The following is a 261,795-nucleotide window of genomic DNA, read 5'->3' on the forward strand; positions in this document are numbered from 1 at the left end:
TGAAAACGTCTGGTCAATGGTGGCCGAGCAACTGGCTCGTCACAATATGCCAGTCACTACTCTTGATGAACTGTGGTATCGTGTTGAAGCTGCATGGGCAGCTGTACCTATACACGCCATCCAAGCTCTGTTTGACTCAGTGCCCAGGCGTATCGAGGCTGTTATTATGGCCAGAGGTGGTTGTTCTGGGTGCTGATTTCTCAGGATCTATGCACCCAAATTGCGTGAAAATGTAATCACATGTCAGTTCTAGTATAGTATATTTGTCCAATGAATACTCGTTTATCATCTGCACTTCTTCTTGGTGTAGCAATTTTAATGGCCAGTAGTGTATATAACGGCGGGTGGCCAGTGCGTAGGACACTTCATCTCCGAGGTCACGCAACCACTGCGTTCATACGTTGCACCGAATAATGAGTGCAGAAGGCTTTCTTCGATTGCAGGAAACTGCCGCACACGGCTGCTAGGGGGAGTGACTTGTTGACGACAGCGGTTGCAGTCGGATTATCGCATACTGTAACAGAGAACAGAAAGGCCACAGTCTAGCACACCAGCCGCCAACTCAATGTTGGACGACAACAACAGAACAGCAGGCACTCAGAAGTCAGAACTATCACAGTAGCGCACCTCTGCGCACAGCACAAAACAAAACTAGCCCTTGAACGGCTGACGGTTGCGTAGCCTGTTGCCTCAAGTTGACTTGCGCTATACGCTGGTATGCGCCCATAATACTACGGCGCGCCGGCCGAAGTGGCCGTGCGGTTAAAGGCGCTGCAGTCTGGAACCGCAAGACCGCTACGGTCGCAGGTTCGAATCCTGCCTCGGGCATGGATGTTTGTGATGTCCTTAGGTTAGTTAGGTTTAACTAGTTCTAAGTTCTAGGGGACTAATGACCTCAGAAGTTCAGTCCCATAGTGCTCAGAGCCATTTTTGAACACTACGGCGCCGTTCCTACTGAGGTGATATAGCATGCGATACAACACGTTACAACAAATTTCATGTGACTATAATAAATCAAGATCTTACGTAACTTTTCCAGATTCCGGAACTTAACGATACCATCTTATTTTCAGAGATAGTACATATAGATCTGGATGCAGATGTAGATTCTGCCTACTTACCAATATATAGTGTCTGATTCGTGTTTTTGGGTATTTACATAACGTTGTAGCAATCTAGCAATGTTCCACCGTGCATAAAGTTAGTCGAGTATATGTCCATATTTTTTACACGTTACCAGGCTGTACTACGAGAAGTAGACTTCCTAAAATTTCACAACAAAATATGAAAAACAACTTTATACTCAATTTTGTTTTATAGAATCAATATAACGTCACTTATGAAATCTGCCATATTTGTCTAATTTACCAATCTAGAAGTATATTACATTGAAGTCATGATCAAGAGCGCCCATACGATAGTTTGTAAGGGGAGGTGGGGAGGGGGGGGGGAGGGGGAACAAGGCAAGACCTGGGAGAACAGAGTACTCTTAATATTTTGGAAGACAAATGCCGACTTGTAAGTAGCCATAAAAACTTCCAGTTTCGGTCATGTTGAAAACCTGCGTAATGCCTACTTTTAAATCATTTTGCACAGAGCATAATTTAATCATCGCTGACACTTTATTTGAGAATTATCAAAGAAGGTTGTATACTTGGAAGAGACCTGGAGACACCGAAAGGTTTCAGATTGATTATGTAATGGTAAGACAGAGATTTCGGAACCAGACTTTAAATTGTAAGACATTTCCAGCAGTAGATGTGGACTCTGACAACAATTTCTTCGATATCGACTGTAGATTAAAACTGACGAAATTGTAAAAAGGTCAGAAACTAAAGAGACGTGACCTGGCTAAGTAGAAAGAGCCAGAGGTTATTGAGAGTTTCAGAGGGAGCATTACACAACGGTTGAGAAGATCAGGGGAAAGGAATACAGTAGAAGACGAATGGATAGCTTTGAGAGATGAAATAGTGAAGGCAGCAGAGGATCAACCAGATAAAAAGACAACGCCTAGTATAAAGCCTTGGATGTCACAGAGATACTCAATTTAACTGACGAAAGCAGAAAATTTAAAAATGAAGCTGACGAAAGGGAACACAAGCCTCTACAAAATTAGGTTGACAGGAAGTGCTAAGCAGTAATGTAAGGATTTAGAAGCGTGTTTCATTTGGGGAAAGGTAGATACCCCCTAGGGGAAGATTAAACAGGCCTTTGGAGAAAAGAGAAACAGTTGTATGAATATCGAGAGAACAGACGGAAAGCCATTCTTAAGCAGAGAAGTGGAAAGAGTATTTAGAGGATCTAATCAAGGGAGATGAACTTGAAGGCAATATCATACAAAGGGAAGTGGACGTAGATGAAGATGAGATGGGAGATATTATACTTGACTTTTGCAGAGGAACACATATTCCAAGCAGCCAGGACATATAATGACTTATAAAATTATGCTCTGTACGCCTGTAAATCTAAGTATTTGATGTGGGAATATGGATTCCAGTAGTTGCTCTGCACGTACAAAGTGGACTTCTACGTTGCTCAACTGGATGTTTATCTGTTCATCATAAACAAATTATAGGTCTAAATCAGAATGAGATGTGTATACATTACAGCAGTTTTAACAGAGCAATTGCTAAAGGTTGAATGGAGTGGATCACCGGCTATTCGTTCAATCCATTCGTCATCCACGTTACTGGAATCAGATACTTCCTATAGAACCATGACTGAGAGGCATGTTTTTGTTATTTGCAGTTGCTGTGTCTGGCAAAAGCGCCGCATTCATAGAGGTTCATGCTAGCGTTAAGATTATGAAAAAAAGTCTATATAGAGCCATTGTCTCTATGATCCTACAAACAAAGCAATAACGTTAATAGAGTTGAATATACGTATAATGGTTCAAATGGTTCAAATGGCTCTGAGCACTATGGGACTTAACTTCTGAGGTCATCAGTCCCCTAGAACTTAGAACTACTTAAACCTAACTAACCTAAGGACATCACACAGCCGTACCCGAGGCAGGATTCGAACCTACGACCGTAGCGGTGGCGCGGTTCCAGACTGTAGCGCCTAGAACCGCTCAGCCACTCCGGCCGGCTCCGTATAATCTAGGATACGATTGTTAACATATATGAGATGTGTATAATACATAAGTGTCATTTTTCAGCTGGTTGTGTATACTCTGTGGAAGACTGTAGATTTAAAGGAATATTCGGCAATGTCAGTATGCAGTACCATATATAGTACCTCTGCCTTAAGAATTGACAGTCATGACAGATAATGGGTGATAAAGATACGCACTGTATGTCTTTAGTTGTAATTAACGTTAATACACTCGGTATTCTGATGCACTGCTGTTCATCTAGGCTGGGTCCTTATTCTCCACGATGGTCTGTGTCTTTTGCCGAGCAGCTACTTCCCGCTGACCGCATTATCTACACTCCTGGAAATTGAAATAAGAACACCGTGAATTCATTGTCCCAGGAAGGGGAAACTTTATTGACACATTCCTGGGGTCAGATACATCACATGATCACACTGACAGAACCACAGGCACATAGACACAGGCAACAGAGCATGCACAATGTCGGCACTAGTACAGTGTATATCCACCTTTCGCAGCAATGCAGGCTGCTATTCTCCCATGGAGACGATCGTAGAGATGCTGGATGTAGTCCTGTGGAACGGCTTGCCATGCCATTTCCACCTGGCGCCTCAGTTGGACCAGCGTTCGTGCTGGACGTGCAGACCGCGTGAGACGACGCTTCATCCAGTCCCAAACATGCTCAATGGGGGACAGATCCGGAGATCTTGCTGGCCAGGGTAGTTGACTTACACCTTCTAGAGCACGTTGGGTGGCACGGGATACATGCGGACGTGCATTGTCCTGTTGGAACATCAAGTTCCCTTGCCGGTCTAGGAATGGTAGAACGATGGGTTCGATGACGGTTTGGATGTACCGTGCACTATTCAGTGTCCCCTCGACGATCACCAGTGGTGTACGGCCAGTGTAGGAGATCGCTCCCCACACCATGATGCCGGGTGTTGGCCCTGTGTGCCTCGGTCGTATGCAGTCCTGATTGTGGCGCTCACCTGCACGGCGCCAAACACGCATACGACCATCATTGGCACCAAGGCAGAAGCGACTCTCATCGCTGAAGACGACACGTCTCCATTCGTCCCTCCATTCACGCCTGTCGCGACACCACTGGAGGCGGGCTGCACGATGTTGGGGCGTGAGCGGAAGACGGCCTAACGGTGTGCGGGACCGTAGCCCAGCTTCATGGAGACGGTTGCGAATGGTCCTCGCCGATACCCCAGGAGCAACAGTGTCCCTAATTTGCTGGGAAGTGGCGGTGCGGTCCCCTACGGCACTGCGTAGGATCCTACGGTCTTGGCGTGCATCCGTGCGTCGCTGCGGTCCGGTCCCAGGTCGACGGGCACGTGCACCTTCCGCCGACCACTGGCGACAACATCGATGTACTGTGGAGACCTCACGCCCCACGTGTTGAGCAATTCGGCGGTACGTCCACCCGGCCTCCCGCATGCCCACTATACGCCCTCGCTCAAAGTCCGTCAACTGCACATACGGTTCACGTCCACGCTGTCGCGGCGTGCTACCAGTGTTAAAGACTGCGATGGAGCTCCGTATGCCACGGCAAACTGGCTGACACTGACGGCGGCGGTGCACAAATGCTGCGCAGCTAGCGCCATTCGACGACCAACACCGCGGTTCCTGGTGTGTCCGCTGTGCCGTGCGTGTGATCATTGCTTGTACAGCCCTCTCGCAGTGTCCGGAGCATGTATGGTGGGTCTGACACACCGGTGTCAATGTGTTCTTTTTTCCATTTCCAGGAGTGTACTTTATGTGGACGAGCAGGTTCAGCGCAGATATGCGGCGTCTAACTCGCACTCTCGTCGGAGCTCCGGGCAGCTGGTTCTCAGCAGCTAAGCTAGTCATAGGAGAGGTGTGCAGAGACAGTGGTACAAGTAACACGTATAGCATTACTGGTATGAAGACAGTTAAACACTTCCAGTGTTATAACGCAGTGGGTTATTAGGGGCAGATGTCGATCTTATCTCAAGATCATTTAAAAGGACTTCAGGTGTCAGACTACAGACTTGGGAAACTTATATCCATGGTCATAGCAACGCTCAGCGTCTGGTAGCTAACACGCTATGCATTGCTTTCGCACTATCAATAATATTAATAATAGTAATAGAATGTGGTGGAGAATGATTTCTTTACTCTGCCAGCGAGGGCTCACAAGAGCCTGGCACAATGTCCAGAGGCATCAGGCAGCCGCTATCCCACAAGGCCCACCTACAACGCTGTGGCCGGTATTTGGAGATAGAGGCACGTGGCTGTATCAAGACGCTACTAGCATCCGGCGTATGTTTTATAAATACGATAAAAAAACAAATGTTTTTATCAATAGCACTCTGTGCGGGGTGTTTATAAATTGTACTGTAGTACTTTACAGGACCATGAGTTTGCATAATCGATTTCCACGTTAAATAATTACAATTGTAGAATGATGGATAATATTTTATAATAACACCACTGGTCAAACACAGGTTAGTCGATATTTCTTATCAGTAGCGACAAAAATCTTAGTAAAGACTCAAGAAGACAGCACTTTAGGCCATACCCTCTAAGTCTGGATGTAATTACACAGTATTTTATGCGTGTGCTGTGATGTGGATACCCCATTACTTTTTTTTGCTGGGTGCATGGTGCTACGTAAAGCACATGCTAGTGATGGAAATTGCTTTTAAAGTCACCAAGGCCACTTTATAGTAAGAGTGTAAATGTTTGTTTAAATAACAATAATTTTTGAACTCCGCCATTGCCGGTCCCAAGCCCGGATGAGAAAGGAGGAGGGTTAGAGGATGGGCCAACCCCCCATCCTCTGTAAAAAAAGATTCTGGTTAAAGAAAAAGACAAAAGGAAAAACTGGACGGATCAAAATGGTGACGAAACTGGATACGTAAATGGATTTTCTGGATTTAGAATTGGAACATGGAATGTAAGGTCAATCATGACGGGGGGAATGAAACAACTTGGAGGAGAACTGAGTAAATATCAATGCATAGTGGCAGCAATTCAAGAAACAAGACTTCCTCAGGGTGTTATGAAGATTGGAGATACTCACACGCTCTTTAACAGCAATGAGCTAAGCCCAGCCTGGACTTCTGGAGTTGGTTTTGCTGTACACAATAAAATGATATCGGCTGTCAACAAATGGTCTCCTGTAAACGACCGAATCTGTTGGATGATTTTACACGCTAAACCATATAAGATCTGCCTAGTCAACTGTCATGCCCCATCAGAGGATGCCGATGAAGAAACAAAGAATAACTTCTATCTAGAACTAGAGAATGTAGTAGACAAACTCCCAAGACACTCAATTCAGTTGATAATGGGAGACTTCAATGCCCAAGTGGGAAGAGAAGTGCAGTATCGTCCAACGATAGGGCCTGATAGTATCCATGAAACAAGCAACGAGAATGGTATCAAATTAATTAACCTTGCCGATACAAGGAGAATGATCGTTAGAAGCACATACTTCCCCCGCAAAGCAGTGCATAAAGTAACCTGGATATCCCCAGATGGAAGTACGATGAACCAGATCGATCACGTTCTTGTTGACCGAAGACATCATTGTAGTGTCGAGCATGTAAGATCCTTTCGCGGGGCAGATATGAATTCAGACCATTTCTTAGTGGTAGTCAAACTACGTCTGAAACTTTCAACCATGTGGAGAAGAAATTCTGAAATGATGGTCCGCTTCGACAAGAATAAGTTGAAAGATGTAGAAGTGAGACAGCGCTATCAAGAAAAAATTGCAGAACATCTCACAATAACAGAGAACCCTACCAGTGTGGAGAACGCATGGATGCTGCTGAGGAATGCAGTGTTAGAAAGTGCAAATGAAGAACTAGTTTGCGATGCAAAACGAAGAAGTAAACCTTGGTTTCGATGAACAATGTCGAGAATCTGTTGAGATTAGATCAGCGAAGAGGATAAAATGGCTACAGCAACTCTCGGAAGAAGCAAGGGTAGCTTACTACGAAGCGAGGCGTAACACGGACCAACTCATGAGAAAGAAGAAACGGGACCACCACAAAAGTCTGTTGATTGCAGTCGAAGAAGCAAAGTCGTCACGCTCGTTTTTCCAGGCCTCAAGATTCGCCAGAGGCGCATACAGACAACGTACATTGGTCCTAACGAATGAGACGGGTGAAGTTGTACCGCCAGAAGAGCAAGCAACCCTATTTAAAAAACATTTTGAAAACCTATTGAATCCCGACAACCCACCAGTAGGGACAACACAGACGGATGCCCGTTTTGACAGAGTTGAAGTCCCTGAACCATCTGAGGAAGAAATCAGTGTTGCCCTAAAAGCACTCAAGAACAACAAGGCTCCAGGAGGTAGTGGTATCACAGCTGAGATGCTTCGCTTGGGAGGGGAAACACTGGTGGGTGCTTTGAAACGATTAATTTCTACCATCTGGGAAGCAGAAGTTATTCCTGAGGAATGGAAGGGAGCAATCATATGTCCCATATTCAAGAAGGGAGATGCTACTCATGTATCCAACTACCGAGGGATTTCGTTACTTGAAATTGGCTACAAAGTTTTTACAACACTGCTACTAAACCGCATGAAACCACTGGCTGAAGGAATTGTAGGGACCTATCAATGTGGGTTCGTTGCTGGACGATCGACAATTGATCACATATTTACTCTGAGGCAGTTGATAGAAAAATTCTACGAATTCAATAAGGATCTACACCTCATCTTCATCGATTTTCGACAAGCTTATGACAGCATTGACCGCGCCACGTTATGGGAAACGTTAGAGGAACTTGGCATCCCATCAAAATACATCCGCTTAATTGCTGCTTGCTACTCTCAGTCTACGGCCCAAGTGCGGTTTGGTAATCAACTATCACCATCATTCAGTATACAAAATGGATTGAGACAAGGAGATCCATTGGCGCCAATATTATTCAATTTGGCCCTGGAAAAAGTAAGCCGTGACACTTGTCGAACCAGAGAGATGGAGATGGTGGGAGCAGACACAATCTTGGCATTTGCTGATGATGTTGTGATCCTTGGCGACACTCTAGAGCAAGTACGCAGGGATACTTCCCGATTCCTCCACAATGCAGAGAAAATTGGGCTGGTGGTGAACGAGGAAAAACTAAATATCTTGTTGTATCACGCCGCCGAGATCTCCCTCCTTCCATTGATGTCGACAGGCATACCTTCGAACGAGTTGAAGAGTTCAAGTACCTGGGCTCCATACTAACAAATAGAAGTGAAGTAACGAAAGAAGTACAGCAACGTATAACAAATGCTAATCGCATGTTCTTTAGCCTGAACAATCTTTTCAGATCTCGGCTGATATCGCAGAAGAACAAGATCCACCTATACACGACACTGGTGAGACCAGTACTTTTATACGGCTGTGAAACTTGGGCAACATCAGCAACAGCAGAAGAAGCAATATGTGCATTTGAAAGGAAGGTACTTCGGAAGATATATGGACCCATCTACAATGCCATGGAAGGTAAATGGGAACGAAGAAAAAAAGAAGATTTATACCAGCGGTATGGAAAGCCACACATTGGACGAATATTGGCGCAGAAGAGACTCCAATGGTTTGGCCACATCCTACGGGCAGACGGATCCCTTCCAAACAGAGTCCTCCACTCTCAACCCACAGGAAAACGCCCTAGAGGACGCCCAAGAACTCGATGGAAGGATAGGATAACAACGATCCTGAAAGAAGTGGAACCAGCAGCCGTGGAGGAGGACGCCAACGACCGGATGAGATGGACTGCCATCTGCAACAGCTCCCTCCTCTCGTGTAATTGACAGACACTGCGTGTGTGTTTTTTTTTGTTTTTTTTGTTTCTGTAATGTATCCCTCTTGCCTTTTAAACCTTTGATTGAATGCCCTGTTTATTTTTTCGTTTTTCTTTAAGCTGTAATGTACATATGTAACTTTTACTACTGTATAGAGTACTTTTGTAAGTCTTTTTGTCTTTACTTTTCCTTTTTGTTCTTCTTGCTGTAGGCCTTAAAGGCCCGATAAGGCAATAAAAAAAAAAAAAAAAAAAAACAATAATTTTTGACAGTAAAATGTTAAACAGAGCGTGGCGACAGATGTTGCAGGCCAGCAGCCAGAGCTGCCGAGTCACCCCGGCGATTCAGGTTGGTTGGTTGGTTTGGGGAAGGAGACCAGACAGCGTGGTCAGCGGTGTCATCGGATTAGGGAAGGAAGTCGGCCGTGCCCTTTTAGAGGAACCATCCCGGCATTTGCCTGGAGTGATTTAGGGAAATCACGGAAAACCTAAATCAGGATGGCCGGACGCGGGATTGAACCGTCGTCCTCCCGAATGCGAGTCCAGTGTCTAACCACTGCGCCACCTCGCTCGGTGGCGATTCAGCTGTGAGAGGGACATAGCCCACCGCCCCATGACTACGTGATTGGACAGTATCTGTGATGGCCACATCTTCGACTGTCTCTATCTCTCTCCAACATATATTCATTCTGCTCCAACTCTAAAACACATCCACACACACGGATTTCTGTGGGGGTGGAGTGCTAATGTCAGTCTGTTGTAGCCGGCGGGTGTGGCCGAGCGGTTCTAGGCGCTTCAGTCTGGAACCGCGCGACCGCTACGGTCGCAGGTTCGAATCCTGCCTCGGGCGTGGATGTGTGTGATGTCCTTAGGTTAGTCAGGTTTAAGTAGTTCTAAGTTCTAGGGGACTGATGACCTCAGATGTTAAGTCACATAGTGCTCAGAGCCATTTGAACAATTTTTTAGGTCTATTGTAAAGCTCAGTCACACTATGTTCCGCTGAATAGGTCAGGCGTGCACTACACGCAGGAGGCGTCTACACGGGTAGCGGGGCTGTGTGGTGTGGACTGGGCGGTATTTTAGGTTAGAGGGTCTCCGGAAAACGCAAGAAGGGGGCTTCAGTCACAAAGGGTGCAGTCCGAACACAGGAAGAACGTAGATACAGGAATCATCGGTACAACAATTGTGTAAGTTGTCGTAGCTGTATTGGGAAGGTACCAGTCCTCCAGGCGCTAATAGAAAGCAGAGCTGCTCAAATCATTATAGGAGATAAGTTCAGCCGAAACGTTTGCGAAGGATCTAACGGTGTTCAGAAAGGATAGGCTACACACAGTGGCTGTAGCGTGTTCGTTGCTGTTAGAAGTAGTTTATCTTGTAGCTAAACTGAAGTAGATAGTTCCTGTGAGTTAGTATGGGTAGAGGTCATTCTTGGCAACAGGATTAAAATAATAATTGGAACCTTTTACCGACCTCCCAATTCAGATGATACAATTGCTGAAAGGTCCAAAGAAAACTTGAGTGTAATTTCAAAAAAGTTCCCGTCTATTACAGTTATCGCTGGTAGTGACTTCAATTTACCGACGATATGTTGGCGAAAATACATGTTTCAATACCGAGGTACTCATAAAACATCATCCGAAATTGTGCTAGACGCATTCTCTGAAAATTATTTCGAGCAATTGGTTCATGAGCCCACTCGAGCAGTAACCGGTTGTGAAAACGCCCTTGACCTCGTAGCAACAAATAATCCTGAGCCAATAACGAGCACCAAAACGGATACAGTGTTGCCATAGCGAGACCGTATAGCGTAAGTCCCATATCCTCCAAAAATATAGGAAAAATCTACATATTCAAAAACGCAGATAAAATTTCACTTGATGCCCCCCTGAGAGACAATCTCCACTTCTTCCTAATTAACAATGAAACTGTAGATCAGATGTGGCTCGAATTCAGAGAAATAATATCGGCAGCAATGAGAGAGTTATACCAAATAAATTAACAAACGACGGAACTGATCCTCCATAATACGCAAAACGGGTCAGAACAATGTTACAGCAACAACGAGAAAAGCGTGCCAAATTTAAACGAACTCAAAATCTCCAAGACTGACGATCTTTTACAGAACCACGACATTTAGCGCGGACTTCAATGAGAGATGCTTAAAGTAGTTTCCACAATGAAACCTTGCAGAAAATCCAAAGAGATTCTGGTCGTACGTGAATTCTGCTAGCGGCAAGACACGCTCAATCCCTTATCCACGCTATAGCAATTTAAATACTGCCGATGACAGTGCTGCTAAAGCAGAGTTACTAAACACAGCCTTCTGAAATTCCTTTACCAAAGGAGACGGAGTAAATATCCCAGAATTCGAATCAAGAACAGCTGTCAACATGCGCAGCTTACAAGGGAACCTCCCCATCGCACCCCCCTCAGATTTAGTTATAAGTTGGCACAGTGGATAGGCCTTGAAAAACTGAACACAGATCGATCGAGAAAACAGGAAGAAGTTGTGTGGAACTAAGAAAAAATAAGCAAAATATACAAACTGAGTAGTCCATGCGCAACATATGCAATATCAAGGAGTATGCGATCTCAGGAGCGCCGTGGTCTCGTGGTTAGCGTGATCAGCTGCGGACCGAGAAGTCCTTGGTTCAAGTCCTCCCTCAAGTGAAAAGTTTAACTTTTTATTTTCAGTTTATGTGACAAACTTATGTTTTCATCACTTTTTTGGGAGTGATTATCACATCCACAAGAAAACGTAAATCGGGCAAGGTAGAAGAATCTTTTTACCCATTCGCCAAGTGTACTAGTTAGGTGGGCCGACAACATATTCCTGTCATGTGACGCACATGCTGTCACCAGTGTCGTATAGAATATATCAGACGTGTTTTCCTGTGGAGGAATCGGTTGACCTATGACCTTCGATCAAATGTTTTCGGTTCCCATTGGAGAGTGACGTCCTTTCGTCAACTAATCGCACGGTTTTGCGGTGCGGTCGCAAAACACAGACTCTAAACTTAATACAGTGAACAGATACGTCAATGAACGAACGGACAGATCATAACTTTGCGAAAATAAAGAAAGTAAAAATTTTCAGTCGAGGGAAGATTTGAACCAACGACCTCTCGTTTCGCAACTGCTCACGCTAACCACGGGACCACGGCGCTCCTGAACTCTCATTGTCCTTAATATTGCCTATGTTGCCCATGGACTACTCAGTTTGTATATTTTGCTTATTTTTTTATAGTTCCACACAACTTCTTCCTGTTTTCTCGATTGATCTGTGTTCAGTTTTTCAAGGCCTATCAACTGTGCCAACTTATAACTAAATCTGAGGGGGGTGCGATGGGGATGTTCCCTTGTTAGAAGTAGATAACCTCGAAGTAGTGCACCAACTTAAATCACTTAATAAAAGCAAGTCTTCAGGTCCAGACTGTACACCATTTACGTTCCTTTCAGAGTGTCCTGATCCAACAGCCCCATACTTAACAGTCCTATACAACCGCTCGTTCCGTACCCAAAGACTGGGAAGTTGCACAGGTCACACCAATATTCAAGAAAGGCTATAGCAGCGAACCATTAAACTACAGGCCCATATCACTAACGTCGATATACAGCAGGATTATGGAACATATATTGTATTCGAATGGTCTGTTGATACGAAGTCAATACGGATTTAGAAAACATAGTTCTTGTGAAACACAACTAGTTCTTTACTCACACGAAGTGCTGAGTGCTATTGACAAGGTATTTCAAATTGATTCCGAATTTTAGATTTTCAGAAGGCTGCTGACACTGTGCTTCACAGGCGGCTTGTAATCGGCGTGTTTTTGGAATATCCTCTCAGTTAAGCGACTGGATTCGTGATATCCCGTCAGAGAGGTCACAGTTCGCAGTAACTGACGGAAAGTCATCGAGTAAAACAGAAGTGATTTCTGGCGTTCCCTAACGTAGTGTTTAGGCCCATTGCTGATCCTTATGTATATAAACGATTTGGGAGACAATCTGAGCAGCTGTCTTAGGTTGTTTGCACATGATGCTGTCGTTTATCGTTTACTGAAGTAATGGAAGATCAAAACAAATTGTAAAGCGATTTAGAAAAGATATCTGTATGGTGCGAAAACTGGCAATTGACCCTAAATAATGAAAGTGTGAGGTCATCTACCTGAGAGCTAAAAGGGGTCCGTTATAGTTTGGTTACACGATAAATCAATCATATCTAAAGGCCGTACATTCAGCTAAACACCTAGGAATTTCAGTTACGAACACTTAAACTGTAAAGAACATATTTAAAATGTTGCGGAGTAGGCGAAACAATGACTGCAATTTATTGGCAGAACGCTTAGAAGATGCAACAGATCTACTAAAGAAACTGCCTACACAACGTTTGTCCGTCCTCTTTTGGAGTACTGTTGCGCGGTGCGGATTCCTTAGCAGATAGGATTAACGGAGTACATCGAGAAAGTTCAAAGAAGAGTAACACGTTTTGTATAATCGAGAAATAGGGAGAGAATGTGTCACGGACATGATATAGAATTGGTATCTTCACGAAACCAACACAGCATACACAGAAACTAAATGACGTGTAAAACAGGTATGAATTCAAAACGATGATGTAGCGTACATTTGGCATGCAGAAGTGAACCTGAGATTCACCACGTTCAACGGCTAGAATAACAGGTCAAAACCATGTCTCTTTCGATGATTGTGTGTATTCCACGACATAGTTCACATTTTACTTCATAGAATTCAGCGCAGCATTCCCTTGTGTAGTTAGTTCACTTTCGCATATAACCATAGACTCACATAATTGCATTTCACAACAGACTATTTTCAACCAAGTTTACGTAGTTTTAAGTGTAAAAAGAACTTTCACTACTTGATTGACCTGGCTGAGAATGGCACGTATTCCTCACTGGAACTAAACTCAAAGTTAACATCGCTGTCATTTGACTCATGTGAACCTTCATCTACGAGATGGTCCATCATGTTGTCATTGGGCTTAGTTCACCTTCGCAACATAGAAAGACGTAAATCGGAGATATGTCAGAAGTGACAATATGAAAAATATCCCTCACTGTCAACTCATAGACTTGATTCGTTATGGCACGTGAATATTTGCCACAGCAAACTCAAAATGTCCAAATGTGTAGTTGGTTCACTCTGGCATAGAAACTTCCAACTATGAAGCAGTTTTTCATTCCTTGGCAGGTCGGACCTGGTGGGCTGTTGGTAAAGCGCGTGTCTTGAACTCAAAAAGTTGCGAGATAGAATTCCCGTCTTGCTGTCCGTCTTTAACCTAGTCTTCACCTCTCAATGATATGATGATTCGTCAGAAACGACATGCGGTTCGCATTCCTCGTTAAACTGTAGATATCCAGTGCCGGTCGGAGTGCCTGGTATAAGTCACCGATGTGCCATCTAATTGAAAGACTTGCACTGGGGCCTAGGCCTTTGAGCCACAAGGAATTGATCCATTTCCTTAGCATAGCGCACGGAACACGCAATGAACTTTTAATTAGCTTTTGCATTATGAGAGAGGTCTGAAAGTAGCTTAGGGAGTAAGGATGGGGAAACCAGCGAATATGGCTGTTGTAGAAATGGTATATATGTGTACGTGTATTTGGGACTGTGATTTCCGAGGAAAAGATGGAGCATGGATGGTGTGAGGTAATTACGCATTCGGACACTGTGTAAGGGCTAGACTTCTCTGTTGGTTGGGAGACTGTGATTACAGAAAGACGTGTCGTTAATTGCCACAGCAAGGAAATTAGGACGAGCTCAACACGCCAGAACTCGTCGCTGTTCGGACCTTACTGTACAACGTCACAGTAGTCGAAGATGCCTTAGTTCAGGTCTTAAACCATTTTCCTTTTCATGAATCTAGAGGAACCTCCTACGTTTATTCAAGATGCGAAGTGAATTTTACCTTCCGACATGAGAAAACTGTGTGTTCGGTCATACTAACGGTTTTTCCAGCTAAACCAACATTTATAACAAACAAATTGAAAGATATTTCTGTATTAGTTAGAATAGTATGTATAAAAGCAAAGCTAGCTTTGGTAAGCCGTGAGAATTATTTGAAAGTTGACATTACTTAGAAAGTTAACACTATAATTTGCATAGTACATAAGCTGCATATAATAATAGTACTCATAAGTATGGCTATTACAGTAAGGTCAGTCTTATTTCATTGCGTTCAGTATTTCTTTTTTTCATAATGTTCCAGTGGAGATGGAATGCCATACTAACAGACATGCTTGGCACCTGCAGAGAAGAGATCAGATATTGAGAAGAAGTTGCATCAATGCTGAATTCATTTTTTTCAGAATTTCCAAGACTGCCTGGCACCAAAACAACAAAAAATACAATAATAAAACATATTCATCCTTGTTCATCCTCCTGTATAAGTTACATTCTCCTAGTCATGTTACTACTCAGGCATCATATAACTCATCCACTCTTTAATTACGCAGTAAATATTTCACTCCCTTAGTCATGTAACAACTATGCAAAGCTGTGACTCATTCACTCTTTAATTACGTAGTAATTTTTTTTTTTTTTTTGGGGGGGGGGGGGGAGAAGCAGACCAGACAGCGAGGTCATCGGTCTCATCGGATTAGGGAAGGATGGGGAAGGAAGTCGGCCGTGCCCTTTCAGAGGAACCATCCCGGCATTTGCCTGGAGTGATTTAGGGAAATAACGGAAATCCTAAATCAGGATGGCCGGACGCGGGATTGAACCGTCGTCCTCCCGAATGCGAGTCCAGTGTACGTAGTAAATATTTCACTCTTGTTTATACACTACTGGCCATTAAAATTGCTACACCAAGAATAAACGCAGATGGTAAAAGGGTATTCATTGGACAAATATACTATACTAGAACTGATATGTGATTACATTTTCACGCAATTTGGGTGCATAGATCCTGTGAAATCAATACCCATAACAACCACCTCTGGACGTAATAACGGCCTTGATACGCCTGGGCATTGAGTCAAACAAAGCTTGGATGGCGTGAACAGGTACAGCTGCCCATGCACCTTCAACACGATACCACAGTTCATCAAGAGTAGTGACTGGCGTATTGTGAAGAGCCAGTTGCTCGGCCACCATTGAACAGACGTTTTCAATTGGTGGGAGATCTGGAGAATGTGCTGGCCAGGGCAGCAGTCGAACATTTTCTGTATCCAGAAAGACCCGTACAGGACCTGCAACATGCGTTCGTGCATTATCCTGCTGAAATGTAGGGTTTCGCAGGGATCGAATGAAGGGTAGAGCCACGGTTCGTAACACATCTGAAATGTAACGTCCACTGTTCAAAGTGCCGTCAGTGCGAACAAGAGGTGACCGAGACGTGTAACCAATGGCACCCCATAACATCACGCCAGGTGATACGCCAGTATCGCGATGACGAATACACGCTTCGAGTGTGCGTTCACCGCTATGTCTCCAAACACTGATTCGACCATCATGATGTTGTAAACAGAACCTGGATTCATCCGAAAAAATGACGTTTTGCCATTCGTGCACCCAGGTTCGTCTTTGAGTACACCATCGCAACCGCTCCTGTCTGTGATGCAGCGTCGAGGGTAACCTTAGCCATGGTGTCCGAGCTGATAGTCCATGATGGTGCAGACGTCGTCGAACTATTCTTGCAGACGTCCCCATCTGCTGACTCAGGGATCGAGACGTGTCTGCACGATCCGTTACAGCCGTGCGGATATGATGCCTGTCATCTCGACTGCTAGTGATACGAGGCCGTTTGGATCCAGCACGGCGTTCCGTATTACCCTCCTGAACCCACCGATTCCATATTCTGCTATCAGTCATTGGATCTCGACCAACGCGAGCAGCAATGTCGCGATACGATAAAGCGCAATCGCGATAAGCTACAATCCGACTTTTACCAAAGTCGGAAACGTGATGGTACGCATTTCTCCTCCTTACACGAGGCATCGCAACAACGTTTCACCAGGCAACGCCGGTCAGCTGCTGTTTGTGTATGAGAAATCGGTTGGAAACTTTCCTCATGTCAGCACGTTGTAGGTGTCGCCACCGTCGCCAACCTTGTGTGAATGCTCTGAAAAGCTAATGATTTGCATATCACAGCATCTTCTTCCTGGCGCTTAAATTTCGCGTCTCTTAAATTTCGCGTCTGTAGCACGTCATCTTCGTGGTGTAGCAATTTTAATCGCCAGTAGTGTATTCTTCGTAGTCCAGGTAATGCGTAGAATCCCACACTTAAAACACAGAACTAAAAGATCGCACCTTACTCTCTTACTTTACTCCTACTACTGCCTAGGAGTAAATTTAGGCCTTATTTTGTCCTGAAGTTTGTAACGTAGTAGTGTACTCTTCAATGTTGCCCTCCACCAGTAATGGAGTAAATAAATTTATTTGGGAAGTATATGAAAAATTTATTCCTTCTCTCTTAGTAACTTACTACTTTAGTTTGATTTCCTTCGCTCTTAGTAACTTACTACTTTAGTTTCACTTAGGCCGGCACTACACTATCAAATTTCTTTGTCAAAGATTTGATCAAAGATGTGATCAAATATTCCGTGAAATATATTTGACAAAGATCTTTGACGTAGCGCTAGAAGGGGTATTACACTGTCATCAAATTTTTCGTCAAACTTCAAGATGGCTGTCAACAATTTGTTATTAACCGCAGCAGTTGCATGTACCGCAATTGCATTGTGTGCACATGCGGAAAAGAAGTGGAGGAAAAAAAGGAACCATACATATGAGGTTGACAGTCTTAAATTCCTGGGATTACAACTTGATAATAAATTCAGTTGGGAGGAGCACACCACAGAACTGCAGAAACGCCTTAACAAATCTGTAGTTGTAATTCGAGTGTTAGCTGACATAGGCAACATAAAAATGAAAAAGCTTGCATACTTTGCCTACTGTCATTCCATAATGTCATATGGTATAGTATTTCGGGGTAATTCTTCAAGTCAAACAAAAGTTTTCAGAGTCCAAAAGCATGTAATACGTATTATTTGTGGAGTAAATACACGGACGCCGTGCAGAAACCTTTTCAAAGAACTGGGTATACTAACTACTGCCTCTCAGTATATTTACTCATTAATGAAATTTGTCCTAAATAATATTCTCTTTTTCCAACAAACAACTCAGTTCATACATACAATACCAGAAACATAAATGATCTGCACAAGGACTTAAAAGCACTTACTTTAGTTCAAAAAAGGGTCCATTACTCAGGAACACTCATCTTCAATAGTTTGCCAGCAAACATAAAAAATTTAGTTACAAATAAAGATCAGTTTAAAAGGAGCCTGAAAGACTTACTAGTGGCCAACTCCTGCTCCATTGATGAAATTTTTAATAGAAACAAATGATGTATTGTATTTATTCATACTATTAGTATTGTTGTTTCAGCTTTAAAAAAATTGACATGTTCCACATCCAGGAGGATCTCCTCAGGACGGATCTATGGAACGAAAAACTAATCTAATCTGGGGGGAAGCCGTGGGTTTTACGACGACACGATAAAAGCATTCAACAAAACTTGTTACGTGAGCTTACAGTGGAAGACGTCAAGTCGTACGTCAATTACTTAAGAATGGATGAGCATACATTTCTGTATGTGCTCAGTGAAGTGTATCCTTATATCACAAAGCACAATATTCACTTAAGAACTACTACATCTTCAGAAGACAGGCTCCCTGTAACACTCCGATTCCTTGCTACAGGAGAGAGGTTAAGTTAGGTCAGGTCAGGTCAGGTCAGGTCCCCAATCTCCTTAATCTATTTTTGTATTCAGAGTGCCTAACTTTGTAAAGCGCCTCATCAGCTTCATACATCTCTATTAATTTTGTAGTTGTCGGCACACACCAATTGTATTTACCGGCAATGTTTATAAAAACGCTACAGACGACAGAACGCTGCAGCGATGCTAGCGCTCCATGTGGTAGCATGTCACATTGCAGTGAATAGAAGACAAGCGATTTCTTTGATCAAATCTATAGCGAGGCCCTAGATTTGATCAAATATTGGACGACATTTGTCAAAGTTCCTATTACACCATCAAATACCTTTGACAAAGAAATTTGATAGTGTAATACCGGCCTTATTCCTGATTGGTGCTCGCACCCTAAATCTCACTCATCTTTGATAATGTTAGAAATAAAGGTGTTCCAAGGAAAGTCCATTCTGCAGTTTAGTTAGGTGCAAAAGTTGATGATAATGTGGGAGAGAGGGAAGAGCAACAGGCGGCAAGGGGGTGAGGGGGAGCGGGTGGGTGGATACTAGCTAACGCCTGATTCCACTCAGGTGTAATGGTCTAAGAAAGTTTGGGAACCTGTAGGAGCAGGAGTCTAGTGGGGATGTGGGCGACGGAGTCTCGGCACGGCTGGGCTGAACGGCTGGCCCCGCAGGTGGCTCTAGCGGCGGCGTCCTGTGAGGAGCCGCGGCGCGCTTTGTCCTCCCCCTTCCTCACCCCACAGCCCCCCCCCCCCCCCCCCCGGCCCCTCCTGCTGCCCCGCCGCTGCCGGCGGCGCGCACTCGACGCTGGGGCCGGAGCCAGAGCTGGCCGGGCATTCCGTCATGCGAGACGGTGTGGTGCGGGCGCCGAGCGGCGGCGGAGCGCGCGGCGGAGGGTGCTTGTGTCTGGCGCTGCTGCTGCTGACGGCGGGCGGCGCGCGCGCGCTGCGCTGCGAGCGCATCAACATCCCCGCGTGCCAGGGGCTCGGCTACAACCTCACCACGATGCCCAACGTGCTGGGCCACGAGGACCAGATACAGGCCGAGAGAGCGGTGAGTACCAACACTGGCAGCGGCGGCGGAGCGTCGTGTGTCGCCCGTGAGCGGCAAGCACACGGGCAGCGCAGTTCAGTGACTATAAGATTGTGCTCATCACGTGCTAAGTGTAGTGTCAACATCACGATTCGGATTATAACATTAATGCGCGCAAGAACTAAAAAAGTACCGTCACTATCGTCCCCGAGTGGAGACACGGATAGAAGTACATCGTTTCTTCTGTCAAATTCCATTCCGTACATATTTGTTATGAAAAAAATGGCGCAGACTACTGGCTGTGCTCTTAATTCTCTTCCAGCCTGGTGACTAGGTAACTGGCTGAAGTATTCCGCTTAGGATCTTGAATGACTTAATTTACTATTAAAAACGACGGCTGGTAAATTTAAGGATCAACGGAAAGATATCCACGTCACATACGTCTGATGCTAATTTATACAGAAATGTATGTAGCTGTATAATAGTTTTATTTCAAAACCGCAGATAGTTCACGTCTGTGTTGAAAAACATGTAAAGTCCCCAGTGTCCTTACGCACCCTTAGTGGACTATGTTACAGGCGCAAGGGCCTGTGTTGAGAAGTGGTAGGGCCTTGATCCTCGCGTCTTTATTGATTGTACATTAGCACTGCCAGTTAGTTGGAACAGGCGCAATCGAAAAGCTGCCTGGGGTCTGATGACTACAGTGAGTCTGTCGAGCGACGTGAGTACAGTAGGAAGAGATGAAGCGTAGTTTTTTTACTGATATTTCGGCAAGGAAAAAACACTACTCCGGCTATGGCAACAGCTACGAACGTGTCAGCCATTTCATTCGTAGAAAAGGCGTACCTCAACTGTGAGACCTTACTATTTAGTACCAATGGATGATGGTCAATCGCAATGCATACAGCCCTATTGCCACAGAGCAGTTCAGTTAGTAACTCGCAGATACCGCGCGTTGGCAATAACATCTGTCACGTATAATTTTCTGTTGAACAACTGTCCTGTTTCTGCCACCAGTATAGGAACCACAATGATCAGAGCATTTAATATAAAATTAAAAGGTACAACATGCTGCTGTAGTAAGACACAGTAATGTGTAAGGTAAGTGACTGACGTTCGTCGGGATTGACTCCGGGAGCCCGTCTGTCTCACAAGAGCTCACTAAACGCTTCCCGCTCTGTGATTGAGAAGCCGAAACTTGGTTGAGCGCGGAGACCTGCAGACCACTTCTGCACCTGTGCCTTGTCCGTTAACAGAATGACAGGAGACCAATACTGCAATGGTACCGGACGTCCTGGACCGTTCCCGTTACACAGGCAGCAGCTCACGGGACATTATAACGCCTGTAAAAAGGACTGCTTGTATGCAGTGCGGTCAGTAGCCAAGTGTGTGAAACCAGAATGGCGAACGCTACAGCGATCTGCAGTATCAAATGTTTTTTATTCCAGTCTTTGATCACAATATCAATCCTTTTGACGATGACGGGTTTCAGGCCGTGATGACCATCTCAGATCTATAATATACAAATAAATACACCTTAGTGAGCAGTGTGTCTTTCAACATAATACAGCAATACGTGTCACAATATACTATCATACAACCAGGGAAATGTACAGATAAAATACAGTAAAACGTACCTTTTCTACACCATGTCCTAAAGTGGTAAGGCCATAATGGCATCGTCCAAAGATATAAATATAGTCAACACAGCATAAGGTGTAGAATAGGCCACATCGCCCACACAGTCATTATTGCTACTGGCAACTGAAGTATAGTAGCTACCAGAAATCTTTTTGCCTACATCCTACCTAGATGTCGCTACTGTGGGCTTAGACGTACTCATCATTTACGCAAAAAACATAATCTGATAAAAACACATTAGGTAAAATACACGTAGCAGACTTTTAAATATTGATAACTATGATAGGTGTATATATTTGTATATTGTAGATCTGAGGATGGTCATCACGGACTGAAACCCGTCATCGTCAAAAGAATTGATATTGTGATAAAATACAGGAATAAAAAGCATTTGACAGCATTGTATCACTGTTCGTATACGCGACTATGTCGCAGCTCGTGAGATCTGCAGTGTGTTGGGCGACTCCCATTGACAGGACACCTGTTGCGTGAGAACCATGTCGTGTGTTCAGCGCAGGCGATATGTCTCCCAAAGAGGATCACGGCAGCAAATTCATTCCGTCCTGACGTCCGTGTTCCCCGAGGTGTCACGACTGCCTCCGTAAAGCTGAGGTTGTGGGTTCGAATTCCGCATCTGAAGTGACTACACCGAGCGAAGTGACGCGAAGGCTAATGCACTGTACTCGCTTTGGGGAAGAACGGGATCCAAACGCTCGCCCGGCAGTTCGGAGCTAGAGTTTGCTTCACTTTCCTAAATCAATTAATCCCATTAACGGGATGGTTCCTCGAGGGCGACACAGCCGGTTTCATCATCGTCCTTGTCATATCCTACCTTATACTTCGCTTCTAATCTCGTCGTATAACAGAAAAATTATCACTTTTATCTGCAAGTTAGATCATTGTCTCCGGACTCTTCAGCTAGGTAAATATCAGTATGTTAAATGGAAAGAAAATTGTGGTATGGCGTCCTGTGAACGAATGTCATAAGGGACGGAATGGGAAAGAATGAAGGAGATTCTTTATAAAGCAATCATCCAGGTATTCACGTGAAGTGATTTAGAGAAATTACAGAAAATCATAATTTGGAAGGCTGGACAAAGATTCCGAATGTGAGCTCATCGACTAATCCACCAACTTGGTTCGAGGGCGATAGTTTTGCCCCTCCCCCGCGCCAGATGTTGGTTGTTGTGTCAAGACTGATCTGTTAGCGTTGTCTGAGGTCTCGGTTAGCTTGGAACGTGACAGTCTGCTTGTGAACTACCGAAGTCTGTTAATGTGAATACGAACAGATTGCAGTATAGCGTAACGCACTTTGCGTACTGAGAACTTATGCTTCATGGTAAATGACAAAAGGTGTATTACGAAACAAAAATCTCCGACGATTATTTTGATTTTGGTGGAGATATCACATTGAATAGGAAAACTGAAAGGCGCAATAGGGAAAATGGGTATGTGCGTCGAAGCGCATAACTTTCCTTTCTTGGTCCGTAGGAATGTTGCGCGCTATTTGACTGCAACAACGAACAGCGTAGCGAGATCGCAATGTGAGCGGGTATTCTGTGAGTTTTGTTAAGTGCTTTTGCCGCGACAGCGAAAGGAAATGATTCTGAAAACCGAAAAGATGATCTCATAATTATTAAATGTGAGCAATCGGTCGAATAGGCTACAAAATATAAATTTAAGTTGATGAACACAAAAGAATTAATGAGTTATATCACGTGGAAATGCGTGGCAGTGACGATGAATTTCGTTGTTTGTTTGCGTGGAACCAGATGCCTACAAAAATAACGAATATTGCAATTGCAGAACAAATCCCAGTGGCCCATAAATTAAAAAATGGTGATTATTCTATAATTTTTATACGTCTAGAAGTGCGTCGTGAAACAATTTCATTGGACGGCAACTTTGATAAAATACAATCAAACATCGTGGTCACTAAGATTCACCCACGTGTATTTTTCACTTTCAGTAACAATCACAGAAATGTTAAGTTTTCAGTCACGGAATGAGGGTTCCAATTTGGATGTGAATAATTGGCTTGCGGATGGTGCGGCAACTTTGGTTCAAATGGCTCTGAATACTGTGGGACTAAACTTCTGAGGTCATCAGTCCCCTAGAACTTAGGACTACTTAAACCTAACTAACCTAAGGACATCACGCACATCCATGCCCGAGGGAGGATTCGAACCTGCGACCGTATCGGTCGCGCGGTTACAGACTGTAGCGCCTACAACCGCTCGGCCTCTCCGGCCGGCTGCGGCAACTTTGCCAACAATAATCTGTACCGAAATCGCGTTAAGCATGACAAAATCCTGCCTACAGATACATAAAAATTGTTTTCGAAGCTTTTCGTATCCCTCGATTGGTTAGTAATAAATACTTACGTTTAGCAAATTATAGGGTTCATTTCACCTTCTTCAAATTGGTTTAAAATTAACACCATTTCCTAAAGCATGTGTTACCCATTATTTGTTTACTGTGATGGCAAACGGAATGTCAGACAAAGAGAAATGCACGCGAAAGGTATACGTTCAGTGTTCGAATCCCAGGCTAGCACAGCTTTCAAGTACCAGGAAGCCTCAGAATATCAAAATCATTGTACCAGGAAGCCTCAGAATATCAAAATAATCCAACGACATTTGATAGGAACGGACTGAGTCAAAATGAGGACGCGGTAACGAAAATGGGTTTATTGCGTAAAATTACGTTCAACGTTCATCGCATCTGTTTGGTATGCTTATGAATCATGCGCTTTCGCCTACGTTAGCGCACGCGAGAGCTCCCTAGGAACGCAGTGTGTGGTGGCGTACACACACACACACACACACACACACACACACACACACACACACACACACACAGCGCGGCCTCCAACAGAAGCTCCGCGCCCCGAGTGCGCTACACGTCCACCTACACCTACAGGCTCGCGACATCCGCTTTGGCCGGAGGCGACGCCAGATGTGAGGCTGATGTCACGGCGATGCCCCCCGCAGGCGGTGTCCGACCGTGAGCAGCGCCCAACCTGCTGAGTGGTGGTCTGACAGTAGTCAGCGACCGACCGCCTGCCGCGCCTTGTCTTGTCGCCGCCCTGCGGCCACCCAAGCTACAACCTCACTCAGGCTGCGTAGCCGGTGTCTCTGTTGGAAGTCTGCATCTGGTGTCTATGCTCGCTGCCTCTTCGTGCGCAACTGTGACGGAAGTGCAGCTATATGTTTATGACCGCAACCACTCACAAAAAGAAAGTGAAGCACCCGGAAGTGGTAGAGGAAACGAAATGGAACTTCACGAGTTGAGCGGGTATGCGAGGTCAGTTTAAAAACTTCCGGACCTTTGTCCATAATATATATATATATATATATATATATATATACGCTTACCTTTTACTTATCGTGCATGGTCTTCTTCGAAATACTCTCCTCCGCAATTGATACACTGCTCCCAACGCCTTTGCCACTTCCGGAAGCAATCTTCGCACGCCTCTTGCTGGATCGCGCGCACCGCCGTCTGCGAATTTTCTTTTATCTCGTCTACGTTGCAGTCGTTTCAGCGGAGTGCAAGAGCCATGAATTGTCTCGCCACATTTCAGGCTCATTACGTCTCCCACTTTCTCGCAGGCGTCGTAGCAAGTCCCGGTAGTACAGTCGATTAAAAAAGTTTCTCCCTGTGGCAACGAATTCATGGTGAGCTAATCCTTCAAAGTCAGAGAAAACTATGAGCATGGCTTTTGATCTCAGCATCATAGCCGTAGACCCACATCTGGTCACCAGTCTCTTCAGGAACATCTCGTTCTCATTTGCGCGATCCAAAAGATTTTCACAAATTGCGAGACGAAGGTCTTCCTTGTCTCGACTCACCAGCCGTGGGACGAACTTGGCGATAACACGACGCCTTGGAAGACGCTGTGTCAGGATTTCATGAATGATCCAACTGAAATGTTACATTCTTCTGCAAACTCTCGGACAGTCAGTCTTCAATTGGTACTCACAATGTCGTTGACGTGTCTGACTTCAGCGTCGTCAGTAGATGTCGAAGGGCGTCCTGAACGAGGGTCATGTTTAGCTCGCGTCCGGCCATTTTAAAACCATGTGAACCATTCGTAACACCATTTGTAGCACTCATCACCGTGGGCTTCCTGCCTCAATTGGTATGTCTCTGCAAAGGTTTCCTTGAGTTTTACGCAAAATTTAACGCAGACTCGTTGCTCCTCTAACTCTGCCATCTCAAAACTCGCAAACTGTGCAGCACAACGTTCTACTCAATACAGCACTGAACTAATAAACACGTAACAGTGAAACTTCCGGCAGTTACACATTAAACTCAGGAATGTGCAGGGATGCCAACCGCATTCCACTCCAACAAACCATTGGCACGAAATTACGAATGTTGCGGAATTTTTTGAACAGATCTTGTATGATGTTATATCAATTCTTACAAAATCGAGCGAATTTACGAATAACTTGTCAATATGAGCCCACTGCACCCATCCGGCCTCGACGCGTGCGCAGATTCGATTGGGAAGGGCGTCACACAGCCGTTGTACCCTCCCCTGAAGCAATCTGGCCCGCAGCTGTTGTAACCGGTCCTCGATATGCTGGATACTGGCATGGGACAGGGTTGACGTCCGAGCTGGTCCCACACGTGTTCCAACGGGAACAGCTCTGGGGATCTTGCTGACAACGGGAATATTTCAACATCATGCAGGCAGTTCATAGAAACACGTGCCACGGGTGGACGAACATTGTCCTCTCCAAAAATGAAGGACGCACGACGCCCGCGACTTACTGTTGTGTCGGCAGACTTCCGTCAGTCACAACCAGCCGCGACCTGAAGACATACCTGACGGCTCCCCACACCATGAAGCCTAGAGTAACACCGTTGTGCCTCGCAAAAACATTGGAAGAATGGGACATCTCCCCAGGCAGCAGCCATACTTGCTGACGATGTTCAGTTCATCATTGAACACTATATTGACCCTGTTCATCAGCAGTCCATGCTCACTAGCCGCGGCACCACTCCAAACACAGCCGCTTGTATTAGTGTGTTAACAGCAGCCTACGCATGGGACTGTTTTCCCAAGTTCGTTTGCTGCTACTCTGACCAATGTTGCGGAATGACACAGAATGTTGTATAGAGTCCACGGCTGACAGGCGCAGATGTGAAAGGATTACGACGTCCTTGGTGCACCAAAAGGTGATCATCCCTCGTGGTGGTCAGACGTGATCGAACGGAACCTTCACGAGTGTGCCTGTCCAAACGTTAACATATACACTCCTGGAATTGGAAAAAAGAACACATTGACACCGGTGTGTCAGACCCACCATACTTGCTCCGGACACTGCGAGAGGGCTGTACAAGCAATGATCACACGCACGGCACAGCGGACACACCAGGAACCGCGGTGTTGGCCGTCGAATGGCGCTAGCTGCGCATCATTTGTGCACCGCCCCCGTCAGTGTCAGCCAGTTTGCCGTGGCATACGGAGCTCCATCGCAGTCTTTAACACTGGTAGCATGCCGCGACAGCGTGGACGTGAACCGTATGTGCAGTTGACGGACTTTGAGCGAGGGCGTATAGTGGGCATGCGGGAGGCCGGGTGGACGTACCGCCGAATTGCTCAACACGTGGGGCGTGAGGTCTCCACAGTACATCGATGTTGTCGCCAGTGGTCGGCGGAAGGTGCACGTGCCCGTCGACCTGGGACCGGACCGCAGCGACGCACGGATGCACGCCAAGACCGTAGGATCCTACGCAGTGCCGTAGGGGACCGCACCGCCACTTCCCAGCAAATTAGGGACACTGTTGCTCCTGGGGTATCGGCGAGGACCATTCGCAACCGTCTCCATGAAGCTGGGCTACGGTCCCGCACACCGTTAGGCCGTCTTCCGCTCACGCCCTAACATCGTGCAGCCCGCCTCCAGTGGTGTCGCGACAGGCGTGAATGGAGGGACGAATGGAGACGTGTCGTCTTCAGCGATGAGAGTCGCTTCTGCCTTGGAGCCAATGATGGTCGTATGCGTGTTTGGCGCCGTGCAGGTGAGCGCCACAATCAGGACTGCATACGACCGAGGCACACTGGGCCAACACCCGGCATCATGGTGTGGGGAGCGATCTCCTACACTGGCCGTACACCACTGGTGATCGTCGAGGGGGCACTGAATAGTACACGGTACATCCAAACCGTCATCGAACCCATCGTTCTACCATTCCTAGACCGGCAAGGGAACTTGCTGTTCCAACAGGACAATGCACGTCCGCATGTATCCCGTGCCACCCAACGTGCTCTAAAAGGTGTAAGTCAACTACCCTGGCCAGTAAGATCTCCGGATCTGTCCCCCATTGAGCATGTTTGGGACTGGATGAAGCGTCGTCTCACGCGGTCTGCACGTCCAGCACGAACGCTGGTCCAACTGAGGCGCCAGGTGGAAATGGCATGGCAAGCCGTTCCACAGGACTACATCCAGCATCTCTACGATCGTCTCCATGGGAGAATAGCAGCCTGCATTGCTGCGAAAGGTGGATATGCACTGTACTAGTGCCGACATTGTGCATGCTCTGTTGCCTGTGTCTATGTGCCTGTGGTTCTGTCAGTGTGATCATGTGATGTATCTGACCCCAGGAATGTGTCAATAAAGTTTCCCCTTCCTGGAACAATGAATTCACGGTGTTCTTATTTCAATTTCCAGGAGTGTAGTTGCCGGTCGAGGTGGCCGAGCGGTTCTAGGCACTACAGTCTGGAACCGCGCGACCGCTACGGTCGCAGGTTCGAATCCTGCCTCGGGCATGGATGTGTGTGATGGCCTTAGGTTAGTTAGGTTTAAGTAGCTCTAAGTTCTAGGGGACTGATGACCTCAGAAGTTAAGTCCCATAGTGCTCAGAGCCATTTGAACCATTTGCCATATAGTCCAACATCAGGTCACTGCCACAACTGAGTGCCCCTAGACATTGTACGATTCGACTATCCGGCCAAATAGAGACCCATAATGAATCCTCTTACGAACTCTGTGGGGTGCTGATAACGATGTCTCAAACGATTAAGCAGCATCTCCCTCTCCTTCACAGTGGTCATTCAACGTCTGACGCTAGTCACACCTCTTATATACTCTATCAGGCCTGGTAACAACAGTAAACCCGAACAAAACTAATGCACTCTGGTGCCCATCCTGTCACAGGGAATTGCTACGCTAATCATTTACGTGCCCGCCGATGGTGTGTGCTTGTATGAAGTTACATTGACATACAAATATGTCTTCTGGGTGCTTCACGTTTTTTTGTCTGGCAGCTTACTTGAAAAGGTAAAACTGTCGTTAACCGTAGGTTGATTTGAGCAGCAGCCTGCTCTACTAGACTTTGTCGTATTGGAAGTGGTATGGATTTTTTTTTAATTGGAAATTTGTTGTAAGTTCGCATGGGACCAAACTGCTGAGGTCATCGGTTTCTAGGCTTACACACTACTTAAACTAATCTAAACTAACTTACGCTAAGGACAACACACACACCCATGCCCGAGGGTGGACTCGAACGTCCGACGTGGGGACAAGTGGTATGACGTTGCCTTCCTTCGACCTTTGAATTGACTTCTCCAGCCAGTTATCGGGAGAGCCTACAGTTTAACGTGAATCCCAGTCAGGGTGCAACTCGTCATTTTTCGAGTTAAAGAAGACTGCTAGAGATGGAAGCAGTGAATGTGCTTAATTCGTATGCTTTATTCCCTGTATGAACGTGGCGCCACACGTTTAGGACTTTCGCCCAGCATCAGTGCTTCAATCAAACAGTAAAATTATCTACATGCTACACGATCAAATGAAATGTTCAAATGTGTGTGAATTCCTAAGGGACCAAACTGCTGAGGTCATCGGTCCCTAGACTTACACACTACTTAAACTAACTTACGCTAAGAACAACACACACACACACCCATGCCCCAGGAAGGACTCAAACCTCCGGCGGGAGGGGCCTCGCAATCCGTGAAATGGCGCCTCAAACCGCGCGTCATCAAATAAAACCTACGAGTATACTAACTCAACCTACTGTAGCAGTCTGTGTGGTGTGCTGGCGCCCGTTCTTTATTTAGTAGAAGCCGCGTAGATTCAACAGATACCGGAGGTTAACTGTAACGGCAATGAAGTCATATTTTACAGTGATGTCTGTAAACGCCGTCAGAAAAAGTGCGTTCACCACAGATCATGACGGAGCAGCGACTGATGGACGCATTGTTTCTCGCCTTACGGTATACATCGCTGGGAGGACTTCATGCATATCGTGCTCCATGCCTGCTGGATAATATGTAAACAATCTCATATACGTCCACGACAGCTGCCAATTTAAGTGTTTTTCAACTGCTGGTTACTATTACTTTATCAGAATGTGATCGGAAGCATAGATCGTTATAATATGCGACGCTACTCGTACCATTACTCTTAGGAGGGGCACGTCACTAAAATCTACATCCCTGTTGAAATGTTCAGTGTGGTCTATTAGAAACAAAGAAATTGTAAGATTAGAAGCTTTGAAGTGTGGCGTTACAGGAAGCTGTTGAAGATGAAATGAATCAACCGAGTAAGGACTCAGGATGTCGCGCAACGACTAAACGAGGAAAAAAATCCCTAATAAAGAACCAACGAATCATCCAGATGGAGTGATGCGCCACGCATTATGTCATTAACCGTTGCTGAAAATTACGATTGAAGGGGTGACCGAAGAAAAGAATCAGATCAGACCTGGAAACAAGTATATAAGGCACTTCGTCAATGATGCGAGACGCAGCAGTTATGGATAGCTGCCAAATGTCGCAACTGGAAAACTGCATCAAACTAGCATTAGGGTTGATGAATGAAACACACAGATTGTTCGCCTTTCGAAAAGTGCGGACTCGGCCGTCTTTCAAGTAAACCTCTCCAGACTTTTTTTTTTCAACGGACTAAAGGAAAACTCTCGTAGACGCCTGTGTCACGTACGTGCGTCTCGTTGCTAATCGAGCCTGTTTGGAAGCGAAGTTGCGCCTTTCCCGGTAGGAGGGAGGTAATACGTCCCGCCGCGTGTCAGGTCTAGGAGAGAGAGGTCGGCGGTTCGAGCCCCGCCGGGGCAGTGGCCGGCGCCGGCCGGCTGTGATCTCGCCGCCGACTTGCCGCACGGCTGCTTCTGCGCAGCTAACGAGGCCGCGACGCCGAGCTCTGCCTACAAATAGCGGCAGGCCGATACACCAGATGGAGGCTCTATCGAGCTCTGTACCAAATTTGCATACTGAGTTACCTGCAGCCTCAGTCGTAACTTACAGCAGACCCCTCGAGCAGAAAAGAGTAAGCAGAGAAACAGAACTCATCAACGTATATACTCCATAAGCCACACTACGCTGAAGGGCGAAGGGTATTTTATACAATTCCTAGTCATTCTCTTTCCATTTCAAAAGGAGCGAAGGGAATATGATTGCTTGTATACTGTTCAGGTTGTTGTTGCCTTGAGTCCGATGATTGGTTAGAGGCAGCTATTCAAGCTAGCCACATCTTATGCATCTCTGCATCTATTTTAAAATGATTACTGTATACAGTCTTCCCACATTATCCTCCACTGTTCGTATGTTAATAATAGCCATAATGTGTACTGACACAGTGAGCGGCCTACAGAAGTAGAAAATAGTGAGTGAGGAGCGCTGGATATTGGCGCAGACGGAAATCGATTCTTATTAGAGGCTTGTGCCGCCATGCTTTGCCGCCAGCTGTCTCTGCGAATGCGTGAACATCTGCACGGCAGGTGTTGTGACAAAAAAGCTGTAGCAACACGTTGGGAACTGTCGCTTTTACCGTGGCTATTCAGTTACTTTAGTACAAGGACTTCGTTCTTCTTTACAGACACGAGGGTAAGAGTTTTAAGCACTTGAACACGCATTTTAGTAGCTATTTTCATTGTTGAAACTTTTTCCTGTCAGTGTATGGCCACGTGCTTACGGAGATGATGGGTTAGATATTTTCAGTGAACACCAAGGTAAAGCGTGCAGATTCTGTGTTCTTATTGTTGGAGCTTGGAGTAGTTATTCGATTACAAAATTAGCAACACATACTTGGAATTGGTCAAGTCGATTAAATATTAAGGGTAGCATTAGAAAGGTGAGTAGTGAACATGTAAGGAGAGCTGTGGGCTATAGGGAGGCTTATTGTTAGATGTGAGAATTCGCGCGAAGTCTAGCACATATACAAAGGTCACATACACGTCATTCGTAAGATCTATTACTCACAAGTAAATCTACCCGAGGGGTACACTTCGAGGTTGATCGAATTTGAGTATGTTGTGTAGAGCACAAGTAGATACACATTTATACGTGCCCAAAAGACAGTTAAGGGGGTGAAACACCCACTCGAAAAAACTGAGATTAATATATTTGAGGTAATACCCTTGAAAGAGTAATAGATTAAAAAAAACTTCAAATAAAACTTCTATGGTTTTAATGTACGTTACAGGGTACACGTAGATTTGTGAAAAAGCCATTTTTTTTCAATATCCCCTCCCCCGCGCTATTTTGTTATTCATTTAAACATTTGACTAATAGCAAGACGTATAGCATCGTTAATGCCAAAATCAATCATATATGATGAAGTGGCATTCCAGAAACACATTTGTCAGAAATGAGCTAGAAATATTTCTGCAACATTGTACACGCACCCAATATGTGTCTACTTCAATGCCAGTTGTCGTGTTCGGTTGCTTAGTAAGGCTTTCCCAGATAAATATATTCTGAATGTATGTTCTACATATATTGTTCTACGTTTAGAAGTCCAAATAATGAATAAAGCAAGAACACCCAGTCATTTTTCAAACATAAAATGAAAATATAAAGCGGACATCACTCACATAAATAGATACATTTAGCGCATAAAACTTACCGACTGCGGCTATTCTGACTGTTATTGTGTAAACAAGCAAATACTCCAGTTGCAATATTTATAAAAATTTGCCAGTCGAGATGATCATTAGCCAAGTTTACCGCAATGTTTTAAAAATTGTAATAGAAGAATACAAAAATTGTAATACAAGTGGTGGAGAGGTTTACAAAAGCATTCCGAGAAGCAACGGAATATTAGAATAATAATTTAAGTAACATGAGGAGGAACGTGTTTCGAATATGACATGTAGCAGCGACGTCCAGTTATGATACAAGAATTGCGAAGGTGTGTTCAGCTTTTTTAATATGAATGTATACAGAACATAAACATTTAATTTCAATCGCTTTGTGAATTAGGCAGAAGTTTGTGCTTAAAGACACTACAAAAGCATTGCGGGTACCAAATTCTACTACTTTATATCCCGGTGTGTGGTTGTTTTATTTTCTGTGTTAGAAACTAATGCTTCGTTGTCTAGAAATTTGAAGGACAGCGAACTATTCTACGCATATGCAAGTGAGTATCGAAACACGCAGCACACAAATTTCTTCCTCCCGTATGACCATTTCTTTTGGCAGCTTAGTAAAAGTCTGCCTTACGTCATTCCAAATTACTTCGTGTGCAACGACCTCATAAACTGAAGCGTCTGCAAATTAAAATAACGCTATTACGTTGGGGAAACGACAACAGCCCTGCGTGGTAGTTCATTCCCGAATGTGACGATACGTCGTGTTTGTTTTGTGGGAAAATTTGAAGGTACCATCGACACCGTGAAAATATCTTTATGTAGCGTTTTTCTACAGCTGCCCCTCTCTATGCACACGCTTCAGGTCTTCTTTCAGTCAGCTTTGTTGGTAGTTCAGCAGCCACTGTGAAAACGTAGCGTGTACACTTCCACACACACATGCAGAGAGTGAGAGAGAGAGAAGGAAAGAGAGGAAAGGGGGCAGAGTGGAACTAAAGGTGCAAATGAAGCTGGCAGCAATGACACGTGTGATGCGGCTGGCCTCTGATTGGCGGCAGCCCGGGCTCACCTTCCGCCATTAAGGATGCAAATGTCTTCATAACAGCAAAGAAAGCAACGCACTTGAAACTCGCGTGCTCAGCGGGTGTCCCCTCTCCACGTTGTTTTTAATTGTCTCTTGGCTGTCAACACAACTTGTTTATTCCAAGGCTACAGTGCCGTGTTAACAGCACGTCCTAAATTTCACACAGCAATAACACTCGTAAGTGCGTCGCTAGGGACAAAGTGAACCGTAACTCTTGTCCCCGTCCACGATCACATACACATTTCATGTGCCTGCATTTGATGTGCCGGCAGAGGTTTGATGAATAACAGTTAAGAGGCCGTAAATCGAATGTAACGTTATATGTGAGGATTTAATTTTTTCTTCTTTTAGATTTAAAGAGTTAGACATTTGTCTGTGGCACCCCGCTTTTCCCGTTGGACTTACAGTTACGGATTTTGAGAACCAAACTGTGTGTATTCATTCATTCAGTTTTATTCTGTTTGGTGGATTTTTATTTCCAAGTGCAAAGATGTTCAGTTCGTTCCTATTTCAATGCATCCTTTCAGCGGTCTGAGAAATCTCAACACTGCTGCCCTGCCGGCCGGTGTGGCCGTGCGGTTCTAGGCGCTTCAGTCTGGAACCGCAAGACCGCTACGGTCGCAGGTTCGAATCCTGCCTCGGGCATGGATGTGTGTGATGTCCTTAGGTTAGTTAGGTTTAACTAGTTCTAAGTTCTAGGGGACTGATGACCTCAGCAGTTGAGTCCCATAGTGCTCAGAGCCATTTGAGCTGCTGCCCTAATTCTACGTTCGTGTTCATTACTCAAGTTGTTGTTGTTGTGGTCTTCAGTCCTGAGACTGGTTTGATGCAGCTCTCCATGCTACTCTATACTGTGCAAGCTTCTTCATCTCCCAGTACTTACTGCAACCTACATCCTTCTGAATCTGTTTAGTGTATTCATCTCTTGGTCTCCCTCTACTGTTTTTACCCTCCACGCTGCCCTCCAACACTAAATTGGTGATCCCTTGATGGCTCAGAACATGTCCTACCAGCCGATCCCTTCTTCTAGTCAAGTTGCACGACAAATTTCTCTTCTCACCGATTCTATTCAGTACCTCCTCATTAGTTATGTGATCTACCCATCTAATTTTCAGCATTCTTCTGTAGCACCACAATTCGAAAACTTCTATTCTCTTCTTGTCTAAACTATTTATCGTCCACGTTTCACTTAACGGACATCTGTGAGCTGTGGTCTTGTTGCTGCTGTCGTGGTCCGCAACCTCAGTTACGCGAGCGCTGGGACGCAGAAGAGCGCAGTGTGTGGGTGCCGGCGGACTGGCGGCTCATCTGGGACGTGTGCGCCGTACCCTGCGGTTAGCGTTGGCAGGGTCAGTCTGCTGAAGGCGAAAGCAGCGCCGGGCCCTGGACCAGCCGCCGTGTGACGCAACGCAGTCTGCTGGCCGCCGCCGTGCCGAGTGGCGGGCAAGACCCGCCAGGCCGGCTGTAACTGAAGACGAACGCCGTTTCGAAACTCTGCGGAACAACTGTATCTGCATACTATGTGAGATATTGGGGGAAACCTCAGGAAAACCTCTCAGAAATTACTATATGTTGTCAAGCAAACATTACCATCGTTCCGTAACATTCGTCTGGGTTGTGGACTACTGGCAGTAGAGACCGAAACGTTGGACTGTCATTTGACAATACAACGTCGTCTGTAACCGATAACAATTTTGTGGAAGGGGACTCCGACAGCGAAAACCTACGAACATATAAACTACTGGCCATAAAAATTGCTACACCGAGAAGAAATGCAGATGATAAACGGACAAATATATTATAGTAGAACTACCATATGATTACATTTTCATGCAATTTGGGTGCATAGATCCTAAGAAATCAGTACCCAGAACAACCACCTCTGCCCGCAATAATGGCCTTGATACGCCTGGGCATTGAGTCAAACAGAGCTTGGGTGGCGTGTACAGGTACAGCTGCCCATGCAGTTTCAACACGATACCACATTTCATCAAGAGTAGTGACTGGCGTATTGTGACGAGCCAGTTGCTCGGCCTCCACTGAACAGACGTTTTCAATTGGTGAGAGATCTCGAGAATGTGCTGGCCAGGGCAGCAGTCGGACATTTTCTGTATCCAGAAAGGCCCCTACAGTACCTGCAACAAGCGGTCGTGCATTATCCTGCTGAAATGTAGGGTTTCGCAGGGATCGAATGAAGGGTAGAGCCACGGGTCGCAACACATCTGAAATGTAACGTCCACTGTTCAAAGTGCCGTCAATGCGAACAAGACGTGACCGAGACGTGTTACCAACGGCACCCCATACCATCACGCCGGGAATACGCCAGTATGGCGATGACGAATACACGCTTCCAATATGCGTTCACCGTGATGTCGCTAAACACGGATGCGACCATCATAATGCTCTAAACAGAACCTGGATTCATCAGAAAAATGACGTTTCGTCGTTCGTGCACCCAGGTTCGTCGTTGAGTACACCATCGCAGGCGCTCCTGTCTGTGAAGCAGCGTCAAGGGTAACTGCACCCATGGTTCCGAGCTGCTGCAAACGTCGTCGAACAGTTCGTGCAGATGGTTGTTGTCTTACAAACGTCCCCATCTGTTGACTCAGGGATCGAGACGTGGCTGCACGATCCGTTACAGCCATGCGGATAAGATGCCTGTCATCTCCGCTGCTAGTGATAGGAGGCCGTTGGGATCCAGCACGGCGTCCCGTATTACCCTCCTGAACCCACCGATTCCATATTCTGCTTAAAGTCAATGGATCTCGACCAACGGGAGCTGCAATGTCGCGATACGATAAACCGCAATCGCGATAGGCTACAATCCGACCTTTATCAAAGTCGGAAACGTGATGGTACGCATTTCTCCTCCTTGCACGAGGCATCACAACAACGTTTCACCAGGCAACGCCGGTCAGCTGCTGTTTGTGTGTGAGAAATCGGTTGGAAACTTTCCTCATGTCAGCACGTTGTAGGTGTCGCCACCGGCGCCAACCTCGTGTGAATGCCCTGTAAATCTAATCATTTGCATATCACAGCATCTTCTTCCTGTCGGTTAAATTTCGCGTCTGTAGCACGTCATCTTCGTGGCGTAGCAATTTTAATGGGCAGTAGTCTACATAAAGTATACGAAAGAATTTGCCCTTCTTCTAGCAGCCGTGTACGTATTCCTGATTATCGGAAAGAAGAGCAAATAATTCCTGTTTTCAAGTTGGGTAGTCGAACAGGCGCACAAAACTACAGGCCTTTATGCCTGACGTCTCTCAGTTGTAGACTTTTGGAATGTGTTTTATGCACGCGTACTATGACAATTTCTGAGGCCGAAAATCGGCTCTGTACGAAACAACCCTGCTTCCGAAAAACAACGTTAATCTGAAACCTAGGTCGTCCTGTCCGTCCACGTGACCAGGAAATCAATAGATGCAGGCATCCAGGTAGTTGCCGTGTTCGTTGATTCCCGGAAGAGATACGAAGCAGTTCCCCACAGCCGCCTAATGAACATAATGCGAGCGTATGAAATAACAGCCCAACTTTCTGATCGGAATGAAGGGTTTCTAGCAAACAGATCGTAGCATGTCCATCAACAAAGGAAGTAGTTTACAAAACACTCGTTCGAAGAACACTTGAATATTGCGCGTCAGTACGGGATCCCGCTAGATAGGAGGAAACAGAGAAGATCCAAAGAAGAGCTGCACGTTTCATTAGACGTTCATTTAGTGAGCACGAAAGCTTCACATATGATCGACCAACTGCTGGCTGACGCTACGAGAGAGCTTTTCCGCATCGCGGTGCGTATTATTGTTAATCTTCCGACAGCATACGTTCCTTGATGAGGCGACAAATAATTGCCTCCTCCCACGTGTATCTCGTGAAAAGACCATGAAGGTAAAACTAGAGAGATTCGAGTCCACACGAAGGCTTACCATAAATTGTTCTTCCCGCAAACTATTTGCGACTGCTACGGGAAAGGGGGTTCAAATAGCTCTGAGCACTATGGGACAAACATCTCTGGTCATCAGTCCCCTAGAACTTAGAACTACTTAAACCTAACTAACCTAAGGACATCACACACATCCATGCCCGAGGCAGGATTCGAACCTGCGACCGTAGCAGTCGCGCGGTTCCGGACTGAGCGCCTGAACCGCTAGACCACCGCGGCCGGCGGGAAAAGGGGGCAAGTGGCAGTCGTTCACAAGGTACCGTGCGCCACATACCGTATGGTGGCTTGCGGAGTATAGTTGTGAAGCGGAATGACAGATTCATTGATCTGTGGTAGTTGCGAATAAGTTCACACAGATCTCAAGCCTCGTAAAACAGTCAGTACCTCACTTACATTACTTATTCAACTACTGAGCGAGATGCCTCAGTGTTGTAGTTCTGTACTCCTAATGGGACGAAACAGAGTTCAGATCCCCCGACCAGGCAAACGGATTTCGGTTTTTGCCGCACATCGCCCTAAGTATCACCTCAATTGAATGTCAGGACTGATTCTTAAGTAGGCCATATGGCTGTTTCATTTCTTCATCTTTGTGTAACTGAGCAAGTACACGTCGTCGGCTGGAGCCTAAAACTCTTAATCACCCTCCAATAGCCTACGACAGTACAAATAACAAATCTTCTTCGTGACTCTCTCACAGTCGCTTACGTTTGCGTTTATCTGCTTGCAGTGCCTACAGTTAATATGAAAATAATTATTCACGTCACAGAGCAGAGATAATTCAAAAACATCCTGTTTCACAGAATCATTGAGTCAGCTCCTCTTACCAGCGTCTCATATAACTTACTGTCGTGCTCGGTATTAATAGGAAAGTATTCTGTAGTTGTAGAAACTGAATGACTTCCGCGACTTTTCAGTTAGTGGATGACCCGTTAGTGTCTGCGCGCCCTTACGTCTTGCAGCGGCAGACAGTCAGATAGGGTGTGTAAGCCGTCTTAAGTGGCGGCGTTTCCAAAAGACCAGCCGCCCATTAGCGGACGCTTGTCAAAAGGGCCGCACTGTAGGACACGTCTGAGGGCGACAAGGTACGTCAGCGGGACGCGTGCTCGAAGTGAAGCGTAAATTGTGCTACAGTGGCCGTACTGTTTACTTCCACATCTCCGTATGTGTGTACGTACGTGGGTATCTGTAAATAAGGGACGTTAAGTAAGTGAGAAATTCTGTGCTTGTGTTTGTGTTGACTCAGTTTCAAAGCAGCGTTTATGTTTGCAGTATAATTACATACTTTCAAATGTAAGAATGCTACTCGGTAGACTTATCATATGTCCGGAATTATCTCGGGCACTCCTGATTTTTTAGTGCTGTCCGGGGTTTGTGAATTTTGTAACTGGCGAGGACCTATATTTTATTAAACATTTTCTAAGACCGTTATTACACTAGTATATTTCTTTTACAAAGAAATATGATCAAATATTCTTCAAATTTATTTGACAAAGCTGTTTGACGTGCACTAAAAAGGGATATTGTACTGTCACTATATTTTTCATCAAAGTTCAAGTTGAAGTACAACAACTTATTATACGCTGCAGTTGCTTTTATTTAATGTTGAACTGCAACAGGAATGCAAATTTTTGAAAATGAAAATATGTAATGACAGTAACAATGAACGTGTTTATTGCACACTGTGCCACTGGAGAATTTTTTGTTGCGCGTAAATGTAAGAGTGATAATTAAAGACTATGTGAAAAAGACGTAGGAGTTCTAATAATGCTACTGCTTCGCCAAAAGTAAGAATTTTTTTAAAACCAACGATGGATATAACAGTGATCTGGAGAGTGCTGCTAAAGAGGCTAAATTTTCATACAGCACTACAAGACACGAACACCATTTCTGAAAAGAAAGATTACGTCTGATGAACAATACAATTGAATAAATAAAGTTAATGTTTCAGCAAAATGTTTTAATGAATTTCGAAAAAAAAGTGCTAAGCCTGTTACTCGCATGTTTTAACCAGAGGATGTCGCTAAATTAGTGCGATCCTACAATTTTATTATTTTTTCAGTTACATTTTTGTCTTATGTAGTTTTTGTGGTATTCCTGTAACGTGCTTTATAGGATTGTAAAAAGTGAGCGGAAGACCGAAATCATACGGAATGCAGCCGAAGTCGTTGAAGATGGTTGGTCATTATGGAATGCTTAATCATTTTCACATAAACAGTATACCCCGTTCTTAATTCTTCGTTTGCGAACAGCATGCTCTTATTCTCAGGTTCGATCATGAACTCATTTCGTTATTGTATAATATGTTGTCATGGCTAACATGTTGCTTCAGGCGCGAAATGTTTGGTTCCTTGTTGCGGTAACCTATCACCAGCGAAAAATGCTCTTATCGGAGCACAGAAAATGCGAATATGTTCCTGTTTATTTAAAAGACTCTGACGCGTCAAAGTGGGGTACCTGCCTCATTCTACCCTCCTCAACACCTTTACAAGTTTTCCTACTACTTCAGTCTCCTCTTCGTGTCACTGTCTCCCTCTTCCCTCTCTTCCTGCTAGTATCCGTACCTCCCTTCCGTCTGCTGCTGTCTCTTCTCACTGTCGCTCTCTCTCTTCCTCGTTGTCATTGTCATAGGCACTGTCTCTCATGATCACTGGCTCTCACCCACTTCCACTTTCTCTTTATCCTTTCTCCTCCCCTGCTTCTTTCACTCTTTCCCTTGCAATATTCTTTTACTGTCCAATGTTCCACTGCCACCGTCTCCTTCGCCCTTCCTATTACACAACCTCTATCTAAAATCTTCCAGTATTTATTGCTTTTTCGTCTCCTCGCCACTGCCACTGTCTTCTTCCCTCTCAGCATAAAAAAGCGCGAATATGTTTGCATTTTTGGGAAATTTTTAGGGGTATTGAGGAAGGTAGAATAAGACAGGTAGCCCACTTCTCAGTCCGAGTCTTAAATAAACGCGAACGTATTCCCATTTTTTTGTGCTCCGATGGGAGTATTTTTCCGCTGATTCCCCACTTTTCCCTCCTTCAGCAGGGCATGTAACTCATATCAGAAGAAATATATTGGTTAGTATAATTTTGATACTTTACTTGCGTGAAATTAAAATAACGCAAAATTAATCTTACACCTCAGACCAGATTTTACGTGCAAAAGCATTTTGCATGTGCTTCAAGACTACAGCATAAAGCTCACAGATGATAACGAAGACACTTTACAGCATATTTCTGCGTGCTGCGTAACTTTATCAACAACTTTTTCGCCTACGTGCTTATTTTACATGTACGAGTTGGGTAATTTTGAACCTTTGTATTTCGGAAACGGATAAAGATAGGAGTAATTTTTTAAATGTTGCTCGAGATCGGGATCTTAGGAACACATCGCAAAAATTACAGCAATTTGCTGTACATAGTCGTCTCGGAATCCGCGACTGGGTTTTGATACCCAAAAAACGAGTTTTTGGGATGTTCGTCGATAATGGACAAAGATCGGTGAAAACGGGGAAATGGGTCCTCTAGATAAATGCCTAGAGAATATTCCCTTAAAATTTGAACAATTAGCTGCGGTTATTTATTATTTAGATTTCTCAATGTCCCGGGAGAAGTGTAGAAGTAGGGTAATTTTGAACCACTGTGTCTTGGAAACGGATAGATATCAAGAAAGTTTTCAAAGTGGTTCGAGATCGTGATCTTATGAATACATCGTAAATATTTCAGTTATTTGCTGTGGATAGCCATCTTGGAATCCTCGGCTGGGTTTTGGGCCGCTGGTGAAAATATGGTAAAAAAACCGTTTTTGTGGTATTTTCCGAGGAGCCGCCCAAGAACTAATGATGCTTCCGTAAGTTCCATCATACATACTACAGACCACACGAAATTCAGAAAGAATCAGCCGATTTGCTCCATTTGCCCAAGCAGAAGGAAGTGTATGATATTCCCTCTTTGTATTGTAGGATGGTGACAGTAAGACGATCCTTTTGTTCGTATACAAATGGTCCCTAGCTATCGAAAACGCTTGACCCAATAGAACCCGAGGTGTGATCGCCAGAAAATCCTGTTTTTATGCGCGGCGATTTCGTACATATTAGGGACGCATGCTGTCACATGCATACCAATAACTGGCCGAAGGAAACAAAACATAAGAATTAACAAATACGAGAGCAGTTATTGTTTGTTCCCGGAGTATCATGGCTCGAGCAAGCAAGCAAGCGAGCAGTCAAGCAATTTTGAAACTGGATTCGAAACCTTTATCACCATTCCATTTGCCCTGAGTACATGAATTCCACGCCTGCATATGCAGTGCAACACGAAGCAGTGCACATACGAAACATATTTTGACAGAAACCAAACTTGGTGACTGCTAACGTTTTATTTCCGTTAAAAATACGTCTTACTTACTTGTGTACGAGAAATAGTTTTCGAATATTTCTTTCACATTTACGGGACTTCTTCAGATGCACAGAGGAACCTGCAACCAAAGAGTTCCACTACATACATTTGTCTATGAAAAGTCAGGAAGCAATAAACGAGATGCGTATGAAAGGAAGGACTGATTTCTGCAAGCTTTACCCTAGTCATGTTAAGTAATGCTCAATATAACAACAGCAGAATAAGTCAGCGCTAGTAATGTGTGTGAATTGCTACGTACGTTTTTACTATTTTTAAAATTTGCATAGTTTTCATTTTTTTTTTTTTTTTGCTGAAGTCAGGGCGGACTGTATTGAGATCCGACCCGTTCAGCGAAATATCGGGCGAGGTGGTCAGCCCCAGTTGGGAATGTTTGGGAGGGGACCATTGGTTGCCGCATATGGCTTACAACCAAAGTAAATGTTAGTTGGGTATTGGAGTTATTTGTGGTTTGTTTGTGTGCCCCCCTCACCCCCCAAAAAAAGACAGTCTAATGTGTGTATTTATGCATGCTATAGGTTGACAATTATTGAACTATTTGAAATAAAATCGTCATAACTTCTGAACGGTTTGCGTTAGAACGTTCAAACTGCGTGGTTGACCGCGGGTCATGTTGAGAATTAGTACGCGCTGTATGGTTTGGTTTAGCGACGAAGGTCACTTTGATTTGGATGAATTCCTCAATAAGAAAAATTAGCGTGTTTGGGGGACTGAGAAACCGCATTTCGCGATCGAGAAGTCTCTTCACCCTCAACGGGTACCTGTGTTTTGTACAGTGCCCAATCACGGAATAATCGGTGCGATATTCCTTGATGGCACGGTGACTAACCGAACGCCGGCCGCAGTGGCCGTGCGGTTAAAGGCACTGCAGTCTGGAACCGCAAGACCACTACGGTCGCAGGTTCGAATCCTGCCTCGGGCATGGATGTTTGTGATGTCCTTAGGTTAGTTAGGTTTAACTAGTTCTAAGTTCTAGGGGACTAATGACCTCAGCAGTTGAGTCCCATAGTGCTCAGAGCCATTTGAACCATTTTTGACTACCGAACGATACGTGAAGGTTTTGGAAGATGATTTCATTCCCAATTATCCAAAGTGACCCCGATTTCGACAACATGTGGTTCATGCAAGACGGAGATCGACCCCATCGAAGCAGGAGAGTGTCTGACGTCCTGGAGGAGCACTTTGGGGACCGCATTCTGGCTCTGTGGTACCCAGAGGCCACTGGCATGGGCCTCGATTGGCCGCCATACTCTTCGGATCTGAACACATGCGACTCCCTTTAGTTGGGTTATATTAAAGACAAGGTGTACAGCAGTAACCCCAAAACCACTGCTGAGCTGGAAACAGGTATTCAGGAGGTCGTCGACAGCATCGATGTCGCGACACTTCAGCGGGTCATGCAGAATTTCGTTATTCGTCTGCGCCACATCATCGCCAATGATGGAAGGGATATCGAACATCTCATAACCTAAATCCGAACATCTGTAGTCTACATCTACATACATACTCCGCAATCCACCATACGTTGCGTGGCGGAGGGTACCTCGTATCACAACTAGCATCTTCTCTCCCTGTTCCACTCCCAAACAGAACGAGGGAAAAATGACTGCCTATATGCCTCTGTACGAGCCCTAATCTCTCTTATCTTATCTTTGTGGTCTTTCCGCGAAATGTAAGTTGGCGGCGGTAAAATTGTACTGCAGTCAGCCTCAAATGCTGGTTCTCTAAGTTTCCTCGGTAGCGATTCACGAAAAGAACGCATCCTTTCCTCTAGAGACTCCCACCCGAGTTCCTGAAGCATTTCCGTAACACTCGCGTGATGATCAAACCTACCAGTAACAAATCTAGCAGCCCGCCTCTGAATTGCTTCTATGTCCTCCCTCAATCCGACCTGATAGGGATCCCAAACGCTCGAGCAGTACTCAAGAATAGGTCCTATTAGTGTTTTATAAGCGGTCTCCTTCACGGATGAACCACATCTTCCCACAATTCTACCAATGAACCGAAGACGACTATCCGCCTTCCCCACAACTGCCATTACGGGCTTGTCCCACTTCATATCGCTTTGCAATGTTACGTCCAAATATTTAATCGACGTGACTGTGTCAAGCGCTACACTACTAATGGAGTATTCAAACGTTACAGGATTCTTTTTCCTATTCATCTGCATTAATTTACATTTATCTATATTTAGAGTTAGCTGCCATTCTTTACACCAATCACAAATCCTGTCCAAGTCATCTTGTATCCTCCTACAGTCACTCAACGACGACACCTTCCCGTACACCACAGCATCATCAGCAAGCAGCCGCACATTGCTATCCACCCTATCCAAAAGATCATTTATGTAGATAGAAAACAACAGCGGACCTACCACACTTCCCTGGGGCATTCCAGATGATACCCTCGCCTCCGATGAACACTCACCATCGAGAACAACGTACTGGGTTCTATTACTTCAGAAGTCTTTGATCCACTCACATACTTGGGAACCAATCCCATATGCTCGTACCTTAGTTAGGAGTCTGCACTGGAAGTCAAGGAATATGGCATCCGCCTGATACCCTTCATCCATGGTTCGCAAGATATCATGTGATAAGAGGGCGAGTTGCGTTTCGCAGGAACGATGCTTTCTAAAGCCGTGCTGATGCATGGACAGCAACTTCTCTGTCTCAAGGAAATTCATTATATTCGAACTGAGAATATGTTCGAGAATCCTGCAACGAACCGATGTTAAGGATATTGGTCTGTAATTTTGAGGATCCGTCCTTCTACCCTTCTTAGATACAGGCGTCACCTGCGCTTTTTTTCCAGTCGTTCGGACTTTACGTTGGGCAACAGATTCGCGATAAATGCAAGCTAAGTAAGGAGCCAATGCAGTAGAGTACTCTCTGTAAAGCCGGCCGGTGTCGCCGTGCGGTTAAAGGCGCGTCAGTCTGGAACCGCGTGACCGCTACGGTCGCAGGTTCGAATCCTGCCTCGGGCATGGATGTGTGTGGTGTCCTTAGGTTAGTTAGGTTTAATTAGTTCTAAGTTCTAGGCGACTGATGACCTCAGACGTTGAGTCGCATAGTGCTCAGAGCCAACTCTCTGTAAAACCGAATTGGAATCCCATCAGAACCTCACGATTTATTTATTTTCAACCCATTCAGCTGTAGTGACGTTTACATGTCGAAAAAAGTGTGTGCACGCCATAGTTTGTAACTAATTTGCGTTTTTTTCATATAGTTCGATAATTGCCACCCTGGAAGTCGGTAGTTGCTCGACATGAGCAGAGTAGCTGCGTGTGGCTTCCCGTGCCCTTGCCGCAGCCTGCCGCGCTGCAGACGCGAGCTGGGGCCGGCCTCCCGAGTCGGCTCGGCTCGGCTGCGCTGTGGCGGATCCGTCACGCTCTCACAGCGGCCGCCGCCCGATAAATGCGAGACGAATCGCCGCGCCGCGCCGCGCCGCGCCTCCACTGAGCTCGCAGCCATACAGCCCGTCTCACAAACGTAGCGCGCCGGCGGCCGCTTTGCTGTACGCGCCGTTCCGGGAACGTGGGCCTCTCTAGTCGGCGGGCTCAGCGGCTGCGAAGTCGTACGACTAAAGGCTGCGGTTATAGTGGCTCCGATGTCGGTGAATTCCGCTGACGACCGACATCGGCCGGAGACGGCCGATCTTATCAAATCAGTACGTCACTACGTGCGCGGTCATCTTCCGAAGGTACAGACTTCCAATGACGATCGGTGAAATTCAAATCAATTTGTCTTCTTCGGTCGATTGACGTTCTCGCACACGAGACATGGAGCGTGAGGAACCGACACATTTATTACGAGAAAGAGCGAGTTTGTGGCGTCCTGAGGTTGAAAATATCATAATCGGGATACAGTTCGGTATCTATTGACTGAAAACGCAGGTTTATTCGAAATCTCAAATATGCAAAGTCTTTATTGAAAATTTTAGGCACAGATTATAACCTCAAAAATTACTTTGTTCGACTGAAGACGGTGGCGTATCTTATATGCTTATAGCTCTACTGGATCTTTTTTGTGGCGGGTTGTCACTAGTTGTCTGCAAGTTATTAATACTGCTTACTGGCGTTTTATGCCAGAAGGATAGAGATACTGTTAATGTGAAGTGGTTTTCAAATGTGGTGTACGGTAAATATTTCCATCTTTAAGTGCTTTAGGTTTTCGGAGTACCTTACGCTACATTTTATTGTTGTTTATCTCCTGTGTACTAAATTACAGTCACTGAAGGTCAATTGATGAACGTCAGAATTTTAAATAAATACAGCGAAACAGTGTTTATTACTTCCTTTTCAAGGTCGTCACGAATTGTCTTGAGTATGTAACAGAACGTGTCTCCCGTCATCGCATATATTCCTAAAACGTGTGGTTATTCCGATAACTGAAGACAGAGTGTACAGTACTCGCCACGTTCTATACGAGACAGGAAAGCTCATTCTCATGCATTCGGCGTCTCTTTAATAGCAGAAGCGGCTATGCAGCACTCGTATCCAAATACACAGGCGTCGTAATATCCACCTCACCCTAAGAGCTTAAAAATCTAACCTTGATCCTGCCAAAAACTGACGCAGGAGACCGGACACGCTATGACCACGCTATCGGCCGATGTTATCGGGCTAACTCTGTCGACGGTGTCTGAGGACCATTGTCGGTGAGCCGGCCGTGGTGGCCGAGCGGTTCTAGGCGCTTCAGTCCGGCACCGCGCGTCTGTTACGGTCGTAGGTTCGAATCCTGCCTCGGACATGGATGTGTGTGATGTCCTTAGGTTAGTTAGGTTTAAGTAGTTGCCAGTTCTAGGGGACTGATGACCTATGATGTTAAGTCCCATAGTGCTCAGAGCCATTTGAACCATTGTCGGTGCCACTGTGAACGCAGCCTAAAACGTTGCACATGTGCACCAACTTAAGCTCAGACATATTCGCGTATTGGTCACGTTTTCGCATGTTTAGCAAAGAAATCGCATGTTTACGAAACACTTCCTTTTCTTAGGCGAAGGAGAAAGGAATGGGAGTATGTGTGGAACGATCGAAATAGTAACTGCCGTAGGGATTACATTTACTGTAGACGGACTCCGAGGACAGTTGACTGCATACATGCAGACACATGGAATACTGCTGTACTGGTGGTGCTGATAAGTCCTTGGCTTTATAAAGAAAAAATGCGTATTGCTCCTAGAACTCAACACAGTTCTGACATCTTTGTTCCAGCTTCTGTAGCTCATCTAAAAAAAATTTTAAAAATCGATTTTGCTCGAGACTATTCCTTCGCAGCCTTTCTGATTCCAGCAGCGCTCAGAAATATTCTCCCTTAGAGATGTTTCTTGAGGTTTGGGAATAAATAACAGTTTGAGGTGGCCAAGTTAAGCGAATAAGGTCGATGTTTGATAATTTGAAAGTGGAGACTGCCAATTTTTGCTGCGTGATGGCCGCCTTGTGCGGAGGCATACTACCTTGCAGTCACAAGATTCTTTTTCTGAGCTTCCCTCGACGTTTGGAAACCAGGTGTTCCTTTTCTTTGTCGAGAAGTTCAACAAAGTACATTGCGTGATTGTTTTACCATGTTGTAAGTACTTAATAATTAGGATTCCACCTTTACCCCAAAAAGACGGATGCGAGCAACTTGTCTGCTGATCTTTGTGTTTTGAACTTCTGTGGACGTGGAGAATCACCGTGTCTCCATTCAGTGGACGGTTGTTTTGTTTCTGGACCATAAATGTATGTCCACTCATCCATGGGGACGAGACGATCCAAAAATCCCACAGCATCCCAACGAAATTAGACCACAATGGTCTGTGAAGCGGCCACTCATTCACGCTTTTGGTCTGCGTGGAAACATTTGGGAACCCATTTGGCTAAGAGCTTCCTCACGTCTAAAATCTAATAAATTGTATGATGGACACGTTCTCGGGATATGCCCAGGGTCTCAGCAATCTTTTTAGTGTGGTTGTTTGATCAGCGTGATGGAACATATATGACATCTATATTAGGTACAAAATTTTTAAAAAAATGTTTGAAATTAGAGAGCGACTTGACACCGTGATGAATGGAAAAATATTTTTTTTTTTTGTAATATAATATAGAGAACTTTGGCAAATATATCAGTGTCATTTGCTCTTCCCTGTCCATGTTGGATGAGAAAACGCGTGCTCTTGTCGAACTTTGTTCTCGGCAGGTTGGACATTAAGAAGTAAGTGATTCTTTGTCTTCCCACTTACGTAAGAAGTACTGCAATCTCTTTCATTAAAACGTGCCTCTTGTCAGGACTCTGCTCTATAGGTTGCTTAATGCGGCTTCGTCCGGGCACTGTATCCCCGAGTGCCGTATTTAGCGATTTACGTGGCGCAACAGTGAGACTGCAGACCGTTCACCTCGGCCCAGTAGACACGGTCCGTGAGTCAGCCGCAGGCCACTCTGAGCCGGGTGGCGGACTTTCCCCACCAGGCTGGAAAGGCCACGGTTGTCCACGCCCCTCACCATCTCGTTGCTTTCCTGTGCACCAAACATCTGGAGTGTAGCCGAACCAGAACTGGTCAAGATATCGGTGAACCCACGCGTTTCCTGTTGGAATTAGAGACAGCTATCTAGAATTCATATCAGATTCTGTACTGAATTTCCTACTGAGCATAGTCCCTCTTCTGCCGTAGAGCTCCCGAAGAAAAAACCGTGCCCAGTAGCTGGAAGAAAGCACAGGCCACATCCGTTTACGGAAGGGAACTACCGTCCAATGTGCGCAAATCGATTTGTTGTAGAAACTTAGAAAATAGTTCGAGCTCAAACATAATGAAATATCTCGAACAGAAGGACGCTCTCCATGCCAGCCATAATTAATTCCGAAAGCATCGAGGCCATCGTGGACTCTGAAAACATCGAGCACGCAAAACCCAACTCACACTTCTCTCACGTGACATACTGAAAGCTTGGGATCAAAGCAGTCAGGTAGATGCAGTATTTCTCGATTTCCGACAAGTATTTGAGTCAGCACAATACCTACGCTTATTGTCAAAAGTATGGTGGGGTATCAAGTGCAGTTTGTGAGTGGATTGAGGACTTTTTGGTAGAGAGGACGCAGGATGTTATCATGGATGGAGAGTCATCTTCAAATGTAGAAGTAATCTTGGATGTCCCTCAGGGCAGTGTGTTGGAACCGTTGCTGTTCATGTTGCTTATTAATCATCTTACGATCACTATTACTAGTAATCTCAGACGTTATACTACTGTCTGTAAAAAATCTGCAAAAATACTCAGTGATGTACAGGTTGCGAATCTGCTTTAAAATTCATAAATGTAAAATTGTGCACTTCACAAAACGAAAAAAAAAGTAAAATCCTATGACCGTAATATGAATGAGTCATAGATGGAATCGGTTAACTCATACAAATACCTGGGTGTGACACGTCGTACGGATATGAATTAGAATGATTCCATAGGCTTAGTCGTGGGTAACGCAGTTGGTAGACTTCGGTTTATTGCTAGAATACTCTAGATATGCAATCAGTTTGCAAAGGGGATTGCTTACAAATCACTCGGGGGACCCATCCTAAAATATTGCTCGAGTGTGTGAGACCCGTACCAGATTAGACTAACAGTGGACATTGAACGTGAATACAGAGAAGTGCAGTTTGTTTGATCCGTGGGAGAGTGTCACAGAGATCGTGAAGAAACTGAAATGGAAGACTCTTGAATAAGACGTAAACGCCGGCCGGTGTGGCCGTGCGGTTAAAGGCGCTTCAGTCTGGAACCGCGTGGCCGCTACGGTCGCAGGTTCGAATCCTGCCTCGGGCATGGATGTGTGTGATGTCCTTAGGTTAGTTAGGTTTAATTAGTTCTAAGTTCTAGGCGACTGATGACCTCAGAAGTTAAGTCGCATAGTGCTCAGAGCCATTTGAACCATTTTTTAAGACGTAAACTATCCCTAGAAAGCTTACTTACAAAGCTTCAAGAACCGGCTTTAAATGATGACTAGGAATATACCAGAACCCCTTTCCCATTGTGATCATGAGGACAAGATTAGATTAATTACAGCATGCACAGATGCACTGAGTCATTGTTGACGCGTTCCATTTGTGAATGAAACGGGAAGAAATCTTAATAACCAGTACAATGAGACGTGCCCTCTGCTAAGCGCTTCACAGTGGTTTATAGAGTGCAGTTGTAGATGTAATATTGTGTAGTCCCACTTCGGCCCTGATGACGGCAAAGACGCGTCCTGATATGTACTCTACGAGGCACAATGAGCGTTGGACAACTCTTCTGATCCATAAACAATCGGCCACCATCCGCAATTCCAAAGATTCGTCATATTTAGGCTCCACGCTCGATAATAACATTGCTTTCGGTGACATAAGAGCCCACACAAGCATTTTCATCTCTGTGCGGTGTGTTCTTCAGACAACGCCGACACAGTTCGAGAACGATGAGTTGATTTCACAGCCTGTGGTGTCACCGCCAGACACCACACTTGCTAGGTGGTAGCTTAAATCGGCCGCGGTCCATTTAGTACATGTCGGACCCGCGTGTCGCCACTGTGTAATCGCAGACCTAGCGCCACCACCAAGGCAGGTCTCGTGATACGAGAGAGCACTCGCCCCAGTTGTACGAGGAGATTGCTAGCGACCATACGGACGAAGCCTTCCTCTCATTTGCCGAGAGCCAGTTAGAATAGCCTTCTGCTAAGTCCATGGCTACGACCTAGCAAGGCGCCATTAGCCTTACCTACTTTGAGAGTTATAGTATCAATGTCTCAAGAAGAATGCTGTAGTCATCAAATAATAAAGTTAAGTATAAAGCAGCTACATACTTTTCTTGCTACCATTCAATAGTTATCCTGTTCCAGAATTGACGCCCGTCGGCGTGAGTGTGTACGCGTGCCTTTCTATCGGCCACCCGTCACTGTGGACTGGCTGCCTTGTCAGTCCACTTCACAGCCTCTTGTTTAAATTTGACAATGAGATTGCAGCATTCGTATCACTTCAATTAAGTTTTCCAGAACTCGTTTAAAAGCATTGAGTGGGTGGATCTCCGCAGTACGTCTTGTTGTCTGGACGTCCGCACCGCAGTGGCACGCACCACTTTCTGACAAGGGAACTACCCATCACACCGCCCTCGGATTTACGGGTAAGATGGCCCGAAAACTGAACACAGATCAAGCATGATAACAGGAAGAAGATGTACTGAACTGTGAAAAAAGAAGCAAAATAGAAACAGTGAACGGTCCAAGCACAAGAAGAGCAGACCGAAATAGCAATGGCGTCGTGGTTAAGTGATCGTCGTACTGGACTGCCTAACGGGCGATCCGTGTTAAAACTTCCCTCTTGCCATTTTTTTTCCCACAACATTATGAGCTGACCGTCCGGTCCTTGACATGTTTGTTCTGTTTCTGTAGTCTTGGCAGTTGTTATACTATACATTGGTTATATAATATGGGTCATGTGGTAAGAATACGTTACCGTCGCAAGTAAATGTGATGAATAGTGAGAGTAGGCGAGATACCACACAGACGTCTCGCAGAAATGAAAACAACGAATAAACGGTGTGAACAATGTTACAACGAAGAAATTCGATAGTGAAGACTACCAAAACGAAACGCAACTTCAAAAACGTTGAAAACATACGTTTTGACAGAGCACAGAGGAACTGTGTGCTTGTAAAACTGTTGCGTTCATTTGTTGCAGCGCCGGCCGAAGTGGCCGTGCGGTTAAAGGCGCTGCAGTCTGGAACCGCAAGACCGCTACGGTCGCAGGTTCGAATCCTGCCTCGGGCATGGATGTTTGTGATGTCCTTAGGTTAGTTAGGTTTAACTAGTTCTAAGTTCTAGGGGACTAGTGACCTCAGCAGTTGAGTCCCATAGTGCTCAGAGCCATTTGAACCATTTGTTGCAGCTTATGTGACAAACTATTATTATGTTTTCATCATTTCCTTGGGACTGGTCATATTCACATTCATACAAACATCTATAGCGGGCAAGGAGGGATATCTCACTGACTTACACTATGTCATCAAAAGTATAGGACATCTGGCTGAAAACGACGTACAAGTTCGTGGCGCCCTCCATCGGTAATGCTGGGAATATGGCGTTGGCCGACCCTTAGCCTTGATGACAGCTTCCACTCTCGCAGGCATACCTTCAATCAGGCGCTGGAAGGTTTCTTGGGGAATGGCAGCCCATTCTCCACGGAGTGCTGCACTGAGGAGAGGTATCGATGTCTGTCGATGAGGCCTGGCACGAAGTCGGCGTTCCAAAACATCCCAAAGGGGTTCTGTAGGATTCAGGACAGGACTCTGTGGGGGCCAGTCCATTACAGAGATGTTATTGTCGTGCAACCACTTCGCCACAGGCCGTGCATTATGAACAGGTGCTCGATCGTGTTGAAAGATGCAATCAACCATCCCCAAATTGCTCTTCAACAGTGGGAAGCAAGAAGGTGCTTACAATATCAATGTAGGGATGTGCTGTGATAGTGCCACGCAAAACAACAAAGGCTGCAAGCCCCCTCCATGAAAAGCACGACCCCACCAGAACATCACCGCCTCCGAATTTTACTATTGGCGCTACACACTCTGGCAGACGAAGTTCACTGCGCCTTCGCCATACCCACACCCTGCCACCGGGTCGCCACATTGCGTACCGTGATTCGTCACTCCACACAACGTTTTTCCATTGTTCAGTAGTCCAATGTTTAAGCTCCTTACACCAAGCGAGGCGTTGTTTGGCATTTACCGGCTGAAGTGCGGCTTATGAGCAGCTGCTCGATCATGAAATCCAAGTTTTCTCACCTTACGCCTAATTGTCTTAGTACTTGCAGTGGATCCTGATGCAATTTGGAATTCCTGTGTGGTGGTCCGGATAGATTTCTGCCTGTCACACATTACGACCCACTTCAACTGTCGGCGGCCTCTGTCAGTCAACAGACGAGGTCGGCTAGTACGCTTTTGTGTTGTACGTGTCCCTTCGCGTTTCCGCTTCACAATCACATCGGTAACAGTGCACCTAGGAATGTTCAGGTGTGTGGAAATCTCGCGTACAGACGTATGACATAAGTGACACGCAATCACCTGACCACGTTCGAAGTCCGTGAGTTCCGCGGAGCGCCCCATCCTGCTCGCTCACGATGTCTAATGACTATGGAGGTCGCTGATATGGAGTATCTGGCAGTAGGTAGCAGCACAATGCACCTAATATTAAAAACGTATGTTTTTGGGGGTGTCCGGATACTTTTGATAACATAGTGTAGGTACGTCGATAGGAGGTACTTAATCATGACACACGTACTGTCACTAATGCCGTGTACGACACACCAGACGTGTTTTCCGGTGGAGGATTCGGTTGACTTGTCGTCTTGTCATCAAACGTTTGCGGTTCCCATTCGAAAGCCACTTCCTGCCCGTTACTAATAGAGTAGTTGTGCAGAATCAGCTGTTATTATAGCTCCCTCGAATTTGAATAAAGCGAACAGCGGAAGAAAAAAAATGACGTGAGGTATGTTTGAACACGGTTCGCCCGCTTTACAGTCCAGAACCACTTTATCGTGAGGCCATTGCTGTTCCCGATTGCTCTGTATTGCATTTCTTGGTCTTTGACCGTTCACTGTTTCGCTTTTTTTTTCCACAGTCCAGTGCACCTTCTTCCTGTTTTTATACTTGATCTGTGTTCAGTTTTTGACGGGCTGTACACTGGGCTCTCTTAGCACTAAATCTGAGGGGGTCAGTAACCTCAATGGGGCCGATGACTCAGCAGTTTGGTCTCTTAGGAATTCACACACACACATTTTGTAGTGACCTCACGATTTCAAGATGGGCACATTTTTCAACTCGTTCGAATCCGGTTGAATCTTGACCGTTCACGACGGGGTCAATCAAAACTTTCAAGATTCGTCATTGTGTTTTAAAGTAGGTGGTCACTGTGGGGTGGAAGTTTGTTCCAGCGTTTTTTCAATTCTAACACCGCAGACTTCCGTGATCAGAAGATCGTATCATGGGTGCTTGCTATGCTTCAGGCGGGTAGCTTGCAGATTATAAAAAGCGCTATTTGAAGAACGGAGTTCTCATGGAACTCCGTCTTCTTAACTCTACCTTACTAAACTCTCGTGGATTTAGGATTGCAATAGGGTATAAAACAGGACATTTGTATGACCTACCACTGTAGATCTAATAATGGTATTTAACCGATGGATAGCCTATACATTATGACTTCCTTTGAATAATAGGTGGTGTTGTAAACTTAACGATAGTTTAGTAGCAACGTAATATTTTCCTGCGTTTAGTGTTCTAGGGTTGAGAATTTGCAACGTTCGAGAGCTTCTCTATTGAGCTAAAAGCTCACGTCTCACGGGAGGGTTCGTAAGCCAACAAACGGAAGCATATGATCAGACAGTAGTTTTAACATCGTTCGCGGAGAGAAGACGGCCGGCGTATCGGGGGCATTTCCTCCCAAATCAACACCCTTCACCTTAGAATACCCCTGCCATCTGCCAGAATAGCGCCCTGTTGACAAGCAGAATGCACCGCTTTACTTTGAACGGAGAAGAATAAAACGTGTCTCTTAAGAACATTCTATCGATAATCGCGACAAATAGTGAATTATATTTAATATGTCGGAGACTCCAGAGTGGCTTGAAAAGATGAACATCCTTAAAATGTAGTCGAATCAAGTAAGGTGATGCTGGGAGAACTACATCAGGAAATCAGGCGCTGAAAGTAGTAGACGAGTTTAAGCTACAAAACGACTAAGGACAGCAAGCATCTCTTTTGCGAGTAGCCATAAATGAAATTGAGACGTGGACGAAAAATTGTGCGGACAAGAAGAAAATAGAAGCTTGTGGAATAGGGTGCTACGGAAGAATGCTGGAGGTAGGCTTGATAGAAATATGTGACTAAAAGAAGGGTACAGGCATCAAGGAATATTCAGTTTTGTAAATGGGAGGGGGGGATGAAACTTTTAGAGACGCCAAGACTTGTGTGTGTATGGTAAGCAGGTTCATATTCATGTAGCCTACAGCTCTACGCAGAGATGAATCGATTTGTACGGAATACATGTGGTATGAGCTGCGTCGAAACTGACTGAAGACTAGACGAGGGTGAAACGTACTATAGAAGTGAGTATTGCGTATATGCGTATGGACAAAAAAGATTTCATTATTTCTTTCGTCATAGTGGGGTTAGATTATGACGGATGTAATTGCGATATCTTGCAGCCGTGAGTCATTACTTAACGGTGAATGGCCCCGCCTGTCGCTGTCGCCTTGGCCTGGATTCGGTCCACGGTCTCCTGGAGCCGCGTCTGGCGCTACTGCCCAGCTGATGTAACGATTACAGCCACTTGCCCCGTCGGTTTCTATTTCCAGCTTTTAACTCCCCAGCAGTGTTCAGCAGAATCAGAGCAGGATTTCTGTATGGTAGGAGAGAGGACATGGATTTGTAACGTGACAGCTGCCTTTCGAAAACCAATTACTCCTCACCATGGTAGAAATCGATTAGCTTGTCATTTACCGAGTCGATAATGTTTCGAATATTGCTGTAAGACTGCAAGGTCGTTCAACGTGATGCATCTTGCTGTTGTTGAACGAACAGGCTTTTTCTGTACCATTGATAGTGCAGCGTCTGTTGAAAGGCAGGTATATTAATTTCTGATATTCAGCCAGTACACTTGGATTATATCTATGTTAGTTTTCACTGTGAAATCGACTATTTACTTAAACGGTCTAATTGAAGGGTTGAGGTCATTATTATTATAAATCCGCACTTACCTTTCGGGAAGACTCCAATCGAATTTGTTAGATTTTCCTGCTGCGATCATTTCCCGAAATATATGCGGGAAAGTGAGATACTGTATTCTATGTATTCTATGTGTCTCTTCTTGGAACGTCTGGTCTGAGGCTTTTTTAAATATCATTCACCATAAATGACGCTCTTTGAAAGCCTATAAGAATAAATGTCAGTAATAATTTTTATTATAATGTTATTGTACCAGTTACTTTTTATCCACATACAGCTCGACGCGTTTATGGAATTTATTCACATTTTCGACTGTTGTGGGAGTTCATGTCAGCTCTGAATGTGATGTCTGCGTGTGTCTTGTTCAGCCTCTCTGCCCCTACAGTCGTCCTTAATTTTCTCTTGAGAATAAATACCAGAAATACGTTATTAAACAAGAAAAAACGTAGCTGATGCAGTGCTTTTTAAATCACTGAGATTTTTCGCATAAACTTCTCCATGATTCACATAGCCTCTTATGTTGCGCCTGTCACTGGGGGTAGATGAGCATACTTCAGATGCCCTCGCGAATCTTTGGCGAAGTGTTGCCGCTCAACTTTGGATGTTGTCTGTCGCCTCTTTCCCACACGAAAGATCCAATGTGCTGATACGATCCAGCCTTAACTCAACTGTCTGCCTCACTAGATAGCACGCTGCGAGTTAAGTGGCAGAGGTTGTCAAGCAACAAGGCTTCCGTGGTCCGCAAATATTGTGTGTTTTAAACCAGTCGAATGGGTAAGTCATGGTTCTTCAGCCTTGAGCTCTGGATCAGCTCCTGGAAGCTGTGCAGACAGCATTCTTTCATACAAAGTGTTCCAAACTACGCCAACAAAATTGAGGATCTCCTTCAGCGACATTTCCTGTTTTGGTATAAGGGACCTGGGGTCTCCGGTGGCTTGTCGTGGAGTAATTGCATTTCCTTTCCTCTCTTACGCTGCAAACATCTACATAGCTGTTGAAGTGTGGATCATATGCGCTGTGTATCTTGTCGTAAACAAACGTCTTCCACTCACATGCAGCACTTGCTATTTAAAACAGCAATACTGCACTTCATCTTGCTCGTCAAACTTGCATACAGTACTGATCAGTTCTGTCTCGGGTTTGTCTTTCCGGCAGTGTTAAATGTACGTGAACTGCGATACAGGGCAGTACGGATAGTTGGTGTTCCGAGGAAGTAGCTCGTGTATGGGTTTGGTAAATGCAATGGAAGAGCGGCACAGCTACGTTTTTCTTCGGCCTTCCCGCACCGGCAGCAACCACGTCACAATATTTTCCATTTGTCTGAGAGTTATTGTATTAGTGCCGATTTATATGTTCCTTAAAGCGCACAATACAGCGTGCGCTCAAGAGAACGGGAGAGTGGCGGTTGGGTTGTGTGGGGGAAGAGACCAAACAGGAGGTCATCGGTTTAGGGAAGGACAGGGAAGGAAGTCGGCCGTGCCCTTTCAAAGGAACCATCCCGGCAGTTGCCTGGAGCGATTTAGGGAAACCAGGGAAAACTTAAAACAGGATGGCCGGAAGCGGGATTGAACCGTCGTCCTCCCGAATGCGAATCCATTGTGCTAACCACTGCGCCACCTCGCTCAGTGAATGGGACAGTGGTCACGTGTGGTTAGACGCGACACAATGCGCACGTAGCAGACCCTGCTGCTTGTACAGAGAGCAACGCTGCCATGGCATTCAGTGCTACAAGAAAATCAGCAAGTCTTAACTTTCTTTGCAGCCACTGCATTAAATACAGTGAAAAGAAAGAAACGGCTGTTATGGGTGAAAAACTGACTGAGCAGTTGGGGGAGTGGGGAAGCTTGACATTTCTCTTAAGATAACTGATTTTAGAGGTCGAATATTCGTTTCGAAGTTAACTGAGGATAATTACCGATTCTTAATGTAAATTGTGCAATAGAAATGAACGGAACAGTACACTGTGATGAGAAAAGCAATCGCTTCTTCGAGGAAGCTATCGGCTACTTTAAGATTCTGTACCACTGATGAAACGAAGTCTGTCAAACAACTAAACTTCTGATACGTAAACTTCCTCACTGCCAGCACCGCTACTTTTTTTGGCAGTACTGTGAACAGAGTACTTATTTTCTCCACTGACGTCTCCGCCCTTCAGTCTGTTAATGAACAGCGTAGTTCAAATGGCTCTGAGCACTATGGGACTCAACTGGTGTGGTCATAAGTCCCCTAGAACTTAGAACTACTTAACCCTAACTAACCTAAGGACAGCACACAACACCCAGCCATCACGAGGCAGAGAAAATCCCTGACCCCGCCGGGAATCGAACCCGGGAACCCGGGCGTGGGAAGCGAGAACGCTACCGCACGACCACGAGATGCGGGCCAGCGTAGTTCCTTCAGTACTGTATCATGTTTATTGCTGTTGTCGTGATCTTTACTTCACATCTCAAAAAGATACGGATGCAGTTCGTGTTGTCAATTAAAAACACTCAGGTGTTCTTTGCACCAAGTTCCCATATTTTTTCGTCTCGAAATCTGTTAGCGAGCCGCGGTAGCTGCAAAGTGGACACTGGCAGGCGTCTTTCCCATTTGGCAGCTCACCTTTGAGTTTGCGCTTCGGCTTCTATCGGCAGTATTCGTGTATCATCTGTTGTCTTTTTACATGCGGAAATAGACTTGCCTTCGTTTACGTACGACGTGCAGCAGCAACAACGGCAGTACCGTGGGGGAGTACTGAGTATAAACATTAAATCTTCTGTTGAGAAATGCGCAGGAGCGACCTGCTTTACTTGGTAAAAAAACTTTCTAGGCAAGATCGCATGAATATTTCTTTATTTTTCGCAACCAGTTTCACAGACTTTGCTGTCATCTTCAGGTCTTCAAAATCTTTGTTAGAAGACGTGTTCCTTGTGAGCTGGAACCTCACGCCAAGTTCTCGTGTTAGTGGATAAAATGTAGCATCTTACACAAAGGTTTGTCAATAATAAAACATTTACAACCGAAAAGCATCTTATGTACATGGCCATGAGCGTATACCCAGCGCTCATAGACGATTGTTACTTATAAATATCGGAATATACAATAAAACACACAGTAGCACAACTCTTTACGTTAGCTTGTCGTGATCATTAATTGCTGATGCACCTTAGACGGCGTGAATGGCAGGAAACGTAAACAAAATGATTCAAATGGCTCTGAGCACAATGGGACTTAACTGCTGAGGTCATGGCCGAGCGGTTCTAGGCGCTTCAGTCTGGCACCGCGCGACCGCTTCGGTCGCAGGTTCCGCTTCGGTCGCAGGTTCGAATCCTGCCTCGGGCATGGATGTGTGTGATGTCCTTAGGTTAGTTACGTTTAAGTAGTTCTAAGTTCTAGGGGACTGATGACCTCAGAAGTTAAGTCCCATAGTGCTCAGAGCCATTTGAACCATTTGTTGTACGTTTTGGTGATTGCATGTTACAGGCTCCTTCACTTTGGTACAGGTGCTTTCACAGAAAACAAACCTTAACTGGGGTAACGAACCGGATGAAATCATGAATATTCTGTAACGAGCCACCAAGGAGCCCTGTTTTATGCAGCAAAGTACTCAGAAAATTTCCCTTAAGAGCCTCCGTTGGAGTTTGCGTTCACCCTGTATATCGGTGGATGCCACCAGCGGTTGCGACAATGGCAGTCACCTAGTCTAGTGGTCATCTGTGCGTCAAACGGCAGCTAGCAGTGAGGACAGGTTTCACTCGCGAGAGCCAGGGAAACAGTGACGTGCGTAGAGTGTCCAACTGTCAGAATGCGCGGCAGTGTCTCAGTCTTTGTGCGGGACTCCCCAGCACCGCGTGCAGAGCGCGGCCGGCTCGGCTGCGCGGGCAGGCAGGCGGGCAGCGGCCAGGGCAGGTAGAGAAGCGAGGTGCGCTAATAACGGCTATTAATATGAGCGCCGGCTCCGTTCCGCCGTGAGCGGCCTTTAAAGTGTAAATTATCGGGACCAGAGCGGCCGGCCGCGCCGGGCCTCAAAAAATCGGACCCTGCCTGCCGCTGCCGCTCCTACACAGCATCACCTCCCCCCCCCCCCCCCCCCCACGCTCCTTTCTTGTACGGCGCGGCGGCGGCCGCGGCAGGCACTAAAAAACGACCAACAACATTGTTTCCCATTCGCTCCGGAGCGCGGGCCCCGCATACCTGGCTGGACCTCGCTCAGCTCTGCCCTGCCGGAGCGCCATGCCGCGCGTTGCGGACACATTAAAGCCTTTTCGCCGGCCGCTCCCAATTTTGTCCCCTTCTTTTTCCTTTTTTTTACTTCTCGCGTTAACGTTCCACCGTCCGGCCGCTGCGTCGCTCCAGGAATTCTTTCCGTTTCTTTTCGGATACTTTCGTCTCTCATTTGGAATGTCCTTCACGTCTCGTTCCTCCAGCCATCTGCGCAAGTTTCTCGAAATTGCCAGTATTTCTTCTCGACCGTCCACCCTTTAGCCGGTACACAAAGAATTACGTTCCATTTGGTGCCTGCAGAGTCCGCGTACTACCCCTATAAGAAGGCAAACACCACAGTGTTCTACTACCGGGACTGGACAAAAACACTGAAACACCGCGAGCAGTGCGTGCTTCATCGTAAATGCAGGTGTCAGCCAACCTTGCAGCTGTCCTCTTGTTCACTGGTGTCCAAAATCAAAGTAACAAACCACTATTTCCCCGTCCTGAATATAATTCGGAATACTGTCATACAACGGTTCTAGGATCTGGAATTTAACGAAAGAGGACGCACCATGTTATCCTGGATGGGAAGTCATGCCCCAAGAATTGTGTTGGGAATCTTGCTGTTCATGTTGTACAAGGGTGGTTTCGTAAGTCTGCTGTATTTCCAACAAAGAATGGAACAGTTTTGTTACGCCTTCTTGGTTGCTAAGCTTGATTATTCCAAGAATCTTACAAATAATTTCAAAAATATACAGTGAACAGTTTTTTTTAACAGTCGTCTGAATTGGTCAGTGTGTCGACTGTCTGAATTGGTCTGTGTGTCGACTGTCTGAATTGGTCAGTGTGTCGACTGCGATTGAAAATGGAGAAGATCGAGTTTCGTGCAGTTATTAAACATTTCCATATGAAAGATCGGACTGCCGCGCAAATCAAAACAGAACTGACAAGCACCGAAGACGATGCGCGATCCGGCTGTCCAACGGAGGTCACCACAAAGGAAACCACTGACGAAATCCACGATATGGTAATGCAAGACCGCCGAATAAAAATTCGTGAGATTGCTGAGTTTGTAGGCATCTCAAACTGAGCGAGTGCGTAATATCCTGCACGGGGAATTGGGCATGAAGAAGCTGTGTGCTCACAGTCGACCAAAGCCCATCCGGCACAACATTTCAGTACAATGTCTGGCGATATTTAATCGCAACCCTCAAACGTTTTTGGGCGATTTGTGACTGTTGATGAAACCTGGCTCCATAATTACACACCAGAGTCAAAATGGCAGTAAAAACAATGGACGAAGGCTGATGAAAATGCACTGAAAAAGGTAAAGACCATTTTGTCAGCTGGTAAGGCAATGATCGCTGTTTTTTGTCTAATTCCCAAGAAATAATGCTCACAGATTTCTTCGAAAAAGGTACAATCATAACTGGACCCAGTTATGTTTCACGGTTGGATCGTTTGGAACTACCGTTGGCTCAAAAAGGACCGAGATTGGCACTTAGAAAGGGGCTCTTTCAGCAAGATAATGCACCACTCCACATATCAGCGATAACAATGGCAAAATTGCATGAACTAGGCTTTGAATTGGTTCCTGATCCACCCTATTCACCGAACCTAGCCCCAATTGACTTCTTCGCGTTCCCTAATTCCCAACGTTGGCTGGGAAGAAATTTTCATCAAACGAGGAAGTGATACGTAGTTGCAGTCAACGAGTATTTCACCTACTTTTCCAATGGGATGCAAAAACTGAAGGATCGCTGGACCTAGTGCATATCCTTCATAGGAAACTATGTCGAGAGCCAGCCGGAGTGGCCGTGCGGTTCTAGGCGCTACAGTCTGGAGCCGAGCGATCGCTACGGTCGCAGGTTCGAATCCTGCCTCGGGTATGGATGTGTGTGATGTCCTTAGGTTAGTTAGGTTTAATTAGTTCTAAGTTCTAGGCGACTGATGACCTCAGAAGTTAAGTCGCATAGTGCTCAGAGCCATTTTTGAACCAAACTATGTCGAGAGGTAAGGTGAGTTGTTTACGAAACAAACCTTTCCTTCTTTTTTTGCAGACTTATCAAACCACCCACGTATATTAACGATCTGGCAGATAAAATTAACATTACACCTCAGAGCTGTTGCAGACGATTGAGTTGCCTGTGCTGAAGTAGCTAGTACCCGGAGAAAGCTACAACATGGTATTTCAAAGTGGTATGAAGATTGTAAACTTGCTTTAAATGTTGAGAAATGTAAAATTCGGTACTTCACAAAGGTTAAGAACATAGTATCTTACAGGTACAACATCAGTGAGTCAAAAGTCGATTCGCCGGCCGTTGTGACCGAGCGGTTCTGGGCGCTTCATTCTGGAACCGCGCGACCGCTACGGTCGCAGGTTCGAATCCTGCCTCGGGCAGTAGTTAGGTTTAAGTAGTTATAAGTTCTTGGGGACTGATGACGTCAGAAGTTAAGTCCCATAGTGCTCAGAGCCATTTGAACTGTCATACAAACTGTCAGCAGATGGTCGTACGATCGTGTCCTCCACGGAGATGGCAATCTGGTCAACGGACAACCACGCCAAAGATGACGTCAGGGCACCTATCAAACGACAGTGTTTGCCGGGTAGTCCGACGTCCGCAGGCGATGTGCACGAAGTCACAGACGGTGCAGTATGCCACAGAGAAGGTGCCTTCCAGGCTCTCTGCGATGGAGGGCTTTGGGAAGAATGGAAGCAGGACAGTCGCACACTGATGCCTTAAAGTGAATAGCTTTGTTGTTTTTCGGATGTGGCAACAGTTTATAGAGACCGACACTGTATAACAAAGACAAGGACAGAACCGACCACGTGTGAAATCAGAAAGAGTGGACCGTTATTTGGCTGTAAGGGCACGACGGTACTGCATTAGTACTGCATTGCAATTGGAATCTGATCCCACAGCATCCACTGGACGTGTTGTATCGAGGCAAACGGCGTACAGAAGGCTTCGGCAGAGTGGTTTTTATTGTGAGAGACGTGCTGTATGTGTACCTCTGACGCGTCTTCACAGAAGGGAACGTCAAGAGTGGAGCCGTCAACATGCCACCTGGACGGTCGAAAAGTGGGCCAATGTTCTTTTCTCAGATGAGTCCCGATTTGGTCCGGCCCGTCACTCTCGACGGATTCGCATCTGGAGGGAACGTGGAACGCGATTTCCGCACCCAACCATTTTCGAACGGGTAAGACGAACTCTAGATTGCGGTTTATTGGTAGAATCCTGAATCGATGCAGTCCTTCAACAAAGGAAATAGCTTACAATACGTTAGTTCGTCCAGTCTTATTGTTCGTCTGTATGGGACCCTTACCAGTTGGGTCTGATTCAAGAGATTGAGAAGGTCCAAAGAAGAGCGGCAAGATTCGTGAGTGGTACATTTAGCCATCGCGGGAGCGTTACAAATCTCATAGAAAGTTTGAAGTGGGACACACTTGCAGACAGACGACGCGCTAAACAGAAGGAGCTGCTCACTAAATTCCGAAATCCAATCTTCGCCGAGGATGTAGAGCATATACACTCCTGGAAATGGAAAAAAGAACACATTGACACCGGTGTGTCAGACCCACCATACTTGCTCCGGACACTGCGAGAGGGCTGTACAAGCAATGATCACACGCACGGCACAGCGGACACACCAGGAACCGCGGTGTTGGCCGTCGAATGGCGCTAGCTGCGCAGCATTTGTGCACCGCCGCCGTCAGTGTCAGCCAGTTTGCCGTGGCATACGGAGCTCCATCGCAGTCTTTAACACTGGTAGCATGCCGCGACAGCGTGGACGTGAACCGTATGTGCAGTTGACGGACTTTGAGCGAGGGCGTATAGTGGGCATGCGGGAGGCCGGGTGGACGTACCGCCGAATTGCTCAACACGTGGGGCGTGAGGTCTCCACAGTACATCGATGTTGTCGCCAGTGGTCGGCGGAAGGTGCACGTGCCCGTCGACCTGGGACCGGACCGCAGCGACGCACGGATGCACGCCAAGACCGTAGGATCCTACGCAGTGCCGTAGGGGACCGCACCGCCACTTCCCAGCAAATTAGGGACACTGTTGCTCCTGGGGTATCGGCGAGGACCATTCGCAACCGTCTCCATGAAGCTGGGCTACGGTCCCGCACACCGTTAGGCCGTCTTCCGCTCACGCCCCAACATCGTGCAGCCCGCCTCCAGTGGTGTCGCGACAGGCGTGAATGGAGGGACGAATGGAGACGTGTCGTCTTCAGCGATGAGAGTCGCTTCTGCCTTGGTGCCAATGATGGTCGTATGCGTGTTTGGCGCCGTGCAGGTGAGCGCCACAATCAGGACTGCATACGACCGAGGCACACAGGGCCAACACCCGGCATCATGGTGTGGGGAGCGATCTCCTACACTGGCCGTACACCACTGGTGATCGTCGAGGGGACACTGAATAGTGCACGGTACATCCAAACCGTCATCGAACCCATCGTTCTACCATTCCTAGACCGGCAAGGGAACTTGCTGTTCCAACAGGACAATGCACGTCCGCATGTATCCCGTGCCACCCAACGTGCTCTAGAAGGTGTAAGTCAACTACCCTGGCCAGCAAGATCTCCGGATCTGTCCCCCATTGAGCATGTTTGGGACTGAATGAAGCGTCGTCTCACGCGGTCTGCACGTCCAGCACGAACGCTGGTCCAACTGAGGCGCCAGGTGGAAATGGCATGGCAAGCCGTTCCACAGGACTACATCCAGCATCTCTACGATCGTCTCCATGGGAGAATAGCAGCCTGCATTGCTGCGAAAGGTGGATATACACTGTACTAGTGCCGACATTGTGCATGCTCTGTTGCCTGTGTCTATGTGCCTGTGGTTCTGTCAGTGTGATCATGTGATGTATCTGACCCCAGGAATGTGTCAATAAAGTTTCCCCTTCCTGGGACAATGAATTCACGGTGTTCTTATTTCAATTTCCAGGAGTGTATTATTACCACCAACTTTCAAATCGCGTAATGATCATCATTCAAAGATAAGCGAAATAAGAGCTCGTACTGAGGCGTTCAGACAGTCGTTTTTCCCTCGCGCGATCCGCGAGTGGAACAGAGAGGGGGGGGGGGGGGGGGGGGAAATAAGACTTTGGCGCGAATTGTGCCCTCCGCCACACACCGCTTGGTGGCTAGCGGAGTATATATGTAGATGTAGATGAAAGATACTGATGTCGAGGATGATCCCTAATGGCGTGGGCAGGTATTATGTTGACCACTCGAATACCACTTCATGAAACTGTTAAGGTTAAATCGTCAAGGGTTACCTGCTGTCAGGTATCGTGAGGAGATCTTGGGGCCTCATGTCCGGTTGCGCGAGGTGCTGTGGGCCCACACTTCGTATTGGTGGACGATAATGCTCGACTTCATACAACGCGGTTGGTTGATGTTTTCTTGGAAACGGAAGGTGTAGCATGCATGGCGTGGCCTGCTCGCTCTCCCGATTTGAATCCGATAGACCATGTCTCGGTGCACTAGGAGATGTATTGCATCACGTCAGCAACCAGCAAACACTCTCCAAGACTTGCGAGCAGCGCTGCAGGAGAGTGGGCGTTATTGCCTGAACACGAGATTGATGACATCATTCACATCCCGCCCCGTCGCTTATCAGGCCTGCATTGTTGCCAAATGTGCACGTTGCACTTGTTTACGTTGTGTATTCTTTATATCGTTTCTACTTTGCTATCACCTGATTATACTGTTTTGTGACAAAACAAACGCAACCTGGCAAATTTTCGGTTTGTTGCTTTAATTTTGGACACGAGAGTATTTGACGACGAACGGCACCAGTGCACTGCTCTCACTACGTTGCAAGTGTCTGTGGTGGTTAAGACAGTCGTCGTCAGAACAGCGTTCTGTATAGTTGTGAGTGCGTTATGTCCGAGCTAAGGGAATTCGAATGTCCGCGTATTATTGGTGCGTCTGTGGTGTGTGCTTGCGTAACCAAGAGAGCCGAAGTGTTTGCCCTTTCAAGAGGCACCGTATCAATAATTTATACCGCTTTGGGGGAAAGCGGAATAACATCATTCGCTTAGTCACAACGCGGACGAAGGTGTGTGGCGAATGATGATGGCGGAGGATTGTGACGAAAAACAGGGGACGACAACTGGGAAAGTCACTGCAGAATTGAATATCGCACTCGCGAACCCTGTCAACACCAAAACAACGCGAAGGGAGCGCAATATGCTGCGAACTGCAGGGCGAGTTGGAATTCCAAAACCACTCACCAGTGAGCCAAATGCCCATAGTAGTCATACGTGCAGCTGAAACCATAAGACGTGCCCTATGGGGCAGTGGAAGAAAGTTTCACACTGTTCCAACTTTTGGCGGAGTTTATGTCCCAAGAGTGAAACATGGCGGAGGTTGAGTGACGATTTCCTTGGGCTTCATGGTACTCTGGAAGGTGGCGTTACTGCCAACAATTATGTGACTATTTTCGTTGATCAGGTCGGTCCCCAGTGGTGATGCTGTATTCGAAGACGAAAGGGCCCCTGTTCACAGAGCTCAGATTCGTTTTCTGCTGCATCTCCCCTGTCCAGCGTAGTCTTCAGGACTCAGCAATGTTGAGCCTTTGGAGAGAAGGGCGCCTGATTGCTATGCACCTTCATAGTAATTACCTGCAGGTGCCACTATTATGCGGGAACAATGGTGTATGATTTCCATGAAAACCATACAGGACCCGTAGTTACTCATTCCGAGCCGACTAGAAGCCGTTTTGAATGCCAACGGGTTTGCTACGCCATATTAGGCATATTAATGTGGTGTGTTTTTACTGTATGCATGGCCTACTGGAAGTGGTGTGTATGCCCTTTCCCTGTCCTGTGGACTGACATAACCAACCAATTGTTGGGGGACGTACACTTTGAGGCGGTCTCACAATCAGAACTTCAGTCGAACTCAACACATTTCACTTTAACGAAAGCGATAGGTTGCAAATATATAACAGGGATTGTCGGAGACCTACTCCCTTTTGATTTGCACTTTAACGAAAGCGATAAGTTATATATATTTTTGATTTGCAGTGTCACACATACTCAGCCACCGAGCCATACTAGACTGCTCTCATGTCACACTAAATCGTCCTGGTAATAAATCAGTTGGACGAGAAACGTATAAAATAAAGGCGCTGGTTAAGTAATGGGTCTGTGGTTTCGCAGAACTATGGTTCACGGCCCAGCTGGGACATCCTAAGATTCGCAGTACGAGGACAGTCTGCATGTATAGTGGAGAACGTGGACGCAAACAAGGAGATAGATGTGGTCTTCCTGTTGACCCTAGACTAATACCCAACCAAGAAGGTAGGGAACTTGTACGTCCCATCAACGTCGCGATCACTAGAAACTGACCACTGCGTCGCAGCGCACACGTGGTGGAAAAAATAGAGTTAGAAAGACTACCCATTATTTCTGTTTTATCCCTTACGAACGTACAGCCTGCGACCATGGTTAAAATGATGCTCTCTTACTCTTAGTACTGGTTCAAAATGGTTCTGAGCACTATGGGACTTAACTTCTGAGGTCATCAGTCCCCTAGAACTTAGAACTAATTAAACCTAACAAACCTAAGGACATCACACACATCCATGCCCGAGGCAGGATTCGAACCTGCGACCGTAGCAGTCGCGCAGTTCCGGACTGAGCGCCTAGAACCGCGAGACCACCGCGGCCGGCTCTTAGTACTGCAACCAGTCGCTACATACTACTTAAAAAAAAAATCAATTGTGCATTAACTAGCATTTGAGCCACTAAAGGCCTGTGTTAATATGGCTGGTAGTTACAGGCAGCTGGACTTTGTGGTTGTTGCGCTGCAGTGGCGAAAATAATTATATCTATTCTGACGTTTTGTGAACATGAATAAATACTGCGGTGTTGCTTCGTTGCTTATACATTGTGTATTTTCTCAGGAAGTAAGCCTAGCGCCGTAAACCGATCCATTAAATACCACTATGAAAAACGATGTACTTTGATGCACTTGCTTAAACCATTTTTCGTCACTCACTTTAAACGTCGAAAGAGTTACAGGTTATGAGATTCGAAGTGTTTCTAAAAACGAACCTCTCGATAATGAGTCTTCGGTGAAGCGAAAGCTAGTCAATGGAAAATGTTTTTAAAAATAGTAATATAAAGCAACTGGGTGCATTATTTGTGTAATGTGGGACCACAGTGCACGCCTGCAATCAGCTACTCTGTAGAATAAAATGTTGTCGGGTTTCCAACAGCGTCAGTTGCTTAAAACTACACGAGCTTTCGGCCAAGCTCTCCTTGGCCATTGTCAAGTGATATGACTGCCAGTAGGCTGTTGGTGCGCTCTTATATATGCTAGCTGTCGGCTGCGACGTCACTGGCGCCCGTGACATTGCCATATATGGGCATATTTTGAGTCGGCGTTCCTTGTGCCCTCTTCAACCGCGCAAATCGCTGGATCCCACGCAGCACTGAGCTGCAAGCCACCGTCTCTATTCATTGTGTTTGCGGTAACTTTTATTTCAATAGCTTCCTTTATTAAACTGTCCCAGAAGCCGTTAGTGCGAGCCACGACAGAGGTATCGTCAAATTTTATGTGGTGACCGTTTTCTAACGCATGCTCAGCTAACGCAGACTTCTCTGGATAGCGTAGGTGATAATACCCCTCATGTTCTTTCCTGCTTTGTTCCACAGTGCGCAGTATGTCCGATGTACTTCTGGCCACACTCACAAGGTATTTCGAGATTCCAGGTGTTCTGAGACCGGGTTGAAACCCGAGAACATTTTATTCAATGTTATCGCCGCGTTCTCTGCACTCGTACAGCTACTAGCTTCTGTGTTTGGCTCACTGGAGACGTGCAGCTTCATGTGCCGCTGTGAGCAATAGCCTTTTCCGGGGTAAACGAGTCCAAGTGTCCACTGCTTACAGTTTTCTTCCTGATATTCACTGAGAAACTGAGGTAGTCCTGCGTTCACTGACAGTAACAATTCCTAATGGCTGAGAGTGACACAGCTACTTTGGACAGCCTGCGCAAATATATCAACGTATCGGCCAGCTTCTTTCACGGTACGGTCATGGGCACTTCCAAATCCAGTAGCTCTGTCCCGCCGTTCTGCCCGACTCCACGTCGACCAGTCGTAACTGCGCTGACTGCACACCACCGGTTGGCACGTACACACCACTTCACTGTCATCACGAACGTCATGAGTGAAGGGACAAATGACTACCTGGAACCAATTGTACAGCGCTACAAAGCCACCACTCTGCTGTTTTAAGATGATGGCTAATTTTTTGTCAGGTGATCTTATTTGGAGAATATGTTGGAAAGTGTTTCGGAATTAAATGCGTATTGCTGCAATCAGTGTGACGTAAAGTGTGCCACTTTTCCAGATCGTGGTGATGGGGGCGATTGTTATAAAAGGCGACGAGGCGCAGAGCTCGGCGGCTTTGGGAAGTGTTGTGGAGCGCCGGCTCGGGTCGCGGCGCGTTTGTTTTGATGGCGCCCACTTCCGTCGCCGGCCGCATTCGCAGCTGCTTGTTTGGGAAGACAGAGCCGCGCCGGACGGCGTTCCCGGAACGGGTCCGCCAGCCTACATCGCCGAAACTGTCGGCTAGCCGAGGATCTCCTGCTCTCCGTGGTGTTTCTTCCTTCCATCCGTTCCGGTGCGCTTTACCCAGCCAATCCTGGTACGGTACTTCTCCAAAGCATTGTGAAGCTACTCCCAGCTCGTCCCCCCACCCCCCCCCCCACCCCCACCCCACCGCTGCCTCCCCCGTAGTGGAATATCTCCCTTTTGTGTGCGTCTCGAGAAAGCCTCATAGAAGCAGTGGAAGAAGCAACAACGAATCCGTTGAGTCAAAGGTTAACTGTTGAGTGGTACAGCCAGAGAAAGAGGTTCCAAATAACCTCGGAAGCATGTTGATTAAAGAAAGAAAAATAGCCCACGGACAGAGAATGGCACCCATGTGGAAGATCGGGAAAGCTAGTCTGAATGCACTGTGTATTCCAAGAGGGCCCATGCGAGAATATTTATAGGTTTACGTGTGATTGTATTGAAAATTCTCACAATAGTCGTAATGTGGAGTCTGTTACCTTGCACTTGCATTTTTATACCTGTAACGAAAAGGAAGTGGAGGTGGGCGGGATCATTTTCTGTTGAATGAATAGTAACTACATCAAGAAAGTTCTCTGCTGGATTCCTAGAGCTAAGGAAAGGCCTAGACGTCGATCCGATGGCGCGTTTGTAGATGAGATTAAGAAACACGGGATAGCAACATGGATGTGTTTTTTGTACAGTCCGAATGCTTTGCAAAAGTCTGGAGTGGCTTACCAAGCATTTGATTCATACCTAAAGCACACCAGTGGCAACACACAATCAATACCTTCATTTGCGCGATAACAACGGTGAAGTCACTGATGACAGTGCCACTAAAGCAGAGTTATTAACCACGGTTTTCCGAAACTGCTTCACCAAAGAAGACGAAGTAAATATTCCTGAATTCCAATCAAGAACAACTGCCAAGATGAGAAACATAGAAGTAGATATCCTCGGTGTAACAAAGCAGCTTAAATCACTTAATAAAGGCAAGGCCTCCGGTCCAGATTGTATACCAGTCAGGTTCCTCTCAGAGTATTCTGATAAAATAGCTCCATATTTAGCAATTATATACAACCACTCGCTCACAGAAAGATACGTACCTAAAGACTGAAAAATTGTTCAAGTCACACCAATACCCAAACAGGGAAGTAGGAGTAATCAGCTGAATTACAGGCCTATATCACTAACGTCGATTTGCGGTAGGCTTTTAGAACATATACTGTATTCGAACACTATGAAGTACCTCGAAGAAAACGATTTATTGACATATAGTCAGCACGGATTCAGGAAATTTCGTTCTTGTGAATCACAACTAGCTCTTTATACTCATGAAGTAATAAGTGCTATCGGCAGGGGATATCAAATTGATTCCATATTTTTAGATTTCCAGAAGGCTTTCGACACGTTCCTCACAAGCTGTTTCTGATCAAACTGCGTGCTTACGGAGTATCGCCTCAGTTTTGCGACTGGATTCGTGATTTCCTGTTAGAAAGGTCACAGTTCGTTGAAATAGACGAAAAGTCATGGAGTAAAACAGAAGTAATATCCGGCGTTCCCCAAGGAAGTGTTATAGGCCCTCTATTGTTCCTGATCTATATTAACGACATAGGAGACAATCTCAGTAGCCGTCTTAGATTGTTTGCAGATGATGCTGTCATTTCCCGTCTTGTAAAGTCATCAGATGATCAAAACGACTTGCAAAATGATTTAGATAAGATATCTGTATGGTGCGAAAAGTGTCAATTGACCCTGAATGAAGAAAAGTGCGGAGTCATTCACATGAGTACTAAAAGAAATCAGCTAAATTTCGATTACGCGATAAGTCACAAAAATCTGAGGGCTGTAAATTCAACTAAATACTTAGGGATTAAAATTACAAATAACCTAAACTGGAACGATCACATAGATAATAATGTGGGTAGAGCAAACCGAAGACTGCGATTCATTGGCAGAACAATTAGAAGGTGCAACAGGTATACCAAAGATGCTTACACCACACTTGTCCGCCCTATTCTGGAGTACTGCTGTGCGGTGTGGGATCCGCATCAGGTGGGTCTGACGAATGACATCGAAAAAGTACAAAGAAGGACAGCTCGTTTTGTATTATCGCGAAATAGAGGAGATAGTGTCACAGACATCATACGTGAATTGGAATGGCAATCATTAAAACAAAATACGTTTTTCGTTGCGACGGGATCTTCTCATGAAATTTGAATCACCAGTTTTCTCCCCCGATTGCGAAAACATTCTGTTGGCACCCACCTACATAGGGAGAAATGATGATCACGATAAAATAAGAGAAATCAGGGCTCGCACAGAAAAATTTAAGTGCTCGTTTTTCCCGCGCGCCGTTCGAAAGTAGAATGGTAGAGAGACAGCATGAACGTGGTTCATTGAAGCCTCTGCCAGGCATTTTATTGTGGTGGTTCAAATGGTTCTGAGCACTATGCGACTTAACTTCTGAGGTCATCAGTCGCCTAGAACTTAGAACTAATTAAACCTAACTAACCTAAGGACATCACACACATACATGCCCGAGGCAGGATTCGAACCTGCGACCGTAGCGGTCACGCGGTTCCAGACTGAAGCGCCTTTAACCGCACGGCCACACCGGCCGGCACTTTATTGTGAATAGCAGAGTAATCACGTAGAGGTAGATGTAGATGCCAAGTGGCAGATGATGACGTTTGCTATAATGGTCGTATTCCTTTGCTACATGTGCGATTTTTGAATGTTAATTTAAAATCGAGTTTTACACTGCAACTCGTCCATTCCCGTGGACCCGTTTGCTGTACGAGAGTTATAAGCTGAGGAGTCGACGCGCCGCCGGCTAGTAAGCCGCAGTGCGCATGCGCGGACGCAGACGCGGCGTCCTGGGAACGGCGCGCGGCCAGAGCGGCGGGCCGTGACGCGCCTGTTTCTGTATTCGTCGGGCCCTCGCCGCGCCGCGCCGCGCCGCGCCTCGCCACATGAATGACACACGCCGCGCCGCCTGTCGGCGCCTTTGTCGGCGGCCGCCGCCTGCGCCAAGGGCACGCCCACGCGCTCACGCACCTCCGCGAGCCGCGCGCTGCGCCAAAAGGCCGCCCGCCGGCCTACGAGCCCACGCTCCGGGTCACCTTCCATCGGGGCGTACACCAGCCGGATGCGCTCACTCTCTGTAGGCTCGGGAAAAGGTTTTCAATCAATACCACAGCAACGCACTGTAAATAGAAAAAGAAAGGAAAACGTTCCTATAGGGTAGCTAATAAAGACACTGGAGCGCAGTCATAACAATGGTTCCCTTCAGATCACCAAAGTTAAGCTCTATTGGGCTTGGCTTGCACGTGGATGGGTCACCGTCCAGGACTGCCGGGCACTGTTGGCAAGTGAGGTCCACTGAGCCCTTGTGAGGCCAACGCAGGAGCTATTTCACTGACAAGCAGCGGCTCCGGTTACGAAAACTGATAACAACCGGGAGAGCGGTGTGGTGACAACTTGCCCCTCCATATCAATACCCAGCGACAAGCGACGCCTATCAGCAGAGGATGACACGGCGATGATACGCAGACGTGAAAAATAAAGATGCAAAATGTAAATAATGTTTGTTTTATTTAAAAGGTTTTAAGAGGTTTCATACAAAAAATTCAGAGGCACTACTTTTCAGCACACCCCCCTGCTCCGCCTTTGCACGTAACAGGAATAAAGCTTCATGTGTATGGCACAATTAAAATCCGTCCCAACCTCTGTTATGCCAGTCCCGCCTGGATATCTGCCGCCCCTCCCCCCCCCCCCCCCCAAATTCTATAAGTCCCTCCAGATCCTTGAGCGTCATGCACTCCGCCTCGCCTTCCGTTTACGCCTCCCGTCCCCCACGCGGATCCTCTATGACCTGATTCCTTTCCCACATCTGCTCCTATTCCTCGAACATATCCGCATCCTCTACACCTCCCGCCGCCTTGATCCCCCTCACCCCCTGGTTGCTTCTCTCCTCTCCTCTCCCATCCCCGCCCCCTGCCATGTCTTCACTGCTGTGTCCCCCCTACCCTCCCTCTCTACACCCTTCATCTCCTTTCCCAAGGTGGCTTCCATCAACTCCCCCTCCTGGATGATGCCCTCTCTCCCTCCATTTATCCCTCCTATCAACTCTGATCCTCACCCCCCTCCTTCCCTCCATCCTTTTCTTGGGCTCCCTCTCCCCCCCTTCCATCCTCTATTTTCCCCACCTATCCTCTCTCTGCCCCCCTTCTTTCCCCCGAGCCCTTTTGCATTTCCCTCCTGTGCCTTTTCCTATTCCCTCTGGCGTCTGCCCTGCCCCTCCCCCCCCCCCCCCTTATGGGTCCTCTCCCTCCTTTGGTCCCCCCCCCCTTTCGGTTTTCCTCTCCTCTCTCCTTGCTTTCCCCCTCATCTGTCCAGGTCCCCCCCCCCCCCCCCCACGCATCTGCCTTAGGCTATGGTGTGTTCTCTTTGTGCTGACATTTTAGCGCAGTGTTTACAGTGAGTGTTCAGTGTTGTGTGACTTTTCCCACGTGTTGCGAATGTACATCATACTGTCGCTGGGTGTGATTTTAGATCTCTTGCGAACTGAAACCAGACTGTCGCCATGTTTTTTAATTGTCTGTCTACTATGTTACCTGTCTGCATCCTGTGTATTTTTATTCGCTTTGCCAACCCTTTGTTTTGTGTTTTAACTTTCCCCAATTTACAATTTAAGTCCCCGTTTTATCGCCTGCTTTTATTGTTTCTTAACTTGTCCTTACATTTTATAAAGTCTGTAGGCTGCAGAGCAGCGTAATAAGCTGCTGCCAGCCCGCCTCCTTCGGGGGGAATCGAAATACAATAAAGGAAAAAAAAGGGCACAATTAAAAGTGGCGTCTGCCACATAATTTATAGCGATCTGCGCCCTGGAGGTGAAGGATAGGTTGGTTTCTTGAGCAAAGAGCGGCTCGTTCCTTCATCGTCACGCCAGGGCTGACGTCATTTCTTCTGAGAATCCCATTCTCGTCACTGACCGTGTGGGACAACCCAGGAATACGGTATCGCTGTCCTGGGGAAAATCCGAAAGGAGTTACTCTGAAGCTGCCCTCTTCCGATCCGAGATTTATGTGTGCCAGGCGTGACACTGTTTGTCTTTCTCTGTGCTGCACATCGTTGATGAGTTTTGTCCTCCTAGAAGGACATTAGGACCTCCTTGCTTGTATAATAGTTTTCATTTCTCTGTATTTACATTCCCCCAGTAAGAGCCCGGATGGCAAGCGCACTGTTGCTGCTTTTTAGCCTTTGAATAAGCCAATAAAAATACGCAGTTTTGGGAGGAATTAAGATGCGGGATGTTGTGCTAGGAGCCGAGTACGATTTTCCAGTATATTTTCATTTAATACATGTATGTAGGCGATCGTTCATTTTGCTGTTGATGTATGTGTAAAAATAGTGTGTGCGTTTGCCCTAGCAACGCATTCAGATGTAAAAAAAAGGACGTTTCACGGTAAACAGCAGGCAAAGAGAAGAAGGAAGCAGCCATTAGCCACATGACCTGTCTAAATATTATCTTCTTAATTCTGTTCTGTCTTCGCCCTCATAGTGTCGCCTGCCACATAAAACATTTATTGTAATCTCTGAACTATGACACGATTGTGTTTTTCTCGAACCCTGACTTTGCGCTGTAAAAATATGAACTCCACAGAGTATTTGAGGATCTAGCATCACATGGGCAAACTGTTCGCTTTAATTTTTCTAATGATAGCATATTTGTTACGTTTCAGTAATTCACCTTTCTTCATCATTTTAACCCAAATGTAAGCATTATGCGCTTTGAAACCGAATTTGAAATATTTAGAGTTTCTTATTGCGAATTACTGCTGAGGACCACCTGCATTGGACACTGTAGCTTTATACCAAGACCTTACGACGTGACAGTCTGCTCACCCACCAGTTATCTTGTGAGATACAGTATAGCCTGGAATACCGAGTACAGGGTAACTCAGCAGGTTTCGTATGCAGAAAAAACTGTTAGAGGTGGTGGACGCCTTTGGTGCCGAGTAAAAGAAAATTCTAGTACGTACTAAGCTGCGGTTACTAGTGTGATCACGATTGCCATGATTCGTAAGTAATGGTAGGGAGATATTGATAGGAAGCAAGCAGGAGTATGAGGAATGTGCGGGTAGCTCTGAGAGTGTTGGACCACCAGCTCGGCTTGGTTAAGCAGAGGCGCGAAGCTTCCGCAGTTAGCGTATTCTTAACGGATTCAACCGGCCGCTGCGAATGGACGGCTTCTGCACCGGACACTGAGCCTCTGCCGCTAATGCAGCCTTCAGACGTTTCGCAATGTCTCCGAACGGCCTCGTCCACGAGGACATGTCGCGATTAACAGAGAGGAATAAACAACACAACACCAGGCCATTAGCTAACGTGATGTACGTCTTATTCACAGATGGCTGCGGTTCGAATAATTTTTTTTTTTTTTTTACATATATAAAGTGGATTTGTGAGTAACGCTGGCACATTCATGTTAGTATTGATTGGAAAGTGGCGACGTTTGAGCAAATGTTAGGTCAGTGACAGCATTCGAAAGTTTTTAGTAAACTGCATATAGTATTTTTTGAAGCAAAGAGCGGTTGTATTTGTTAGGAACTCAGCTTCCATCAGTCGCGTTATTGCGGTGGCGTCTGAACAGGGTAGGAAGAAAACTTCTTATTGTAAGAAAAGGGGTACCTCACTCCTGCTGCTGTAGTGACGCATCTGGCAGCAAATGAAGACCAAAAATATAAGAAGTAACAAGCAAATGGACAACACCAATATGAGAGCTCACCATCTCCATCACGAGTTCCGAAGCAGGAACATCAGGCTCTGCTTAACCTGCAAGCACCATGTATTAATGCGCGTGAACCACGTCTGTATGTCTGTCGGGATAACTTTAGCGATAACGCCAAAGTGACCAAGCGATTCAAATGGTTCAAATGGCTCTGAGCACTATGGGACTTAACTTCTGTGGTCATCAGTCCCCTAGAACTTAGAACTACTTAAACCTAACTAACCTAAGGACATATCACACACATCCATTCCCGAGGCAGGATTCGAACCTGCGACCGTAGCAGTCCCGCGGTTCCGGACTGCGCGCCTAGAACCACTAGACCACCGCGGCCGGCGACCAAGCGATGTTAGCGCTCATAACGTCGACTTAAGGGGCTAACCAAAACTTCCTTGCATTTAATGTAATTTTCAATCCTAACGACTCTCTTCATTATTAAGTTTTTATTTAAACTTAACACATTACGCGTTTTGACTTAAGCCGTCATGTGAACCTGTCACGCCGGCCGATGTGGCCGAGCGGTTCTAGGCGCTTCAGTTCGGAACCGCGCTGCTGCTACGGCCGCAGGTTCGAATCCTGCCTCGGGTATGGACGCGTTTGATGTCCTTAGGTTACTTAGGTTTAAGTAGTTCTAAGTCTAGGGGACTGATGACCTCAGATAGTAAGTCCCATAGTGCTTAGAGCCATTTGAACCATTTAATCTGCCACTGCGGAGGTGAGTCAGGATGAAAGGTACTTGCTTTGATGGGTGATAGCATTGTTGATAAAGAACAGACAAATTCAAATGAACATATGCCCTTTCCTTAACCGTATCCGACATACAGCAATTTCAAAATCATGGAAGTCAGGCGCATGTCCTTCTTCACCAACACTCTAATGCGAATACAGTCAAAGTGACATCAGACTACGAAGTGTTGTCTTTAATGATTATTTATAGATGACCATCTCGTCGGTCCAGTTGTTTCAGATAACCGTCTTAATGGAATATTGTATTTTGATTTCCTTCAAAATGTGTTGCCAGAATACTGGACCTTACCTTTGGCAACACGACGTCGCATGTACGAGGGCAGTTCAATAAGTAATGCAACACATTTTTTTCTCGGCCAATTTTGGTTGAAAAAACCGGAAATTTCTTGTGGAATATTTTCAAACATTCCCGCTTCGTCTCATATAGTTTCATTGACTTCCGACAGGTAGCAGCGCTGTACGGAGCTGTTAAAATGGCGTCTGTAACGGATGTGCGTTGCAAATAACGGGCAGTGATCGAGTCTCTTTTGGCGGAAAACCAGGGCATCTCAGATATTCATAGGCGCTTGCAGAATGTCTACGGTGATCTGGCAGTGGACAAAAGCACGGTGAGTCGTTGGGCAAAGCGTGTGTCATCATCGCCGCAAGGTCAAGCAAGACTGTCTGATCTCCCGCGTGCGGGCCGGCCGTGCACAGCTGTGACTCCTGCAATGGCGGAGCGTGCGAACACACTCGTTCGAGATGATCGACGGATCACCATCAAACAACTCAGTGCTCAACTTGACATCTCTGTTGGTAGTGCTGTCACAATTGTTCACCAGTTGGGATATTCAAAGGTTTGTTCCCGCTGGGTCCCTCGTTGTCTAACCGAACACCATAAAGAGCAAAGGAGAACCATCTGTGCGGAATTGCTTGCTCGTCATGTGGCTGAGGGTGACAATTTCTTGTCAAAGATTGTTACAGGCGACGAAACATGGGTTCATCACTTCGAACCTGAAACAAAACGGCAATCAATGGAGTGGCGCCACACCCACTCCCCTACCAAGAAAAAGTTTAAAGCCATACCCTCAGCCGGTAAAGTCATGGTTACAGTCTTCTGGGACGCTGAAGGGGTTATTCTGTTCGATGTCCTTCCCCATGGTCAAACGATCAACTCTGTAGTGTATTGTGCTACTCTTCAGAAATTGAAGAAACGACTTCAGGGTGTTCGTAGGCACAAAAATCTGAACGAATTTCTCCTTCTTCATGACAACACAAGACCTCACACAAGTCTTCGCACCCGAGAGGAGCTCACAAAACTTCAGTGGACTGTTCTTCCTCATGCACCCTACAGCCCCGATCCCGCACCGTCGGATTTCCATATGTTTGGCCCAATGAAGGACGCAATCCGTGGGAGGCACTACGCGGATGATGAAGAAGTTATTGATGCAGTACGACGTTGGCTCCGACATCGACCAGTGGAATGGTACCGTGCAGGCATACAGGCCCTCATTTCAAGGTGGCGTAAGGCCGTAGCATTGAATGGAGATTACGTTGAAAAATAGTGTTGTGTAGCTAAAAGATTGGGGAATAACCTGGTGTATTTCAATGCTGAATAAAACAACCCCTGTTTCAGAAAAAAATGTGTTGCATTACTTATTGAACTGCCCTCGTACCTTCAGCACGACGCGGCTCCCGCACACTCCTCACGACCAGTGACGCAGTCCCTCACTGAAACGCTTCCTGGTCGCTGGATCGATCGCCGTAGAGTCAGTTTTTGCACACCGAGGTCACCCGATCTTACTCCATTAGATTACTGTTTGTGGGGTTGGCTTAAGAAGTAAGTCTGCAAGCGCGGAGTGGACACAGCGTAGGAAATACTCGCTGGTATTTTACATGTGTGTGCTCCAGTAAGGAACCGTACGAAGGCTAAGATCAGCAGCACAGCAGTTGTCTACAAGAACAGCAAAACGCATTACAGTTGACGGTCGACTATTTGAACGTCTTATGTGAGCAACTGCATACAATTAAAAAAAAAGTATTAGATCAGAATGTTTCATTTACTATCACCTGCATTTGTCCTGTTCCCCATTGTTTCCATTAGTTCCTCTGAAACTGTCAAGGACAAGATGTATGTTCATATGACGGTTTTTGTTCAGAATCAGTAATACTACACTGAATCGCCAAAGAAGCTGGTATAGGCATGCGTATTCAAATATAGCGGTATGCAAACAAGCAGAATACGGCGCTGCAGTCGACAATGCCTGTATAAGACAAGTGTCTGGCACAGTTGTTAGATCGATTACTGCTTGCAGGTTATCAAGATTTAAGTGAGTTTGAACGTGGTGTTATAGTCGGCGCACGAGCGATGGGATACAGCATCTCCGAGATAGCGATGAAGTGGGGATTTTCCCGTACGACCATTTCAAGAGTGTACCGTGAATAACAGGAATCCGGTAAAACATCAAATCTCCGACATCGCTTCGGCCGGAAAAAGATCCTGCAAGAAATGGACCAACGACGACTGAAGAAATTCGTTCAACGTGACAGAAGTGCAACCCTTCCGCAAATTGCTACAGATTTCAGTGCTGGGCCATCGACAAGTGTGCGAACCATTCAAGGAAACATCATCGATATGGGCCTTCGGAGCCGAAGACCCCCTCGTGTACCCTTGAAGAATGCACGACACAAAGCTTTACGCCTCGCTTGGGCCCGTCAACACCGACATTGGACTGTTGATGACTGGAAATTTTTTGCCTGGTCGGACGACTCTTGTTTCCAACTGCATCGAGGGGATGTTGACAGCCTCATGAATCCGTGTACCCTGCATCTCAGCAGGGGACTGTTCAAGCTGGAGGAGGCACTATAATGGTGTGGGCCGTGTGCAGTTGGAGTGATATGGGACTCTGATACATCTAGATACTACTCTGACGGGTGACACGTACGTAAGCCAACTGTATGATCATCCCCATCGTGCATTCCAATGGGCTTGAACAATTCCAGCAGGACAATGTGACCCCCCACACGTTCAGAATTGCTACAGGGTGGCTCCAGGAACACTCTTATGAGTTTAAACACTTCCGCTGGCCACCAAACTCCACAGACATGAACGTTATTGAGCATATCTGGGATGTGTTGCAACGTGCTGTTCAGAACAGATCTCCACCCTCTCGTACTCTTACGGATTTATGGACAGCCCAGCAGGATTCATGGTGTCAATTCCGTCCAGCACTACTTCAGACATTAGTCGAGTTCATGCCATGTCGTGGTGCGGCACTTCTGCGTGTTCGCGAGGGCCCTACACGATATTAGGAAGGTCCACTAGTTTCTTTGGCTCTTCAGTGTATAACCTCTCAAAGCTTGTACCCTTCCTCGTGACTCACCCTGTACACTCAACTCAGGGTGGGAATGACGTAATTCCAATTTCGTAAGATGAAAATGAAGCTGAAAGTATATCGCGTAAGTTAAAAATAAATGTTGAAAATCCACCTTACATGCAAAAGAACGACATACTGCGCAACTGAAACTGCGGAGTTCCATGAGGCTGTTGTTAGAGGATGCTGTTGTCTGTAGGGAGGTCGTAATGTCAAGAGAACTTGAAGGAAATGCCGGAAGACCTACAGAAGATCGACGGTTGACTTAATGGCTGGCAGATGCCAATCATTCTCTAAAACAGATCTCCATTATAGTACGGTGCTTTCAAGTGAGCAACTGTTTCTTTCTCGCTGAAAAGATCGTCTTGTGAAACACCTTTCCGGAACTGATTTCCATCGGAAACACACGTAATAAACAACAGCTACGGTCGCGCGCGCTTTTGCACACAGTCAGTTGCGCAGCGTTGTTTCTTCAGCGACGATGTAGGATGGAACGGAACAGGGCACGGTAAAATAACTTGGCTGCGCGGTATCTCGTCAGATTCCTGTGTGGATGAGACGCGCCACGTTCGGCTGCGTTCCCGCGCCGCGGCGGGCCGTGCCTTGGTGCGGGGCCCATCTGGTGGCCGCGGTTTGGCAGCGGCCGCGGGGTCACTGAACCCCGGACTCCTACCTGGAGGGACGGACAATTAGCCGCCACGACCAGACCGGTTCCGCCGGCCAGATGAGTAAGTGCGCCATTGTGCGCGCGCCTCCGCTAATTGCACGACCTTTCATTACGGCACGTAAATCCCACGTTTAGCCGCTTCCGCTGGGACACCACTAGCTTTCCGAATCAAGTCCGTGAGGAATTAACCAGTACTCTAGAAACCACCAGAAAGTCAACCTTTACGAGTTATTATTCCGTAGGAAACTTGTCTGAACCACAGCACCACTTAGCGCAGGCGGGCGTCTGGAGCAATTTCCGGTAGGTGGTACAACCTGCGTCACACAGGTAAACGTCTCTAGTCTAGTATAGAGGGTCGAGTAACATACCGGAGGATGGGAAAGAAAGCTGAAGATCTACGCCAGAGGCAATTCTGACGTTAAACTTGATAATGGAAGCAATTAAAGGTACTTTCCTATGGTTTTTCAGTCTACAAAAAGCTTTCGTCAACGCAAACTGATGCAAGGTGTTTGATTTTCTCAGAAAAATAGATACGAGCTGTAAGAAAAGGCCGCGCGGGATTAGCCGAGCGGTCTAAGGCGCTGCAGTCATGGACTGTGCGGCTGGTCCCGGCGGAGGTTCGAGTCCTCCCTCGGTCTTGGGTGTGTGTGTTTGTCCTTAGGATAATTTAGCTTAAGTAGTGTGTAAGCTTAGGGACTGATGACCTTAGCAGTTAAGTCTCATAAGATTTCACAGACATTTGATTTTTTTGTAAGGAAAGATGGGCTACATAAGGTGTCTCAGGAGCAATTGTCAATATTCACGGGAGTGACAGGAACGGCCATTCGAAGCGAAGAAGTCTAGCGAGCATGGGCTCTAAAGTGCATACAAATGGTTCAGATGGCTCTAACCACTATGGGACTTAACATCTGAGGTCATCAGTTCCCTATAACTTAGAACTACTTAAACCCAATTAACCTAAGGACATCACATACACCCATGCCAGAGGCAGGATTCGAACCTGCGACCGTAGCGGTCGCGCGGTTCCAGACTGTAGCGCCTAGAACCGCTCGGCCACTCCGGCCGGCACAGAGATATCGTGTCTGTCATTTTGCAATTGTTTTTGATCTTCTGATGACTTCACTCGACAGTAAGTGACAACATCACCTGAAAACAGTCTAAGAGTACCGCTCAGATTTTCTCCTAAATCGTTTATTTAGATCAGGAACGCCGGAACTCACTTCTGTTTTACTCGATGATTTTCCGTCGATTACTATGTAACGTGACCTTCCTGACAGGAGATCACGAATCCAGTCGCACAATTGGAGGTATACACCGTAGACATGCAGTTTGTTTAGGAGTTTCTTGCGAGGCTAATGAAGCATGGTGGCCGAAGCAAACGAGGTATAAGTGGCAGAGTAGCGCAGGCAAAGACGGCATTACTCGCTAACAGAAGTCTACTAGTTTCAAATGTACGCTTATATCTGACAAAGAAATTTGTTAGTGTAGCACTGTACGGCAGTGAATCATGGATTATGGGAAAACCGAAAAAGAAGAGAATCGAAACGTTTGAGACGGCCGTGTCTTCAGGGGCTGAAAATTAACTGAACTGACAAGGAGGTTCTCCGAAAAATCGACGAGGAAACGAATACGTAGGAGAAACTAACCAGAAAAGGCACAGGCTGACAGGACACATGTTAAGACATAAGACTTACACAAGTCTAGGGGGAGTTGTAGAGAGTAAAAGCTGTAGAGGAAGACAGAGACTGAAATACATCCAGCAAATAATTGAGGACGTTCCAAGCCACTGTTTCAGAGTTACGCGCACCTATTTGAAGCGCATTGTGGATCACGAGCTTAGCGATAAAACTCGTCCAAAATAGTTGGATCACGCGAAGTGTGTGACTGGAACGGATGTTTATTTAGGAACCGCTGAAGGAGCTGTATGCATAGGGGATATTTGTTATCTGTTGTCATATACCTTTTTGAGTTCTCTGTAGCCCGCCAAAGGTGAAAAGTACTACCCGTATTTCATGGTTACAATATCTTACTGACGCAATTTACGACGTTTATGAGAGAAGTGTCTGCAGTGATTGTTGTTAAAATTTAATTTCCTTGAACCACGTGTTATATCAGGGGCAACGACATTGCTGCAGTGGATACACCGGTTCCCGTCAGATCACCGGAGTTAAGCGCTGTCGGGCGTGGCCGGCTCTTGGATAGGTGACCATCCAGCCGCCATGCGCTGTTGCCATTTTTCGGGCTGCACTCAGCCTCGTGATGCCAATTGAGCAGCTACTAGACCGAATAGTAGCGGCTTCGGTCAAGAATACCATGATAACGACCGGGAGAGTGGTGTGCTGACCCCACGCCCCTCCTATCCGCATCCTCCATGAGGATGACACGGCGGTCGGATGGTCCGGGTAGGCCACTCGTGGCCTGAGGACGGAGTGCTTTTTTTTCATGTGTCATATTAACAGATATATCACTAGTTACTCATTATAAGAGGACCACTATTCTGTTTCTACTCTCAGTTGTTGAACCGCGTGGACTGATTGCGTGAACTTACTGTTATTTCGGAGGAAAGCAAGGGCAAAACATCTCAATAAGACCGTGACTGTTATGGCAGATCTTCTTCTTTCCTAGCACGTGTCCTCGATGGAAGCAAGATTAATTGCTTACTTGCTTTCCTCTACAACTGTCTGTCGATCGGGAAGTGCACATGAAAGTGTAATAAAAGTGTTCAGGGAACTTGAATTTGGATCTCTGGAAGAGAGGCGGCATTGTTCTCGGGTAGCCATGCTGTGTTCACTTAGAGAACCGGTACTCAAGAAAGAGAATGCGACCACTCTGCTGCCACCACTGGGTATCTCGCTTAGGAACCAGGAGAATAAGATAAGAGAGATTAGGGCAAGTACAGATGATTTTCCTCTCGATCGAGACATGAATGTTGTTGTTGTTGTGGTCTTCAGTCCTGAGACTGGTTTGATGCACCTCTACATGCTACTCTATCCTGTGCAAGCTTCTTCGTCTCCCAGTACCTACTGCAACCTATATCCTTCTGAATCTGCTTAGTGTATTCATCTCTTGGTCTCCCTCTATGACTTTTACCCTCCACGCTGCCCTCCAATACTAAACTGATGATCCCTTGATGCCTCAGAACATATCCTACCAACCGATCCCTTCTTCTAGTCAAGTTGTGCCACAAGCTCCTCCCCAATTCTATTCAATACCTCCTCATTAGTTATGTGATCTACCCATCTAATCTCCATTCTTCTGTAGAACCACATTTCGAAAGCTTCTATTCATGAATGAATGTAGTAGGAGAGAAAACGCCCCCTACCCCCGTCCAAGTGCACCGCACAGTGGCAGGCGGGGTGTGTATGCAGATGTGGATCCTTGGGTCTGAGGTATGTCACGCGCACAAAGAATTTGCCTCTGCTCTTGGATGGTACCACACAGGGTCACTTGTGCAGACGACTCAAAGGTATCGATGTCAGAAGTGTAAACGGATAACTACTAAATCAGCACGATGTTCAAATCAACCGTTGGACCGAGCGAGGTGGAGCAGTGGTTATGGTTCCTTTGAAAGGGCATGACCGACTTCCTCCCCTAATCCGATGGGACCGATGACATCGCTGTTTGGTCCCCTACCCCAAATCAACCAACCAACAGTTGGGTTGTGAGCTGCTAAAGTTATAAACATAATAATGTGTCACCGAGGCTGTGATTTTTACAACGCCGAAGTGGTTGCAGGGCGAACATAAAACGAGAAGAAAACAAGATGCCTGAAGATGAATTAAGCAATGCGCTGGCCGATAGGACAGCGACGCATGCCAGTCGCTGGGTTGCCTCAGCGTGTGATCGGAACGAACGTGGCGTCCGCGACTCTGATGGAGCATTTATAATTTATCCGGCCGGCCAAATAAGAAGAGAGGCGCGCGCGCGGCGAGGGGCTCCCTTTCATGAGACCTAAATTGCCCCGCGCATTTAACGCCGACGTTAATGGCCGGCCTTCCAGCGAAAGCGGCTAGGCTCGCCTTGATTAGCCCCCACCACTCGTCTTCTCCCTCTGTGGCCATCTGCCCGCGCGGCTCGTACTTTACACGGGAGTCGCAGGCCGTAGTAAATGTACTGTCCTCCGCGGTCTGGCAACGGCACGCTGAAGAACCCCCATACTCGGACAGTCTTCGTCGGTTTTCGTAAAAGCACTGAAAATGTACGTATAGATATCAGGACGGAATACCTCTCCATTTCGCCGGCCGCGGTGGTCGTGCGGTTCTAGGCGCTGCAGTCCGGAATTGCGGGACTGCTACGGTCGCAGGTTCGAATCCTGTGTCGAGCATGGATGCGTGTGATGTCCTTAGGTTAGTTAGGTTTAAGTAGTTCTAAGTTCTAGGGAACTGATGACCTAGGATGTTAAGTCCCATAGTGCTCAGAGCCATTTTTGAACCTCTCCATTTCAGTGAGGACCACAGACAAGCGTGGTTGTATCGCGTACCTACACAAATTACGTCGGGGTAGGAGGGGGGGATTCAAATTCGAGTCTGTTGTCAGAAAACATCTTCGGCTAGAGGGAGGTCTGTGACGGAAATTATTGTCAGTCTGAGACTCGTATTGTAAAATGAATAGAGGAAGCAGAGGAGAAGAGCAGCGGTATGTTCAGTGACTGGTTCGTGTAGACGTGCGAGAGTGTCACGGTGTTGTTGTTGTTGTGGTCTTCAGTCCTGAGACTGGTTTGATGCAGCTCTCCATGCTACTCTATCCTGTGCAAGCTTTTTCATCTCCCAGTACCTACTGCAACCTACATCCTTCTGAATCTGCTTAGTGTATTCATCTCTTGGTCTCCCTCTACGATTTTTACCCTCCACGCTGCCCTCCAATACTAAATTGGTGATCCCTTGATGCCTCAGAACATGTCCTACCAACCGATCCCTTCTTCTGGTCAAGTTGTGCCACAAACTTCTCTTCTCCCCAATCCTATTCAATACTTCCTCATTAGTTATGTGATCTACCCATCTAATCTTTAGCATTCTTCTGTAGCACCACATTTCGAAAGCTTCTATTCTCTTCTTGTCCAAACTATTTATCGTCCATGTTTCACTTCCATACATGGCTACACTCCATACGAATACTTTCAGAAATGACTTCCTGACACTTAAATCAATACTGGATGTTAACAAATTTCTCTTCTTCAGAAACGCTTTCCTTGCCATTGCCAGCCTACATTTTATATCCTCTCTACTTCGACCATCATCAGTTATTTTGCTCCCCAAATAGCAAAACTCCTTTACTACTTTAAGTGCCTCATTTCCTAATCTAATTCCCTCAGCATCACCCGACTTAATTAGACTACATTCCATTATCCTTGTTTTGCTTTTGTTGATGTTCATCTTATATCCTCCTTTCAAGACACTGTCCATTCCATTCAACTGCTCTTCCAAGTCCTTTGCTGTCTCTGACAGAATTACAATGTCATCGGCGAATCTCAAAGTTTTTATTTCTTCTCCATGAATTTTAATACCTACTCCGAATTTTTCTTTTGTTTCCTTTACTGCTTGCTCAATATACAGATTGAACAACATCGGGGAGAGGCTACAACCCTGTCTTACTCCCTTCCCAACCACTGCTTCCCTTTCATGCCCCTCGACTCTTATAACTGCCATCTGGTTTCTGTACAAATTGTAAATAGCCTTTCGCTCCCTGTATTTTACCCCTGCCACCTTTAGAATTTGAAAGAGAGTATTCCAGTCAACATTGTCAAAAGCTTTCTCTAAGTCTACAAATGCTAGAAACGTAGGTTTGCCTTTCCTTAATCTTTCTTCTAAGATAAGTCGTAAGGTCAGTATTGCCTCACGTGTTCCAGTGTTTCTACGGAATCCAAACTGATCTTCCCCGAGGTTGGCTTCTACTAGTTTTTCCATTCGTCTGTAAAGAATTCGTGTTAGTATTTTGCAGCTGTGACTTATTAAGCTGATAGTTCGGTAATTTTCACATCTGTCAACACCTGCTTTCTTTGGGATTGGAATTATTATATTCTTCTTGAAGTCTGAGGGTATTTCGCCTGTTTCATACATCTTGCTCACCAGATGGTAGAGTTTTGTCAGGACTGGCTCTCCCACGGCCGTCAGTAGTTCCAATGGAATATTGTCTACTCCGGGGGCCTTGTTTCGACTCAGGTCTTTCAGTGCTCTGTCAAACTCTTCACGCAGTATCATATCTCCCATTTCATCTTCATCTACATCCTCTTCCATTTCCATAATATTGTCCTCAAGTACATCGCCCTTGTATAGCCCCTCTATATACTCCTTCCACCTTTCTGCTTTCCCTTCTTTGCTTAGAACTGGGTTTCCATCTGAGCTCTTGATATTCATACAAGTCGTTCTCTTATCTCCAAAGGTCTCTTTAATTTTCCTGTAGGCGGTATCTATCTTACCCCTAGTGAGATAGGCCTCTACATCCTTACATTTGTCCTCTAGCCATCCCTGCTTAGCCATTTTGCATTTCCTGTCGATCTCATTTTTGAGACGTTTGTATTCCTTTTTGCCTGTTTCACTTACTGCATTTTTATATTTTCTCCTTTCATCAATTAAATTCAATATTTCTTCTGTTACCCAAGGATTTCTACTAGCCCTCGTCTTTTTACCTACTTGATCCTCTGCTGCTGTCACTACTTCATCCCTCAAAGCTACCCATTCTTCTTCTACTGTATTCATTTCCCCCATTCCTGTCAATTGCTCCCTTATGCTCTTCCTGAATCTCTGTACAACCTCTGGTTCTTTTAGTTTATCCAGGTCCCATCTCCTTAAATTCCCACCTTTTTGCAGTTTTTTCAGTTTTAATCTACAGGTCATAACCAATAGATTGTGGTCAGAGTCCACATCTGCCCCTGGAAATGTCTTACAATTTAAAACCTGGTTCCTAAATCTCTGTCTTACCATTATATAATCTATCTGATACCTTTTAGTATCTCCAGGGTTCTTCCATGTATACAACCTTCTTTCATGATTCTTAAACCAAGTGTTAGCTATGATTATGTTGTGCTCTGTGCAAAATTCTACCAGGCGGCTTCCTCTTTCATTTCTGTCCCCCAATCCATATTCACCTACTATGTTTCCTTCTCTCCCTTTTCCTACACTCGAATTCCAGTCACCCATGACTATTAAATTTTCGTCTCCCTTCACAATCTGAATAATTTCTTTTATTTCATCATACATTTCTTCAATTTCTTCGTCATCTGCAGAGCTAGTTGGCATATAAACTTGTACTACTGTAGTAGGTGTGGGCTTCGTATCTATCTTGGCCACAATAATGCGTTCACTATGCTGTTTGTAGTAGCTTACCCGCATTCCTATTTTCCTATTCATTATTAAACCTACTCCTGCATTACCCCTATTTGATTTTGTGTTTATAACCCTGTAGTCACCTGACCAGAAGTCTTGTTCCTCCTGCCACCGAACTTCACTAATTCCCACTATATCTAACTTCAACCTATCCATTTCCCTTTTTAAATTTTCTAACCTACCTGCCCGATTAAGGGATCTGACATTCCACGCTCCGATCCGTAGAGCGCCAGTTTTCTTTCTCCTGATAACGACGTCCTCTTGAGTAGTCCCCGCCCGGAGATCCGAATGGGGGACTATTTTACCTCCGGAATATTTTACCCAAGAGGACGCCATCATCATGTAATCATACAGTAAAGCTGCATGCCCTCGGGAAAAATTACGGCTGTAGTTTCCCCTTGCTTTCAGCCGTTCGCAGTACCAGCACAGCAAGGCCGTTTTGGTTATTGTTACAAGGCCAGATCAGTCGATCATCCAGACTGTTGCCCTTGCAACTACTGAAAAGGCTGCTGCCCCTCTTCAGGAACCACACGTTTGTCTGGCCTCTCAACAGATACCCCTCCGTTGTGGTTGCACCTACGGTACGGCTATCTGTATCGCTGAGGCACGCAAGCCTCCCCACCAACGGCAAGGTCCATGGTTCATGGGGGGGCGGTGATCCTCACCAAACTCCAGTGGCATGCGCCATGAGGGAGGCATCGTGCATCACGGAGAGGTTTACCAGTGAACGTATGAGAGCATGCGTCGCAGGAACAGTTGGGTAACACACTACTTCCTCTCGGAAAACGACCACGACGGGAAAATCAGACCTGATACGAAGGCTTGTCAAATCGCAGCCGTATGTCAAATCCCCTCCGCTACACATCGTAGGTGGCCTGTAAAGTATAGATGTCTGTGAATTAACCATATGGCCTGCCACGTCTTAGCACAAAAGAATGCACTGGAAACGAAAGTTTTATCATCGTAACAGTGTAGCTTCTCTCGCTATTTCCGTGTTCGCTTCGCAAATTGTAGTTTCCTTGAATGCTGCCTTTTGCAAATCACAGTACTTTCCTATACAGGATGGTCCATTGATAGTGACCGGGCCAAATATCTCACGAAATAAGCATCAAACGAAAAAACTACAAAGAACTAAACTCGTCTCACTTGAAGGGGGAAATCAGATGGCGATATGGTTGGCCCGCTGGATGGCGCTGCCATAGGTCAAACGGATATCAACTGCGTTTTTTTTTAATAGGAACCCCCATTTTTATTACATATTCGTGTAGTAAGTAAAGAAATATGAATGTTTTAGTTGGACCACTTTTTTCGCTTTGTGATAGGTTCCTACCTTACATCTCGCTGTTGCAAACGGACATTACACCACGACACAGACATAAATTTGAATACAGCGAACAGACACTTCAACGGCCAGAGGGACAGTTCACAATTTCGTGGAAAAAATGGGACAGGAGAGATATTTGAACCCAGACCGCGTCCTTCGCAACCGAACGCTGTCTCCACATAACAGCAATGGCGTTGTTATTCAAATGCACTCGTTATTGCAAGAAAAGTGGTTCAAATGGCTCTGAGCACTATGGGACTCTACATCTGAGGTCATAAGTCCCCTAGACCTTATAACTACTTAAACCTAACTAACGTAAGGACATCACACACATCCATGCCCGAGGCAGCATTCGAACCTGCGACCGTAGCGGTCTCGCGGTTCCAGGCTGAAGCGCCTAGAACCGCTCGGCCACACCGGCCGGCTCTCGTTATTGCACATCTTGAGCTTGGACCATTGACTATTTGTATTGCACGTCTTTTTTCCACAGTTCAATACAGCTTCTCCCTGTTTTCATGCTTGATCTGTGTTCAGTTTTCGACGGTCTATCCACTGGGGCATCTTACCACTGAATCTGAGAGGGCTGCGATGGTTAGTTTCCCGTGTAAGCAACGACTGCAGAAATGTGTAACTTACGAGACGCTGCTCCCTGCACACCGTCATTATGCTACTAGGTCTGCTGGTAGCAATTTGGAACTCACGAGCGATTCCTTCCGCTGATTTCATGCGATTTTTTGCAGTCATCCTACGCAATCGTCGGCGGTCGCTATCTGTCAGTACGTAAGGGCTTGGTTTAGCTATGGTTGTTCTCTCCATTTCAGTCATGTCAACGACAGTGTATTTGGGCAGCTTTACGAGGGTTGAAATGTCCCTGAGGGATTTGTTGCCCAGGTTACATCCCGACATTCGAACTGGCAGGGCTCTCCCGACCGACCCATTGTGCTGTTGCTGCTTCTGATAACACACTACTCCCCACCCCTTTTTAAACTGCGGGTCCACTTCTCGTGGCACCTTGCTCTCAGTTCCACAATGTTTGGGGGTCACTTAGTTTCCAAGTGACTCCAGTCGCGATTACGAGTGAGCCACAGTTTCCAAGTGACTCCAGTCGCGACTACGAATGAGTCACACCTGCTGTGCGGCCCATCACACTGCTGCTTTTACTCACCTTGTGCCCAAGGAAGCGAAGAAAGTGGTTGTATAATGTTAACAGAAAACTATCGTAAATTTCATCGTCTGTACGAGGAACTGTCGTCTTGGTTTCGTATATCTTGTGAATAATTCGAAGCGTTACGTACACTCATTGAACCGAAAATGTTGAGCGACGAGCACTTGCACATTATTACTCGCCTAAACAAGACATGGAAACTGTAAACAGACGTTCGACACGTTTATTTAATGACCCTCCAGAACGATATTATATTACTACTGTATAGGCGTATTACTGCATAGTAATAATTACAATGTAGAACTGTAAGTTCGTGCAAGCATATCATAACATCAGTAGAACTATATTTCACATAGCTGTTTTCGTGAGGTAGTATATACTACACAGTTCTGCATTTATTTATACTGTATGGGATAACTTAATACTTGTTGGATTCAGTGTTGCGCCTGTTTCCTTCCATGTTGCCGCCTATTCGGTGTGGCGTGTATGGTGTAAAAACACGTTTGCGAGCACCATATCAATTAATCGTTCAAATTATTCATCGTTTCCCACTCTTGCCCGCCTGGTGCTCGCCGCACTCTGGAGGTGTTCACAGCGGGCGCCTGCCTTCTGGTTGACCGAGGGTTTGCTTGCCACAAGCTGCTTGCAACACAGGGACTGTGGCAGGCTGCCCGTTCTGGACAACGTTTGGCTGACCCTTAACCCTTGAGTGGTCGCGTCACTTTTTGTAACATCACTGGTTGCGTGGTTGACTGTCAACCAGCCGTCGCGTTCTTTAAAGGCACAAAAAATACTTCCGTAACATACTTGGTACTTGAGAAAAAAACTTTATTTTGCTTTTTACATACATAAAAGTAGTAAATGAGTTTTGCTATTTGGGGAGCAAAATACCTGGTGATGGTCGAAGTAGAGAGGATATAAAATGTAGACTGGCAATGGCAAGGAAAGCGTTTCTGAAGAAGAGAAATTTGTTAACATCGAGTATAGATTTAAATGTCAGGAAGTCGTTTCTGAAAGTATTTGCATGGGGTGTAGCCATGTATGGAAGTGAAACGTGGACGATAAATAATTTAGACAAAAAGATAATAGAAGCTTTCGAAATGTGGTGCTACAGAAGAATGCTGAAAATTAGATGGGTAGATCACATAACTAATGAGGAGGTATTGAATAGAATTGGAGAGAAGAGAAATTTGTGGCACAACTAGACTAGAAGAAGGGCCATATTCTGAGGCATCAAGGGGTCACCAATTTAGTACTGGAGGGCAGCATGGAGGGTAAAAATCGTAGAGGGAGACCAAGAGATGAATACACTAAACGGATTCAGAAGGATGTAGGTTCCAGTAGGTAATGGGAGATGAAGAAGCTTGCACAGGATAGAGTAGCATGGAGAGCTGCATCAAACCAGTCTCAGGACTGAAGACGACAACAAAAACATACATAAACGTATATTTTAATGCTTGAACTTTATTTCTTCTCAGTAGGTAGTTACAAAACCTAATATAAGTATCCTGCTCCTTTATTTAACAACAAATTTCTAACACATATACTAATCTCCACATCACACTTGGCCTACATTTATTTCGCAATGTGTATTACTTCTACAACACTTATTGTGTCATATTCGGGTTATGTATTAGATGTACTGTATTTGTCATTCTGTATACGCGAATTTTACTCATCCTATTCCTCCAGCTCATTCACAGTGTTACACGCACATTTTTCACAGACAGTGGGAGAACGCTTTTTACACACAATTCTTACACTGACAACAACTAATCGTGGTAACAGCATTATTTTTACTGCCACGCATAATGCAGCGACTCTTCTTTTTGTTTTGTGGCATTTGTAAGGTGCCAAAAATATTTTGAGGTCATTTGGAAGTGTAGGAATGTGGAATCTTGTACCTAAATGAACTTTCATAAGTTGTTGAGTCAGCTGTTTCAAAAGTATCCTCCTTGGTTTTCCACACTGAACTGAACCAATGTTTAAGAATTGATGCCAGCGATATTTAGTAAACCATACAGCCATTGTCCGGTTCTAGTTACATGAGCCTCAGAGTATGTATATACTAGATATCTGGTTGACCGTGTCAACCCCTTTGTCATGCCATAGTCCACGATAATGTCTGGTTTCTTGGTTCCTTCATCAAGTGTGCGTTCACTGTGACTGGTGTTCAGCAGAACAACACATTTAATTTATTTTTTTAAATTTTTTGTGAGGGGGGGAGGGAGGGGTACATATACCATCATTGTGAAAGCTCTAAGGTCTCGAATAAGCGAATACTCATTATTTCTGGATTTCAGCGCAACGATGACGGGAGGGATTTCCGTTTTATTTACGTATTTATTTTTCAGAGTTCCACTGCAAGTGATGTGTGCCTGTAAAAGTTAGATTGCCATTGGATAACTAGTATACCAATTATCAAAAGTAATATTTCGCTAGCATCCATTCAGAGTTTCTGCCAGTCGGTGCAGAACATCATATGGTTTATTCGACATCCCGTAAGGGTCATCTGGCAGTGTTCCACAATATAACTCAACTGACTCTCTGCGGAATGTTTTGGCATCGCAAACAATTTCAAGCCATATTTGGCTTGTTTGTTTGGTGTATAGTGAACGAACGAACATCTTCCTCTAAAAGGTGTCAACGTCACATCTATGGTTGCAAAATCTCCCAAACTATAGCTTTCCTTGCAGTTTGTAACAAATTTATCCAAATATGGCCTGACTGCCGCCAACTTCTTCAACATTTATTTTCACCTTTCATGCAATCAAAATAAGGGTTCCGATAAGAGCAAAGATCTCTTCTCTCGAAGTCTCCTTTAAATCCACCTCTCTAGAATAGTTGTTCTGTGATATCAGATTTCTAATATGCAAGTCGGTATATTCCACAAACCCATCAATCATGTCTTCACATATAATCTTGTTGTAAGCCGTAGCTTCCTGTGCAATTCCCCCTAGACAAACCTCTTTTGACCCGAAATGATTTTTATAATATTTTTTGAGGGCTCTGTTTCCGAGTCACTGTTGTGATCGCTAACTCTTATTTGCTGTTCCGCCTCGCCGGACCTGTCAAATTCAGAATACTTACTGTCTTCGGAATCGCCATTTAATTGTTGTTGTTGTTGTTGTGGTCTTCAGTCCTGAGACTGGTTTGACGCAGCTCTCCATGCTACTCTATCCTGTGCAAGCTTCTTCATCTCTCAGTACTTACTGCAACCTACATCCTTCTGAATCTGCTTAGTGTATTCATCTCTTGGTCTCCCTCTACGATTTTTACCATCCATGCTGCCCTCCAATGCTAAATTTGTGATCCCTTGATGCCTCAGAGCATGTCCTACCAACCGATCCCTTCTTCTTGTCAAGTTGTGCCACAAACTCCTCCCCAATTCTATTCAATACCTCCTCATTAGTTATGTTATCTACCCATCTAATGTTCAGCATTCTTCTGTACCACCACATTTCAAAAGCTTGTGTTCTCTTCTTGTCCAAACTATTTATCGTCCATGTTTCACCTCCATACATGGCTACACTCCATACAGATACTTTCAGAAACTACTTCCTGACACTTAAATCTATACTAGATGTTAACAAATTTCTCTTCTTCAGAAACGTTTTCCTTGCCATTGCCAGTCTACATTTTATATCCTCTCTACTTCGACCGTCATCAGTTATTTTGCTCCCCTAAAAGCAAAACTCCTTTACTACTTTAAGTGTCTCATTTCCTAATCTAATTCCCTCAGCATCACCCGACTTAATTTGACAACATTCCGTTATCCTCGTTTTGCTTTTGTTGATGTTCATCTTATATCCTCCTTTCAAGACACTATCCATTCCGTTCAACTGCTCTTCCAAGTCCTTTGCTGTCTCCTCAAAGTTTTTATTTCTTCTCCATGGATTTTAATACCTACTCCAAATTTTTCTTTTATTTCCTTTACTGCTTGCTCAATATACAGATTGAATAAAATTTAATAGCAATTCAGTTTCCTCCTCTGGCAACCATTTGGGTGAAAGGAGCCCTATAATTACAAACAAAAATGAAATTTATTTGATAATGAAAGATTTGAACTCATAAAACGATAGTATAAATACATTAATTAATATAAAGAAATTTACTGACATTACCAGTCGCGTGTTTGATTCTGTACACCAAAAGAGCGTGCAGAAAAATATGCTATAATTATTGCCAACGTCTTCGTGCTACAACTCCACCAACAATACAGACGACTAAGAGATGTCCAGTTTGAAGATGGGTGGAAACGCCAGCAATCCAACAATAAGGAATTAGAATTCAGAGCAAAACAATGAACTCTGGTTGACCCGGGTCAACCAACGCGACTGCTCTAGGGTTAAACTTTACTCTTCTCCTATCGCCATGCTATGGCTCTACACTAAGTTGTATTATTAAGCTGTTTATGAAAGTGAGAGACTTATAACAGCGAGAACATCGAATCCATTCCGAGTGGTCTCTGGTCGCAGCATCGCGAAGGCAGCGCAGCTTGCAGTGGCAGGAGCTGCGGACGTGGGAACGCCAGCTGTCGCATTCCAGCAGCCATTGTGCCGGCAGCCCTTTGTAGGGCCGGTGCCCTGTGGCCTCCCCAACGGCCCTGCTAATTCAGCCGCCCCTAAAAAGAAGAGCCCTGTTGTGTTTGCGGTTAGGCAGGCCAGCCAGGCGGCCAGCCAGATGTTCCGTGCGCCCTGCCCTCTGCCTGTTGCGGGGCACCGGAGCGTTCTCGACGACGCCAATAATCCCGCCACTGCGCGGGCCTCTGCCGGAGGGGCCTGCATTAGCACAACACAAGAGTCCCGCCTCGGATACAGATCGCTGACTGCTTATCTCTCATACACTTTTGTGTGCGGGGCACTCTCATGCTGTTGTCACACTATCGATCCGTGAAGGGGCCTAGCGAATGGACGCGACACAGAAGCTAGCCAGGAAATAACTAAGGTCTGCACGAGATTGTAGCAAGTGGTATATATAATACATTGTATCCTCCTTTGTTTACCTAGAGTTTTGGGATTCGGAAGTTGAAGGGCGGGTGGTAGCAGCGAGCACACATAGCACGATAAATATTTCTCATCGTGTCTTCGTACACAGTGCTTCAACAGAAATGGTTTAAACACAGTTGTATATGTAGTACATGGTATCCTCCTTTATTAACCTAGACTTTTGGGAGTCGGAAGTTGGAGGGCGGGTGGTAACAACGAGCACACATAGCGTGGTAATTATTTCTCATCGTGTCGTCTTACACGATGCTTCAACAGAAATGGTTTAAGCACACCAATTTAATGTCTTTAAATGGTTCTTCTATGCACTGTCGCTCAAATTTAATACTAATGCTCTTTTTATGCCTTTATAATGGCGGAATCGTCGCCAAGTTTGGATTAATCTGCTTCCTGTTTAACCCTTCGGTGGGCGCGCCTCTCATACTCCCATGAGTGGGCGCGTTGCGGCTTTTGCACCACAATTAAAAATGGTTCAAATGGCTCTGAGCACTATGGGACTTAACTTCTGAGGTCATCAGTCCCCTAGAACTTAAAACTAGTTAAACCTAACTAACCTAAGGACATCACAGACATCCACGCCCGAGGCACGATTCGAACCTGCGACCGTAGCGATCGCGCGGTTCCAGGCTGTAGCGCCTAGAACCGCTTGGCCACCCCGGCCGGCGCACCACATTTAGTTTTACATTCTTAACCTAAGGAAAAATATTCATCCCATCAGTAATAAATAGGTAAAATGCATCAATTTCTTTTTCCGTAATTTCAGCACTTGCTTTTGGACCTGGCAAAACTTTTAGGATGTTCTTGGCCTTGGTTTTAGGAGAAGAAGGAAGCGGTTCACTTATCCAAATAGTTTCTTTATCTTTTCCTACGTAAAATGGGTAATCCTCTGTTTGTTGTCTCCCTTCTTCAACCAGGTAGTCATATGTTTCCTCTGTTGATTGTTCGGAGTCACTGCTGTGGTTTTCTTCTTCTGACAGTTCTCGCAGTACTTTCTCTTAGTCTTCAGGACGTACAGTTAGACGGTGCCTATCAAATGCCTTCTTTTTCTCCATTTCCACGCTTTTATGAGACCTAATGAATCACATGTTTTTGTAAAAGTAATATATTGTAGCAAATCAATATCCAAGAGTGTAAAAAGTAATGAAAATTGCATATGGGAACTTTGATTCGATTCGAATATTCATTATATAGATAGCCTTGAGACGAAAGAAAAACACAAGTATAGAAAATACTTACATCACAAGGCGCTTAGCGGCAAACACACCACAAACGCAACACTCGCGTTTCAGACGACAATAGCGACCAAACTGCTAAAAACATGAATGAATGTAGTAAGTGGTGACATCCGTCGAGAACAACAAATACGTATCTGGAAGTGGACGCAACTGTAACGCTATCTATGATACTAACAGAAAACTGAATCTTACGGCTATCTGCCGCACGCGCACCCACCGAAGGGTTAAATCAAGCATATTGCCGAATAAGTGGCGGGTAATTTTTAGACTTAAATAACTTAACTTGCAGAAAATTCACGAACTACCTAACACGATTGCGCCTACGACTCTCTGTATACATTACTGCGTTGTGGGAGCAGCACGACCATGCCCCAAAATTCGAAAATTAGCCCGGAACCTGTACGCGTCTAACAGGATCGATATCGGCTCCCATACAGGGTGACATCACTCACCTTATTATTGATGAGTGAAAGTTATCGTTGTAAATACGTAACGTTGTTGCCGTTGCACGACGTGAAACCGCAGGTCAGAAAACGAATGTTGCAGGCTTCGCAAATAGAAATGCGGTAGTAACGTAGCCATTGGTTGGGGAGGTCTGCGACCAGAAGAGACGTTGCCGCGACTGCTGTGGGCGCGGTGGCCAGCAGAGCGAAGTCGGCGGCGGCTTTGAAGCTGCAGAGGAGCGCTAAACACCCGTGTGGACTGGCAGCCATTGTTACTTTGGAGCAGGTAGTCGGCGACTCGCCGATACCTGCGTGCGGGGGATCGGGTGCAGGTTCTGTCTTGCTGTGGCACGAACCACAGCCAGCCCCGGATCTACGATATTTCCGAACTGGGACAAAAACTTGATCCCCCCCCTACCACGAGCGTGTAAGACAGCACGTGAAAAATTTTAAAAATCGATTCTTTAAAAATATGTTCATTCTGTAGCACAATACGAGGGGGGACCCAAAAGTAACCGGAATCGTAATGCTGCATATCGTGTACTTGTAGTAGCAGGTTGCGCCGCCAGAGGGTTGTAGTAGGAGCTCTGCTGAGTCATTCTGCCACGCGGCGTCACCCAACAGTGAGAAGTGTGGTTTCTTTGGCAGTTCTTTGAGTGTGCATACAGTGCAGACGTGACACGAGGAAATGGCTAGTTCTTACGAACAACGTGCGGCAGTGAAGTTTTGTTTCTTGCTCGGCAAGAACGCAGCAGAAACTGTTGCGATGATTCAGACAGCCTACAAAGACCATGCTCTTAGTAAAACGCAAGTGTACGAATGGTTTTCTCGGTTTAAAAAGGGAGAAATGGTGGTTGAAGATCAACCCCTTTCCGGTCGACCATCAACTACTCGAAGCGAAGACAACATCGACGAAATCCGTGATCTCATCAGTGAAGATCGACGCAGGACAATCGACCAACTCGAGAACTTGTCCGGGTTGTCCTGGAGCTCAATTCAGCGCATCTTGACCATCGATTTGGGGATGCGAAGAGTGGCCGCAAAATTCGTGCCAGAGATCAAAGGGATCTTCGCGTTCAAGCCTGTCTCGAAATGAAGGACGCATTCAAAGATGATCCACATTTTTTCAACAAAATCATTACAGGTGATGAGTCATAGTGCTATGGGTACGATCCAGAAAGTAAACAACAGTCATCACAATGGAAGTCACCTGGCTCACCTCGACCAAAAAAAGCTCGACGAGGGAAATCGAATGTTAAAACGATGTTGATCTGTTTTTTTTTTTCACATCAAAGGGATCATACACTCTGAATTTGTAACTGAAAACCAAACAATAAACCAACAATTCTATTTGGAGGTGATGAAACGGCTTCGCGGAAGTTTGTCGCGAGGTTATCACGACAACGCTCCCGCGCACACGGTTCTCAGCGTTCGCCAGTTTTTGGCCTCAACGAAGACGACTGCCTTGACCCACGCGCCCTATTCGCCGGGTTTAACACCTTCGGACTTCTTCCTGTTCCCGAGGATGAAAAAAGACTTGAGAGGGAAGCGTTTTGCGGATGTGGAAGACGTAAAACGCAATGTCATGAAAGTGCAAGCAGGTATCAAAGAGGACGAATTTAAAAGGTGCTTCGAACACTGGAATAAACGTTTGGACAAGTGTATTAATGCTAATGGAGAGTACTTCGGAGATTAAGGTTGTATTTGAAAACAATAAAGAATATGCTTTCTAGCAAGAAATTCCGGTTATTTTTGGGTCCCCCCTCGTATATGTTCTAGGAAATGTGAGACATGTTATTTGGTTTGAAGTGTGCCAAAATGCAGTGCCACGCCTCATCACACAGAATTATTCTCTGCACGTCACTATACAAGGCGTGTTTTTTAAATAAGTGCCGTTTTGAAATTAAAAAGAGACCTGCTAAGATATCTCAATAAAAATTGGTACAACGTTATGACAAGTGCTTCAATATTGACGGAAATTATGTAGAAAAGTAGATTAAGGTACAGGCTTTCATGTAAAAATAAAATTATTGAGATATCTTAGCACGTCTCTTTTTAATTTCAGAACGGTACTTACTTAAAAAAAACACGCCCCGTATGGAATTCAAACATATATATTTTGTAATGGAAGTCATCAGGCCTGTATTCAGGGCAGTGGAAATTAAAATGTCCTGTGGTGCCTCTCCTGCTCCTAATCGGCCAGTTTGACAACCTACCCCCCTTAAAAAAAACTCACAATTAATACTGGGTGCGATTATTTGTGGCCGGGAGAATAATAGCCCTTGAAAAAAATTTCACTATTTATTGCCTATCAGCTAATAACTTTCTCTTCTGTGTGACAAAAAATCACATATAGCAAACATGAAACCAGTAAAGACAAGAGACAAGTAAGACATTACATATTTCCTCAATCGTTAGTCCCAGAATATTTTTTTTCCCCTCTAACCTTGCTACAGCTTTACACGGTCGTGCTTTCCTTTCTGCGAAAGAACCTTTTACTTCATCAAAGTTTGTCAAACGTTTTGCTACGTGAAAAATCAAAATGTCGTTGTCTAATACTGTAAAGCTCTTGATACGAAATAGTACCCAAGACTGGTGCAGTGCGGTTTCTCGATTTGATTACGTCTATTTTGACACTGATAGATAAAACGAAATAGACCTTTCTAATATTGCAGCAATTGTAACACACGCCAAATAAGCGAGACTATTTGGTGCAAATGGTCATTTTTATGTACCTCATTTACGTAAGAAACACGACAGAACAACAGAACATAATTAACCAAGTATCAATATCAAATGCCTGTTAGACCTTACTACAACCGAAAAGGTTTCATGCGCTCCAGTTTCTCAAACATGAGATCGGAAAGTAGTAGTATGAAATATTTATATAAATTTGGAATCGTTAATTTCTTCCATATAACTTGTGCGATGTCCCCGATTATGTCCAAACAATTGTTTACACTCAAATTTTTCATTTTTCGACTCACGACTCGTACACCACTTCTCGACATAATTGTCCGATACGTTCTCCTGCCGACACATTTTGAACTGCCTAACATTAGAGCTCCGCTGTTCATTCGGCGAGTGCTCGCGAGATAGCTGTTTGAGCCTGGACTTTAGCACGGTACGTTGGCCTAGTTCTGTCTCTGCCTTCCACAGCAGGTCGGTGTCGTCGAAAGTGTCACCGGAAACAATGCCTGGGAGAATGTGCCAGCGCTGAGAACTGCTGGGTTTCGCCTGTAGCGGGAGCGAAAGTATGGGAACAGTTTACGGGTCACTGTGTTGTGGCCAAGTGGATGATGGTCTCTCAGCGGGTTTAACTGTGGCGTTCACACCGACTGCAAACGTAGTGTTGGGGGAAAGCAGCTACGTCCGTCGCTATACCTCCTTATATGCTCCAATGTGTAGGTAATAGTACACAGAGCAGGATTATGAGTGTCTTAAAACCGAGCGTGGTGGCGCAGTAGTTACCACACTGGACTTGCATTGGGGAGGTCGACGGTTCAAACTCGCGTCCGGCTATCCTGATTTAGGTTATCCGTGATGTCCCTAAATCACTTCTAGCAAATGCCGGGTCCCTTTGAGAAGAGCGTGGCTGATTTTCCACCCCATCCTTCCCTAATGCGAGCTTGTGCTCCGTCTCTAATGACCTCGTTGTCGACGGGACCTTAAACACTAATCTCCTCCTCCTCTTCCAGTATCCTTAAACCCTCTTCCTCAACCACATCCGAATGGTGTGCACTGAGAACTTAGTTTATACGCATCCGTATGATACTCAATTACTCTCATATTTAGCTGTCAGAGGTAACGGCTGGTTGAGGCATACAGATTTAGGATATGTAGCATATCCTGTGAATTTACCATCGACAGGGCGTTCAGTAGCACTAATCTTTTGTTCACAACAAAATCATTGTTCTCTTGCTCGGCGCGCGTGTGGAATATCAAATAGGATCCAAGTCTCCTGCAGTGAAGTGTTTGTTTCGCGGCGAATGACGAAATAGTTTTTATATTTCACGACAAGTGGCTGCGGGTACACCTGCTACCAGACAGCAACAGTATTACGTACTCTGGCTGTCTTCGAATTGATATCGAGCTGATAAGTCTGTCTATCTGCTGGGGAGGGGTGCTAGTTCGATTGGCGAAGATTCTTCTTTTTTGTGAGGGAAGGGGGTACAGCTGTCCACCCTGGCTTTTTTTGGATTTGCCCGCATCCACCAGCCTCTCTTCCATGTATTACAGGGACCTAAGCTGCTCAGTAAAGACGAAAAACAAGTATCTATTCTTTTCCTTCATCCGTGGCCGTTGGTGTTGGTCTTACATATCAATTTAGAAGCCAGATAACTCCATTCCAGGCAGTGTTGTAGGGTGCACGAATCTTTCGAGATCAGTGAGCCTGTACTGCCTCATAACGTAGCCCGGGCTCTGTGCTTCCCATGTGTATGGAACATTCTACCTGAAAAACGATATAGCTACAAAACTGATGTACAGCCGTCACTAGACGAACGGTTGGATGATGTCGCCTGTGTTTTATTAAGGTAAATCTATATATATTCAAAGGTGATAGCGTGTAAAACTAACACCAAAAAACTCTGCTGTAGGAAAAGAAAATATTTATTATTCATCGATTTGATCTTTCAGTTCTACAAGGTGATCTTGTTTTGCTTTAATTCCTTGGAAGCTAACACATGTGACTATTTCCGAATTTATTTTTGTTGTTATAAGGCGTCGAGCAAGTTTGAATTTGGATCACTGCAGCCGGCCGCTGTGGCCGAGCGGTTCTAGGCGCTTCGGTCCGGAACTGCGCTGCTGCTGCTGCGGTCGCAGGTTCGAATCCTACCTCGGGCATGGATGTGTGTGATGTCCTTAGGTTAGTTAGGTTTAAGTAGTTCTAAGTTATAGGGGACTGATGACCTAAGATGTTAAGTCCCATAGTGCTCAGAGTCATTTGAACCATTTGATAATTTCAAAGTCTCCGCCTCGGAACCATTCATCGAGAGCCGTTTCCCTTTACTGTGGGTGCAAGTGCTGAACGATATAGACTTCTAAGAAATGTGTTGCTTCGGTGACGGCGCTCTTTGATAACTAGTAAACTGTTCAAAAATGGTTAAAATGGCTCTGAGCACTATGGGACTTAAATCTGAGGTCATCAGTCCGCTAGAACTTAGAACTACTTAAACCTAACTAACCTAAGGACATCACACACATTCATGCCCGAGGCAGGATTCGAACCTGCGACCGTAGCGGTCGCACGGTACCAGACTGAAGCGCCTAGAACCGCTCGGCCACACGGGCCTGCCTAGTAAACTGTAATATCATGTATATGATTGCGGAATGCCCTTTCAATCAGAGATGTTGTACTTTAATTTGTTTCTTGATGTGCTGGTAAACTGGGTGCTGTACGTAAAAGATAAAATAGTTTTCTAGTCAATTCATTCTTCCGTCGCTCCGTGATAGAGCCACACATTTACAAATGAAAAGCACAAAAATTTGGATGTCCTGTAATATCGATGTATTCAGTTAACCGGTTTTTGGCTTACAAGGCCATCATCAGTCCATGATGTACAGTACTGATAAACAACTGTGAAATACGTAGATATCACACGTGGAGAGTGAGACGCAGAAACAGAACAAACGTCACCTTAAACAGTAACTAAGTGAGACAGGAAATCCAGAAAATATTAAGACTGACGGTTTTGTGGTAGAATACATTTTTGTGTTTTTCATTTATAGATTTTTTTTCACGTTACAGGACTGATGCCTCAGTTTTCCGAGAGCGCTCCACTAGTTTGTTAGAGAGTATCGTCGATGTACTGCAGCGCATAGCGGAGTGCCTCTCTTATCGCTCGTAGCTCTCGACAGCAAATCTGCTCCTTCTTGCTTGTAAATAGTTCCGATATCTTTATCGAGGCGCAACTACGACATTTGTATCCGCCCGTATGCATCGTGCCCGCTGTCGGTCGAGCTGACGTTTAGTGCGCCAGATGACGTTAACTTTTTCTGTGGCAGAGGATGGCAAGAGCCTCGTGTTTCTGGAGTATGGGCGAAGACGGGGACAGTTCCCCGCGGTATTCACCGCGCCTGAGGTCGCTGGGTAGGCGATGCGCGGCTGTTTACGGAAACGGCCCATGTCCAGCGAGGCGAGCGCTCTGGCCCAGTCGTTTATGTAAATCCCACCGTCATGTTTATTCATGTCCTAACATACGGCGGCCAGCACCAGCTACGTCCTCTTTTTTTAATGATTTAATAGTTTCGCCGTGGATGAGCTAAAGTGTCGGCATATTACATTCCACGACGCGATTATCGACTCCACGGCACACGTGGCAGCGACTGCCACGCAGCGTGCTGCGTGTTCACTTTTTTACAATACTGCCTTCGATTCTTCGCCGACGCCTGACAGTACTTGTCGACCATCATACCCTAACTGGAAGTACAAAAAGAGTCACATGACGCTGGTAACCGGGAGACCTCGAGATATAGGCTCAGCCGACTAATTGAAGAGCCGGCCGGTGTGGCCGTGCGGTTCTAGGCGCTTCAGTGTGGAACCGCGTGACCGCTACGGTCGCAGGTTCGAATCCTGCCTCGGGCATGGATGTGTGTGATGTCCTTAGGTTAGTTAGGTTTAAGTAGTTCTAAGTTCTAGGGGACTGATGACCACAGCAGTTGAGTCCCATAGTGCTCAGAGCCATTTGAACCATTTTTGACTAATTGAAGAGATTTTTATTCCTTGGTGCACGATGACACCTGTCTCTCCTATTTGTGGTAGTTGTGACTTAAACATGTACAAGCTGAATATGAACACTGAGTTCGTGTATCGCGTAGTATTGCGTTGGACGATAAGAGAAGGGAGAGTTTTGCCGGCTCCCACCTTACACCTCACGAATAGTAACACGGCGACGGCGTGTCCATCCGACGGCGAATCACTGTCAAGTGTCGCATGCCATCACACTACTGAGAAGTTTGGAATTCAGTCCAAGATATTGGCACAAAGTGTGACCATAACCTGTAATCCCCTTACTGATGGCGAAAGTCTACCATCAAGATACGAACCGGTTGCCTCCGAAACGAGCGCCACCGCATAAGCCTGTGTCAGCGACTTCTCCAAGGGAGATAAGAGGCAAATGTAAGTTACCGTCTGAAACTGAGGTGATGTTGGGGCGGAGGAACATATCTATACCACTAAATCGTAATCATCATTTATTGCATTAACGGGCCTTTAAGGCCTACCGCAGAAAGAATAACCACACATATTTGTGCGGAAGATAAACTGGGACAGACCCGTTGACTGAAGCAAGATTGCAGCGACGAGTTCGGCCACTGCCCTACTAAAGGAGAAAAAACAGCACTCAATAAGAATATAAATGAACACATTACAAAATGCACAATAAAACGGGTCAGTCAGTCACAGCAGAGGAGATGATGCCTGCTGCGGATGGTAGCCCAACGCTACCGGTTTCCAGCTTAATCCTCCACTGCTGTCTGTTTCACTTCTTTAAGGATTGTTAACACTGGAGCCTTCCATCGCGCCCTTGGACGTCCCCTTGGGAGTTTTCCCAGCAGATTAAATAATTAATTAATTTTCTTCTTTATTGCCACTACTGGTTTAGTACAGTGATTTCCTCGTCAGATGATTACAGTACATTTACAAGTCTTATTATTGATCCTCACGTACTTGCTTTTCAGTTTCATGCCATAGTGTTAAAAAAAAGTAGAGCACAAGTCATGGACCGCTGTCATCTTCCACAGGAAAATGTCAATTTAGCAGTACCTTATGTGTTGTAGACTGGATTAGTTTAGATTAGTCGTTCCAACTGATCCATAGTGAGGAGATCCTCTAGGATGTGGAACATATCATAAAACAAGAATACACAATAAACATTTACAAAATAAGAACATATACGCTAATGTACCTTCCAAGGATCCCAAATGAAATTGCCCTTGTGGACGCAGACTCGGTCATAGGCTGTTGTAGGTGCGCATCATCAGATAAAAAATAAAGAAGTAAATAAAAAACATTTTACAGCAAAAAAAATTATAATAAAGTCAGATTGTACGCAATATTCACATTATGTCATATTATTAATAACATACACGCATCAATCGGTTCTGCTAAGAAATTCACCAACGGAGTAGAAGGAGTTGGCCACCTTTAAATTCTTTACGCTCTTCTCAAACTGAACTTTAATAATAAACTTTTTTTGGCTGGCATGTTACTGAAAATGTGTATTGTTGAATAACGGACGCCTTTCGGAACCAAAGTAGGTGACTAAATTTTTGTGGAAGTAATCTTATTTCTGAGCTTTTGGGTTGAAACGCGTACTGAACAAAATTAAACGTATTGGGAACACTTGCCAAATGAAACATGAACGGATGACATTTGCGATGGACACACACCCGCAACGAAGAAATGGCTCCACATCACTTCGCTTTTATTTATTAACTAACAAGCTGAGTTTGTATTTATTACAACCTTCTATTAGTCCATCTCCTGTTCCCCCCCCCCCCCCCCCTCCCCTCTCTGTCCATCTCGTGCTCCCCCTCTCTCTGTCCTCTTTCTCCACCCCCTCTCCGTGTCCATCTTCTCTTCATTCTTACCACCGTTCATCTCCTCCTCTGCCTATCTCTTCCTCTTTCCTTTACCAGTCCATCTCCTCCGCTTCCTTTTCTCTGTCCATCTCGTCTCCTCTCTTTTCATCTCCTCCTCTCCCACCTGTCTCTGTCCATGTCCCCCTTCTCTGCCTATCCTTCTCCTCCCCCCTTTCCCTTTCCGCGTTATCACCCCCACCCCAGTAGGAACCTGCTGGTGCTTACACCCCGCAGTATTTCTTTCGAGACAGTAGGTAATATCTGTACCAAGTTTGATCTACGCCGATACAAGGTTTAGGAACAGCATTTTACCCGTTTATTTATTTACCCGTGTAAGCACATGTCATATATTTCCCGAATATTTAACATATTCCTCACACATTAAAACACATATTTCACCTGTATCTGCATCGAATTTCGTCCTGCAGTTTCGTTTTCAAAAAGCTCAATGTTTATGGCGTCATATATCCTGAACTATGTCTCGCACAATGACATAATTTTGCAGGTAAATTCAGTGGTATATGTGAATGCTGTGTGCAAAATGTGTCGCGTGCACAGTTAGTAGTAAAGAAGTAATAAATTAAAACGGCATGCCTCATGCGCCAGTGTTACTGCATGAAAAGCGAAAATGTAGTAGCTGATAAACTTTTTCCCTTTCATCATTTTGTGGGTTTTCTCAGCAAGAAAAAGTCTCGAAAAGGTTTGAAATTATGTGTAAAGTTTTTCACAAGTCAGGAAGTGCTCTCATTCTCAAATACTCCATGAATGTAGTATGGTTATTTGCGCATTGTGAGCTACGCTACTTTTTCCTCCCCACCCCTTCGATAGATAGTTGGTTCTTACACGACAGCGGCTGTTTCCAGACAGCAAATAATATTTGTAACAAGTCTGGTTGACATCAGTTTAGTGGTTTAGGAGGAGACTTGGAACATACATACATATAGACGTACACCCATTCTTATAATACAGGTTATTCAAAAACAATACCATAACTTTGAAAATTGAGTACTCTGCTAAGAAGAAAAGGAGAGCTACGCTCTTTCTGTCGTCGCTGAAGGAAGCTCCGAAGCTTCATTTGGTTGCTCACTTGGTCGCAAGGAGCGCTTTTGGCCACGTCACCTTCATTTGTTTTATCAGAGCAAAGATGACGACAGCTCAACGAAAAGCGAGTACGGCATAAGTCAATCGACGAGAGCTGTTCAGCGTGCATTTCGAACCCAGTATTGTTTTCAACCTCCCTATACGTGATGTATCGTAAGTTGGTATAAACAGTAATATTCGCAAAGAAGGGGTCTTTGTGCAAAGCGAAAAGTTCCTGACGGCCACGCACTAGTGAAGAAAAAGTTGGCCACATTCTGGAAGCGTTTTCTCGCAGTCTAGGAAAACCGACCCGCCGAGCTGAAAATTCCGCAACCGACCGTCTGGAGAGTCCTAAGAAAAAGGTTAGTAAAGAAATATTATCGTCTATAATTGTTTGAAGCCCTTTCCGAAGCTGATAAGGTGCAAAGAATGCAAAGAATCGAGTTCTGCGAGATTGTCCTTGAACAAGTGGAAAGAGATGAACGGTTCATATCGAAGCTAGTGTTTAGTGATGAAGCAACATTTCACACAACAGGGAAAGTCAATCGCCACAATGTCCGTATACGAGGTAGTGAGAATCCGCGGGAAACAATTCAGCACGAACGTGGTTCACCGTAGGTGAACGTTTTGTGTGCCATTTCAGCCAATTAAGGTTTTGCCCCCTTTTTCTTCGAAAGTGCAACTGTAACTGGGCAAACTTGCCTGGAAATGTCGCAGAATTGGCTGTTCCCTCAACTCGAAGAAGAAGCACGTCAGTTCATATTCCAGCAGGATGGGGCACCACCCCATTGACAACTTTTCGTGCCTATTTGAACAAAAAGTACCCACAGCAAAGGATAGCCCGCCAAGCAGCTCGTGACAGAGCACTTCATCACTGGCCTCCAAGAAGCCCTGACCCCAGCTCCTCTCATTTTTTTCTATGGGGGCATGTTAAAGATACGGTGTACCTCTACCAGTTAACACCGAGGAATTAAAAGAAGGAATAACTGCAGTTATCCAAAGTGCTACAGAGAGTGTGGGACGATAGACAGAGTGTGGAACGAGGTCAAGTATCTACTGGATGTCGCTCGAGTGTCTGGAAGGGGTCTTAAGGAACATTTATGAATTTGTTTTCTACTCAATCAAAATTTTCTTAAGTACTCTTCACATTGAATAGTTACCCAATGTTCCATCATGTTTCTTTGATTAAATATAGGTTTTCAAAGTTGAGGTATTCTTTTTGAATCACCCTGTTTGTATGGATGTCAATATATTGTATATGAAAATTGAATTATTGGCAGGGTGTGAGTTAATATTATGCCGTGTGTTTGGAGCCTAGCTGCCAGTCGTATTATGGGACGCCAGTGTATACTCATTTTATTGTAATTCGTATTTTACGAATCTGGTGGTATATGATGACTTACCAATCCATCACAGGTGTTCGAGAGAGTTTTTAAAGCACATTTAAGGAAGTGGCTTCTGAAACATGCCACTTTCAAAAAAGGTGAAACCACCAGCGACAAATCTAGTTAGAAATGTATGTCAATTTGCGAAATTTTAAAAGTGGACATGCTCACATTGAATAGTTGTTATATTTGGTACTTAGCTGGTTTTATCATATGTTGGCTTCGTCTTCAGAGTATAATTGTTGTTTCCGGATTTTCCTGTACGAAGAACTGGGGAACTATACACGACTGTAAATGTTCGAGGAATCTGTAACTGTGAAATAATAAATGCTCGCACTTTTAACTTCTCTATTCTTAAACGCTTCAAACAACTGGAGCAAAAAATAGCTTCCCCCTCCTCCCAAGACACACACTCTCCAACTAATATATGCAATAAATAAATGCAAAAAACTACATTACATATAAACCCGTTACAAAAGACTGCACAGAACTCTCTCTTAAAATTAATCTTCCCGCCACGTGAAAAGAACAACGATTACATTTATTGGCAAAGAATCAAATTATTTATATCATTGGCAAAGATAGATTTTTAATTAACTTATGGATTCTTTACGCAAAGATTAACAATTTATTGGAAAAGTTGTGCACAACTTTATAAAATTTACAGTTATGTTTTTATTGACAGCGAATGTAATCTGTAATGTATAAAATGTGTCATTTAGGCAAGAATAGTTTTGTGTTATTGTTTCGCAAATGGAATTGCTAATACCCGCCAGTATCCGAGAGTTGATAATATGCATTAGGCTTGACTGCGTCACACTGCGGAAGCCTCAGCTAGGAGAGGACTCGTCCTCCACGATTGCTTTCCAGGAGGGCGCTGCTATGGCCCCCCCTACCCTCTGCGGCAGGTATTCAGCCCAGCCGCACCATCTCATTCCCAAATTACACGTGACGCGCCGCGGGCGGCCACGTAATTGCCATCGCAGCGCCGACACTTTGGCCGGCGCGCCGGAACCTGCCGCCGCTACAGCTTCGTCTCCCTCATACACCGTACTGCGCGGCTCAGCTAAGCTGCAACATCGCTGCGTGTACAGCTCCGCTCAGAAAGCCGTAATCTCCGAGTAGTGGTCCGAAGAGGGCGACAATTCCAAGTCTTACTCCTTACTAACGCGAATTCCTTACAGACGAATGGAAAAACTAGTAGAAGCCGACCTCGGGGAAAATAAGTTTGGATTCCGTAGAAATATTGGAACACGTGAGGCAATACTGACCCTACGACTTATCTTAGAAGCTAGATTAAGGAAAGGCAAACCTACGTTTCTAGCATTTGTAGACTTAGAGAAAGCTTTTGACAATGTTGACTGGAATACTCTCTTTCAAATTCTGAAGGTGGCAGGGGTCCAATACTGGGAGCGAAAGGCTATTTACAATTTGTATAGAAACCAAATGGCAGTTATAAGAGGTGAGGGGCATGAAAGGGAAGCAGTGGTTGGGAAGGGAGTCAGACAGGGTTGTAGCCTCTCCCCGACGTTATTCAAGTAGTGAAGGAAACAAAAGAAAAATTCGGAGAAGGTACCAAAATCCATAGAGAAGAAATAAAAACTTTGAGGTTCGCCGATGACATTGTAATTCTGTCAGAGACAGCAAAGGACTTGGAAGAGCAGTTGAACGGAAGATAGTGTCTTGAAAGGAGGATATAAGATGAACATCAACAAAAGCAAAACGAGGATAATGGAATGTAGTCGAATTAAGTCGGGTGATGCTGAGGGTATTAGATTAGGAAATGAGACATTTAAAGTAGTAAAGGAATTTTGCTATTTGGGGAGCAAAATAACTGACGATGGTCGAAGTAGAGAGGATATAAAATGTAGACTGGCAATGGCAAGGAAAGCGTTTCTGAAGAAGAGAAATTTGTTAACATCGAGTATAGATTTAAGTGTCAGGAAGTCGCTTGTGAAAGTATTTGTATGGAGTGTAGCCATGTATGGAAGTGAAACATGAACGATACATAGTTTAGACAAGAAGAGAATAGAAGCTTTCGAAATGTGGTGCTACAGAAGAATGCTGAAGATTAGATGGGTAGATCACATAACTAATGTGGAGGTATTGAATAGCATCGGGGAGAAGAGAAGTTTGTGGCACAACTTGACTAGAAGAAGGGATCGGTTGGTAGGACATGTTCTGAGGCATCAAGGGATCACCAATTTAGTATTGGAGGGCAGCGTGGAGGGTAAAAACCGTAGAGGGAGACCAAGAGATGAATGCACTAAGCAGATTCAGAAGGATGTATGTTGCAGTAAGTACTGGGAGATGAAGAAGCTTGCACAGGATAGAGTAGCATGGAGGGCTGCATCAAACCAGTCTTAGGACTGAAGACCACAACAACAACTTCTTCCAGACTATCGACTAATTGTGCCTTCCTGCTTTCACTGTTCGGCACACCGCTAGGCGCTCGGCACAAGACTCTACACATAAGATCACAACAAAGCACCACTGTTCTCTTCAGTTTCGCGATACAGGAATCCTTAGAAGCCTAGCGGGGCTTTACAGTACTAAGAATCTGGACTCGCACTCGGTATGACGGCTGTTCAAACCCTATCTGAGTCATCCAGAGTTTAGATTTTTCGTGGTTTCCCCAAATCACTTAAGGCATAGGGAGTGCTGCCAACTGTGCCATCACTGGCAAAAGGTATTTGTCTCCAATAGCCATGAAGATATGGACAAAAATAGCGTCATGTCATTGACCGGTTTACGCGTTTTGACTCATTTGAATTAATTTCGCTGACATAAAATGGAACGAATGCAGATTAATTCGAAGATTTGCGAATATCACTTACGATGGAGTTCAGTGGTTATGGGAGTTACCTCAGTGCATCATTTAAATCATGTGTGCAATGTTTTCTTCTCATTATCTTGAGTTATTTGAAATCAGTCATATTGACTCAATTAATACATATCTCTTGTGGTGCGGTAAGGCACAGCCCATAATCATCCGTTGGTCCCTAGTTACCAGAGGTAGTACGTGTTGTCACGTGACGACGCCGAAATTGGGTCCCTGGGGAGAGAGGGAGAGAGAGAGAGAGAGAGAGAGAGAGAGGGAGGGAGGGAGAGTGAAACAGACTGACACAAAGGAAGACCTCCCCGCGGTTCAGTCTGGCAGCAATATTTCTCTTGGAGTACGTTTCACACTGGACTACAGCAACGGCGCTTGCAACGTCTGATGGTGGTGTGGTGTGTTCCAAGTAGGCGGAACGTCACAGAACATTGCCGAGCATTGGGCGGTGAAAGGGAGGCTGTGAGGGACCGCCAATCAGTATACAGTAACAGCACTGGTCGTCGAGTTTGGTCATAACCAAAGCAGGTGTCATAACGAATATTTTTAATAAAGGTCGTAGAAATAATAAAAGTGTCGCATAGACGTTTCAAAGCCCGTACATTCGGTCCCTCGAGAACAGTGTGTGTACATATACGTGAACACGTAAAACAATATTTACAACACAGTACGCTGAGCATTTTTACACTATACTTTGTATCGTATATACTTTCTAAGTGCCAAGTAACATCCAGAAATATTTTTCTGCTTCAGCGGAAGCGATATTTTCACTGTGTATGAACGTTTTGCTTATTTATATATGTTCTTATTTGTGGCCGCGCGGAGTGGCCGCGTGGTTAGAGGCGCCATGTCACGGACTGCGCGGTCCCTCCCGCCGGAGGTTCGAGTCCTCCCTCGGGCGTGGGTGTATGTGTTTTTCTTAGCATAAGTTAGTTTAAGTAGTATGTGAGTCTAGGGACCAATGACCTCTGCAGTTTCGCCCCTTAGCAATTCACACCTATTTGAACATTCTTATTTGTGGGCAGTGTGCGCTTGTTGTGTGCCCGCGTATTGTAACGTAAATCAGCTTCTCCTTTCGAGCATTTGGTCTGCTTTCAAGCATTTGGTCTGCTTTCAAGCATTTGGTCTGTTGCGGGAAAACACTCCTAGGAAACCACATACTCCTTGTGGAACCTTGGCAGTATGTTCACCAAATCAAAGCAAACAATGAGATAAAGGTTAATAAGGCACAAAAGCATAAAATCCATTGCTATGAGCGGTCTAAGGCGCTGCACTCATGGACTGTGCGGCTCGTCCCGGCGGTGGTTCGAGCCCTCCCTCGGGCATGGGTGTGTGTGTTTGTCCTTAGGATAATTTAGGTGAAGTAGTGTGTAAGCTTAGGGACTGATGACCTTAGCAGTTAAGTCCCATAAGATTTCACACACATATTTTTTTTTAATTACGTTACTGTGAGGTGAGTGTCCGTGGCGACTTCCGATGCCAGCATACTGTGCCATCGCCCTGCGCCAGTGAGAACGTGAGAACTGGACCGTCCCTGCTCAGGAGCAATCATCTTCTCATTCGGAATTTTCGAATTTAATGAGAGTGGAATCCATGTGATTCCACTGCGCGCAGTGTGGAATGTAGACAGTGAAGAAAAGAACGGCAGTCGATCGCGGAATCCGTCGTTTTATTACAGCAGATCTATATTGCAACTAGTACATAGTTGTCTTTAGTACTGCAAGAACAGATGACGTTAGTCCAAAGCGTCACGGTAAACAATATTGCTTGATCTGGAACTTCCAGGAGTATACCATGAACTCTGTTCTTATATCTGTTGTTTATACTCGACACTATAAATTTATCCGCGAGCCACTGACGATCTAGCTGGCAGGCGATTCGCACGCTGGCTTGCGAGGCCTCTCCGCCGCGAGTAGCGGTTCAGACAAGGAAGTCGCTCGTCTGGAACTTTTCTTTACTCCACAAAAACAGTAACAAAAATGGCTACAATGAAATGACATAAATAAGGTGACAGATAATTGCACTCATAAATTACAACATTCAAAGACTGAGGAATCATGTTCAGTCTTTAGCAGTAGCACAATTTAGCACCTTCAGTGTCACCTTCTACTGATGGCAGTTCAGCATGCACATTGCCTTCTTCTGCAGCCTGAGGTTCCTCATCATCATTTCCCGGACCCAAATGAATCGTTCAGTAAATCCTTGCTGTGTGTTCCTTCCAGGGTAAATTACGTGGACAGAAGAGCAGTCCCGAGCAGCGACATCGCAAAGTCGTTCACTGCCTTGTTATTTTTGTCAGTTACAGCCTTCTAAACGCATCCTTAGGGAGTTCAAGATCTTCCTTTATATCAGACACCAGATGTTTGCCGTCATATTCTTGTATCTGCTGTACTACTGATTTATTTTTCATGCGTGACTTGCAGGTGAGGTTAGGGTCGGGAACGTGTACCAACCCATCCCCTCCCTACTATGAATCCAGTTCCTAACCTATAGCCATTCTGCTGAAGACAATTCGTAGCATGTTACCATATTTCTTATTGTGATTCTGATATTTAAGTATTTTCTCAAATTCATTTTCCATATACATCTTGTATTCAATATGTTCATCGCTCCCAATATTGTTAAAAACGTAACTTGTATATTTGCCCGTTAACCAAGTCACTGCGTTATTTTTTGCCTGAGGGTAGTAACTTTCTTCTGGTCTGAAGAAAATGCTAGTCGGTACATTGTTTGCTGAAGTTCTTGCTATTTGAGCAATTTTCTCCGTGGTCCACCTCCAGTTGATAATCCGATCGCCACATGTGTAACGATGGGGCACAGTATCAACGAGGTTGCATTTGCTGCAGAGGTTAGTGTCACTTAAATCGATGGCAAAAAAAAAAATGGTTCAAATGGCTCTGAGCACTATGGGACTTAACTACTGTGGTCATCAGTCCCCTAGAACTTAGAACTACCTAAACCTAACTAACCTAAGGACATCACACACATCCATGCCCGAGGCAGGATTCCAACTTGCGACCGTAGCAGTCGCGCGGTTCCGGACTGCGCGCCTAGAACCGCTAGACCACCGCGGCCGGCAAATCGATGGCAAAGAGACGCTCATTAGTTCTGATGATGTTATTGCTATTGACCACGCTGTTGTCACGTCAGACGAAAGAACATCACTACTGATGTTTTTCCAGACCACATTCCATGCTATTCCAGCATATTTAGTTTCTATGTTATTTTACCTTTCATGTTTCCGGGAATGAGGCGCGGCCGGGGCCGGCGGTTGCGCTCTGCCGCGGCAGCGACTGTACTGTGCAGGCAGGCGCGAGGTGATTGCCGCCGTGCAGGCCGCGCCGTCTACCTGGCTGGGCCGGTATCAACACCTTCTCGCTTACAACGCTGCCCGGCTCGGCTCCCGAGGCAGGAATCCCTGCACGCCCCCCTCCCGTCCTGCGCGGGGTTTAGCCGCGGTGTTCGTTTCCAGGAATGCGGAAAATGCGCGCTTTGGTCCCGGCGGTGAACTTCAAGGGCGGTGCTGGCGCGCTCGCAGGGCGGCGCGTCCTTTCAGAGCGGCCAGCCGGAGCGGTGTCGGGGCTCATCTCCCTGAGGGCGCCGCGGCGTCTGCACCCACATCCACGTCACCTTACTCCTTTCCGCCATTAGCGTTTACTGTCACGGCTGCCAGCAAGCCGTCATCGACCCGATGTCACAGTGCTGCCGTACGCTCCGTCGTACAGTAGGTAGTATCACTATACTGCCAGCTTACTAGGACTGGGCGATACTGCTACTCGCTCGCTTCAATAATACGTTCCACGCTGTCCCCTATTAAATTTTTAACAGGGTGCGATTCACCAGCAGCAAAACCAGTTCTCGCCATGTAATTTTTGGATACCGATGAGAAACCTGTTTAGTTTTTATAACAATACTTGCTGCACTACAGGCCATTAAAATTGCTAAACCAAGAAGAAATGCAGATGGTAAACGGGTATTCACTGGACACATATACTAAAACTGACATGTGATTACATTTTCAAGCACTTTGGGTGCATAGATCCTGAGAACTCAGTACCCAGAACAACCAACTCTGGCCGTAATAACGGCCTTGATACGCACGGGCATTGAGTCAAACAGAGCTTGGATGGCGTGTACATGTACAACTGCCCATGCAGCTTCAACACGATGCCACAGTCCATCAAGAGTAGTGACTGGCGTATTGTGACGAGCCAGTTGCTCGGCCAACACTGACCAGACGTTTTCATTTGGTGAGAGATCTGGAGAATGTGCTGGCCAGGGCAGCAGTCCAACATTTTCTGTATCCAGAAAGGCCCGTACAGGACCTGCATCATGAGGTCGTGCATTATCCTGCTGAAATGTAGGGTTTCGCAGGGATCGAATGAAGGGTAGAGCCACAGGTCGTAACACATCTGAAATGAAACGCCCACTGTTCGAAGTGCCGTCAATGCGAACAAGAGGTGACCGAGATGTGTAACCAATGGCACCCCGTACCATCACGCCGGGTGATAGCCAGTATGGCGATGACGAATACACGCTTCCAGTGTGCGTTCAGCACGATGTCGCCAAACACGGATGCGACCATCATGATGCTGTAAACAGAACCTGGATTCATCCGAAAAAATGACGTTTCCCCATTCGTACACCCAGGTTCGTCGTTGAGTACACCATCGCAGGCGCTCCTGTCTGTGATGCAGCGTCAAGGGTAACCGCAGCTGTGGTCTCCGAACTGATAGTCCATGCTGCTGCAAACGTCGTCGAACTGTTCGTGCCGGCCGAAGTGGCCGTGCGGTTAAAGGCGCTGCAGTCTGGAACCGCAAGACCGCTACGGTCGCAGGTTCGAATCCTGCCTCGGGCATGGATGTTTGTGATGTCCTTAGGTTAGTTAGGTTTAACTAGTTCTAGGGGACTAATGACCTCAGCAGTTGAGTCCCATAGTACTCAGAGCCATTTGAACCATTTTGAACTGTTCGTGCAGATGGTCGTTGTCTTGCAAACGCCCCCATCTCTTGACTCAGGGATCGAGACGTGGCTGCACGATCCGTTACGGCCATTGAGGATAAGATGCCTGACATCTCGACTGCTAGTGATACGAGGCCGTTGGGATCCAGCACGGCGTTCCGCATTACCCTCCTGAACCCACCGATTCCATATTCTGCTAACTGTCATCGGATCTCGACCAACGCGAGCAGCAATGTCGCGATACGATGAACCACAATCGCGATAGGCTACTATCCGACCTTTATCAAAGTCGGAAACGTGATGGTACGCATTTCTTCTCCTTACACGAGGCATGACAACAACGTTTCACCAGGCAACACCGGCCAACTGCTGTTTGTGTATGAGAAATCGGCTGGAAACTTTCCTCATATCAGCATGTTTTGGGTGTCGCCACCGGCGCCAGTCTTGTGTGAATGCTCTGAAAAGCTAATCATTTGCATATCACAGCCTCTTCTTCCTGTCGGCTAAATTTCGCGTCTGTAGCAAAAATGGTTCAAATGGCTCTGAGCACTATGGGACTCAACTGCTGTGATCATAAGTCCCCTAGAACTTAGAACTACTTAAACCTAACTAACCTAAGGACAGCACACAACACCCAGCCATCACGAGGCAGAGAAAATCCCTGACCCCGCCGGGAATCGAACCCGGGAACCCGGGCGTGGGAAGCGAGAACGCTACCGCACGACCACGAGATGCGGGCTTCGCGTCTGTAGCCCGCTCGTCTTCGTGGTGTAGCAATTTTAATGACCAGTATTGTATTAACCATTTAATACTTTGAAACGAATCATGACCCTTCTGCCTTGTCGCTGGTCGCCTCTCAGTTCCATTTACCAACCAGTTGTACAGATTTTGCGTTGAGCGCGTTACTAGCCCGCAGGCGACGCTCGCTAATGCAACGTATTCGTACGTTCCAACAGGATCGGACTATCGAGTGCAGAGCTTCCGTTGCATCCCACATCACGTAAGATGCGGGGTTCCACAGCGCCGGCAGAACAAGTGCAACCGTGCTGACGCGGAAGCCGTTGACGCGATCACAGCACACAATGTGATGGGCGTTCGTAACTGCAGCTCTGTACTCGAGTATGATGTAAACATGCGATACTGCCCGGTGGAATAAAAAGCACTCATTTGGCACTCGTTCTTCTCGGGGCACTAACCCAGAGTTTATTTCCTTTTGACAGCAAATATTTCCATCTTCTTAAGCACACACATTAATTCATCGTTACCATACGTAGATTTTTTCAGCCTTAGGACTCTATGTTATGCTCTTTCTTTTGTATTCTAAAGCTTCCCCTTTCGGCCAGCAAATATCTTCTTCACAATTCGACTATGCACACCTGCCTGCTGAAGAGGATCGTCATTCCTTCCACTCTCAACATTCTGTAACTTGGTGCATAACTCGTCTGTTATGGAAAATGCACCCTCCAGTATAACATATCTATACTCTCCGGTGTATACAAGGGTTTCTATGGCACGTGTTTCTGATGTTATATAGTTAATGGAAACAAGGCATCGAAACCGAAGACCAATGTTTACCGATACAATGTAGACAGTGACAACCTGAACGCTGTTGCACGAGTGTTTACTGTGTACTGCTACGATCGAAATTTAAAGAATGGTAGTAATTTAAAAATTCACTGTAGCTAGCCGTAATTTTGTTTGCTAAAAATTATTTCAGTAAATTTAAATTGCAGAATACAAATGTCGCCAGCTCCAAAACGAGCAAAGGTTAAATTTGGTAAATGACTGTAATGGCTTTGATATTACCCAAATTTTGGCCGAGAATGATGATGCAGCAACTGAGCAAAGTGCACTCGCGCGAGTTTAGATGTAGAAAACATGTGTAAGACGATCACTAAAGACGTTATTTGGAGTGCAATAATGTCAGTTCTAATTACCGCCACCAATCACGTGCAATGACTAGGAACACTTCGTGGAAACTGTACTGTGTAACATAACTCACGATAATGGTCTGTGTTTGAAAATATGTCAGTCGTTACAAAAACTGATTATTATTACTTACTAATTACTTTGAAAATGGTTGTTTTTCAAATCAAAGCCATAAAAACTTTCATTGATGGCAACTATACGTCAGTACTAATGTTAGTAGATATAGGCACATAATATTACTTACGAAACACAGCATAAAATCAAATAACTATTTTGACTGTAAGAGGGCCAGCGTACGTTTGTCATCGAAATATGAATTTCATTTAAACCACTTTTAATTTGAACTGATTGTCTGCAGTAGTAGTGCAACACAACATGAACAGCTATAGCTACTACTACTGGTTTTTATCATAATTAACTACTTAATTGAAAATCAACTGTAAATTTAACTGATCTGTTTTCTTCCAACTATTCCTTTCACTCATGACTTTCTCGGGAGTTATGGTGGGCAGAATACGACACTGCTGATGGTTAACGAATAGGATCAATCAAGTTTCACTCCCGAAGTTTTAGCTTTGACCAAACACACTGTTATGTTCCAGAAATGTTACTCTTACGCTGGCATGCCTATTACAGAGCTATAAAAATACTAGATGGATCTTACTTTGCGGTGGGTTCCTTGTGGTGCGATGTAATGTTTATTATCGAGTTCATTATTGGTTTATTGGTACTAGGCTCTTCTTCATTAGCGAGCAGCTTGAGTAACTTAGACCACACAGTATTCTTCATTAATTCCAAAATCTTGTTGTGACGATGTACTGTGCCCATACATGTACTCGTTCACTTGTGTTTTGCATTGTCATATATTGTATACCATTTCCAGCAGAATCTCGATTTGCATTTGCGCGCCTGTACCACACAGTACGGATGCTTCGATACTTCTCTCTGCCCTTACCTAGAGAGCCTAAGCTTCACCTATAGGACTGCGCGCTCTCGCGCCAACGTTGTTATTGTTAAATGAAAGATATATTTTGTGTTTCGAACAGTATAAATTACCCAGACATTATCAGCGTGGTAAACACAATGATTTGGCATAATTATTTCGTACTCATTCTTTCAACATAAATTACATTTTTATGAACACCAACCGCACGGCATTAGCCTAGCGGTCTGTGGCGCTGCAGTCATGGACTGTGCGGCTGGTCCTGGCGGAGGTTCGAGTCCTCCCTCGGGCATGGGTGTGTGTGTTTGTCCTTAGGATAATTTAGGTTAAGTAGTGTGTAAGCTTAGGGACTGATGACCTTAGCAATTAAGTCCCCTAAGATTTCACACACATTTGAACATTTTTGAATTACTGACAAAATTCACACGTATACTTAAAAAATGGTTTTAAACTTATGAAATCAAGTAGTGGAAAAAAACAGGTACTGGGATGTAGTATTACACCACCTTTGTGTTGCTAAAGAGTTTGGCTATCTTATCTGATACAAAGATGCAGCACACGAACGGTGCATTGAGAGATGCATACAAGTCCAAACCGACGTGATGGCTCTTGATGTGGGAGTCATTAAAGTAACAAAAATAAAATAAAATGGAGGAAAATGTTATTAAAGATAATTCAGTCAATTGTATTGCCTTCGAGAATGAAATTTGAAAGGAAAAGACTTCTATAATACAGGGATGGAGAAGCTACAGACGCGCAAGGGACAGGATTGGTCGAGTACTAACGCCCTGCGAAGAAAAAGGCGACAGCTGCAGTGAGCGAGGGCGGCCCGGCCCAGTTAACGGCAGGTGGGCAGCGATAGCAGAGAGCTTTGTGTGGCTCCTGATGATGGATGCGGCCGAAACGCAAGCGGCGCCCCGCGGTTCGCCAGAGCCCGATGAGGCGGCACTCTCTGCCCGCGGCCGTCCAAATAAACCCGCGCCGCGCCGCGCCGCGCCGCACCTCAAAGCATTCCTCTCTCTGTCTGCGCCCGCTATCTGTCTGGAGGACGACTCGCGGACCGGGACCGGCTGCCGCGCCGTACAAAAAACACCTCCGGCCGCTTCCGTGTTCTCTCCTAACGAACTCACTTCCTGCCACCTCCCTTCGTTTCATTTGTAACATCGTGGAATTTAACGAGCCGACACGGGACACTGCCAGGAACTAAAAATTCATTATATTTATCAGTGGCGGTTTTCCCGTCGGATGGAATATTCCGTCATTTTTCAGGCACGTATATCGGACAACAATACCCCATCTTCTGATTAGCTGTTATCGAGGCGAGTCAGTGAATGCTGAGGTGAAAACCCGCCTATTTGTTTGTTGAGACGCCCAAGGAAGAAAGAAAGATACATGATCGACCCGATCTGACGCGGCAGACGAATTGCTTAATCTCATCTCGTAATCTGAAGAACCAAGAAATGCTGTGAGCAAAGGACAATTAGCTTCTTTTCACATGCAGCCAAGATTAATTTAAGAGTCTTTAATAAAGACTGGAAAAAGGTAATGGAGGAAAATCTAGCTAAGGAGCGTTTGGTTTTATACCGAATAAAGGCACTAGAGATGTACAGGACTTTTCCAAATTTTGTGAGCGAGGTTTATTGAGAAAGGAAGAATTCATATGTGTGTTTGTCTAGACCTGGAAATTGCATTTGATAATGTGGCTTCGAATAAGCTTGCAACTGTTGAAGACGATGAGAGCAGACTGGAAAACCACACGATTTGTAAACTGCTGATATTTACATCAAAACGCATCAGCGAGAGTGAGAGGAGAAAGTAGCAACTGGGCAGAACCAGGAAAAGGAGTAAGACAAGCGTGCTGTCTGTCTCCTGCCCTTTTTTATCTGCATTTACAAAATATGATTAACCATTGCCCTCTAGATGAGAAGGGGTAAAAATTTTGGGGGAGAAGAATTTGGTGTTCCAGGTTTTGCAGAGTACACGATCCTAGCAACAGATGAAAAAGAATTACAGCATTCAGTAGATGCCACTGAATCTAAAGGGCACAGTTACGGAATGAAAGTCAGTGCAAAGAAAGGAAAAGTAATGGCGCTAGGAGGAAATAAAAGGGTAAACGTAATAGAAGATGGAAATAGTCTGTCCCCGGTAGCTGAGTGCTCAGCGCGACAGAATGTCAATCCTAAGGGCCCGGGTTCGATTCCCGGCTGGTTCGGAGATTTTCTCCGCTCAGGGACTGGCTGTTGTGTTGTCCTAATCATCATCATTTTTCCTCCCCGTCGACGCGCATGTCGCCGAAGTGGTGCCAAATCGAAAGACTTGCACCCGGCGAACGGTCTACCGACGGGAGGCCCTAGTCACAAGACATTTGTTTTTAGATGGAAAAACATTAGAACATGTGTATAGCTTTAAATATCCAGGAAGCAGGATAGAAAACGTTTCGAAGAGCAGCAGAAAAATTAATAAGCGATGGCGAAAGAGGCGTTTTGTAAGAAAATGGGAGTTTTCGTCAGCAGAACGGACAAAGATATGAAGAAAAGAATGGTATGGTGCTAACACAATGAGGAAGACAGATACAGCAAGGATGGAGGATTTTCAGATGTGGAACGACGTAAGATGGAAAGAAGAAGATGGATAGATATAGTGAAAAGAAGTACTGAGAAGCAAGGGAGAGCAGAGCCAGTTGCTGAATGTAATAAAAACAAGGGAGAAAAACTGGATTGGAACTAGATTAGAAAAGAAGAAGAGACTTAACACAGACAGAGTAGTTTATGAAAGGGAAGAGGAGACGAGGGAGGCAGAGGTTTCAGATGACGTGCTGTATGGCAGCACGTATAGCAGTTAAGAAGAAAGCGGATGGCGAAGCACCAAAGGACCTCCTAGTATGGCAGGAAACTGATGATGACACATCTCAAATGGTATCCTATTTTGGGGTAACTCATCTGGCCGAGCATCGTTTTTTGTTTCTGTAGGTGAGTTACAAGAATTATTTGTGGTATCAGTTCAGGGATAAAGAACTACAAGCAACTGCGTATACCAGTTAATGTTCCTGAGTATACGTTTCTTTTACGAAACTCGCTGTGTAGATACACCATCATTTTTTGCAACCAACAGCTCCGTTACGAATTTAGTACTAGGAACAAGAAAATCTGTATTAGAAGTAAAGGCATCTACTCTAGCCAGGAAAGTTTTCATTGTTAGGGAATACATACTTTATTGGTAGCAACCGTAAAATGTTTAGCAGCTGACAACGTACAGTTTTATTGGTGGCCACATGCCTCCACTCTACTGACGTGTTTCTTCTCATATTGGTCTAGCTCGAATGAAACAGCTTTAGGGCGGAGAGATTTTAATGGCGGGCTTAGCAAGACTCTGCAATACAACAGCCAGCTCAGCACAGCGGGAACGCGGCGCTCGGCACTGAACAACGATTGCCTGCTGGCGGCTGGTCCCAACCACTCGACTCGCTGAAACGTCAGTCGTAAAATTCTGAAGTGCAGCAATGTTTCCAGGATAAGTAAATATTGTATTTTTTTCTGTTGTCATTGTTTTGCTGTGAAAGCACGGGAATTATTTTGTATCATATGTATCTGCATCTACATCTATACTTTGTAAACCACCGTGAGGTACATGGCAGAGGGTACGTCGCACTGTACCATTTATTTGGGTTTCTTCCTGTTCCATTCACGTATTTCACAGGAAGAATGATTGTTTGAATGCCTGTGTGCGTGCAGTAATCATTCTAATCCTTATCCTCACGATCCATGTGTGAGCGATATGTTGGGTGGTGTGTAGTATATCCCCAGAGATAATTTAAAACCGGTTAACAGATTTTATCGGGGTAGTTTACATCTGTGTTGAAGAGTCTGCCAGTTGAGTTCCTTCAGTATCTTCGTGACACTCTCCCACGGATTAAACAAACCTGTGGCCATTCGTGCTGCCCTCTTCTGTATACCTTCAGTATGCCCTGTTAGTCCTGTCTGATACGGGTTCTGCACTCTTGAGCAGTATTCTGGGATGGGTAGCACGAGTGATCTGTAAGCAATCTCTCTTGTAGACTGACTGCGGCCGGCCGGTGTGGCCGTGCGGTTCTAGACGCTACTGTCTGGAACCGAGCGACCGTAGCGGTCGCAGGCTCAAATCCTGCCTCGGGCATGGATGTGTGTGATGTCCGTAGGTTAGTTAGGTTTAATTAGTTCTAAGTTCTAGGCGACTGATGACCTCAGCAGTTAAGTCGCATAGCGCTCAGAGCCATTTGTAGACTGATTGCACTTCCCCAGTATTCTCCCAATAAACTGAAGTCTACCATCGGCTTTACACACGACTGATCATTCCATTTCATATCCCCACAAAGTGTTACACTCTGGTATTTGTACGAGTTAGCCAATTCGAACAGTGACTCACTGATATTACTGTCATAGGATACTATATTTTTCGTTATGTGAAGTGCACAGTTGTACATTTTTGAATATTTAAAGCAAGTTGCAAATCTTTGCACCATTTTAAAATCTTATCAAGATCTGACTGAATGTCTATGCACCTCCTTTCCGACAGAATTTCATTATAGATAACTGCATCATCTGCAAAAAGCCTGAGGTCACCATTAATGTTGTCTGCAAGGTCATTAATATACAATATGAACAGCAAGGGTTCCAACACACTTCCCCGGAGCACACCCGAAGCTACTTCTACATCCGACGATGACTCTCCATCCAAGTTAACATGCTGCATCCTCCCTATCAAAAAGTTCTCAGTCCAGTCACAATTTTCGCCTCATACCCCATATGATCGAATTTTTCACAATAAGCGTAGGTGCGGTACTGTGTCAAATGCTTTTCTGAGGTCAGGAAATACTCCATCTACCTGGATGCTTTGATCCAAAGCTTTCAATACGTCATGTGAGAAAAGTGCGAGTCGGGTTTCACATGTCTTCAAAATTCATGTTGGCTGGCATTGAGGAGGTCGTTCTATTCGAGATACCTCATTATGTTTGAACTCAGAATGTGTTCTACGATTCTACAACAACTCTATGTCAAGGGTATTGGACGGTGATTTTGTGGATCGCTTCTACTACCCTTCTTGTAGATGGGTATGACCTGTTCCTTTTTCCAAGAGCTTGGCATGTTCGAGGGATCTACGGTAGATTATAGTTGGAAGAGGAATTGACTCATGCCGGCCGGTGTGGCCGTGCGGTTAAAGGCGCTTCAGTCTGGAACCGCGTGACCGCTACGGTCGCAGGTTCGAATCCTGCCTCGGGCATGGATGTGTGTGATGTCCTTAGGTTAGTTAGGTTTAATTAGTTCTAAGTTCTAGGCGACTGATGACCTCAGAAGTTAAGTCGCATAGTGCTCAGAGCCATTTGAACCATTTTGAATTGACTCAGCCGCAAATTTAGTACAGAATCTGACAGGAATTCGATCGGAGCCCGGAGCTTTGTTTTAACGATTTCAGCTGTTTCTCAACACCACTGACACTATTTGCCCATGATAATGTACGAAAGTAAATATGGGTTTTAATTCTGATTGACGTCTTCCACATCGTTCGAGACTAATTTTTACAGAAGCACATTCATTCTCCGTTTGAAAGTCCTGAGGAGTCCCTAATTCGGAGAAATCGACATACTTCATTTTCGGCGAACACTAACTAGTCAAGCAAGTCATACTTATTTTGTGTACTTGGCAAACAACCTCCATATCGAGACAGCTCCTTTCTCCTCATTGACTTTTCAATGTACAAATGAAACATCAGCGTGACAATGAGCATACCTGCATTATAACCTTTCCTAATTTCGGCCTTTTGCACTATTTCCTCAGTGCTGTCCACTCTCCTCTACTTCCTATAAAAAGAAAGGATTATCCTTCTATCCTTGTACTTGATACTACAATGCATAAGAATGGAAATCCCATTCCGTACCACATTATCAAAAAAGTCTTCTAGAAGCACGCGATTGCAATATCTACTTCCTTGTTTTTCCTAATTCTGTCTTGTGTATCAACCGCAGTGCTAAAATTGCTTCTCGAGTGCCCAAGCTGAACCCCTCTTCCTTTCAGTTTCACCCTTCCATTCTTCTAAAGTATTTAACGCGTGAAGACACGGTCCATGGCGGCAGTGAGGCAGTTCCTCGCGCCAGCACTCGGTCTCCGACGTTTGCCGAGCTGGGCCGATACGACTGTGGGGATCCGAGGAGAAAAAAAAAAAAAGACTCTCGTGTTATAATTACGGTAATCTGCCGCCGCCGGCGCCCGCGCCTGTAATAACAACCATTACTGCCGCGAAATTATGGAAAGCGGCCTGTAACCAGCAGAATTCCTGCTCCGTGAGCTAATGTTATGCTGCGGAACACACGCGCACGCCGCCGTGTTCCGTGCATCCCAACCAGCGTTAAGGTCAAGCGCCAGGGATATGGACCGAGACAAGGGACTACACTAAAAGAATCAAGCCAGTAGCATAAACTGTTTCCGCCGGCCGGAGTGGCTGAGCGGTTCTAGGCGCTACCGTCTGGAACCGCGCGACCGCTACGGTTGCAGGTTCGAATCCTGCCTCGGGCATGGATGTGTGTGATGTCCTTAGGTTAGTTAGGTTTCGGTAGTTCTAAGTTCTAGGGGACTGATGACCTCAGATGGTAAGCCCCATAGTGCTCAGAGCCATTTGAACCATTTTTTTTTTTGGAACCCTAACCACTTTATTACTTCAAGTTATTTTCGTTGTATTACTAACTAAAACGTATCGCTGCGCAGTCAGGAGCATCGGGGTTAGAATACCCAGCCATGCACTCGAGTTTAGTCTTCTGTGGTTTCCTTAAATCAGTTAAGCAAATGTCGGGATGTACCCATTGAAAACGGCGCAACAGTCCAGGATCTCGATGCTGCTCCCAACGGTGAGTTTGTGCTCAGTCTCAAATATCATTGTCCTTTTTCTCTTGCTAGATAATTCGACCAGGCAGCGTTTTCGTGGCAACACAACCGCTCCTATTAGATGAATACTTTTGGCATTATGCACTCCTTTCGGATGAAAAACTAAAATATCTCCATATCCGCGTAATAATTTACAAGTATTCCACAACGTTTAGAGCAAAATTGACTATATTTCAACGTCGTGTACCTTGGCTACTGTCTGTGCCAGTGAAGGAAGATTAGGGCTTAACTGCCGTCGCCGACGAGGTAGTTAGAGGCTAAGCGCAAGTTCAGATTGGGGGAAGGGTGGGGAAGGAAATCGGTCACTCTTTTTGAAAGGAACCAGCCCAGCATTCACTCTAATAAATGTAGAGAAATCCCGAAACCTGGATGGCCGAACAGGACTGCGACCCACCGTCCTTCGGAATATGACAGATGTTTCATGACCACTGCCTAAGCCACCTCACTCGGTAGCAGGAAAGGAAATAAAGGTATCAGAAGTTCCGAATACATTACTGAGAATTCTCAATAAACGGGATTAAGTAAGTGCGAACTCAGTGCCTGGCCCTCGGGAAGCGGGTGAGAGGTACCAATATTAGTTTTGTGGAAGGAGGAGTGGAGGAAAGGAAGTGCAATTTCGTACAAAATAAAACGGAAAATTGTTTGAAAACTGTATTTATTAAACACCCAACATAGTAATGTTACCACCTTGCAGCTGGTACTTGCTACCTATACTGTACTCATCTGAGGTAATATTATTTGTGAGAAAGGGTATATTTTACTATATGGCATGTAACGTTCAAATACATGCGAATGCTTTCTATATTCACATATTTAGTAGTTTTAGACAGTGGCTTATAACACGAGGAAAAATATCACAGATTGAAAGTAGAACGGTACTGGAAACTTGTAGAATCCAAACTGTTTGGCATTTCAGTTAAGAGAAAAATAGTGACGAATGGTGAAATAGTTACCAGGGTTCACAACAGATAGCTCTTCTGCTAGTCAGTGTCCATTACGTGTTCTCGATACTGGATTGTTACTTCCGGTAACGACTTTTTTTTTTTTTTTGTATTGGAAGGGATGGAGCAACGCTGCACTGAAGTGCCCCACAGTAGGGTTCAGTTTACCCGCATTGCATCATTTCGACACTGATGACGAAAGGTAGATGCACAGCTTGCTGTCTGTACCATCTGTCAAATCAGATTTGTAAAAGCAATTAAAAATAATTAATTATTTATGAATGCGTGATGTCCGTTCTTTCATCTGTACCACCAGCCATATCAGATTTAGAAAATGAATTAAAGTAATTAATTATATATGAATGCGTGGTGTCTGTTCTTTGGATAGACACCCTGCATTCATATGTAATTGATCCGCCTCGATGGGCAATGAATTCACAACCTTGAGTGCAGATGTACACCTACATTCGACCTCCAGCGCGAATCTACAATTAGCAAACACAGAGGACGTGGACGGGAACTGCGGATACGTGGTGCTGGGTAGAAGCTAGAGTCGGTAGCATGCCGACTAGTCCGCGCATTTTCGATTAACACTCTGTGAGGGTTGGGCGGTGGTTAATGCAACTGCCTTCTAAGCAGAAGATCCCGGGTTCGAGTCCCAGTCTGGCGTACATTTTCACCCATTGCCGCTGTTTCCGCATTAAGTCTCGATGCAGCTGATATCGTTAGTTACTTTATTTTCCATTCCTTTACTTTCTCCCACTTCCATCTCCAGTTTACATAAAAATAATTACATAACTCGCAAACAGCTATGTCGGCAAGACTTCACACGTACTTGCCACCAAACTAAAATCCAGGAAAAAGTACAAAAGCTTTTAAAGGATAGCCTGTACTGTTGCCTACATTCTTTTGAATGCTGAAGAAAATGTCCCACACGTGAAACAGAGTGGACGTTATATTGACTTAATGCCAAATGTGAGGCAAATTATATGTAGCTCAGTCAGGGACGGCTATATCTACTAGACTGAACATGAAAGGAGTTTCGACGGAACAAGAGAGATTTCACCTTTGCTGAACGTGCTCTCAGTGAAAGTTATTCTTACGATATTACACACATCAAATAAAGTTTTGCATCACCTCGGTTCCGAGAGTTCCGGGAACCTGTACAGAAAATTGGAATACATACCAACGTAAACATCATTTCCGCCCTTTTTATTGTTCATGAAAACCACACATTGCATGCTGTACCACCATACAGCGAGATCTTCAGAGCTGGTGGTCCAGATTGGTGTACACACTGGTACCTCTAATACACAGTAACACATCCTCTTGCATTGATGCATGCCTGTATTCGTTGTGTCATACTATCCACAAGATCATCAAGCCACTGTTGGTCCAGATTGTCCCACTCCTCAACGCCGATTCGTCGTAGATCCCTTAGAGCGGTTGGTGGGTCACGTCGTCCATAAACAGCGCTTTTCAATCTATCCTAGACATGTTCGATAGGGTTAAAGTGTGGAGGACATGCTGGCCACTCTAGTCGAGCGATGTCGTTATCCTGAAGGAAATGATTCACAAGATGTCCACGATGGGGGCGTGAACTGTCGTTCATGAAGACGAATGCCTCGCCAATATGATGCCGATATGGTTGCACTATCGGTCGGAGGATGGCATTCACGTATCGTACAGCCGTTACGGCACCTTCCATGACCACCAGCGGTGTACGTCGGCCCCACATAATGCCACCCCAAACATCAGGGAACCTCCACTTTGCTGCACTCGCTAAGGCGTTCAGCCGGACCAGGTTGCCTCCAAACACGTCTCCTATGATTGTTTGGTTGAAGGCATATGCTACATTCATCGGTGAAGAGAATGTGATGCCAGTCCTGAGCTGTCCATTCGGCATGTTGTTGGGCCCATCTGTACCGCCCTGCATGGTGTCGTGGTTGCAAAGATGGACCTCGCCATGGGAGTCGGGAATGAAGTTGCGCATCATGCAGCCTACTGCGCACAGTTCGAGTCGTAACACGACGTCCTGTGGCTGCACGAAAAGCATTATTCAACATGGTGGCGTTGCTGTCAGGGTTCCTCCGAGCCATAATCCGTAGGTAGCGGTCATCCACCGCAGTAGTAGCCCTTGGGTGGCCTGAGCGAGGCATGTCATCTACTGTTCCTGTCTCTCTGTACCTCCACCATGTCCGAATAACATCGCTTGGGTTCACTCCGAGACGCCTGGACACTTCCCTTGTTGAGAGCCCTTCCTGGCAGAAAGTAACAATGCGGACGCGATCAAACCTCGGTATTGACCGTCTAGGCATGGTTGAACTACAGACGAACACGAGCCGTGTACCTCCTTCGTGGTGGAATAAATGGAACTGATCGGCTGTCGGACCCTTCCGTCTAATAGGCGCTGCTCATGCATTGTTGTTTACATCTGTGGGCGGGTTTAGTGACATCTCTGCACAGTCAAAGGGACTGTGTCTGTGATACAACATCCACAGCCAACTTCTATCTTCAGGAGTTCTGGGAATTGGGGTGATGCAAAACTTTTTTTGAGGTGTGTAAATGTGACTCTCCACAGAAGAACTAAAGGCAGAAAACTAAATTTACTAGACATTCTAACTATCCGTAGACACAAATCAAAGAATCCTGTCTTAATCCTTAATGATAGTTCCATTATGGCACAACTGGGACACGACAGCCGCACCACCGAAGAGCAACATCTCGCCTGTGGAGAAGGCAGCCTTCCGTAACTTACAAGCAGACGTGGATACGATAGTACTCGAGTCGTATGAAGCTACTGTCCACATGCCACTGGAGGACTATATTAATAAGATCAATGTTTTGTTTGGTGACTTAGCGTATCGCAAAGTCGATAAGGATCCACTAACCGAGTGATGCGAGAAACAGCAGAAATTCTATCTAACAGTTCTCTTCCAAAGGACGTCATTAAGAGACCCGGACGGAATACATCAGTTCCACTTAGGCTGAATGGACTGCCCAAGATCCATAAAGAAGGTGTGCCTTCACGTCCTGTCGTGAACAATACTGGAGCGGTCTCCTAAGATGTGGCCAGGTACTTGGCGTCTTTACTCAAACCCATTGTAGGCAAATGTCCAGATCATATAAGAAATTCGAGTGATTTTATCCAGTCAGGTATGCTGAAAAGTAGCGATTTGCTAGTCAGTTTTGACGTCGTTTCGTTTTTTACAAAACTGCCTTTGGTGGACTCATTACATCTCATTGAACATCTGTTTAGTGTAACCATCTGTTTAGTGTCAAGTTGTCCGAGGATGGCCCAGAAAGACGGTTATTATCTAAATATAAAATAATTATTATTTTGAAACACTAATACTGCGTATTTAAATTTTTAATTTGTCTATGTCGCTGCAAGTACTGACGGAATATTTCTTTATGGTGTATTTGACGACAAGCTGGGGAATAGGGGAAGGATAAGGAAGGAAGGATATCACCGCGTCATTTTCACAAGAACCATCCCGGCAGAGCATTTTAAGGGAAGCCACTGAAATCATAAATGAGGAAGGCAGGAGTTGAAGCACCGCCTTCTCGTATGCGAGTCCAGTGCACAGAGGGAGATGCCACAGTGGTTAGCATACTGGGCTCGCATTCGGGAGGATGACGTTTAAAACCCGCGTCCGGCCATCCTGATTTAGGTATACCGTGATTTCCCTATGTCGCTTCAGGTAGATGCAGGGATTTGAAAGGACACGGCCTTCTTCCTTCCCCATCCTTCCCGATGACCCCGCTGTCTGGACCCCTACCCCAAATCAACCATCGAACCAACTGACTATTTCGATATCTCGCTTGGTATATCTGCTGGCTGGCCACTGCGACATCTGCCAGAGGAACTGTAGAGCTGTTAGCCTTTGAAGGAAGTGTATCAGATACCATCAGGCTGCAGACAGACGTAGCCACCCACCGGGGAAAGCGTGTAGCGTAAAGCACAGCGCAGGCCGAGCCACTGCCTGCCGAGTGGGCCCCCCACCTCGGCGTCTGGCTACAAATTGCCCCCCCTCCCCTGCCCCCACCCCCTCCCCGTTGGGCTGCGGCCGCGGTGGTCGTTTTGCGCCGGCGCTGAGTGTGGCTTGCAGTGCACGTGTCATGCCGCCTCTTCGCCTTCGTCTTTTTGTGGTAGTGTTTTAATGCGCCGCGGTCTCGCTTTGATGTAACCTTCTGCTGCTGACGCTGCACTCCGAGACCTTTTTGTGCTCGCTGCACTCCGAGGGTTCCTCTAACTAACCGTTCTCTAATGTCGAGGACCCGTGCTACACTCTTCTTTGCTTCGTGGGAAGATAGCCAACCGGTGGTTCCGTGTTCGCTTCCCGATTGCTTGCCGGTAGTATGTTCGTGTGCAATTCATGCGCAGCTCGGGGCGCTAGTGTACGCTGCTCGTGATTAGCCGCTACTGGCAGTAGCGTAGGTTACGAGGTCGTTTCATATAGGCATGAAGGGGCAGAGTTCGAAGGCGAATCCAGCCAGGGTAGTGGAGGGCCCCCTTCTCTCCACCATTGCCTCGCACAGACAGACGTATCATTTCAGTACCAGCTCCAAGAAAGCCAGAACATGTGACGGATGTCGCACCGCGAAACTAACATGCGTTTCAATCCGCTACCCGTGTTTTTGCTTGCTAGGCCAGATCGTGGGCACGCTTTCGGCAGTTAAGAAGATCTACAGGGTAACAATTATTCAACCATATGAAAAACGGCGTGCACACACTTTATTCAGTATGTAAACGTCACTACAGATCATAATGAGATTTTCACTCCGCGGAGTGTGCGCTGATATGAAACTTACTGGCAGATTAAAACTATGTGCCGGACCGAGACTCTAACTCGGGATTTTCGATTTTAGGTCATGATAGATATGATTGCCATAATTGGCGATGATGTGGCGCAGACGAATAGCGAAATTCTATATGTCCCCCTTTAAGTGTCGGAACATCGATGCCGTCGATGACCTCCAAAATGGCTGTTTTCAGCTGAGTAATGTTTTTCTGGTTACTGCTGTAACCTTGCCTTTAATATAGTCTCACAAAAAGGAGTCGGATGTGTTCAGATCCGAAGAATATGGCGGCCAATCGAGGCCCATAGCAGTGGCCTCTGGGTACCCCAGAGCCAGAATGCGGTCCCCAAAGTGCTCCTACAGGACGTCAAAGACTCTCCTTCTTCGATGGGGTCGAACTCCGTCTTGCATGAACCACATCTTGTCAAAATCAGGGTCACTTTGGATAATGGGGATGAAATAATCTTCCAAAACGTTCACGTACTATTCAGTAGTGACTGTGCCACCAAGGAATATCGAACCGATTACTCTGTGAGTGGACACTGCACACCACAGTCAGCCGTTGAGGGTGAATAGACCTCTCAGTCGCGAAATGCGCCATTTCCATTCTCTCGTGGTGTCTACTAACCACACATTCGTGACTATATTCGAAACAGCTCGTTTGTGAAGCCGTGTTTACTACAGCATTTTTGCTTCAGTTAACGTGTATTTTCGCTATTAGTTACGATACACACTGTGTTGCAGAGCGATATAATTATCTTTACATATCAATGAGTGTGAGTTGTTTGGTTTTGTATGAGTGCTAAAATCTAAAATTTCTTTTTCTCTTTTGCAGGTAAGTCATCACTGTGATCGCTGCAGCAACCAGCTCCCTTTTCCCGTAAGTAAGGCTGCAGCATCAAAATACTCGTAAAAGCGACGGCATAGTTGGAATAAGCGCGTAACTCGGGTTAGGCTATTATTTGGCTAACTGTGCCAATGCGTTCTTTGGGACCCACTGTACGTACTATCAAAACGGCATTGCCGCAGCAGTCGCAGATGGCGACCGATGTCGGATCAAAGTTTCGTCATACAGAATATGATGGCTTTCGTTTGCTTTTAAGGCGCGACCTTCTTAGCGCGAGAATCAACGCCAGATGCTTTTAACAGCTTCCATAACGGGACTCTGTCTCGAAATCTGGCAGAATACCGAAAGATATTTTGGTCGTATGTAACGTACAACGGTGGCAAGATACAATCAACACTTTCACTGTGCGACAGCAATGGTAACGTTACATATGAGAGTGCCACTAAAGCAGAGTTTCTAAACACGGTGTTCCGAAACTACTACACAAAAGAAGAAGAAGTAAATATTCGAGTATTCGAATCAAGAACAACTGCCAACTTGCGTAACTTAGAAGTACATGTAGATATCTTCTGTGCAGCGAAGCACCTTAAAAACTTAAGAAAAGCAAGGCCTGCGGTCTATATTGTATACCAGTCAACTTCCCTTCAAAGTATGCTGTACCTTAGTTTCATAATTAGCAATCATACGCAAGTGCCCGCTCATAGAAAGATCCGTACCTAAAGACTGGAAAGTTGCACAAGTCACACCCCTACTCAAGAAAGGGAATAGGCGTAATCCACTGAATTACAGACCCATATCGCTAACGACGATTTGCGATAGAATTTTGGAGCATTTGTTGTTTTCGAACGTTATGGAATACCTCAAAGAGAAAGATTTATTGACAAATAACCAACACAGATTCAGAAAGTACCGTTCTTGTGAAACACAACTAGCTCTTTATTCTTACGAAGTAATGAGTGCTATCGACAGGGGACGTTGAATTGATTCCCTATTTTTAGATTTCCAGAAGGCTTTTGACACCGTTTCCCACAAGCGACATCTAATTAAATTGCGTGCCTATGGAGTACCGCCTCAGCTGAGTCACTAGATTCGTGATTTCCAGACAGGAAGGTCACAGTTCGTAACTGACGGAAACACATTGAATAAAACATAAGTAATATCTGGCGTTCTCCAATCTCTGTTGTTCCTGATCTACATAAACGATTTAGGAGAGAATCTAAACAGCTCCCTTAGGTTGTTTGCGCATGATGCTGGTATTTAACGTCTTGTAAAGTAATCAGATGATCAAAATGCACTGCAAAATTTAGACAAAAATGATGTAAACAAAATATCTGTATGGCGCGAAAACTGGCAGTTGATGTAGGCAAAATATCTGTATGGTGCGGAAACTGGCAGTTGACACTAAATAATGAAAAGTGTAAAGTCGTTCACATGAGTACTAAAAGGCATCCGCTAAATTTCAGTTACGCGATAAATGACACAAGTATGAAGGCTGTAAACTCAATTAAATACTTAGTGATTACAATTACAATAACTTAAACTGGAACGCTCACATAGATAACGTTGTGGGGAAAGCAAAGACTGCGATTTCTTGGCAGAATAGCAGGTGTTTTAAGAGAGGCTTATACTAGCTTGCTCGGCCTCTTCTGGAGTATTCGTACACGGTCTGGGACTGACGGAGGGCATCGAATAAGTTGAAAGGACAGCTGGTTGTTTATTACTGCGAATTAGAGGAGAGGTGCCACGAATATGATACACGTACTGGGGTGGCTGTCATTAAAGCACCGGCGTTTTACTATGCAGCAGGACCTTCACATGAAATTTCAAACACCAACTTTCCCCTCAGAGTCTGAAAATATTTTGTTGGCGCCCACCTACATAGGGAGAAACGATGATCATAATAAAATAATGGAAATCAGAGCTCGTACGAAAAGATTTTAGTGTTCATTTTTCTCGCGCGCAGTTCGAGAGAGGAACGGTAGAGAAATGGCTTAAAGGAGGTTCGAGAAACCCTCTGCCAGGTACTTAATTATGAATTGCATTGTAATCATGTAGATGCAGATGTAGATGTAAGGCGCGATTGTTGACCCGTAGTGGGGAAGCGTTTGCAGGATGTAATTAATCGGATTTCAGTAATCTGTTGTAATATGATATAGTTTTAAAAATTATTGCTGGTAATGTATGCTCTAATGTACAAATAACTATCGGGATAGATTAGGCAAAGTTTCATTATTACTAAAATCATTTATGAACACACATTAGACGATCGTGTGAAACCCAACTCGCGCTATTCGTCCACGAGACACAGAGGGCCATAGACACGGGTTCCCAGGTAGATGCCGTGTTTCTTGACTTCCGCAAGGCGTTCGATACAGTTCCCCACAGTCGTTTAATGAACAAAGTAAGAGCATATGGACTATCAGACCAATTGTGTGATTGGATTGAAGAGTTCCTAGATAACAGAGCGCAGCGTGTCATTCTCAATGGAGAGAAGTCTTCCGAAGTAAGAGTGATTTCAGGTGTGCCGCAGGGGAGTGTCGTAGGACCGTTGCTATTCACAATATACATAAATGACCTTGTGGATGACATCGGAAGTTCACTGATGCTGTGGTATATCGAGAGGTTGTAACAATGGAAAATTGTACTGAAATGCAGGACGATCTGCAGCGAATTGATGTATGGTGCAGGGAATGGCAATTGAATCTCAATGTAGACAAGTGTAAAGTGCTGCGAATACGTAGAAAGAAAGATCCCTTATCATTTAGCTACAATAAAGCAGGTCAGCAACTGGAAGCAGTTAATTCCATATATTATCTGGGAGTAGGCGTTAGGAGTGATTTAAAATGGAATAATCATATAAAGTTGATCGTCGGTAAAGCAGATGCCAGACTGAGATTCATTGGAAGAATCCTAAGGAAATGCAATCCGAAAACAAAGGAAGTAGGTTACAGTACGCTTGTTCGCCCACTGCTTGAATACTGCTCAGCAGTGTGGGATCCGTACCAGATAGGGTTGATGGAAGAGATAGAGAAGATCCAACGGAGAGCAGCGCGCTTCGTTACAGGATCATTTAGTAATCGCGACAGCGTTACGGAGATGATAGATAAACTCCAGCGGAAGACTCTGCAGGAGAGACGCTCAGTAGCTCGGTACGAGCTTTTGTCGAAGTTTCGAGAACATTCCTTCACCGAGGGGTCGAGCAGTATATTGCTGCCTCCTACGTATATCTCGCGAAGAGACCATGAGGATAAAATCAGAGAGATTAGAGCCCACACAGAGGCATACCGACAATCCTTCTTTCCACGAACAATACGAGACTGGAATAGAAGGGAGAACCCATAGAGGTACTCAAGGTACCCTCCGCCACACACCGTCAGGTGGCTTGCGGAGTATGGATGTAGATGTAGATGAAGATTAGTCACTATACTGTACAGTACACGTTGCTCTCATGGCCACCAAACACAGAATAGCGCTGCCCCTTGTACTGAGCCCTTCCCGCACTCATTGCGTGACGTCGTATTTGCCTACCCGGAGCTCACAAGAAATACAGGCCTCGCTACGAATTTGGTACCTACGACATGCATCGTGAACGCACCGCTACTTCCGGGGCCAGTATGTGAATGAAAAGTTACTCTCTAAAGTCCTTAGGTTTGTCATGTGTTATCGAGAACAGTACTATATTTAAATGCGCAGCTACGAAGTGTTGAATTAGTGTGAAATAAAAACCCGCTGCCCGTCGCAGACGGTCGCTGCACTTTAGAGTCACGGGCCTGCATGTGTCGCTAGCCCCGTGCGTACTAAAAAAGGTGTGTTTACAGGACTTCTACTACTTAAAATATATCTGTAAACAAGCTGGTGGCAAGTTACTAGTGATTTTATTTAAATGGAGTCTGTGAAAAAAAGGAAGAAAGATTGGGTTTAATGTTCCGTCGACATCGAGGTCATTAGAGGCGGAGCACAAGCCCGGATTATGTCAAGTATGGGGAAGGAAAGCGGCCGTGCCGTTTCAAAGGAACCATCCGGGGGTTTACCTGCAGCGATTCCAGGAAATCAGGGAAAACGTAACTTTGGATGGCCGGATTGGGATTCGAACCGTCGTCCTCCGGCATGAGAGTCAAGTGTGCTGACCACTTGGCCACCTCGCTTGTTTGGAGGCTGTGACCCATATTGTCAGTTGCTGATGTCGCGACTCATGAATAACATACGGATTACGCCAAATTAAGCCGGCCGGAGTGGCCGAGTGGTTCTAGGCGCTACAGTCTGGAACCGCGCGATCGCTACGGTCGCAGGTTCGAATCCTGCCTCGGGCATGGATGTGTGTGATGCCCTTAGGTTGGTTAGGTTTAAGTAGTTCTAAGTTCTAGGGGACTGATGACCTCAGAAGTTAAGTCCCATAGTGCTCAGAGCCATTTGAACCATTACGTCAAATTAACCCACTCACATTAGAACACACTCAGGAAGTTTACATTTAAAATACATTTCTAATAACTAGGACAATATTTGACATTACAGTCAGTGACGGCTCGCAACTGACGCGTTCGCAGTCGTCTCGCAAACGGCTGGTCGGGGGACCCATGTGTTCTCGAACGTCTTTAACTGCAGCATCGTGTACTTCCACCAGTGTCAGTAAAGCTTTTATTATGATAAATTCTGCACAGGTTGATTTAATTAATTTGCATCCGACGTTTAAGTTCCCTACTTGCGACTTTGTCGGGACAAGCTCTGTCTCCTGCTCTCGGCAGTGACAGGAGATGGTTTTTTAAGTGTGTAAACCATCTTATATTAATTGTAGTGTAGATTCCTATTATGTATGTCAGCATCCCAAAAATCAGTCCTTGATTTGGATTAGGGCCGCAAGCATATTAATTTACTGAAACGTTTTTATGTCACTCAACACTTCTTTCACTTCTGGAAATAACTGTTAATGGGAAAAGTGCTGAGCTGCAGCGTAGGTCAGAGTCCACGGCAAACTGTGAGTCCCTCTACGAGTGACATAGTAATAAGTTTAAAGATAAAAGGAACGCAAGGGCATACCACCTCCCTTAGTACCTTGGTTGCCTGCAGTACCGGGGGGGGGGGGGGGGGGGGGGTTGCTGACAGATTCAATTTTTTATGGCACGGAGTTTCGTAGCAGCACATTCCATTTGCTATGTACAAACTTTGGAAAGGAGTGCGTTGTGTTCTTTTTCAGTATTTCCCTAGTAACAAATATGAACGTCTAAGTCTTAATCTTCTAGTTATCGCTAAGTAAAGATTCTGAAATTTACGTTTGATATAGACCTATATATCGACTCTAAGAATGTCTAAATTGTGCTCTTAATTCTAAGTATGGATGGAGTTTACACTTTTTGTGTAATATCTGTACTCCGCAAGCCACCGTGTGGTGTGTGGCGGAGGGTGAATAGTGGGGGAGGGGGGGGGGGGGGAGGATGTACCGGAATACTAGTAATGCGGATGGGATCCACGGGCAACACTTTCTATGTCATCAGTCTTCTGACGAGTTTATCTCCCTTGTGCCAAACTTTTGACCTCAGAGTAGCGTTCTCGAGTATTTGCTGGATGCACTCCAATCTGTGTCTGCCCCTACAGTATTTACCTTCACAGCTTCGTCTAGTACCATGGAAGCCGTGCCCTGTTGCCTTAACAGACGACCCGTCATCTAGTCCCTTCCAGTCAGTGTTTTCCGCATATTCCCTTCCTCGTTCATTCTGTGGAGGACCTCTTCTGTCTTATCTAATCAGCCCAATTAATTTCCGACATCCTTCTGTAACACCGCGCTGCTGCTACGGTCGCAGGTTCGAATCCTGCCTTGGGCATGGATATGTGTGATGTCCTAAGGTTAGTTAGATTTAAGTAGTTCTAAGTCTAGGGGACTGATGACCTCAGATGTTAAGTCCCATAGTGCGTAGTGCCATTTGAACCATTTGAATCCGTAACATCTCAAAGATTCAATTCACTTCCTTTTCGGTTTTCCCACAGTTCATGATTCACTTACATACTGTGCTGTGATCTTGATATACGGTCTCAGAAGTTTCTTACTCACATTGAGGCCGATGTTTGACACTAGTTCTTTCTTTAGCGAGAAATGTCCCCTTGGGCTGTGCTAGTTACATCCTCCTTCCTTCGTTCGTCATGCGATATTATGCTTTAAAGATGACAGAATTGCTTCACTTCTACTACTAATTGGCTGTAATTTTGACGCAAAGTTCATTGGTAATTTCATTTCTTGTCAGTACTTTCCACTTTCTTTGTTAGTTTCCCGAAATTTCGACCCAATAGAAATAACAAAGCTAAAAACAAGAGACAGAGGTTGTAAGTAGGCTGTTTAGGTTCTTATATTGGTACCGCCACCGCCACGTAGCGCTCTGTATGAAAATCACTGGCTGTGCTGTGTGCAGTCTGTGGCTGGGTGGCATTGTTGGAATTTGCTATTGTAGTGTTGGGCAGTTGGCTGTTAACAGCGCGTAGCGTTGCGCAGTTGGAGGTGAGCCGCCAGCAGTGGTGGATGTGGGGAGAGAGATGGCGGAATTTCGAGAGCGGTCGATCTGGACGTGTGCCCATCAGAAAGAGTAAATTTGTAATATTGCATATCATGGACTGATATATATATATATATATATATATATATATATATATATATATATTATTACTTTTGAACACTATTAAGGTAAATGCATTGTTTGTTCTCTGTCAATATCTTACTTTTGCCAACTATGCCTATCAGTAGTTAGTGCCTTCGGTAGTTTGAATCTTTTATTTAGCTGGCAGTAGTGGCGCTCGCTGTATTGAGTAGTTCGAGTAGCGAAGATTTTTGTGAGGTAAGTGATTTGTGAAACGTATAGGTTAATTTAGTCAGGGCCATTCTCTTGTAGGGATTATTGAAAGTCAGATTGCGTTGCGCTAAAAAATATTGTGTGTCAGTTTAAGCACAGTCATGTATAATTTTTCTAAGGGGCCGTTTCAAGGTCTGTGAAGAGGCACTTTTCCCACACTCGACCTTCGAACAGCGCACACGAGGTACTGTTAATGGTTGGTAGGATACAAAGTAGTCGTTCCTTCTGCTGCGCTCTCTACAGTGGCTGTGCAGAAGAGGCGTTCTGCAGGTGAGGTGTTCCGCTAGGTGCTGGCAGGTGGAGAGCGTGGAGCGCGTCCGGCCGTTAATTGCCGGCGTGTCTGCCTTTCTGTCTCCGACTGCCTGCCCAGGTAATTCCGGTTAATTAAGAGACGCGCAGCGGGAGGAAGGAAACGCACGCGCGCGCCGCCGCTGATAACATCGCAGCCGCCCGTAAAACCGGCGTTTTGCCCCCCAGCGAGAGAGCGAGCGAGCCCGGAAAGCCGATATGCGTTCTCTGCACCGGCCGCCGCTCGTCGGTTAACGGCTGCGGAACCTCCCCCTCCCCGCGCAGTGTTCCGCTCGCTGATTCCTCGAGCGAAGTTTGCTTCATATCACAGTTAACTCCCTAACAACGTTTGTAACTAAACCTCGGTTTTAAAACCTCTCCGTGTTGTAACATCATTCGTTGATTCTATGTTGTTGCGCATCATGAAGAAAACGTTTTGCTAAGCAGACAGCACCGAAAATTAATCAGCCACAGAAGGGCCGACGCTGGTACTGGGTGAAACCGCCTCTCGACTTGTTTATGGCGTCAGTTTTGGGGGAAGAGACTGCACAAGCGTCTCCAAGTGTGCCGTATTCAGCTCAAGGAACACGATGATGGTAAGACCCCGTAGAGCTGCCGAACTGCCGAACTTCACATCTGCCGGTAAAAGTAGCCTCACTCGTAAACAAATTGATTCTACACTGTCAGAAAAAATCAGTACACCCATTTAGACGTTTGCTATTCACTCAATATTTGCTGTTGCAACAGTACATATGGAGTACATGAAATGATTACACTACTGGCCATTAAAATTGCTACACCAAGAAGAAATGCAGATGGGTATTCATTGGACAAATATATTATACTAGAACTACCATGTGATTACATTTTCACGCAATTTGGGTGCATAGATCCAGAGAAATCAGTACCCAGAACAACCACTCTGGCCGTAATAACGGCCTTGATACGCATGGGCATTGAGTCCAACAGAGCTTGGATGGCGTGTACAGGTACAGCTGCCCATGCAGCTTCAGCGCGATACCACAGTTCATCAAGAGTAGTGACTGGCGTATTGTGACGAGCCAGTTGCTCGGTCACCATTGACCAGACGTTTTCAATTGGTGAGAGATCAGGAGAATGTGCTGACCAGGGCAGCAGTCGAACATTTTCTGTATCCAGAAAGGCCCGTACAGGACCTGCAACATGCGGTCGTGCATTATTCTGCTGAAATGTAGGGTTTCGCAGGGATCGAATGAGGGATAGAACCACGGGTCGTAACACATCTGAAATGTTAAATCCACTGTTCAAAGTGCCGTCAATGCGAACAGGAGGTGACCGAGACGTGTAACCAATGTCACCCCATACCATCAAGCCAGGTGATACGCCAGTATGGCGATGACGAATACACGCTTCCAGTGTGCGTTCAGCACGATGTCGCCAAACACGGATGTGACCTTCATGATGCTGTAAACAGAACCTGGATTCATCCGAAAAAAATGACGTTTTGCCATTTGTGAACCCAGGTTCGTCGTTGAGTACAACAATCGCAGGCGCTCCTGTCTGTGATGCAGCGACAAGGGTAGCGTCTCCGAGTTGATAGTCCATGCTGCTGCAAACGTCGTCGAACTGTTGGTGCAGATGGTTGTTGTCTTGCAAACGTCCCCATCTGTTGTCTCAGGGATCGAGACGAGGCTGCACGACCCGTTACTACCATGAGGATAAGATGCCTGTCATCTCCACTGCTAGTGAAACGAGGCCGTTGGGATCCAGCACGGCATTCTGTATTACCCTCCTGAACCCACCGATTCCATATTCTGCTAACAGTAATTGGATCTCGATCAACACGAGCAGCAATGTCGCGATAGGCTACAATCCGACCTTTATCAATGTCGGAAACGTGATGATACGCATTTCTCCTCCTTACACGAGGCATCACAACAACGTTGTGTATGAGAAATCGGTTGGAAACTTTCGTCATGCCAGCACGTTGTAGGTGTCGCCGCCGGCGCCAGCCTTGTGTGAATGCTCCGAAAAGCTAATCGTTTGCATATCACAGCGTCTTCTTCCTATCGGTTAAATTTCGCGTCTATAGTACATCATCGTGGTGTAGCAATTTTAATGGGCAGCAGTGTAATCAACCACAGAAGGGACGACGCTGGTACTGGATGAAACCGCTTCTCGACTTGTTAATGGCGTCTTTTTGGGAGGAAGAGACTGCACAAGCGCTTTCAAGTAAGTGATATTCAGCTCAAATAACACGATGATGGTTAGACCCCGTAGAGCTGCCGGACTGCGGGGACGGAACTTCACATCTGCCGGTAAAAGTAGCCTCACTCGTGAACAAATTGATACTACACTGTCAGAAAAAATTAGTACACCCATTTAGACGTTTGCAATTCACTTAAGATTTGTTGTTGCAAGAGTACATATGGAGTACAAGAAATGATTACATTTACAGATCAATAGCAGAAGCGGCTCTGTGGTACAAGGTATCAACCCATGCAGAAACACCCGTATTAGTATGTGGTGTAGCCTCCACGGGAGGCAATGGAGGTCCTGACTGGCATTCAGTCGCACGTACAGATGGCGAATACTGTCCTGGGATACGTTATGCCACTTCTGCTCGACCTGTTCACGTAATTCTGTAAGAGTTACTGGTTGACGAGCCTCACGATTCCCTTCTCCAACACGTGCTCGATTGGAGACAAGTCCGGAGATCGTGCTGGCCAGGGAAGTTGCTGCACGTCTTGCAGAGCACGTTGAGTTTCACGAGCTGTGTGTGTGGACGAGCATTATGCTGTTGGAACAACACGTTACCTTCCTCTTACAAGAACGATAAAAGTACGGGTCTGACAACATTCTGCCCGTACCGAGCGTTAAAAAACGCCCCCTCCAGAAACGCCAAAGTTAAACGAGAGTTGTAGCTTATCACAGCCCAGGTCATAAGGCCTGGGATGGCGCGGGTGTATCATGGAAGAATGCATTCTACGATTTTCGCTCCCATGTAAACGCAACCATATTTTGAAACGTGCTTGGATTGTCAGGCTACGTTTCGTTTTTTAGAATATTTTGTTATTATGGACTTATTGTGCAGTTAAGGAGAAGCAGAAACATTAGACTGAGCATGAAGCTGTCCGCCTGTAATATTTAAGTGCAGAGAAATAACGATTATATTGACTGAATCAGAAGTGGATCTCGTGATGACTGGGTGTTGTGTGATGTCCTTAGGTTAGTTTGGTTTAAGTAGTTCTAAGTTCTCGGGGACTGATGACCATAGATGTTAAGTCCCATAGTGCTCAGAGGCATTTGAACCATTTTTTAGAAAGTGGATCAGCTGTTTTCCAGACGCCATATTTAACAGGAGTAGCAAATCCGCTTCAGACCTTAACTTGCAAACACGTCAGCGAAAAACGATTTCCGAAATTCGGTGTTTGTCTTCGGAAGATGTGTCGCACGTTAACGTAGTGTTTGGTGTTTGAAGTTTGGCTAAGGCCGAGGTTGACGTCGCTGGACGCCACGCTTCTGCGACATTAATGAGGGAGGTTGTAGGCTCCTTTGAGCCAAATTTCAAACTTATGCATCGCAATGGGAGGCAATTACGGGGTTTCAAGAAGTAATCCTTTAATTCTGTTGCGCTGTGTCTTTAGTTGTCAGATCTGTCAAAGATCTGTCCCGCTGCACGGAACGAGCAAGTCTCGAACATCACGTTCTGGTTACAAGAGGTGGTCGTCCAACACCTTGTTTCCTATTAAAACAATCCTTCCACCACTCTCCGTAGATGCTCACGAAAGTAGCACCCTAACTGCCGAGCAGCTTCGCTGTTTCTGTGACGGTCATTTCTAGACAATGTACCCTTTGTCAAAGTCGCGTACGTCGGCGAATTTTTCCATTTGCGGCTCGTATTGTAGTGAGAATGGTTCTCAATTCGTCTCCGCTCGGGTTATACAGTATACTTTTTTTTACTGTGTTCCGCGGCCGCAGCACCACCCAGCAACATTCTACCTCCCGGCAGCCAATGACCATAATCTAAAGTTTTCTGTCAAACCGAGAAATACTGAGCCCGTCAGACTGGTTGTACTGCTTATTTCTAATCCGCTTCTCTACTTTCATTGTTTCATGCTCGCGAAGTGCACGAACTTGTTTGCGACGTGACAGTCTTCGGTCTTACAGTCCAGGCGTTTAATTGTCGACTTGTTAATAGAATTTATTACTGCCGGCTGTTACGACTGGATAGGAAACAAAAAGATAAAGAGAAGAATGACAGCGGTGAGGAGTGTCCCTTCCCGTAGAGAGGTATTTGTGACCTGTGTGGTTCCCCGTCGCGCCGGTGGCCGTACTATAAACGCGTGGAGGGCCGCTATAAAAGTGTGAGAGCAGGCGGAAGCCAGCCCTTGCTGCTTCCTGCCCACACGGCTATCCCGTGGACACAGCTGCAGCCGCACCGTCTCGCCATCACCTGCTCATTGCCTTTTGAATAAATCGTAGGAGTGATATCGATTTCTATCGCTTGAGCCTTGTCGTTAATGAGATTTGGCATGTTAATGTTTAAGGGGTGGCCAGATGCCCTTCCTGCCGCCACCCCGTACCGCCCGGGACGGAATTAGTGCATCCCAACTGTCTGCGTCGAGTGTAATCCATGGAATAGTGCGAATGTGTTCAGATGTCTGCGAGCCGTGTAACTGAAGCGGAACATCGGGACCAGCCCGGTATTCACCTAGCGGGATGTGGAAAACCGCCTAAAAACCACATCCAGGCTAGCCGGCACATCGGACCTCGTCGTTAAATTGCCGGCCGGATTCGATCCGGGGCCGGCACGCCTACCCGAGTCCAGGAAGCAGCGCGCATTAGCGCTCTCGGCCACACTGGCGGGGCAGTAATATCGATGTGTGTATTGTGTATTAAACATATATTTTTTCAACGTATTGGAAGTTCAACATATCGGTTATAAATGCTATTTGCAACTATTTTTTTCAGATTTGAAAAGCTGACAACTACACCTGGATTCGTGAACAAAAAAAAAAAGCAACAACAGTGAAAGCAGTTAGAAAAATAGAATATAGCTGGAATTTTAAGATTTTAAGATTTTCATGGTCTAAAATCAACAAAATTTTATTGCTGTTTAATTGCACTAAAGCTACCTATATTAACGCAGATACCAGAGAGAAAATAGTTCTCCTAAATTGAAAATATCCTTTGGAAAACGGCAACATTAGTATTTTTACACATGAAATCATTAGGCCTACCTTAGTCAACTATATCACATTCATGACCTATGGATGCTGAGTATGGTTCAAATGGCTCTGAACACTATGCAACTTAACTTCTGAGGTCATCAGTCGCCTAGAACTTAGAACTAATTAAACCTAACTAACCTAAGGACATCACACACACCCATGCCCGAGGCAGGACTCGAACCTGCGACCATAGCGGCCACACGGTTCCAGACTGTAGCGCCTAGAACCGCACGGCCACTCCGGCCGGCGGACACTGAGCATATTACATGTCACTCACGCGTTGTTCTGCAAGTACAATAGATCTGAAAATGTTCAAAAATGGAACGAAACTGGGAATCATTGCAAACACAAGAGCGACTATAGTGAAATAATAGTTGTTGCTCATATACGTAGTATATCCACTTGGCATTGTATCAAGCTTTCACGGATATAGTTGTAGGAAAATTCTTGTAGAACATAAATACCTTAGGTTTAGAGACCACTGACCCAAAAGCAGAAGCGTTTAGCTGTCGATAGGTAAACATAGAAAAGAAAGAAAGCTTGCTAGCTTTCCGCATTATCCTTTGACGAGCCTGGGTAAAATACACAAACGCGCCACACACACACACACACACACACACACACACACACACGCACGCCCCTATGAGTCTAGTCGACACCATGTACGGTCTGCGTATGCGTGTATGTACGGTCTGCGTATGTGTGTGTGTGTGTGTGTATTTTGTCCTAGCTTGTCAAAGGCTACTGCGGAAAGCTGGCAAATTTTCTTTCTTTTGTGTGCCTACCTATCGACAACTCAACACTTCTGCTTTCCGATGAGTGGTCTCTTTTAAACCTAAAGAACTTCTTAAATATCGATATTGTTAGTACAATTTATGGATATCTCCTATGTGTCGTTGCCATCACTAGTCGCGTGTGCCCATGTGGGTCGCGATAAACTAGTTGTCTAGCGCTCACCTGGCGAAAAGTGTGCAGTGCTGTGGTCTTTCTATCTGCAGTTCCATCCAAAAGCAGGCAGCCTCGAGTCGCAGACTGCCCCTGCTCTACTCTGGTGGCGACGTTCGGATATACGTTCAACTAACCACGGTGTGTCACGTATACAGTGACCCGTGAAAAACTTACTTGTGACACGACTTCAGAGATGGCTTGCGCCGAGTGCACAGCCAGATCCGGTCACGATGACGTAAACTGAGGTCCCTTGTATTCCCCACTCACTCATTCCTAATTTTCTACTCATGTCATCAAGGAACATCACCTGAAGGGACGTGAAACTAATCAAAGCAAACAACTCAGCTGTCACAAACTAATGTGTCAAGTTCTGTTACCAAGCAGCTATTATTGAAGTGCTGTATTTCACGGAATTGTTGTTATACACTCTAGTAAAGAACATTTAAAAATACGACGAAAGCCGATATTTACTACTGTATTTCCGTATCTACATTAAGTGAAATAAATAGCAATCGTTATTGGCAACAGAAAGTGATTTTCGTATTCGAAACGAACCATTTGATTTACATTTCCATATCATGAAAGACAATGCTATTTTTGACATGATGGAGACCGGGGCTGTTATTTGAAGACAAATGTTGATGGTGTTGGGACAGTGTTCAGTGATAAAAATTTACGTGTGCAACAATAAGAATGCAGTGGGAATGTATTCACATCTGTTGGACGAATGTTATGAAAACAAACACTCCAAACCGACATTTCACGTAAGTTACATGCAACGAAAATCTGTAACGTAACCATCTGTGTGTGGCGTGCTTATAATTTTGTATTAATTATATTTTAGGACAATTAATCTGTAAAAAACACCACATGTCACAAGGAAAGCGTGTAAACCGTCTGAAGATGGAATTACAACTATTCGAAACCGGTAACGGTACCCTTTGAGTAAAGGAACTGAAACTAAATTTGTGGCTGGTTGCTGTCCCAACACCATCAACATTTGTCATGAAGGACTATTTTATAAACTGGTAAAGGGGTTTTCAACTTGAAATTTGGACTGTCTAGAAATGGGAGTGAACGCTGAGTATTCCGCAGGCTTAGCTCCTGTCTATGTCACTGAGGCTATTATTCGACGTGGGATCCAAAACTCGTGTACAGAGGACTGCTATAGATGAAACTGGAAGTAAGCAACAGAATAACTCGTACGATTTTGTGGTGTCACCGCCAGACACCACACTTGCTAGGTGGTAGCCTTTAAATCGGCCGCGGTCCGATAGTATACGTCGGGCCCGCGTGTCGCCACTGTCATTGATTGCAGACCGAGCGCCGCCACACGGCAGGTCTAGAGAGACGTCCTAGCACTCGCCCCAGTTGTACAGCCGACTTTGCTAGCGATGGTTCACTGACAGATTACGCTCTCATTTGCCGAGACGATAGTTAGCATAGCCTTCAGCTACGTCATTTGCTACGACCTAGCAAGGCGCCATTATCATTTGCTATTTATCTTGTGATGCATATACCGTCCGACCGATGTCCACCAATTATGGATTAAAGTTAAGTATTCCAGCAGCTATGTACCTTTTTTACTAGACTCAACTCCTTTAACTGTTCCAGACCTCACGCCAGCCTGCGTGAGCTTAAACGCGTGCCTTTCGGCCACCCGTCATTGTGGATTGGCTGTCTTGCCAGTCCACAACAGATTTGACAGAGACTGGAATGCGGATCTTTCCATCCGGAGTCTTGGGACCTGTAGAGCCGCTATATATAACTGTAACGCAACTAAACACCTCTTCCGACGCGAAAAATAAACTTTTTGCCCTTCTTGATAACTCGTACTAAATCCCAGTAATTTAATACGAGACTTGTTGTTTATTAACATTTTACGACAGTTTAGTATAACTTTGATGACTCGTGTGAACATTAAACTTGTAACTAGAGATCAATAAATTGTATCTTAAAAATAGGCACACTGTTAGTTTCTGAACCTTCATTTCGTGCTTGAACGTTAAGTTCTCTCTCTCATCCACACACACACACACACACACACACACACACACACACACACACATGCGCGCCCGCATACGCACAGACATAAGGAAGATGTAATAGCGGGTCTCTGTGGTATAGAGGTCTCGTACAGAGTGGAGCATACAACTCATTAGGGACGCCGGTAAATAAGAAGACGGAAACAGCTGCGAGTATTAAAGCTGTACCAGTAGCTTCCGTTTCATTTCAGAGTCCTCCGAGGACATCATCACGTGCCCGGCTTCACAAGCTCCCCCATTCAGTGACAACTATTTCCGCCCTGTTTTCTTTTTTACAAAGAGAGGAAGCTGTGGGTGAATGTACCGAGCCGTTGTCTGAAAGAGACACCTCCTTCTGTATAGCCACCATTAAGAAACCTAATCCGAGTGAACATGGAGATTCAGTCTCCCCTCACTACTCAGTGTCTGACACAGACGCACAACAGGAAGCTGAATGTCTGACGAACGCCACAGCAGGATGCGTTTAGTGTGCGCCAGCAGAAGCCGAATGAGCCGGCCGCCTCCTTTTGCTTATTGTTTACTTTTTGGTTTCGCGTTGCGCGCGCTGAACAGAGGCGTCTTGTAAGGCGTATATCAAGTCGCGGCTCCCCTCCCTCCATTCATAGCGCGCGGCCGCTATGCCGTTTGGGAGAGGGTTTTCTGCGACACATGTCGCCGCCTCTAATTGGGCGACCCCCGCTGCGCCGCCTTTGAGCCTCTGCGCCGCGGTTTCCGGTTTGTGTGTGGCTGGGTGGGGGTGGGGGGGAGGGGCTGAGCGCTGCTCCCCCACCCTCCCCTCCCACCCCACCAGGTCAGGTATAGAGGGGCAGGCGCTGATAAGCCGAGCAGTGCGGACCAGAATTACCACCATAAAGATAGCCGGCGGTGGGTGGGGGTCTAGTTTACAAGTCGGCGCGTCCCAAAGCGATGACGGCCACCCACAAAAAACTACCGGCCCAACGAAACACGGCTCAGCTCACCTGACTGCGAGAGGGAGTCTCCAGGGAACTCCGAGTGACACACGTCACCAAGAGCTTCATTCACCCGTAATGGGACATCTCATTACACCCCGTGAATATTCACGACTCACTGTCCGTACGTAACCGGAGACGAGCTTTGTACTTCCTACACACACACAGTGATTGACGTGACTTCGACACAGTCTAGAGACCGTTTTACACGAGCGACTTTCTAGCCTCAATGGACTACTCAAAGTGCGTGCGCTTTTCGTTCCTGCGTGTAAATCAGCGACCGACAACCACGCGAATGTGACTATGACGTCGATGATCTATAGACTGTGCTGAATGTGTGTTTCTAAATTTGCGAGAATGGTGCACACTGTACATGAACAGAGAAGGGACTATGACAGCGTCTGCTAACGTCGCAAGTTATAACCTATTCTGGTCGTTCTCACTCCTATTATAGAAATACATTTTGTGCTTTCTTGTCCTCTTTGTTAGCCGGCTTCGGTAGTCTAGCGGTTCTAGGCGCTCAGTCCGGAATCGCGCGACTGCTACGGTCGCAGGTTCGAATCCTGCTTCGGGCATGGATGTGTGTGATGTCCTTAGGTTAGTTAGGTTTAAGTAGTTCTAAGTTCTAGGGGACTGGTGACCACAGATGTTAAGTCCCATAGTGCTCAGAGCCATTTGAACCATTTTTTTGTCCTCTTTGTTACGTTGTTTTGTTGTTGTTTTTGGGGAAGGAGACCAGACAGTGAGGTCATCGGTCTCATCGGATTAGGGAAGAATGGGGAAGCAAGCCGTGCCCTTTGAGAGGAACCATCCCGGCTTTTGCCTGGAGCGATTTAGGGAAATCACGGAAAACCTAAATCAGGATGACCGGACACGGGATTGAACCGTCGTCCTCCGGAATGCGAGTCCAGTGTACGTTGTTTTCGTGGCACACTGAAAAGTTACACAAGGTCCTCGTATTTTTCCCTGCTAGCGTTCTCCTGCAAGAGAGGCGAAATATCTGAAAATAAAAAGTATTTTCGTTTTACAGATAAAAATATTTACACCATGCACAAATAAGAATGTAAATAGGTAAACGTGTTTTATTGAAAATTATTTCAGTAGTGAAAAAGTCAGAATTATTGGACGAGAAAAGTAATTTTCGTTGCTGCTATGACACTGAGCAAGAAAAGATACAAAGCATAAATCCGCTATCTACAGCGTGCTACTTATTGTCTGACTTATTTGCAAGGATATATGTTATGAACAAATATATGTTATGAAATGTTTTAATGACATTTTTCCTATTCTTTTAGTTATTGTGAACAATTTACCACGACCTTTGACAAGAACTTCCACTATGAATTCTGCTTTGGTCATTAATAAACTGTATTAATATTGCTTGTTCCATCATTTTGTCACTATATTACGATTTTTCCGTAGAAAAGACAGTCCCTCATAACATCACTTTCACCTTTCAGAAGCCAAACTGTACAGCAGACAGTTCTTACAACACCGGCAGTTTTGGCGCTGACATGTAAACGAAAATGACCGCTCAAAACAGACGAAAACTAGCTACGTGAATAAACCACCAGAGGCGCTGCAGTAGACGCACTTGTTTCGAGTAAGTTGAGACAAGAAAATCGATCGTTTAAAAGCGGCTTAAGGCTATTTCTAATGAACTACCCTGATATACGCGACTGGGCTTCTGCGTTGTATTTCTTATATTCACTTAAACTATTCAGTGTTGGAGCACGTTCTATGCTCGCGTATTATGAACTTTCTGGAGACTGAGAATCACATGGATCCTGCCAAACAACCGAAAGGTGTTCGATACAAAAACGTGCATACGGTGCATCAGACCAACTTTGTAGTTGGATTGAAGAGTTCCAAATAGAACACAGCGTGTCATCCATAAAGAAGAAAAATCTTCAGACGTAAAAATAACTTTCGACGTCGCCCGGAGAACTCTTAACCTCATTTTCTCCAGCTCATATTTGTTACGTTAAAGAACGCAGTTACTGTCTAAATTTTCTGTGGTGTATGGCGGGTTTGTCTATTATATCTACTGCAGTAAAAGTACCGCAATTCTGTTGAGATAGTAGGCTGCGCTGTAGAATCAGCATTGCAGTGAGATAGTTGACGTAATAGTACTGGAAAGTGCAGGGTTACGAATAATTTAGTCTAAAGGTCACATGTTTTAGTATTTGCTACTGTACAATGAAAATAGAGTAGATCAGTAAGTGCGAAGTAACAAAATGGTAAAAAAGAAAACAAATTTTAAACGTTTTTTCCCTCAATTCAGTGTGTAGCTCGGTACAGCACACAGGAAGAAGTGATGTCGATCGCAGTAACCGCAGCATAACACAGCAGCAGCTTAGTCGGACAACCATACACGTTCGATTAGCGGACGAATTTCCCCCACTGTCGATGTTTACCCGTCATTTTATGCCCGTATTTCCACCAGAGTGCTTTTCGGATCTGTTGTCATCTGGAAAATTTTACTCGATTGGACATGCGTGCCCTCGAGTGGCCCTACTATTAAGGTTGTTATTCTCCTCCCTGTATACTAATAGTAGACTACTAGCCATTAAAATTGCTACACCGCGAAGATGACGTGCTACAGAAACGAAATTTAACCGACAGGAAGAAGATGCTGTGATCTGCAAATGATTAGCTTTTCAGAGCATTTACACAAGGTCGGCGCCGGTGGCGACCCCTACAACGTGCTGATATGACGAACGTTATCAACCGATTTCTCATACACAAACAGCAGTTGACCGACGTTGCCTGGCGAAACGTTGTTGTGATGCCTCGGGGGGTAAGGAGGAGAAATGCGTACCATCACATTCCCGACTTTGATAAAGGTCGGATTGTAGCATATCGCGATTGCGGTTTATCGTATCGCGATATTGCTGCTCGCGTTGGTCGAGTTCCAATGACTATTAGCCCTGGAATTGGTGGGTTCAGGAGGGTAATACGGAACGCCGTGCTGGATCCCAACGGCCTCGTATCACTAGCAGTCGAGTTGACAGGCATCTTATCCGCACATCTGTAACGGATCGTGCAGCCACGTCTCGATCCCTGAGTCAACAGATGGGGACGTTTGCAAGACAAATACCATCTGCACGAACAGTTGGACGACGTTTGCAGAAGCATGGACTATCAGCTCGGAGACCATGTCTGCGGTTACCCTTGACGCTGCATCACAGACAGGAGCGTCTGCGATGGTGTACTGAACGACGAACCTGGGTGCACGAATGGCAAAACTTCATTTTTTCGGATGAATCCAGGTTCTGTTTACAGCATCATAATGCTCGCATCCGTGTTTGGCGACATCGCGGTGAACGCACATTGGAAGCGTGTATTCGTCATCGCCATACTGGCGTATCACCCGGCATGATGATATGGGATGTCATTGGTTACACGTCTCGGCCACCTCTTGTTCGCATTGACGGCACTTTGAACAGTGGACGTTACATTTCAGATGGCTGACGACGCGTGGCTCTACCCTTCATTCGATCCCTGTGAAACCCTACATTTCAGCAGGATAATGCACGACCGCATGTTGCGGGTCATGTACGGGCGTTTCTGGATACAGAAAATGTTCGACTGCTGCCCTGGCCAGTATATTCTCCAGATCTATTAGCAATTGAAAACGTCTGGTCAATGGTGGCCGTGCAACTGGCTCTTCATAATACGCCAGTCACTACTCTTGATGAACTGTGGTATCGTGTTGAAGCTGCATGGGCAGCAGTACCTGTACGCGCCATCCAAGCTGTGTTTGACTCAATGCCCAGGCGTATCAAGGCCGTTATTACGGCCAGAGGTGGTTGTTCTGGGTGCTGATTTCTCAGTGTCTATGCGCCCAAATTGCGTGGAAATGTAATTACATGGTAGTTCTAGTATAATATATTTGTCCAATGGTTACCCGTTTACCATCTGCATTTCTTCTTGGTGTAGCAATTTTAATGGCCAGTAGTGTAATAAAAAAGGTACCATATAATGGATCGCTTGAAAGGCGAAAATTTTAGCTTCTGAGTGGAACAAGCACTGGAGGTCTCTTTGAGGCAGTGCAGTGTTGAAATCCTGCAGTGGTAATGAAGAGCAAGCAAATGCAACGTTTCTCAAAGTGGATTAAGGAAAATGTTTGGATGATTTCTGTGATAAAGAAAGGGCCAATTTCTTCCCGGTTCGAATGCAACCGGAGCTTGTGCGTGGTCGTCAACAGGACGCTGAACGTAAGTCCTCCTTCGTAGCTAACAGTTACCGACCAGATATAACGAAACTATAAGAACACGGTGCTTTAGTAGCAGATGTAACGAAACTCTAAGAGCACGGTGCTTTAGTAGACGCTGTCCTATGGGAAAAGACATGTCATGATCTTCTGATCTGAGAGACTGTTCACCCTGACAATAATTTGGGGGAGGGGTGTTATTGGAGTTTGCAGTAGAATGTTGCTGGTAGCGTAGCGATATTTTGCACGTACGCGAAAGGAGCGTCATGTTAGAAGTAATACTCAGTCTCTGTTTGAAGAGCAATGACGACAGAAAGAATCTGAAGATGTACCCATCGGAGCACAATGTAAGTGTTGCCAGAATAGAGAGAAAAATTTTTTTTTTTAAGGCGATGGAGTTGAATATATTGAGAACACTAATAAATTGGATTGCTCGTTCGGGAAAAAAAGGTGTTGCCAAAATGTATGTAGCAGTGGGCGCAGCGTGGGTATGGTTGAACATAGTGTGTATGTTGGCAGGGTGCCTGCACTCAGGTGACTCGGCAGAGCGGCGACAAAGGAAGAGGGAGGCACGGGCAGGGGCGGCCCGCGGTACATTGTATACTGTGCGGCCTTTCTTTTCCTCCGCGGCGTCGTCTCCGCTGGAGCGAAACTCGAGACCGGTTTGAGGCTGCTGCCTGCTGGCTGCCGCGGAGGAGAGAGAGAGAGAGAGAGACGGGTTGGCGCTCCCAGGAGATCAAAGGCTGGGCGCACGTGACGTGCGTCTGCTCTGCTCCCCTGAGATGGGCCGCGTCGCGTCGCGTTTGTCTCCGGGCAACGGCGCGCCGTCCGCCGCAAAAAGGGCGCGCGCTGCCGGCATACCGGCGCAATCTCCACTGTCTCACGGCGGCCGCTCTCAGAGCAGAGGCCGGCGCGGTTTCATCTCGCCTCCTAGTCTTCTTCTCACTTCGCCACTCGGCAGCATACTGGTGTTTGTAAAATGGTATTCTACATCTAGACCGTCACATGTACCGTGCTACACGAGCCAGAGTGCAGTTCGTATTCGAAGGTACCTCGTTCAAGTATCAGACATATCAGACATTTTCTGTCCTATTCGCATACAGTTTGAGCGAGACAAAAACAGCGATGTAGTTAAAATGCAAATATACTTGGAAGTGGCCACAAAGGGAAGACTGTACGGGAGTCCACTAGACCCGGAAGGCGGTAGATGCCGGCGACCCAGGTAGATGCAGTGTCCTTCGATTTATGGATGGCGTCCAATACAGTTCCACACTCCAGAATGAGATTTTCACCCTACAGCGGGGTGTGCGCTGATATGAAACTTCCTGGCAGATTAAAACTGTGTGCCGGACCGAGACTCGAACTCAGGACCTTTGCTTTTCTTGGGCAAGTGTTCTACCAACTCAGCTACCCAAGCACGACTCACGCCCCGTCCTCACAGCTTTACGTCTGCCAGTACCTCGTCTCCTACCTTCCAAACTTTACAGAAGCTCTCCTGTGAACCTTGCAGAGCTAGCACTCCTGAAAGTATATTATGGAGACATGGCTTAGCCACAGCCTGGGGAATGTTTCCAGAATGAGATTTTCAATCTGCAGCGGAGTGTGCGCTGATATGAAAGTTCCTGGCAGATTAAAACTGTGTGCCGGACCGAGACTCGAACTCGGGACCTTTGCCTTTCGCCGGCAAGTGCTCACCAACTGAGCTACCCAAGCGAAAGGGAAAGGTCCCGAGTTCGAGTCTCGGTCCGGCACACAGTTTTCATCTGCCAGGAAGTTTCACAGTTCCACACTGTCGACTAATGAACAGAACTCGAGTGTACAGAATATCAGATCACCTGTGACTGGATTGACGAGATTCTTGGCAAACAGAACAGAAGGTGTCACCCTAAACAGGGAGAATTCTCCAGACGTAAAACTATCTTCGGGCGCACCGTAAGGAGGTAAGAAAGACCCATTACTTTTCACAATGTAGCCGGCCGAAGTGGTCGTGCGGTTAAAGGCGCTGCGGTCTGGAACCGCAAGACCGCTACGGTCGCAGGTTCGAATCCTGCCTCGGGCATGGATGTTTGTGATGTCCTTAGGTTAGTTAGGTTTAACTAGTTCTAAGTTCTAGGGGACTAATGACCTCAGCAGTTGAGTCCCATAGTGCTCAGAGCCATTTGAACCATTTTTCACAATGTATACACCAAAGAAACTGGTATAGGCTTGCGTATTCACATACAGAGGTATCTAAACAGGCACAACACGAATGGCTCTGAGCACTGTAGGACTTAACAGCTAAGGTCATCAATCCCCTAGAGCTTAGAACTACTTAAACCTAACTAACCTAAGGACATCACACACATCTATGCCCGAGGCAGGATTCGAACCCGCGACCATAGCGGTCGCGCGGTTCCAGACTGTAGCGCCTAGAACCACTCGGCCACTCCGGCCGGCTACGGCCACCCCAGCCGGCGCAGAACACGAAGTTGCCACCGGCAACGCCTATATAAGACAACAAGTGTCTGGCGCAGTTTTCAGATTGGTTACTGTTGCTGAAACGGCAGGTTAGCAAGATTTAAATGAGTTTCAACGTGGTGTTATAGTCGGCGCACAAGCGATGGGACACAGCTTCTCTGAGGTAGCGATGAGTGTGGACGAGCTGTTCTAGGCGCTAGAATCTGAAACCGCGCGACCGCTATGGTCGCGGGTTCGAATCCTGCCTCGGGCATGGATGTGTGTGATGTCCTTAGGTTAGTTAGGTTTAAGCAGTTCTAAGTTCTAGGGGACTGATGACCTTAGCAGTTAAGTCCCATAGTGCTCAGAGCCATTTGAACCATTTGGTAGCAATGAAATGGGGATTTTCCCGTACGAACATTTAACGAGTGTACCGTGAATATCAGGAAACCTATAAAACATCAAATCTTCTATATCGCTGCGGCCGGAAAAAGATCCTGCAAGAGCGGGACCAACAACGACTGAAGAATCGTTCAACGTGACAGAAGTGCAACCCTTCCGCAAATTGCTGCAGATTTCAGTGCTGGGCCAGAAGCAAGTGTCAGCGTGCGAACCATTCAACGAAACATCATCAATACGGACATTCGCAGCGGAAGGCCCACTCGTGTACCCTTGATGACTGCACGATACAAAGCTTTACGCCTCGCCTGGGCCCGTCAACACCGACATTGAACTGTTGATGACCAGAAACATGTTGCCTCGTCGGACGAGTCTCGTTTCAAATTGCATCGACCGGATGGACGTCTACGGGTATGGAGACATCCTCATGAATCCATGGACCCTGCGTATCAGCAGGGGACTGTTCAAGCTGGTGGAGGCTCTAATGGTGTGGGGCGTGTGCAGTTGGAGTGATGTGGGACCCCTGATACGTCTAGATACGACTCTGACACGTGACACGTACGTAAGCATCCTGTCTGATCGCCTGCATCCATTCATGTCCATTGTGCATTCCGATGAACTTGGGCAATTCCAGCAGGACAATGCGACACCCCACACGAACAAGGCGGTTACAGAGTGGGTGCAGCAGCACTCTGGTGAGTTTGAACACTTCGCTCTCTACCAAATTCGCCAGACATGGACATTATTGAGCATATCTGGAATGCCTTGCAACGTGCTGTCCAGAAGACATCTCCACCGCCTCGTACTTTTAAGGATTTATAGACAGCCCTGCAGGATTCTTGGTGTCAGTTCCCTCCAACGTCATGTTGCGGCACTTATGCGTGCTCGCGGTGGCCCTACACCAGGGCCGGCCAAACGCTGCACAGTGTGCAGACGTGCGGAAGCGCTGCACATGTGCGCACGTGTGCGACAGCGACATCTGTTATTAGGCGTGTGTCCTAAATGAACGGCGGCGGCTCCACTTCCCTGTGGTACAAGCTTTTTAAGAGCGCAACATATCCAGTTTCGTTACTCCTGGTGACCATAGCCTTAACAGAGAAGTACTGAGAAATGGCAAGTACTGTGAAAAAGCAAAGGACGGGAGATCTATGTTCTCAGTCGTTTAAAAATGACTGTGAACTGCAATTCTTTTTTGTAGCCGTTGGTGAAAACTCAGTGTTTGCTGTGCCGCCGAATAATAGGCGTCTGGCGTAAGTTTTCAATTGAAAGACATTACAATACATATCACAAAGACGAGTGTAGTGTACTCAACAGTGAAGAACGGCAAGCAAAATTAAATGTCCTTAAGAAAATGGATGAGGCACATCAACTCGATTTTACTGTACGTCAAAGTAACTGATACTTCTTGAACTCTTAGTTTCTTGTGTTACATTTATGTCTGTTTTACTGCACGCTGTACAATGTACTGTTTTCAGTTTTCCAGAATGACAACCACACTAAATCTTCACTGCGAGCAAGTTTTAAAATCGCATTAAGAATTGCACAATCTGGGAAACCCTTTTCCGAAGGGGAGTTTGTGAAAAGGTGTCTGATTGGTGCTGCAGAACTTGTGTGTCCCACGAACGTCAGCAGGTTTCAAGAAATCAGTCTATCCAAACAAACAGTGACAAGACGTATCAGTGCTATGGCCGGCGATCTGCACAGGCAGCTAATAAATAAGGCTAAATACTTTGTTGCCTTCTCTGTAGCCCTTGATGAAGCAACAGATCTTACAGACACAGCCCAGGTTGTGATACACATACGAGGTGTCGATAACGCACTTTGTGTAACAGAGGAGCGACATCTGTGCGTAGAAACATGCACTACATGAACGCTGACGGCTGCGGCGTGCACGCTGTGACCCGGAAGTTGCACATGTGCAGGAGCACCGCACGCGTCCAGAATTTCTGGCCGGCCCTGCCCTACACGATACTAGGCAGGTGTACCAGTTTCTTTGGCCCTTCAGTGTAAATGACGTAGCGGATAACTTCGGAAGTTCCATGATGCTTTTCGCGGATAATATTGTTGTATTCAGAGAAATTGCAATGCTAGAAAATTGTAGCGAAATGCAGAATGACCTGCAGCGGATCGACGCTTGGTGCAGGGAGAGCCAGTCACCCTTAACGTAAACAGATGTTACGCATTGCGAATACATGGAAAGAAAATTTATTGTATGACTAAACTATTGCAGAACAATTACTGAAAGCCGTCACATCCATAAAACATCTAAAAATATGCATACGGAGCGATTTAAAGTGGAACGACCGCTAAACTGATAGCAGGAAACGCACATGCCAAACTGACGTTCGTTGCAAGAATCCTCAGAAATGTGGTAGCTTGCAGAATCCTCGTGTACTGCATATCGATAAATGAAATACAGAAGCTCCAAAGAAGAGTAGCGCGTTTCCTTATAATTTGATTCAGTAAGCGCGAAAGCCAACTCCATTGGCAGACGCTGCAAGAGAGGCATTCTGCGTCACGGTGCAATTAACTGTTAAAAGTTCCGACAGCGTACGTCCCCAGAAGAGTCAACCAATATAATGTTTCCTCCTACGCCCGAAAAGACCGCGAAGGTCATATTAGAGAGATTGCAGCTTACACGAGGGTTTACCGGCAATCACTCCTCCCGCGAGATACTCGCGACTGGACCGTTGCTTGTGGAGTACACGTGTACATGTAGATGAAGACGTAGTTGAGGAAACAGAATAAAATGATGTTTTAATCCCGCTGACTTAAGCCACTGCAGCAGATTTATTGTAGTTCGGAAAATCATGTAATTGTGCTGATACTACCCAGTAAATCGTATATGTGTATCAAACTCATTGGTCCTACTAGTCTTCCTTAGGCTAAACTCGACGTAATAACTTGTATCAACTTTGAGAAAACTATTAGAGCTATCTGTAGTTGATGGTTGTAGTATATTTTCACCAACGTTTTAAAGTTGTTCAATAATTTGCTGTTGAATATATGTTATAAAACGTTTTTTGCTGTCTACAGTTGTAGAAATTGAAGGCTGACAGTCTTTGAGTAGTCACTTGTACTTTCAGTTGACTTTCGTTTCTGATGATATTCTTGTCGGGTCTGCAGCCGGACCGTACAGTCACGCAAAAATATTATTTCAGCGCTCCCTTCTGGACGCCACCATCATCTGACAATGCTGTTTGCTAATCACACAGGCGAGTTTCGCAAAACAGCTTCACTCACCTGAACATGGGGGCCCGACAGATAGCTGAAATATTGTGTGTGGATGGTTGACAGTTGCTAAAGAACAACTGACTCTTTGCTAAGCAACATCTGCCAATTGCTACAGAACAACGGACAATTGCTACGGTACACCAGGCCAATGATAGTAAAAGTAAATGTAGACAACGGGATGTGTTAACTGCAGCGGTGCATGTGCACAAACGCTCTGTATGCATTTGATAGTTCATGCAGTACGGTGTTTGACGAAGGTGGTTGTGGAACCGATTAGTGCCACATTCCACGTGGTACGGCTACATGTTTGCAAGACATCATTTGAGTGCTTACGATCGTGGCCGAGCAGTTGGACGGCTCGAAGTCGGTCAAAGCGTCAGTACTGTGACCACGTATGAGCGAGTCCAAAATGTCACCTTGCGATTAAAAAAAAAATGGCCGCTGAAGGTGGAAATGTTACGCGAAGCTCGCCGGAGTGGCCGAGCGGTTCTAGGCGCTACAGTCTGGAACCGCGCGACTGCTACGGTCGCAGGTTCGAATCCTGCCTCGGGCGTGGATGTGTGTGATGTCCTTAGGTTAGTTAAGTTTAAGTAGTTCTAAGTTCTAGGGGACTGATGACCACAGCAGTTAAGTCCCATAGTGCTCAGAGCCATTTGAACCATTTTTTTGTTACGCGAAAGCATGCTGGTTGTCGTAGGCGCACTTTTTCCACTATTTACAAGCAAAGGTACCGAATTAGATGTTACATTCCGAGAAGATTGTCGCCCAAGTGAAGACGCCAGTGCCATGTTCCTCGGTAAGACGACTACCACTTCGAGAGCTAGCAGCGAAAGCAAGTTTTAACGTCAGTATTTCGTCAGGAAAGGAGAGGTGGTTGTATTGTTCTTTTTATTGTATTTTATAGACAAGATTAGCATGTACTCTTGGTTTTCAAATGGTGTATTGAAATATTCATTGAAACTAAACACGGTTTGTGTGTGTTTTGTCGTGTGTTAATATGTTGGTAAAGAGCTATGGCAGATTTCTTGTTGCGTGCTTTTGCGTCCGTTGAAAGTCGCCGTGTTTATTTGCAGGTTCTTTCGCCCAGCGTCTCTCCAACTCCACGTCGGCGTAGTGTAGCTAAAACTTTCCATAGTAACTATAATCACTAGAAAGAGTAATATTTGCGTTCAGGTCCCACCTAATTATTTACCAGAGATACGCACTCGTTCATTTCTTCCTGTAACACAACTTTAACTCTTACTATCGAAATGTAATACGCATTATTCACTGTTGTAAGTTCCCTTCGTCTTTATCAGAGCAAGAACAAAATCGGAGTCATTAACGTTTCATGCAACAACAGAGATAATAAAAATCAGAGATAATGAAATAATAATGTTCGCTAGAATGAGATTTTCGCTCTGCAGCGGAGTGTGCGCTGATATGAAACTTTCCTGGTAGATTAAAATTGTGTGTCGGACCGAGACTCGGGACCTTTGCCTAACGCGGGCAAGGGCTGTACCATCTGAGCTACCCAAGCACAACTCACGCCCCGTCCCGACATCTTTATTTCCGCCAGTACCTTGTCTCCTACTTTCCAAACTCCACAGAAGCTATCCTGCAAACCATGCACAAGTACTACTCCTGGAAGAAAGGATATTGCGGAGACATGGCTTAGCCACAGCCTGGGGGATGTTATCAGAATGAGATTTTCACTCTGCAGCGGAGTGTGCACTGATATGAAACTTTCCTGGCAGATTAAAACTGTGTGCCGGACCGAGACTCGAACTCGGGACCTTTGCCTTTCGCGGGTAGAGCACTTGCCCGCGAAAGGCAAATGTCCCGAGTTCGAGTCTCGGTCCGGCACACAGTTTTAACTGCCAGGAAAGTTTCAATAATGTTCGCTTTTCTTATAGCAGGCGTAAACGTGTTTGGTTCCTACATACAGCACGGTATATGACACATTTATTTCCGTAATAAAATGTGATATTACGTGGTGACGTAGAGTGACAGGTCGTGAAACTGCTCACTAATTACATCCGAAATCTACTACACATTGTCTGATGAATGTGAGGCATGTGAGATCGTTGACGATGATGAGTCCGATGGATGTGTAGGTTCAGCTTGGCACGTCTCTCGGTAGGTGGTATTCTGAGGGTGTAACCTTTACTTTCTCTTCATCTGCCGTCTCTAAATGCGGTCTGGTGATAAGCGTGATTATCTCCGCGAGGCTTTTCGCGTGTGATACTGTTGTATATTGGGAAGTTGTTACGCAAGAAAACTGGCGAAATGCAGGAAGACCTGCAGAAGATTAATGCAAGATGGAGGGAATGATAAGTGACTATAATTGCCATGAATGCAACATAATGCGTGTAAGTATATGGGAAGATCCGATACTTGTCGATTAGGCGATAGACGATAAAACAGTGGAAGTAGTGACAAGCATACGGTACCTGTCGGTTCCTTGAGTGGAGCGACAATGTAAGACTAATTACAGGTAAATCTGAGACTCATCGTAAGAATCCAAGGGAATATAACTCGTAACATGAAAGAAATAGTTTATGAAATCTTCGTCCGACTGATTCTCGCCGGCCGGTGTGGCCGTGCGGTTCTAGACGCTTCAGTCTGGAACCGCGTGACCGCTACGGTCGCAGGTTCGAATTCTGCGTCGGGCATGGATGTGTGTGATGTCCTTAGGTTAGTTAGGTTTAAGTAGTTCTAAGTTCTAGGGGACTGATGATCACAGATGTTAAGTCCCATAGTGCTCAAAGCCATTTGAACTATTTGATTGATTCTCGAGTATTCCCCCTTTGATCAGGGTGGATAAATAGACGAGATGGAGGAGATGCAAAGACCAGCGACGAGCTTAGTCACAGTATGTTTAGTAAGTGCGAGAACGTTGCGTAGATGCTTATCCAACTACAGTGGTAGGCGTTGTTACCATTTCAAAAGCGTTGTCGCAAGAAAAGTCGGGCTACATACGATTATTACCTTCTCTCACCTCTCACATACGTCTCGTGAAATTATCATGACCGGAAAAATCAGAGAAATTAGAACTGAAACGGAGGTTTACTGAGAGTTTTTGTTTCCGCGCGACATTCTCGAGTGGAACAGGAAAGAAATAGGTGTGTGAAGAGAGTGCTGTCTCCTTGGTACGAGTACACAGTGTTGAATAAAATCGGTGTTTTGTGGATATGGCCTATACTCCGGCAGGTTGTAGTTGCGCCATGACGTTCGCCATTTCCCGTGCAGCGACCTCGTTCCGTGAGCCGAGCGCCGGCCGGAGGTGGTGCTGCAGATGGCAACATGTGTAGCGGCGGCGCTTTGAGCCGGCCGCGCTGCCCGATGCAAATGTCGCGGGATTCCCGCTCCTCGCCTTATAAGGTGACCGCTGGTCTAGACGCCGCTCTTAGATCTGGGCAGCTGAGGCCTGCCTGCCCGCTAGACTCCGCACCGAGGGAAGAAGTCTAACAGAATGCATCGCCAGCCGCGAGCGCAACGGCCGTGTGCGACCAAAATACACTACTGGCCATTAAACTTGCTACACCAAGAAGAAATGCAGATGATAAACGGGTATTCATTGGACAAATATATTTTACTAGAACTGACATGTGATTACATTTTCACGCAATTTGGGTGCATAGATCCTAAGAAATCAGTACCCAGAACAACCACCTCTGGCGGTAATAACGGCCTTCATACGCCAGGGGATTGGGTCAAACAGAGCTTGGATGGCGTGCACAGGTACAGCTACCCATGCAGCTTCAACACGATACCACAGTTCATCAAGAGTAGTGACTGGCGTATTGTGACGAGCCAGTTGCTCGGCCACCATTGACCAGACGTTTTCAATTGATGAGAGATCTGGAGAATGTGCTGGCCAGGGCAGCAGTCGAACATTTTCTGTATCCAGAAAGGCCCGTATAGGATCTGCAACATGTGATCGTGCATTATCCTGCTGAAATGTAAGGTTTCGCAGAGATCGAATGAAGGGTAGAGCCACGGGTCGTAACGCATCTGAAATGTAACGCCCACTGTTCAAAGTGCCGTCAATGCGAACAAGAGGTGACCGAGACGTGTAACGAATGGCACCCCATACCATCACGCCGGGTGATACGCCAGTATGGCGATGACGAATACACGCTTCCATTGTGCGTTCACCGCGATGTCGCCAAACTCGGATGCGACCATTATGATTCTGTAAACAGAACCCGGATTCATCCGAAAAAATTACGTTTTGCCATTCGTGCACCCAAGCTCGTCGTTGAGTACACCATCCTGTCAGTGATGCAGCGTCAAGGGTAACCGCAGCCAAGGTCTCGGAGCTGATTGTCCATGCTGCTGCTAACGTCGTCGAATTGTTCCTGCAGATGGTTGTTGTCTTGCAAACGTCCCCATCTGTTGACTCAAGGATCGAGACGTGGCTGCGCGATCCGTTACAGCCATGCGGATAAGATGCCTGTCATCTCGACTGCTAGTGATACGAGGCCGTTGTTATCCAGCACGGCGTTCCGTATTACCCTCCTGAACCCACCGATTCCATATTCTGCTAACAGTCATTGGAACTCGACCAACGAGAGCAACAATGTCGCGATACGATAAACCGCAATCGCGATAGGCTACAATCCGGCATTTATCAAAGTCGGAAACGTGATGGTTCGCATTTCTCCTCCTTACACGAGGCATCACAACAACGTTTCACGAGGCAACGCCGGTCAACTGCTGTTTGTGTATGAGAAATCGGTTGGAAACTTTCCTCATATCAGCACGTTGTAGGTGTCGCCACCGGCGCCAACCTTGTGTGAATGCTCTGAAAAGCTAATCATTTGCATATCACAGCATGTTCTTCCTGTTGGTTAAATTTCACGTCTGTAGCACGTCATCTTCTTGATGTAGCAATTTTAATGGCCAGTAGTGTAAGTTTTAGTAGCTCTAAGTTCTAGGGGACTGATGACCTCAGAAGTTAAGTCCGATAGTGCTCAGAGCCATTTGAACCATTTTTTCAAAACCGCCGCTGTATAAAAATCATTTCAAAATCGTATGAAGACCGTATGCGTCTCCCTGGCTCTGCGATACAGTGCCAGACTATGATCCAAACATTACGGAATCGATGCACCGGTCCCTGGTCTGCGCTGGTACTATATTATTTACATGTTTTAGTGTGACTCGCTATGGCAAAAAAGGCATTTCTGGCCAAGAGAAGTCTACTAGTATCAAATACCGGCCTTAATTTGAGGAAGAAATTTCTGAGGATGTACGTCTGGAGTACAGCATTGTATGCTAATGAAACATGGACTGTGGGAAAACCGGAACAGAAGAGAATCGAAGCATTTGAGATATGGTGCTATAGACGAATGTTGAAAATTAGGTGGACTGATAAGGTAAGGAATGAGGAGGTTCTACGCAGAATCGGAGAGGAAAGGAATATGTGGAAAACACTGATAAGGAGAAGGGACAGGATGATAGGACATCTGCTAAGACATGAGGGAATGACTTCCATGGTACTAGAGGGAGCTGTAGAGGGCAAAAACTGTAGAGGAAGACAGAGATTGGAATACGTCAAGCAAATAATTGAGGACGTAGGTTGCAAGTGCTACTCTGAGATGAAGAGGTTAGCTAGCACAGGAAAGGAATTCGTGGCGGGCCGCATCAAACCAGTCAGTAGACTGATGACCAAAAAAAAAGTGTGTACAACTTTCACACGACACAACATGGAATAGTAGTCCATAGTGGATTTGGCGGGGCACAGTGGACAGGTTAACATATGATGCGGGCCGCTTTGTAGTACTCCGCATTCACAAAGGTTGGAGTCTGCAGGGTAGCCCCATTCAGTGAGAGTATCTCCCGATGTCTGTTTAGAGCCTCCCAGATCCCCCCAGTTTTCTTCGCATCCTGTGGCTAGTACCTCTTTCGGCTTCATCCTGTGTTGATGTGAGGTCTTCGTCCAAAGGTCCGCATGGTTTTACATTCTTCGTAATCTTCCGTCGATCTGTGAAACTTCGCCTTGATTTCAATCGCTGGCGAGCCGTTTGGAGAGCGTAGAGGAAGTGGCGTTCCGATTCTCTTGATTTAAATAGTTCTTTAAATGTTGCTGCATCTCTACACTTCGCTGGAGGGACGATGCCAGTTAGGTGCTGGATCTTGTCCAGAGGCTTCAGACATCCATTGATCATTCTGCTTGTCTCCTAGGACTTTTTAATAACGTAGTTTCGCGTCTCCAGTGGAGCTGTTATGTTAGTATTCTCAGTCTTATGCCATACTAGTGACTACATCGAAGCCAAAAGATGTTTCTATTATTAAGATTGAAGACAATTCTAAATGCCAGGCGGCAGCAGCAGCAGTAGTCAGGCAGGAGCAGCCGGCCGAGACGCAAGCAACAAAAGGGAGGTAATCGATTTTGTGACATTTTATGAGTTCCTAACCAGAAGCGAATTATATAGTTTCATCTCAGTGCTTTGGTAGTTCTGCGTGTTAATTTAATATTTAATAGACACAGTCATCAAAATGAAGATTGCTGAGAAGAGAGGGGATGGAAGAAAAATCATTGCAATGCTGAAGCGACTTGCAAATGGGGGAAATCACCTGTTGCTTAAGGACTGTGTTTGGGGCCGGAGATCTAAGATAGATGTTCGAAAGAAGAAGTAATAATCTGCGGAACATAGTTTTAGAAAGTATTGCCTTGCGTTACTTTAAGTTCACTTAGTTTATATTTGTTGAGGGAATGAATATCTCTTTTATTGAAGTTGTACTGTTCGTTAAATTTTTATGTGAAATTAAAGCACAAAGCACTAAAAATGGCCTCGGTACCAAAAAACGTTGCATCATAGAAACTAGGGAGTTGTTCCTCTGATCACTTGTTGTGTTGCAGGTGAGTGACTGACGCTGCAAAATGTAAGCAGCAGAATGCTCCGGTATTCACGCCCAGTACAAGCCGAGATGGTGTTTGTGTGCTGCCAAACAGACAGAAACGGCCGAGAAGCAGCACCGCTATACCAAAACAAGTACCTTCACAGACACACCACACCGAATTTAAAAAAAAAAGGCTCTATGCACTATGGGACTTAACATCTGAGGTCATTAGTCCCCTAGACTCAGAACTGCTTCAACCTAACTAACCTAAGGACATCACACACATCCATGCCCGAGGCAGGATTCGAACCTGGGACTGTAACCGCAGTGCGGCTCCAGACTGAAGCGCCTAGAACTGCTCCGCCATAGCGGCCGGCGCACACAACGTTTCAATCCCGTTTTGGGCGTTTGTGTCATGATGGTTCCTTTCAGACAGACGAACGTGCAAAGAGTGTGTACACCAGATTTGGAGGACCGGATTCTAAGGGAAATTCAGACAAGCTCCAGGCAGGTGGTCCGCCAACACAGTTTAAGCCAGAGTACTATTATGCGTATCCCGCTTGACAAACATTACTATCCGCATCACCTGCAATCCCACGGAGGCCACTTTGAACGCCTGTTGTGACTTGGACGCGATGCAGCTGTGTACTGTCTTCCGGGAAACCGTCCCTGTGCGATAAGTCGGTTTTATTAATGTTCACTACATATGCAGATTGATTGGCAGCAGTGGACGTGGAGACCGCCGTATAAAGGCTGTTGATAAGCCGGTATACAGCGGAAGGTCACACGACCCCCGGTGCTCTTTCCGTGGGTCGGCATTGAAAATCTGGAAACCGGATCCCCTGGCGTATCGCCTGTGCATAGCTTCCTGTGTGCCAGCGTGCTCCCCTTACACACACAGGCACACGGCTGAATGCTGACGTCGGCAGACGGAGGTCCGTTCTGGAAGGGAACCCGCGGACCCGACGTGGAACAATGGAGCTGCCCGCAGAACACGGCACGGCTGGGGAGAAGGGAGCGGAACACGTGGCCGGACCATAATGATTAATCAGCCGCGGGGGTAATTAGAGACGCCGGGGGGCTGCGGCGTGCCCCATTACTCATTACGGGCGGCGTAATTAGCGTCCAGCGCCCTGCTCTCGACCGTAATGCAATTACGGAGCGACCGCGGGTATTAATTCATCTCGGCTCGGTTACACGGCTTTTTATTCTTGCGACTGCCTGATATTTCTTCCGCTTCACAATGGAACGGGCCGTGCCGCGGTTATTACGGAGTGGAGGATTGTATACCGCCGTGGCTGCGGTTCCGCCACAACATATGGACGTGGTCCGCACTGAGGTTTTATACACCCGGCCAGCTACGTCTCTGACCTGTCTAGCGCAGCGCTGCCAACTTACAGGATGCAATATCCAAAGGTGAGCTGACGAGGGCTTGCTGGTCAACTGAACATAGTAGCGCCGTCGCTAATACGAAGACAGGCTACGTTCACGACGGTATAAGGCGACACCGAAAGGCTTATCTTCAGCCCTACTGTCTAGGTACTTACTCGCTCTGTGCGTGCGAAGAACATGAAGTTGAAGTCATCCACTTTTTTCTTCATTGCTTAGATCATTTCCTTTTTATCATTACTTTTTTTACAATAGAGGGTCACCCTGCTCAGTATCTTGCCAGCTTTCAACCAAATAATGTTAATGGATACGTGACGAAACAAATTTCTAACTTTCGCTGCACTGGTGCATTGAAATAATTCAGTAACGACAGATGAACATTTGTGCGGGACCCATATTCGAACCCGGATTTCCCACTTTACACGGGCGATCGTTCTAATTGCTTTTCTATATGTATATGTTTTTTAATTTTGTTCGGTATTGTTCGTTTCGTTTGGTCTGGGCGAACGTCATATGACATCCGTTCAAGTTGATCGTTGATTCCTTTACACAGTTCTTTTTTATTACAAAGGACAATCGGCTCTGATCGAACACGCTGAGCTACCTTGCTGGCATCGCTTCGGCTATCGGAGCGTCTGTCTCGCCCGACCCATACTTCCACATGCCGCGCACTGCACTGTACTGTCGTATTCGTCTTCGCTCGCAGCCATATTGTGTTTCGCAAGAGGTCGGACATTATCGTGCATCTCCACTGAAAGAGCGATATGCTTTCAGACACATATATTATACAGGTATGACGCATGTCCGAAAGAACAGACACCATACCTATTTTTTTTTATTCCGATTTTGGCCGTCTAGGGACCGCGTTAAACAACTATTTTCCAATGTACATTTCTCCTATTGCGCTCCTCCTCTTTTCTCTTCTGCCAATATGTCTTCATCCTCTCTCTGTGCTGCTCCCTTCGGTCTTCTGTCCACACTGTTCTTCCAGTTCTTCTCTTCTTCACTTCAAATCCTTAAAAATGTTGAATTTTGTCTCTCATTAAGTCTCTGTTGGTTATATCATCTTCTCCTATACCCATCTCCTCTAAGTCTGCTTTGACTTCTTTGAACCAGGTAATTTGGGTTCTGGGGTTCTTGTCAAAAAACATGAATATTTTCTTTGTCAGCCTTTCATCATTCATTCTTTTCAAATGGGCGTAAAAGCTTACTCTTCTCTTCCTCATAGTATCTCCCACTTTCTCAATTTTATCATACACTTCTCTATTACTTCTAAGCTTCCAAGTCCCATTCTCAAACCTCGGCCCAAGTACTCTTCTAATGATTTTTCGCTCCTTTTTTGCTATAGCTTCCATTTCCTTGTTAGTGTTCATTGCTAAACATTCAGATGCATACAGACACTCTGGCTTAATCACAGTGTTGTAGTGCCTTATTTTTGCGTTAATTGATACTGACTTCTTGTTGTACACATTCTTTGTTAGCTGGAATGCCATTTCCATTTTTCTTGTTCTTGTTTTATTTCCTTCTTTATCTGAAGCATTGGGCTGGATGATTTCCCCTAAATATTTGAAATTAGAAACCTTCTTTATCTGGCCATACTTTGTAATCATATTGTTCGGTGCCTCTTTTACATTGGTTAGGTACTCTGTCTTTTCAAAGGAGATTTTCAGTCCTGCTTTTTCTGCTGTTTCATTCAGAATATTGATCTGTTTGACTGCTTCTTCCAAACTTCCTGCCAGAATCGCTAAGTCATCAGCAAAAGCGAGGCAATCTACTTCTAATCCATCCTTTATTCTTCCTAATCTGATTTTTTGTATTCCTTCTTCAGTCGTTTTCTTCCTCCACTCTCTAATAGCTTTTTCTAACACACAGTTGAATAGGGTAGGTGACAACCCATCTCCTTGTCTTAATCCTGTTCTGATTTTGAATGGTCTGGATACCTCACCACGGAACTTTACTTTTGCATAGGTATCCGTAAGTGTTTCTTTGACGATTGCGACTGTTTTCTTGTCTGCTCCAAACTCCCTAAGGATGTTAACCAAGGTTGTTCTGTCAACGGAGTCGTACGCCTTCTTGAAGTCAACAAACGTGATAAAGATGTCTTTTCCTCTTAATCGTCTATATTTAATAATTAACTTCAAGTTTAAAATTTGCTCCACACAAGATCTTCCCTTCCTAAAGCCTGCTTGGTATTCACCAATTTCTTGATCAAGTTGTTTCTCCAATCTGTTTTGCAGGGCCTTAGATCGAATTTTATACGTTACCGGAAGTAAAGATATCCCTCTGTAGTTATTTGCATCGGTTTTATCCCCTTTCTTGAAGATGGGGTGGATTAATGCAGTTTTCCATTCTTCCGGTATACGTTCCGTTCTCCAAATCTCATTGATTATTCCCAGTAGTTTTTCTTGAGTTGTATTATCCACACTTTTCCACATTTCTGCAATTATCATGTCTTCCCCTGGTGCTTTATTGTTCTTAAGGTTTTTAATGATTTCTCTGATTTCTATGAGGCATGGGGGTTCAGAATTATTGTTTACTGTGTTTGGGGTGTTGGCTGGTAATTTTTCAATAGGTTCCTGAGAGTTGAGGAGTTGTTCAAAATATTTTGCTGATATTTCACAGTTTTCTTCATTATTCATTGCCAGTTTTCCACTGGTATCTTTAAAACACAGATTTGGTGCTACATATTTTTGTAGTTTCTGTCTGAATGTGCTGTAAAAGGATCTGTTATTGTTTCTCTTAAAATCTTTATCCATTTGTATAAGTTGGTTCTTTTCAAATAGTCTTTTTACTGATCTAATGAGTTTTGCTGTAGAAGATCTTTGCTGTTTGAACTCCAGGTAGTCCTTATCACTTTTGGTTGAGTGCCATTTCTTCCATGCCTTCATCCTTTTTTCTATTGCTTCCTCACATATCTTATCCCACCATTCGTGTTTCTTTCTCTTTTTCATTTTTGCGACTTCTTGAGCAGATCTTATCATTCCTTCTTTTATATCTTCCCATTTATCCGAACATATAACTATGTTTTGACAGAATTCTTCTCTTTTCTCTTTCAAGATGTTTGCGTCTATCTTTTGAGTTTTCCTGTTTTGTATTTGTTTCTTTCTTTGTGGTATGAAATTTAATTTGATTGTCGATAAGTAGTGGTCAGTTACAATGTTTGCCCTTTTCCGAACTCTCACATTCATTATTTCTTTTTGATTATAGTGTGTGATGGCTATGTGATCCATCTGGAACTCTCCAATACTTGTGTTTGGTGATTTCCATGTTTTCTGTTTCTTAGGAGGTTTTTTGAAATTTGTAGACATTAATTTTAAGTTATGACCCTTGCATAGTTTTATTAATCTTTCTCCATTTCTGTTTGTCCTTTTGTGAGCCAGGTAGTTTCCTACTGTTTTTTTGTATTTTTTTTTCTTGGCCTATTTGTGCATTGAAGTCCCCAAACAGTATTTTCACATTTGATGTTGGGATTTTAGAAAGTTCGTGGTCTAGAGATTCCCAATATGTATCTACTTTCTGAGGGTTTTTCTTATTGTCATTGTTGATGGGTGCGTGGCAATTAATAAGTGTATAGGTTTTATTTAGGGCGCGGAATGTGAGAAAAGACAAGCGTTCATTAGGTGACTGGAAGTCGTTTATTAAGTTTACCCAGTTAGATTTCACGATGAAGCCTGTTCCAAGGTGGGGAAGGCCTCTTCCACATGGGTTCCAGCCTTTCTTTCCTTTAAATATCCTGTATCCTTCATAATCCATTAAATCTTCATCTGTAAATCTGGTTTCCTGCAGCGCACATATTTGGATTTTATATACCTTCAAGACTTTGGTGAGCTGCTTCAGTTTTCCCGGCTTCAAGAGCGAGTTAATATTTAGGGTTCCAAAGAAATGTACGTTGTTCTTCTTCAGTTTAGAGGATTTTGAATTTCTTGAACGACATGGTGCTTCAGGCTCTCCAGAATCCTTAGGCCTGATTGCGCTGCTGTTAGCGGCGGAGGATTGGTTACCTCCTGGAGTAGTTCTATCTAGAGAAATTGACATCATGCATAGTTGTTTGAAATTCAGGGGGGAGATGGCTTTTTGGGCCATTCCGAGGTTAAAACTGGGATTGTAAGTTCCAGAGTGTGTGTTCAGCCGCTCCTAACATGGAGAACAGACGCTGTTTGTAGCCGCTCCTCTAGGAGTTCAGACGCTACATTTCGTTAGTTTTTGGTCCGCCCTGGGTATTTGATTTCCCCAGTACCACCTATATCTAGGAGGCATTCCCCTATCCGCCACCTGGGGAGGCGCCCGATGGGGGTACTAACAACCCCACATACCTATATAATTGTTATTGGCGCTAAACTATGGTGCGCGGTTCAACTGTTCATAATCGGCAGACCGCAGAGTTTTTATGTCATGTCTCTGTACTTTGATACTCTGTCCAAATTTCCCCTTGGTGTCTTTCACTGCTTGCTGAATTTACCGACTGAATAAAACCGGAAGAGGCTACAGCCCTGCGTCACTCCCTTCTCTTGTAATGCTTTCCTTTCCTGTCCTTCGACTTTTGTAAATGCCACCTGGTTTCTGTACAAGCTGTACTTTACCGCTGCTACACTGAGAATGTCTTGCCGTCAACATTGTCGAAAGCCTTCCCCAAATCTACAAATGCTACAATCGTAGGTCCGCCTTTTTTCACTCTTATCTTCTAAGATACATCGTACGGTCAGTATTGCCTCGCATGTTGCTTTATTGCTCCGGAACGGAAACCGATCTTCCCCTACGTCCGCTTCTACCACTTTTCGCATTCTTCTGTAATGATCCGTCTGTGAATAAGATCACCTACAAAACTTGGCTAGTGTAAGTCAGATCTGCAGGGGAGGAAAGAGGCCCTCCATGAAATACAAAAAAATACTTGTGGTCTAGATGTAGTGTCTTTCATCACTAAATTAAACGTGCTTGGTCCTAGATGCGATAACAGCCATTGTGCAGATTTTGAATAACAAATAAATGAAGGTGGTTAAGTGCCAAACCAAAGTCTAGACTTCGATCCCCAGTCGGTCCTAGCATTTTAATCTGTCCCTTATCTCTTCTTTCACCTCTGACGATGTTTGTTAATGTGAAAAATGATGAGTACACTGTCGTCCGAGTCCACGTCAAACTCCTCCTGTAGCTGGAAGGCAAGTGCGTAGCACCTCCAGTAGGACCATGCCTAGTAAGGCACTGGTGATATCCTTTGGGTTGATGACAGCTTTACTTTATTCGTTGAGGATATGCATAGTAGTTAATTGTATCTTTTATGCTATGAATGTTTCATAGCAGATATCTGCTAAATCGAGGCTTTCAGTGGCATGTTTGACGAAACACATGTTTATTAATGTTAAAAAATGTAAGGAATAGAATTGTAATAAGTATCTTTGATGATGGGGAATTATAGCTGAAACTTGTTCGAAAACAAAGAAAACATCAAGGCGGATACACGAAGCACAAATTATGCCAGACATTTGTCCGCCACTCCATTTGTGAATCATACGGGAGAAACAGCGGTTATTAATGCTAAACAGTACCTTTCCACTGTAAGGTGTATTGTGGAGGATATATGCAAATGTATTAGATTATTATGACGGAGCTCTAGCACAACGTCTGAGGCCTTAGTATAGGAATCCTTTTCAGTAGTCACCTGAAGTGGTTTAGGGAAACTTCTCCATTGGTCTTCAAGCATCAGGCTGGTTAGCAGCAGCTCGTCTTCGTCCGGCCTTCCTCGTGAACGCAATATAGGAGATGCAGCTGGTATTCTTCATGATCTGGTTGATATATTCTAGTCTCGATCTGCCCCTTGCATTGTTTCCTTCTACTGTTCCTTCAGTTATACACTGAAGAGCCAAAGAAATTGGTACACCTGTCTAACATCGTAGGGCTCCCGCGAGCACGCAGAAGTCCCGCAACACGACGTTACATGCACTCGACTAATGTCTGAAGTAATGGTAGAGGAAACTGACACCATGAATCCTGCAGGGCTGTCCATAAATCCGTAAGAGTACGAGGGGTTGGAGATCTCTTCTGAACAGTACATTGCAAGGCATCCCAGATATGCTCAATAATGTTCATGCGGAAGTGTTTAAACACAGAAGAGTGTTCCTGGAGCCACTCTGTAGCAATTCTGGACGTGTGGTGTGTGGCATTGTCCTGCTGGAATTGCCCAAGTTGGTCAGAATGCACATTGGACATGAATGGATGCAGTTGATCAGACAGGATGCTTACGTACGTGTCACCTGTCCGAGTCGTACCTAGACGTATCAGGGGTCCCATATCACTTCAACTGCACACGCCGCACACTTGCGACGTGCACCAGGGAAGAACAGCGTTCTGTTATTCGGTTTTTGCGTAGTGAAGGTGTGAAACCTATTGAAATTCATCGACGAATGAAGGTTCAGTACGGTGATGCTTGTTTGTCACAGCAGCAAGTCTACAAATGGAGGAGGAACTTCTCAAATGGTGTGACTTCATTGGAAGATGCTCCTCGTACACGTCAGGCACGACTCACGCCCCGTCCTCACAGCTTTGCTTCTGCCAGTACCTCGTCTCCTACCTTCCAAACTTAACAGAAGCTCTCCTGCGAACCTTGCAGAACTAGCACTCCCGAAAGAAAGGATATTGCGGAGACATGGCTTAGCCACAGCCTGGGGGATGTTTCCAGAATGAGATTTTCACTCTGCAGCGGAGTGTGCGCTGATATGAAAGTTCCTGGCAGATTAAAACTGTGTGCCGGACCGAGACTCGAACTCGGGACCTTTGCCTTTCGCGGGCAAGTGCTCTACCAACTGAGCTACGCAAGCACGACTCACGCCTCGTTCTCACAGCTTTACTTCTGCCAGTATCTCGTCTCCTACTTTCCAAAATCTCATTCTGGAAACATCCCCCAGGCTGTGGCTGACCCTCCTAATGTGTGCTAGGTTAGTAGGACACGAGCAGTAACTGGCAGTTGGAATTTCGTTACACTGCACTGCACCCCGTAGCGCCGTCCCTGACGAAATCCGACCGGCAAGACCTCGGTGCGAGTAGAGTTTGTGCAAAGAGCAGACGGGCTCGCGGAATTACGAGCATTTTTCCGTCTCGCCGGCAGTAATTTATTGGCCATTAATGGCGGCCGCCCCGCGGAGGGCATTAATTCGCCGGCGTGGAGCGCGTGACGGTACGGCGCCTAATAGAGCGCATCCATCAGCCGTAACGGCGCCGGCACCGCCCCTGATGCGGTTCTCCCGATACCCACCGCTCGCCTCCCACACCGGTCACGACTGCCCGCTGACGACGCCGCGATGCGGCCGGCTCGAAACGCAGCTGACCTGCTGCTCGTCTCGCAGCTGGGTACCGCTACGTCCCAGGCTAATGGCCGTTTACAGTCCTACCAATGTACTCCGCGCGTGTCGGCCGAATTACACGGTAGCTCGTAACGTACCACTCCCGGCCGCATCTGCAGGCCGTTGTGGACGCTGGGGTGTGGTTTGCTGAAGTGAAGATATACATTTATAATCCATACTTTCACACTAATTCTGTCCGTTACGTTTTCACGACTAAACCGCTAAACCAATTTTGATAAAATTTGGTACGGAGATAACTTGAACAATGAGGAAGTAAGCCGGCCATGGTGGCCGAGCGGTTCTAGGCGCTTCAGTCCGGAACCACGAGGCTGCTACGGTCTAAGGTTCGAATCCTACCTCGGGCATGGATGTGTGTGATGTCCTTAGGTTAGTTAGGTTTAAGTAGTTCTAAGTTCTGGGGGACTGATGACCTCAGCTGTTAAGTCCCATAGTGCTTAGAGCCATTTGAATCATTTTGAGGAAGAAAATAGGTTAGTTTATAAAGTGTGTATTACGCGATAGTTATTGATTTGAAGAATATAAGGCGAAGTATGGAACAATAATTACTCTTTGAAAAAGCCATTTATTCTTTGCTTTTGAACTTTGTCACATTTGTGGAAATGCTTTTACTGTTTGATATGTTCTGCATAACAAGATTGAACGTAATGGACCCAATGTTTATACGATCCTCTGCGTGCTTAATCCATATTTCCGTACTGACAGCAGTCACAGACTCATCATATTTTAACCGCTGGGTATCATGCGTCTCCTATAATTTATTTGATGTTTGGAAACTTGCACGAAGAACAGCTCGTGGTCATGCGGTTAGCACTGCTGTTCCACGAATTTTTTTTTTTTTTTTTTTTTTTCGTGTTGGCGTCTGGAAGTGTGCGTTGCCATCATCGTCATTTTGCCGTCATTGACGTGCAAATCATAGAAGTGGCGTCAGATAAAATGACTCGCACCATGCTCCCAATATCCCAGTCGGGGTTCCTGGCCAGGAAAGCCATACGCACATTTCATTATAGTTTACTAATACGCGAGCGCAGCCGTGGGTAACAGCTAGAAACAATGCTCATACAATCCTCAACGTGTTTAATCCATACGAATCTGTACTTTCTTACTAATATTATTAAATGCGAAAGTAACAATGTCTGTTACGTTTTCAGGGCTAAACCGCTGAACCGATAGCCACGAAATTTAACGCGAGACAGCCTGAACCCTGCTGAAGAAAAATGGTTCAAATGGCTCTGAGCACTATGGGACTTAACATCTGAGGTCATCAGTCCCCTAGAACTTAGAACTACTTAAACCTAACCAACCTAAGGACATCCATCACACACATCCATGCCGGAGGCAGGATTCGAACCTGCGACCGTAGCGGTCGCGCGGTTCCAGACTGAAGCGCCTAGAACCGCTCGGTCACTGCGTCTGGCTGGTGAAGAAGAGAGGGTACTTTACAAAGTGTGTAGTACAAGATATTTATTTATTTCAAGAACGTTACGGAAATTAAGGGAAAATATTTACTCTTTGAAAAAACTATTTACACTTTCGCTTTTGAACTTCATCGTATCTTTGAAAACGCTTTTAGGTTGGTATGTTCCACGTGATATGGTTCAACGTAATCAATACAACGCATATGCATTTCTCAACGTAGTTAATCCATACTTCCATACTAATACCAGTATTATTAATTGCGAAAGTAACCCACTCTGTTACGTTTACTGACTCTACCGCTTCCGATTCCGATTGTATTTGATACGGAGATAGCTTGAACCATGACGAAGACCATAGGCTAATTTAGAAAGTTGTATTTTTTGAGTATTATTAACATTTTTAAATATGGTTCACGTGAGTGGCATGCAGACGATGCGGCGACTGTTAGTGTCTATAGATTATGCGGTGAGGCTGCAATTCAATGTCATCGTGCACGTGCTTTATGAAACTTAGATCGTGCATCACCTGGCATAGCTGGAGAGTTTTGGCGGAGTTACAACAATAAAATCGGACGGTAAACCCAAGAACCATATTTAAAACTATTACTATAAGCCACACAAACGTAAGTCTGATTTAGCGCGTAGTTCTAAGAGAGTTCAAGCTCCGAAAGTTACTAGAATGTAACAAACTTCAGAGCAATCTCGTGTCCGCCAGAACTTGGGTTCAGAACGCTAGGCGGCCTTAAGAGCTACAGAGACATTACAGCAGTCACAAGCCCGTCGCATTTTAGACGCTGAGCACCACACGTCTCTTACAGCTTCCAAGACGCATCAAGACTCACAGCGACGGCGTCACTTATATAAAGGCTGTACGACAGACAAGAGAGTCGCACCTTTAGGTGCGTTACGTAGGAAGCGTTGGGTGAGGCTGCGTTTTATTATGATCTACACTCCTGGAAATGGAAAAAAGAACACATTGACACCGGTGTGTCAGACCCACCATACTTGCTCCGGACACTGCGAGAGGGCTGTACAAGCAATGATCACACGCACGGCACAGCGGACACACCAGGAACCGCGGTGTTGGCCGTCGAATGGCGCTAGCTGCGCAGCATTTGTGCACCGCCGCCGTCAGTGTCAGCCAGTTTGCCGTGGCATACGGAGCTCCATCGCAGTCTTTAACACTGGTAGCATGCCGCGACAGCGTGGACGTGAACCGTATGTGCAGTTGACGGACTTTGAGCGAGGGCGTATAGTGGGCATGCGGGAGGCCGGGTGGACGTACCGCCGAATTGCTCAACACGTGGGGCGTGAGGTCTCCACAGTACATCGATGTTGTCGCCAGTGGTCGGCGGAAGGTGCACGTGCCCGTCGACCTGGGACCGGACCGCAGCGACGCACGGATGCACGCCAAGACCGTAGGATCCTACGCAGTGCCGTAGGGGACCGCACCGCCACTCCCCAGCAAATTAGGGACACTGTTGCTCCTGGGGTATCGGCGAGGACCATTCACAACCGTCTCCATGAAGCTGGGCTACGGTCCCGCACACCGTTAGGCCGTCTTCCGCTCACGCCCCAACATCGTGCAGCCCGCCTCCAGTGGTGTCGCGACAGGCGTGAATGGAGGGACGAATGGAGACGTGTCGTCATCAGCGATGAGAGTCGCTTCTGCCTTGGTGCCAATGATGGTCGTATGCGTGTTTGGCGCCGTGCAGGTGAGCGCCACAATCAGGACTGCATACGACCGAGCACACAGGGCCAACACCCGGCATCATGGTGTGGGGAGCGATCTCCTACACTGGCCGTACACCACTGGTGATCGTCGAGGGGACACTGAATAGTGCACGGTACATCCAAACCGTCACCGAACCCATCGTTCTACCATTCCTAGACCGGCAAGGGAACTTGCTGTTCCAACAGGACAATGCACGTCCGCATGTATCCCGTGCCACCCAAAGTGCTCCAGAAGGTGTAAGTCAACTACCCTGGCCAGCAAGATCTCCGGATCTGTCCCCCATTGAGCATGTTTGGGACTGGATGAAGCGTCGTCTCACGCGGTCTGCACGTCCAGCACGAACGCTGGTCCAACTGAGGCGCCAGGTGGAAATGGCATGGCAAGCCGTTCCACAGGACTACATCCAGCATCTCTACGATCGTCTCCATGGGAGAATAGCAGCCTGCATTGCTGCGAAAGGTGGATATACACTGTACTAGTGCCGACATTGTGCATGCTCTGTTGCCTGTGTCTATGTGCCTGTGGTTCTGTCAGTGTGATCATGTGATGTATCTGACCCCAGGAATGTGTCAATAAAGTTTCCTCTTCCTGGGACAATGAATTCACGGTGTTCTTATTTCAATTTCCAGGAGCGTATTAACTGACTACGTTAATCATAAATTAGTCTTCATAGGGGGAGGGATCAAAAGTATAGGCACGTAAATCATTAAAATGGAAGGGAGAAACGGTTGGTATGTGATGCTCTGGTTGCAAAATATCACATCCAGTATTAGGTGAGCCAGAGACCCCTAAAACAATACTCCTGCACGAATTTAATGAATCAAGGCGTTTTTCTAAATATAATTAAAAAATTTCAAATTCGATACACAAGAAAATAATAGAAATACATTCATTATGTACCTTCATAGCGGTACTGCATACATTTTTATACATACTTCTCTGCGCTACTGTATACACAGACATTTCGTAAAATTATTAGCTTACTTATTCAGTATCACTCATCATAGCAACACTAGTCACATGCTAGCGAAGCAGCGAGTAACAGCTAGTCGTAAAATAAGAGAGAAAGTCTTGCACAGTGAACAGTCTCGCTTGACTGGAAAATGGAGCAAGTCACTCCTGTTGATGAAAAGCGTAGCACTCTGTTGAAGGACCCTAGAGTATGTTCTAAGCCGGAACATTACCTCGTTCCTGGAAGAAAGGAAATGTCTCTCAGAGAGTGAGTATAGGTTCAGGAAAAACCACTGGTGTGAAACTCAGTTTGCTGCATTCATACATGACATCTCGCGAACACCAATGCAAGTGATTAGTCAGATTCTATCTTCTTGCTGTCTAAACGTAGAGTAATTACCAGCATTATATCAGGCACAGTAGCTTCGTAGATATCCAGTCGGCGTTATGCCAACACACAGCAGAAACGAAAGTACCGCGAGGGCTACCCCAAGGAAGCGAAGTAGGAGCTGGGGTGTTCTCAGTGCACACATAAATAATTAATCAGGCGTCATCAGCGAAGTATCGTCGTTAGACGGTCGTACGAAACAGAAGGACTAAATATCCACGTGGCGTAATTAATGGAAGATAACGTCCATGACTGAGAAAAAGAGCCGATTAAAAGCGGCTCCATTTGCTAAAAAGCTCTTTATTCCACTTGTCGACCGCTTTAGGCTTTTTGCGTAGGAGCCATTTGGTAGTGGAGTGTGAAACTTCATTGCGAATACAGTGCAACCAAACATTGCAGATAATGTTGTTATGAGTCTTTAAATACACTCTCTAAGGAAAAACGACGCACCACGAAGGGATTATCCGAGTGGGACGCAAATCGGTAGCTGTGATGTTCATATACAGAAAAACAAATGATCACAATTTCAGAAAAATTGGATGATTTATTCAAGAGCAAGCGCTTCACGAATTGAGCAAGTCAGTAAATCGGTGGTCCACCACAGGCCCGTATGTAAGCAGTTATTCGGATTGGCATTGCTTGATACAGTTGGAAGTCCTCCTGAAGGATATCGTTCCACATTCTGTCCAACTGGCGCGTTAGATCGCCAAAATCCCGAGCTGGATCTCCTTTGGTCGTCATCCGTGGCACCCATGCAATACAGCGGTATCCTGGGCTTATATTTCAACAAGGCATAATGTCCGCCAGCACACACCGACAGTTTCTAATGTTTATTTTCGTGCTCACCAGGGCAGCAACGTCGCCTGATCTCCCTCCAGTTTAAAACGTTTGGAGCATTATGGGCACGGCCCTCCAGTCAGCCCGAGATTTTGACGACCTAACCTGGAAGAGCAGCTGAACGGAATGGACAGTGTCTTGAAAGGAGGATATAAGATGAACATCAACGAAAGCAAAACGAGGATAATGGAATGTAGTCGAATTAAATCGGGTGATGCTGAGGGTATTAGATTAGGAAATGAGACGCTTAAAGTAGTAAATGAGTTTTGCTATTTGGGGAGCAAAATAACTGATGATGGTCGAAGTAGAGAGGATATAAAATGTAGACTAGCAATGGCAAGGAAAGCGTTTCTGAAGAAGAGAAATTTGTTAACATCGAGCATAGATTTAAGTGTCAGGAAGTCGTTTCTGAAAGTATTTGTGTGGAGTGTAGCCATGTATGGAAGTGAAATGTGTACGATAAACAGTTTGGACAAAAAGAGAATCGAAGCTTTCGAAATGTGGTGCTACAGAAGAATGTTGAAGATTAGACGGGTAGATCACATAATTACTGAGGAGGTATTGAATAGAATTGGGGAGAAGAGAAATTTGTGGCACAACTTGACTAGAAGAAGGGGTCGGTTGGTAGGACATGTTCTGAGGCATCAAGGGATCACCAATTTAGTATTGGAGGGCAGCGCTGAGGGTAAAAATCGTAGAGGGAGACCAAGAGATGAATACACTAAAATGATTCAGAAGGATGTAGGTTGCATTAGGTACTGGGAGATGAAGAGGCTTGCGCAGGATATAGTAGCATGGAGAGCTGCATCAAACCAGTCTCAGGACTGAAGACCACAACAACAACAACAACGCACCAGTTGGACAGAATTTGCCACAGTATCCTTCTGGAGGACACCCGCCAACTCTTATCAGTTAATGCAAAGCCGATTAACTGCCTGCATAAGGGTCAGAGGTGGACCAACGTGTTATTAACTTGTTCTTTCTGTGAAATTGTCATGATTTGTTTGCATCTACACGTGCGTCACATCCGACGATTTGCGTCCCATTCGGACAATTCCTTCGTGGTGCGTCGCCTTTTTTATGTTGGGCAACAAGAGCGTTCCATGATTTTAAAAACTGTACATTTTCATTTACTGAAACTACATATAAACTCTCAAATATTTTCATGGCTAAACTCCTTCATCCATATTTTGTAAAATATTTAAATGGCCATTACATCATTAGTACAAATTTTGGTTGCATTTGCAATACTTGTTTCAGACTCCACTACAAAAGTCTTCAATATAAAAGCAGAAACGGATAGTAGATTAACATAAAGAACACGTGAGCAACTAGAGAGGGTGTTCATCAATTTTGTGCATAGCTGCGGACCACCGGCGCTCTGCAAACACGGAGTAACTAATAAAGAGAAAGAAGACGATAGTAACCGAATACAGGATCAGTGACAAACATATGGAGCATGTCATATATTGTCAGTAGCTAGGGGTCATGCTAAGAAGATGTCAAGTTAGAACCAACGAAGATGCATAGCGTTGTCGCAAGGTTTCTGGCAGAGAGTGTTGGAATTGTGAAGGAAACCCGCTACGAGTCCTTACTGCCTACAGTGCTAGAGTATTGTCCAGTATATGGAGTTCTTACCATGTCACAGTTTGTCAACGTGTAAAAATGCTGAGTTTCACCGTGGTTGGGATCTACGTGAAACTGTGGCACCACCCAAACGGCTGCCTAAGTCACTTCAGTGGCCGGAGGAAGGCAAGAAGGTGAAGCTACCGAGGGTAGCACTGTGTTGTTCATGCCGATACTCGGGTTGATGACAACTTTACTGTTACTTTCGACAAGACAGAAGACAATGGACGAATTCAGAGACCCTCTGCCGTGGTCATAACAGGTCGCTACAGTCCACACGAAGGTGTAAGAAATGTTCCGGAAACTTAAATGGAAGTATTTGGGAAAAGATAACCACTGTTCTTGCTGAACCCCGCTGGGTCAATTTAGGGAACTTACACTACTGGCCATTAAAATTGCTACAACACGAAGATGACGTGCTACAGACGAGCAATTTAACCGACAGGGAGAAGATCCTGTGACATGCAAATGATTAGCTTTTCAGAGCATTCACACAAGGTTGGCGCCGGTGGCGACACATACACAAACAGCAGTTGACCGGCGTTGCCTGGTGAAACGATGTTGTGATGCCTCGTGTAAGGAGGGGAAATACGTACCATCACGTTTCCGACTTTGATAAAGGTCGGATTGTAGCCTATCGCGATTGCGGCTTATCGTATCGCGACATTGCTGCTCGCATTGGTCGAGATCCAATGACCGTTAGCAGAATATGGAATCGGTGGGTTCAGGAGGGTAATACGGAAAGCCGTGCTGGATCCCAACGGCCTCGTATCACTAGCAGTCGAGATGACAGGCATCTTATCCGCATGGCTGTAACGGATCGTGCAGCCACGTCTCGATCCCTGAGTGAACAGATGGGGACGTTTGCAAGACAACAACCATCTGCACGAACTGTTCGACGACGTTTGCAGCAGCTTGGAACCATGGCTGCAGTTACCCTTAACGCTGCTTCACAGACAGGAGCGCCTGCGATGGTGTACTCAACGACGAACCTGGGTGCACGAACGACAAAACGTCATTTTTTCGGATGAATCCAGGTTCTGTTTACAGCATCATGATGGTCGCATCCATGTTTGGCGACATCACGGTGAACGCACATTGGAAGCGTGTATTCGCCATCGCCATACTGGCGTATCACCCGGCGTGATGGTATGGGGTGCCATTCGTTACACGTCTCGGTCACCTCTTGTTCGCATTGACGACACTTTGAGCAGTGGACATTACATTTCAGATGTGTTACGACCCGTGGCTCTACTCTTCATTCGATCCCTGCGAAACCCTGCGTTTTAGCAGGATAATGCACGACCGCATGTTGGAGGTCCTGTTCAAATGGCTCTGAGCACTATGGGACGTAACTTCTGAAGTCATCAGTCCCCTAGAACTTAGAACTACTTAAACCTAAATAACCTAAGGACATGACACACGTCCATGCCCGAGGCAGGATTCGAACCTGTGACCGTAGTGGTCGCGCGGTTCCAGACTGTAGCGCCTAGAACCGCTCGGCCACCCCGGCCGGCTTGCGGGTCCTGTACGGGCCTTTCTGGATACAGAAAATGTTCGACTGCTGCCCTGGTCAGCACATTCTCCTGATCTCTCACCAATTGAAAACGTATGGTCAATGGTGGCCGAGCAACTGGCTCGTCACAGTAGGCCAGTCACTACTCTTGATGAACTGTGGTATCGTGTTGAAGCTGCATGGGCAGCTGCATGTGTACACGCCATTCAAGCTCTGTTTGACTCAATGCCCAGGCGTATCAAGGCCGTTACTACGGCCAGAGGTGGTTGTTTTGGGTACTGATTTCTCAGGATTGCGTGGAAATGTAATCAGATGTCAGTTCTAGTATAATATATTTGTCCAATGAATACACGTTTATCATCTACATTTCTTCTTAGTGTAGCAATTTTAATGGCCAGTAGTGTATGTTCGAGGAAGAGTGTCAGACAAGTTTGCGACCAGTGCCGTAAGTCACGCCCAGAGATCATGAGAATAATAAGGTAAGAAAGATTAGGGCAACCCAGGCATCGTTCAGTACTGTACAAGAACGGAACAGCACAGAAAGTCGCTGCTATTGGTAGGAAGCAACCCGTCAACAGCGGCTTGCGCAGTATATTCGTATGTGAATGTAGAATATGTCTGTTCTGGCATAAAACTTTTTCTCGGTATCCTCTGTGTTTCTGTCGGCCGCCAACTTGACGGGGAAAAAATGTTAAACGGCACGCAGTAAATTTGTTGCAGTCGTCGGGGATTTTAGTTTAAAAAGTTGCGCTGCCCGGTCGTCCCGTGTGATCGGCTTGTGCGCGGAATTCTCGAGTCGTCAGCGGCTCATGTTTATTCGCAGCGGGGGCCATTATTCTGGAGGGCAGGAAAAAGCGTCCCGGAGCAATTCCAGACAAAGCGGCCCAACGCCGGCTCATCGGTATGCGCGGCGCGCGGCCGCTGGCGGGCCGCTTTTGATTTCTGCCGAGCGCGCCCTGTCCGTCAGCGGGCCGTCAGCCCCCGCAACCTGTTCTGCCTTCTGCCCCCTCCTCTGCACGTCCCGTCCTCTGCCTCTGCCACCGCTCTGTCCGCCGTCTCCGTTTTTGCAGACGTCCGTCCAGACAAAGGAAACCTGCGTACCAGACCTCCGCACATATCTGGCGGGCTCTGGACGCGACGGGGCTGAGAGGAGGCTATAGCGGTTCCGCTCTCAAAATGACAACTTCCAGCCGAGATGATTTACCACGACGTGCACACTATCCGCGCAAGCTTGCGGAGTGTTGCGCGTGCGGGGTATTTTGAAAGAACCGTAAAGGTAAATTCTAGCAAACTGGACTCAGTTCTCCCCTAGATAGTCAGGTCGAGGCTTGCTTACCTCATGTCTTCTGCAACTGTCTTCATGTCCTCGTTAGGGGCCCTCACACGTACGGTTAGAACCGCAGGATTGAGCACGGTGCATCTGTGCACACCTGAATGGCCGCAGAACCGTCGCGCGCACCTGCGTGGAGTGACGTTTAGGCACACTTACTAATCCGCGCGTAAAGCCGCCCTCTCAGGAGGCGTGGAGACGCAGGTGGACGACGAGGTGGTGACGTCACAGCGTGGAAATCCACGTTCCACTACACTGCGGAGCGTCAAATAAGGAGTCTGCCGCCGGCCGCTGTGGACGAGCGGTTCTAGATGCTTCAGTCTGGAACCGCTAGACTGCTACGGTCGCAGGTTCGAATCCTGCCTCGGGCATGGATGTGTGTGATGTCCTTAGTTTAGTTAGGTTTAAGTAGTTCTAAGTTCTAGGGGACTGATGACCACAGATGTTAAGTCCCATAGTGCTCAGAGCCATTTTTTGAAGGAATCTGGCGTGTCAGATTTTTGCCTCGTGCAGAGGAACGTGGCCAATGAGAAGCGATTTCGTTTTAAATCGCAAGCATAATATAGGAGCCACCAAATGGTATGGCGTTAAATATCGTCTTTTTTGTGTTTCACAGAGTATGTGGTATAAAGGTAAGCCGTTTCAAACCATCAGTTAATTGAGCATCTTTCGAAGACGCGACGTTTTCGCTGCGATTTGTTATAATTAAATGACAGAAAACTACAGTCTATCGCTATCTATCTATCGCTTGCGCCTTTGTCCCGCATTTTGCGCGAGGTTGGCGTGGTTAAATTGGATTTGGCATGTTAATGTGAAGCGGTGGCCGGATGCCCTTCCTGCCGCCAAAATGACAGAAAACTACATATCGGTAGGTAAAGACTTGCTTTATTTGATGTTTCTAGTGTTATAACGTGTGTGTTACGAAAGTACTCCGTTTCAATGCTACGGCACAGTGATGATCTATCAAAAGCGCGCCTTTGCGGTACAACTTGCATATTAAATATCTAATAACAACATTTGTTGATACTCTTCAGACAGTGTGTGCCATATACGGCGGCCCTGATGCTATGTCAAATTTGTAGAGCAATTGGTAGCGTCGTGAGCTATTGGAGAGTGAAAAGACAAGTAACGGGTTCGCGTCCAACTCCTAATTTTTTTGTCACCTTTGTTTCCTTCAAGATTCTGGGTCATTCTTATTAATTTAATAGCTGTATTATCTCAAAAGCCTTTATTATTTACTATTAATATTGTCTTTACTGCAATTCTTGTTGCGAAGGGCAACGACTGGAATTATTCCCCAGTGGTCAAAAATCTTAACATGACAGCCATCCAAAGGTGTCTTAAGGCATCAGCAAATTGAGGATCTCTCAGAAACGCGGCGTTTTCGCTACAATTTGTTATAATTAAATGGCAGGAATCTACATATCGGTAGGTAAAGACTTCCTGTAATTGATGTTTTTAGTATTATAACTTGTGTGCTAAGAAAGTATTCCTGGGGCGTCCAGATGGGCAAGAAACCGCGACCTACATGAACAGCTTAATCAGTCAAGCACCCGGGAAACCATCACCCAACATACAGGCAAGCTCATGGACAAAAGCACTCGATCCACGTCGCGTCACACCTCGAATATGTTTGATCAGCAGCTCCTGAGCGTTGGCACCGGGTCCTGGTGCTTTGAGCTATTATCGATGTCTCACAGTAACTATCCACCACAACTTTCACCTACGTGCTATAAGGGCCAAAGGACACATTATCAAGGTTGCAATAAAGATAAAGTTAGACCTTCACCAGTCACAAAAGAATTCCAGCCACTAAGCTAGTAGCACTTCGTCACAATCACTAAAAAAAGAATGTTGCGCGCGGAACTGTGTGGCTCCTCACTTCGATTTATCCCCAACGCGTCGCTTCGGTGCGCCACTCGTCCTAAATAGCGCGGACCACGACCGTTTTTCGTCTTTATCGTCCACAGGGATCGGGCATTTGCATGGTACCTCCTCACAAACCTTATGAGCACCTTAATAGTGAGCTTCCGGGTGTCCAGCCGAGTAGCTCTTTCTATTTAGCTCCCAGACTGATTGGAGTCCAGGCAACGAGTACACTTAACAGCAAAACTCGCAGCACCTGAAGAAGATAGCTGGGTCGGTCGTCGAAATAATGTGCAGAAAATGGGAACAAAAGTGTCTCTTTTATTCTGGATTATAGCTAAGGGTATCCCCGGATAATATTTCATCTCTCATTCTGTTCTCATCTCTCAACATATAGTTCAGCTCATTAGTTATGTTTTTATACAGCAATTACATCCTTCAAGATTCTCGCCTGTGCTGCCTATATTCTGCTGCCTTCTTTCCTCTTCTTCCCCCACCTCTCGCTCCTATAAAACGCCACAGTGCTATAAAAAGTGTCGAGTTTTATAATTATTAGCTTTATTTAATGTGCCACACGTTGCTTTAAATCAATGCCGTTTTTCTTTGAAGATCGCTGTCGTAATCATAGATCGTCCCGCAACACAAATATTTGAAATCAGGCAACTGTCACATTATTTTCTTATTAACCTTCAGGCCATAACTGTTGTATGGTTGTTGTAGCGGTGTTCAGGTCGAAGACACTCAGTTAATGTATTAGATACGTGATAAAATAAGTCAAAAAGTTTTTTACACGTGTGTTTGTAATGTTAGCTCCCCATTGCCAGGTTACACTACACGTTTTTCCCCTCCTTTCTTCTTATCTGTTCCACGGAGAAACTGTTTTACGTTGTCGTATATATTGAACTATGTCGTAACATCAAGTTTTACATCCACAGTTAAAAATTTTCGTGCAAAAGGCCGAATTTCGATACTAAATGCTCCATATTTTCTTTTGGCAAGCACTGAAATAGCAAACTTGCGTTATACATGGACTTCTAGGACTTTATAGTCAATATTTATATAAGTGGCAGTGAATCCCGAACTGAGAACTTTTTCCATAAACGACTACCAAGTCCAGCCCATATCAAATGTACAACCTGCAGTCTCAATGCGTACATTACAAAACAGAAAACCGACAAGAATCAATTGTGGGCTCAGAATAATTTGATCGCATTGGCTACACATGGTGTGTGCGATTGGGGTGTAATTGGTTTACTACCTGTTGGGTTCTGTCTCTGTTCCTTCGCCCGACATCTGTTTTGGGCGTTGTGTGCTGTCCTTAGGTTAGTTAGGTTTAAGTAGTTCTAAGTTCTAGGGGACTGATGACCATAGATGTTAAGTCCCATAGTGCTCAGAGCCATTTGAACCATTTTCTTTACATCTTTTTACCGATTTTCCTGACTAGGCTGTAACTATGCGCCACATTGTACTTTCCGATGTAGGCATTCCGCGGGCAAATTCGAGATGTTTCCCTCACCCTGCGTAGAATTCTTGGACAGCTGTCTGTGGCTTTTGTAGTAAGTTTCTGTCCACGCTTAATTAGGGTTGCGAAACTTTCCTCCGCACATTCGTTCAGTCTCCTCCAGCCCTACGTTCTGCTACACCATACATCAAAACAATGTCTGCGAGTTCCTCTGACAAGTAAAGCTTGCAAGATCCCCTCGCTTCTAAACTGATACTGTTATTACTCAGCTTAGCCGCGAGTCCGTAGAGGGTGGTATATGTGACGTACAGTATGACTGGTCAGCATTTCCACCCGGAATTTGCGAGTGTAAGTCGGACTTTCATTGATCCGCCTTGGTGGGTCGTGTCGTCGGATTTCCTCCTACCTGTGCGCGGTGCAGCTCTCGTAAATGTCGTGCCGTGCAGATTCTTCATTGGCGCATTGGATGTCTCTGTCGGTGGAAGCTAATTGTCTGAAATTGCTGTCGATCAACTTTGGGGTATCTACTTACACGAAATTAACATTCAGAATGCAGTAATATCACTTTTATTGCTATTAGATCAATAATGAAACACTCATGTCACAAACTACTCGTAACCGAGAGCACGGCTACCATCGAACAAGACAGGAAGAGCTCTTAACGCCGACTGCCGACTTTGGCGCGCAGTCCGTATCTCTTACTAGTTTCGTCACAGTTCGTAGATTTCCGATCAAGTTCGTACTTACTAGGATGTGCATTTGTTAATGAGCGGTTGTGAATTTTAACTAACCAAAATTATGACAAATAGTTTTAAACATCCAGAGGCTCCTCCTAGTATTCATGTTGTCATAAATGACTTCAATTATTAAATATAAATAAACAAAATCGGTGACTTTGCCGCCAAGATGGCGGTACTTGCCGTCATGTATATTTCCCAGGCTAACGCTTGTTGCTGCGGTCCAGCGCCGAGCCACACCGCGACTGCTACGGTCGCAGGTTCGAATCCTGCCTCGGGCATGGATGTGTGTGATGTCCTTAGGTTAGTTAGGTTTAAGTAGTTCTAAGTTCTGTGGGACTGATGACCACAGATGTTAAGTCCCATAGTGCTCAGAGCCATTTGAACCATTTTTTGAACCGAGCCCCACCCCACTACGGGCGACATATGGTCGCATCGTCACCTAGCCAGCCAGCGTGGGAAATGCTCTCCGACTCATGGCCGGCTACGGACTACAGCACTTCCCAACTATCGTGAATACATCAATAAGAGACAATAATTTATTAAAACTGGTAAAAATGTCTTCCTCACGTAAGAGGCACCTTACAAGCTCCATCCCCGAAAGCCAGCTACGGAATGTAAACTCTTCCGTAGACATAATTATCACAAACGATTGTGTGTTGCTTTTGAAGACGGTGCCAGAAACCTACGAGCGAGAGACATATGTTTGTTTACAAAATCGTACCTTACGTACATTGTTGATTTAAGACCTCATATCGTGTGAAATACTCATTTTCGACCATTGGTTTCTTGTCTCAGAGTACTCATACTGGCGTCCTGTACCGCGCGTATAAGTTTGCCCGCTACATGTTTCTAATACTTTCTCAAAGTTATCTCACGTAATGACCATGTGGATACAGTTATAGAAATTCAGGCGGAATGTAGGAGATGCCGATAGCCCCTTCATCACGCGGTTGGTTCAGGGTGGGGGTGAAACGACAATGGTTGCAGAGTACAGTTGTACAGCGGTATGTTTTCTCCGCCGCAAGCAGAGGCTGTCTGCCCCTGGCAGGCAGGCAAGCCAGCGCAGCAGGCGTCAGAGGCTGACAGGCTACTGTGCGGAGGTCAAGGGCACCGCCGCGCCGGTAGCGCCACCGCGGTCCGGATCGCGCAACTTTTCACGCGTTACGAGTTGTTTCTTCCGTCTGTAACAGCATTACGGGCTTCTTCAACTAGGACTTGGCTGTAAGCTGACATAGGCAGTCACCGCCGTCTTGGGCAGAGCCCACCATACATTCAATCATTCGTGGCCCCAGTAGTAATATGGGGCAACCGACTGGGTTTAACAATTAAAAGGTATGAATGTCTTTCGCTAACTCTCCGGTTTTGAGTGGTTTCACATAATGTGAAACATTGTTGGATGCTAGGTCCGCCAGTTATGCAGAACACCGTTTTTTCAAGTACCAGCACCACTGTGCCATCATCAGTGGGTTTCCGTTTTATTTAATCTGTTATGTGTAACATTTTTACTAAATGATTACAAAATTATGTGGATATTTAGTTCAAACAATAGTTCGTTCCTTATTGTTACACTTGGTGTGCATGATTTTTCAGGACCACTTGTGTATTATTTATCACAGGTAGCTTGTAAAGTGTAAAGGTAGTAACAAAAATAAATTGTTTGAACTAAATATCCACATAATTTTGTAATCATTTCTTAAAAATGTTTCACATAACAGTTTAAATAAAACGGTAACCCACTGATGATGGCGCAGTGGTGCTGAAACATGTTTGGGTACTTGAAAAAACGGTGTTTTGCATAACTGGCGGACCCCACATCGTACAATTTTAACTGCAAAAAAAAAATGGTTCAAATGGCTCTGAGCACTATGGGACTTAACTTCTGAGGTCATCAGTCCCGTAAAACTTAGAACTACTAAAACCTAACTAACCTAAGGACATCACAGACATCCATGCCCGAGGCAGGATCCGAACCTGAGACCGTAGCGGTCGCGCGGTTCCCGAGTATAGCGCATAGAACCGCTCGGCCACTCCGGCCGGCCTTTTAACTGCAAACACGGTAAACACAAGGAGCTGCAAATCCAAATGATGAATAACGTGAAACGATCGACTGACGCAAGACTCTGACGGTGACATCAGTTAAGTGAATGTTTTGACTCACTCTCTGGGCAGGAGCATTTTCAAGTACGCACACAACCAAAAAAAAAAAAAAAAAAATAAATAAATAAAAAATAAAAAAAATAAAGGAAATTCCGGTTACACGAGAACCATGACTAGGGTTGCCAAATTTTTTAGAGACAAGTAATGGGTCTTATTTCAAGGAGAGATAAATAAAACTTGCGTTTCTAAAAATGTATCTTTTGGCGAATTAGCCACAGATTCAGTGTTTAAGAACTGATGGTGCTTCCTTTTGAAATGCTCCATTAAAGTACTACACGAACCGTAGAAACATATCTCCTTTTTACCGATGATGCTGACTGCAACATCTCTATAGTTTTTTGTGCAAAATTTCCACGCAGCAGAGCGTTTCAGCATTTTGATCCAGAAATAAATTTCAGTATTAAGTTAACGCACTATTCACAAAACATGGATGGAAGTCTGAATTAAAGCTATTTATTGGCATTCACAAGGGAAACTCCCCATCGCATCCCCTCTGGTCCAGTGGATATTTCGTCAAAAACTGAACACCGATGAAGCATGAAAACAGAAAGAAGGTGTACTGAACTGAAAAAAGAAGCAAAATGGGAATGGTAAACGGTCCAAGCTCAAGATGTGCAACAACGTGCGAATTTGTGTAGGAATGGCGTGCTGGTTATGTGGCCAAGGTGTTGGACTGCGAAGCGGTAGATCCATGTCAAAAACTCCCTAGTGCCCAATTTATATTTTCGTAAAATTATGAACTGTCCGTGCGGTCACTGACGTGTCTGTTCGCTGCAGTCAAATTTGTGCCTGTGTCGCGGTGTAACGGCCGTTTGCAGCAGCGAGGTGTAAGGAAGGGACCTCCAGACGTACGTACCTCCTAGGTGTTCTACACAAGTACCATGTGTTATGACTCTTGCGTTGCGTTTTGGAAGTTTTGAATCTTGAATTCGTTTGTTGTAACATAGTTCACACCCGTTTATTTGTTGTTTTCATTTCTGTGAGAGGTCTATGCGATATCTCGCCTGCTCTCACTATTCGTCACATTTACTTGCGACAGTAATATATTCTTACCACATGACTCATATTCTGCAACCAATGCATAGTATGACAATTGCCAGGACTAAGAAGGACAACAGACACGTCAATGAGCGGACAGAAAGTTCATAATTTTGTGAAAAAAAATGGGTGTGAAGGTGGTTTGAATTCAGATGTCCCGTATTGGAGTCCAACACTGTGACCGCACAACCACGACGCCGCTGTTATTCAAACGCGCTCGAGGTTGCACATCTTGAGCTTGGACCGTTTATTGTTTCTGTTTTGCTTCTTTTCTCAGAGTTCAGTACTCTCTCTTGCTGTTTTCAAGGTTGATTTGTTTTCAGCTTTTGAGGCGATATCGAGTGGTCCTTTGATCATTCCGGACGATAGTAACAATGAGAACGGGCGATAGCAGAGGGCAATCAATGCCAATGACTTGTCAACACCGGAACGATCTATTTGCTTCGAGTCACAACTGGATGTATCGGGGATCAGGCTGTGGTCGATGCAGAGAAACCTCGAGGACGGGGCGCTAAAGATGTCTTGAGCTACCTTTACTTTTACTGTAATAAAAAGTAATCAAGTCACACGCAAAGTTTAAGAAAGTTTTATTCAAACTGATTATATACATATACAAGACAATGCCATCTTATGATATGAAAAAGTTACAATTGTGGTTCTCTTCCTTAAATGATGAATTCTGTGCACCTATTCTTTCTGGCAAATTCGTTAATTACATCGTCAATAGGACAATCAATGTCAGGGTGAGTGTTCAACAGCGTTAAGACGTTAAGTCGACCCGCCTTCATTGTCGACCTCAGCCATGTCTTTGTACGACGCAATGTTGAAAAACTTCTTTCTACTGTAGCAATGGATGCGGGTAGATAAGCAAATATTTTGTACAGCGTGTGCAAAGGAGGATAGATCTAGGACAAACAGACAACGCCTGCGTAACAGAATCACGATCATTAAGGGCGTTTATTCTCGTTTGCTTGTATTGAAGAATCGCGCGCCCCCATATGTATCCGTCACTGCGGTCAGGCGAGTCCTGTTGTCACTCTTAGCGTTCCAGAAGGGTGAGAACTCGGTTGCAGACTGTCTATAGCGTTGCCTAGAGACCGGTTTGCCCCTCAGAGTAAAATATCAATGTGTGACTGAATAATACCTCTCGATAACCGTGAAATACATCCTATACCTGTTGCTCTCCATAATGAAATGTTAACAGGTTTGTGTGCATTGGTGTGATTTGTACGTACGTAGCTGATGACTTAGTCTTCTGTACGAAATAGTTACTTTCCACACAAACAAAAGGCTGAAATGTTTAAATACTAGATATAAATGATTTTTAATTTGTGGAGATCCCAGATTTTCAGTAAAACTGGATGAAAACTTTGGGGACGTTCTTCTCTACTTCCAGTTTCACTAAGGGAAATTTTAGCTCAACTTTGCACTCACCAACGATACATCAGCTTAATTAGTTACGCATTAATTTCATCTGGAAGAGTCCACGGTAATATATTAATTCATAATAAATATCAGCATATATTCATCAGTTTTAAATGATGAATAGATAAACTAGTCTGTTCAGTACATAATTAAATCAGCGCATATTTTAACACTGGGGTGCCCCTGAGACATCTTTACGCACCGTCGGGGCTAGTACAGTCAGTGAACGTACCACAGACCGGTTCCACTCAGAACAACCAATGGATTGTCCGGCCAAGTGCAAAGCTAAAGAGTGATTTCAGTTGAAAAAACGAATACATGGTTCAACAGACGGAAGACTAGAAAGAAGTAATAATTCAATCAATATTAAAATCTTCAACTGATTGTATCGATTGGTTTCTTTCGGTAGCTCCCATAGACTATTTTCATTCGAAAGAAGACGCGCGACCAACTGCAGCGTTCATTAGCGAAGGAGCGCTTATCTGAGGGTCTAGATTAATTCTCAGCTGTTGCAAAACAGCTCGATAGAGTCGCGAACATCTCTTTAATCCGTGACCTAGGATTAAAGTAGTCACTACTCCAATAACAGTGTTAATTGCCAGTAGCAGTCCAACCCAAGTAAAAAATACTCCGAGACCACATCACTCTACTGGAAAACGTAGACCGCCAATTGTCAGTACAGCACCTCCGCCTAGTTTCTTGCAACTCCCGAGACAGAGCAGGATAACGGCTCAGAGCTACACACTGCTAGAGTCACTCCAAAACACTTCAAAACTAGAAAGCAAATGTAGTTTCAATAGAAATCCTTAGAATTATACGATCGTGAACAGAATTCTTGCAAGCTTCCGATATGGAAAACCAGTAAAGTACCAAACACCACTCCCGACCACCCAGAGGGCCCGAGACTTGCCTCCTACACCTAGGGGGGTTAACGGCCGACGTCCAGATTCCACGAGCTTCGCGCAATTCCAGAAACTGTTTGAATATTAGAAGTCTTTCATCTAATGAATGCTGATGTGGAGAATGAGCGTCCTATGACACGAACACCAGCATTGCCATATTTCCCGCTAACAGCAATTCTCTGGTAGGTGCCTTCTGTGCGGAGAGGCACAATTTAAATGCAAGGCAGGCAGTGAGAAATAGAAAATGAAAGTGCAGCTAGTGGATGTACGAATCGATGTTGAGAAATGAAACACGAAGTTTACTGTTAAGTTTAATCTAGGTTGCAAATATTCGTTTATATAAATATTTTACCTATTACTAGTCCAAATTGTTGATGGAAAACGTCGAAAGTAGGAAGGGCGTTTAATACGTCATGCAACACTTTTTTTCTCGGCAAATTTCGGTTGAAAAAACGAAGAATTGTTGTAGGACATCGTGGAATATTCCCGCTTCAGCCCCTATAGTTTCATGAAGTTCCGATAGGTCGCCACGCTGTACATAGCCTTCAAAATGGCGTATGTAAGTGAGGTACGCTCCAAGCAGAGAGCTGTCATTGAGTTTCTTTTCGCGGAAAACCAGGGCATCACAAGACAGGCGTTTGCAGTATGTTACGGGGGACAGATAGTGAACAAAAGCACGATGAGTCGTTGGGCGAGACATCTGTCATCATCGCAACAAGGTCGCGCAAACCTGTCCTTCCTCCCGCGCACAAAGGTGTGACTCCTGCGATACTGAAAAGTGCGGACACTTATTCGAGATGATCGCCAGATCACGAACAAACACCTCGCTGCTCAACTGGGCGTCTCTGTTGGTATTGCCGACACTTTCTCGTCCACCAGTTACGATACTCAAAGATGTATGATCACTTCCTACTTCCACTCATTTGGCCCGATGAAGGACTCTTTCTTCGGGAAGCAGTACATGGATGATAAGGAAGTTACTGATGCAGCATTGATGCTCCGACATCTACTAGTAGAGTGGTACCATGCAGGCATAGAAGCCCTCTCAGTGAGTCGGCGTAAGGCCGTCGCATTGGGAGATAGCCGGCCGGAGTGGCCGAACGGTTCTAGGCGCTTCAGTCCGGAACCGCGAGACCGTTACGGTCGCAGGGTCGAATCCTGCCTCGGGCATGGATGTGTGTGATGTCCTTAGGTTAGTTAGGTTTAAGTAGTTCTAAGTCTAGAGGACTGATGACCTCAGATGTTCTCATAGTGCTCAGAGCCATTTGAACCATTGGGTGATTATGTTGAAAAATAGAGTTTTGTAGCCAAAAGAATGGGGAATAATACGGTGTATTTGGAGTCATTAATGAAACTAACCTGCTTTCAAAAACGTATAGCACTACTTATTGAACGTCCCCCGCATTGTGCTGAGTGTACTTTAAAAACTGAATTATTTTCAATATAGACTGAACTTATACTAAAAGCGCCAAAATGATAGGTGCTTCTTACATAGACTTCGTGTGTTACTAAAGGAGAGGCAAGCGGAAAACTATTACGAGGAAACGGAACAGGTGTCGAGTGCTTGTGTACATACGTTTGTCCATGGAAGTGCAGGTCATTCAGGATCCAGTGTGTGGCAGCGGCATTGGATGTGTGTGTTTTTCTGTGAAACCTGTGTGGGTGTCCTTGAGGCGGACCGCGGCTTTGTCGATTGTCTTGTCCATCAGGCGGCGCATTCGCCAGGCCTGTTGTGCACTCAGCAGTATACCCAGATCTGTCGGGGCGTGTATTTTTAAAATTATTCTGTCATGCGGACGCTGGAACAAATATGATGAAAATAATGTGCCAGACACCGTGATTTAGGTGACGCACAAACACGCGAGGAAACCCTATACAGTCCGCAGGTCGTGGTCGTGCGGTTGCGTTCTCGCTTCCCACGCCCGGGTTCCCGGGTTCGATTCCCGGCGGGGTCAGGGATTTTCTCTGCCTCGTGATGACTGGGTGTTGTGTGATGTCCTTAGGTTAATTAGGTTTAAGTAGTTCTAAGTTCTAGGGGTCTGATGACCATAGATGTTAAGTCCCATAGTGCTCAGAGCCATTTGAACCATTTTTGAAACCCTATGCACCGTCGCCGATCGGTCACGACGCGACACAAAAACTTCCGTTCGGATACGTTCCGAGCGATTTGAAGTACCGAGCGAGGTGGCGCAGTGTTCAGCACGCCGGACTCGTATTTCGGAGGAAGACGGTTCAAATCGACGTCTGGCCATCCAGATTTGGGTTTACCGTGATTTTCCTAAATCGCTTGAGGCAAATGTCGGGATGGTTCCTTCAGAAGGGCACAGAAGGGCACGGTCTGTTTCCTTCCCCATCTTTGAAACTTGTACTCCGTACCTGATGACCTCGATGTCAACGGGACGTCAAGTCCTAATCTACCTACCTTCCTTTGGTTTAATCTGGAACGACTGCATAGCTCTAGCTGAGCGGAGGACCAGTGCTGTAACGGTACTCATTACAATTCCGAGGAAGCCGTCCCTAACAAAACTGTTGCCTCAAGGGTTCGAGAATATTGTTCGCCAATCTGGGGCCCACACCAAGGTAAATGAACAATACATTAAAAAAATCATGGAAGACATGAAAAAAGTCATTAACTGCTGTATATAGTACTATTCGCAATGTTCGCTGACTTTCCAGGAATTTACCGCATAGACTAACCCTAGCAATTCCAGGAAGGTGGGGGGGGGGGGGGGGGGGGGTTAGTCTTTCTCTACGTTTGAAAATATTGAAATCTAGTGGATACTTTAAGCATAAAAATGTTTATTGTTTTTAATAAAGTTTTCTACCAGCTTCACCATTTAATTTAAATTTCTCTGTTAAAGTTTAAAAAGATGTGTGTGAAATATTATGGGACTGAACTGCTAAGGTTATCAGTCCCTAAGCTCGCACACTACTTAACCTAAATTATCCTAAGGACAAACACACACACACTCATGCCAGAGGGAGGACTCGAACCTCCGCCGGGACCAGCCGCACAGTCCACGACTGCAGCGCCCCAGACCGCTCGGCTAATCCCGCGCGGCTGAATTTTTAAGATTTAAGTTTTAATATCGGTGTGACTTTCCACAATGAATGTCATATTCAATATTTTCAGGATCAGGGCCCTGCTTACACAGCAATATCTCTTTAAAAAGTATGTTGTGAGAGAAAGTTAACAGTAATTTACAAAATTTGTATTTTTTACACAGCAATATCTCTTTAAAAAGTATGTTGTGAGAGAAAGTTAACAGTAATTTACAAAATTTGTATTTTTTTTTTTTTTGGTGTGTTGATCATAAAGTATCCATTCGTTGGTAGTACTGGTGACTGACCTACATGACTCTTAATTATTAAAATACTTGGAGAAATACAACAACCAGCCACTTTTTGTACAACTTTACGTATGACAATATCAGTTGTCTGCAGTTAGCGTAATAGAAATTCATTGTTGTGTGAATGAAGATGTAAATATACTGCGCCAATTGAAGATGGGCGAAACCCCCAGACGCATCTTGACATAAATAATGCTGCCATACAGTATGTAACGGACTGCTGTATTTCTTGAAGTAACAATGAACATTTGTGTTATTTCTGCCGTGCTTGCGAAAATGAGGAATGTAGCCGCTCATGGCAGATAAAACACAACTGAACGAGGACTTATTATTCTTATCTAATAAAGTTTCTCCCGCAAGCATCCCGTGAAATATCCATGCCTCGAATTGGTGGATATTCGGGTTACCTATACTCTTTCGTGCGCGTCACCCGCGAGAAGGAGGGGAACACAGGGAAATGATGCTCGTGCATTAGGTTCCCTCCGCCACTCACTGTATGGAGGATTGCAGAGTACACGTGAACACCTCCACCAATAAAACAATCTTCCTGCAATTTGTTCTTCAGGAGTTTAGCAAATTTTATAATTTTTATGTAGGTTTGATGAAAATTAAGCGTTACTTAAAGATATTGGTTCAATAAACACTAACGGTGTTCCACGAAGAATATTGTAAAGAACAAATTTAATGTATCGTCGTAGTAATTAAAGTACAAATTGTGCAAACTTTTAAAAAGGATTTAAAAGTAAAACAAAATTTGTATTTTATTGGTTGTGTATGAGTTGTAACAAAGAACAAATTTTATTTTTATGTTTTTCTCCTCCTTGCGTACAGTTGCATATGATTACAGAGGTTTGTGCTGCGGCCTCTCTGCTGGTATATCGCCCACGCGGTCTGACGACGACGAACAGATCCACTACACTTACTTGCTTATCCTCTATCGGCTTTGCCAACCTCGGTGCTATTATTTCGAATACGTGCATACGAACTATGTGTACATACAGGCCCGTCTGGCAGACACAGTGAAACCATTGATATCTGACACGATGACTGCATGAGTTAAACGTTTAGTAATTATGAAAAATGCATGCCTTTGGAGCTGCGTCCGTAGCAGAGTGGTTAGCGTCGCTGCCTTGGGTGCGGAAGGACTCGGGTTACATTCCTGGTACAGATTTTTCAGATGTCTGTTGCGGTTTGACTCAGTCCAAGTGAGGCCACATGAGAAACTGCGTGAATAAAGATGCAGCGGCATCATGAGGATTCATCTCCTGACAATTAAGGCGGGAGGGACTGGCCACGTGCTGATCACCTGCCACACGATCACAGATTGCTTCTCGTACTGCCTTGTGGGCAGCAGTCGCCTTTTAGAACAGGCCTCAAGGCCTCAGCCCTGAGTGGTGTTCAATTGTCTTTCGATGCTTCAACTTGTGTCAGAGTTTCATTCGCGCTAGAAAAACAACAAAATACCTAATACATAAGTTGTTCCATGCCTGTTGCAGTTTGTCGGTCAGTGCAGGGATGGTTAATGCTGGTTGTTGATGTCGTTAGAGTTGTCGTCCGATGTTGTTCCACGCTTCGTGATCGAACAGGCCAAGGCAATACTTGGACACTTTGTACAGCATGTTGAGTTACACCCCCTGGAATGCTGTTCGTGAATGGCAGCACAACAGGTCTGATCACCAGAGTGACGTTCAGTTTTGCAGACAGCGTGCGTGGGATAACCACGAAAGTGCCCCTGCTGTCATGCGAAATCACATCCCAGACCATGGCTCCATGTGTAGGTCCAGGGTGTGTAGCAGGCAGAAAGGTTGGTTGCAGGCCCTCAACTGCCCTCCTCCTAACCAACACACGGCCATCACCGGCACCGAGGCAGAACCAGCTTTCATCAGAAAACGCAACAGACCTCCACCTCGCCATTCAATGAGCTGTCTCTTGACACCTCTAAAGTTGCAAAAGTGTAAGGCTGCCCCAACGCCTCTAAGGCACATATTTGGAAGTGCACGCTTGATTATGTCGGTGAGTGTGAAATCTGATATTTTTGTAAAGGTGCTATTAACTCACATAGAAACTCTTGAGAAGTCTTGGTTCGTATTTATTGAGCAGTTATTGTTACCTTGCGCACCTGAAGTGAAATTACGTTGTGACTACACAGAATTATGGACTGAAGTTTTCGTGTTATGTCACGCTGGTAGAATGAAGTGATTATCTTGACTACGTTTCACAGACTTTTGGACGTGGAGAACGCAATTATCTATGCAGCCCTTGCCGTTATAGTGGCCGCCGTAGTCGTTATGAGGACAGACAGAACGACGACATAATGCCAGGAATTGGAAATGTTCAAATGTGTGTGAAATCTTATGGGACTTAACTGCTAAGGTCATCAGTCCCTAAGCTTACACACTACTTAACCTAAATTATCCTAAGGACAAACTAGCCCGAGGGAGGACTCGAACCTCCGCCGGGACCAGCCGCACACTCCGTGACTGCAGCGCCCTAGACCGCTCGGCTAATCCCACGCGGCGCCAGGAATAGGAATTGGGTTCGATCCTGGTTGTGAAGAAGGGGTAAAGACAGGACTCCCAGTCCCCTCTTAATGAAGGAGGCCCGAAGATCCACATCAATTTAGGAACTTCATCAGAGTGGATGTGGTCTTGTTTTACCAAGTTGTTACTGATTTACATGACGAGATTTGCGCAAATAACACAGTAATGAGGGAACCACCACACAATCGGTTTATGCGGTTTTATCGTTCCTGTGCCTTTCCTCTCAGTATCTCGTATCTTTTCCAGCTCGGCACGACATGCGACCATAAAGATGCAAAACGGCTTTTACACTCCGCACTGGTCGCGTTCTGCGCAACGCCCTGACTCTTGTGGCTGTTCAACCTACACAAGCCTTCCTGACATCCTGTCAGAATTAAACATTTGTAGACGTACTTCATTGTGGTGCAGCGTATCTAGGGAATGATACAGACGCCTTTCTTGCTCTATGTCTCAGTAAAGCACACTTATATTTTCTTTGTTCCTTTCCTGCAATAAAAAGCTATCATTATATATACAGCGGATATCAACTGCAATACAAAAAAGAGAATTTTCGTTTGTTTTATTACTGTATTTATAAAAATTACTCACTGAAAAATATGTAGAATATCGCACGCGGTAGCCAAAAAGAGTCCTCAATAGCTTACGTATATCTCGTCTGTTTACCACAGGTGAAAACAAAGCAGAAAGCCCACTTGAAAGGCTGCGTTCTGCACATACGCATATACAACTCTAATGCACATGCGCGAATCCAACAGAAGAGAATGTCTTCCATTTCTCCTCGGCGGATAAACCCTCTGCTAAAATCATAGTTTTGCCGCCAGGTGCAGGCCGTCTACTCCAGACTTATGTTCATGAAGAGTGTCGCGTAATACCGGCTTTTTAGCTGCCGGCTGTGAAAGGCACGCCAGTGGGCAGGTGTGTTTCGCGGTGTATCCACCTGCTGTGCCGAGCGCCACCTGCAAGCTGTACTTCTCTACTTCCGGTCGTTCGCTGCGACAGTCCTTCCGGCGGGTAGCCGCGCTGGGCGACTGCCGCCGCACACCAGTGGGAGTTCGATTGTCCCTTGTTTTCTTCAAATGGTTCTAAGCACTGTGAGACTTAACATCTGAGGTCATCAGTCCCCTAGACTTACAACTACTTAAACCTAACTAACCTGAGGACATCACACACATCCATGCCCGAGGCAGGATTCGAACCTGCGACCGTAGCAGCAGCGCGGTTCCGGCCTGGAAGCGCCTAGAACCGCTCGGCCACAGCGGCCGGTTTGTTTTCTTCCTGTATGCCGCATGGATCTGATGCGGTAAACACTGTTGGTCCAGGTGTTAACCATCTCATCCATTACGTTTCGCTTCGCATAAATGATCGACATGTCGGTGCACTAAATGACCGACATGTGGGTGTGCTGTGACCACAGACACTGATGAGCCAAAACATTCTGCTTAATAGTTTGTTTGTCCGTCTTTGGAACTAAATACATCACTGACTCTGTGTGTCAGGGATCCGACAGTTTCTTGGTACGTGTGTGGAGGTACGCGGCGTTAGATGTCTACGCACAGGTCATGTAATTTGCGTAAATAACTGGCCACTGATTCGTGTACGTGGCGATGGCACCCGATAGCGACCCAGATGGTTCCATAGAATTTACATCAGGCGAATTTGGTCGCCGATACATCAACGTGAGTTCGCCATAACGCACCTCAAACCAATGGAGTATGGTTCTGGCTCCGAAACACGGGCAATTGTAGGGCCTACTCCTGAAAGATGACAACGCCGTCGGGGAAGACAGCGAGCATGAAGGGATGCAGCTGGTTCGCAACTTTCAGCGTGTCTTCAATTACTACCACAGGTCCCATGCAAGGGCAGTAGAATATCTCCCATAGCATAATACGGTTCCCACCAGCCTGCGTCCGTGGCGCGCTGCTCGTTTCGAGCCGCCGTTCACCTCGATGACGGCATTTGTGAAGACTACCATCGACATAGTGTAGCAATAATGTGATTCACCCGAAGAGCTGACGCGTTTCCATTGGTCGACGGTCAAACCCCGATGGTCCCGTGCCCACTGCAGTCGTAACTGACGATGTCGTTGGGTCAAAATGTGAACGCGTAGGGGAGGTCTGCTGCAGAGTTCCATATCCAACAATGTACGATGAACGGTGTGCTCTGAAACACTTGTGCGTGCACCAACGTTGTGCTGTTTCGGCAGAGATGCCACAGATCACCATGAATCCTACTTCACAGAGCAAACAAGTCTCCTAACGCCATATTCGGCAAAGAGTTGTGGACGTCCAACCATTTAGCATCTAGTGGTCGTTTCACTGTCCTTCTACCTCTTTCTGTAGATGCTCACGATAGTAGCACATGAACATCCGACCATCTTCGCCATTTTCGATATACTTCTTCACAGCTTCTGCGTAATAATAATCTGCCCTTTGTCAAAGTCACTTATCTCAATGGATTTCTTCGTTTCCATCCCACATCTTCGCTAGGTTGATCCCCCGTCCGTATCTGCTCCGCTTACATATTTACATACTTTTGTTACTACGTCATGTGCCCACAACGCTACCAGGCAGCATCCATCGTCGCGGTGGGCAGCGCTCGTAATGTTTTGGGTCATCACCTCCTGCACGGAAGATCCTTGCAATTGATTTGTTGCATCGGCAAAATGCAATGAGAGAGTCAATTGGAGGAGATCCTCTACAACAGTAAACATGCACACACAAAACAACATCGTGGATGAACTGACTACTGAGAAAGAAACAGTTGAATGGAAGTAGGACTACAAATTTCAATTAGATTGATTCACAAGCGGGCCACACGGTAAACGGATTTTTGAACTTTTTTTATACTTACGATACGTGAAGTGTGGAACTCGAATATCAGTCGATGAAAGCAGATGCATCTCACAAAATTTTCGAGAAAATCGACTTCGAAGTTTCCCGATAGTCTCTAATATTCTAAAATAAGTCCGTTTCTTTGCTGAGCTGCATGGCATTGCGGTAGTGTGCTCACCCGCTATGGGGGGCGGCCTGGGTTCACTACCGAATCGTGGCAAATTCTTAAACAAAGATGCATGTTCCATGAGCATTTCTGTACAGGGTGAAACACATAGTGACGAAAAAAGTTCATTTGTAATGGAATTTTAATGTAAAGAATCTTGGTTGGTGATAACCACTTTCCTAACAATGGTAACTGCATGTAAGTGGCACAACCAAGGGTGACCGGCGTTCGGTTTCGTAACATATCGGATTTGTCCTGAACACTTCATGTCGACTTCCCTTTTTTCATTCCTGTCAACCTAGCAGTTGCAGTTTCAAAATTACGTGGTGAAGTTAAACGTTGCAATTCCTGTTGGTATCGTCTAGCGCCGATTACGTCAGCATTAGCTCCTGACACGTCTCCGCCCACCGCAAATACCAATCTTCTCGTTTAGATTTTTGTTAATAATTTTCAGCAACTGTTTTTGAAGAATGCTGATGTGAAGAAACATCCCTCTAGTTGCGTTAAAATTGTTTTTTTTACCTCTCTTAACGCAACTGGTGTGCTGTTTCTTCACATTGGGGTCATTCCATTCACACCGCTAGGTCCCCGTTCATTCGGCTTTCTTCTTTGTCACACCTGCACTTGCTTCAGACAGACAAAGAGATAGACTGGACGTGATGAAAGCTCAAATAGTAGTTAGACTTCTTCACACAGTGAAAGTAAAATTATATTCACTACAATTTCAAGAGAACAGTTTCATACAATGACCGAAAATTGCAAAACAATATAATGTAAAATAAAGCTATCGGCCCTCGATATTACCATTTCGATATCGATATATCAATGTATCGTATAAAAATATCGGCGATATGTAACGATATTTTTTGGAAAAAGTATTGATATTGTTTGAACAGCCATAGTAGGTGTGTAACGACCGCCCCGCGTGCTCTCCGTGTTGCAGCTGCAGGCGCTGCTGCCGATGGTGCACTACAACTGCTCGCGGCACGCGCGGCTGTTCGTGTGCTCGGTGTTCGCGCCGCTGTGCACGCCGCAGGTGGCGGGCGCCGGCGTGGCGGCGTGCCGGTCGCTGTGCGCCGCCGTGCAGCGCGACTGCGGGCCCGTGCTCGCCTCCTTCAGCCTGCCCTGGCCCGCCGCGCTCGCCTGCGACGGCTTCCCCGAGGCGGGCCTCTGCATGCACGAGCCGCCGCCCGCCAACAACACGGCGCTGCCCGCGCCGCTGGAGCCCGCCGAGGCGGAGCGCGCGCTGCTGGCCGCCGACGCCGCCGACGCAGCCGCCGACGCCGCCCCCTCCTCGCAGCCGCCGCCCCCGCCGCCGCCGCAGGTGTGGCTGCCCGCGGCGCACGCCTGCCCGCCCAACTTCGTGCGCGCTCGCGACTCGCTGGGGGCGGTGACGTGCGCGCCGCGCTGCGGCCGCGACGCCTACTACCGCGCAGAGGACAAGCGCTTCGCCGAGACGTGGATGACCGGCTGGGCATGGCTCTGCTTCCTGTCCACGCTCTTCACGCTGCTCACCTTCTGGGTGGAGCCCGCGCGCTTCCGCTACCCCGAGAGGCCCGTCATCTTCCTCGGTGAGTCGCCGCCACCACTCATTAGCTGCACCAACTCTCACCTATTAACAGCACCCGCCACCACACATCGTAAGGTGTAAACTCTAGACCTACGCACTTCCCATTAACTGTGTCCGTCATACTGCAACCTATTGGTCCGTGCATCCATTCTTTGCAACACCATCGTCATCAGATCCTGTTTCCTCCAACTCTGCCATGTCCCCACAGAGTGTAACGAAACGGCACCAACAAACTTCAAAGGGTTGCAGAGGGTGTATTGAGGAATAAATTGACGACGGGAGCCCTACCCGGAATATTCATCCAATCATACTACAGAGCGTCCAAGTTATAGGAGCCAATGCCTACCATCAGGTCACCCCTTTCACAGCACATGCGAATTTATGCGCTCTACTGTCTTGCTGTGAAAGACTTGAATGTACTCTACACCATATGGCGTGTATGGCGTGCTGGTTATCTAAAACTAAATCGCATGCCCGGGAACTGAAATATTGCATGATCGAGCCCCGGTCCGTCTATGGAATATTTCAGTGTGTCTGCCTTCACCTCTTAATCAAAACGCAACGGCCTTGCCGCAGTGGATACACCGGTTCCAGTGCGATCACCGAAGTTAAGCGCTGTCGGGCGTGGTCGGCACTTCGATGGCTGACCATCCGGGCTGCCATGCGCTGTTGCCATTTTTCGGGGTGCACTCAGCTTCGTGATGCCAATTGAGGAGCTACTCGACCGAATAGTAGCGGCTTCGGTCAAGAATACCATCATAACGACCGGGAGAGCGGTGTGCTGACCCCACGCCCCTCCTATCCGCATCCTTCTCTGAGGATGACACGGCGGTCGGATGGTCCCGGTAGGCCACTCGTGGCCTGAAGACGGAGTGAGTGCTTCACCTCTTAATCGCGTGAAAATTCACCAGGAACAACACATGGTTCCGATTCCACGCTAAACTGTAGGTCTGCTCTTCCCAGCAGGATCATTGGGGTAGGTTAGCGACCCGCAAGTCACCGAGGCGGCGTCCAATTGAAACTCTCGCACCAGCCACGCGGAATCATTATTACCTCCTGCTGTTAGGGCCATTGCGAGAAATTCTTTTTGCGGTCAGTCAGGAGCCAGCATTTTCACATATAATCTCCTACGCCACTACAACTTCTACTCTCTGCAGCGTCGTTGGATCACATTTCGGGACGTCATTTCCTATCCTCAGCTCATTCCTCAAACACCCTCTGCAAGCCATCGAAATTCGTTGCAGTCATTTTGTTACTCCCCGTATATCCTCTTCATTCCTCATGTGTCCTAAACTACCTTGTCTCTTACGCCTGTGTCTCCTCCCTTACCACTCATTCTAATGTGAAGTTCTTACCACTCATTCTAATGTGAAGTTTGGTTTATGAACACCACAGAACTGTACTAGGCATACTCCATTTGGAAGTAGTACGCCCTTCGTTCCCTCTGATCTTTGAACTGATTTGACTACCCTCTTGGAGGAGGAAAATGCAGTTTAATTTTCTCTCCAAACCACGTGTAACTCTCGAGTTTCGACAGCTCATTGTGAGGTCAAAGAAACGACAAGAGACAGATAAGAATCCTAGTACTGAACTCGCAACTTCTGCTCTTGTGACTTCTGCCTAACCACTTGCGGCTATTGTATCTAATCGACTAACACAGTATTGATATGATCATGGGAAACTCAGGTACTAGCTTTTCCATACTAACTTGCTGAACATAGGTGCTGTATCCCCTCTCCATCCTCCACGTGTGCAAAGCCTTCATCTTACACCAGTACTTTTAGGATATCCTCTTCTAAATGCCGTCACTCTCTCTAAATCTCCTGGAGCAATATACACTCTGCCTTGTTAGCTTTTAACGTCAACTCATTCTCCTTTACACACATTCTTCACAAGATCGTCGCATTTTCCCCTCTCCCTCGATCACATTGAAGCATCCTCGACATATCATGTGCACCCCTCAAACTTACTGCAACAACCGTATCGTTTCCCTCTCACTTCCAATACTACCCCAATCTCGCATCTATATCAACACTTCCCACAGATCCTACATCTGCACGCTCCGTATCCACTCCCGGCTTAATTTTGACAGATCGACATTCCCCCGTTGATGTTTATCCCTCCTATCAAATCTTATCCACTCTTCCCTTTATGTCGTCATACTGCATCCTTCCCTTTTCTTACCTTCTACTTGTGGCCACATGTATTTATTCCTACCACCCATTCTTTCACATTATATGTATCCTTAGGTTTCATCCCACCTTGCCTATCCGTTTCACATATCCTACAATCTATAACATGCTTCAACCCTCTTTTCCAGTGAAGGCGCCTTCTGGTTTTCTTCACAGCCTCAGCAGCTTCAGTTTTTAAAATAGGCAGATGTGACTATTTTTAATGTCTTTTTAATAATTTGACAAATATTCGTAAGTACAAATACTATATGTCTTTTGTGTATTTTAAGACGTTTTGGCTAAAGAGCGGCATGTTATACTCCTCTGGGAATAAAATAACGATAAAAAGGAGAGAGGCAGAAATTACAAATACTACGATAATAAAGAACAAGTTTTCACTGTGACAGAAACGTAGATGAGAGAAGTACAGACAAACAGTGATCTTTAGTATGTTGTGACCATTGTGGTTATTTTCTGGTCGAACATGAGGTTTGCACTTCGACGGCTTTCACACCGAACAAACCGTAACCAACCTCTTCATTACATACGTAATGTAGCTGCAGGCCTACAACCTACAAGGGTCTGTTTCCTATCCAAATTGACACCCGTTTAGCAGCGCGCTCAGTTCTCCTGTTTAGAACACCTACATGTTTATAAAGCCTCCAGTACGACGTATTTTCTTCCTGTGGAGTGATCGAAGACACGTAAAAGAATAACTTTCATTAACAAAACTGGACTCAGTTATAACGTCCTTGGATGAATATCCGCACAACTAAGTACAACAGAAGTATCTCTCCTGTGACATTTTCTGTGATGTGCCTACACGACGAACCTCAGCTTCGAGGTACGCGGCGGCGTGAAGGCGTGGAACGCCACTGGCCCGACGCTGCCTGTGTGTGGCGGCTGACGTGCCGCTGGTGAAGACGAGGACGAACCGGGGTCGAGGTTGACGGCGTGGACCGCTGAGAAGAAACTGCTAGTACTGCAGACTGGTAGCACTGGAACTGATCTACTGGTGCGGCCGGACGGATCTGCTGATACTGCCGACTTGAGGTGTAGGCCGCAACTCACTTCGCGCGGTGTGACGGTGGCGTAAATAGTCTGGTGAGGATGGATATCCACGTGGCGCTGCGAGGGCACGTGACCTGGCGTAGCGAATCAGTGCCCCGCCGACAGCGCTCTCTGCTGCGACAGACACACTGCCACACGCCGTGGAGGCAACTCTGTGGCAAACAGCCCAGGCCATACAAGGAAGATATCTCGCTACTGATGAGAGCCGTTTACCCACGTTCCCCTGGCGGTGCGGCTGCCCGCATGGCCTGCCTGTTGTGCAGAGGAATTGACTACAAGGCGGGTGCAACACTAATCCTGACACTCAATCCCTTCGTTACAGAGTAATAATATAATTATGATTTGTAACCCCAATTGGGGTACCCGTGGTCTAGGCGTAGCGTCTTTGATTCATAATCAAAAACGTCTTCGGTCCCGGGTTCGATCCCCGCCACTGCCTAAATTTTGATAAATAATCAGCATTGGCGGCCGAAGACTTTCGGCATAAGAAGTCAGCCTCATTCTGCCAACGGCCTTGTCAAAGAGGGCGGAGGAGCGGAAAGAGGTTCAGGGCACTCTCTTGTCCTAGGGGTGGGAAATTTCCCCTAAAGGCGGAAGAATCAGCAATGATCAACGACATGAGGATGCAGAAGGCAATGGAAACCACTGCATTAAAGACACGTAACGTGTATCCACAGGACATGCGGCCTGTAATTGAAGAAGTGTCATGATGATCTCTCCATTGGCAAAAGATTCCGGAATAGTCCCCCATTCGGATCTCCGGGAGGGGACTGCCAAGGGGGAGGTTACCATGAGAAAAAGATTGAATAATCTAAGAAAGGATAATGTTCTACGAGTCGGGGCGTGGAATTTCAGAAGCTTGGACGTGGTAGGGAAACTAGAAAATCTGAAAAGGGAAATGCAAAGGCTCAATCTAGATATAGTAGGGGTCAGTGAAGTGAAGTGGAAAGAAGACAAGGATTTCTGGTCAGATGAGTATAGGGTAATATCAACAGCAGCAGAAAATGGTATAGCAGGTGTAGGATTCGTTATGAAGGAAGGTAGGGCAGAGGGTGTGTTACTGTGAACAGTTCAGTGACCGGGTTGTTCTAATCAGAATCGACAGCAGACCAACACCGACAACGATAGTTCAGGTATACGTGCCGACGTCGCAAGCTGAAGATGAACAGATAGAGAAAGTGTATGAGGATATTGAAAGGGTAATGCAGTATGTAAAGGGGGACGAAAATCTAATAGTCATGGGCGACTGGAATGCAGTTGTAGGGGAAGGAGTAGAAGAAAAGGTTACAGGAGAATATGGGCTTGGGACAAGGAATGAAAGAGGAGAAAAACTAATTGAGTTCTGTAACAAGTTTCAGCTAGCAATAGCGAATACCCTGTTCAAGAATCACAAGAGGAGGAGGTATACTTGGAAAAGGCCGGGAGATAGGGGAAGATTACATCATGGTCAGACAGAGATTCCGAAATCAGATACTGGATTGTACGGCCCAGGAGCAGATATAGACTCAGATCACAATATAGTACTGATGAAGAGTATGCTGAAGTTCAAGACATTAGTCAGGAAGAATCAATACGCAAAGAAGTGGGATACGGAAGTACTAAGGAATGACGAGATACGTTTGAAGTTCTCTAACGCTATAGATACAGCAATAAGGAATAGCGCAGTAGGCAGTACAGTTGAAGTGGAATGGACATCTCTAAAAAGGGCCATCACAGAAGTTGGGAAGGAAAACGTAGGTACAAAGAAGGTAGCTGCGAAGAAACCATAGGTAACAGAAGAAATACTTCAGTTGATTGATGAAAGGAGGAAGTACAAACATGTTCCGGGAAAATCAGGACTACAGAAATACAAGTCGCTGAGGAATGAAATAAATATGAAGTGCAGGGAAGGTAAGACGAAATGGCTGCAGGAAAAATGTGAAGACATCGAAAAAGATATGATTGTCGGAAGGACAGACTCAGCATACAGGAAAGTCAAAACAACCTTTGGTGACATTAAAAGCAACGGTGGTAACATTAAGAGTGCAACGGGAATTCCACTGTTAAATGCAGAGGAGAGAGCAGATAGGTGGAAAGAATACATTGGAAGCCTCTATGAGGGTGAAGACTTGTCTGATGTGATAGAAGAAGAAACAGGAGTCGATTTAGAAGAGATAGGGGATCCAGTATTAGAATCGGAATTTAAAAGAGCTTTGGAGGACTTACGGTCAAATAAGGCAGAAGGGATGGATAACGTTCCATCAGAATTTCTAAGATCATTGGGGGAAGTGGCAACAAAACGACTATTCACGTTGGTGTGTACAATATATGAGTCTGGCGATATACCATCTGACTTTCGGAAAAGCATCATCCACACAATTCCGAAGACGGCAAGAGCTGACAATCAGCTTAACAGCTCATGCATCGAAGCTGCTTACAAGAATAATATACAGAAGAATGGAAAAGAAAATTGAGAATGCACTTGGTGACGATCAGTTTGGCTTTAGGAAAAGTAAAGGGACGAGAGAGGCAATTCTGATGTTACGGCTAATAATGGAAGCAAGGCTAAAGAAAAATCAAGACACTTTCATAGGATTTGTCGACCTGGAAAAAGCGTTCGACAATATAAAATGGTGCAAGCTGTTCGAGATTCTGAAAAAAGTAGGGGTAAGCTATAGGTTGGTTGGTTGGTTTGGGGAAGGAGACCAGACAGCGTGGTCATCGGTCTCATCGGATTAGGGAAGGATGGGGAAGGAAGTCGGCCGTGCCCTTTCAGAGGAACCATCCCGGCATTTGCCTGGAGTGATTTAGGGAAATCACGGAAAACCTAAATCAGGATGGCCGGACGCGGGATTGAACCGTCGTCCTCCCGAATGCGAGTCCAGTGTCTAACCACTGCACCACCTCGCTCGGTAAGCTATAGGGAGAGACGGGTCATATACAACATGTACAACAACCAAGAGGGAATAATAAGAGTGGACGATCAAGAACGAAGTGCTCGTATTAAGAAGGGTGTAAGACAAGGGTGTAGCCTTTCGCCCCTACTCTTCAATCTGTACATCGAGGAAGCATTGATGGAAATAAAAGAAAGGTTCAGGAGTGGAATTAAAATACAAGGTGAAAGGATATCAACGATACGATTCGCTGATGACATTGCTATCCTGAGTGAAAGTGAAGAAGAATTAAATGATCTGCTGAACGGAATGAACAGTCTAATGAGTACACAGTGTGGTTTGAGAGTAAATCGGAGAAAGACGAAGGTAATGGGAAGTAATAGAAATGAGAACAGCGAGAAACTTAACATCAGGATTGATGGTCACGAAGTCAATGAAGTTAAGGAATTCTGCTGCCTAGGCAGTAAAATAACCAATGACGGACGGAGCAAGGAGGACACCAAAAACAGACTCGCTATGGCAAAAAAGGCATTTCTGGCCGAGAGAAGTCTACTAATATCAAATACCGGCCTTAATTTGAGGAAGAAATTTCTGAGGATGTACGTTAGGAGTACAGCATTGTATGGTAGTGAAACATGGACTGTGGGAAAACCGGAACAGAAGAGAGTCGAAGCATTTGAGATGTGGTGCTATAGACGAATGTTGAAAATTAGGTGGACTGATAAGATAAGGAATGAGGAGGTTCTACGCAGAATCGGAGAGGAAAGGAATATGTGGAAAACACTGATAAGGAGAAGGGACAGGATGATAGGACATCTGCAAAGACGTGAGGGAATGACTTCCATGGTACTAGAGGGAGCTGTAGAGGGCAAAAACTGTAGAGGAAGACAGAGATTGGAATACGTCAAGCAAATAATTGAGGACGTAGGTTGCAAGTGCTACTCTGAGATGAAGAGGTTAGCACAGTAAAGGAATTCGTGGCGGGCCGCATCAAACCAGTCAGTAGACTGATGACAAAAAAAAAAACAAGCAGTAAAGGAAACAAAAGAAAAATTCGGAGTAGGTATTAAAATCCATGGAGAAGAAATAGAAAGTTTAAGGTTCGCTGATGACATTGTAATTCTATCAGAGACAGCAAAGGACCTGGAAGAGCAGCTGAACGGAATGGACAGTGTCTTGAAAGGAAGATATAAGACGAACATCAACAAAAGCAAAACGAGGATAATGGAATGTAGTTGAATTTATTAGGGTGATGATGAGGGAATTAGATTAGGAAATGAGACACTTAAAGTAGTAAAGGAGTTTTGCTATTTGAGGAGCAAAGTAACTGATGATGGTCGAAGTAGAGAGAATATAAAATGTAGACTAGCAATGGCAAGGAAAGCGTTTCTGAAGAAGAGAAGTTTGTTAACATCGAGTATAGATTTAAGTGTCAGGAAGTCGTTTCTGAAAGTATTTGTGTGGAGTGTAGCCATGTATGAAAGTGAAACATGGACGATAAATAGTTTGGACAAGAAGAGAATAGAAGCTTTCGAAATGTGGTGCTACAGAAGAATGTTGAAGATTAGATGGGTAGATCACATAACTAATGAGGAGGTATTGAATAGAATTGGGGAGAAGAAGAGTTTGTGGCACAACTTGACTAGAAGAAGGGATCGGTTGGTAGGACATGTTCTGAGGCATCAAGGGATCACCAATTTAGTATTGGAGGGCAGCGTGGAGGGTAAAAGTCGTAGAGGGAAACCAAGAGATGAATACACTAAGCAGATTCAGAAGGATGTAGGCTGCAGTAGGTACTGGGAGATGAAGCAGCTTGCACAGGATAGAGTAGCATGGAGAGCTGCATCAAACTTGTGTCAGGACTGAAGACCACAACAACAACAACAACAACAACCCCAATTACTTGTGTTTCTATGTCAGTCTCTCCAAACCGTACAACACAAAACTAAGAAGTCTCGCTGTCCTAAGTCGAAACTGGTAATAAAACACTAACAGAATTTTTTTTTTTCAAACGAAGTGAAATGTTGGGAAAAGTGTGTAGTTTACCTAACGCACTCCAGACCATTTCATTCTATTCTGTTTATTGAAATGAAATGTGTGGCCAGGGCCGCCCGTCGGGTACACCGGTCGCCTGGTGCAAGTCTTTTGAGTTGACGCCACTTCGGCGGCTTGTGTGTCGATGGGGATGAGATGATGATGATTAGGACAACGCAACACCCAGTCCCTGAGCGGAGAAAATCTTCGGCCCAGACAGGAATCGAATGCGGGCCTCTTGGCATGGCAGTTCGTCGCGCTGACGACTCAGCTATCGGGGCTGACATTCTGTTTGTTTATTTTGCTGTTTATTCAGATGTTGTTTCAACAACCCTCAACACGAAAAATCATTAACTGAATCGATAACTCTATTGCTATTTTGTTTTCGATTTGTTGGTTATACATAATTTTTATTCTAGATTTCTCAGGCCTACTTTCAAACTTATATATATATATATATTTCATCGGCCTTCTTAATGGTTTGAGCAGCCAGCCATGAATTCCCCTGACGTACCAATCTCATCATCTCAGAGTTTGCGTCCTACGTCCTCAGTTACTCGTTCCAATATTTATCTTTCCCTATGATTTTTACTTTCTAAAACTCCCTCTAGCATCTTGCAAGTTATTCCCTGATGTCTTAACACGTGTGTTATCATCCTATCCCTTCTTCTTATCAGTGTTCTCCATATTTTCATTTATTTGCCGTTTCTGCAGAAGGCTTCGTCAATCCTTATTTCATTAGGCCACCTAATTTTGAACGTACTTCTACGACACCACATCTCAAACGCATAGATTCTCTTTTTTTCAAAGTCTTCAATTCTTCCATTAATTGTTGAAGATTGCAAACAGTACAGTGTCGCCAGCGAAACGAAAGTGGTTTCTCATATATTCCATTAATATGGAGTTCTTCTTCGTTCTCCCTGCCTAAGGATTTAATTAATTCGTTTGAGAAAAGTTTTGGTCCTATGAAATGTCCTAGCCTGAGTCCTCTTCCAGTTTTGAATTTCCTGCTGTTCTGAGGAAATGGTAATGCTAAAAATAGCATTGAGTCAGTGTCTTGTTCCTGTCACTACAAAATTATTTGAAAAGAAGTCAAAAGAATCTGAAAAATCGTCAGTCCCAGACGCGGTGCTCCATTCTCAATTTCACTGACGAAGTGCAAACGGTCCGTTTTGGCATATTCACTTCTAATGCCAACCCGTTCCTGATTAACGATTTGTGTTTATCTACCCTGATGACTTCAGTGAAAATCTTGCAGATTGCGGAAAGGAGAGTGGTGTGCCTACAGTTTATTTATATTTTATTAGTCGCCTTTCTTCTGATACTTATTGATCAGATCTACAACGTTATTTACGACAAGCAAAATAGAAACTGAATTTGGTTGGGTTGGCAAATTCCAGTATGTTTCATGCCGTACGGCCACGGCCGACTGGTTCCTTATCAAACTGGCGCTGTAAGTTTACAACTGCATGTATATATGAATTACGTTTTTAGCTGTAATGCTACAACATGTCTAATATGCAACTAGTACCACTACTACAGCTATTCCATGAGGTGCCTTCAAGTTCTGATGTCTGCGATTTTCTTTTTCACAAAATTGCCCCACAAAAATTGTCTAACTTAGTCATTTCTCAAAGTAATGTTCCTACAGCTGTACACACTTTCCACAACCTTCTGTGGCCGCAGCGAACCCTTATTTAGGAGTCTATTTTTACCACTGGAAAGTCGCTACTGAAATAGGGGTAGGACTGGAGAATGTGCGACCACAGAGTGTGTCTGTCATCACGGAAAGCAGCCGAAAATCACTAGGAATCAAGTCAGGTGAGCAAGGTCCATTGAGAAACCATTTCAAAGCACTCGATGCGCTGGTGCACTGCCTGGATAAAAGAGCATACGTACGGTCTCTTCCGGCAGTTTTCCTCGCAATGCTGCAACAAGCTTACATCTTTGGTAGTCAAACTTGTCACCGTAATACCCTTTGAACTCACTGAGTAATAATTTCGCCGCCGCTATCCTAATACATGACCACAATCCGTTTTCAGCTCTGAACCTTGCCAGAAAAAGTTTCAGTGCGGATGAGTACGTGTGGTTTATCTGAGCTGACTGGTGTTTCGCTTCACGACTGAAAAACGACATCCATGTCCCATTCATTGTCAAAATAGTGTAGAAACGGAAGCGCTATTCGCGCCACTGTCGCATGTCAGAATGACCTGGCAAAGTGCCAGGCGCTCAGCCCTGAGGCAGTCCGTGTCTGTCAGCATTGCAGGCAGCACTTGCGGGACACATCCCGCGTTTTCAAGTCATCTTGCAGGAACCGCGGAAATGCCAACTATGGAGGCGGTATTTTCACACTCAATCGGCGATCCTTCCTCGCGCGGCCATGTTGCCAGACCGGCTGGTGCGGGACCTAGATTCATTTGGTTCGTTCTCACACGATGTTCAGCCATCTGTGAACTGTCGCATCCACGTTCGCGCATTCTCCACATTCATTGCGCCGGCATCACACGTCTCACTCAGCTGGTTATTAATGTCACTGGCTGTTACACCGTGCGAGATTAGTCTCTATCCTTGTAACGAAAATGTCACCATTTCTAGTATCAAAATCACACCTCACTCTTGCAGCAACTGCTAGAGTTGTGTGTGCCGTACGGCACGCGCAGTGACACGCATGCACAAATTGTGCCCGCAGATTGTACAGGGTGTCCGAAAAGTCTTTCCCTGATTACATAAATCGATAACTCAAGCTAGAAGTAAGATACAAATATGAAACTGGTGTCTAATTGTTTACAAACTATCAAAGTTTTTTTCACACATCAGTAAACTTCCACATGAGCACCATTGGTAGCACGTAGCACATCTAGGCGATATTCAATTTCCGTCCATAGCCAACATCACTGGAGGGATCGATTCAACGACTGTGGTTATCCGTGACAGCAGGGTTTCAAGATCTGGCACACGTGTTCGGCAGACCTCGTCCTTGCCATACCCCCATAAAAAGAAGTCTAATGGGGTTATGTCAGGAGAGCGTGGAGGCCAAACCGTTGGCCCATCACGACCAATCCATCGCCCAGGAAAGGTCATATCGAGATAGGCACGGACGTCCAAACCCCAATGAGGCGCTGCACCGTCTTGCTGAAACAAGACATCGGGGTGATACTGAAGCAGCTGAGGAACAAAATGGTTCAAATGGCTCTGAGCACTATGGGACTTAACATCTGTGGTCATCAGTCCCCTAGAACTTAGAACTACTTAAACCTAACAAATCTAAGGACATCACACACATCCATGCCCGAGGCAGGATGCGAACCTGCGACCGTAGCAGTCGCGCGGTTCCGGACTGAGCGCCTAGAACCGCTCGGCCAGCTGAGGAACAGCATACAGTTGCAACATCTCCAGATACACTGCAGATGTGATGGTAGCCTCAGCGAAGAAGAATGGCCCGATAATTCGTTCGTGCAATAGCGTGCACCAAACATTCATCTTTGGACTGCCTCTGGTGCACTCCATGACCCCGCCAGGGCGTTGTGAACCCCAAATGCGCACATTATGGCGATTCACTATTCCACTGACAAAAAAGGTCGCTTCGTCGGAAAAGGCAATTCGTCTGAGATAACCATCATCGTCCTTAATACGTGATAGCATTTCGACCGCAAAGTCATATCGACGTGTACTGCCATTGGGCAACAAGGCCTGAACGATTTGCAGTTTGTATGCACGAAACAATAAACGTTTGTGTAAAATGTGATGGAGAGAGCTTTTTGGCATCTGTAAATCACGTGAGGCCCTGCGAACCGATTTCTTCGGACTTCGCAGACAAGACTGCCTTACAGCTTCCACCCTGCCTGCTGAGGTTCTCGGTCGACCAGACCTCGGAAGGTCAGCAACCGATCCTGTGTTCTTGAACTTCTCATACCAGGCTTTATTGCTCTTGACATCAGGTGGATTCCTTCCAAATGTTGTCTGGAAGTGTCTCTGCACTGTGGTTGGTGATCGTGTCTCATGGTACCACAGGACACACTGTGCCTCCTCCTGATTGGTTAACATGGCTTCTTGGGCACTGCACCTCATCCACTACTTACGTACTGCGAACCTAAAACAAAAAAAAAAAAACTTTGATAGTTGTAAACAATTGCCGGCCGGTGTGGCCGTGCGGTTCTAAGCGCGTCAGTTTGGAACCGCGTGACCGCTACGGTCGCAGGTTCGAATCCTGCCTCGGGCATGGATGTGTGTGATGTCCTTAGGTTAGTTAGGTTTAAGTAGTTCTAAGTTCTAGGGGACTGATGACCTCAGTAGTTAAGTCCCATAGTGCTCAGAGCCATTTGAACCATTTTGTAAACAATTCGACACAAGTTTCATATTTGTATCTTACTTCTAGCCCGAGTTATCAATTTATGTAATCAGGGAAAGTCTTTTCGGACTCCATGTAAGCCTAACCGCATGTTTCCGTTTGCTCCGAGTCTCGAAAAGAAAACCGGTAGCACTCAGAACTTGAACCTTAAGTCGTTCATCGTGTTGTATTCAGTTGCAAACCCAATCGCGTACCTGTTCTGAAATTCCGTGGTAGCGTGTTTTGTTATTCGGCTTCAGTAGCTGAGAGGCCAGCCTGCCAGATTATAACGGCGCGAGGCCAGCGTCCGCGGAGTGAGTCGTGAGGAGCGACAGATGGCGGCCGGGGCAGGAAGCGGCCGCTCCGCCGCGCTCTCGACTTTTTTCGGGCCTGTTTGAAGTAGCCGTGGCCGTATCAACAGCCGCCCCTCCGCTTTGATCTAGCGCCGCCGGCCGCAGGGCACCAGTATCATAACAGCCGCTCCCAAATAAACGGCCGTATCAACAGGCAGGGCGGCACGTGCGAAAATACACAGCCCGGCGATCGTGGTGCGGATCGTGTGTCGCACAACACGAGTGAGTGCCGTCTACCACCCCCTCCCAGGCTTCCCCTCTCTTTCTTTCTAGAGGACGCACTAGCAATTTACATACAGCTACTGCCTTTTTTTGACCTTCACTCTCACAAAGCCTCAGTAAAGTTCGAACGTCTTGTCTTGTTACCTCAACTGTACAAACAGGTGACTCGGAATATACAGGATGTTTTGCGTACGCAGCAACTGCTGTGTGTTGCAACGTTGCGCGGGGACCAACATGGAGGCAATAGCCGAGTACGCTCCGGGCCGTTGATCTGGCGGGTGGCGTACCAGTTTTTGACGAAAAAGACGAGCCTTTCGACTAGTATGTTATTAGCCTCTGCGACTGCCCACAGAGCTGTGTACAAACTGTTAATGAAAGCTTAGAAAGAAGGTTTGGTTAATGCACCGACCAACTCATCCAGGTACGATAGGTATCAATACTGCAGTACTGCGTATCGCTATTGCAGTCTGTGCGTGATACAGAGACTGATCCTGAAATCATCTTTTTTTCTGATAAAGCACGGCTCTATCTATCAGGATCGTGAACTCGACGAACCATCGACACTGGTGCCCCGAAAATTCTCATCTGTTTAGTGAAGAGCCTCCGCATTTACGTGGAAACTCCGGCCGCGGTGGCCGAGGCGCTTCAGTCCGGAACCACGCGACTGCTACGGCCGCAGGTTCGAATCCTGCCTCGGGCATGGATGTGTGTGATGTCCTTGGGTTAGTTAGGTGTAAGTAGCTCTAAGTCTAGGGGACTGATGACCTCAGATGTTAAATCCCATAGTGCTCAGAGCCATTTGAACCAATTTTTTGACGTGGAAACAGAGCTCTGGTGTACACTTAGTGTAACACGAATTATTGCATCGATCTTTCCTCACTAAGGCGTAACTTCCAATATCTGTCTTAACAACATACAGCAAGGTTTTTCAGTAACTTAATAGCTGAAGACTATGTTATCTCTTGGGATTCCTCGGTGTGGTTGTTGAATGGTGGTCTTCCGGGTATTCGACCGAGCTGCTGTTTCCATTTTGTGCGCAATATTTGGACGACCCAGTCGTCTTCTTCAGCTGCTGCGAATTTTGCAGGTACAGGGCGACAATAATTGAACTATATGCAATAAAATCGTCATAACTTCTGAACGGTTTGCGTTAGGACGTTTCAGATTGCACTGTTGGTCGCGAGGCATGATGGGAATTAGTATGGGTTGGTTTAGCGAAGAAGCCCACTTTCATTTGGATGCGTTCGTCAGTTTGCAAAATTGGAGCATTTGGCGGACTGAGAAGTCTCTTCGCCCTCATGTGCGAGGTCCAGTCACGGAACAATCGGTGCGATATTCCTTGATGGCACGGTGACTATTGAACGGTACGTGAAAGTTTTTGAAGATGATTTCATCCCCATTATCCAAATTGATCCTGATTTCGACAAGATGCGGTTCAAGCAACACGGAGCTCGACTCCATCGAAGTAGGAGTGTGTTTGATGTCTTGCAGGTGCACTTTGTGGACCGAATTTGGCTCTAGAGCACCCAGAGGCCACTGGCACGGGCCTCGATTGGCCGCCATATTCTCTGGATCTGAACGCACGCGACTCCATTTTGTGGGACTATGTTAAAGACAAGGTGTACATCAATAACCCCAAAACCTCTGCTGAGCTGAAAACAGCCGTTCTGGAGGTCATTGACAGCATCGATGTTCCGACACTTTAGCGGGTCACGCAGAATTTTGCTATTCGTCTGCTGCACATCATCGCCAGTGATGGCAAGCGTATCGAACATGTCATAACATATATCCGAATATTTGTAATGACGTTTACATGATGAATTTGTGAACGCCGTAGTTTTTGTAACTAATTTACGTTTCTTTTCATATAGTTCGATAATTGTTACCCTGTATGTGTACTCGCTGTCTGGAGTCCAAGACTACGAACTGTTGTTGATCTCGCGCCGCTGTTCGTAGCAGAGTTCGAATCTCGACGTCCACTACAGCTCTTTGATCTCCATGGATATTTTATCCAACAGAATTGGAAAACGCCTAGGGTATTTGCGTTTCACAGAATATCAGTGCCGGCTCTGAAAATCAGGAACATCAAAGGGCTTTGTGCGCGTCGGGATTTGAACTCAGCTGTAAATAGCGGCGCGAGATCAAAAATAGCGCCGGCCGCGGTGGTCTAGCGGTTCTAGGCGCGCAGTCCGGAGCCGCGCGACTGCTACGGTCGCAGGTTCGAATCCTGCCTGGGGCATGGATGTGTGTGATGTCCTTAGGTTAGTTAGGTTTAAGTAGTTCTAAGTTCTGGGGGACTGATGACCATAGATGTTAAGTCCCATAGTGCTCAGAGCCATTTGAACCATTTGAACCATCAAAAATAGCTCACAGTCTCCTTGGAACCGATGCAGCGAGTACGCATAACAGTAAAACTCACAGCACTTGAAAAAGAAAACTGGTTCGGTCGTCGGAAATGGAAACAACAACTAGGCAGAACACCCGAAATACACTATTATGCATGCAGTATGTTATGTGTCGTGGTTTGGATGAATTGAGTTGGAAGAAACCGACTTCCCTCGAAATAGAACTTACTCCGAATTGCCAAAAACACCGTTAACCGTTCCTCCGAAAAGACTTTCCAATTATGCCACGTGAAGAGACACGCGTTTCACCGTGTGCCACGGGGAATTTGACGCCTAGGACCACCGCATTTGAGAGGTGAATACTGTCTTAATTCTTAAGAAGCTGTCCACAGACAAATACAGCCGAAGGAAGTCCATATAAAATAATTGCGCCTCTGCCCTGTACAAGAGAGCCAGCCGCCACAGTTCTAACATAAAGATCAAAAATGGTTCAAATGGCTCTGAGCACTATGGGACTTAACATCCATGGTCATCAGTCCCCTAGAACTTAGAACTACTTAAACCTGACTAACCTAAGGACAGCACACAACACCCAGTCATCACGAGGCAGAGAAAATCCCTGACCCCGCCGGGAATCGAACCCGGGAACCCGGGCGTGGAAAGCGAGAACGCTACCGCACGACCACGAGCTGCGGACTCTAACATGAAGACTTTATTTTATTCTAAAATGTTGTGTTGGCGACTCCTAGCCTTGCGGCCGTGCCCATCTATTTGTATGAGTTCTACACAGATTCTATTATTTGAAATTGTTCGTTGTTTGCTCGTACTGGAGTAGTGGATGCAGATTGTATTTACTCGTAATACAGTTGTTACAAGCTGCTACATGGCTGTTAAATATTTAAAGAAAGCGAGGTTGGAAGAGAGGAAAGTGGGAGACGAATTACCTTGTTTTTCAGTCAATTTGTGCAGTGATGATCACCTGACACAGAAACCATAATACTCTCGACCAGAATTCGATTATAAATGTTATTACAGAGGTTGAAAACTATTTAAGCAGATTTCATCTCAACAATAAAAGCCGAAGGTTGGTTTGAACAATGCAGTGGTCTATTAGACCTGGCCTTATTCGAAGGCGGTTCATGTGCTCTAACATTCCTCCGACTGTGATACCCAGATATTTACAGGCAGACATACAGTTTAATGTGGACTTCACACTGTGCTACAAAGTCAGTATACCGGCGATAGAGAACATACAGGGCGGCAATTATTGAACTACATGAAAAAAAGCATAAATTAGTTACAAACTATGGCGTGCACACGCTTAATTCAACGTGTGCACGTCACTACAGATATTCGTATTTAGGTTATGACACGTTCGATATGACCGTCACTATTGGCGATGATTTGTTGCAGACGAATAGACAAATTCTGCCTGACCCGCTGAAGTGTCGGAACACCGATGCTGTCGATGACCTCCTGAATGGCTGTTTCCAGCTCAGCAATGGTTTTGAGGATATTGCTGTACATTGCCGATCGAGGCCCAAGCCAGTGGCCTCTGGATACCCCAGAGCCAGAATGTGATCCGCAAAGTCCTCCTCCAGAATGTCAAAGACTCTCCTTCTTCGATGGCATCCAACTCCGTCTTGCATGAACCACATCTTGTGGACATCAAGGTCACTTTGGATAATGGGGATGAAATTATCTTCCAAAACATTCACGCACCGTTCGGTAGTCAACGTGGGATGATGGAGTATCGCATCGATTATTACGTGACTGGACACTGCACACCACGCAGTCACCCGTTGATGGTGAGGAGGCTTCTCGATCGCGAAATTTATTTATTTATTTATTTATTGTTCCGTGGGACCACATTAAGGAGAAGTCTCCATGGTCATGGAACGAGAATACATGAAATTATAACACGATTGTAGAAACAGATAAAATGAAATATAAGAAACATATTCAGCTGACACGTCGTTAGTTTAAATAAAGAAAATCAAGAATGTAACACTGGAATTTGCTTAATTTTTTAGCTCTTCCAGGAGCTCCTCGACAGAATAGAAGGAGTGAGCCATGAGGAAACTCTTCAGTTTGGACTTAAAAGCGTTTGGGCAACTGCTAAGATTTTTGAGTTCTTGTGGTAGCTTATTGAAAATGGATGCAGCAGAATACTGCACTCCTTTCTGCACAAGAGTCAAGGAAGTGCATTCCACATGCAGATTTAATTTATGCCTAGTATTAACTGAGTGAAAGCTGCTAACTCTTGGGAATAAGCTAATATTGCTAACAACAAACGACATTAAAGAAAATATATACTGTGAGGGCAATGTCAAAATTCCCAGGCTATTGAATAGGGGTCGACAAGAGGTTTTCGAACTTACACCACACATAGCTCGAACAGCCCGTTTTTGAGCCAAAAATACCCTTTTTGAATCAGAAGAATTACCCCAAAAAATAATACCATATGACATAAGCGTATGAAAATATGCGAAGTAGACTACTTTTCGTGTTGAAATGTCACTTATTTCAGATACTGTTCTAATGGTAAATAAAGCGGCATTTAGTTTCTGAAAAAGATCCTGAACATGGGCTTTCCACAACAGCTTACTATCTATCTGTACGCCTAGGAACTTGAACTGTTCCGTCTCGCTTATAACATGCCCATTCTGTCTGATTAAAATATCAGTTCTTGTTGAATTGTGAGTTAGAAACTGTAAAAACTGAGTCTTACTGTGATTTAGCATCAAATTATTTTCCACAAGCCACGAACTTATTTCATGAACTACATTATTTGATAATGCTTCAATATTACACACAAGATCCTTCACTATCAAGCTGGTGTCATCAGCAAACAGAAATATTTTTGAATCACCTGTAATACTAGAAGGCATATCATTTATATAAATAAGAAACAGCAGTGGCCCCAGCACCGATCCTTGGGGAACGCCCCACTTAACAGTGCCCCATTGGGACTGAACATCACTACCGCTCTCAATATTGCGGAGAATTACCTTCTGCTTTCTGTTCTTAAAGTAAGAGGCGAACCAGTTGTAAGCTACTCCCCTTACTCCATAATGTTCCAACTTCTGCAGTAATATTTTGTGGTCAACACAGTCAAAAGCCTTCGTTAAATCAAAGAAAACACCTAACGTTCGCAACCTTTTATTTAATCCGTCCAAAACCTCACAGAGAAAAGAGATGCAGATTCTTAGTCCCCCAGATGCGCGAATTTTTCTTATTGACGAACCCATCCAAATGAAAGTGCCCTTTGTCGCTAAACCAAACCATACGACGCATACTGATTACCATGATGCCTCGCGGTCAACCCTGCAGTTTGGACGTCCTAACGCATACCGTTCAGAAGTTATGACAATTTTATTTCATATAGTTCACTAATTGTCACCCTGTATTAATTTTTGCTTGGAATATATTTATCGATAAGTATACCATACCAAGCGAAGGAAACCATCTGGGTGAAAAACCGAAAGTTAATGAAAGTTACAGAATTCAGTTTTAATTATGAATTCTACGATTTCTGTGGCTATCACATTCATCAGTCTCCTCCAAAGGTCAAAGTGACGTCATTTCGTGATTCTTAATCCACTGCGTATAATATTGTTAAGTCAATGAAGATAGCTGAAGGAAAAGGACATTGGTTTTATCTGCGGTGTAACTTGGGTTTTTCAAGTTCACAGATCATTACTGACAGAAAGAGCGGACTGACTGAGGATTGAGGATTGAATACCACATCTCCGGACGTGTATCCTGACACGTAGGGACATGACTTGACTCTCTAATTGCTCACGGAATGGTCGTTTGCGATATCATGTTAGTTAACACATTGGGTCTCTGAGCCTGAGAATGATTATTTGTGATCTAAACTGAAAAGAAGTCTCATTCATACCTCCTTGATTATATCTTCAAATAAGCTTAAAAAGAAAGAAAGACGCGTCACGAAGGAGTTATTGGAACGGAAATCGGTAGATGCGACATACATGTAGAGAGAAGCAAAGTATTACAACTTCAGAAACATTGGATAATATATTCAAGTGAAAGAGCTACTCAAATTGAGCAAGTCAGTAATGCAATGGTACGCTTCAGGCCCTTGTGCAAGCAGTTATTGGGTTGGCATTGATTGACAGAGTTGTTAGATGCCCTCCTGAGGGATATCGTGCCAAATTTTGTCGAACTGGCGCGTTACATCATCAAAATCCCTAGCATCTGGTTGTAGGGCCCTTCCCTTAATGTTCCCGAACGTTCTCAGTTGGTGATCTGGCGGCGTCGCTGGCCAAGATAGGGTTAAGCAAGCACGAAGACAAGCACTAGAGACTCCCGCCGCGTATGAGCGTGCGTTATCTCGGTGAAACGCAAGCCCATGATGGCTTGCCATGAAGGGCGACGCTGTAGAATATCGTCGACGTATCGCTGTGCTTTAAGGATGTCTCAGATGACAACTAAAAGCCTCCTGCTGTGAAAAGGAATGCCACCCCAGATCATCGCTCCTGGTTGTCGGGCCGTATGGAGGGCAACAGTCATGTTGGTATCCCACTGCTGTGGGGGCGCCTCGAGACACTTCTTGCCTGGTCATCGGGGACGAAATCGGACCGGGACTCATGACTGAAGACAGTTACTGCTCGAGATTCCAGGCCGAAGACGTGTCTGGAGGCGCCCCGGACAGAGGTGGGATAGAAAAAAGAGTGAGTATCGCCTGCCATACGACCCAAAAACCAAGAGTGATGATCATAGCAGGAGCCCTTTGGTTGCCTCCCGTGGCACCTTTACAGCACAGCGGTACGTCGATGACATTCTGCGCCCCGTTTTTTTGCCTTTCATGTGAAGCCATCCTAGGCTTTCGTTTCAGCAACGCAATGCCCGCCCGCACACGGCAAGATTTTCTAGCGCTCGTCTTCGTGCTTGCCAAACTCTACCTTGGTTAACATGGTCGCCCGTCTCACGCCATCTGAGAACGTTTGTAGCATTATGAGGTGGGCCCTCCAGCCATCTTGGGATTTTAACGATGTAATTCGCGAATTGGACAGAATTTGTCACGATATCACTCAGGAGGACATCCAACAACTCTGTGAATCAATAGCTCTAGGATAGGCTACACTGAGAGCATCCCAGGGTCCCCCAGAGAGCTAAAACACTAAGAAGAATCGCTTCTCGGCTTTTGGCAAGATCAATGTGTAGTATTTTTTGTTTTAAAGGATACAGGCTCTATGCCTAGCGTTCACAGGATGTACTATACTTTATTACATACTATTATATAGAGTGATATCGCCAACAAATTTACACTTGATATCTACACCACGGCGCCGGCCGCTGTGGCCGAGCGGTTCTAGACGCTTCAGTCCGGAACCGCGCGACTGCTACGGTCGCAGGTTCGAATCCAGCCTCGAGCATGGATGTGTGTGTGTCCTTAGGTTAGTAATTCTAAGTTCTAGGGGACTGATGACCTGAGATGTTCTCAGGTGTCAGTGCTCAGAACCATTTGAACCATTTTTTTACACCACGGCCACGAAAAAACAATCAAATTTTGTCATCATGAGGCAGTTTACAAGATTTCCTAGTCCTTAGACACAATGGCTTATCAATACAAAAATTTGTCGATGTTTCTCCAATACCACGAACTTGAGACATGGTAATCATGAACGTCTGATAACCCTAAACATCTCGAGGAGGTACCTGCTCCAAAGACGTTGCAGTAGACCTCGTAGTTGTATCAATACGAATTATTGCAACAGTCATCCAACACTGACCAACAGGATGCCTCGTCGCAGGATATCGTGTTTTCCGATGGAGGCCTACTATTTACAAGTCTATTTTGGACGTCGAGGCTGAAGAGAGTATGAACGTCAGTTCTTCCGTTCTGGTTGATGTGTTGAAAGGACAGACTGTTTTTCGAGGAGGTCGTTTTGACTTTTCATTTTCTGTTACTGATAATCCTGTTGGTTAGTGTCGGATGACTGCTGCAATAGTACGTATTGATACAACTACGAAGTCTACTGCAACGTCTTTGGAGCAGGTACCAAGCTCAGTAACTACTTGCATAAGGGGCAGAGGTGGGTCAAAGTGTTATTGACTTGCTCAATTTGTGAACTTCTTTCTCTCGAATAAATCGTCCAGTTTATCTGAAATTGTAATCATTTGATTGTCTGTACATGTACATCACATGTGCCGATTTCCGTCCCACGTATCATTCGGACAGTTGCTTCATTGTATTCTTTTTTTTTTGCGTACTTATTTGTCCCTTTGTCAGAGTTTTGCTATAGCGCGTGTGTGTCTGTGTGTGGAACAGCGCTGTGCTACAACCTGCTGGCGCTGGGGTACATCGTGCGCGGCGCGCTGGGCGCGGCCGCCTTCAGCTGCGTGCAGCCCCCGGAGGCGGCGCTGGGGGCGGCGGCGGCGGCGGCGGGCGCGGGCGCGGGCCACGTGGCGACGGACGGGCTGGAGTCGGGCGCGTGCACGCTGTCCTTCCTGGCGCTCTACTACTTCTCGCTGGCGTCTTCGGCGTGGTGGCTGGTGCTGGCCGCCTGCTGGTTCCTGTCGGCCGCCAAGAAGTGGTCGTGCGAGAGCCTGCACGCGCTCGCCACCTACTTCCACCTGGCGGCCTGGGCGCTGCCCGCCGTGCTCGCCGTCGCCGCCCTGCTGCTGCGACACGTCGCCGCCGACGAGCTCACCGGCCTCTGCCAGGTCCGTCGCCGCCGCCTACCTGTAGTCCGTAGGCTGGTCTCCCACGCCAGCGGTCACCTGGCTGCCGGCGTTGCTAAAGCGCCCCGCAAACGGCACGTGCAACAGCTACATACGATCGGTGATTCAGTTGGGAGGAGCACACAACTGCAGAAACGCCTTAACAAATCTGTATTTGCAATTCGAGTGTTAGCTGACATAGGCGACATAAAAATGAAATAGCTTGCACACTCTGTGCCTACTTTCATTCCATAATGTCATATGGTATAATATTTTGGGGTAACTCTTCAAGTCAAACAAAAGTTTTCAGAGTCCAAAAGCGTGTAGTACGTATTATTTGTGGAGTAAATTCACGGACGTCCTGTAGAAACCTATTCAAAGAACTGAGTATACTAATTACTGCCTCTCTGTATATTTACTCCTTAATGAAATTTGTCCTAAATAATGTATCTCTTTTTCCAACAAACAGCTCGGTTCATACATACAATACCAGCAACATAAATGATCTGCACAAGGACTTAAAAGCACTTACTTTAGCTCAAAAAAGGGTCCATTACTCAGGAACACTCATCTTCAATAATTTGCCAGCAAACACAAAAAAATTTAGTTACAAATAAATATCAGTTTAAAAGGAGCCTGAAAGACTTACTAGTGGCAAACTCCTTCTACTCCATTGAAGAATTTTTTTAAATAGAAACGAATGATGTATTATATATGTTCATACTATTAGTATTGTTATTTCACCTTAAAAAAAAATATATTGACTTGCTCCACATCCACGAGGATCTCCTCAGCATGGATCTGTGGAATGAAAAACTAATTTAATCTAATCCAATCTACAGCCACTGGCACTCGATGCTGAACGTTGATAAATGTGACGTATTGCGAACGGGGCCTAAAAAAAAAAAAAACCCAGGTTGTACAAGCTAACAGCGAGAGGTTCGGGGGGTGGAGGGGGGGGGGGGGGTGGACAAAAAAATGCGAACACCGTGAGAAATGCATGCTTGTACATCAATGCAGATCAAGCCTGCAGATGCGCTCTTGCATCTGTTGATGATTGGCACCCCTGCAAAGGTCAGACTCGTTGCAAGTGTCAATCGTGGTTAGAACAGCGTTCTGTGTAGTGCTGATTCCATTAGGACGGAGATCAAAATTTTTGGAAATTTGTGGTAAGTTCTATGGGACCAAACTGCTGAGGTCATCGGTCTGCAGGCTTACACACTACTTCATCTAACTGAACTAGCTTACACTAAGGACGACACACACACCCATGCCCAAGGGAGGACTCGAACCTCCGACGGGGTGGGGGGTGGGGGGGGGGCGGGGGGGAGCCGCGCGCGAACCGGGGCAAGGCGCCTTAGACCGCAGGGCTACCCCTCGCGGCGACGGAGATCATAGCATTCGAACGTGGGCAAATTGTTTGTGGTTGTCTGCATGCTGCTTAGGGAGCTGAAGTGTCTGGCGTTTCCTCAGAGGAACCATATCGAAAATTTATACATCGTATGGGGAAAGCGGGTAAACATCATCCACTCAATCACAAAGCGGACGAAAGCATGTGTTGAGAGATCGTGACAGACGGTCATTAAAGAGGATTGGGACGAAAATAAAGGCGACAACAGCTGGAAAAGTCACAGCAGAATTCAATGACGCACTTACGAACCCAGTCAACGCCAAAACAACAATCAAGGGATCTCCGTAAGCAGGGAACTGCAGGGCGAGCGGAATTCCAAAACAACTCCATCAGTCATGCGAACGCCCGAAACGGGCGTTCGCGGTTGCTGAAGGCAGAAAGCCTGGGCTGTGGAGCAGTGGAAGAAAGTCATTTGGTCTGATGGGTCTTGTTGCCCACTGTTTCCAACTTCTGCCCGAGTTTACGTCTCACCAGCGAAACGTGGCAAGGTTTCGGTGATGATTTGGACAGCCATACCGTAGTATTCCATGGGTCCCCATCGTTAATCTGCGAGGTTGCATTTAGCGATAGGCCAACTCTGGTTTACGCCAGACCGAGTTAACCGAGTTGAAAGTTTGCCTACACCGAGTTAGGACGAAAAAAACTGAGATAACATTCAACGTTTTTGTCTCTTCCGCGTCTGCGCAGATTACGACTCAGTTCTGTTTACCAGACCGAACTTCGCGGTTTCCCGATGGGTGTTTGCATATTAAGTCACGAGATTGGTTCAAATGGCTCTGAGCACTCTGGGACTTAACATCTATGGTCATCAGTCCCCTAGAACGCAGAACTACTTAAACCTAACTAACCTAAGGACAGCACACAACACCCAGTCATCACGAGGCAGAGAAAATCCCTGACCCCGCCGGGAATCGAACCCGGGAACCCGGGCATGGGAAGCGAGAACGCTACCGCACGACCACGAGCTGTAAGTCACGAGAGTGATGGATACTATATAAGGCGCAATTTTGGTCTTTCGGCTTGTAATTTTGAAGATAAACTTATGAAAAACCTTGAAGATGCTCTATAGATTTTGAGGGCTATCGGGCGATCATGAGGTTGTCAAATGGCTGTTCACGATTATGACTGCATACCGCTCTACATGTCGCTATTTTGACAGCCATTGTTCGATCGTAAGGTTGCCAGAAGCCGGTCCACGAACATGACTGCATACCGCATTACAGGCCGCGATTTTGGGTCTTCTGACATGAGATTTTGAATATAGTGGTACATCGGGAATCTGCAATGGGTTTTCCGGCGATCTGGAGAGCTTTAAGGTAGCCAAATGCCTCGCGACGAGCGTTAATGGATGCCACGCTACAAGCTGAAATCCGAAAGAGCACTCATGAAACACCCTGAATTTGCTGTAACATTTTGACGGAGATGCGACGATCTTAAGATAGCCAAATGCCTCGTCAAGCGTATGAATTCTTACCGTGCTATAGGCCGCAAAAACACCCGGGATTTGCTGTGAGGATTCTGACGACGACAGGACAGTGTTAAGGCAGCCAAATACCACAGCTCGAGCATAAATGATGTAAAGTTATCGCTTCATCTTCGTCACCCTCCGTCACTTTGTACTCATAATTTAATAGATCTGTATTTCCGAGTTGGCATGACGCTAATGTTTTGTATAGATTCACTTTTAGATAACATTTATGAAACGCTTCACGAGTGGATCTAAATAAATTAATAATAATAATCTAGTGCACTTTTAAAGATCACAATGAGTGACGTCCCGTTCTGTAGGCATAGACTCAACTCGGTAAACTCAGGCCTCACGCGGAACCGGATAGCAACGTCAAAGCAACTCGGGTTAGCAGCATTCTAACTCGGGTTGGCTTGAAATCCCATCAACGCAAGTTAACTTGGTTTGGTAACTCGAGCTGACCCATCTCTAGTCGCATTACTTCCTAGGTGTGACCATTTCGACTGAGGGGGCCCATCCTATGGCAAAATGTTAATTCCCCAGTGGTGGTGCCGTATTCCAAGCAGACATGCCCAATGTTTACGTGGCTCACACCATCCAGGACTGGTTTTGTGAGTACGAGGATGAATTGTCGCATCTCCCATTCCAACCAGTCACCAGATTTCAGTGTCATTGAGTCTTTGTGGTCTGCCTTCGAGAAAAGGATGCCTGATTGCTGTTCACCTCCATCAGAAATTGCGGCTACTTCGCACGAAGACTGGTATAAAGTTCCCCCGAAAATCATACGTGACCTGTATTTATACATTCAGAGCAGAGTGGAAGCTGTTTTCAGTGCCAACAGTTTTCTTACACCGTATTAGGCACGGGATTGTGTTTTTGCTGTTCTCATATTTTTGTTCGCCCTGTTTACATGAGTTCTTCCACTGAGCGTTTCCTCGGCCCGCGAATGTAACCGCACGCCGTTGTCGCGGCGTCATTTGGTCGAAGTAGCGTAATATACAATCAACTGCTATCGAACAGGGATATACCGCGAACATGATATACGTGTCAAGAGTGCGCTTCTTTCAAATAACCACCGTTAATGCTCAGCAATGGAGTTCTTGCGGTTACTTCGTTCGGTACTGAAGAATGTCAGAGGTCGGCGATGTGGCACCGAAGCCTTCTCATTGCTGGCTACTGAGAACTGAAACGAGACTGATCGAACGTAGTGTTGCAGACTGATGATGGTGAGGTCCCATACTCCTCGACAGAGCGTAGGGGACGATGCGGGAGACCCGCGCCGCTCTACTAGGCAGGGTCCTAGTGGAGGTGGTTTGCCATTGCCTTCCTCCGACTGTTTCAGACTATTTGGTAGAATAATTAGTGAAATAAAAGAACATCTAGCCGGCCGAAGTGGCCGTGCGGTTAAAGGCGCTGCAGTCTGGAACCGCAAGACCGCTACGGTCGCAGGTTCGAATCCTGCCTCGGGCATGGATGTTTGTGATGTCCTTAGGTTAGTTAGGTTTAACTAGTTCTAAGTTCTAGGGGACTAATGACCTCAGCAGTTGAGTCCCATAGTGCACAGAGCCATTTGAACCATTTGAAAAGAACATCTCTCATCCGTATCTCAACATTGCATCCGACTTTAATTTCCTGTCAGGAATCCCTTTATATTAAAGCGCTGTATCTTATTTTGCAAAATGTCCATCTGATTTTGATACCAAATACATGGTTATTACAAATGATCGAAGCGATTTCACAGCTCTACAATAACTTTATTATTTGAGATATTTTCACAATGCTTTGCACACACATACAAAAATTCAAAAAGTTTTTTTAGGCATTCACAAATGTTCGATATGTGCCCCTTTAGTGATTCGGCAGACATCAAGCCGATAATCGAGTTCCTCCCACACTCGGCGCAGCATGACCCCATCAATGAGTTCGAAAGCATCGTTGATGCGAGCTCGCAGTTCTGGCACGTTTCTTGGTAGAGGAGGTTTAAACACTGAATCTTTCACATAACCCCACAGAAAGAAATCGCATGGGGTTAAGTCGGGAGAGCGTGGAGGCCATGACATGAATTGTTGATCATGATCTCCACCACGACCGATCCATCGGTTTTCCAATCTCCTGTTTAAGAAATGCTTCTGCTTTAGCCTTTTCCGTAAGATTTTCCAAACCGTCGGCTGTGGTACGTTTAGCTCCCTGCTTGCTTTATTCGTCGACTTCCGCGGCTACGCGTGAAACTTGCCCGCACGCGTTCAACCGTTTCTTCGCTCATTGCAGGCCGAGCCGTTGATTTCTCCTTACAGAGGCATCCAGAAGCTTTAAACTGCGCCTACCATCGCCGAATGGAGTTAGCAGTTGATGGATCTTTGTTGAACTTCGTCCTGAAGTGTCGTTGCACTGTTATGACTGACTGATGTGAGGGCATTTCAAGCACGACATAAGCTTTCTCGGCTCCTGTCGCTATTTTATCTCACTGCGCTCTCGAGCGCTCTGGCGGCAGAAACCTGAAGTGCGGCTTCAGCCGAAAAAAACTTTAGCTGTAGTGTGTCGTGACCATATGTCAATGAATGGAGCTACAGTGAATTTATGAAATCGCTTCAATCATTTGTAATAGCCCTGTATAGCAGAGCCATTAATAAAGCGCAGCTAGTTAGCGAAACAGCTGTTTGAAGTGCCACGCGAAAGAGCTTATGATAAGGCTTGACACCGCTTTCCATTTTCATATTTTGAAAGTACACTATTTTCAAAGCAGGGGTTAAGACATGCTTATCCAATCATTTAGGAGATTTATGACAATGATGAGGACTGCAGTATCTTGAGAACGCAGTTTCAGCGAATTAAAGATTACAACACTACTTAAAAGTCGAGTAAGGCTGAAAGCAGATTTTCAGATCCAGCTGCTATGGCAAACCTGACTTCAATACACAGTCTACATCTACATCTAGAGTGTACCCTGTACCAGTGAAGGAGTTTGCTTCGCCAGAGCGTGAAAACGAGAAATAAAATAATGATAGGAAACATACGTCGTCGAAGGGATATTTTCTCAACTGTTAATTATAGCGCGTTTGCTTTTATTTCTAATTAATTATTTATGCTCTATTAATTTCTTATGACAAACAAAATCTGTTAGTTATTACACGTAATACTGAAGTCAGTGTATAGTAGCTGTTATAAACAATAAGACAGATTTTTTACTCTCAGTTCTTTGGCAAATTTCATACAATTTGTATTTATTTACAACAGTGATACATTTAATTTGTTATGTGCCGTGTTTTGCAACGATGTATGGTAGCTGCTACAGAAAAATACGATAGATTTTTTTTAGTCTCAGCTCTTTTGCAAGTTTTATACAATTTGTATTTATTTCCTAGAGTGATACACTTAATTTGCTGTGTGCCGTGTTTGTCATCAACATAGTTCCTGAAAGTAATATTTATTTCAGTAATGCTTCATAAAACTTGATAAAGCTGCCTATAAAAAAATTACAGAAACGTGTTTACGGAGGAAGGGATGAGGGCGCAGCGTACACATTCTCCGATTGTGAATCAACAGACGAAGAGTACTCGCAGCCTGTGGGCTAGACAGGACGGCATGCGCTGTTTCAAAAATATTTTCATGAATGACACTAGGCGAAAGTTGTAAGTGTGACTCACCTGGGGATAGCCGGCCGAGGTGGCCGAGCGGCTCTAGGCGCTACACTCCGGTACCGCGAGACCGCTACGGTCGCAGGTTCGAATCCTGCCTCGGTCATGGATGTGTGTGATGTCCTTAGGTTAGTTAGGTTTAAGTAGTTCTAAGTTCTAGGGGACTGATGACCTCAGCAGTTAAGTCCCATAGTGCTCAGAGCCATTTGAACCATTTTTTTCACCTGGGGATACGTGACCGACGTAACTACATCAAATCATCTCACGTCTTCATTGTACTGATACATCCGAATTAATGTCGGTCAGATACTCCAGTTTATACTTGGCATCAGTCACTGCTGTATCAGTGTATGGAGTTACATATGGTGTTTTTTCGTTACTATGCACTTATCATTTTAATTATTGGTAGGATTCTCTCGTCACTTCCGTGATATTAATGTGGATGTGACTCCTGCTTTCACGTTTCGCTAGAATTTTCGCTCTTGGCGCTGGAGTTGTATATGAAAAAATGTAAGGGACTTTGAGACGAAAACCTGCGAGCAATGATACGCAACAAAGCCAACAATCAAGTCTGCCTGCGAGGCAACATTTTTCAGGCGGGCAACACAGTCCGTTTCGCGGGGCGGAAGAGAGTTGTTTCCGTGCCCCCTGCCTCTCCCCTCGCAGGCATCCTTCGCTGCTGCCTGCTGTACTTGACAATAATTACGCTATTGGCGACAAAACACCAGAAACAGTAACTACCGTAAAATGTCTCGCAGTAATTATCCGGAGCGACCTCAAGTATAATGTCCACATAAAACAAATTGTAGGAAAAGCAGATGCCTGGCTGAGATTCGTTGAAAGAATCTTAAAGAAATGCAATTCATCATCGAAAGAACTGGCTTGCAAAACACCTGTTCGACCATTTCTTCAATAATGTTCATCAGTCTTGCACCCTTATCAGATTGGATTAATAAATGAGATACAGAAGATGCAACGAAGAGCCGCGCGTTTTGTCGCGGGATCGTTTCAACCTTGATACTCAATAAACTCCAGACGCAGACGCTACAATAGAGGCATTGTACTTCACAGGGAGGTCTGTTTTTCAAAGTCTGATGGTCGTACGTTCCGGAAAGTTTTCCTCCCTCATACTTTTCCCAAAATGACTACGTCGACAAAATTAGATGGATTACGGCGCACACGGAGGTTAACCGAACTTCGTTCCTCTCACGCAGGATTCCGGAATAGAACAGACAAGGGCGATCAGGCAGTGCCCGCCACCATATACCGTGTGGTGGATAGTCGACATGTAGATGCGGATGTAAATGCAGATGCAGCAATCCGTCGCCACGTGGGCAAATCGCAGAATGCAGCGATCCATCGCTGGCTCTGCAGTTTTTCTTTAATTTCTGTACGTCCACTTGGAATAAGGGCTGTTGGTCGGAATTTATACTTACCCAGGGACCACGAGTCACACTGAAAAATGAAGTTAAAGTCGGACTTCCTATTTATATTAAGAAAGAATACGAATCTAAAAACGTAGATATTTCCATATTTTATAGTGTGCATATTTTCGAAGTTTGTGCTCGAAAAGCAGAAATTCATAGGAAGTTCATCTACTGGGCTCCAGCTGCTGATCTTCAGTTGCTTGTGAAACAACTAGACGCATTATCAAAGCTTATAATTCGTCAACAGAAGAAGGCATTTGCGTAATGCAGTATGGAAACATGTACGCAACACCCTTGTCGTAAATGAAAAGTGTAATATATTCTGTAGCGAAACCAACAGTTCCCAAGGAAAGCCTTCCAAAACAAGTTTAATAAATTACAATCCTCTCTCTTTTTTTCTCCAGGTATAAGACGACGTACAGAGATCGAGAACAGTTCATTTTCTATAGTGGAACTTAACGCCTCAGTAGTGTTCAAAATACTGACTGAAATTACTTGGCATGTCGCTCGTGTGTCGAACAGAGCAACCGATTGCAGGCGTTATCGCCAGCGAATTGTCTCTGGTGTATGCTCAAGAAAGCGCATGCGCAGAAACAGGGTTGCAATTATTAATGCAGTTTTACAGGTTTGTCATTGCAACTGAAAATAACGGCTGAGTGCGTTGAAAATAGTTATGTAACCTTTTAAAAATTTCATTGTTTTAGTGACAATGGCTTGAGTGCCGTTGGTTGTGTCAAACATTTTAGATATTGTCCTATTTAGTAGAATTGTGTTTGATACGTAACCGAGACGCTGCAGCAGTGTGGGGCCAATCCAGACGGCTAAAGAAGTCATGTAAACTGGCCTGATATGACTGCAGAAAACCAATTACAGCAGTACACTCCGTTTTCTGCTGTATTTTTTTTTGGCGGCTCGCTATATTACTGTGGCGATGGGATATCAGTGTGCATCTGAACTGCAGACACATACGTACAATATATATATATACATATATATATATATATATATATATATATATATATATATATATATATATATATATGACTATGTAACTATGTTTTCGAGGTAATAGTTGAAACTTCAACACTCCCAGCCGTAAGCAGCTGCCATATTTCTGAAAGCTATACCTGCAAAGTTGTGTGTTAGTAACGCAGTACCGTATAGCGATAGTTGTATTAATACATGGCAGGCATTCAGTTTCTGAAATATGTTTCTTTGTCGTTCGTGTATATTTTATACCTCGCCTCATTCAGCATAGCGGAAGGTTGGCCTTCGCGATGAATACGGCGAGTGAATGAGTGAGAGGACTGACAGCAGCGTATGGTCGCAGGTGTCGGAGTCGGCCGCCGTGGCGCTGGTGGTGGTGCCGCAGGGCGCGCTGCTGCTGGCCGGCGTCGTGTTGGCAGCCCTGGCGGGGGCCGCCCTGCTGCGCGTGCGCGCCGCCGTCAAGGTGGCGGGCCGCGGCGCGGGCGCCGGCAAGCTGGAGCGGCTGATGACGCGGCTGGGCGTGTTCTGCGCGCTGTACGCGCTGCCCGCGGCCGGCGCGCTCGCCTGCCTGCTGTACGAGTCGTGGCACCGGCCGCGCTGGCGCGCGCTCGCGCTGCTGCACGCGCTCGACTGCCGCATGGCCGCCGCCACCGCCGCCGGGCCCGCCGCCCCCGCCGGCTGCCAGCCGCAGCCGCTGCCCGCCGCCGCCGCCGTCGAGGTGGCGCTGCTGCGCCTCTTCCTGTCGCTCGTCGTCGGCGTCACCTCGGGCATGTGGGTGTGGTCGGGCAAGACGTGCCGCGCCTGGTCCAAGCTGTTCACGGCGCCTCGCAAGGCCCACCAGCACCACGCGCTGCCGCTCGCCAGGACGCCCGCCTCCGGCTCGCTGCACGTCTCCAGGGTCTGACTGCCCGAGCACTGCGAGTTTCTCCGGGGCGCGGCGTGTACCGCCGATCGGCCCTCCGTATGCACCTACCGACTACCGCGCTACACTGCGCGACGTTATACCGGCCAGTGGTGTGTTCGAAGTAAAGTACGGAGATAACCACAGTACATTTCAGTTCTCGGAGTATAAAAGCCGGCTCTGGATGTAGTACACACTGGTGGGGTGAGAATTAGCACGACCCTTCGGATGCATCGAGGGTTCTCTTCCAGCCTACGGCATCGTCACCTGTACGAGACATTGACCTCTCTTGCACAGAGCACAGCTCCTGGCCACAAAGCTGTCCACTCCAGACTGTTACCAGTTTACATTTCCACCATATACACTGTGCCTACAGCAGTTCCTCTCAGTGGGTAACCCCTGAATTCCTTTGGAAACACTGATCAGCTCTGATAATTTATATGACACGATTGGTCTCACTACAAAAACCAAATTTTCTTACGGTATGATGTGAACACTAAACTGTGGCAGTTTTAGGTGGGGAGTGTTTCGAAATACGGTCGCGTAAGATACTGATACAGTTCACGCCTGAACGACCACTGCCGACTGCAGCAAACATTTGCACTACAGCCACTACTGAACGCTTTGTATACTTCAATTGCTTTGTGTTGTGGCTTGCTTTTTTTCTAATTTTGAAATGAGTGAAGAAACTAATCCTGCTGCATAAAGGGATTTGAATGCAACTTTCATTACAACAGGAGGAATTAGCAATCCCCATGATCATTATTACAATTCTGCTGTTGTGGAAGCACAGAAAGCAGACGTAGGATTGGCAATCCTTCGATAAGGAGGTTGGTTTGTTGCTCCGCAATCCTCCTCTCCTCTTTGGAAATCTAAGGTCTCGTTTGTTTATGTTCGCAGCCAACTGCCACGATATACTGTCCGCATAATACGTCCATATATTTAAAAAAAAAAACCTGAATCTTCTGTTTACATTACCAGCAATACAACTGCTTACATATTCGTTTTCTTGCGAGCTGAATAACTGAGTTCATTTCATGTAAGGTTATTACACATTCCTCATGTTACTAAAGTGGAGTCACTTCCTCAGCCTCTTCTTGACTCTGGGAAGATTTACTTTGTGTGATACCCCACATATTTACATACAGTGTAGTTGAAGTAATGTTGCAATGCTTTTTCTATTAATTTGGCTGACATGTGGGGTTGCTAGTAAGTAATGCAGATCAGCATGATGGGGAACCTCTAAATTAGTATCTTATGCAAAGGGCTGGTTAAAAAATATCTACAGCTTGTGCGAATTTTACTGTGGGGTGCCTTTCAGTTGTTACAATTTGTTTGTAGAAAATAATGATGCATTGTTGTATTGCACATAATTAAATTATACTGCTCTGTCATTTTTGTTTCATTAACAAGTACTTCATCAACAGTTTCCTAAGGTCAGAGTTATTTGCTGTAAATAAGATCACAGTAAAGCCTTCCACCATTCTATGTTGGTGTAACTGTGTAGACTGCACAACTCAAAGATGTCTGGTTCAGCAGTTGTTGCACTGTGAAGACGTGAATCAAGTACCTGCATATATTCCACAGGATTTTTTTTTTTTTTTTTTTTTTTTTTTTTTTTTTTTTTGCATTTATCTTCATAATGTCTGTGATGAGTCATTGATATTTCTGTAATATGAGTAAAAAATGAAGAAAAGTATTTTGGAAATGTTTAGAATTGTTCATTACCAGGAATGTGAGATGTGTAGAAGATTGGAATTATGTGGTACACATTTTAGAGACATGGCCTACTTGTATATATAGTGTGTAAAAATATAGTGTGAAGAATGTACAAAAAAACAATTTCTTTGAAAACTTGTAGATATTTTCCAAAAATACTCTAGTTATGTTTTTGTCACCAGCAATACTACTGCCTATGTATTTTTCATACATTTGTTGTTATTAATATTGTAATATTAATGATACAGTATTTTTAGACCAACATTTTAACACAAATTTCCAATGAATGTATTTTTAATATTTGTATACTTACAAAGAAACTGCTGAAGTTACTGCTTGCTTTCACCAACAAAAACTGAGTGAAGTGATGCAGTGATTAAGACAGTTTAAATGCCTATGTGCCCATCCAGATTTAGGTTTGCAATGGTTTCCCTAAATCACATAAGGTTGTTTGCTTTGGAAAGAACACCGCTGATTTCCTTCCCCAATCCAAGCATGTGCTCCACCTCTAATCACCTAGTCATCAGTGGGATGTTAAACCCTAATCTTCCTTCCCTTTTTAATAATAAGAATAACAGAAATTCTGTTGGTCATTTTGTTACCTTTCGAAAGGGTTGCAGACCTTCCATGCTGTGATGGATGAACACTGAGCAGTCTTTATCTCTTTTGTGAAACACAAAATAGAAAAGAAATTTCACTGAGGGGCAAACAGGGTTGGGGCTGACAATTTATGACTGTAGTCACCATCTTAGCATAAATAAATTCTGTTAGTGTTGGGATGCAGACTGCTATGAAGCTTACATCCCTGCTACTCTTCCAGACTCGCGTCACATTTGGAGTAATAACAGAATGTTGTCACAGTGGTGTTTAGCAAAATGGTCTTTAGAACACTTATGATACATGTTTTGCCACCAAACTAGCCCAGGCACAAGAAATTAGAAATGAGCCTCTGCTGTGACTGCTGGCAGACACATGGCATGAGGTGTATCATTCAGCTTGACATGTGTTAAAGCCCAATGCTGACAAGATTCCTCAATGTTGATTGAAGGGTGGGAGGTTCAATATTGCATAAGGAATGGTTGTGCATTTTAGTGGGCACATTTTTTTCAGGCTCCCTGACACTAGATCAGTTCTTGAAGTTGAATGCAACTTGGATCCATTCTGGCATACATTGCATAGTGATAAATAACTAGCAAATTTCTAAGTCATACTATGAAACCATTCTTCTGGCGAAAATGTGCCTTTTTTCAAACAGGACTATAACCCTGGTGGAAAATTGATGCTAGAGGCAGTGACTAACATGCACATAGAAGTTTGAAATTCAGTAAGTAGCTGTATAAGATATTTGGCTCAATTGAACTACATGAACAGGGTACCTGCTGTGTATGCAAAGACCAACCAGGTGATTATTATACAATCATGCTTCTATACTGCCTAGTTTGTGTCAAATACATAACAGATGGCACTTGTGACTCAACATGACATCTAATACTATGATAACAACCTCATGCAGATCTTTAATTGTGAATAAATTGCATTAACCGAAAAAGATACCAATTTATACCTTCAGAGTCACATCTTCTCATTCAATTAAAAAAGTTCCTGTGTTAGCAAGTGCTACACTCTGCTATTAGGTAAGTACAGGGATAAGGAACAGCAGATCGATGTGTTGTTCGCTAGTCCTTCAGAGCCTACAGAATCGACAGGTCACCATCATTTGTTTTACAGCAGTATTCATCATATTAAAATATTAAAGTACCTATGGCAAACAGTGCCTTAAATTGTATCATAAACATATATAACAATTTTATTGTGATGGTTACATATTCCATCACTTAGCAAACACTCTGTTAGAGCTCCAGTGCATTCTTCTGTATGACAGTGTACAGCGTACCACATTTATAAAAAGCAATATTTTGTATTAATATTTTTATTTGCTGTGTGATGTATATTTGGTCCATACAGAAGACATTTTGATTCACTGGGTTTTTTATGGGCAAGTGGAAGCTGCTTGTGACACAATGACTGGTAAAAGACTGTAATTTTCTACACAGTGTGTTGTTAAAATGTATTATCTTGTAAATATTTTGTACATACTTTTAATTTTGAATCTAAATAAAGCTTCTACAGAAGTGAAACTTTGGTCAACTTAATTACAACTCAACATAGTAACCTAGTTTAATGTGCTTTACCATTTCTATTTACCCCATCATTGACAGGAAGTGAAACCCCCAATCTTCATTCCTTCCTTTCATGTGCTATGCTGATAGGAAACTAGGTGGAATCCCTGTATTTGATAACTTACTTCACTTTCTGTATCTGATACGCTTACAGTGATCAGCCAGAACATCGTGACCACTGACCTACTATTGATGTAAACCCACCCAGGCAATAGCAGCTGCTACTCAGACATATGCATGGTGCATGTAGGATCAGTGAGTGTGCCATCCATGTCTAGAATGGGGATGGCGCGTGACCTATCTGAGTATGACGGCAGATTTTGATGGCCTACAGATTCGATACAAGTATTCCAGGAACTGCACAACTTAATGGGTGCTTGAGGACTGCTGTGGTGATGTCTTCAACAAGTACCAAGCACAAGGTGAAACTATGTCCTGACATCGCGGGCTTGGGTGGCCGCCCCTCGTAACAGATGTCGGACACCACAGGCTGGGCAGACTGCTAAAGCAGGACAGGCAGCAAACGGTGGTGGAACTAATATCAGACTTTAATGCTGGGCAGAGTACACGTGTGTGAACACACAGTCCACCCAACACTCCTAATGATGGGCTTGCATTTGCCAATTTTAACACCACGACATCGTCAATTACGACTAAAATGGGTATGTGACCATCGGGACTGGACATAGGTGCAGTGTCAGGGCACTGCATGGTCTAATGACTCCCGATACCTTCTTCATCATGCCAATGAGAGGATGTGAATTCGTTGTCTTCCAGGGGAACAGCTCCTTAACATCTGTACTGCAGGACGAAGACAAACTGGCAGTGGCTCCATTATGCTCTGGGGAACATTCACATGGGCACCCACGACTCCAGTGGGGCTTGTGCAGGGCACCACGATGGTTAAGAAATATTGTCCACCCATTGCAGACCACGAGCACACGTTCATGACGATTACGTTTCCTGACGGCAGTGGCATTTTTCAACAAGATAATGCGCCATGTCACAAGATTGGGAGTGTGATGGAGTGGTTCAGGGAAAAGCGGTGAGTTCCTGTTGATGTACTGGCCCCCAAACTCGCCAGATCTGAATCCGATTGAACACATCTGCGATGTGATTGAACGTGGCGTCAGAGCCGATCGGCCCCCTCCTTGGAATTTACGGGTATTAGGTGACTTGTATGTGCAGATGTGGTCCCAGTTCCCTCCAGCGACCTACCAAGGCATCATTTCTTCCATGCCATGACACGCCACTGCTGTTATCTATGCCAGAGGTGGACATTTTGGCCATTAAGTAGGTGGTCATAATGATCTGATTGATAAGTGTAAGTGCTTAGCACAAGAATCTCTCTCCTTCGAGTGACAGCTGAACTCCTAAGAAATTAGCAGTGAACAACAAAATGCACCTTACATTTTATAAACGTTCTGAGACCTGTGTCTTTAGCTGCTTCTCTTCTTTCCTTCCATTTAATTTCCTTTTGGCTGTCTTTTGTTATGATACATTCCTGACACTGAAAATCACTCAACCATGGCACGTTTTGTTTGAGTTCAATGCATTGAAAGATTTGGCTCCACTTCATGGCTCAATTTACTGACTGCTCAATACAATCTTCATAGTTAAAAATCAATAAGAAGAAACAACAAAAAACAACATATTAAGAGATCTTTTTCAAACAGAGAGAGAGAGAGAAGGTATGATGGAGAGAGAGCAACTGTCATGTCAGTGGTAAACCAAACATAAATTAAAGTTATAGAAGCATAACTTCCAAAGAATTTTGAGCACTTTTGCCATCACAGAAATGGTAAAACTTGCTAATATGGATTCTGAAATGGAAAATTGTAAAGTACTTATAAGAGATGTTGGCCTTTCGGATCATTCTCAGATAATGAAGCTAAAGACAGGCTTGGCGAAACCTGCATGACAGCAAGCCCACAAAATAATTTTCTCAGGTCATGGGACACATAATTCTTCCAGGGCATTGGCAAATCAAACATGGGATGAAGTGTACATGGGAAGCAATATAGATGTAAGTTCTTTAAATTCTGCACATTGTTTAAATTAAGTTTTGAAGCAGCATTTCTAAAACTAGCAGCTGTGGAAAATAGATGGATAACTGCCAATATTAGAACGTCTTCATGGACACTTAAATTTTTCAGGTCTATGCAAAAGCGCTGCCCTAGCCCACAGTTCCATGAGTAATGTAACAGGTATAAAAAAATATACAGGAACGTACTTATGGCAAGAAAATCATTCAGTGAGAACTTAATGTAGAATACAGAAAATAAAAGCAAAGCAAAGTGATGTGGGATTTGTAAAACAAGAAACTGGAAAAAATAGATGCAAGTATAACAATATACAAATGAAAGATGGGGGTAGCATAATAGATAGTCCTCAGAAATTAGCAAATTTTGTAAATGATTGTTTTCTGGCACTGAGGAGAAGCTGCAGCAAAATCTTCCTCAGACACATGTAGCACCCACAATGACTTACATATTACGTAGCAAGGAAAATAATGTTGTTTCCCACAACAGAGACTGAAGTTAGGAAGACAGTACATCAATTAAAAAATAAGAAGTACGCAAGCATAGATGAGCTTCCTGTCTGTTCTGAAGGCATGTAAAGACAGAATAGAAGCCCCATTAACAAACACAATAAATGAATCCTTTAGTTCAGGTGTTTTTCCAGAGTAACTAAGGCAATCACAAATGGTGCCCAGGTAGTGCTGAAAGCATTGAAAACTACAGTCCAGTTTCAGTGCTGTCTTCATTCTCACAAATGACTGAAGCAATTATGTAAGAGGCATAGATAAGTTACATGAATAAATGCAACCTCTTTAATGAAGCACAGCTTGGTTTCATAAGTGGAAGAAGTACAATATCAGCCATTGCAGAGTTCATGAAAGTGGTATTTGAAGCTTTTGATAGGCTTGATTGTGTTACAGGCATTTTCTTAGACTTCTGCAAGGCTTTTGACACTGTTGACTCAAAAGTACTAGATATGAGGAAAGGCGAATGAGTGACTTCAGTCTTACCTGGAAAACAGGGTGTGAAAGGTGGGGATTTTTCACACATCTGCTGACAACAAATTTTTATTAAAACAACTGTCAGCCAAGAAATATTCAAACATAGGTGTTCCTCAGGGTAGTGTATTGGATCCAGTCCTGTCAATGGCTTTCCACACAATGTAAGACATGGAGAAAAAGTTCTCTTTGCCATTGACAGCAACATCATAGTCACTGATAAAATATCAGTACTCCTGTCACGAAAAGCAAATGAAACCCTCAATGATGTTAACAATTGGGCTGAAGATAATAAGTTAACTTTGAACATAAAGAAGACGTATGCAGCTCAGCATAAGAGACAAGGCAGTTCTGTCATTGTAAGCACAAATCATAGGTCTATAGACTGTGCAACAAATACAAAGTTTTTAGAGGTTAACACTGATTGTCAACTAACTTGAAATGAACATACAAAGATACTGGCAACAAGAATGTGATCAGCATGCTTTGCTCTTAGGGTGCTAGCATCAGTTTGTAACAGCCATTGTCTTGTAGTGACATACTATGCCAACTGACACTCAATTCTTAGTTGTAGAGTTTTTTTCTGGTGATCAAACGTACAATGAAATTCTTTTCTGAGGATCAAAGGCACAAAATGTGGCCACAGTTTTTAAACTGCAGAAAAGGGCCATAAGAATGTGGAAGCCATAATCCACAATTGAATACCATCACAAATGCTATTACTCAATTACTTTAATGAACAGTGGAAATCAGGGAACAAACATCACATAGACACAAAGATTGTCCACACCTTCACCTTCTTGTTCAACTGCTTGCACTGCCACACGACTCCCCCCCCCCTCCCCCCCTGCCCTCCTGTAGAGTGGAAATCCTGGAATGAAAGGATACTTGTGCCAAAATAGCCCGCCTGCTCTCAAGAGAAATGGTGCCAGTATTAATGGTTGTGAGTGCCCATTGAGAGGAGAAATGCTTGTCGACTTGTGAGCATCTACAACAGCTGAGTCCATTGATGACTAGGTATGCTGGTTTTACCCACTCAATGGGCTTGGCATTGCCTAGGAGTGTCAGTGTGTGAGTGTGTCTTTCTAAAACTGGGAGAGGGCCAGTGTAAGGTGGTTGCAAGGGTGCTCCAACAACATTCGTATGGAGCATGACATGGGTACAGTAAATGAGGTCTTTAGGCACAAAATGGGTGGGTTTGTATGGTGAGATGCTGCAGGAGGTCAGAAATTTGCAATGCATTTCCTCATTTGTAGCACCAATGAGCAAGGATCTTCGAATTGATTTCTTTGGTGTGTGGAAAAAAAAAAAAAAAAGAAAAAAAAATCCAATGAAAGTCTCAACGTTTAAATGTACACTGTTTCTGCTGCTTAAGTGCCAAGGTTGGTTTTGAAATCAATTCACAGCTGAAGTAATACTAGTGGTGATGCTGTCAACTAGGATGACTTGTGACACATTAACACTGACTTGAGTGTTCTGTGCCAGCGTTCCACCATGCCATTGCTTGCCAGATGGTAGCTGGTGGAACGGTGAAGAGTGAACCAATATAACATAGCTAGTTCACTGAACAAAGAATACCCAAGTTGTCGGCCTCGATCTGCTGCCACATCTGTTGGGGATCCTGGCTATCGAGAAATCTCATGCAAATGTCTTTGCAGAAATGTCCATAATAGATGAGGCTTTGACCCAGTGAGTAGACCTATCAATGCCCATGAGAATATGAGGTTCATTCAAATGAAACCTGGTCAGTGTGTCTATCTTTGCCTTACACGTAAGGTGGTACCACATAACTGCCTGTATGGTGGCACCATCTATTGGTAGAGAGACTGATGCGTGCACACTGTTTGATGTTGCATAGTGCCAGTGTGGTTTCATGCTGAAGAGAAGGTGGTCACATAAGTTATAGTCCACTACCAAACATGCAGGCGAGTAAGCAGGAACAAGGATGAGTGATTCGATTTTTGGTGGTGGAGGGAATTGGAGGTTGTGAAATGTATCAACGAATGAAGGCTGTGTACGGTGGGTACAGTCTGAGTCATTCAAGTCTTGTGGAATGGCACACGTGATTTCTTGAGGGGTGCTAGTCACTGGAAGACAATGCTCATCCTGGACGGGCTCATCGTGTCATCACACTGGAAATGGTTGTGGAAGGGAATGCTTTACAGGACCTTAGATGAGCCATCAAGATGAAACGCTGAGGCATGTCGTCCAATGGCTTTATCCTCCTGCATGATAGTGCTTGCCCACACACGGTCAATGTGGTGAAGACAACATTGCGACAGTTTCAGTGGGAAACACTGGAACATTCACCATACAGTCCCGACCTTTCACTGTGTGACTTTCATGTGTTTGGACCTCTAAAACAAGCTATTTGCGGACTTTGATTTGCAATGGACGATGAAGTGCTGTACTGTATACAACTTCATTTTTGAGTTACTAAAATTCGTTACCATTACCTTACACTAGTGACCAGTTTTCAATTGAATGCCCCTTATATATTCAAATCCTTGCACTGGTATAATGGCCCTAAGAGGTCTATAGATATGAGAAAAATGGCCTGTTGGTTCCCAAAAGAAATTGAGAGGCTTGTGGATGTGATGTCTGACTTTGGCCAGCTAATGAGACAGGCATGCCTCAAGCCACAAATGTAGTGACATAAACCAAGCCAAGCTTATCTGTCTGCTCCCCTCATACAGATAGTCATGTAGGCTTCAGAATGTGAGAGATCATGAACTGCATCACAAACCTGCTTCCTACAATGAAATGGAATGAAAGGTTGAGGTTGACTCTGCAAAACATCAACCCAGATGAGGAAGCTGCTCATAAGTACTTGTTTCAGCTCCATTCTGTTCTTTGCTTTGAAAGGAACTTGTGTAAGTCCTTATCCATTTCTTGTACCATAGCCAGCTTCACTAGAAACACTTCTGAGGAGACCACGTTGATTCTTGGAAAGTAATCTGCAACTAAGCTGTCAGCTCCTTGTGGGTGATGCAAATCTGTAGTGAATTGTGCGATAAATTTTAACAGGAAAAAAATGCCAAGAAGAGCAGGAATTGCGAGGGTTGTTAAACGAAAATGAAACAGGTTTATGGTCTATAAAGACAGTAGTGGCATGCCTCAGCTTGTTTTTGGAAATGTCTATGGACTGCTAAAAGTTTTCGGTCATAGTCACTTAATTTAGTCTGAGCGTCAGACAACTTGTGGTAAAAAAAATTGAGGGTTTGCCATGACCCTTCTACTTTCTACTGCAGCACTGTCTCTATAACCACCTGGCTAACATTTATGACCACAGCCAGTGGTCTGAAGGAAGAGAGCGATCAAGAAGGATCTGACTTTGTGGAAAGCAGAGATTTCAGGTGTCCGCATGATGGGATTAACCTCACAAAGCATTGCCATAAAGCATTTCTGTAAGAGGTTCCTGGACCACCGCTGGTCACGGCAGTTGGTACCTATAGAAATTAGTCATGCCTATGAAATAACATAATTGCAGATAGGTTTCTGTTAGGGAACCGCTTTAAGACGTCACATGCACAAGCCTCTCAATTTCTCTTGGGAACAAAAGTTCTGTGAGAAACCTAAAGCCACGACTGCATCTCATTGACAAAACATAGGAATTATCAAACTGTGTGCTGCTGTGAGCCATGATTTGACATCTGAACAATTTCTTGATGCAGCAGGAAAACTACTGATGACTGTCAGAGTGACTGTCAAACCATCTAAATGAGGAATAGGATAGCAATTCGGTATCTTGCATGCCTTCAGGATGCCATGAATGGGCTTTCTTTTGAACTAAATGTAGGAACAACACCCAAGTGCTGTCAGGACATCTGATGGCCTCCATAGCCAGCAATTCATCAAACTCTTTCTTCGCAGCATTATATTTAACAGGAGCCAACTGACGAGCCTTGTAAGCAACTGGTGGCCTCAATGTAGTGGGAATATGGTGTATGGTGTTATGTTTTACTTCAGACTATTGTACTGGCTGCCGTTTTGCTGAATGTGCTGAATTCCTCTCATGTGGAGGTGTGGTTGCTGCCAAACCAGACATGAATTATCATATGTTCATGTACGGCTTCACTACTCATGTGAAGTGCAGTATGGACACAGTTATGTCATAACAGTGAAGAAAATTCGCACTGAGTGTGGGCTTTAGTGAAGTCCAAGACCAGGAAAATTCTCCAAAAGTCCTGTGAGAAATGTAAAGCCATGACTGCATGAAATTGACAGAACATAGGAATAATCAAACTGTGTGCTGCCGTGAGCCATGATTTGACATCTGAACAATTTCTTGATGATGACTGAACATGTGTCAATCAAATAAATAGCTCATTCCACCTGCCCTTATACAGCTGATATGACATAAGAACACTATGAAGAATAGACTGCCCGACATCTGTGTTTGAGACAGGTATGTTGCCAACATGAGGGAGTACATTGTTAACATGCAGCTGAGTATTGGTGGCACACTTTCTTATAGTGGAGGCAGAATTGTTTGCAGTAATGGGTAGGTACTGTACAGTGGAGCAATCGGTCATGCCTATTTCCAATTGCTGCCCCCAGTTTGGTAATTTCATGGGTGTATGCGTTTGCTCAACAGCTGTCCAAAGTGTGAATGATATCAGCACAATTTGCATGTTGGTTGGTGTTACCTCATGTGCTGCGCCATCTGATAGGTTGAGTTCTGCTGGGAGTAGAAGGATCGCCTCAGAGTCAATGCTGAAGAGCGTCAATGCTGCAACATAGTGCACTCACTCGTTCTGTAAGTGAGATCTGCTGCTCCTTAGTGGTGGCATTCATAACCATACCCATGACTGTGTGTTGTGCAGTTTGTGGGGGACCACTCACATCGTTGAATGTTAGAGTGTGATAAAGCTGATCTGCAACCAATAGCTGCAAGTTGAAAGGTGAGGAGGTACTGGGAATGACTATGATTTTCACTGCGAAAGGTAACTAGCTCATCCAAATCTATTTGAGCATGATGTGAGAACCCTCAGTCATGGAAAGCAGTGATCACAGGTGACACCAAAACGTAGAAGGGGCATTGTTGCCAATAGTTTCACCTTGAAGTACTTGCTGAATGCAGTTGCCCATCAATTTGCGCACTGAGTGAAGTATTCTGTTCTTGATGTGTTTATATCTACCCTCAGCAGGCCCACATCTGATAATGACAATTAAAATTTCTGAGTCCAATGGTCCAACAGTGAGGACGACTTGCATGTTATCAGCTGAGATGCTATAGGCCTCAAAGAAAGTTCAAGAGCTGGAACTGAAGACAAGGCTGTTGCAGCATGCACGGTGGTGTGATGAATTTATTGTGCGGCGTGGAAGGCATGATGCAGCTTGATGGCAAAATGTCTGTGAGCTGCATACAATGTGAAGTGTTTGGCACTTGCTCAGAAGTTAATATCAATTGTGGAATAGTCTGAAGGTCTTCTGAAGCATCTGATAAGTATCTTGGAGGTGTAGTCTCCATGTCACTATGTGAAATGATCTCATTTAGCATCTGCCATTGCAGCATCACCACTTGTGGAAACTACTCCCCACAACTGAATACTGATGTCATAAATGTTATAAGATTGTTACTTTAATGGACAGCTAAAATCAAAGAGCAAAATACTCTGGAACAAAAACAAAATGATCTTACAAAAGCAAGAACATATAAACAAATATGCTGATAATTCATCTATAAAGATAGTCCACACTTTCAGCTACTTGCTCAGCTACATGCATTGCCACAACACTAATAACTGGAAGTAGTAGTTAGGCTCACTGGGCTGTTTAAAAAGTTGGGCATCCATACTGCACCAAGTCAGTACCTATACCAACCTGTGGTGAACATCAGGGGAAATATTAATAAATACTGCACTAATAGTTCCATACATAATCATGGAACAACACCCAGTTTGGGATTACATTTACTCAGAAAAAACAACTAAAAGACTCAAAACAGCATTATATATCAGGAGATTAAATCATATAATAAACTGCCAAAGGAAATGAAAAGTATTACTAAAAAAATGTAGCTAAAACATTTATCATAAACATTGCATATTACACAAATAAACGTTATGTAGAGGCCCCAGCGTAGTGGATAGTAATGAAAGGGGATAACTGCAACATCTTGTTACATTGCAGTAGCTGATTATGGTTTACTGCTTTCACAAGGATCATGTGTCAAATGTATGATAGTAATGTCCGTTGGCTTAGTTTTTCAGGTGGACGGTAAAAAATAGTTGAATATAAGTCGAGGGGCTCAGCAGCATCTTCTCAGTCCAGGGGTCAACAGTGGGTGCCTTAATGTGACTGACAGTGAAGAGTGGAACTATGTTTTACATAGCAAGTGATTGGAAACAGTCCACGAATCATCAGCAGGTGTCAGTGTATGTGCAGTTAAGAAGAAAATGATGTTTCCTGTTGCATGTTACATGGAACAATTTATGAATAAATGAAGAAACATTATTCATTCCAGAATTACAGAATGAGGCAGTGAGCTTGTAAGACACTGACCTCAAATTTGGGAGGATGGAGTTGTTCTGTCCAGTCAACCTGATTTTGGTTTTCCTAGTCAATAAACTTTATCATATAATTGTTCCAAATTGTTTGTTATATAACCTTCATTTATATCATACTGCTTAAAAGCACCAGAAAATGGTAAATATGGTAGTTACACAGTTATAATTATAGGCCTAATCCAAGGAATACTGTAGCTAATAATAAAGTATATAAAGACATGAACTCAATTTTTGTTTATGTTTTTTGTGTTGTGTGTGTAGTATTTTAGCTGGTTGATGTGCACCTCAAAGCTTGATTTATAGCTTCTCTTCCATACATACTTCTCATCCTGTCCGACAAGTCTCCCCTGACCTGGGGTTCTGGCAGATTTTTCCGGGCTATACCCTTTTCCCTAAACATCTCCAGTCCTTTTCCCTCATCCATCTCCCTTGCCCTTCCACCCTTCTGCAAGCTTGCATACATAAAACCTTTCTGTATATGTGTGGTCTCCTGTTGCCACTTGGTGAGTAGATTTTTTATGTAGCCAATTACATTAATAAATTAAAGGGCAGTTTCAGTAAATAGTCAACTTCGTTCATTTTAAAATCACTGTAAGAATACTCAAGTTTCAACCACACCACTCCAGAATATGGAACACTACTGAGAGATGGGCCCATTTGCTGTTTGAACATTTCTTGTTGACGAATGACAGAAAGGGTGGGGGGGGAAGGATTTGGAATGCAGACCCAAACATGTGTCACTTTGGTCATATGTCATCAGTGTGCTTAATTCATATGGCTGCTGCCTACACAGCTAGCACATTTCAAAACTGGAGCTTTTGCTGGTATTTCACTACAGTATTGTAGGATATCAAAGGTTGGCAACCAGATGCTGAAGCAAATAATAATACGTCGTTTAAAGAGAGGCTTCCCATTTTTGCTAATTTGAGCAAACTAAGGACAGGAATGAAACTATTTAAGCTAGACTGTTACAAAATATTTTACAGAATAATAAGTAAAATGGTAAATGGACCTAACATGTAACGCCTCATTTCATCTCTTTAATTTCCTGCCAGGAAAGCATTCAATGAGAGCTCTGTATCTTATTTTAAGACATACACAGCAGATTTTGGTGTCAAATATAACAAAAGCATTGATACAGCAGAGCTGGTTAATGAAACAGCTGCTTTCAAATTCCAGTAGAAAGAGCTGATGAAGAGCACTAACACAGATTGCCATTTGGATTTTTTGAATTTTTTGTTTTTGATGTATGCTTGTACAAACATCAAAATAACAGTGGGGATATTTATGATGACTGCAATGCACTTTCAGCAAATTAAGGATGATAAAAAACTACTTATGATCAATGTAGCTGAAGCAGACTGTCAAATTCAGCTATCTTGTCAATAGAGTATGACACAGCTACTAAATTTGACTTTAGTGACATTATCAATGAGATTGCTGTGCTCAAAGCAAGGAAATCGAAGATAAAATGATAATAAGAACGCAATTATTCGGAAAGGAGTGTGTTCTCAATGCACAATTATAGCCCTTTTTTCTTTATTTCCTGTTAATGATTTATACACTATTAATAATTTAATAGGAGCAAATAAAATCTGTTCTTGATTATACATCACAATAAAATCAATGTACAGTAGCCATCACAATCACTAAGATGTAGATTTTGTTTTACTTCCAATTCTTTTATAAAGCTGGACAATTTGCTATTTATTCACTACACAGATACATTTAATTCATTGGGTGCAATATTTTCATTTGTATAGTTTATTTAAATAATATTCTTCAATAAAACTTTATTTTTATTAAATCTACTTTACTAATTACAAAATGTCTTATATCAGTGCAGAAAAAATTGTGAGCTTTCCTGGGATGACGAGGGGGGGGGGGGGGGGGGGAGGAGGGGACATTACGGCTCCACGTTCACTGGGGTGCGGGGAAAGGGAGGTATAGTGCACGAGCTGGTTCATCCAGTGGGCCCATTCAAGCTGACCCTACACTATGCTACAGCAGGGGGCAAAGCAGAGAAAGGGAAACTGCTTGGTCACACCACTTTGACTGCAGTTTTATGAGCAGGGGGTGTCGAAGGAGTATGGGCCACCTGTCGTTGGCCCCCCCTGGTGCTGGTCAAATGACATGGCTACCGGCAACTCAGAGTAACATTGTGTGTCTGCAACGAAGCAGTGGAAACTGGAGCTCATTGCCTCTGGTCTGTGTCACTCGTACTACACCGAAGTCATGCCATGTTCACACTGTTTGACATAATACTGAAAAAAATATGCCAAATAAAATTATATCACAAAATTTCTGATGGGCCACCGCTGTATGTTGCTTTCTCCATAGAAGAGCCCTTACAGAAGCCAAGCTGAGATATTGTTAAAAGGTTATTCACAAAAAGATAAAAAATGATTCAATGATCTTCTATCTAACAAATATTTTTGCGGGCATGAGAAGGTGGGAGCTGAGTCTATAATTAGAGATAACTTTATTACATATGCTTTAATAAATCACTGTTACTACTGCATATAGCCCATGTCTTTCAGGAAATACCCCTTTACTCATTGACTGGTTACAAAGGTAACTCAAGAGGTGACTCTATCAAGTCAGTACAAAATTTTAGTATTTTGGCTGAGATGAGATCATACCCTGATGAGATACTGCATCTTAGTGATTTGATGATTTTTTATGATCTCTTCAACAGGTGATTTTGTAAAAATTATGTCTGCAGGTGAAATATGTAGTGCCTGTCCAAGTAAATCTGATGATTTATTTTTTATGGTCCATTTTGTCCTTGTGTTTCCAGCTACTGCTAGAAAGAATTAATTTAGTATAGTGGTCAGCGATGTGAATTCAATGTCATCAGTTATGCTACTACTGTCATTGGGAAGTTGAATATCTTTTGCCTTGAGTAGTCTGTTAAGTTCATGCCTTATTATGCTCCAAATTTCCTACAGTTTGTTCTTGGCATTTTGAATTTTTTTGTGCCTGGCACATGGTTTTTGCCTCCAAATGTTCTACAGTTTGTTCTTGGAATTTTGAATGTTTCGTGCATGGCATATGGCTTTTGTCTTTTTGATGACAAGGTGAAGAATTTTACAGTACTCCTTGTTGTCCATCTTTTAAAGTTGATTAAAGATACTCCTCTGAATTAGATAAAGCTCTGCCTTCCTGGCACAAGACACTTTGATGTCAGATGTGAGGTATCCTTGTATCACCTTCCAGTGCAATTTCCTTGACTTGTTGAGGAAAACTGGATTCACAGTCTTGTTAAGAAAGAATTAAATTTCTTGTCTGTCACAAAAAAGTTACTGTTTGTTAAAAAATTGGTATTACGGCAAAACTGAACTCTATTTGTAGTATTTGTAATATCCTCCCCTTATCTTCTCACTGGCTAAAATTCAGATATTATCAGTGGCCTCACCTGTGTACAGCTTGTATATTACACATACATCCTCCTTCTCCCTGTCTCTGTCCACCTCATCCTTTGCACCCACCCTGTTTCTCCATCCACCTACTCCTCGCCCCTCTCTATGTGTCCACCGTCTCCTTCCCCTCTCGCTGTCCACCTCTATTTCCACTCTCTCTCCATCTCCTCCCCCCCCCCCCCCTCCCCTTTCCCTCTCTGACTCTCATTCTCCCATCTCTCTGCTCTGGCATGCTCATATTCATGAGAAAGTCACAATCCCTTATACCAGCCTATCAGGCCCTGACTACAAACCATTTTAGATGGATTACAGAAAGGCCAATCATTGGCTCCAGACTGGACAAAGCCCTGCTTCCACCAGATGATGGAAACTGCCTCTGAAGTTCCCCACAGTTGAGAAGATAATGCTAGTGCATGGACAGAAGAGATATATTACAATTTGTAAACCATTTCTTACTCTGTAACATCACTGCCTTTAGTTTCCTTCTCACTTTGCTGAAGGCCATAACTGCCACAGAGTTCACTGAGTTTCAACCACATCATTGCAGTGAGAAATCAAATCACTACCATAGTTCACACAAAGGAAAAGTTTACTTTCAAAAAAGTTTTAACTAATTGTCTCATTATAGTTTGGAAACTGCCCATTCTACTGCACAAGTGCAAGCCGATTACTGTTGACCACCAATTGGCCCTTACATTTTTTGGTATGCTTGACAATATAATGTCCTTCACTGTAGAGGCATTTATGAGGAAGTTTGTTTGCTTGTCACCTGTTCCCACCCCTGACACTCAAGGGCAGGTGCTTGTACCTACAGCACTGGTTATTGGCACCAGGCAATCTCTTCTGATGAAAGGAGCTTTATCCTGTTCAGTAGTGCCCGATACTTTACTTTTTGATGGCTCACAGATGATATAACAGTAGAATTTGTCCATATTTACGTTTGCTTGTGCTTACTTAAAACACTCTGTAACCTGAAAATTCCACTGAATGTGAAATATATGGTGCGATTAATTTTCTATGTTCAAGAGATGTGAAAGCAATCAAAACTCATCAGCAGATAGGTGAAGCTTATGGAGAAGACAGCATGAGCAATGTAATGGTAAGAAAACTTGTTAGAATATTTAAATATGGTCATACTAATATTCAAGATGGAGTGTGAAATGGGTCGTCATATGCCATCACCGAAGTCTTGGTACAGTAGTTTAATGTAAAATTTCAAGTAAACTTATGATGTGCCTAACTGTTACCACTTGTTCCTGCACTTGGAAAAACATTTAGGTGATCAGCATCATGACAACGATGATGATATCAGTACAACTGTTCAGCAGCAATTGGCGAACGAATCAGCTGACAGACTTTTATGAGAGTAGAATTCAAAAATTGGTTATTGATTATAAGTGCCTTAATACTGGTGAACATTATGTTGAAAAATATATTAAGGTACAAATTACTATATAGTAATACAAGGGCTATCCACAAAGTACATTACATTTTGGAATTAAAAATAAATAAAGATTTGGAATTTTTTTTTATTATATACAGATGAAAGCCACACTTAAATATTACTTTTCTACATAGTTGCCATTTAAATTAAGGCACTTATCATAGCGATGGACGAGCTTGGAAATTCCTTTGTCGTAAAATTCGGCCACCTGCGCCTTCAACCACGTGGTTACCTCTTCTTGAAGCTGTGCGTCATCATCAAAACGCTGCATAGCCAACCACTTCTTCATTGCTGGGAATAAGTGGAAGTCGCTCGGTGCCAGGTCGGGACTGTACGGTGGATGAGGAAACAACTCCCACTTAAAAGATTCGAGAACTTCACGAGTGGCATTTGCCGTGTGGGCCCGGGCGTTGTCGTGAATCAGCAAGATCTTTGAGCCCAACTTTCCCCTGCGTTTCTTTTGTATTGCTCTTCTGAGGTTGTGCAGAGTTTGGCAATACCTTTGAGAGTTTATTGTAGTGCCTCTTTCCAGGAAATTTACAAAAATCATACCTTTTCTGTCCCAAAAGACAGTCGCCACGTGGTTGAAGGCGCAGGCGGCCGAATTTTACGCCGAAGGAATTTCCAAGCTCGTCCATCGCTACGATAAGTGCCTTAAAATAAATGGCAACTATGTAGAAGAGTAGTATTTAAGTGTGGCTTTCATCTGTATATAATAAAAAAATTTCCAATACTTTATTTATTTTTAATTCCAAAACATAATGTACTTTGTGGATAGCCCTCGTAAAATTGATTTTAAGAGCAGTTACTTATTTATTTTTAAAAAACCTCTTATTTATTTACCTCTGTTTTGACCTGTAATAATGTTAACTGAATTTCACACACACTTATTACAGAAGAAAGTACGATCTTTGCAGTTTGGCAGTTGATTATGTCTGTATTGTGAAAGTAATGTTACTGACTCTCTTTCTTCTCTTCTTTGGGCTTTTCATTAGTATATTTTGCTTTCTATCCTTTATTCTATTCAGAAATGCATAATTCCTTGATCAACTGTTAATTTTTGTGACTCATGTCACAACAGTATGGAGGACACTTCACAACATCAGGAGAGCAAGCTGGAAGTCATAGACCAGAAAAAAACTTTTACACAGTATTGGAATGTGTGCTGCATGAATTTACTGCGAAATTGAAGAATATGCCAAATTCAGATTTGCACATCTCTTGGGCAATAACAGTACTTCATTGAGTAAACCTGTTGTAGCCATATACCATGAATGTGCATAATCAAACAGCACGTGATGCATGTGCACACACAGCCGGCCTAAAAAGGTTGCCTTGCAACCTGTACATACAGCACAGCAAGCACTGTGCTGTGTGCACAACAGTCCAAAATAAGCCCAGCGGACTGGGCCCTCAGCCTCACTTATGTTTACTTATCATATGCTCACCTATGAAACTGCATATTTATGTGTTCTATAGCTGTGAGACTTTATGCCATTCTATACTTCATTCAGTGTTACTGTGAATCTTTTCATGTGTAAGCAGAAAAAAACTTTGTTGGTGTTACTTCTGAATTTCTATCTGTATAATGTTATGAGATACTTGGTGAAGAATGCAATATTTTACTCTACATGCTTCATTTCTTGGTTTGATTTACAGCCAGAATGTCAAAGGAAGAAATTCTTCAATCTCTTGTTGAACAACATTGAGCTCTCACCATCCAGCAGCAGGCTCTTTCTGCCTGGCACTAGACAATTTGGCAGCCAGATACTACCACTGTTGACACAAACTTCACTGTTTCCTCCATATGATGATTCTGCAGAAGATTTGGATGCACATGAGAAATGTCTTCGGGAACATTTTCAGGTTTTTGGAGTCACCGATCCCAACTTGCATAAGACTTTAGTTTTGTTGTGAATTTCTTCTCATGTTTATCACCTTTTGTGTCAGTTAGCTTCTCTTCAGGAACCTGCCAGTCTCTTTTTTGATGAAATGTGTCAATTGCTCTCTAATTATCAATGCAAATGTGCTCACATTATTGGTGCTCACATTGAGTTCTACTGTTGTCAGAAAGTAGACACAAGAGTTGTACAGAGCTTGGGCAGAAGAACTTCATGGGCTTAGCCGTCATTGACAGTTTGTTACTGAGGCCCATCAGGACTCATATGCTGATTCAGTGGTTTGTGATGCTATAATAGACCTCGCTCCTGATAGGGGTGTTCATGAACATGCTTAACATTGTGAAAATCCCTCTCTCACAGAAGCTTTGAACATTGCTCACTCTTTTGAAGTATCTAGGGTAGCAGGAAATGAGAGAGAAGCATGATGTGAAGTAGCTGCCATTGCTTCTTCACCTGCTTGGCCACCATTGGTTAACTCATGGGGGGAAGACAGTGTCACAGCCCAGAAACTGTGGCCTCCAGGCTGCATAGGGCAGTAGTGTGCTAAGCAACAGAAGCAGTCAGCATCACAACACTGGCTGCATGCTCTTCTTCCATTGTGCCCTTGTTGTTTTGTCAACAGTGTGCCCAAAGCATTGGGTGATGTGCAACCATTGTGAAAAGAAAAGGACATAATATATCTCTGTGCATCACTTAGTCTTCTTCACCAGAAATGAAAATGGATGTGAGCAAAGTTTTGCTAGTGATGGTAGCCCCAAACAAACCCTACATCGAAATATGTGTGAAGGACAAGATGTTAAAAATGCAAGTTGACAAGAGTGCAGTAGTGACTTTGTTAAACTCCCAAACTTAGGTGGATATTGGATCCACAGTGTTGTCCACTGTCTCTCGTCACTGGGTGAGATACAAGAAATAACAAATACCTATATTAGTGCAGTTTTTTACTACAAAGCAGTTGTTTGCTCTTTGACCTTTCTAGTTGTAGGTGATGCCAAGACTGGAGATTTATTTGTGCTAGACACCTCAAAAATTTTTGGGTTCTCTAATTCTGATGAAGTGAATCTGGTATTAAATCAGGTTCTCTACCAATAACTGGACGTGCTCTGCTGAGAACATTCCTCCCTGTTCTCAAAAGGTTTAGTGTGTGTTGAGGGTGAATTGGAATTAGATCGACTTATGTCTTTGGATGTTATCATACTTGTCTCCTCTGGGGAATGGTCTACGCTTGGTAACTGTCAGAAAACCTGACAGCAACCTTTGGCTCTGTGGTGATTTTAAAGTGTCTGTAAATTCACAATCTGTTATTAATATCTATTCTTTACCCTGTCAGCATGGACTCTTAGCGTGGCTTTCTGGGGGACTTGAGACTGTTCTCATGCACAAATATGTGGACAGTTCAGAATACTGTGTACACTTCCAAAACTCTGAAAGAGGTGCAATAGCACTACTCACAGATAGAAAAAGAAGATGCATTCAAAAAAATTTTCATGTTCTCCTATATGTTCTAAACTTCATTTAATTACTGATCATAAACCTCTGGTTTTTTTCAGTTCTTTGACATCTTTACTGGACAAAGTGGCACATCACCTGCAATAATGGGATCTGTTTTTGTCATGCTGTAACTACAAGATTCATGTACAATGCACAGCACAACAAGCTTATGTGGATGCTCTTTCTCAATTGCCGACTGGCCCTGAGCCAGCATTTGATCAGGATGAACTGTTGTGTTTCCATTTAGACGTTGAAGCCCAAAACACCGTGGATGATTTTCTCGGTACCAGTTTTCAGGTTCAGCAGCTATCGTGGCTGATCCTGCCTTATGTCAGGTTGTTCAATTTGTCCACTGTGTCTGGCTGGATAAATCACCAGGCCGAACGTCAGATCCTTTGCACAATTATTATGTTCTCTGTCATCACCTCACATTGCTTGATGGTGTGTTACTGTTGGCTACTGAAGAACTGGCACTTGGGGTTTTGATCCTGTACACACTGCTGCAGGACATTTTGTGCCATCTCAACCGAGACCATTAGGACGTTTTGTGATGAAGCAAGCTGGGATCTTTTTACTTCCTCTCTTGTTTTGCCATCTGGTTCCTTAAATTCATTTTATTTTCTTTTTTTCCTAATTGACATTAACATACATAAGTGTAATCTGCATTTTCATAAAAGAGAAAGGTTGGCACTCAGTCTTAAGGAATATCCATCAGATCTAATTTTGTGCTTAGTTTTGTGTGTGTAATTAATTTCCTACCGGTAATTCATTTTGACTATTCCTAGCTAATACTTTTGTTATTAGGTGAAATCAGTAATTGTATCGTGACTTAAATTCTATTGTTGACTTATAAACCAATATAAATCATGTACTAATTATAAACATTTGGAAGAAAAACTACTAGGACTCTTAAAGTATTTATTTGGTTCTATTCAAAAACATATTAGCAAAGCCAACCCTTAATTAATTCCAAACTAATTACTAGGTTTGTCAAAAGTATTGTTTGTATAACTATATCTGTTAATTTAATTATTTAAAAAATAATTCAGCCAAACCTTTGCAGTAGAAGAAACTATTAAATAGGAGGAAATTTTTGATGTATTCAGTTAACTGCATGAGTTATGTTTTAATTGTAATTTCTGTAAATTAAACATTGAAAAATGTATAGTTTCAGTGCCTATTATTGTGAGGATATATAAAGGCCCAATTTTTGGTCTCGAGACAGTCAGTCCATGGCCAGTTTTCAAACAGGAAGTCTGTATCATTTAGCATAACAATAATGCATTAACTTAACAGTGGAATTAGCGTAACACCAATAGGCTGTGTGTTAAAACGACGGCAGTGTATGTTCAATTTATTTGAGAAATTGTGTCACACACACCTTATTGTTCTTCAAGAACTGTGTGGTTATGTATTTACTGCTCATAGATGTTCAGCAGCAAACTATTGTAGCGGTATACTGATGTTTGCCTGCAACGTATTAATGAGGCTTATCAAAAGTTAACCAATAGTGAACTGGCCACATAACTGTAATATTGGGGAATTGTGAACAGTGAAAGTAAAGAATTGTGAAATGCAACTGTGCAACTGTCAGCTACATCATTTACAGTAGTCAGTGTTGAACTTCCACCCCCCATTTTTCAGCCAGAATAACAATGCAGTATGTAGGCACTGAGGACTATCAACGAAGAAGTAAAGCAGGCGGACGTCACAGTTTCTTGTACAAAACTGACCTGCCACCACATGTTGTGGCCAGGTATTGACATTGACATCACGTGCATTGTAACAGCCTGCCCACAGTGCACAGTGTGTCTTAAGATTTTGAGGATTTTTCTACAGAGTGGCAACCGGCATGTTACAGCCCATCCATTTCATTCCCAGTCCAATGGAGAGGCTGAGCAGATGGTACGTACATTCAAAAACCAGATGAAAAATATATTGCTCACTCTTCTCCCAAGGAAGCCCTCAATAGATTCTTGAGTTCATATGGGTTCACTCCAGTTGGCAACCACAACCTGGTGGATATGCTCCACGGCCACCAGCCCTCTACACTGCTTAACTGCTGTGGATGATATCCAGCCATCCACTGGTGCACACCTCGCAGTGATTCCATCCGGGCACTTCTGTGGGGGTCTATGGGTTTGGCCGCACCCTAAGTGGATACCCATGGTAGTCCACAGCTGCCGAGGCCACTGCCTCTGTGTCATCCACACCTCCAAGGGCTTTGTGTTGCAACACTATGACCAGTTCCATCGACACGTGACTGACCATACACTGGAGAGCTCTATGCTCCCGTGGCTGACTTCACTAATTGCACTGGACCCTGTGGCACGGTCCACGCTTCCTCTGGCTTCTGTGCCATCTTCAGCCTATGTGCTGTTGCTATCAGTTGGAGGAGTCAGTGCCAGGCCACCTCCAGCTCTGCAGCCCTTGTTGCCACCGCTACAGCTGTCTTCTCTGCTGCCTCCATCACTGAGTGCCTGCCCAGATGGGGACATGGATACAACATCGTGCTCCCATATGGCCTCTTGCAGGGCTCTGGGCACCTCTCCTGTCTGCGTCTGTGCCATTTAAGATCATATTCTTCTGTGCCTGCATGACATCTGCTCCAGCAGTTGTCACCTACCGATACAAGACAGAGACATCTCCACAGTGAACACTCTCCCCAAGGGGGGAAGGAATTTGTAACCCTATACTGTCACCATGTATAATGAAATAGCGTGCAATACAAGTGCCTCTACGGCTGGCCTAGAGAGCTCACCTCACATCCTGGACAGATGGCGAGTTAAGTGCTGTGCTGTGGGCACAACAGCCCAATATAAGACTGTCACACACTGCCATTGGCCTCACTTATGTTATGCTCACCTACGAGATTGTGTATTGATGTGTTCTATTGTTATGAGACTTTGTACTGCTCTATACCTCATTCAGTGTTATTGGGAATCTCTTCATGTGGAAGCAGAATAAAACATGGTTGGTGTTACTTCTGTTATCGTGTCTGGTGTCTGTACAAAGTCACAAGAGAACCATTCAAACATCCCTCATGGCGTGATTTAAAGCTGCAACTTGGCAATAGTTCCTCCCTATTTTATAACTGTTGGAATGAGACTAAGTGATTTTCCATCTCATCATTGTTCCACGAATGTTAGTCTGGCAACATATACAGGAGAGTCATCATGAAGTTTGGAAGTAGAGTGAAGGTAGCAAATGGAATGTGGGTGTATTTAACTGTAACACATTGTAAATACTCAGTTTCATGCATGAGTCTTGCTGCAGCACACAGTCCTGATCTGCCAGGAAATATAGTAGTCATGTAGCATGTAGGTGGGAAAAAAGGGAGCAATCTGAGGCTAAAGACCTCCAAATCTATACTGATGAGATGGTATTACCCTTTTATGGCTAAAACTCATTTTACACACATTTCATAAATTAAAGGTTATAAACAGTCTTCCTTCATAATAAGTAGCCTATTTCACTTTCAGTAACAAAAAAAATTTAGGTTGACCTATTTTAAAGATCAGAATGGTGTAACAAAATCAGTACCAATGCGTGGAAACCAAAACAGTCTATGATCACAAATATTTGTTTTATTCAATGATTGAATCAGTTGTATGATCATCACCGGATTGATCTGTCTCCTTGAAGTTAATAAAAGAGGCAAATAAAATTTATAGTCATGATAAACATCATCACATAGTATAAAAACATAATAAAATTACAATAAACAACCATGGTCCTTGATGTAAGGCTATTGTTGTGTGTTGCTGTGTGTACAATTGCAGCAACAGTACATAACAAATCATGAGTGTTTATTGAAACTTTATTATGTTTTATACTATGTGATGATGCCAGTTATGACTCTTAAATTTTATTTACCTGTTTTACTAACATATGTTTCTCTTGACAGGGCATCGACTACTGTTATTC

At 45.1% G+C, this 261,795-nt stretch overlaps 1 protein-coding gene across 1 annotated transcript; it reads left to right on the forward strand.

The window, feature by feature from the left end:
- Positions 1 to 19,447: 19,447 nt before the first annotated feature.
- On the forward strand, positions 19,448 to 237,193 carry LOC124593939 (frizzled-9-like). Its single transcript, XM_047132289.1, has 5 exons — positions 19,448 to 19,657; positions 203,639 to 203,899; positions 204,029 to 204,266; positions 225,960 to 226,354; positions 235,623 to 237,193. Exons 1-5 carry the CDS (start codon positions 19,448 to 19,450, stop codon positions 236,181 to 236,183), a joined length of 1,665 nt encoding a protein of 554 aa, XP_046988245.1. The 3' UTR covers positions 236,184 to 237,193.
- Positions 237,194 to 261,795: the final 24,602 nt, after the last annotated feature.

This window comes from Schistocerca americana, chromosome 2 (assembly GCF_021461395.2).
Source record: "Schistocerca americana isolate TAMUIC-IGC-003095 chromosome 2, iqSchAmer2.1, whole genome shotgun sequence".
NCBI lineage: Eukaryota > Metazoa > Arthropoda > Insecta > Orthoptera > Acrididae > Schistocerca > Schistocerca americana.

Excerpts from the sequence above, each read along its gene's own strand:
- LOC124593939 (XM_047132289.1), top strand. The coding sequence starts at position 19,448 with ATGCGAGACGGTGTGGTGCGGGCGCCGAGCGGCGGCGGAGCGCGCGGC. Across the intron at positions 203,900-204,028 it reads CGCCGCCCGCCAACAACACG|CCCGCGGCGCACGCCTGCCC; the intron begins GCGCTGCCCGCG and ends CAGGTGTGGCTG. Across the intron at positions 204,267-225,959 it reads GAGGCCCGTCATCTTCCTCG|CGCTGTGCTACAACCTGCTG; the intron begins GTGAGTCGCCGC and ends TGTGTGGAACAG.